This window comes from Pleurodeles waltl, chromosome 12 (genome assembly GCF_031143425.1).
Source record: "Pleurodeles waltl isolate 20211129_DDA chromosome 12, aPleWal1.hap1.20221129, whole genome shotgun sequence".
Classification (NCBI taxonomy): domain Eukaryota; kingdom Metazoa; phylum Chordata; class Amphibia; order Caudata; family Salamandridae; genus Pleurodeles; species Pleurodeles waltl.
In genome coordinates, this window is record NC_090451.1 from 488,482,449 (window position 1) to 488,739,502 (window position 257,054).

Consider the following 257,054-nt stretch of genomic DNA (forward strand, 5'->3'; position numbering starts at 1 on the left):
AGACGGCGGAGGCTCAGCTGGGGATGGTCTCCCAACGTGGGAGGGGAGCCCGTCGCACCATGACCCCCCTAATGTTCAGGATCCTGGCGGTGGCGTACCCGGAGTTGGATGGGCGCTTGAGGGCATCACAGCAGACACAAGGGGGTGAGTACACTCGCATTCTGCTGACTTTGCGCAGTGTAGGGGTCCCGGGTGGGGAAGGTGGGCTGTGGGTTTCCCTAGGCCACGGCGAGTTCCGTAGGAAAGGTCCCTCCGTAAGGCAGGCCATGTGGCACCCCAGCCTACCTCTGTAGAGTGCCAAGTACACCTAGTCATGCCCCTGTGTCATCTATGTGTGCAGATGTCGTCCTTTGCCTTGTAGGCCATTTCCCAGGAATTGAACAGTGGAGCGTAGTGCAGGGGGCTTCTGTGTCTGTCGTGTCCGCCAACGGTAGCGGTAATGCATGCACTCAACATGTCTTTCTTCTGTCGTCTCCCCCTTTTTGTGGTCTCCCTGTTCTTGTGTGCATCAGCATCACCAGGCGGAGGAGCAGTGGCACCGGAGCACGAGGGAGCTGCATCCCACATGGCCATGGAGGGCCACACTGCGAACTCGGAGTTCACCAGTGGGATGCAGGGCGAGGGGAGCTCCATGGCGGGGACAGGAGCTGAGACCAGTGACACGGACTCGTCCTCTGATGGGAGCTCCCTTGTGGTGGCGGCAACATCTGTGCCCCCCCATCTACAGGTACAGCCACCACCCCCCCTTCCAGCACCGCCCTCCCAGCAGCCCCTCAGCCTTCGCCCGTGCCCGCTCACCCGGGACGGTGGGCATCACCTTCGCCCCAGGCACCTCAGGCCCTGCCCCAGTCACCCCTGCTGCCCTCAGTGAGGAGGCCATTGACTTCCTCAGGTCCCTCACTGTTGGGCAGTCTACCATTTTGAATGCCATCCAGGGTGTAGAAAGGCAGTTGCAACAAACCAATGCATTCCTGGAGGGCATTCATTCTGACAGGCGGCCCTTTAGCGAGCTTTTCAGACTCTGGCCTCAGCACTGATGGCAGCCATTGTCCCTGTCTCGAGCCTCCCCCTCCAACTTCCTCCACCCCGACCCAATCCCCTGTACCTCAGCTTATCCCAAGCACACCTACAGACCAGCATGCACACAAGTCAACACACAAGGGAAGCTCAGGCAAACATAAGCACCACACATCCCACAGGCAATCACACACATGCAGACACACAAACATCCACTGCCTCCACTGTGTCCCCCTCCTCCTCGTCTCCCTCCTCCATCCCTGTCTCAGCTACACTCACACCTGCATGCACTACCTCTACAGCCACTACGTCCCTCTCCAGCACACCCACCACCACACCCCGCTCACGTGCAGTCACCACCCCCACTACCATTCACACGTCCCCTGTGTCCTCTCCCAGTGTGTCTGTGACGCCCCCTCCGAAGATACACGAACACAGGCACACACCCACCCAACAGCCATCCACCTCACGACAGCCTCCAGCCCATGCACCTTCACCCAAAGTCAGCAAACGAACACCTCCTACAACCACAACCTCTTCCTCCACTCCCAACCCCCCTCCAGTTACCCGTCCCAGTGTGTCAAGAAAACTTTTCCTGTCCAACCTTGACCACTTTCCCACACCTCCCCCACCCCGTCCGTCTCATAGGTCCTGAACTAGCACCTCAACCACAACATCTCCGGGACCAGTGGTGCCTGTAGTCACAGGAATATGGAGTGCACCGGCCACCAGGGCAGCCAGTGTGGCACGGAGCCACAGCACAGACAGTCCCCCACCTGTGAAGCATCAGAAGTTGGCCAGTGCCCGGCGGGAGAGGGGGAAGACTCCAGCCACCAAAGCCGCTCCCAGGGGTCCCGGAGGGAGTGTGGAGTCAGCTGTGACACCTTCCAAGTTGGGGAAGGGCCACAAGAAACCCGCCAAGTCTGGGAAGAGCAGCACGGCGGAGAAGACCGCCATCATCCCCGCTGCCCAGGAGGCCACCGGCAGCACAAGCCCAGCTGCCCAGGAGGCCAGCACCAGCCCAGCTGCCCAGGAGGCCACCGCCAGCACAAGCCCAGCTGCCCAGGAGGCCACCGCCAGCACAAGGCCAGCTGCCCAGGAGCCCACCGCCAGCACAAGGTCAGCTGCCCAGGAGGCCACCGCCAGCACAAGCCCAGCTGCCCAGGAGGCTACCGCCAGCACAAGGCCAGCTGCCCAGGAGGCCACCGCCAGCACAAGCCCAGCTGCCCAGGAGGCCACCACCAGGCCAAGGCTAGCTGCCCAGGAGGGCACCGCCAGCAGAAGCCCAGCTGCTAAGAAGGCCAGCACAAGCCCAACTGCCCAGGAGGCCACCGCCAGCACAAGCCCAGCTGCCCAGGAGGCCACCGCCAGCACAAGCCCCGCTGGGCCATGAAGGACCGTCCGCAAAAGTCCCGCTGGGCCATGAAGGACTGCCAGCAAAAGTCCTGCTGGGCCATGAAGGACCGCCAGCAAAAGCCCCGCTGGGCCATGAAGGACCGCCAGTAAAAGCCCCGCTGGGCCATGAAGGACAGCCAGCAGCTGAGTCCCTGCAATGGAGACCGCCGTCTTAAGCACCGCTGAACAGGGCACCGCCGCCTCAAGCACCGCTGAACAGGGCACCGCCGTCTCAAGCACCGCTGAACAGGGCACCGTCGCCTCAAGCACCGCTGAACAGGGCACCGCCGTCTCAAGCACCGCTGAACAGGGCACCGCCAACTCAAGCACCGCTGAACGGGGCACCGTCGTCTCAAGCACCGCTGAATAGGGCACCGCCGCCTCTAGCACCGCTGAACAGGGCACCGCCGCCTCAAGCACCGCTGAACATGGCACCGCCATCTCAAGCACCGCTGAACAGGGCACCGCCGCCTCAAGCACCGCTGAACAGGGCACCGCCGCCTCAAGCACCGCTGGCCCATAAGCGCCAAGGGCACTGATGCTACTGAGTCCGTCACAGGCAGAATGAAGCACTCTGGACACCATACCCCCTCCAGAACCAGTGGAGAGATCCATTCACTACCTCTGTCCTTAGCAGGATGAAGCACTCTGAGCACAAGGCCCCCTCCAGAACCAGTGAAGAGATACATCCACTACCTCTGCCTTAGCAGGATGAAGCACTCTGGGCACAAGGCCCCCTCCAGAACCAGTGGAGAGATACATCCACTACCTCTGTTCTTAGCAGGATGAAGCACTCTGGGCACAAGGCCCCCTCCAGAACCAGTGGTGAGATCCATCCACTACCTCTGTCCTTAGCAGGATGAAGCACTATGGGCACAAGGCCCCCTCCAGCACCTTTGGAGAAGTACATCCACTACCTCTGTCCTTAGCAGGATGAAGCACTCTGGGCACAAGGCCCCCTCCAGAACCAGTGGAGAGATACATCCACTACCTCTGTCCTTAGCAGGATGAAGCACTCTGGGCACAAGGCCCCCTCCAGAACCAGTGGAGAGATACATCCACTATCTCTGTCCTTAGCAGGATGAAGCACTCTGGCCACAAAGCCCCCTCCAGAACCAGTGGAGACTGTTATCCACTTGAGGGACTGTGGCTTTGCACTCCCCAGGATGGAACAGTGGGCAGATCACCCACTGTAGAGACTTGGGAGACTGTGGCTTTGCACTCCCCAGGATGGAACAGTGGGCAGATCACCCACTGTAGAGACTTGAGAGACTGTGGCTTTGCACTCCCCAGGATGGAACAGTGGGCAACCCACCCACTGTAGAGACTTGAGAGACTGTGGCTTTGCACTCCCAAGGATGTAACAGTGGGCATGTGGCCCCCTCGTGGATTTGGCATTGTGCACTCAACCGGCTGAGGTGCCCCCCTTTCCCTCCCTCTGAAGTGCCTGTTTATTTGCTGTCTGATGCCCCTGCAGTGTTCTCTCCGTCATGGTCGGGGATCTTGTGTGGGCCTCGCCCATACCGTGTGGGCCCAGTGTTCCACGGACTTAATTGGAGCACTACCTGGACTACTATGCTTGGTATATATTTTGTAAATGGTGTATATATATATTTTTGCCTACTTGATTTGAATATATTACAATGGTTACACTCATTTTCTATTGTCTTTGCATTCTTCCAAGGGTGTTGGGGGGGTGTAACTGTGATGTATCAATATGCTTTAGTGTGTGTGTTGTAGTGGGTGGGGGTGTTGCGTGTGTATGTCCCTGTTTTTTCTCTCCCCCCTCCCCTGTGTCGTAGGTGCAGTACTCACCATGGTCTTCGCCTCTGCCGTTCGTGCTCCTGGTAGAGGAGCAGGAAGACTATCGCAGGTAGAATTTGAAGTTCCGGGTCCATGGTGTTGTCGTTCCTCGTGGGGTGTGTAGAGGTGAGCTTTTTCCCTTCGAAATTCCTGTTTCCGCCGTGTTTTTATCCGCGGTGAATCCGCCCCGGAAAAGGTGGCGGATTTGCCTGTCATAATAGTGTGGGTGGTACATTGTCTTCCGCCTGTCTGTTGGCGGTGATGGCCACGCTGTTTGTTTGTACCGCCGTGGCGGTCGGAGAGTTAAAGTGGCTGTCTTTGTTGGCAGTTTCCGCCACGGTCGTAATTGCAAAATATTTACCGCCGGCCTGTTGGCGGTCTTACCGCCGCTTTAACACCGTCCGCCAGGGTTGTAATGACCACCTTAGTATCCAAAAACTGGCAGATGCTCAAATGTGACCCCATTATACAAAAAGCAATAGATGAGACACAGAGCATCACATACAGAAAAGGGAAATCCTGTACCTATTACCCAAGCTCCATAAGGATAGTGTTAATCCCCCTGGTAGACCCATTGTATCTGCGATGTCTTCACTATTGGAAAACACATCGAGATACATTGACTATTTCTTACGACCTTTTGTTGAATGTCTGCCCTCATATGTTAAGGACACTACACAATTTTTGAAACTGATGGATGGTTTATATTGGGAAAATTATTTCCTACTAATAACCATGGATGTCACCAGCTTATACACCTGTATTCAACACGATCTGGGTCTCAAGGCCGTGAGACACTTCATGAGAGCCCGATCCATTTCATATCTGGATCATACTGAGATGATCTGTTATATGGTCTAGTACTGTCTCTCAAATAACTTTTTTCTGTTTGATAACTCAATATATAAACAACTACAAGGGAAAGCGATGGGTACCTGCTTCGCCCCCAGCTAGGCATATTTATTCATGGGCTGGTGGGAGGAGCAGGTATCCCAAGACCTAAAAGAGTTTGAGGATAAAGTGATTTTGTGGTGTCGTTACATTGATGATATTTTTGTAATATGGAGAGGAGATGAAATCACATCTAGGGATTTTGTAACGCAAATGAACTTGAATCAGTTTAACATACAGCTAAATGCACAGTACAGCAAGACTGCAATTCAATTCTTAGATGTGGAGGTGAGTATAGATAAAGATCTGGTGGCAACTAAACTATGCAGAAAAGCGACAGCTGGTAACAGCTTGTTGAATGCAAATAGTGCTCACCCCGCTAATCTAATTAGGAGTATCCCATATGGGGAGTTGTTACGTGCTAAAAGAATATGCAGCACCAGTGAGAGTTATATACAGAAATGTAGTGTAATGTGTCGAAGATTATCGGAAAGAGGCTACAGTGATAGAATGATTAGGACAGCAGTTGACAAGGTTGACCTCAAAAGCAGATTGGACCTTTTATATTCCGCAAACACTACGAAGGATGATGAACAAAAAATAAGGTTTATTACCACTTACTCAAAACAAGCTTTTCAGCTAAGGCAGGTATTGAGGAAAAGTTGGCATATTTTGCAAACGGACTCCCATTTCAGTAGTGTACTGCAGGATCTGCCTTCTATTACATTTCGAAAAGGCAGATCTATACGGGATAATTTGAGCCATAACATCGTAATGAGTGATGAAAAAAACGACACAGATTGGGGCTCCTATACAGGGATTTTACTGTTGCCAACGATGCAAAGCCTGTAGATACAGTGCTAACTGCACAGATGTTATCTGGGGTAATGGACGTAACAAACATTGAATTACAGGACACTTCAATTGCAATACTGAATTTTGTGTGTACTGTTTGAAATGTCCTTGTGAGAGAATATATGTTGGTAGTACAATTCATAAGGCCAAAAAGAGAGTTCTTGAGCATATGAGAGCTATCCGGAATAATGATTGCAATTACCCGGTAGCAAGACATTTTCAATAGGTACATCAAGGAAATTAGAAACTATTGAGATATTTGGTGTGTGACAATGTCAAGAGTAACAGACGGGGTGGTGACAGACAAAAAACCTTGTGCATTTTGGAGTCTAAATATATTATCAGGTTTATGACACTGTCACCTGGAGGACTGAACTCTAGTGAGGAATTGAGTAGTCATCTGGGTTAGTTATGTCTGGGTAGAAGTTGGAGGGTAAGATTGAAATATTTGTTTTTAAAATATAGAGGTATGGATACCTATTGGGAATAGTATGCTGTTTTTTCATGCACAGGGTTTCTTTTGATTTGTAATATGGGATTATGAGCACATGTATGTATATATTTAATGGAATATAGAGAATGGTAATTTGGCATACATTAATTATAAGAAATCACAAGATTATCATGAAAAGCAAGCTTGACATGAACCAATAATCAATTTAATCTAATGAATATATTTGTTACTTAGGTTGAGCTATATGGAGATGAAGAACAACACTTAAGTATAGAAAGGTACATCTTGTATAAATGACTAGTCTAATATGGCCACCACTTTTTTAAAACAATTTGATTTGTATGGTGTATTTGTCTGTCTTGAGTTTTGTTGATTTCAGGTATTTGTATGCTAATGTGCTGTGCATCTGTGAACATGGCTACGGCTGAAACGCGTTGGGAGGAACAATCTGTATGACAGTAAAAGTTTTGATTACACTGGAAGTGTCCTGACCTTTCTTGGTATTACAAGAAATTTGCTTTAATTTATTTATGGTGTTTCCCGACACCATGGTCGGACCGCCACCTTTTGAGCCTCGGTATTTCGGGTTTCCATAGTGAATACATATGTTATATGTGTATATATATATATATATATATATATATATATATATATATATAGACTTAAAAAAAAAGGTTACAGGGGCATTATAGATATGTTCTGAATTTACTTGCAGAGAAATTCAGCTCTTATAGTTAATCCAAGTAGTTATAACCCGAAGCCTAAGGTAACTATAACTTGTGCCCCCACCGTCCACAGTTTTTTCTTCAATAATTTGACTTCTAATGTTTCATTGATATTTTTATTGATGTTACAAAAGTTGTCATGAGTGTTGTAATATCTGGGGTAATTAGCAGTGCATGGCGAGGGCCAACACCCCTAACCACCCAACCCCAGACGGCAGAGCCTGTCTCTCTGGGTGTGAGAATAGTTGTGAGAGGGTGTCTCTGGGTGTGAGAGTGGCTGTGAGAGTGCATGTCTGGGTGTGAGAGTGGGTATGAGAGGGTCTATGTGGGTTTGAGTGGGTGTGATTGCGCTCCAAGAGATGAAAGATGCATTTACCTCTACTAACGTTTTCAGATCGTTTTTTCAATATGGAATCGTAGATTGAACACACTTGCTTTGCCTTTGCCAAGCCCAGGAGTTCGGATCATTTGTCCTTTCCAGAAGTGGAGCTTCAACTGGGGCACCTGCTACGCTTATATTTGTAAGTGCTGCCTGTTGAGGTTTAATTTCTGTAAAATGAGCACCATGGCCAGAATGGAAGCTCACCTGCTCGTTTATCTAACAAGAGTCCACAGTTTTACACAAAATGTCCATCCAACTGGAGCACTTTCTACTGGTAGTTAGTAAGTGCTACCTTGGTTGAATGCCCAGTGTGGGGGAAGGGGGCTGAGTGGCCCCCCTTCCCCGGCCGATTTAAGCCCCGAGGCTCCCTTCCCCTGGGGCCCACTACAATTCAATGGGGGATGCTTGGCCCCCCTCCCTGGGCTGATCTCGGTCCTAGGGAGCCCCATTCCCCAGGGCCTAGCCTTCACTAAATTCATTAAATGGAGGAGGGGACTGTGTGGCCCCCACCCTGCCCAATTTCAGCCCAGGGGTCTCCACCCCTGGGGCCCAGTCTCAAAATATATATATTTTGTTTGGGATGGGGGCCACGTGGCCTCCCTCCCCAGGCTGATTATGGTCCAGGGAACCCCATGCCCCAGGGCCCGGCCATGTCATCTGGGTGCCCCCAAGTACCCAGTCACCATCGTTGGGGACCATGAAGGGAGCCTCAGGGCCCCACGGTCCCAGGCCACTCCCCGCCTCCCATGGGAGCCAACATTGCTGTCACAGACAGGGAGCTGCTAAACATCCAGCTCCCTGTCTGTGAGAGCAATCGTTTCCTCTGATTCCCTGTCTGCATGTCTGCTGTTTGTAAAATTCCAGTGTTATGATATCATATCATAAATCACCTGTCAGTGTGCTTCTGGATAGCAGAACATTCTCCGGATGCTGTCATGGCCCACCATCTCGGCCTACCGGAAACTCTTTGTGGCTCAGAATAGCTGCATGCTTTAAATTGCCATTTATTTAAAAGCCCTGAGCCCTGTAGTCACACACTGATAAAAGCTGTAATCTTAGTAAGAATACTAACAAACAGATAGTTGCTGGTTTGGGGTATTAAAGATTGTGTTACTTTGTTAAGGGTAATCACCAGCATTTGCACCTACTTGTTTCCTTGGAGCTCCGGATGTGTTTGTAGTGAGCCACCATTGCTGACTAAACAGTTGGTGGGCCAATACTGCATGTGCCAGGGCACGGTCATGATGGCTCACGGCTGACGTGGCTCCCGCCCAGGGCGTAGCGTAACTCTGTTTCTTCCTTCATTGTCAGGGAAAATGGGATCATGTCATCTGGAGAGGTTTTGTTCTGGGTAGGGCCTGATCTCACCATCTCCCCTGTTATCAAGGGAGAAGGAAGAAAAACTCTAATTTTCCTAAAAGCAGGGGACAGGCTTTAAGAACCAAAAAAAAAACTTTAGTATTATGTGCTTCTCTTGGCATACTTTCTAATTCAAAAGAAGAATGAGTCCAATTTTTCTAATTGTGGTAGACAGGCTCCAACAACCAAAAAAACAAATTTAATATCATATGCTGCACTTGGCATACTTTCCAATTATATTCATCGTAACTCAGGGTTGTTAATGTATTAATAACTGGCACACATATTGAAAGCAGTTTAAGGATATAAATATCCTACTAGCTGGTTGGTGTGCCTAACCTATTCCATAAAATTGGTAAGGACAACTAAAGAACCCAGAGGATGAAGGGTCCAGCCCATATATATAGGGTCTTCATATCAGTGACAAGGTTGTGCCTACACTTTATGTTTCACATAACAGGGGAGAATGATAGGGAAGTCTTTTTAGTGACAGGTTGTTGAACTTAACCTTAGTGTCCCAATCAATAGTGGGTGAAAAATATAAACCCACAGTCTGGGAGGGTCAACCCTTTATCTATTTTGTCCATACAGGGATGAATGTATTTTTAAATATGTACTTATGAACTCATGGTGCCACTCTCACTTGTAGGCTGCCCCCGGGATATTTTTATTGAGACGTGTTCTATGTATGAAAAGGTAACATATCCAACTTTGCTCTTTTTAAAACAACCTTTTCTCTCTTGTGCTGCCAGTGCCCTCTAGTTGCTCTATAATAATTGGGGCTCCCAATTTTATGGTATTTATGTTTTTTAACATTTCCATTTCTATTCATCCATATTTTTTTTTTGGCCATCTTATTTGTATTTATCCATATTTATTTTGTGTTTTGAGAGTAAAAGGAGTAGTAAATGGCATATTTCACACATTTATTCAACTGACAAGCATCCACTCCTACTTTGTAGCCTGTCATGTTTTAGCAAAGTAAGCAGCCAAATATAACAAAACACAACACCCACAGATAAATGTTAATATTATATACAAAAACATGCTAGCATATTCTTGTATTTATGGAAATCTCATCCTGTTTTTTTAACTCCTGATGCTTGTATCTGCTCAGTGGGGGCCTGGAATTCATGAAGGACAGCACGGAGAGTTACTCACAAGAATCCCCAATTTTCTGTATTTTTCCATTTTTAAAATTAAATACAGGCAGAAAACACATTGTTTTCTGTCTGCATCTAACTGTAAAAATCAGTAAAAAACGGAAAACTGGGAGCCTTAATAATAACTCACTTGATGTCGTTAGTGGTGTGACCTTTTCTCAAAAAATGATCAGTCAGTTTTGTTGTGTTCCGTTTACACCGAATGTTACTTCGGTGGTCAGTGATGCGTGTCTTGATTTTTCTAGTGGTCATACCCACATAATGAAGTTTGCATGGATAAGTTATCAAGTAGACTACATTACTGGAGTTGCAATTGGTGTGTTTTTTTATTGTCCATATTTTCCCTGGTTCCCAATCCAGTGTTTTCACAGTGGTTGTCAGGTGGCAGACACTACAGTTCCCACATGCATGGTTGCCGGTCACATTGGGTAATCCCCAATTATCCCTTATAGTAGTTCTTGTTTTCATGTTCTTCATTGGTGGAGTTGACATCAGGAATCCTGTTTATTCTGGATTACTACATCTTCTACCTTATCTATAGGCATTATGATAATCATTTTGTCCCACCTGAGTTCTTTCAGTCCCACAGTCTCTTTGCTCATGTTGTGAAAAACTTTGACTTTCTTTACTGTGTATTGCTTCTACCTTGTTAAACACTGCCTGTTCAAATGTCATTACCTCAATAGGAACTGTGCTTTTATGAGGGCAAAAGGTAGACTTTACCAATGAGACATCACGGCGATGCCCAGGCATACGCAGTATTGACCAGCCTCCTATTTAGTGTGAAATGGAAGCTCACTGTAAAGACATATGGAGTGCCAGGAACCATGTAGGTGCAAAAATGGGCAATTACCTTTGATGAAGCAAGTTTTTTACAACAAAACACCAACTAACTAGAGCCTCCGGTTCAACTAAGGGGTGTCTGGGACATAAGAGACCTCAGAGCAGCTTTCCTGCAGTCTGCCGCCCACTTTGACAAGTTTCACAGAGCGGCTTCAGCTCAGCCGACCGCCCGCTTTGCCAAGGATCGCAGAGCAGCTGCAGCTCGACCGGCTGCCCGTGTTATTCAGACTTTGCGTAGCTTCCCTGCAACGTGCCAATCACTTCTGCACGGACTTCACCTCAACTGCCCCAGTCCCCACCTGGGGAGAAAAAGTTGGCCCATGAGCTCAGTTTAAGAGAACTGGACATAAGAGCCCTGGAATTATGGTCCAGCAATGGAAATGGTGGCAGCATACTTGCAGTGTCTTCAAGTGATTCTAAAGTCCACATCACAAAAGATCTAGGCCCATATTTATACTTTTTGACGCAAAACTGCGCTAATGCAGTTTTGCGTCAAACAAATTAGCGCCGGCTAACGCCATTCTGAAGCGCCATGCGGGCGCCGTATTTAATCAATGACGTTAGCCGGCGTTAGCCGCTGGCGCTGCCTGGGGTGCGTGGAAAAAAACGACGTACACCAGGCAGCGCCGGCGTAGGGGGATATGGAGCTTGGGCGCCAAAAAATGGGGCAAGTCAGGCTGTGGCAAATTTTTCGCCTCAACCCGATTTGCGCCATTTTTTTCGACTCCCAACCCCCATAGAAATGACTCCTGTCTTAGCAAAGACAGGAGTCATGCCCCCTTGCCCAATGGCCATGCCCAGGGGACTTCTGTCCCCTGGGCATGGTCATTGGGCATAGTGGCATGTAGGGGGGCACAAATCAGGCCCCCCTATGCCACAAAAAAAAAAAAAAATACTTACCGGAACTTACCTTAATGTCCCTGGGATGGGTCCCTCCAGCCTTGGGTGTCCTCCTGGGGTGGGCAAGGGTGACAGGGGGTGTCCCTGGGGGCATGGGAGTGCACCTCTGGGCTCCTTCCGAGCCCACAGGTCCCTTAACGGCTGCCTTTTCCAGGCGCTAAGAAACGGCGCAAAAGCGGCCGTACGTAATTTTTTTTGACCCACCCACTCCCGGGCGTGAATTTTGCCTGGGAGTGTAAATACGGTGCACATGCCTCGGAGTCAATTTTTTAGACGGGAACGCCTACCTTGCATATAATTAACGCAAAGTAGGTGTCCACGCTAAAAAATGACGCAAACTCCATGGACTTTGGCGCTAGATGCGTCTAACGCCAAAGTATAAATATGGAGTTAGTTTTGCGTCGGATTGCGTAAAAAAAAACGACGCAATTCCGGCGCAAACAGAGTATAAATATGCCCCCTAGTGCCCAGTTTCAGGATGGGGGATGATGTGGATACGTGGTTGGCAGCCTATGGAGTGGCTTTAAGAGTGCACAGGGTCCCAGAGGAGTGATGGAGAGGTAGTCTTTGGCAGTACATGCCTCCTGTGGGAGGGACCTCCTTCTTACCTTAGAGGTGTAGGACCAGACCCACAACCCTGCTATGAAGGCCATCTTAGTCAAAAAGTTTGGTCTGACACCTGAAGTGCACCTCAACACACAAACATGGGTAGATTTTATAGGCTATGCTGGTAAGGCACTGAAGAACTGGGTGAAGGGCAGCATTGTTAATGATTCTGATGGGCTGTATAATGTGTTTTTGAAGGAGTACATTCTTGATAGTTGTTTTACAGAGCTGTGCCAACACCTGGTGGATTGCAAGCTGACTGATCCTGGGAAGCTTGCTGAGGAGGCGGACATTTGGATCAGCACCAGAGTGTCCACAAAGGTATCTTTGGGGGGGGCTTCGTAAAGGATAAGGGGTCCCACCAGAAGAAAAAGGGGGGAGATAAAAAGAAGGAGTTCTTTAAAGGCCACCAAAACAACTCACACGGGAAAGGGTCTGGTTCTCATTCCCAATCCGGCCCCATCAGAAACAAAACTATCCTCACAAAATCAGTAGCCCAAAACACCAAGTACTTTGAATGAGGCGACTATGGTCACTACAAGGGTCACCTCAAGTTTCCGAAAAGAGCACACCCTCACACTGGAAGTAAGATCCCAGGGGTGGCTAGCATAGTGCTGGTGAAGGAGTTTGTCCCAGTTAATGGGTGAGAGTTTATTGGAGTCACCCTAGTGTCCCTGAGTGAGAGTATGATGGTTCCTAAGATCCATGTCCCATCAAATACTACCAAGTATAGGCAATGAGTCACCATCAATAAGCAAGGCGGTGAGGCTCTAAGGCATGTGGGTGCCAGTATGACTATGTTAAGGAGTCAGCCAGTGTCCCCAGAGCAGGTGATTACCAATACATTCCACCAAACTGTGCTGGTTGACAACAGGGAGGGTCACTATACAGTGACCTTTCTTCCACTTGAGTGGGGGAGGGTGTTTCAGGATGTCTGAAGGTTGCTGTGCGCCCTGCCATGCCTGTGGACTGTTCGGTAATGACTTGGATTCTTCAGCCTGGAAGGAAGTGAAACTCAAGGCTCATGTGGAAATGTTGGTGTTACCTGATTGGATCACTGCTACCATAAGGTCCATGGCTGCCCGGGAGCGGAGCCAAGAAAAGCTGCAACCTGGAACAATGGCCCAGCCAGCTGCCTAAAAGGGCAAAGGCAAAGGGTGTTTTAAACCAGCCCGAGTGTGCCCTTAGTGAGATGGATGGGGCATCTACGGTGGCTTGCCCGGAGTCCACTGAGGAAGACACTGCTTCGCTTAGTAACCTGCCTATACCTGCTGACTGCCATCTGAAAGGAGGACCCACCAAGAAGTAACTCTTTAGGCACAGAGGAAGTGTCCAAACCTTGAGTGTATGAGGCAACAGGCCAAAGTCCAAGCAGCAGGTGATGTCTCTGGAAGCTATCACATTTACTGGGAGAACAACCTCCTTTACAGTGAGCCCAAGGCTCCTGTGCATGGGGCAACAAGGACCCTTGTGGCTCCCTAATACTACAGGACCTTTCTACTGGAGCTGGCTCATGAGATACCTAAAAACAAGGCTTTGTTCCCACTTCTATTGGCCTAAAATCAGGAGTTCTTCAGATATGTACTGCAGGACCTGTGTGACTGGCCAGGCCAGTAGGAATACAGGGAAGAAGCTGAAAGCTCCCCTGGAACCACTGCCAGTCATTGGCACCCCCTTTGAGACGACGGGCTTCAACATTGTTGGGCCTATGGATTCCCCGACCACTTCTGGTTGCAGGTTTATCCTGGTTCTGGTGGATATTGCCACACAGTACCCAGTATTCATCCCTCCCTCTGAGGACCACCACTGCACCTGTAGTGGCAAGGGCCCTGGTGGGAATTTATAGCCGGGTGGGGTTCCCCAAGGAAGTGGTGTCTGACAAGGGCATCAACTTCATGTCTGCATACATGCAGTTCATGTGAAAGATTTGTGGAGTTACTTACATGTTATCTACCCATTACAACCCCCAAACCAATAGACTAGTTGAAAGGTTCAACAAAATCGTGAAAGACATGATCAGAGGTCTGCCTGAGGAAAAAGTTGGATATCCTCTTGCCCTGTCTGTTGTTTGCCTGCAGGGAGGTGCCACAGAAGGAAGTGGCCTTCAGCCCCTTTGAGCTTCTGTATGGACACTCTGTCAGAGGACCTCTTGGTTTGGTGAAGGAAGGTTGGGAGCAAGCTCCCACGAAAGTTCCCCAGGATGCAATAAGCTACTTGCTGGCCTTCCATAGCCAAATGGCTAAGTTATGGAAGCAAGCTTCTGACAACTTAGAAGCCAGCCAGGCTGTAATGAAGGAATAGTACAGCCAGTATTCTAACACTGCAGAATTCCAGCCTGGATAGAAAGTGTGGGGGAGGGAACCTGTGGAGCCTGGGGCCCTCCAGGATCACTGGACAGGACTCTATGAGGTAATTGAAAAGAAGGGTAAGATCACCTCTGTGGTAGACCTTACAACCCAGAGGCAACCCCACCGGGTGCTTCATATCAGTTGCCTCACACCACACTTGGAGATGTCTTAGGTCACCATGTTATGGTGACTGATGGAGCTGATAATGATGATAGTGAACCTCTTCCTGACCTCTTAGTCTCCAAGGAGAAAGATGGGTCTGTAGAAGGATTGATCCTTTCCCCCACTCTAGCTCCTGAACAGCAGAGGGACTATGACCAGGTATTGGAACAGTTTTCCTCTCTTTTCTCCCTTAATCCTGGTATTACCTATCTGTGTACCCAAGATGTGGACACAGTGGACAACATCCCTGTCAAGCACAAATCTTACTGGTTAACAGATATGGTTAAGGCCAGGATCAAGACCAAGGTCGCTAAGATGCTGGATTTGAGGCTGATCGAACCCTCCAATGGTCCGTGGGCCCGTCGTGTGGTTCTGGTCCCAAAATCTGCCCCACCGGGCAGCACACCTAAACTGAGGTTCTGTGCAGAATACAGAGGGCAAACTTCTGTAACAAAAACTGATGCTCATCCCATCCTCCAGGCTGGTGAGCTGATTGAGAGGGTAGGGGCTGGCAAGTACTTAAGTATCTTTGATCTTATATTATAGTACTGGCAGATTGCCCTAACTGAAGAAGCCAAGGAGAGGTCAGCTTTCTCCACTCCAGGGATGCCCTTTGGCTTAAAAAATGCTTCTGCCACCTTCCAGAGGCTGCAGAACCAGGTACTTGTTGGGTTGGAGGCCTTCTCTGCTGCTTATTTGGTTGACATAGCTGTATTCAGTAGCAGCTAGAAGGACAACCTCTGTCACCTCCAGGAAGTGTTTCAGGCCCTGCAACAGGCAGGCCTGGCTATCAAGAACAGTAAGTGCCAGGTAGGGCAGGGGTCAGTGGTGGACTTGAGACACCTCATGGGTGGGGGTAAGATGCAGCTTGAAACTATCACAGCCTGGAACTCCCCAAAACTCAGTCTAAGGTAAAAGTATTCTTAGAACTCACTGGGTACTATAGGAGATTTGTCAAGGAATAAAACACCATTGCTAATCCCTTTATTGCGCTGACTTCTAAGAAGCAGCTCAGAAATGTGAATTGGATGGAGGTATGCCAAAAAACATTTGACTCCCAGGAGCATGCCATGTGCCCAGCTCCTGTGCCCAAGGCCCCTGATTTCTCCAAGGAGTTTATTGTTCAAACAGATGCCTCAGAGCATTGTGAAGGGGCAGTATTGTCACAGCTCAGTGAAGAAGGCCTGGACCAACCAACCTGTAGACTTCATCTCTAGGAGGTTACTTACCCAGGAACAGAATTGGAGTGCTATAGAAAGGGAAGCTTGTGTTGTGGTTTGGACTCTGAAGAAGTTGAGGCTATACCTGTTTGACATTCACATCCTGGTTCAGACAGACAATCTATCTGGGTTTTTCTGACTTAGTGATGAGAACTTCCTAGAGGTTGGGTAGCTCTCCCCACTTTTAGCTGTGGGGAACATGTGATATACCTGACATCCTAAGGGTGGGCTTATCCCAGACATTTTGCTTTTACCTCCTATTTTGTTGCTGTATCTTTTGGTTGGCCATAGGACTCCGAGTACCTTACCATTAAAGTACATGTGCTTCTCCCCTAAACATGGTAACATCGGTTTATCGACAATTAGCATATTTGCTTTACCTGTACGTCCCTTGTAAAATGGTATACCATATACTCAGGGTCTGTAAATTAAATGCAACTAGTGGGCCTGCAGCACTGGTTGTGCCCCGACTTAAGTAGTCCTGCAAACATGTCTCAGGCCTGCCACTGTGGATCCTGCCTGTGCAGTTTCACTGCTACTTAGACTTGGCATTTAAAACCTCTTGCCAAGCCTTTAACTCTCCTTTTCTTACATATGTCACCCCTAAGGTAGGCTCTAGATAGCCCATAGGGCAGGGTTACATATACATAAAAGGCCCGACATGTACTTTTAAGTTTTACATGTTCTGGTAATGAAAAACTCCCAAAGTCGTTTTTCATTACTGTGAAGCCTCCTCCTCTCATCAGCCAGCATTGGGAATTCCTTAGAATACTTTCAAGCTGAATTTCCTGATCAGAGAGAAGTAGCTGCATCATGTTTAGTATTTTTGGAAGGGTAATGATAAATCCTCTTTACTGGTAATGTCGGATTTCTTATTACTATTGTAAAAATACCACTTTTAAAAATTGGGCATTGCTCTGCCTTCTTTGCCCTGTATGCCTACAGCCTGTCTCCAATGCATGTGTGGCCTGCAATAGGTGACAGCTACACTTGTGCATTTCCTTCAGAACCCACAGCACAGGATGCTCAACTGCATCTGCATTCATCTGCATACTGATGGGCCTTCCTGGGAAGGAGGTTGGGAAGGGCCACACCTTTTAAAGGGTAGTGGCCAGAGCCCAGACAAAGGGGTTGATTACCGCCAACTCATGGTCTGGAGCTGGGGTTGGGCTGAAAGAGGTACCTGTGCACTTCAGAGAAATGTTTTGAAGTCATCCCCCACATCAAAGGCACTTTTTGGTATAAGTATTGGGTCTCTGACCCCCAAAAGACAGTGCACGTCTGGACTCAAAGAAACTGTTCTGGAGTAAAGACTACTGTGTGCCAGGATTGCCACTTTGCCAGGTTTGACTGTTTAAGAACTGCTGTTCTGCCTTGTTGTGCTGCCCTGCTGCCTGTTGATCTCTGCTCTGCAAACCAAGAACCAACAACCACCACCAGAGTGACTCTAAGGGTTCACTGACTTGCCTCCAGTTCTACTAAGGGGGTCTTTGGGACATCGAAAAAGACCTCTGAGTGGCTTCCCTGCAGCCTGCCGCCAACCTCTGCCAATCAATGCAGAGCATCTTCCCTGTAGCTTGCCACCTGCCTTCCCAAGGTTTGCAGAGCGACTTCAACTCAGCCGGCTGCCCGCTTTACCAAAGATCGCAGAACAGCTTCAGCACAACCGGCTGTCTGTGTTATCCAGACTTTGGCGGTTTCCCTGCAACTTCCTAACCACTTCTGCACAGACTTAACCTCTATGTAATGGTTCTCACCTGTCTGCCCAGGTAAAGGAGGCCCGCTGCACGTTCGTGCACACTTTTGCCTTCTGCTTCAGTGGCAGCTGCTGCAATATCTCCTTATTTCTCAACCCATGGCAGTGATTTCCCTGGTGCTGCTTGTCCACTTACAGCTCCCCCGAGGCCTTGACAGCTTTGCTTTCCACTGCGCTAGCTGGAGCCTTGATCGAGAACATATCACCTAGCCGCACTATGGGAAAGAGCGTGACCGGAGTATTACCGTAATTTACTTAAACAAAGCTCATTGACGTTGTAGAATGCCCTGCATCGTTTTAAACCATGTAACTTGCTAAAAGCACTGCTTTGGTAACTTTGGTAACTTTTGAAAGGTGAAATACTTGATTGTATTTTTGTTGCTTTGATCTTATTTTTAATCAAAAAATATTGTCTAATTTCCTAATATTGTGTGGAGTCTTTTTGTGGTGTTCTCATTGTAATTACTGTATGTGTGTTGCACAAATACCAGAGGGTGAGCACATATTAATTTAGGTTGTGTATTTGACTTATCCTGACTACAATTGTGTTCCCTACTTGAACAGGGTACACACTTCTATTTGTCAACTAAAGACTCAGGGCCTCAATTAAAATAATTTGATGCGTTGTCATCGATGCATTAGATTTCTTGTGCCTACTACACATCCCCTAACGATGCCCCACATATTGACAGATGCGTTAGAATATCTTATGCATCTGTTGGTGCTAACCTGACGCATTGCTGTAGTTGCATTTTTAAACTGACACAATTCCAGCAATGCGGGTAGAATCCTATAGGAAAAAGTCAGGCATCAATTTTACGCCTACTTAGAGCAGGCAGTAAACTTTTGACGCAGTGAAGTCGTAGAATGGCACAATGCAAAGTTGTAAATTTCACTGCGTTAGTTCTACGTTGTTTTTTCTGAGGGAACGCCTACCCTGCATACATTATACCCGGCACAGGTAAAATGTGACACAGGACTTTACAAACTGACACGTTGGGCCCAATGTGTCAGTTTCTACATATTGAGCAGTGTAGTGCACTGCTGGCGCCACCACTGCGTAAAAAACAAATGATGCAGTGGTGGTGCAAAGGGCTTGTAAATAAGGCCCCCAATTTCTAACACATACTATGATATGTCAATGGTTTGAAAAGAAAAGTAAGGCTGTTTTGAAAGTGAACTATGCAGAACGGGTACTTTGTTGAAAGATATGCACAGGGAGTTCAGTGTACACTAAGGGGGTCATTCTGACCTCGGCGGTAAAAGGCCCTTACCGCCGGTCAGAAGACCGCCATAACACCGCCGCGGCCGCGGTTAACCGCCACGGTCATTCTGACCCACAACGGCCAAACCTCCAAAAATCCGTCCTCCACTGCAGCCCGCCACATCAGCGGGCAGCGATAAACTGGAGCTGACCAAACCTCCACCGTCACGCCAACAGAAATACGCCCATGCCATTACGACCCACGAATCCACACGGCGGTCATTCAAACGCGGTATTCCATTGGCGCTACACACCGCCGCGGTCAGAATACACACACATCACCAAAACACAGCCACATTGGACAATTTGAAATACACACACCTGATACACATACACACACCACTCCCACACAATCAACCAACTATAAAACACACACCCACATCACCCACAAACCCCTGCGACCATAATTACTGAGAGAAGGAGAGAGAGACACAGCAGACAATCCATAGCAAGACACACTGAGGCACACTACACCATCACACACACCACATAGTAGCACAAAGCACCACTCACCAACATACTCCTCATCACATACACCACCCCACACCTCACCCACACCACCCCATGGCACCCCAAAGGCACCCACGCTTTTCGGACCAAGAACTCCGGGTCATGGTGGAGGAAATCCTAAGAGTGGAACCCCAGCTCTTCGGCTCGCAGGTGCAGCACACCAGTATAGCCAGGAAGGCGGAGCTATGGCAGCGGATCGTGGACAGGGTCAACGCGGTGGGACAGCATCCCAGGAATAGGGAGGACATCCGCAAAAGATGGAACGACCTACGGGGGAAGGTCCGATCGATGGTCTCCAGGCACAACATCGCGGTCCAGAAGACTGGCGGCGGACCCCCACCCACCCCTCCCGAATTTACATCGTGGGAGCAAGACGTCTTGAACATCCTGCATCCTCAGGGCCTCGCTGGAGTAGCCGGAGGAATGGACTCTGGTAAGTCCAATCTCAACTACTATATCCCCCCCACCCCACCAGCATGCCAACCCACACCCCCACCCTCACCCCCAACCCCCCAGCACACATCCTCCCTGACAATGTCTCACCAGCACAACCCACCCATCCCAACACCAACTCCTGCATGCCAACACAAATCATGGGCACCCATCACCTAAGCATGACCACTGCACTAACCCCCCCCCCCCCACTAACTACCCTCACAACACCTCCCTCAAGGGAATGCCTGCACTGGGGGACAAGGGCACCCATAACACGCACGCTATTGCACACACAGAAACAATAACCAAACTCTCTTACCCCATGCAGGACCCGAACGACAACACACCAGCCAGGAGGGTCCAGAAGTGTCCATCCCACCACCGGAACAGGCCCACACTGAGGATAGCAGCTCTGTCGACAGTGAACCTGATGACCAGCCCGGACCATCGGGGACCTCTGGGCAGTCGGTTCCCCTCAGGCAGCCACAGGCCACACCAGACCCGACCCCCTCTGCCAACACCAGCACAGCTCCCACCCAGCGGGCCCATGCCTCTGTCTCTAGGACAGCTCAATCAGCGGTGTGTCTGCCACTACAGGGCACCCAGGCTAACCCAACACCCCAACAACAACAGGGACCTGGGGGCAGTGGTAGCGGGCACACCGTCCAGGGGACAGAGGCCGGGGGAAACCGGGCAGCTCGGAGGGCTGCTGTGCGACAGGGGGGGGAGGAGAGGCCCAGGGAACCCACTCTCCAAGAGGCCCTCACCACCCTCATGGGGGCCTACCACCACTCCCAAGAAACGATGGCGACGGTACTGGCCAGGTTCACTGAGATCCAGGCACAGCAGGAGGAACTCTACATGGGGTTCAGGGAGGAGCTGAGAAAAATCGGGACCGCAATGGGGACCATCGTCCTGGCCCTCAACAGGATAGAGGACGCGTTGCGGGACCATGGTGCACCACACAGGGCCCCTGTCACTAGCCCGGACCAGGAACAGCCTACCACCTCCGCCGGCGCTAGTGGACAGGAGGTCCCAACACCTCGACAGCCCCCCAGAACCCCACCTCCTGCTGAAGAACAACCACCCCGTAAGAGGAGCCTGAGACCAAAAAAAAAGACAGAGTAGGATGTCAAGACCCCCGCCAGCAGGACATACCCCCTCAAGTCTTCCCACTGTCCCACATTGCCACCCTGTCCAACCATGAACTGCCTATGCTCCATCCTTCCACAGGCAAAAGGACAATGCACCTGTGAGACTGAGAACTGGACTCTGCCATGGATATTCCTCCACCCCCACCCATCACCCTTAGAATCACATGTACCGATATCTAGCACTGTAAATAAATCACATTTTGCACACAAATCTGTTTTGAGTCATGCTGTATTATTAACAAATGTATTACATATTATTGTTCAATTTCTGTTCTGTCAATTAGTCATGACAACATACCAATGTCAATACGCTGTATTTCATGGGCGAACCAAGCAGAAGTCAGGTACTGAGTCAGACAGCACTGAGAAGGGAAGGGAAAGGCAAAAATTAATGAAAAACATCTGTGGGGAACTACAGAAAGTACAGATGCAGGAGGCTATAAGCAATTGTGAAATGGCGTGGGTGATTCTTACCTGTGTGTTACTGGAAATACTGTTGTATCACTCTGTCCCTATTGTCTGTGTCGTCCTCAGAGTCTTCCTCCTCTTCACTCTCCACAGGCTCCACGGCTTCTACAACACCACCATCTGGACCATCCTCCTGCAGGAAAGGCACCTGGCGTCGCAAAGCCAGGTTGTGAAGCATACAGCACGCCACGATGATATGGCACACCTTCTTTGGTGAGTACATTAGGGATCCACCTGTCATATGCAGGCACCTAAATCTGGCCTTCAGGAGCCCAAAGGTTCGCTCAATCACCCTCCTAGTACGCCCATGGGCCTCATTGTACCGTTCCTCTGCCCTGGTCCTGGGATTCCTCACTGGGGTCAATAGCCACGGCAGGTTGGGGTAACCAGAGTCACCTATTAGCCACACACGCTGTCTCTGTAGCTAGTCCATCACATAGGGAATGCTGCTGTTTCGCATAACATACGCGTCATGCACTGACCCTGGGAACTTGGCATTTACATGGGAGATGTACTGGTCAGCCAAACAGACCACCTGGATATTCAGTGAATGGTAATTCTTCCTGTTCCTGTACACCTGTTCATCGTCATTTGGGGGGCCTAAAGCCACATGGGTCCCATCAATTGCACCAATGATGTTGGGGATGTGTCCAAGGGCATAGAAATCAGCTTTCACTGTAGGCAAATCACCCTCCTCTGGGAAAATGATGTAGCTCCGCATGAGTTTCATCAGGGCAGACAACACTCTGGATAAGATCTTGGAAAACATAGGCTGAGACATCCCAGATGACATGGCCACTGTTGTCTGGAATGAGCCAGTTGCAAAGAAATGGAGGACAGACAGAACCTGCACTAGAAGGGGAATTCCTGTGGGTTGGCGGATGGGGGACATCAGGGCTGGCTCCAGCTGGGCACACAGTTCATGGATGGAGGCTCGGTCAAGTCGGTATCGTAGTATTATATGGCGTTCTTCCATTGTCGACAGGTCCACCAGCGGCCGGTACACGCGAGGATTCCTCCTTCTCATCGCTCGTCCCAGCGGACGGTGCCTAGGAAGGAGAATATGGAGTACAGAGTCAATCCACTCACAGGTACGTACAACACAGCTTGCACAGTACAGGTAAATGTATGGTTTGATATGTTTGTATGTGTGCCATTGCAAGGCCTAGGCCTGTGTGACGCATTAGAAATTAAGCCATGTGGGCCCTTGAAATGGCCGATGCCTGACCTGTGAAGTGGGACAATGGGATGTGAGGTCACTGCGCTGGCGGGGCACACCGTGGCGGTAGGCGGTCGAAGACCGCTGTGTGAAGATGCATTGGTTAACATTGAAGCCTATGGGTTTCAGGAGCCAATGACGATGTGCGCCGGCGGTCGCGGTACGCACCGCCGCGGTACGCACCGCCGCGGGCGTGACCGCCATTTTCTATCTGCTCAATCATTCGAGACCTGATCATCCACAGGAGAGGACCTATACTGCAAGTGCTGCTGTGAACTCGGTCTGGAAGTGACAATGGCTGCTGCTACTGGTGAAAGGGCCCCCGCCTTCAGTTCAGAAGAGTTGGAGAAGCTCGTGGACGGGGTCCTCCCCCAGTATGCGCTACTCTACGGTCCTCCAGACCAACAGGGGAGTACACTCAGTGCACATTGAATGGGTTATGCCTGTGTGGAGTGGGGGGGATGTAAGTTGGTGGGGTGTGGAGGGAATGAGGAGTGCAACGCACGACAGATGAGAGAATGGGAACCATGGCAAGGTTGGGGAGGGGGGGGCATGTACTCCAAACATGCAGATATGTGACGGTTTCTCTTTCCCCCCCTGTACATGTCAAACAGGTGAGAGCCCATCAGAAAATCGATATTTGGCGTGCCATCGCCAAGGAAGTCCGGAACTTGGGGGTCTACAACAGACGGGGCACCCACTGCCGCAAGAGGTGGGAGGACATCCGCCGCGGAACGAGGAAGACCGCAGAAACACTGCTGGGGATGGCCTCCCGACCTAGGAGGGGTGCCAGTCGCACCATGACCCCCCTGATGTCCCGGATTCTGGCGGTGGCCTACCCTAATTTGGATGGGCGCTTGAGGACAGCACAGCAGACACAAGGGGGTGAGTATCTGCACATTCTCCTATCTGTATGCGCAGTGGAGGTGTCTGGGTGGGGGAGGAGGGCTGTGGGTGACATTAGGCCAGGGCGCTCTCTGTAGTGTAGTCCTCTCCCTTAGGCATGGCCCTGTGCCCCCGCCCCCCACCTCTGTAGGGTGCCAAGTGCAGCTACCCATGCTCCAGCATCACACATGTGCGCGTCTGTTGTCCCTAGACCTGTTTGCCTAGTCAGAAGTACTGAGTAGTGTACCCCAAGTTCGCGACTTAGTGCACGAGCCACCTGTGTCTGTCCTCTCCGCAAAGGGTATTGCTAAGGCATGCACTCAACTTTGTTTAATTTCTCCCCCCACCCTAAATCTTTGTCTTCTTGTGTTTTAGCATCATCAGGCGGAGGAGATTTGGCGTCGGAGCAGGAGGGAGCTGCAGGTCACCAGGCCCCGGTGGGCACTGACACAGACACCGAGGGCACCAGTGATCCGGAGGGCGAGGGGAGCACCACAACGGGGGCCGGTGGAGACACCAGCGACACGGACACGTCCTCGTTTGGGAGCTCCCTAGCGGTGGCAGCACCATCTGTGCCCCCCGCAACAACAGGTACAGCCGCCACCCAGCGCACCAGCACCGCCCTCCCAGCAGCCCCTCAGTCTTCGCTCCGTGGCCGCTCGGCCAGGAAGGCGCGCGTCTCCTTCGCCCCTGGCACCTCAGCCCCTGCCTCTGTTACCCCTGCTGCCCTCAGTGCGGAGCTCATTGACCTGGTGAGGACGGTCATTGTTGGGCAGACTACCCTTCTGAATGCCATCCAGGGGGTGGAAAGGGAGGTGCATCGGAGCAATGCCTACCTGGAGGGCATTCATTCGGGTCAGGCTGCCCATCAACGAGCGTTCACTGCTCTGGCCTCAGCACTGACGGCAGCCATTGTCCCTGTCTCCAGTCTTCCTCTTCTATCTGCCTCCACCCTTTCTCTGTCTCCTGTACCTCAACCTATCCCATCCACACCATGAGACCAGCCTGCACACACCTCAACACCCAAGGCCAGCTCATCCAAACATAAGCACCACAGAAAACACAAGCATTCACCCAAGCAACACACAGATGCAGACATATCAACAGTCACTACCACCTCTGTGTCCCCGTCCTCCTCGTCTCCCTCCTCCCTCCCTGTGACGTCTACACTCACACCTGCATGCACCCCAACATCAGCCAGTTCTTCCACCACCAGCAAACCCTCCACTACAGTCCGCACACCTGCAGTCACCACCCCCACTGGCATTTACACGTCCCCTGTGTCCTCTCCCACTGTGTCTGTCACCCCCTCTTCCAAGACACATAAACGCAGGCAGACACCCAAACAACAGCCAACCACCTCACCACAGCCTACGTCCCAGTCACCTGCACCCAAGGACAGCACACCTGGCTCTCATACAACCACATCCTCTTCCTCCACTTCTCTCACCACTACTCCTACCCCTTACCTTGGTCCCAAGAAATATTACATCTCCAATTTTGACCTCTTTCCCTCCCCCGACCCACCCCCTCCAACTGGGAAAAGTCCCAAGGGCACCTCAGCCACCACCAGCCCAACTTCTACAGTGCAAGTGGTGCATGGCATGTGGAGTCCACCCTTTGGCGGCAGTAACACTTTGGTGAGCAGCAAGGGGACAGCCAGCCCCCCCCCAGGCAAGAGGACCCGGAAATTGAAGGGCCGCCGTGAGCGGACAGAGACGGCTGCCCCCAAGGAGGTGACTCCGGCCACTTCACCGGCCACAGCAGCCAGGGGAGGCAAGGGGCCGAGAGCCCCATCTAAGGAGCGGAAGGACAGCAGGGCGGAGAGGACAACCACCAGGAGCGCGGAGCAGGAGGGCCCCACAAGCCCCATCCCGGCTGCAAGGGACGACACCAAAGGGCCCAGGACTCACTCCCCGAAGGGGCCTGACACAGCACGGTCGGAGGGCGAGTGAGCAGGGTGTCCAGGCCAGGTTTGACTCCCTTGACATACTGCAAGAGCACCGCTGAACAGGGCCCCGCCGTGAAGACAGGTACCGCTGAAGAGGGCCCCGCCGTGCAGAAGAGCGCCGCTGAACAGGGCCCCGCTGTGAAGACAGGTACCGCTGAACAGGGCCCCCGCCGTAAAGACAGGTACCGCTGAAGAGGGCCCCGCCGTGCAGAAGAGCGCCGCTGAACAGGGCCCCGCCGTGAAGACAGGTACCGCTGAAGAGGGCCCCGCTGTGCAGAAGAGCGCCGCTGAACAGGGCCCCGCCGTGAAGACAGGTACCGCTGAACAGGGCCCCGCCGTGAAGACAGGTACCGCTGAACAGGGTCCCGTCGTGCAGAAGAGCACCGCTGAACAGGGCCCCGCCGTGAAGACAGGTACCGCTGAACAGGGCCCCGCCGTGAAGACAGGTACCGCTGAAGAAGGCCCCGCCGTGCAGAAGAGCGCCACTGAACAGGGCCCCGCCGTGAAGACAGGTACCGCTGAACAGGGCCCCGCCGTGCAGAAGAGCACCGCTGAACAGGGCCCCGCCGTGAAGACAGGTACCGCTGAACAGGGCCCCGCCTTGCAGAAGAGCACCGCTGAACAGGGCCCCGCCGTGAAGACAGGTACCGCTGACCAGGGCCCCGCCGTTAAGACAGGTACCGCTGAACAGGGCCCCGCCGTGCAGAAGAGCACCGCTGAACAGGGCCCCGCCGTCTCAAGCACCGCTCCGCTGGGCCCTTCCTGTCAAGCACCGCTCCACTGGGCCCTTCCTCTCAAGCACCGCTCCGCTGGGCCCTTCATCTCAAGCACCGCTCCGCTGGGCCCTTCATCTCAAGCACCGCTCCGCTGGGCCCTTCCTCTCAGGCACCGCTCCGCTGGGCCCTTCCTGTCAAGCACCGCTCCGCTGGGCCCTTCCTCTCAAGCACCGCTCCGCTGGGCCCTTCATCTCAAGCACCGCTCCGCTGGGCCCTTCATCTCAAGCACCGCTCCGCTGGGCCCTTCATCTCAAGCACCGCTCCGCTGGGCCCTTCCTCTCAGGCACCGCTCCGCTGGGCCCTTCATCTCAAGCACCGCTCCGCTGGGCCCTTCCTCTCAAGAACCGCTCCGCTGGGCCCTTCCTCTCAAGCACCGCTCCGCTGGGCCCTTCATCTCAAGCACCGCTCCACTGGGCCCTTCATCTCAAGCACCGCTCCGCTGGGCCCTTCCTCTCAAGCACCGCTCCGCTGGGCCCTTTATCTCAAGCACCGCTCCGCTGGGCCCTTCATCTCAAGCACCGCTCCGCTGGGCCCTTCCTCTCAGGCACCGCTCCGCTGGACATCGCCATGTCATGCACCGCTGCGCTGGGTCCCGCCGTCTCAGGCACTGTTTATGGTTCACTGTGCCCACCATGCCTCCTCCTTGACCAGTGGAGACTGTCATCCACCGGATGGACTGTGGCTTTGCACTCCCCAGGATGGTGCAGTGGGCAGCCCACCCACTGTAGAGACATTGAGAGACTGTGGCTTTGCACTCCCCAGGATGGTGCAGTGGGCAGCCCAACCAATGTAGAGACATTGAGAGACTGTGGCTTTGCACTCCCCAGGATGGTGCAGTGGGCAGCCCACCCACTGTAGAGACATTGAGAGACTGTGGCTTTGCACTCCCCAGGATGGTGCAGTGGGCAGCCCACCCACTGTAGAGACATTGAGAGACTGTGGCTTTGCACTCCCCAGGATGGTGCAGTGGGCATGGTGGCTCCTCGTGGATCTGGCGTCGTGGACTCATGTGGCTGTGGTGGCCCCCCCTTCCCTTCCCCCTGAGGTGCCTGTAGTTTTAACATCAGATGCCCCTGCAGTGTTCTCTCCAAAGGACTCAGGTCTCGTGTGTGGGCTTTGCCCTTGTTTCGCAGAACATTGGCCCACGGACATGTTAGATTCGTAGGATGTGCAGGACTTGTTACTTCAGTGATACACTGATGTGTATATATTTTTGTTTTTTGTAAATATTTTTCACGGTTGCTCAATTATTTCCAGGTGCTTTTTTTGTACATAAATATTTATTCCAAATTTGGTTGTGTCATTGAATTTTTAAAGGGTGTTTGTGTGGTGTCACTGTGACTTCCTGCTCTGCATTGGTGTGTACATATTGGGGGGGTCGCATATGTGTATGCCCGTAACCTTTCGTCCTCCCCCCTCCCGTGTGTCATAGGTGCAGTACTCACCGTTGACCTCTGCGCCGGAGTTCGTACTCGTGGTAGATGAGCAGGTAGACGAGAGCAGGTATGATGTTCAATTCGGGTTCCATGCTGTCCGGATTCCGCGTGGAGTGTCTCGAGGTGAGCGTTTTCCATTGAAAATGTCTGTTTCCGCCGTGTTTTTATCGGCGGGGCTCCCGCCCGGGAAAAGGTGGCGGATTGGTGGGTCGTGATAGGGTGGGCGGTACATTGTCTGCCGCCTGGCTGTTGGCGGTGACCGCCGCGCTGTTTGTTTGTTCCGCCGTGGCGGTCGGAGTGTTAATGCGGCGGGCTGTGTTGGCGGTTCCCGCCAGGGTCAGAATTGCATTTTTTTGACCGCCGGCCTGTTGGCGGGTTGGCCGCCGCTTTATCACCGACCGCCAGGGTTAGAATCACCCCCTAAATCCTTTAACACATAGACTTAACTGTATGCAGAGGTGTAACTAGAGAGGCCACTATTAGAAAATTCTATCATACACTCTATTCACTCAATAAAAAGGTCTTTGGAGAGGGGTATGTTTCTTCTTAAAGCATTACACACCCGGTATTCACCCTGTATTGACATCTCAGCAGCGAGACTATGGGGGTTATTACAACATTGGCGGTAAAAGCCGCTTACTGCCGTGCAGAAGACCACCAAAACACCGCCGCGGCCACGGAATTCCGCCACAGCTATTATGACCCACATCTCGGAATCCGCCGAAATTCAGACTCCCACACAAGTCCGCCACACCAAAGGTCAGTGATAGACTGGCGAAAACCAAACCTCCACCTCCACGCCAACAGAAACACGCCCATGCTATTACGACCCATGAATCCACGCAGCGGTCTTTCAACCGCGGTATTCCATTGGCGGTACACACCGCCGCACTCAAAATACACACACATCTCCAAAACACCGCCACATTGGACAATTCAAAATACACACACCTGATACACATAAAACATCACTCCCACACACCCAACGCAATATAAAACACACACCCACATCACCCACAAACCCCTACGACCAAAAAATAATCACGAAGGCCAGAGACACAGCACAGATCAGACAATCCCACCACACAGAGGCACACAACACCCTCACCAACACAACATCCACACACAAAACACCACACACCACTACACATCACCACACTCATCAACACATACACCACCCCATGTCACGCCAACGAAACCCCCGCTTTTCCGAGGAGGACCTCAGGGTCATGGTGGAGGAAATCGTCCGGGTAGAGCCACAGCTATTTGGCTCACAGGTGCAGCACACATCCATAGCCAGGAAGATGGAGCTATGGTGCAGAATAGTGGACAGGGTCAACGCTGTGGGACAGCACCCAAGAAATAGGGAGGACATCAGGAAGAGGTGGAACGACCTACGGGGGAAGGTGCGTTCTGCGGTCTCCAGGCACAACATCGTGGTTCAGCGGACTGGCGGCGGACCCCCACCTCTCCCCCCACAACTAACAACATGGGAGGAGCAAGTCTTGACCATCTTGCATCCAGAGGGCCTCGGAGGAGTCGGTGGAGGAATGGACACTGGTAAGTCAATTCATAACCTTCATATACCCCACCCTACCTGCATGCTATCACACCCCCCCCCACCCTCACCCCCTCCCCTATCACTCCAACTCCTCACTAATGTACTCATAACACAAACCACACATCCCAACACCAAGCCCTGCATGACACAACTAAGCATGGACACCCAGCACTAAAGCATGCTTAATGCACATACCCATAACACCCCCCCAACCATCATCACCCAACCCCGACACAGGAATGCTTGCACTGGGGTACACGGTCACCCACCAATTGCACACCATGACACACACACATGCAATAATCATGTCCTTATGCCCCTGCAGGATCACGAAGGACCGTCACCACCCCGGAGGGTCCAGACAACTCCACTCCACCCACAGAAGAGGCCCACAGTGATGATAGCAGCTCTGCCCTACTGGATCCTGATGACCAGCCCGGACCATTGTGGGCCTCGGGACAGTCGGTTCCCCTTGCACAGGCACAGCCCAACACTGACATTCCACCCTCTGGTAACACCAGCACAGCACCCACCCAGCGGGCCCAAACCTCCGTAGCCAGGCCAGGTCAATCAGCGGTGTGTCCACCACTACAGGGAACCCAGGGTAACCCACCACCCCAACAACAGGGACCTGGGGCAGTGGTAGTAGGCACACGGTCCAGGGGCACAGGAATACAGGGGAACTGGGAGGGCTGCTGTGCGACAGGGGGCGGACAGGCCAAGGGAACCCACTCTCCACGAGGCCCTATCCTCCATCATGGGAGCATACCACCACTCCCAGGAGACGATGGCGACGGTCCTGGACAAGTTTCAGGAGACCCTGCGCCTGCAGGAGGAACAGTATTTGGGGTTCAGGGAGGAGCTCAGGACCATCAGCTCCGCCCTGGGCACCATCGTAGGGGTGCTGAAGGACATACAGCAGACCTTGAGGGACACCGTGGCACTCCAAGGGGCCCCTGACACTAGCCAGGACAATGAACTGCCCACCACCTCCGCCGGCACTAGTGGACAGGACGCCCCACCACAGGACCACCACACCAGCACCCCACCCCCTGCAGACGGACAACCACCACGCAAGCGGTCCCTGAGATCCAGGAACAGGACAGAGCAAGATGGCAAGACCCCCGCCAGGAAATGAGACCACCCTGATTGTCCTCCCACTGTCCCACTTTGTTACCCTGTCCATACTTAAACTGCCCCAGCTCCACTTCCTATGCCCAGATGGGCCGTGCACCTGTGATACTAATAGACTGGACTCTTCCATGGACATTCCTCCACCATCCCCACTCACCATTTGACAACCCCCTTCCATTTCTGAGCACTTCAATAAACACCCTTGAACCACAAAACAATCTGGAGTCAGTCTATGATTTGGTAATATGTATTATGAATGACAGTGTCAAAATGCGTTTCTACTTGTAAAGGCAACATACCTATGTCACACATCACAAGTCCTTGAAGGATGCATGCAGATGACACACGTTGGTAACCACACCTGTGAAACCGTAATGGAAAGGAACAACTCAGTTACCAAAGAATGCTATGAAATAACACACAGGATAGAGGAAGATGTGAGACAGTGAATGTAATGGTAAAAATGAAAATGTTCTCACCTGTGTGTCACTGGTAATATTGCTGTATGACTGACTCCCTGTTGTCGTTGTCTTCTTCCTCAGCTTCCTCCTCATCACTGTCCACAGGCTCCACAGCTGCCACAACACCGTCATCTGGACCATCCTCCTGCAGAAAAGGCACCTGGCGTCGCAATGCAAGATTGTGAAGCATCGAGCAGGCAATGATGATCTGGCACACCTTCTTCGGTGAGTAGAATAGGGAAACACCTGTCATGTGGAGGCACCTGAACCTGGCCTTCAGGAGGCCGAAGGTCAGTTCGATCACCCTCCTAGTCCGCCCATGGGCCTCATTGTACCGTTCCTCTGCCCTGGTCCTGGGATTCCTCACTGGGGTCAATAGCCAGGACAGGTTGGGGTAGCCAGAGTCCCCTAATAGCCACACACGGTGCCTCTGGAGTTGACCCATCATATCAGGGATGCTGCTATTCCGCAGGATGTAGGCGTCATGCACTGAGCCAGGGAACATAGCATTAACCTGGGAGATGTACTGGTCTGCCAAACAGACTATCTGTACATTCATAGAATGATGACTCTTCCTGTTCCTGTACACCTGTTCACTCCTGTGGGGGGTGACCAGAGCTACATGGGTCCCATCAATAGCACCTATGATGTTGGGGATATGTCCAAGGGCATAGAAGTCAACTTTCACTGTAGCCAAATCTTCCACCTCAGGGAAAATGATGTATCTCCTTACGTGTTTCAGCAGGGCAGACAAAACTCTGGACAGGACGTTGGAAAACATAGGCTGGGACATCCCTGATGCCATGGCCACTGTTGTCTGAAAAGACCCACTTGCAGGGAAATGGAGCACTGACAGCACCTGCACGTCAGGGGGGATTCCAGTGGGATGGCGGATTGGTGACATCAGGTCTGGCTCCAACTGGGTACATACTTCCTGTATTCTTGCACGGTCAAACCGGTAGGTGACGATGACATGCCGTTCCTCCATTGTCAACAAGTCCACCAGCGGTCGGTACACCAGAGGATTCCGCCATCTTCTCAAATGTCCCAGCTGACGGTGCCTAGGAAGGACAACAGCGACGACCGAGTCAAATTGATGCAAGGTATGTACCCACAGTTACACAGAAGACGACACCAAACACAAAGCTATGTGTGACGCAGAAGTAAATGAAGCCATGTGGGCCCCTGAAATGGCGGCTGCCTGACCTCTACACTGGGACAATGGGATTGTGGGGTAACTGCGTTGGCGTTGCACACCATCGCGGTAGGCGGTCGTAGACCGCAGCGCAATGCTGCATTGGTTAACATCGGACCCTATGGGTCCCAGGAGCCAATGAACAAGTGCGCCGGCGGTGATGATACACACCGCCGCGGACGTCACCGCCGCAGACGTCACCGCCATTTTCTATCTGTTCAATCACTAGATACCTGACCTTCGACAGGAGAGGACCTACACTGCAAGTGCTGCTGTGACCTCGGTCTGGAAGCAACGATGGCTGCTGCGTCTGGGGAAAGGGCCCCTGCCTTCACTACTCAGGAGTTGGAGAAACTAGTAGACGGGGTCCTCCCCCAGTACTCGCTACTCTACGGTCCTCCAGACCAACAGGTAAGTACACAGGGAGCACGTTGTATGGGCTAGACCTGGGTGGAGGGGGCTGGTTGTAAGAGGGAAGGGGGCAGAGTTCAGGGAACCTGATTGCATGTGCCAAATGGCAAGGGTAAGGAGCGGGGACACTTACATCTACGGTGCAGTTGGTAATGTTTTCTCTTCTTCCCTTGTGCATGTCATGTAGGTCAGCGCCCACCAGAAGAAGGACATTTGGCGTGCCATTGCCAAGGACGTCCGGACCCTAGGGGCCCACCAGAGACGGGGCACCCACTGCCGGAAGAGATGGGAGGACATTTGCCGCTGCAGCAAGAAGATGGCAGAGGCTCAGCTGGGGATGGCCTCCCAACGTGGGAGGGGTGCTCGTCGCACCATGACCCCCCTGATGTTCCGGATCCTGGCGGTGGCCTACCCTGAGTTGGATGGGCGCTTGAGGGCATCACAGCAGACACAAGGGGGTGAGTACAACTTCATTCTGCGGACTTTGCGCGCAGTGGAGGGGTCTGGGTGGGGGAGGAGGGCTGTGGGTGTAGCTAGGCCAGGCAGATATACGTAGACTAGGCCCCTCTGTAATGCATGCCATGTGGCACTCTACCCCACCACAGCATAGTGCCAAGTACAGGTATAGATGCCCCTGTGACATCCATGTGTGCAGATGTCCACCATAGCCATGTAGGCCAGATCCCAGGAATTGCATCTGCAGAGGCCAGGAGCACGGCGTAGTGCAGGGGGCAGCTGTGTCTGTATTGTCCGCCAACGGTAGCAGTATGCCATGCACTCAACCTGTTCTTCTTCTGTCTCCCCCCCCCCCTTTTGTGCTTTTCCTGCTCTTTTGTGCATCAGCATCATCAGGCGGAGGTACAGTGGCACCGGAGCACGAGGGAGCTGCATCCCACATGGCCATGGAGGGCCACACCATGGACTCTGAATGCACCAGTGGGACAGCGGGCGAGGGGAGCTTAACGTCTGCCACCGGATCACCAACCAGCGGCACAGACTCGTCTGCCGATAGGAGCTCCCTTGTGGTGGCGGCACCATCTGTGCGCCCCACTTCTACAGGTACAGCCCCACCTCCCCTACCAGCACCGCCCTCCCAGCAGCCCCTCACCGTTCGCCCCGTACTCGCTCACCCAGGAGGGTGGGCATCACCTTCGCCCCAGGCACCTCAGGCCCTGCCCCAGTCACCCCTGCTGCCCTCAGTGAGGAGGCCATTGACCTCCTCAGGTCACTCACTGTTGGGCAGTCTACCATTGTGAATGCCATCCAGGGTGTAGAAAGAGAGTTGCAACACGGTAATGCATTCCTGGAGGGCATTCATTCTGGTCAGGCTGCCCTTCAGCGAACCCTGCAATCTCTGGCCTCAGCACTGATGGCAGCCATTGTCCCTGTGTCTAGCCTCCCCCCTCCAACCTCCTCCACCCAGACCCAATCCCCTGTACCCCAGCCCATCCCAAGCACACCTACAGATCAGCATGCACACACGTCAACACCCAAGGGAAGCTCTGGCAAACATAGGCACCACACAACCCACAGGCACTCAAACAAGCATCACACACATGTAGACACACGAACAGCCACTGCCTCCACTGTGTCCCCCTCCTCGTCATCTGCCTCCTCCCTCCCAATGTCGTCTACACTCTCACCTGCATGCACTACATCTACAGGCACCAGGAATCGCACCAGGACACCCAGCACCACAAGCCGCTCACCTGCACTCACCACCTCCACTCCCATTTACATGTCCCCTGTGTCCTCTCCCAGTGTGTCTGTGACGCCCCCACCCAAAGTACACAAACGCCGGCAACCACACACCCAACATCCATCCACCTCACGACAGCCTCCAGTACCTGCACCCAAAACACCTAAAGTGACACCTCCTACAACCACCTCCTCTTCCGCCACTCCCAGACCCCCTCCAACTACCCATCCCAGTGTTCGTCAGAAACTGTCCCTCTGTAAAATTGACCTTTTTGCCCCCACCCCATGCCTCCAATTCATCATTCCGGTCGTAGCGTCTCAGCCAAAAAGCTTCCAGTACCAGTGGTGCCTGTTCAAGGTGTGTGGAGTGCACCGGCCACTAGGGCAGGCAGTGTGACCCGGAGCCAAGGCAATGGCAGCCCACCCCCTGTAAAGGCTCTGAAATTGGAAGGTGGCCGACGGGACCGTGTGCAGACTCCTGGAGGAAAAACAACTCACAGGGGTCCCAGGGGGATTGCAGAGTCAGCTGTGACTCCTCCAAAGGTGGGGAAGGGCCAGAGAAAGTCTGCACAGCCTGGTGTGAGCATCACGGCGGAGAAGGGCGGCATCCTTCCCGGCGGTCGGGACGCCACCGCCAGCACCGTCGTTCCTGGTCCGGAGACCACCGCCAGAGTCAGTGCCCAGGAGGGCCCAAGTATCGTCACTGGTCAGGAGACCACCAACGGAGTCAGTGCCCAGGAGGGCTCAAGTATCGTCACTGGTCAGGAGACCACCGCCACCACCGGAGTCAGTGCCCAGGAGGGCCCAAGTATCGTCACTGGTCAGGAGACCACCACCACCGCCGGAGTCAGTGCCCAGGAGGGCCCAAGTATCGTCACTGGTCAGGAGACCACCGCCGGAGTCAGTGCCCAGGAGGGCCCTGGCTGCCACAGCCCAGCTGGGCAATGAGGGAACGTCATGCCACACACCAATGCCCAGTCCAGGGAACGTCATGCCACACACCAATGGCCAGTCCAGGGAACGTCATGCCACACACCAATGCCCAATCCAGGCAACGTCATGCCACACACCAATGCACAGTCCAGAGACCGCCATGGCAAAGCACCACTGAACACTCGAGAACCGCAATGGCAAAGCACCGCTGAACAGTCCAGAGACCGCCATGGCAAAGCACCGCTGAACAGTCCAGAGACCGCCATGGCAAAGCACCGCTGAACAGTCCAGAGACCGCCATGGCAAAGAACCGCTGAACACTCGAGAACCGCCATGGCAAAGCACCACAGAACAGTACAGAGACCACCATGGCAAAGCACCGCTGAACAGTCCAGAGACCGCCATGGCAAAGCACCGCTGAACACTCGAGAACTGCCATGGCAAAGCACCGCTGAACAGTCCAGAGACCGCCATGGCAAAGCACCGCTGAACAGTCTAGAGACCGCCATGGCAAAGCACCGCTGAACAGTCCAGAGACCGCCATGGCAAAGCACCGCTGAACACTCGAGAACCGCCATGGCAAAGCACCGCTGAACAGTACAGAGACCACCATGGCAAAGCACCGCTGAACAGTCCAGAGACCGCCATGGCAAAGCACCGCTGAACACTCGAGAACCGCCATGGCAAAGCACCGCTAAACAGTCCAGAGACCGCCATGGCAAAGCACCGCTGAACAGTCCAGAGACCGCCATGGCAAAGCACCGCTGAACAGGGCATGCACCGGGGAAGGATGACAAGGCCGCCACATCACGCATCGTTATCCCATGTGCAGCTAGGACAGTGACGGGAGAGGAACTGTCACAGGGAGACTAATCCAGTCTGGGCACCAGTCCCCCTACAGAACCAGTGGAGGCTGTTATCTACTTGCGATAACTGTGGCTTGCACTCCCCAGGATGGTCCAGTGGGCAAGCCACCCACTGTAGAGACTTGAGAGACTGTGGCTTTGCACTCCCCAGGATGTAACAGTGGGCAAGCCACCCATTGTAGAGACTTGAGAGGCTGTGGCTTTGCACTCCCCAGGATGTAACAGTGGGCAAGCCACCCACTGTAGTGACTTGAGAGACTGTGGCTTTGCACTCCCCAGGATGTAACAGTGGGCAAGCCACCCACTGTTATCGAGTTGAGAGACTGTGGCTTTGCACTCCCCAGGATGTAACAGTGGGCAAGCCACCCACTGTAGAGACTTGAGACTGTGGCTTTGCACTCCCCAGGATGTAACAGTGGGCAAGCCACCCACTTTTATCGAGTTGAGAGACTGTGGCTTTGCACTCCCCAGGATGTAACAGTGGGCAAGCCACCCACTGTTATCGAGTTGAGAGACTGTGGCTTTGCACTCCCCAGGATGTAACAGTGGGCAACCCACCAACTGTAGAGACTTGAGAGACTGTGGCTTTGCACTCCCCAGGATACATCAATGGGCATGGAGCCCCGTTGTGGATCTGGCTTTGCAGTCATCCGGCTGAGGTGCCCCCCCTTCCCTTCCCCCTGAGGTGCCTGTAGTATTTCTATCTGATGCCCCGACAGTGTTCTCTCCGTCTGTGGACAGGTATCTTTTGTGGGCCTCGCCCATGCATATTTGGACTAGTGATGCACGGACATTGATACGTGCATATCTGCACTACTTCTCGTAATGTAAATACATTTGAGTGATTTAATGATATATCTGTATATTTTTGAGACATCTATATTGCTACATTACAATGTTTGAACTGATTTCGTTTGGTCTTTGCATTCTTCCGGGGGGGTTGTGTGTTGTTCCTGAGATTTTGTGAATGCATTGGTGTGTGTGTTGTACTATGCGTGGGTGGGGGTGTTTTGTGTGTGTCCCCCTAACTTTTACCTCCCCTATGTCGTAGGTGCAGTACTCACCGTTGTCTTCGCCGGCGTTGGTCTTCGTAGATGAGTAGGAATACAAGGGCCGGTAGGATTTGAAATTCCGGCTCCATGGAGTCTTCCTTCCTCGTGGGATGTGTTCAGGTGAGCGTTTTCCCATTGCAGAAACTGTTTCCGCCGTGTTTTTATCCACGGTGAAACCGCCCCGGAAAAGGTGGCGGATTGGCGGGTTGTCATACTGTGGGCGGTACATTGTCTTCCGCCTGTCTGTTGGCGGTGACCACCGCACTGCTTGTCTGTACCGCCGTGGCAGGCGGTGTGTTAAAGTGGCTGTCTTTGTTGGCGGTTTCCGCCAGGGTCATAATTCCCTTTTTTGGTCCGCCGGCCTGTTTGCGGTATTACCGCACCTTTAACACCGTCCGCCTGGGTTGTAATGACCACCTATGTAGTTATACAATCCAAGCATTCACTCTGTATAGAGTTATAAGAAAATGAGACACTCTATTCACTCAATGAAAAGGTCTTTGGAGAGGGGTATGTTTCTTCTTAAAGCATTTCACACCTGGTGTTCACCTTGTATTGACGTCTCAGCAGAAAGACTATGTTGTTATACAATCCAAGCATTCACTCTATATAAAGTTATAAGAAAAGGGGCTACTGTTACATCAAAGCCTACCACCGAGAACGTGCACACCCTTAAAATATAACACATGGGTTAGTGTTCCTCTAAAACCTGGTACACAGTGCCTTTACCCTGTGCTGAAATGTCACTAGATCAGCTGCCGTTGTCAAACCCAATCAAACTTCCTGTTTACCCAGAGAAAAACTCTTTGCAGAGAAATGAGTTTGTTACTAAAGCTTTTTACACCTGCCTTCAGCTTGTAGAGAGGTATCAGCAAAGATGCCATGTTGTTATAAAACCCTACCATTCTTCCATTATAGATTTCTTATAAAAGGACTTACTATTACATCAAAGTGTACTAGAGAGAATCTGCACCCTGTTAAAATGTTATGTTGTTATGTCGATTTGTAGAGTGCACTAACAACCTGTGAAGATATCTTGGCACTTGAGCACAGGTGTGGGCGTGTGGTCCACGCAGAGTTATTGGAAAAGCCAGGTCTTCAGCTTCTTGTGGAACTCACGTAGTGAGGAGGAGGCTCTGATGTGTTGTGGGAGGTCGTTCCATGATTTCGGTGTGATGTAGAAGAACAAGTGACCTCCTGATCTTCTTTTGTGAATTCGGGAATGTGTGCGAGTGAGACTGAAACTGAACATAGGTGTCTAATAGGCTGATGAAAGTGTGTGTGGTTGTTTAGGAGTGACCTAAAACACAATGTGACAACACATGGTCAAATGTTCCTATAAAAACTTCCTCACAGTGCCTTTACTCTGTAGTGAGGTGTCAGTATACAAGGCACTCTTAGCAAATCCAATCATACACCCTGTTTATGCAGAGAAAAACGTCTTTCAAAAGGAGCAAGCTTCTTAGTGAAGCTTTTCACACCCAACCTTCAGCAGAAAGGCCTTGTAATAAAAGGGGAACATTCACTCTGTATAGAGGTATACAAAAACCGAGTTACTTATTCATAAAACACTATTATAGAGACACTGCACAATGATGTAATGTGATAACACAGGGCCTACTGTTTCTGTAAAACATTCTATAAAGAGCCTTTACTCTTAGCAAACACAATTGTACACCCTGTTCACCCAGAGAAAAAGTCTTTGCAGAGTAATTAGTTCTTCACTAAAGCCTTTCACACTCACTGTTCACCCTGTACAGAGGTCTCAGCATAAAGGCCATGTTGTAAAAGCTGAGCATTCACCCTGCATGAAGGTCTAAGAAAAGGAGCTACTCTTACATCAAAGTCTACTGTAGATAGTACACACCCTGTTAAAATGTTATAATAGAGGGTCCTGTAAAACGTTCTACACAGTGCCTTTACCCTGTGCTGAGGTGTCACTAGATAGGCTGCCCATGGCAACCCTAAATATACACCCTGTTTACCTACAGAAAAATGTCTTTTGACAGGGTTGAGTTTCTCAGGAAAGCATTTCATACCTACACTTCACCCTGTAGAGAGCTGGCAGCAGAGAGGCCATGTTGTCCTAAAAGGCAAGCATTCAGCCTGTATGGAAGTACACATAAAAAAGTCAGTTATTCATCAAACTCTATTATAGAGAATCTCCACCCTGTTATAATGTGAGAACACAGGGCTAATTGTTCTGTGAAAGCTTCCTGTGAGGAAATAGGGTGCAATATATGGTGTGGTTGTACGAGCTCACCACATACACTTACCAATCTTAGGTTCAGTAAGTTTTGGCACTGGCACTGAGCAGCAAAGCTTACACAGAAGAACAAAGGTAAAGCATTTAAACAACACCAAAATAACTGAAGAAGAAATCGAACAACACTCAAGAAATACCTCACCAATGTCTGAAAATAGACTGTATTTTTGTAAGGATTTAGATACTAGAATGAAGAGAATCCACCAGAGAGTTCCAGAGATATAGATTTTTCAAGCAGTAATAAATCAAAGCAATTTCACTCAACAGCGAACATGTCTTGGCATAGTCAACAAATTGAACACTTAAAAACTTTTACTAAGACAATTTAGGTAAGTGTCAAAGCGGTTGGTAAGAAGTACTTGTGGCAGCCAATTCCAAGGATGCTGTGGATGCGACAAGGTCAACAGGGGTCCTCCTGCAGGGATTCCTCGGTCCACAAAGGTGGTCAACATTTCACAAGGTCCTTTCCAATCTAACCAAAGTACAGTCGCCACTGGACTACCTGTTGACCAGTGTTGCGGTCACAGACTAACTCCTCCTGCATCGATTACTTGCCTTCAAAGGGTTCCAACAACTCTCGGGCAGCACTCCTGGGTTCAGCGAACATGGATGCAACTCTTTGTGTCACGTCTTGGTCTTTGGTTCTGCACATCATTGGTGGTAGCTACTAGAACACTTTGGGCTACTATCTTGCCCCAGCAGGCTTCTTCAGCTGTTGTGTCTCTGAATAGTAGGCCAGTTGACTGGTGCTTGTAGTCTCTTATTTGACTGGACTCTGGATACAGCCTCTCCTTGAGCAGGACACGGCAGGCACAGTCCCACTGTTCGCTAACCACCAGGTGCATAAGGTGCAGTCTTTGTCTGTGCAACATTCCTTCATTGGCCTCTTGTTGCAGCAGGGCAATCCTTCTTTGGACCTTCTTCCAAGTCAGTCCTGATATGAGGTCTGGGTGCCAGGGGAGTCCCCTTTGTGGTCAGAAGTGCCCTCAGGACCGGATTGGGTTGACAGTCCATGGGCTAGTAGGTTCCCTGCCACCTGGCAACCACTTCCTGTGGAGTGTGCCATCTGTCTATTCCAGGATGCACCATTCTTACCACTCCCAAGATGGCGAAACCTCTCTCTTGGTGTTCAGACCTCCCTAGCCGATGCCTTGGGGAAATCCGTTTGGCAGCTGGGTCCCCTATCTGCTCCCTCTGCCAGCCCTTCTGCCTAAACATAGGTCCTGACGAATCGCATAAGTTAATTCTTATATAATAAGCGAGAAACATGTTGACCAATTACATAGAGTAACACAGGGGATCCTGTGTACTCTGTCTCTTGTATACTGTTTATCTCCGAGAGACACAACAACTACTACTATACCTACCTACACCTCGAAGGGGTTTGTGGAGATTATACCACTAACTCCCCGTGTTTTGGTTTTTAATCTTGCCAGAGGCATGAGTACGTTAATTAAAATTTCTAGTTATTACCTCTAGGCATTTTTAATTTTTCCATTTACCAATCCTTCACTTCAGTGTTCTTGACCGGCTCATTTTGAATCTCAAAAGATCTACGGCAAAGTGCCCCCCTGTGGGGCCCGTCAGGCATTGCAGTGCCGGCCTGACGAGGAGCTGGCCCTATGATGAAGCATGTCACCGGATGGTGAGTGAGGGCTCTTGCTTCGAAAAGCTTTGGTTCCCAGTTAGCGACCGAACCATTTACCTGATAGAAACCCACAGTACTAGGTGGAACCGTGTGTAACCTTTTTTCACGATTTATTGTCCATTTGGGAATCTTACACACGGGACCAGGAGTTACTCTCCAAATATCCCAACTCTGCCCCCCCTTTTTGTTGTTTTTCCGATGATTTAGTGTAGCCTTTGGCTACGGGGCATTCTATTCTATTTCTTTTTCCTTTTCTCTGGAACACCCCGATAGACTGCATCTGGTGGTGTAATATGTCGGACCTACAGGGTCTCAGCTTTGATGATAGCATGGTGCAAGCTATCCTACAAACTCCCTCTATTCTAGGGGACGATAACAGTGGTCCCTCGAGTGGCACCAAAGAGGACTGGACTAAGTTATCAGCTCTCAAGAAGGAACTCATCAAGACCGTTTTACACGGCACGATTATGACTGAATATCTTAGGGCTAATATATCCCCAAATGGCCTTATTGTCACCAATGTGCCTAGGATTTTCCTCCAAGATCTCCAATTCCGCCAAGATTGGTCACAAATATCGTGGAAATGCACTCGTGACTGGTTGATCCTAATCATTAACACCTCTAAACGTTTGGCGGATTCCATTACCATTCAGATTTCTATCACTGAAGCAGCCATGAAGACTACGGTCCAACTTGCTCATTTCAAGTCTCGCCTAGCTGAGATCAATATGGAACTCAATGAGACTAAAGATTATTTAACACGTCAAAAAATTAATAAATTGCAAAAAGACATCAAACGCTTCAGCAGAGAGAAAGTATATCCATATACCAAAGATGACTATCAATGTGAGGGTTCCTCCGAAACCTCAGATGATTCTGACACTTCACAACGGAGGCCTTGTTTTCCACAGAACAGCTCCAGTTCGGATGATTGGAGCGGAGATGAGGGACAGAGACCGAATCGGAACCGCTATGCTCCACCTACTCATTTTAACTCCCCGTTTCCCTACCAGTCAATACCACATTGGCAATCATTGCCTATGCCATTCTTTCAACCGCAGCCCCAATACAACTTCAATCCTTTTTTAGGAAGAGGCCGGGGCAGGGGCAGAGGCAGAAACAGAAGGAGAGGAAGAAACGTCCACTGGGCACAGGAAGAACCTCAGATGATCACCAGGAGCCGCAGTGTGACAAACCAAAAGAGACCCTAGTAGTTAACCTTTCGAGTACAACCCTGTCCCCATCAGAGATGGCAGTCCTGGAGAAAGGTCTAGGCTTTGTCCCCACTCCTAGGGAGGATCAATTTAGATTACATTGTGAGATGGCAGCCTTGTTTCGGAAAGTTAGGCTACACTTCTTCTTTAAAGACCGTCCAAATTTAGAGGCGAAGGGGGACACTAATTTAAGGAATCCATCCACCTTCATGCCCCCCACCGCCTCGGTCCCTCTTGAAGTACTCGCTTTCGAAAAGGCGGTTCGACATGAAATTCAACAGCTCCATCCTCCCAAAGTTTTTCAGAACATCTCTAAGTTAGAACGGGCAGCTATTAACTCCTTGTCTTCCAACCCGGATATCACGCTGAAACCAGCAGATAAGGGTGGTGCCATAGTGGTTATGGATACCACCTACTACCAACAGGAATGTAGAAGATTACTTAGTGATACTTCTTACTATCGTCCTATTTCTACTGATCCGACCCCACGGTTACAACGCAGAATTCGCAGTATGATTGTGGAAGCAGAAGCAGCCGGATGGATTACTCATCAAGAAGCGGAGTTCCTTGATACTAAAAATCCCAGGACTCCGTATTTTTACTGCCTTCCAAAGATCCACAAAGGTCTTCCCCCTCCAGGCCGCCCTATAGTGTCAGGTATAGGCTCTTTACTGGAGCCTCTGTCCACATTTTGTGACTTCTTCCTGCAACCTATCGTTCAGAGAACATCTACCTTTCTGAAGGACACAAAAGACACCTTGGTCTTATTGGATAATATTAATGAGTCAGGCACCACTGATATACTGATATGTCTAGATGCAGAGGCGCTATATACCAATATTCCACAAGAAGCCACACTTGCCGCTGTTGAAGAAATACTCTTAGCTGACACATGGTCTTACAACACTCCAGTGAGTTTCATCATGCAATGTGCTGGGGTGGCGCTCCAAGAGAACTTTTTCCAATTTGAGAATAGCCTCTTTCACCAGATACAAGGTACATCGATGGGTAGTACTTTTGCGCCAAGTCTGGCCTGCTTGTACATGTTTACCTTTGAACAACGCCACATTTTGACTCTCGATCAACCATTTTTTTTCCAACATCACACTGTGGCGTCGGTATATAGATGATATTCTGGTAGTGTGGAGGGGCACTATGGACCGTGCGATAGCCTTTACCCAGTGGGTTAACACTTTGGACTCTAATCTTCGTTTTAGCTCTGCTATCTCTGACAAAGAGGTTTCTTTTCTAGATTTACGAATCACACTTAGGGATGGTATCCTCAACTCATCCGTATACCATAAGCCTACGGATCGCAACAGTCTGTTGCTTTATAGCAGCCACCATCCTAAAGCCCTCCGAGATAATTTACCTTTTGGTCAATTCCTGAGGATACGACGTAACTGTTCAGATAAAAATGATTTTCACACACAAGCCAACACTCTATGTCAGAAACTCAGTGAACAAAACTATCCTCAATCAAATATTCGGCAGGCAAAAAAGAGGGCTGGTAATATCCCTAGAGATACACTATTGATCAATCATACTCGTCCCTCACAGACTCGACTAACCTGCGTTACTACATTCACTCCTCTCAGTAATAGAATAAAGAGTATTGTCCGCAGGCTCAGGCCCATTCTTACGATTGCAGGTGCTACCCTAGAACGTCCTTTATTTGCCTTTAAAAGAACTCCTAATATCAAGGACCTGGTGGTCCACACTAGACCTCCATTGAATCGGCTACCTGATTATCCGACTTCTGGTCAATGGCTCAAAGTTAAGGGACACTACCCCTGTGGATCCTGCAATATTTGCCCCCTGACTGGCAATATCCGTGAAGTGGATATAGGCGAACGTAAGGCGTGGCAACTAAGATCCCACACCAACTGTCGGACGAAGAATTGTATTTACATGATTACCTGTCCATGTGATTTGAAATACATTGGCATGACTACCAGGATGGTTAAAATTCGTATTAATGAACACCGCAGTACCATCAGATGCAAGAGATCCTCCACGAGACTGACTAACCACTTTGTTGAAAAACAGCATACACCAAATGACATCAAATGGGTTGTGCTGGAGACTATGAGAGATAACATTGATATTACCAAGAAACTCTTTGAAAAAGAACAACGGTGGGTCTTCAGACTTCAGACCCACGTAGTTGGTCTTAATGACGATATTCAATGGCAAACTTTATTCATTAATAATGTCACTCCCCCTTTGAATTTTTATAATGACATTTTTCTTTTTTTTTTTTTTTTTTCAAATAGTCTCTAACTTGAGGGTATCCTACTCAGATTAACATATGTTGACTTCTTATTAGCGGTCACTATTTACGTTCTTTCCTCTTGTTATTACAAGCTCCATACTTAATTAATCTGTTCCTTCTCCAATATGGCCGACACATTTCGGCTTTGTGTCTGTTTCTAAAATGGCCGACAACTGTGCACTCTATTGTAGAGTCCTTTCTTTATTTTTGACTCCTTAAAAGCCCCCCGGTACCATTCTTCATATGAATACCGGGGTGAGTGGAAGTGGCATAGGTTAACCGGCATTGACCGGATCTTCAACAAGTAAGTGCCGTTGTTGCTAATCTCTATTTCAGCATTATTGCTCGGCATCCCCGAGGCTCCGTCAACTTTTGACGAGCCCGGATGTGCGGCCCCTTTTCCATGGACTTGTATGCCTGTTTGATTGTACGCATAGCATGAGGGAATTACCCGAGTTTGTTCCGCGTTTTCCCGAATCTTTTTTATTTATTATAAAGCAGACTAACAGTCGCTTACCCGCCCGGGTCTTTTTGAATGAATTCTTTTCGGCCTGGTGCAGTGTTCTTGATGAAATATGTTTCTAACTATTACGCATTATACAGACATCATTATTAGACCGTTAGCTAAACAGGAGTGGTCACTATGTGATGTACCTTGAACCAATATACCAACCGGTTCACCACTTCCTCGTAATCGGTCATACTCTGGAGCTGCATAGTACAGTGTTCAATTCTTTTGCTCTCTAATATGCTGTATAACCATTAAAGTAAAGTACCACTCTGTTCAATGTAAGTTGCCCTATATTCCTTCTTGTGTACACACATAGGTCAGAGTTGATTTCTGTAGCCTGGACTCCCCCGATGTGGCCCTACCATGAATTTTTGGAGGGTAAGCATTGTGGTTGTTTATTTATTTATTTGTCCAACTGGACTCGGCACTTCGTTTTATCACCTGGCACCTGAGTGATTTTACACTTTGATCTGGGTTTGCACTATGTAATTTAATGTATATCTGTTCACTATATGAACCTAGCTTTATTAATTGTGGTTTCTTTCTATATTTCCCTAGGTTTTTTGATTTTCATATTTGTGGAAATTTCCACCACTTAAAGGATTAAGGGCCATATTTATACTTTTTGACGCAAAACTGCGCTAACGCAGTTTTGCGCCAAAAAAATTAGCGCCGGCTAACGCCATTCTGAAGCGCCTTGCGGGCGCCGTATTTATTGAATGGCATTAGCCGGCGTTAGCCGACCGGCGCTGCCTGGTGTGCGTGAAAAAAAAACACGTACACCAGGCAGCGCCTGCGTAGGGAAAAATGGCGTTTGGGCGTCCAAAAATGGGGCAAGTCAGGCTGAGGCAAAAAAATCGTCTTAACCCGAATTGCGCCATTTTTTTTTGGCGCCCAGACGCCATTAACATGACTCCTGTCTTAGCAAAGACAGGAGTCATGACCCCTTGCCCAATGGCCATGCCCAGGGGACTTCTGTCCCCTGGGCATGGTCATTGGGCATAGTGGCATGTAGGGGGGCACAAATCAGGACACCCTATGCCACAATTTTTTTTTACAAAAAATACTTACCACAACTTACCTTTTCTTCCCTGGGATGGGTCCCTCCATCCTTGGGTGTCCTCCTGGGGTGAGCAAGGGTGGCAGGGGGTGTCCCTGGGGGCAGGGGAGGGCACCTCTGGGCTCATTCTGAGCCCACAGGTCCCTTAACGCCTGCCCTGACCCAGGCGTTAAAAAGAGGTGCAAATGCAGGGTTTTTTGCCCCGCCCACTCCCGGGCGTCATTTTTGCCCGGGAGTATAAATACCACGCACATGCCTGGGAGTCATTTTTTAAGACGGGAACGCCTACCTTGCATCTCATTAACGCAAGGAAGGTGTTCACGCCAAAAAATGACGCTAACTCCATGAACTTTGGCGCTAGACACATCTAACGCCAAAGTATAAATATGGAGTTAGTTTTGCGTCGAATTTGCGTCGAAAAAAACGACGCAAATTCGGCGCAAACGGAGTATAAATATGCCCCTAGGTATGTTAATAGGTCCTGACGAATCGCATAAGGTAATTCTTATATAATAAGCGAGAAACATGTTGACCAATTACATAGAGTAACACAGGGGATCCTGTGTACTCTGTCTCTTGTATACTGTTTATCTCCGAGAGACACAACAACTACTACTATACCTACCTACACCTCGAAGGGGTTTGTGGACATTATACCACTAACTCCCCGTGTTTTGGTTTTTAATCTTGCCAGAGGCATGAGTACGTTAATTAAAATTTCTAGTTATTACCTCTAGGCATTTTTAATTTTTCCATTTACCAATCCTTCACTTCAGTGTTCTTGACCGGCTCATTTTGAATCTCAAAAGATCTCCGGCAAAGTGCCCCCCTTTGGGGCCCGTCAGGCATTGCAGTGCCGGCCTGACGAGGAGCTGGCCCTATGATGAAGCATGTCACCGGATGGTGAGTGAGGGCTCTTGCTTTGAAAAGCTTCGGTTCCCAGTTAGCGACCGAACCATTTACCTGATAGAAACCCACAGTACTAGGTGGAACCGTGTGTAACCTTTTTTCACGATTTATATTCCAGGATGCACCATTCTTACCACTCCCAAGATGGCGAAACCTCTCTCTTGGTGTTCAGACCTCCCTAGCCGATGCCTTGGGGAAATCCGTTTGGCAGCTGGGTCCCCTATGTGCTCCCTCTGCCAGCCCTTCTGCCTAAACAACGGAATACCGTCCTTCCTAGAGTAATACATCTGCCCTTCACAGGCAGATTTCCCTTTGAAGACAGTATTTTGGGGCTAACACCTAAGTCTTCCTGCAGGAGGAAGGTAACACGTCTCTCTAGTATGGCAGAAAGCTGTCTCATGGTGCAGGCTCCATATGTTCCCGGGAAGGCAGAGGAGTTTTAAAGTCAACAAAATGGCAGCCTTGTTAAAGCTGCACACTGCAACGTTACCTTAATTTTGGCTTGAAATACAAGTCGGGCTTAACGTAATGAGTCGTTTGATTCGTTGGAGTGCTCACTCTGACTGCACTGTTCAGGAGTTGGCACAGCTAAGGGTGCAGCATGTAATCCTGTACTCCCCAATTGGGCCACCAAGTCTTTCCACAGTAAAACAGTAGTTTCACAGGTTTACTTCCAGGATTTGTAAAGTACTTTTCCTGCCTGTGACATATGTCGCACATTGCCTTAAGAACTGGGTAGACCTGCCTGAGGGGTGACTTACACAGATGTACAGGGAAAGCAGTGGCTGTGGCATTGCTTTCAATGGCAAAGGCGGGCAAGCAGTGTAATGGCAGTCTGGGGAACTTGTTTTACTTGAGGGGCCTCTAGGGTGGCACAGCAAGTGCTCAGTGCTGCAAGCCCTGTGGTACCCATCTAACCTACGTACCCTGGGTACCAAGGTACCATCTAATAGGGGTTTACAGGTCAGTTAGCCATTTTCATTTGGGTACAGCCAATTCAACATCTACTTTAGGGTCAGTGCATTGGCACTGAGGTCTGGTTAGCAGTCCTCAGAGTATTCTCAGAGTAAAAAAACCAGAAGCATCAGTCTAAAAATGTGGGGGTGACTAGGCAAAAGAGGTATTTCCTTACATTTCAACACAGAGGGCCTGATTTTGACCCTGGCGGACGGCGGAGGCCGTCCGCCAAGGTACCGCCGCTGAATGACCGCACCGCGGTCAAAAGACCGCGGCGGCCATTTAGACATTTCCTCTGGGCCGGCGGGCGCTCTCCAAAAGAGCGCCCGCCGGCCCAGAGGAAATGCCCCTGCAACGAGGACGCCGGCTCAGAATTGAGCCGGCGTAGTTGCAGGGGTGCGACAGGTGCAGTTTGCACCCGTCGCGTATTTCAGTGTCTGCTTAGCAGACACTGAAATACTTTGCGGGCCCTCTTACGGGGGCCCCTGCCGTGCCCATGCCATTGGCATGGGCACGGCAGGGGCCCCCAGGGGCCCCACAGCACCCCCTACCGCCATCCTGTTCCTGGCGGGCGAACCGCCAGGAACAGGATGGCGGTAGGGGGTGTCAGAATCCCCCATGGCGGCGCAGCAAGCTGCGCCGCCATGGGGGATTCTAAGGGCAGCGGTAAACCGGCGGGAGACCGCTGGTTTGCCTCTTCTGACCGCGGCTGAACCGCCGCGGTCAGAATGCCCTGCAGGGCACCGCCGGCCTGTCGGCGGTGCTCCCGCCGACCCTGGCCCCGGCGGTCTTGTACCGCCGGGGTCAGAATCACCCCCAGAGTTTTTATTCGGTGCTGAAAGAGATTCTGTTCATAACAAACCCAGTCATACACCCTGTTCACTCCACAAAAAGGTATTTGCCAAAACCCAAACATTCACCCTGTATGGAGTTCTGAGAAAAGGAGATACTCTTCCATCAAAGTCTACTATAGTGAAAACCTGTTAAAATCTGATACCAGTGTCTAGTGCTTCTCTAAAATCTTCTATACAGAGCTTTTACTGTGTACAGAGTTGTCAGTGCAGACCCAGCTCTCACAAAATCTACTCATACACCCTGTTGACACACAGAAAATGTCTTTCAGAGGGGTGAGTTTCTCACTACACTCCTTGACACACACCCTTCACTCTGTAGAGAGGTCTCAGCAGAGAGGCCATATTGTCATAAAAATGAAGCATTTACACTGTATAGAGCGGTAGGAAAAGAAGGCAGTGCTTCATCAAACTCTACCACAGAGAATCTGCCCCCTGTTATAATGACCAGACCTTGAAAAATCATAAAAATGTTACTAGACCTGCAGGTCGAGTAGCTTGAAAAATCTACTTGACCTAATTGTAATGTACTTGACCTGGAAACGGGTCTCAAATTGTGTGATCCTAGGCAAATATTGTATTTTACAGTCGCCTTGTTTTTTATTCTCACATATGAGTGCACCTTCAAATATGTGAGTTCAGCATTTCTGCTGTAAAAAAATCCTCTTTTGTTTGATTAAATACATTAAATGTTTGCTCCAAGTATTATAAATCTAGCACACATATAGGCTACACATGATCCATGTATGACGTTCCTCTTAGTTTAGTAACAGCTTTGCCATCAAGGCAGGAATGTTTCTCAGTTTATGTTTAACCCTCACTTTTAATAAATATATTACTAAAGCATAATGTGGTAGCACACTGTCATTTACAAAATGTAAATTTCTAAGAAATGTCCAAAAATCTTCCCACTAACTTGCAGCTTTACTGATAAAACTATATAGTGTAATCATTAACAATAATCTGTAAAAATTGGGTTTCAGAAAACATTTATCATTTGCACATCACCAAGTAAGATGGTCTGACTTTTTTTTCATCCTATTAAAAAAAAAAATTCATCACACAGAAGTATAAAAATGGTCTTTCACAGCTACTGAAATATATTTGGAAATGTTTGTAAAGTTGACTTAGTTAAATAAATGTAGTGTGTTAGGAAAAATCTGATACCAACAGCCTTTCATATCACATTGGTCAGACAGTTCACCTTAAACAATCCTGGAACTCTGCAGTCACAAGGAAAAGTATTTGCATCACAAGAAGACAACCTGACTTTTGACCTCTGTCTCTGAACACAGAGCAAATGAGACAAAAATATGATTTAAAGGTATCTTAATTGCTAATTCAGTTTCTGACTGAACAGAACATCTGTTCTTTGTTCACTCTGGCGAGTAGGATCCAAAATTAGCTCAACATCATAAACTAAAACTCCTCAAGTTGATATTTTGAGCACTGATGACATAACACAGGGCCTAGTGTTTTATAAAACCTTCTACTCAGAGCTGTTACTGTCTAGAGGCTGTTCTTAGCAAACTCAATCATACACCCTGTTCACACAGATAAAAGGTTTTTGCAGAGTGATGAGTTTCTTAGTAAGGTTTCTCACACCTAGCCTTCACCCTGTAGAGAGGTCTCAGCAGTAAGGCCATGTTATTATAAAAGCCAAGCATTCACCTTGTATAAAAGTACAAGAGAAGGAGTCGGTCATTCTTGCTGTTGTTCAAATACTTTTGTATAATTGTGAAGTTGAGAATATGATTATGTATAACCTTTTGTGAAAATGTTCTGATTTTTAACCTATAATTGTGTCAGAACAAGAAATGAATAAGGATTTGTTTTTTTTATTTAGGTTTTTCAAGTGATTTCATATGCCAAATAAAGAACAGACAAATAAGAAGTACACCTACTATGAACAAGCCTGATCAGTTTCAAGACAGTCCAAAGAACGAAAAGCTGGTAAAAAAAACATTGAATTCTAGCAAGAACACCCAATCTTTCATGAAAAAAATGATTAACCTCATGTAATATTTCTCATGAAGATGTCACTTGTAATATTGATGTATCAATGTCTAAGAAAATATCTAATTCTTTCCAAAACACCTAACAAGACAAATACAACTAAGCAGCAAAGTAGATTAGGGAACAAGAAATTCAAAGACCTTCATCAGATGTTCTTATGTAGTAGAGTAATCTTAAATTTTATGTGGATCATGAAAACAGTGAAAAGGAGAAAAGCATCATGTCAGAAAAAAGAGTCTGCTGATAGTCTAGTACACAAGGCATTTGTGTTAACGAGAAAGCTATTTATTCTTATTTTAAACAGAATGAGGTGTTTAGATAAACTGGTTAATTCACTTAAAAAGAAGTGTAGTCAAAAGATGCAACTTAATAAAACAAACTTTTGCATTGTTTTCTAGGGAGAGTGGATAAACACTTCTAGTAGTGAGCCATATATTAATGAGGGAAGTTACTTACAAGGAAATTAATTGGTTTTGGCAATTGATACAGATGCTTGTGCATATAAAATGAATGAAGGTACACCAGTTGAGAAAGAAAAATTAATTCCTAGAAATGTAGAAGAAGATATAACTACTGAAGTCTTCGGTCATCCTCCCAGACATCTAGTTTTCGAGTGGAAGTGCAGGACAATTTGCAACATAAGACAAGAGTCTGTTGAGAAAATCAGACAATTCTTAACAGAGGAAGTGTGAAACAAAAAATCAAAATACTGCAGTGCCCTCATCCTTGCAAGTTACAAGACCGACAAACAGTTAAGTACATTGATTGCCTTGCTTATCACAACAGATTTCTGACAGTACTTTCCATCATATATAAAGCTGTACACCACACTAAGATGTGTAATCTAGTAAGAAGGTTGCTTTTTGTCAAAAGTATAGCCCTTCAGCTACAAATAACACGTTACTAAGAGGTAGTCATTCTGAACTGTCCTCTGTGATACTCAGATTACATACTTTAGCCCTGAAAGGCCAAGTGCAGAAAATGAGGAGATTGTGGAGATCAACAATGATATTTCCCATAGTTACATGTTTTAGAAACACTTAAAAGGGAAATTACTGCATGTGCTGGAACATCTGCAGAAATTCCTGATAAAGTTTGTGTTTGTTTTAGGTGAACCCACTACAAATCACGGACAAAACAATTGACATTTGTGGGGAAACAGAAGACACTGATCTAGTACATTGGTTTAAACTGCCTCTTTACTTGATAGCAGAAGATCGTTTTGCTTTGTGCATAAGCCGGATTATCTGTAAGTACTGTGTAGACAAACTGGATGATAACAAAATACCTGCAAGAGAAAAGATGTTCATAATAAGTTAGAAAATGTTCTCATTCTTCCTGAACTTGAACACCTCAATGTATATGAATATTCCTCTCCAGACAGTGCACCCATTCTAAGCTATTGTTAGAATACATATAAAAAATGAAACAAATGCCACCTTCAGAATTATTGAAAGGTCTAAAAGCTAAAATTGTATATTTGCCTTGGAATATGAAGGAGAGGATCGAGCGGAAGAAGAACCGAACCACTAGTGGTTTTAGTAAATTAAGGGGGTCATTACAACCCTGGCGGACGGTGTTAAAGCTGCAGTAATACCGCAAACAGGCCGGCGGAAAAAAAAAGGGAATTATGACCGTGGCGGAAACCGCCAACAAAGACAGCCACTTTAACACTCGAACCGCCACGGCGGTTCAGACAAGCAGCGTGGCGGTCACCGCCAACAGACAGGCGGAAGACAAAGTACCGCCCACAGTATTACAACCCGCCAATCCACCACCTTTTCCGGGGCGGATTCACCGTGGATAAAAACACGGCGGAAACAGCCATTTCAATGGGAAAACGCTCACCTTAACACACTCCACGAGGAAGGAGGACACCATGGAGCCCGAACTACAAATACTCCCTGCCCTTGTCTTCCTGCTCGTCTACGAACACCAGCAACGGCGACGCCGAAGACAACGGTGAGTACTGCACCTACGACATAGGGGAGGGGGAGGCAAAAGTCAGGGGGACACACGCAAAACCCCCACCCTCGCACATTACAACACACACACCAATGCATTTCCAAACATCACAGTAACAACCCCCCCCGGAAGAATGCAAAGACAAAAGGAAACATTGTAATGTATCAAAATACAGTTACCAAATATATACAGATAGATATACACAATCAAAATATTATACATTACGAGAAGTAGTGCAGGTATGCAAATATCAATGTCCGTGCACCACTGGGCCCAAAATGCATGGGTGAGGCCCACACTAGAAACCTGTCCACAAACGGAGAGAACACTGCTGGGGCATCAGATAGAAATACAACAGGCACCTCAGGGGGAAGGGAAAGGGGGGCACCTCAGCCGGATGACAGCACCACGCCAGATCCATGACGGGGTTCCATGCCTATTGATGTATCCTGGGGAGTGCAAAGCCACAGTCTCACAAGTCTCTACAGTGGGTGGTTTGCCCACTGTACCATCCTGGGGAGTGCAAAGCCACAGTCTCACAAGTCTTTTCAGTGGGTGGTTTGCCCACTGTTACATCCTGGGGAGTGCAAAGCCACAGTCTCACAAGTCTCTACAGTGGGTGGTTTGCCCACTGTACCATCCTGGGGAGTGCAAAGCCACAGTCTCACAAGTCTTTTCAGTGGGTGGTTTGCCCACTGTTACATTCTGGGGAGTGCAAAGCCACAGTCTCTCAAGTGGTTAACAGTCTCCACTGGTTCTGGAGGGGGACTGGTGCCCAGAGTGCTTCCTCCTGTTAAGGACAGACGGAGTGGATGCATGTCTCCACTGGTTCTGGAGGGGGAATGGTGCCCAGACTGCATCAGGCTCCCCGTGACGGTTCCTGTCCCGTCACTGTCCCAGCTTCACATGGGATAACGATGCTTCATGTGTCGGTTTTGTCCCTGTCCAGCGGTGCTTTGGCATGTCGGTCTTTGCCCTCTTCAGCGGTGCTTTGCCCTTTTCAGCGGTCTTCACCATGGCGGTCTTTTCCCTGTTCAGCGGTGCTTTGCCATGGCGGTCTCTGACCTGTGCATTGGTGCTTTGCCCTGTTCAGCGGTGCTTTGCCCTGTTCAGCGGTCTTCACCATGGCGGTCTTTTCCCTGTTCAGCGGTGCTTTGCCATGGCGGTCTCTGACCTGTGCATTGGTGCTTTGCCCTGTTCAGCGGTGCTTTGCCCTGTTCAGCGGTCTTCACCATGGCGGTCTTTTCCCTGTTCAGCGGTGCTTTGCCATGGCGGTTTCTGACCTGTGCATTGGTGCTTTGCCCTGTTCAGCGGTGCTTTGCCCTGTTCAGCGGTCTTCACCATGGTGGTCTTTTCCCTGTTCAGCAGTGCTTTGCCATGGCGGTCTCTGACCTGTTCAGTGGTGCTTTGCCCTGTTCAGCGGTGCTTTGCCCTGTTCAGCGGTCTTCACCATGGCGGTCTTTTCCCTGTTCAGCGGTGCTTTGCCATGGCTCTGACCTGTGCATTGGTGTGTGGCATAACGGTCCCTCATTGCCCAGCGGGGCTGTGGATGCCGGGGCCCTCCTGGGCACTGACTCCGGCGGTGGTCTCCTGACCAGTGACGATACTGCTGCCCTCCTGGGCCGTGACTCAGGCGGTGGTCTCCTGACCAGTGACGATACTGCTGCTCTCCTGGGCACTGACTCCGCCGTGCTGCTCTTCCCAGACTGTGCAGACTTCCTCTGGCCCTTCACCACCTTTGGAGGAGTCACAGCTGACTCGGCACTCCCCCTGGGACCCTTGTAAGCAGGTTTTCCGGCAGGAGTCTTCACCCTGTCCCGTCAGCCACTTTCCAGCTTGAGGTGCTTTACAGGGGGTGGACTGGCAGTGCTTTGGTTCCGTGTCACACTGGCTGCCCTGGTGGCCGGTGCACTCCACACACCTTTGACACGCATCACTGGTACTGGACTTGTTTTGGCTGAGGTGCTACTACGGGACCTATCAATTGGAGGGGTGGGGGCAAAGAGGTCAACGTTGCTGAGGAAGAGTTGCTGACGAAGACTGGGAGGGTTAGCTGGAGGGTGTCTGGGAGTGGAGGAAGAGGGGGTGGTTGTAGGAGGTGTAACTTTAGGTGATTTGGGTGCAGGTGCAGGTACTGGAGGCTGTCGTGTGGTGAATGGATGTTGGGTGTGTGAGTGGCCGCGTTTGTGTACTTTGGGAGGGGGCGTCACAGACACACTGGGTGTGGGCACAGGGGACGTGTAATTGGTAGTGGGGGTGGTGAGTGCAGGTGAGCGGGGTGTGGTTCTGGGTGTTCTGGTGTGAGTCCTAGTGCCTGTAGATGTAGTGCATGCAGGTGAGAGTGTAGACGACACTGGGAGGGAGGAGGGAGACGACGAGGAGGGGGACACAGTGGAGGCAGTGGATGTTGCTGTGTCTGTATGTGGGTGATGCTTGTGTGAGTGCCTGTGGGTTGTGTGGTGCTTATGTTTGCCTGAGCTACTTGTGTGTGTTGAGGTGTATGCATGCTTGTCTGATGGTGTGCTTGGGATAGGCTGGGGTAAAGGGGATTGGGTCTGGGTGGAGGAAGTTGGAGGGGGGAGGCTAGACACAGGGACAATGGCTGCCATGAGTGCTGAGGCCAGAGATTGCAGGGTTCGATGAAGGGCAGCCTGGCCAGAATGAATGCCCTCCAGGAATGCATTATCGTGTTGCAACTCCCGTTCTACACCCTGGATGGCATTCACAATGGTAGACTGCCCAACAGTGAGTGACCTGAGGAGGTCAATGGCCTCCTCACTGAGGGCAGCAGGGGTGACAGGGGCAGGGGCTGAGGTGCCTTGGGCAAAGGTGATGCCCACCCTCGTGGGTGATCGGGCATGGGGCGAAGGCTGAGGGGCTGCTGGGAGGGCGGTGCTGGTAGGGGAGGTGGCAGCTGTACCTGTAGAAGTGGGGGGCACAGATGGTGCCGCCACCACAAGGAAGCTCCCATCGGCTGATGAGTCCGTGTCACTGTTTGGTGATCCTGTGCCCGACGTGAAGCTCCCCTCGCCCTCCGTCCCACTGGTGTATTCAGAGTCTGTGGTGTGGCCCTCCATGGCCATGTGGGATGCAGCTCCCTCGTGCTCCGGTGCCACTGTACCTCCGCCTGATGAAGAACAGGGAGAGCAGAAAAAGGGAGGGGGGACGACAGAAGAAAGACAGGTTGAGTGCATGGCTTACCGCTACCGTTGGCGGACAATACAGACACAGCAGCCCCCTGCAGTACGCCGTGCTCTTGGCCTTCTTAGATGCAATTCCTGGGATCTGGCCTACATGGCTGTGGTGGACATCTGCACACATAGATGCCACAGGGGCATGTATACCTATACTTGGCACTCTACTGAGGTGGGGTCACATGGCCTGCATTACGGAGGGGCCTAGCCTACGTAACTCGCCCTGGCCTAGGGAAACCCACAGCCTTCCTCCCCCACCCAGACCCCTCCACTGCGCGCAAAGTCCCCAGAATGCGAGTGTACTCATCCCCTTGTGTCTGCTGTGATGCCGTCAAGCGCCCATCCAACTCTGGGTAGGCCACCGCCAGGATCCGGAACATCAGGGGAGTCATGGTGCGACGGGCAACCCTCCCACGTTGGGGGGCCATCCCCAGCTGAGCCTCCGCCGTCTTCTTGCTCCAGCGGCGAATGTCCTCCCATCTTTTCCGGCAGTGGGTGCCCCGTCTCTGGTGGATCCCCAGGGTCCGGACGTCCTTGGTGATGGCACGCCAAATGTCCTTCTTCTGGTGGGCACTGACCTACATGACGTGCGCAGGGGAAGAAGAGAAGTTATTACCAATTGCACCGTCGATGTGAGTGGCCCCCATCCCTACCCTTGCCATGTGGCACATGCATTCACACTCCTTGATGTTCCCTGAACTCTGCCCCCTTCCAACTCACATCCAGCCCTCTTCACCCAGGAATACGTGCTCCCTGTGTACTTACCTGTTGGTCTGGAGGACTGTAGAGTAGCGTGTACTGGGGTAGGACCCCGTCGACTAGCTTTTCCAACTCCTGAGCAGTGAAGGCAGGGGCCCTTTCCCCAGACGCAGCAGCCATTGTCTCTTCCAGACCGAGGTCACAGCAGCACTTGCAGTGTAGGTCCTCTCCTGTCGAAGATCAGGTATCGAGTGATTGAACAGATAGAAAATGGCGGTCACGTCCGCAGCGGTGACGTCCGCGGCGGTGCGTGTCATCACCGCCGGCGCACTTCATCATTGGCTCCTGGGACCCATAGGGTCCAATGTTAACCAATGCAGCATTGCACCGCGGTCTTCGACCGCCTACCGCAACGGTGTACAACGCCAGCGCAGTTACCTCACATCCCATTGTCCCAGTTTAGAGGTCAGGCAGCTGCCATTTCAGGGGCCTACATGGCTTCATTTACTACTGCGTCACACATACCTAGGTCTACACTCAACACACATACAGGAACAGTTTTGTGTTTTGTGTAGTGTTCTGTGTATCTGTGGGTACATACCTGGGAATTAGTTGACTCTGTGGTCGCTGTTGTCCTTCCTAGGCACCGTCAGCTGGGACATTTGAGAAGATGGCGGAATCCTCCGGTGTACCGACCGCTGGTGGACCTGTTGACAATGGAGGAGCGACATTTGATCATCACCTACAGGTTTGACCATGCCACTATCCAGGAACTATGTACCCAGTTGGAGTCAGACCTGATGTCACCAATCCGCCATCCCACTGGAATCCCCCCTGACGTGCAGCTGCTGTCAGTGCTCCATTTCCTTGCAAGTGGGTCTTTTCATACAACAGTGGCCATGGCATCAGGGATGTCCCAGCCTATGTTTTCCAACGTGTTGTCCAGAGTGTTGTCTGCCCTGCTGAAACACGTAAGGAGCTACATCATTTTGCCTCAGGTGGAGGATTTGGCTACGGTCAAAGGTGACTTCTATGCCCTTGGACATATCCCCAACGTCATAGGTGCTATTGATGGGACCCATGTAGCTCTGGTCCCCCCCCACAGGAGTGAACAGGTGTACAGGAACCGGAAGAGTTATCATTTGATGAATGTACAGATGGTATGTTTGGCAGACCAGTACATCTCCCAGGTAAATACTATGTTCCCTGGCTCTGTGCATGACGCCTACATCCTGCGGAATAGCAGTATCCCGTATGTGATGGGTCAAATCCAGAGGCACCGTGTGTGGCTATTAGGGGATTCTGGTTACCCCAACCTGTCATGGCTATTGACCCCAGTGTGGAATCCCAGGACCAGGGCAGAGGAACGCTACAATGAGGCCCATGGGCGGACTAGGAGGGTGATCGAACGCACCTTCGGCCTCCTGAAGGCCAGGTTCAGGTGCCTCCACATGACAGGTGGTTCCCTATTCTACTCACCAAGGAAGGTGTGCCAGATCATCATCGCCTGCTCGATGCTTCACAATCTTGCTTTGCGACGCCAGGTGCCTTTTCTGCAGGAGGATGGTCCAGATGACTGTGTTGTGGCAGCTGCGGAGCCTGTGGACAGTGATGAGGAGGAAGCTGAGGAAGAAGACATAGACAACAGGGAGTCAGTCATACAGCAATATATCCAGTGACACACAGGTGAGAACATTTTATTTTACTATCACATTCACTTTCACACTTCTACCTCTATCCTGTCTGTCATTTAGTAGCAGTATTTGGTAACTGAGTTGTACCTTTCTATTACGGTTTCACAGGTGTGGTTACCAACGTGTGTCATCTGCTTGCATCCTTCATGGACTTGTGATGTGTGACATTGGTATGTTGGCTTTACAATTGAGAACGCATTTTGACACTGTCATTGATAATACAAATTTACCAAATCACAGATTGACTCCAGATTGTTTTGTGCTTCAAGGGTGTTTATTTAAGTGCTCAAAAATGGAGGGGGGGTTGTAAAATGGTGATGGGGGACGGTGGAGGAATGTCCAGGGCAGAGTCCAGTCTATTGGTCACACAGGTGCACTGCCCATATGGGCATAGGAAGTGGAGCTGTGGCAGTTCCTATCTGGACAGGCTAACAAAGTGGGACAGTGGGATGACAATCAGGGTGGTCTCATTTCCTGGTGGGGTCTTGCCATCTTGCTCTGTCCTGTTCCTGGATCTCAGGGACCGCTTGCGGGGTGGTTCTCCATCTGCAGGGGGTGGGGTGCTGGTGTGGTGGTCCTGTGGCAGGGCGTCCTGTCCACTAGAACCGGCGGAGGTGGTGGGCAGTTCATCGTCCATGCTAGTGTCAGGGGCCCCTTGGAGTGCCACAGTGTCCCTCATGGTTTTTTGTATGTCCTTCAGCACCCCTACGATAGTGCCCAGGGCGGAGCTGATGGTTCTGAGCTCCTCCCTGAAGCCCAAATACTGTTCGTCCTGCAGGCGCTGGGTCTCCTGAAACTTGGCCAGGACCGTCGCCATCGTCTCCTGGGAGTGGTGGTATGCTCCCATGATGGAGGTGAGGGCCTCGTGGAGGGTGGGTTCCCTTGGCCTGTCCGCCCCCTGTCGCACAGCAGCCCTCCCAGTTCCCATGTGTTCCTGTGCCTCCGTCCCCTGGACCAGGTGCCCACTACCACTGCCCCCAGGTCCCTGTTGTTGTTGAGGTGGTGGGTTATCCTGGGTTCCCTGTAGTGGTGGACACACCGCTGATTGACGTGTCCTGGGTACGGAGGTATGGGCCCGCTGGGTGGGTGCTGTGCTGGTGTTCCCAGAGGGTGCAAGTCAGTGTTGGGCTGTGCCTGTGTGAGGGGAACCGACTGTCCCAAGGCCCACGATGGTCCGGGCTGGTCATCAGGATCCAGTAGGGCAGAGCTGCTGTTGTCACTGTGGGCCTCTTCTGTGGGTGGAGTGGAGATGTCTGGACCCTCCTGTGTGGTGACGTTGGGTAGTGGTCCTACAGGGGTATAAGAGCACGATTATTGCATGTGTGTGTGTAATGGTGTGCAAGGGGTGGGTGTGCGTGTACCCCAGTGCAAGCATTCCTGTGTGTGGGTTTGTGTGATGATGGTTAGGAGGTCGTTATGGGTATGTACAGTGAGCATGCTTCAGTGATGGGTGTCCATGCTTAGTTGTGTCATGCAGGGCTTGGTGTTGGGATGTGTGGTTTGTGTTATTAGTACATTAGTGAGGAGTTGTAGTGATAGGGGAGGGGGTGAGGGTGGGGGTGTGTGATAGCATGCAGGTAGGGTAGGGGATATGATAGTTAAGATTTGACTTACCAGTGTCCATTCCTCCACCGACTCCTCCGAGGCCCTCTGGATGCATAATGGTCAAGACCTGCTCCTCCCATGTTGTTAGATGTGGAGGAGGAGGTGGGGGTCCGCCGCCAGTCCGCTGTACCGCGATCTTGTGCCTGGAGACCACAGAACGCACCTTCCCCCGTAGGTCGTTCCACCTCTTCCTGATGTCCTCCCGATTTCTTGGATGCTGTCCCACAGCGTTGACCCTGTCCACGATTCTGCGCCATAGCTCCATCTTCCTGGCTATGGAGATGTGCTGCACCTGTGAGCCAAATAGCTGTGGTGCTACCCGTAGATTTCCTCCACCATGACCCTGAGCTCCTCCTCGGAAAACCTGGGGTCTCTTTGGCGTGACATGGGGTGGTGTGGGTGCTGTGTGGGGTGGTGTAAGTGTTGATGTGTGTGGTGATGTGTAGTGGTGTGTGGTGTTTTGTGCGTGGATTGTTGTGTGGGTGATGGTGTTGTGTGCCTCTGTGTGGTGGGGTTCTCAATTGCTGTGCTCTCTGTCTCTCGGCCTTCCTCAAAATGTCTGGTCGTAGGGGTTTGTGGGTGATTTGGGTATGTGTTTTATATTGAATTGGGTGTGTGGGAGTGGTGTTTGTATGTGTCTCAGGTGTGTGTATTTGGAATTGTCCAATGTGGCGGTGTTTTGAAGATGTGTGTGTATTTTGAGCGTGGCGGTGTGTACCGCCAATGGAATACCGCAGTTAAAAGACCGCCGCGTGGATTTGTGGGTCGTAATAGCATGGGCGTGTTTCTGTTGGCATGACGGTGGAGGAATTGTTTTCGCCAGTTTAACACTGACCTTTGGTGTGGCGGACTTGTGTGGGTGTCTGAATTTCGGCGGATTCCGAGATGTGGGTCATAATAGCTGTGGCGGAATTCCGCGGCCGCGGCGGTGTATTGGCGGTCTTCTGCACGGCGGTAAGCGCCTTTTACCGCCAATGTTGTAATGACCCCCTAAGTGTCTAATAAAGATAACAAATGGCAGGAACTTATAAGTATTGATAAGGTTAAGAAAGCTTTGCAATTCTTAAACTTGATAATTTCTTTTACAAAAATGTTGATGTAGAGAGACATATAACTTGTGTTACGCCAGACACTTCTATCTCTGGCCCTTGTGGTCTGTTTGAGAAAGTTGACCTCGGTCAACCAGAAGAAATATATATACATTAGAGCATACATCCTCTACACTCAAGAGATATGATGGGTGATGCTTTAGAATTGTGCCAAATGAAGCAAGCCCCTCCTCCCCAAACATGTGCCCTAGCAAACTCTCAATCGGAAATGTGCCCCACAGTACAGGTGCCAGCATCAAGGGCTCACACCCCAGACAAAGAAGGGCCTGGTGCGACTGGGAGTGGACACACGGTGCCAGGGGCACAGGCACAGGGGGCTAGTGGCAGTGGGAGGGGATCAGTGGCCCAATGGACGGGGCAGACACATCAACTGGCTGCCCAGGAGGCTCTCACCCAAATCCTGGGGCCATACCACCAAACCCAGAACACCATGGGCCAGATCCTCGCCACTGTGAAGGAGAGCCAGAGGCTGCAGAGTGAATACCATCAGGAGGCTATGCAGCAGTGACAGACCCACAATACCACCACATCCTCTATGGCAGGGGTGCTGAAGGAATTCACCACCATCCTGCCTGAGTCCATCTCTCACCAGCAGGCCCCTTCCATTAGCCATATCACTTCTGATCCCTCCACGTCAGTGGCAGCTCGCAGAATGGTGGCCCTGCCACAGGAACCACAGGACACCAGCACCCCTACCCCTGTAGCGGACGATCCCCCACACAAGCGAGGACGTCCAACCAGACATCCTGCTGGAACTGATGCCAAGACCACCGCCAGGAAGTGACCCTCTCCTGAACATTCTCCCTTGTGTGTCACTGAGGCAACCTGTTGACTGTCCACTGTCATGTCTCCGTACTCCCATGGCCACCATACTGGCCACGACTACCCACAGCTGGCCCAAGTACTCTGTTGACCCCACTCATCACCCCTTCCACTTGTAAATCCCAAATAAACACCACTGACCACAATTACTTCCTACGTCTTTATTGTCATAAGCATGAAAGATACAGCCATTACGTGTGCAACAGTTAAGGGAAGCGATATGTGGCAAGGATTACAGTGGAGCAGGCAGTGGCTGGAGAGATGGGTCATGGGAGACAACAGGTGAGGCAGGGACCAGAGTGCAGCCCAACAATGTCCTGAAAGTAGAACAAGATAGGGACATCAATCACTATAGGCATCACTTATGCCAAATCAACACATGCAATGTAAGTATAGAACACCAAGGTAGAGATTGCAAGTCAAGTCTAAAAACATATGGCCATAACAAACCCACATTCACAAGACACCCACATGGTCCCTCCCTCACAGCAAACAGAGCCAAATGTTAGGCAGTTCTCACTGCCACAAACAGTAATGTTGCACCGCCTCCCAATGTCGAATCCCAGTACAGGATGCAATACAGATGAAACCACCTAGGGTAGGACACATATTGCACTGGATCTGGCAGTTCAGGGAACAATGGTCCTGCACATAGAAGTCACAAGTGCAGCAACACAACAGCAGGATGAGAATAGCACTGACTTGTGCACATGAAGAACCCAACTCATGGCCACATGTAACCCCCACCCAAACCACCCAGAGTCAGAGCTCCAATATCTCCAGTTCTCACAGACAGCAGGTGGTAGCATGGCACAAGGCAGACAGTGGAACTGGACATATACCATACATATGACACAAACCTGTATCTCAGTGGAAGTATTGTCGTATCAGCTCTGCTCTAGAGTCAGCTGCATCCTCATCGTTTTCCTCATCATCACTCCCCATGCCCCCTTCATCAGCCACTGGTTCAGCTGCCACCTCCTCTGCATCCAGCAATGGAATGTGACGTCTCAGGGCCAGATTGTGTAGCACGCAGCAAGCAACAATGAACTGGCACACTTTCTGTGGTGTGTCGAGTAGGGCACCTCCGGAGATGTGCAGACACTGAAATCTGGCCTTCAGCAAGCCAATGGTCCTTTCAATCACCCCTCTTCTACTACCGTGGGACTCATTCTACCTGTTTTCAGCAGCTCTAGTTAGATGCCTCATGGGTGTCAGTAGGCAGGGAAGGATGTGATAGCCAGATTCACCTGTGTGCACAGAGGTGAGAGCCATGTCAGGACCAGGAGGGTGTAGTGTAAGTTGGAAGAGTGTTGAGACCAGAGGGGCACACATATGTGAGGATACATACTGATGAGGCAGGCCCGGTCCCTCTGTAGTGGTGCCATCATGTGTGGGACAGAGCTGTTCTGCAGAATGTAGGAGTCATGCACAGACCTAGGGACACTCCACTTGAACATTGGTGGAATAGATGTTTTTACGGTTCCTATACACTTGTTCACTCCCCCTGGGTGGCACCAGGGCAATGTGGGTGCAATCTATGGCCCCTATCACATGAGGGACATGTACCAGATCGTAGAAAGCAGCTTTCACAGTGGGCAAATCAGCACGATGTGGGATGTGGGAACTTGATGTAGCTGGCCATATGTTGTAGCAGGCTACATAGGACGTCTTTCAAGACGTTGCTGAACATGGGCAGTGACATCCCTGCTGCCAAACCCACTGTCATCTGGAAGGACCCTGAGGCAAGGAAGTGGAGGAATGACAACACCTGTACAGTGGGAGGGATAGCGCTGGGATGTTGAATGGCAGGCAATAGTTCCAGCCCCAACTGGGTCACCAGATCCATGATGGTCTGACGGTTCAGACTATAGGTCTTTATGACGTGTCGCTCTTCCAGGGTGGCAGGGTCGATTAGAGGTCTATACACCGGAGCATGTTGCTGAACATGGGCTGTGACATCCCTGCTGCCAAACCCACTGTCATCTGGAAGGACCCTGAGGCAAGGAAGTGAGGAATGACAACACCTGTACTGTGGGAGGGATAGCACTGGGATGTCGAATGGCAGGCAATAGTTCCGGCCCCAACTGGGTCACCAGATCCAGGTTCAGACGATAGGTCTGTATGACATGTCGCTCTTCCAGGGGGGCAAGGTCGTCTAGGGGTCTATACACAGGAGCATTCCTCATCCTCAACCTTCCACCATACCCTCAAATGGGAGGGAGTAGAAATCACGATGTGCAACATTGACTGTGTGGATGCTTATCAGCTGTGCACAAGTCCACATATGTCACCCATGACGCACCATAACTGAACCCTGAATACACATTGCACATGTAAAATGGCGTCCGCCTGTCCTGCATGCACAGGACAGAATGAAGTGTGCTCATCCTGCCGGGGTAACACGTCATGGCGGTAGGAGGTCTAAACCACTGTGCAACTCCTCATTGGTTAACATGGTTGCCTATGGGAGACAGGAGCCAATGGTGATTGCTGCCGGCATTGACGGTGATGTCTGCGGCAGCTGTGACCGTCAATTCATGTGCTCATGCTCACTTGACTACTGAAAGTCGTGCACAGAAACCCTCCACTGCGTGTGCTGCTGTGTTCTGACTCTGGTAGCAAAGATGCCACGTCCTGCAGGAAATAGGGCCCCAGCCTTCACCCAGGAGGAACTGGAGAAGCTCGTGGAGGGGTCCTACCCCTATATGGACAGTTGTATGGAGCAGCAGAGCAGCAGGTGAGGCCAGTATGACAGTCCTGTCTTTGAGTGGTGCGTATGGGGATGGGGACTTTGGGACAAGTCAGTGTGACTGGAGAATGGACATGGGTGAGGAGTATGAGCCTTCGTGGATTGATGACATGTGAGTGTGGGTGTGAGATGTGTGCTGTCCACTGCTGTCTCTGTGATGCCACTCTGCATTAATTTGTCATTTTGTCTGTGCCACCCATGCAGGTCAGCGCCCATCAGAAGAAGGGGATATGGCGTGCCATCACCAAACAAGTGCAGACCCTGGGGGTCTATGCCTGGCAGAGCACCCACTGCAGAAAGAGGTGGGAGGACCTGAGATGCTGGGCCCAGAAGACTGCGGAGGCTCAGCTGGGGACATCCCCCCCTGACCCCACTGAACCCTGACCCCACTGATGGCCTGCATTTTGGTGGTGGCCTACCCTGAGATGGATGGTTGCTTGAGGGCAGCACAGCAGCCACAAGGGGGTGAGTATATACCATCACTTAAGATGTGTGTTGCAATTGTGGCTCCAGGTGTGCACTATTGGGAAGCTGTGGTGTGGGTATTAGGTGGATTCATGTCCACTAGGGGTATTAGCCAGCCGGGCAGGATTTGCATCATTGATGTGTGGCCATGCAGTCTGAATGGGGGTGCAGCTAGTTCCAATGTGATATCTGTGTTGTCACCTACTACCAAAATGTGATAGCAGCACATGCCGGCAGGATCATAGCATCTGTGGTGTCAGGCCACTGTAATCTGTTGATGCCAACCATTATGCCAGGGGTGACTGTTGCGTCCTCAATCTGCTGCCAGTTACTGTATGTGTAGTGAGGTAGGGTGGGCCAAGATATCACTGTGCAATTTGACAATGGCCTAGCTGGCATACCAACTAGCCATGCAGGATTCTATTGGCACTGTAGTCCAGGAATAGTGTGTCTGTACGGGCATGTGAAGAGGGCAGGTCCTGGGCAGGTGTGGTGGGTATGCCTCTCATCATGTACATGATTGCTTCTTTATCAGCGTCAGTGGTATACATGTGCATTGCTGTGTTTTCCCCCAGGGTGTTCCATTGTTGTACCATGTGTAGGTGAGGGAAGGCGTGTCATGGCATGCATCTGAAGATGTTGTAGTTACTCTGTGTGACTGTTGTGCTGGCATTGACCGATTGCACCCTGTCTCTTTCTCTGCCACCCACCCTCCCTCCCTCTCCTCCTCTGTCTTTGTGTGCATCAGCATCATCTGGCGAAGAGAAGGGGCACCGGCGAGTGGGGATGCTGCAGCCCACGGGACCCTGGAGGCTGACACCAGTGGAGCCAAGGGGATCAGTGGGACGGAGGGAAATGCCATGCGGGAGACAGGATCGACGACACCATCGTCAATTTCCTCTTCTGATGGATGCTCCCTGGTGTTGGCAGACCCACCTGGGAACATCCCAGCACCACACTTATCCATCACCCCCCATACCAGCACCACCCTCCCTGTAGCTCCCCACCCAGTTGCATGTGCCCGCTCATCCAGGAGGGTGGGCATCTCCTTCGTCACAGGCACCTCTACCCCTGCCCCAATCAGCCCTGCTGCCCTCGATGAGGATATTGACCTCCTGAGGTCCATCTCTGTGGGACAGACAACCATTGTGAATGCCAACCAGGGACTGTCATTGAAGATGCAGCAGACCAGTGCGTTCCTGGAAGGCATTCACAGTGCCCTGTCTGGCCTGCAGAGATAATTTCAGGCTCTGGCCTCCTCCTTGACGGCAGCCAGTGTCCCTTCTTCTTCTGTCCCCCCTCCAGCTACCTGTTCCGAAACCCACATCCCTCTCCCCTTATCCATCCAAGGCACACTTACTGACCCACATGCATCCACATCAACAGACATGGTACGCAAGGACAGACACAAGCACCACAAATGTCACCACCGCCAAGCACACATACGACATTCAGATGCAGACGTGCCAACATCCACTTCATTCACTGACTCCTCCACCACCTCCCCCTCACAGTCACGATACCACCCACACCTGCAATCAGCACCTCATCAGTCCCAGATCTTTCCACGTGCCCTCACTTGTAACGTCACCACAATATCAGACCCCTATACATGCAGCCCATATACCACATGTGCACACACCATGACTATCAATACCCCCATATGCAGCACATCCACCCTACCTGCAGACACCACCCCATCATTCACTCACGCATTCCCTCTGCCATCTCCCTGCATCTCCTCCACTCCTCCTCCCAGCACACCTAAACGCCCACACTCACTCCCAAAACACTCTCCCGGCACACACAAGGCACACACCCAACAACTGCACCCAAGGTACCTCCACGTACACACCTCTCAACCATACCCTCTCCCTCCACTCCCAAACGTCCTTCCCACGACCTACATTGTGCACCTAAGAAATGTTTTCTGACTGAGATTTCCCACTGGCCCAGTCCCTGTTTTCCACATGCACCCTGCTACTCTTCCCAGACCCCTGCCTTCCAACTCTCAGGCCTCCACTGGTCGTCCCATGCCCCTCCCCTGCCTAAGACATCCACCCCCAGCAAGTCCACAGTTACCCCTTCCATGGCTAAGGCCAAGCCCACTCCCTCTACTTCTGAGGGCCAGGCCCAAACTCCGCCCCCTCCTAGTTAAACCACCACCGTCCAGGTGTAAGCCTATGGACCCCCCTCCAAACCTAGCCGAAAGGACCCCACCTCTCCAGGCCCAACACCCCCATCACCCCTGAGGTGCCTCCATGCCCCATTTATTCCCGTGCCCTGTGAAGGCCAGCACTTTGCAGTCAGGAGTCAAGATGGGGCCTCATTCTGTGCCCTGTGTTGTTGGGGCACAATGGACAATTTTGGACTGGCCCTTGGGACTTATTGTACATAGTTTTATTGGTTTTAAGTTATTTATTATATATGCACCACTGCACCGTTGGTGTCGATGGATTTAACCTTGTCCTGGCTTTCCTTCCACATGTATGTGTCATAGTTATGTGATTCGGCATGCGTGTGTGTTTGTTGGTATGGGTGATTGTTTGTGTGAGTGTGGGCGTGGATTGCCGTGCCATGTGTGTGTTGTGTGTGTTTGCTAATGTCCTTCCCCCCAGTGTGTGCTAGGCTTGTGTACTTACAGTTGGTGTCTTGGTCGGCGTTGTTGGTCCTTGAAGTCAATGGCCAGCAGGAGCACTGGGAAGACTTGCAATTTACGTGCCATGGCGCCTACGGACGTGCCTGTGTTCCTGAAGGTGAGTGTTCCCTTTTATGTTGTTCGTTTCCGCCATGCTTTTCGTGGCAGTAAGACTGCCCCGAAAATCCTGGTGGTGTGCAGCCTTGTAATACGGACATGGGAAACTGCCTGACCACCGGCCTAGAGCTGCGTGCCGCCGGTCTGTCCACACTGGCGGTTCGGACGGAAACCTGGCTGTGTTCTGCAGTTGCCTTCCCATGACTCATAATATAGTGGTCTTCACCGCCGGGCCCACAACGGCCGGACCGCCACTCTCACCCTGGTGGTCCACTTACTGCCTCACTCGTAATGAGGGCCTTAGTCTTTTTCTTGAAGATTTTCTTCAGCTGGATGAAATCGCTAGGCCGATCCAACCTCCCTGGAACCCTCTTCGGATACATGCCGCAGGAGACCTCAGTGAAGAATTCTACCTTCGGGCTTAGTTGATTTTTCAGTATGGAAATCTTCACCCGGGCCGAAGCTGAATCTTGATCTGACATCCTGGGAGTCATCCTCAGATATGCTGCATGGGAAGTCCCGGTCAACATTTTACATTCGGACTTTGTCACTTTTTTGGGAGCTATTTCCTTCCGATGGCGGAAGCAAGACGATTTTTATGTGAGGTCGTCAGATTACCTTTCCGGGAGCCGCGATGGGATAAACCTGTAACTTAGGCCGGGTCATGGTTGAGGTAAGCTGGCTTGACTCACCATGGCGGGTCTGTCCCTTTATGAAGCTTTTTACCAAAAGTTCTCCAATCTTCCCAAAACTTCTGGACCTTCTTCCAGAAGGACTTTTAATGTTCTACAGTGTGCAGATGGTGCAGTCCTTCAGAGTGCAGTGTCCAGGTGCAGGTCACGGGTCCAGCAGGGCAGTCCTTCTTCTTCTGTCATTGTTCCTTGTAGCGATCTTAGGTGTGGGTGCAGCTCTGCCATATTTATCCTTGACCATGGGATGAAAAGCAGGGGGGGCACCTGTTCAATCACAGACTGGCTGCTACCCTCTTGGATGACCACTTCCTGGGAAGTGTGGCAAAAATCAATCCCAGGGAGCAACATTCTTTAAAAATCCAAAAAGGCAGAAACTACATGTTAGTGGTTAGGTCTGGCTGAGTATCCCCACTGCTGTGGCTAAAAATCCTTAACACCTGGCTGCTCCAAATGTCCTTCCCTCCTTTGAAGATCTTGTTTGGCTGCTCTCCCCCATCCTGTTTTCACCATCTGCTGAGGCAGATCTCCTCCTCCAGGCACAGTCTCTGTCTTCAGCCCAGGCTACTTCACACCTCATCAAGGGAGCCTGGCCAGGCTGCCAGAGGCTGGCCAATCAGAGAAGGGGACTACAGAGCTGAAAGTGGCAACATTCAGGTAGAGTTCTAAAACTCTGTCCCTGAACTAGTTATATTAAATTCAACAATTGCAAGTTGCTGGATTTATTATAACAATAAGTTTGATACCAAACACGAGATATGTTGCTCCTTTTGGGACTTTATTAATTACAATTAAAATAAAGTCTCCCCATTTTACCCTATGAAGCCTATTCACTACAGTGAGGGAAACATGAATTATTGCTATTTTTTTCTTGTTTATAAAACACTTTTGATAAGGTCCCTGCTTACAGTTGATTGCACCCAGCCCTAGGGGGACTTAGGGTGCACCTTAGGGGTGACATATGTAAAAATAAGGTAGTTTAAGGCTTTGGAAGTACTTTTAATTTCAAAATCAAATTTGTATGCAACTTTAGTTTACATACAGCCAGCAAGACAGGCCTGCCTTTAAAATGACACTGGGCATCTCATCAGGGCACCTATGGGTGCACTGCCTATGCTGGAGTCCCTAAACTTACATGCCCTACCATATACTGGGGCCTTATAGGTAGGTTGATACTGCCAATTTTAATTAGCCTAATTTGCATATCCACTTTACACAGAGCAGTTGCCCTGAGACTGGTTAGCAGTACACAGGGTACAGCCAAGAGTCAGTAATCACCAGTATCTGTCCAAAAAGTTTGGGGGTGACCAGGGCAAAAATGAAGACTTTCCTACACTGCCCCCAAGATGAAAGGTGATGGGCACTAACCTACAATAAGGTAGTCCTCATCAGCTAAGTGGAAAAACCTGGAAAGGCCATCTGCGTTGGCATGGGCACTCCCAGGTCTATGTTCCACTGTGAAGTCCATCCCCTGTAGGAAATTGACCACCTTAACAGTTTTGGGTTCCCCCCCCCCTTATCTGCATAAGCCATCTGAGCTAAGAGGTCTGTCGTCAGTTTGAACACAGAAGTGAGTGCCAAACAGGTATGGTTTCAACTTCTTCAGGGACCAGACCACAGCAAAGGCCTCTCTCTCAAAGGAACTCCACTTTCTCTCTCTGGGGAGAAGTTGCTTGCTGATGAAGGCAAGTGGCTGATCCTGGCCCTCTTCATTAATTTGTGCTAACACTGCCCCAATCTCTTCCTCTGAAGCATCTGTTTATACTATAAACTTTTTGCTATAGTCAAGGATCAGTAGAGCTGGTGCTGAACACAGCCTTTCTGACACTCTGGGGTCCAAATGACCTTCTTGGGCTGTTTCTTTGAGGTGAGTTCTATCAGAGGGGCCACAATGGTCCCATGATTTTGAACAAACCTTCTGTAACACCCGGTCAGGCCAAGAAAGGCCCTGACCTGTGTCTGGGTTTTAGGATCCTCCCAATCCAGGACAGTCTGGATCTAGGGCTGGAGAGGCTGTACATGGCCTCAACCAACAAGGTGGCACAGGTACACTACTGAACTCTGCCTATCATGCAATTGCTTGCCTTGATAGTCAGGCGTGCTTGGAGCAGGGCCTGAATCACTTCCCTTCAGGTGGACCAGGTGGTCATCCCAGGTGGAACCGAACACAGCTGTCATCCAGAGAACCAGCAGTAAAAGGTACCAACCCAGACAAGACTCTGTTCACCAACCATTGGAAGGTAGAAGGGGCATTTTTCAAACCAAAGGGCATCATCAACTGAAAGTGGCCCTCTGGGGTGGAAAATGCGGACCTCTCCTTGGCTCCTGGACTTATGGCAATCTACCAATATCCTGAGGTCAGGTAAGATGTACTCAGGAATTTAGCAGCCCCCAACCTGTCAATGAGCTCATCAGCTCTAGGTATGGGGTGAGCGTCAGTCTTAGTGACTGCATTTAGACCTCTGTAGTCTACACAAAATCATTGTTCTTTTTTCCCACCTTGGGGATTGGGTTTGGGTACCAGTACCACTGGACGGGACCAAGGACTATCAGAGGGCTCAATTACCTTTAACTCCAACATCTTAGCCACCTCAGCTTAGGTGTTAGACTTGACCTGGTCAGACAATCTGTACAACTTATTATTGACAGATAAGCTGTCACCAGTGTCAATGTCATGGACACACCAATTGGTGAGTCCAGGGGTCGGAGAGAACAGTTCAGCAAACTGCTCCAGAACGTGTCTGCAGTCTTTCTGCTGCTCGGCTGTCAACTTGGGCGAGAGTACCACTACCTCCACTGACCAATCTTGTGCATTGTTGGATAGAAGGTCTGGCAGAGGTTCACTCTCCGCCTCCTTTCCCTCATCTGTGACCATAAGCATGGTCATGTCTGCCTTGTCCTGGTGGGGTTTCATTCTGTTCACATGCAGGATCCTATGAGGATTCTTGAGGGTGCGAAGGTCTACCCACTAGGTGACCACACCCTTCTCCAAAATTGGATAGGGCCTAGTTGATTTGGCCTGAAGTGCCCTAGGAGCCAAAGGCTCCAAAACCCACAACAGCAGATCTGGGTGATACTCAGGCATGGTAGCATTCTGGACATTCCAGAGCTTCATGAGCTCTTGGCTGGACTCCAGGTTGCTGCTTGCCCTCTTCATGTACTCAGCCATGCATGAATGCAGGCCCAGCATATACTCAAGCACATTCTGCTTGGACTCTTTGAGAGGCTTCTCCCAAGACTCTCTCACCAAACACAATGGGTCTCTTAAAGGGTGCCAAAACATTAACTGAAAGGGGTGACTCCAACTCCCTTTTGTGGTACCTCCCTGTATGCAAACAGCAGGCACGGAAGGAGAACATCCCATCTCCTCCTGAGTTTGTCAGACAAACCCATTATCATGCCCTTCTGTGTCTTGTTAAAGTTTTCCACCAGACCATTGATCTGGGAATGATAGGGGATGGTGAACTTATAGGTAGCACCACACTCATCCCACATTGCTTTCACATAGGCAGACATAAAGTTTGTGCCCCTATCTGAGACCACTTCTTTTGGGAATCCTCCTCTGGTGAACACACCACGCAGGGCCCTAGCCACTGTGGGAACAGTGACTGTCCTGAGTGGTATTGCCTCTGGATACCTGGTGGCATGGTCCACAACCACCAAAATGTACCTGTTACCTGAGGCAGTTGGTGGGTCTAAGAGACCAACAATGTCAATCCCCACCCTCTCAAAGGGAGTCCCAACCACTGGTAGTGGTATGAAGGGAGCCTCTGACTTGCCCCCTGTCTTTCTACTGGCCTGACAGGTGACACAGGATCTGCAAAACTCCTTGACTTTTTCTGACATATGGGGCCAATTACAATGGTTGGCCAGCCTGTTCCAGGTCTTGCTCTGCCCCAAATGTCCAGCTAAGGGAATATCATGGCTTAGAGTTAGGAGGAATTCTCTATACTTCTGGGGGACCACCACTCTCCTGGTTACCCCTGGTTTGGGGTCCCTTGCCCCGGTATAGAGAACTCCACCCTCCTAAAAAACCTTGTGGGACCCACTAAAATCCCCTTGTTCTTGCCTGGAGGCAGTCTGACGCAGGCCCTCAAGAGTGGGACACTCTCTTTGCCCCTGGCACAACTCTTCTCTGGTGGGCCCACCTGCCCATTGCAATTCTGCCAAGTCAGGCAGAGCTTGCAGGGGAAGGGTCCTTCCCTCAGAGCTCAGATCCTTCTCCCTCAAGATTGGATGTCTCCTGAACCTCTGTACTTGGTGGGGCTGGCAAGCCAGACTCAGTGCCTTTCCCGTTGTTCCTGGAGGCTTGGCCCATTGTTCCAGGGTCCAAGTGTCTAGCACTTCCCTGTTGTGCTTTCTGTGACCTGGTCACAGAACAACCCAAATTCAGGGAAGTCCAGCTTCTGTGAATGGACCCTTCTTTCCACCTCTGACCACTCAGATGTTTCCAGATCATTTCCCATCTGACACTCTACTGGGAAGGCAGGAGCTACCATTACCTTTTAAGGCCAGTCACACCTCCCCATTCCAGGCGCAACATGGCCATGGGATGGAGTTTGGGTCTCCTGTCTGCATATGTCACTTGGTGGAATACACCAGGTAAGACCTTCTCTGGAGAAGCCAGCTTTTCTGTGACCATAGTCACACTGTCTCATGTATCCCTCAGAGCCTTTACCTCAGTTCCATTGACTTTAGGCCTCTGCCTATACCTCTCCATGCTGGGAGGTAAGGTGGCCATGGCTGCAATATCCACCCCACCCACGGACAGTAAGGTGACCTCTGTGTACTCTGATCCCAACCCTGGGCCAACTTCCACCCCCACACTTACACTAGCAATCCCATGTGACTGCCCACAAGTGGGGGGGCCTCTTGGAGCACAAGGCATCCCTTCTTTTGGGTCCAGACTTGTGACACTCAAAACACTTGCCGGCCTTAGCAAGCTCCTAAAACTTTCCTGCCTTAACAGGATCATAATGCTTCCTCTGGTATCTCTTGCCCTTAGAAGTGGCATGTTTCGGGGCTCCCCCACCCTGAGATGGTTTGGGGGACTCTTGTGTGGACTCCTTGAACTTTTTATCATCTTTTCCTTGGTTCTTACCCTGAGAAGAACCATGTCCTCCCTTTTTCTGATCTCCCCCTAGGGGTTTCTGGTTAACTCTGGTTCTCAACCAGTCATCTGCTGCCTCCCCCAGCTCTCTGGGGTCAGTCAACTCAGAGTCAACTAGATACTGGCATAGCTTCTCTTTGGCACAATTAGAAGGTGCTCCCTAACAATCAAATTGTAAAGCCCCTCAAAAGTACTTACCTTGTTGCCCTGTATCCATCCCTCTAGTGCCTTAACTGAGATGTCCACAAAATCAACCCAGGACTGGGTAGCTGTCTTCCGGTGACCCTGAACTTGAGCCTTTACTGCTCTGGGGTCAGACCAAACTTCTTGGTTAGGCACCTCTTCATGCTAGGGTAGAAGTCTATTTCCTCCCCAGTTAGAGTCCAGAGTCTATCCCTTCAAGATGTTGGGACCAACTCCCATATGAGTGAACCCCAGTATTAAGACTTAACCCTTCTCATGTGGATAACCCTCTCAAAGGCCCCCAGCCATTTATCTATGTCTTCCTCTCTACATAAGCAGGAACAACCCCCTTCGGCAGTCTGGTACAAAGCCCCCCACCCATGGACATCTCAACTTCTCTGTTGCTGCCACCATTCTTTTCTCTTCCCTTACCCACTTTTTCTTCTCCATGGCTAGCTTCTCTGCCTCCAAAGCTTTGTATGCCAGTCAGGCTTCCAGCTCTCTCTCGAAGGAACAGGTTCTCTCCTTATGAAGGGACCTTCTTCCCCTAACTAGCTTTGGGTACTGCCCTGGTGACTGTGTGTAGTGAGGACTGGTCTTCTTTCTCCTCACTAAGGTTCAGATGCCCTCCCTCCCCTGAGTGGTTGGAGCTGGCATCTTCCTCTACTTGTACCTCCCCTGGAGCTTCCTCTGTGCCTACCTCTTAGGCCTCAGCCCAGGCTGTCAGGGATTTAATCAAAACATTCTTCCTGAGGTTAGTGGCTACAGGCAACCCTTTCTCAGTATACAACCCCCTAAGATGGGCTACTGTCATTGTAGATAGGCTAGTCAGATCAAGCTCCATGGGTCCCTAGTTTTGTGTCACAAAAAAAAAATTGGAATCAAAATTTTGAAAAATCACAAAAATGCAATAATGGAAATCTGTCCAAAAATAAAAATCAAATTCTTTTTTACATTAGGACAATTTTCAAGGATTTTGATTTACTTAAAACTGTAGATAATACTGACCACAAGTACTGGATCTCACCACTGCGCACCAAAAAATGTTGGAAAGTGGATTATTGGTAAGGGCAGGTAAGTACTGACACTTAGCAATAGGCCACCAACCCCCATTATGTCCAGTTGGGTCTCAATAAATTAACCCCAGCTCAACTCTTAGTTGCTTGGCAATGAGTAATAAGGCTTAACTTAGGAGACAAAGGCCCTCATTACAACCCTGGTGGTTGGTGATAAAGCGGTGGTAACACCGCCAACAGGCCGGTGGTAAAAAAAATTGGAGTCATGACCACGGCGGAAACCGCCAACACAAACAGCCACTTTAACACACCGACCGCCACGGCGGTAGCAACAAACACCGCGGCGGTAACCGCCAACAGCCAGGCGGAAGACAATATACCACCCACTGCATTACAACATGCCTATCCACCAGCTTTTCCGGGGCGGTACCAATGCCATCAAAAGCACGGCGGAAACAGAACACTGAAGGAAAACGACTCACCTCTCAACACTCAAGGAAGAACCACAACGCCATGGAGTCCGAGCTGCACTTTTTTTCCAATGCTGGTGTACCTTCTCATACACCAGGAACACGAACGCCGGCAAAGACGACCACGGTGAGTACTGCACCTAGCACACAAGGGAGGGGGGAGGAAAAAGAGAGTGACACACACACACGCAACACCCCCAACCACCACCCCCAACACCATACACACAAACAGATGCAACAACATTACATATACACCCTGGAACCCTCAGGAATAACGCAAGGACAAAAGGAATGGAGTAAAATGAGTGTAATAGTACAGTTTAAGAAAAATACATACTTAAATCAATAAACAGTATGTACAATATATACAAAAGGAGGGACAATGCTCATTCCAAAATGTCCATGGCCCACCGGGCCATAACACATAGGCCAAAGCCACACTTGACTCCTTCCTCTATACAGAGAGAACACTGCAGGGGCATCAGGTCGAAAACACACAGGCACCTCAGGGGGATGGGAAATGGGGGGGCACCTCAGCCGGAAGATGGAACAATGCCACTGGCCTGGAGGGGGCTCCATGCCCACTGCTTGGTCCTGGGGAGTACAAAGCCACTGTCTCTCAAGTGTGTGGTTTGCCCACTGCTTGGTCCTGGTGAGTGCAAAGCCACAGTCTCTCAAGTGGGTGGTTTGCCCACTGCTTGGTCCTGGTGAGTGCAAAGCCACAGTCTCTCTAGTGGGTGGTTTGCCCACAGCTTTGTCCTGGGGAGTACAAAGCCACAGTCTCTCTAGTGGATGTTTTCTTCCACTGGTTCTGGAGGGAGCCTTGTGCCCAGTGTGCTTCATCCTGGCAAGGAGGGGCTGAGTGGATGTTTTCTTCCACTGGTTCTGGATGAGGCCTTGTGCCCAGTGTGCTTCATTCTGGGAAGGAGGGGCTGAGTGGATGGCTTCTTCCACTAGTTCTGGAGAGGGCCTTGTCCCAAGTATGCTTCATCCTGAATGGGGCAAGGTCACAGTCTCTCACCTGTGTGTCACACCGACAGGTGTTGCAGGGGCCAGGACGCACTCCAGCCCATGTAGTCACCACTACACACTGCTCGCCTGCAGTGAGGGCTGCTCAGTGGATGCCAGTTGCGCTGCAGGTGGTAGTGCTGGCAGTGGTGTTGGTAGCCTCCAGGCCTTCACCTGCAGCCTCGGATGGCTGCCCACTTGGGCTGCTGCTGATGGCAGTCGTTCTGCTGGCGGCAGTGCATGTGGTGGTGCTGGCAGTGGTGGTGGTAGCCTCCAGGCCTTCACCTGCAGCCTCGGACGGCTGCCCACTGGGGCTGCTGCTGCTGGCAGTGGAGCTGCTGGCGGCAGTGCATGTGACGGTGCTGGCCTCGATGCAGGTGGCAGTGCTGGCCGCAGTGCAGGTGGCGGTGCTGGCAGTGGTGGTGGTAGCCTCCAGGCCTTCACCTGCAGTCTCGGGCGGCTGACGTGCCATGGCTGGTGTTGTGAGCCCCTTCCATGCCTCCTTGCTTCTGCCAGCTGGTGTCTTTTTCTTGCCCTTGCTGGCTGGTGTCCCCTTCTTGGCCTTGCTAGGTGGCTGCCCCTTATTGGCCTTGGCAGGTGGTGCTGGCACACTGGCTGTGCTGACGGGTGCCTCCTTGGAGCCTCTCACACCTGCAGTTGCTGCAGACACCACAGTGGCCATGCACTGGGTGGCTGAGGTGCTGGGCTGGGTTCTGCCCACCCTGGTCCAAGGTGAAGGACGGGGGGAGGGGTAGGGAATAGGTCAATGCTGGCAAGGAAAAGCTTCTTAGGGACACTGGGGCAGGAAGAGGGTGAAGGTTTGGGTGTGGAGGAAGAGGGAGTAGTTGTAGGAGGTGTCAGTCTGCTGTGTTTGGGTGCAGGTGCATGAACTGGATGCTGTTGTGAGGTGGATGGCTGTTGGGTGTCTGAGTGATTGCATTTGTGTTCTTTGGGAGGAGGGGTCACAGACACAGTGGGAGAGGACACAGGGGACGTGTGCATGGATGTGGGGGTGGTGACTGCCAGTGAGGGGCGTGTAGTGATAGGCGTGCTGGTGATGGAGGTAGTGGATGAGGATGTAGTGCATGCAGGTGTGAGTGGAGACGCAACTGGGAGGGAGGTGGACGACGAGGAAGAGGGGGACACAGTGGAGGCAGTGGATGTTGGTGTGTCTGCATGTGGATGGTGCTTGTGTGAATGCAGGTGAGATTAAGTGTGGTGCTTGTGTTTGCCATGTCCACTTATGTGTTTTCCTGTGTGCCTGCTCGTCTGCCTGTGTGCTTGGGATAGGTTGGGGTTGAGGGGAATGGGACTGGGAAGAGGAAGTTGGAGGGGGGAGGGTTGAAACAGGGACAATGGCTGCCATCAGAGAGGAGGCCAGAGCCTGGATTGATCTCTGATAGGCCTCCAAGCCAGTGTGAATACCCTCCAGAAATGCATTGGACTATTGCATTTGGGCTGCCAGCTCCTGGATGGCATTCACAATGGTTGACTGCCCAACAGAGATGGATCTCAGGCGGTCAATAGCCTCCTCATTCAGGGCAGCAGGGCTGACTGGGGCAGGGCCTGAGGTACCTGGGGCGAAGGAGAAGCTCACCCTCCTGCGTGCGCGGGCAACTCGCTGAGGGGCTGCTGGGAGGGCAGTGCTGGTACGGGGGTGGCGGCTGTACCTGTAGATGGGGTGGGCACAGAGGTATCCGCCACCACCAGGGAGCTTCCATCGGAGGAGGTATCCATGTCCGAAGTGTATCCTCCTATCTCTGCCGTGGTGCTCCCCTCGCCCTCTGTCCCACTGGTGCCCTCAGCGTCGGTGAACACTGCCTCCTGGGTCCTGTGGGATACAACTCCCTCCGTCGCCAGTGCCTCTGCTCCTCCGCCAGATGATGCTAATGCACATAAGGACAGGATGGCAAAACAAAAAGGCGGGGGGAGACAAAGGATACACTTGGTCAATGGCAGCACCAACACCACCGTTGGCGTACACAACACACTCACACACAGGGAACAGCCCTACCCACCACGTAATGCACTTACAATGCTAGTCAACAGGCCATGGGTAGGGATAGATACCGCCAACTGCAGCATACCTGGGACCCACATACCCCTGCGTAGTAGTGGATGCCTACTAGCTAGGTTGGAGGAATTTCACATCAGAACCCTGCCCAACATTGGACCTACTCTGCAATGTCAGGCCTGGCCTAGGGGCACCCACAGGTCCACATCCCCCACCCGGATACCACCCCACCAGGTGTAAGTAGTAATGAAGGGCACTGTACTCACCCCTATGTTGCTGCTGTGATGCCCCCAAGCGCCCATCCAGCTCCGCATAAGCCACCACTACTATGCGGGCCATCAGGGTGGTCAGGGTTCGACAGGCACCCCTTCCTTGTTCGGATGCCATCCCCAGCTGGGCCTCCGCCGTCTACCGTGCCCAGCGTCTCAGGTCCTCCCACCATTTGCGACAGTGGGTGCTCCACCTGCCGTAGACCCCAAGGGTTGTCCTTGGCGGTGGCACGCCATATACCCTTCTTTTGATGGGCGCTGACCTGCAGAGGAAATAGACACAGGGAAAAGTATTAGTGAGACCATCCTGCCTGTTACACTCATGGCCCACTATGCCCCTTACCATCCTCATTAGCACAGACATGCCCCAGCATATATGCTGCACCCTGCCCAGGACCCATCCACTAACCCCCCCCCTACACAAGGCCTTCACACAAAGCACTCCATGCATCCATGCCCCATGCATCGTGCTCACAGTGTACTCAAATGTTGGTCTGGAGGCCCTTACAGCAGTCAGTACTGGGGTAGGACCCCATCCACCAGTCTCTCCAACTCTGCTGAGGTGAAGGTAGGGGCCCTTTCCCCAGTCACATGAGCCATGGTAGGTTCCAGACACAGGTCACAGCAGCACATGCAGTGTAGGTCCTCTCCTGTTGAAGGTCAGGTAGCAAGTGGGTGAACAGAGAGAAAATGGCTTTGACGTCCGCTGCGGTGCATACCGTCCCCGCCGGCATACATCACCATTGGCCACCGTACCACATAGGGCTCAATGATAACCAATGAGGAGTTACACGGCGGTTCCCGACCGCCTTCTGCAGTGACGTACAAAGTCTGCGGAATTACCTCATTTCCACCTTTTCCTCCATACAGGACAGGCAGATGCCTTTTCAGGGGTGGGACAGGCCATGGATCCTAACTGCGTCACAATCCACAATTTCACATTCTGGACATATGCCACCAAAATATTGTAACAATCACAATATGCATTGTACTGTAGTGGTTACAATGTACAGATAATGACCAGCTGCTCACTCTTTTGCCCCATAAATTGCAACTGCTGCGAATGAATAGGAGATGGAGACACCCCCCTGTATACAGACCCCTGGTGGACTTGGCAACAATGGAGGAAAGTCACATTATCCTCACCTACAGAATTGACAGGGCCACAATCACAGAGCTGTGAGCCCAATTGGAGCCTGACCTGATATCTGCTATCGGTCACCCCACTGGGATCCCCCGTCTTGTGCAAGTGCTATCAGGGCTCCATTGTTTGGCAACAGGTTCTTTCCAAGTGACAGTGGACTTGGCAGCAGGAATGTCACAGCCAATGTTCTCAATAGTGCTGACCTGAGTGTTGGGTGCCCTGATTAAACACATGTGCAGCTACATTGTTTTCCCCCAAGTGGAGGATTTGGCCACAGTGAAGGCTGACTTCTATGCAATGGGACATATTCCCAACATCATTGGTGCGATTGATGGTACACCTATTGCATTTGTCCCCCCCGGCGAAATGAACAGGTCCTTCAGAAATCGAAAAAGTTATCACTCCATGAATCTGCAGATGGTGTGTTTGGTGGACCAGTTCATCTCCCATGTCAATGCTAAGTATCCAGGCTCGGTGCATGATGCTTTTATCCTGAGGAATAGCAGCATCCCAAATGTGATGGCCCAACTCCAGAGGCACAGGGTGTGGCTAATAGGTGAGCCCTGGTTCCCACCCAGTGAATGTTGGTGTATGGGTATGGTGTGGGACATAAAGGTTAGTGTATGGCTAACAGTTGTCCCTCGATATTTTCAGGTGACTCAGGTTACCCAAACCTATCATGCCGACTGACTCCTGTGAGGGATCCCAGGACAAGGGCTGAGGAACGTTACAATGAGGCACATGGACGAACAAGAAGGATTATTGAACGTACCTTCGGCCTCCTGAAAGCCAGGTTTAAGTACCTCCATCTAACAGGTGGATCCCTGTGCTACTCCCCAAGAAGGACTGCCAGATAATTGTGGCATGCTGCATGTTGCACAACCTTGCCTTGAGACACCATGTGCTTTTTCTGTAGGTGGAGGAGGCTGGAGATGGCCGTGTGGCAGCAGTGGACCCTGTGGACAGTGAAGATGAGGAGGCAGAGGATGAGGATGAGGATGAGGATGAGGACAACAGAGGTGCAGTTATTCGTCAATATTTCCAATGACACACAGGTAAGACAATGTTATTTCACATTTCATTGACAGTTTGATGTGTGACATTGTCACTGGCAGGCTGTGAATTCCTACTTATATGCCCACTCACTGTACCCATTGGCATCTCTTTTTGCAGATGTTGGTGCCCCACTATTGCCCCTGGTGTGTTCACTGCAGCCAATTACATGTCTTTACAATGTATACATTACTGCACAGTTGAATTGCAATGTTTAAAGGAAGTTAAACAAATGCACACTTAAATCATTTGACAATTTGCAGTGCTCTTACGAAAAGGGGGAAGTGCTATGGGTTGGGGTGATGATGGAGGAAAGTCCAGGTTAGAGTCCGGTCTATTTGTAGCAGAGGTGCATTGTCCAAGGGGGCATAGGAAGGGGAGCAATGGCAGTTCAAGGTGGACAGGGTGACAGAGTGGGACACAAGGGTGACAATCAGGAGAGTCTAATTTCCTGGCGTGAGTCTTGGCAATAGTCTCTGGCTTCTGCATGGATTGCAGGGAACGTTTGCGGGGTGGTTCTCCTTCTGCAGGGGGAGGGGTGCTAGTGGCCTGTTGGTCCTGTGGCGGGCCTTCTGTCCACTAGTGGCAGCGGAGGTGGAGGGCTGTTCAGTAGTATGGCTAGTGGCAGGGGCCCGTTGGTGTGCCACTGCCGCTCTCATACTGTAGGCCATGTCTGCCAGCACCCCTGCAGTGGGGACCAGGATGGTGTTAATAGACTTCAAGATCTCCTTGATCCCCAGGTACTGCCCCTCCTGCAGCCGCATGTTCTCCTGCATCTTGTCTAGGATCTGGCCCAGCGTATCCTGGGAATGTTGTTATGCTCCCAGGATTGCAGTGAGTGCCTCCTAGAGAGTAGGTTCCCTTGGCCTGTCCTCCCCCTAGCGCACAGCAGTCCTTCCAGCTTCCCTGTTGTCCTGTGCCTCTGTCCCCTGAACCGTGTGCCCACTGCCACTGACCCCAGGTTCCTTATTGTCCTGGGTTTGTGGGGTGCCCTGGGGTCCCTGTAATGGTCGACACACTGCTGATTGACGTGTCCTAGGGACAGAGGTATGGGCCCGCTGGGTGGGTGCTGTGGTGGTGTTTCCTGAGGGGGGAGGCTCTGTGGTGGTGTGAAACTGTGCCTGGGCAAGGTTAGTCATCCAGATCCGGGCGAGCAGAGCTGCTGTAATCACTGTGGGCCTCTTCTGTGGGGGGACTGGATGTTGCTGGCACCTCCTAGGTATATTATAACAATAAGTTTGATACCAAACATGACATATCTAGCTCCTTTTGGGACTTTATTAATTAAAATAAAGTCTCCCCATTTTAGCCTATGGAGCCCATTCACTAAAGTGAAGGAAAAAAGAATATGGCTATTTCTCCTCACCAGGGTTTATAAAACATTTTTATAAGGTCCCTGCTTATAGTTACATAGCACCCAGCCCTAGAGGTACTTAGGGCACACCTTAGATGTGACACATATGTCAAAATAAGGTAGTTTAAAACTTTGGAAGTACTTTTAATTCCAAGGTTGAATTTGCATGTAACTTTAGTTTAAAAGCAGCTACCTGTGCTGGGGGTCCCTAAGCCTACATGCCCTACCATATACTAGGGACTTATAGGTAGGATGATACTGCCAATTATAGTTTGCCTAATTTGCATATCCACTTTCCACAGAGCTTTGGTCCTGGGACTGGTTAGCAGTGCCCAGTGTACAGCAAAGAGTCAGTAACCACCAGTATATGTCCAAAATGTTTGGGGGTCAACAGGGCAATAAGGAGGACTTGCCTACACAGGGTATGCTTGGGATGATCTTCATGACTTTCTTAGGATAGCAAATTCAAATATTGCAGGTATTAATTTTCAAACTCCTGAAGAAGGTTGTTCAATTGAACTGCTAATGTTTGTAGGTTCTTTAATCATAGATTTGAAGCCATGCTCTAATTTATCTGTAACAAAAAGAATCTACCACTAAGTGGGGTTCTGGACTTTTTCTGGAGAAAAGAATATCCAGCTAGAGGTACATGACATATCCATATGTTACTGTGGGTGAACTAATGCCAACTCTTGGACAAGATGCTGATGAATCAGGATTATCACTCATTCAGCAGTACATCACACATGTGATTCCAGAAGAATCTCAGAACAGAACACCCAGGCAACAATTCTTATGATTCCAGACCCCTAAATGTGGGAAATATTGTCAGCGGGGATACAGAGCAAAAGGTTAATACTACACTAAGTGCAGCATTGGATCCCGAGGCCTGTAATCTCAAAAGGAACCGTGAACTTTTCTATGTCTGCAGTAAAACATACTGTTACTGGTAAATCGCCTGAGAACACATACAACCTAAAGAGAAGTGAGGCTTCAAAACTTATCAACGATTGCAATCTTGTATATGTGGAATGCTAAAATGGATGTTCAGTTTGTAGCACACAATTGCATTGCTGCTGCTAGGTTTGTCACTTCATACATTACAAAGTATGAAAAGACAAAAATGAAGGATGTATGGCAAGAGATAATAGGCAGAGGAGTTTTTAACTAAATAGCTTTACAGTTTCAATTTAAAGATGCTTTCCTACAGGGAGATTGGATTTTATGAGGCTTGCAATAAGTTGCAAAAAGTTGAGTTCAGCTAGCTTAAATGGCAAGTTGAAATCCATAATTTGGGTGTGTTTAGGCCTAGCAATAACATAAAAATGGGTGTCAAAATATTTTCAACTTTTGGGTCCACTTAGAACACCTTTGCTTGCATGAAGTCCTGCTATACTATACATATAGGAATAGCATGGATGAAAACATTGAAAAAGGGAATTTTGCAGTGAATGGTTGCAGTAAATGGTTGTGAGACACTCAAAGCCAAGTCTGATCAGCCATTGTAAACTGAGTTGTAAAACAGTTGAAAAAAGACAATTGTTTTACTTGGCTCTTTTGTAATTTTTTAAACCATGGTGTTCCAAGAACAAATTGTTAGGTGGGCCTGAATGCTGTGAAGATACTTTCAATGGAGTTAAAGAGAATATACAATGTGCAGTGTTTTCCACTGTTGGAAATGACCCTTTCGGCAGGGTTGTCTCCAAACTTTTTGCCTTTCTCCCCTATTTTTCTGACCCAATTTTTATTGGGTTAAGAACTCTGGGGATTCTGACACTCCCAATCAGTGCTAAAGCACATGTGCTTTCTCCCCTAAAACATGGTATGTTTGGCTTACAGCTGTTTGGCATATTTAATTTACCTGTAAGACCTGTGTAAAGTGGTATACCATATTCCGAGGACCTGTTAATTAAATGCTACTACTGGGCCTGCAACGCTGATTACGTCACCACACAGAAGTAGCCTTTCAAACATGTCTCAGGCTTGCCACTGCAGTGCCTGGGTGTGCCGTTTATTGCACATTAACTTGGCATTTCAAACAACTTTCCAAGGTCTAACGTCCCTTTTAGTATACCTAAGTCACCCATAAGGTAGGTCCAAGGTAGCTCTATGGGCAGGGTGCTGTGTATATAAAAGGTGAGACATGTGCTTTATGTTTTACATGTCCTTGTAGTGACAGCCAGCCTATTTTGTTTTTCACTTCTGTGAGGGTTGCTTCTCTTATAGGTTAGCACTGGGAATCTTTTAAGTGGTTATTTCTGATCTGAAAGGCACAATGTTAGAAATTGAGTCTTTGGTTGGCAGTCAGATTAACTCCTGTCCAAGCAAGGACCCTCGCTCTAGTCAGGATAAGTCGCACACATCTCTTTGGCACTGCGCAATCAGGCTTAACCTAGAAGGCAATGTGTAAAGTATTTGTGCAATAAATCATGCAATAACACAGTATAGCACCACAAAAATACACCATACAGTGTTTAGAAAAATATATAATATTTATCTGGTTAAATGCAGGTCAAAACGATCAAGATTTGATAAATTCAAGTTAAATTATCACTTCAGAGAATGACAAAAAGAGGCCTTAGTCTTTGAAAAGCAACAAGTGTCTCTTGCAAGCACAAAGTACCTGGTTTGCATGCAAGTTCTCCACAAGGGTCTGCAGAGGAGAACGGGGAGGTGTGTGTTGGGTTCTCCGGGCGCACACAGACGATGCATCGATAATTTTCCACGAAGGGAAGGCTTTGCTTCGATTTCCGGCACGCGGACTTGGATCCTCTTTGGTGCGGGGTTTTTGGACGCCCCGGGGACGATGCAGAGAAATCCTGGCCATGGATGATGAAGTCACAGGAGCTGCGTCAATCCGGTGGACGATGCGGGTACATTTTTGTCGCATAGCAGGCGCTGCATTGATTCTTCTTGCAGGAAGACAGGCTACGTCGTTCCAGCAAAGCCTTGCGTTGATCCAGTGGGCCGTGCGTCGAAGTTCCGGTCGCAACGCTTGCACTGCGTCGATCTCCTCTCGGGGAGCCGGGCTGCTTCATTCCGGTTCGGCTTGCAGTGATTTTCTCACTGCGATGCAGGCTGTGCGTCATTTCTGGCAGGCTGTGCGTCGAATTTTCACCGCACAAGGAGTTCTTTGCAGGAGGAAGTCTTTTTGGTGCTGAGACTTCAAGGAACAGGAGGCAAACTCTATACAAACACTTGGAGAGCACTTCTCAGCAGAGCCAGAGGGCAGCAAGGCAGCAAGGCAACAGCAGGGCAGCAGTCCTTTGCACAAAAACAGAGCCAGAGGGCAGCAAGGCAGCGAGGCAACAGCAGGGCAGCAGTCCTTTGCACAAAAACAGTCAGGTGAGTCCTTTGGGCAGCCAGGCAGTTCCTCTAGGCAGGTTGCAGGGTCTAGTTCAGAGTTTCTTCACCAGTGGTATCTTGTCCAGAAGTGTCTGAGTTGGTAGGGTCAGAGGCCCTGTTTAAATACCCAAATGTGCCTTTGAAGTGGGGGATACTTCAAAGAGTGACTTAGAAGTGCACCAGGTCCCCTTTCAGTTCCATCCTGTCTTCCAAGGTCCCAGTAGGAAGTTTGGCAGTCCATTGTGTGAGGGCAGGCCACTAGCCTTTGAAATGTAAGGGTCAGGCCCTCCATCCTCCCAGTCCAGGAAGACCCATTCAATATGCAGATGTTTGCAGGTGTGACTGAGCATCCTGTTTTTGGGGTTGTCTGAGTGAAATGCACAAGGGAGCTGTCAAGTAACCTAGCCAGATGTGGATTGTAGGGCACAGAAGGATTTAAGTGCAGAGAAATGCTCACTTTGTAAACGTGGCATTTCTAAAATAAAAATATTAAATCCAGCTTTACTAGTCAGCAGGATTTTGTATTACCATTCTGGCCATACTAAATATGACCTTGTTACTCCTTTCAGATCAGAATCTACCACTCAAACAGTATATGAGGATAGCCCTAATGTTAAGCCTATGAAAGGAACAGCCCTCACAGCAGTGGAAAAACAAATTTAGGAGTTTTATACTACCAGGACATATAAACTGCACAGGTACATGTCCTGCCTTTTATCTACATAGCACCCTGCCCTAGGGGTTACCTAGGGCCTACGTTAGGGGTGACTTATATGTAGAAAAAGGGGAGTTTAAGGCTTGGCAAGTACTTTTAAATGCCAAGTCGAAGTGGCAGTGAAACTCCACGCACAGGCCTTGCAATGGCAGGCCTGAGGCATGGTTAAGGGGCTACTTAGGTGGGTGGCACAATCAATGCTGCAGGCCCACTAGTAGCATTTCATCTACAGGCCCTGGGCACATGTAGTGCACTTTACTGGGGACTTACAAGTAGATTAAATAAGCCAATTGGGCATTAACCAATGCTACCATGTTTTAAGGGAGAGAGCATATGCACTTTAGCACTGGTAAGCAGTGGTAAAGTGTGCAGAGTCCTAAAACCAGCAAAAACAGTGTCCAAAAAAGTGGAGGGAGGGAGGCAAAAAGTTAGAGGTGACCACCCTAAGGCTGTCAGGTCTAACACACAGCGTTGAGACGTTTGGTATATTTGGAATGATAGTGAGAAATCCTGCTTACTGGTGTAGTTGGATTTCATATCACTATTTTAGAAATTACAGTTTTAGAAAATGGTAATTTCTCTATGCTTATAACTTTAGTGCTTTGTAGCCTGACTCCAATATATGTCTAGGGCAGAGTGACAGTTACACTTTGTGTGTACTTTCCCAGACAGCCCCAATGCAGGAAGCCCTGGGTGTGACAGGAGAGGCATCTGCATCCATCTGCATACTGATAGTCTTCCTGGGCTGGGAGTGATTGTTCACACTTTACATGCCAATAAGCGGTATCCTGCCCTCACACAAAGGGCTGAGCTACATCCTACTGATGTCTGGAGCCAGGGTTGGATTTAAAGGGTGCTGTGTTATACTTCAAAATGTTCCTTTGAAGTCACCTCTTACATCAAAGACATTTTTGAGTATAAGTACAGGGGATCTAACGCCACATTTCAGAGCACTTTTGGAGTTGAAACTGAACCTCTGTCAGAAGGACTGTTGTGCTGTTCAAATGACTTATCTGGACTGCTCTTATGCTGTTGCCCTGCCATTTGCTGGGTGGCCTCACTGGATTGCTTTTCTGCTTGTTGCCCTGCTGTGCTGCTCCCCTACTTTGGTCTCACCAGCACTATTGGACTTATGGGAGGAACTTCCATTGGAGTTACTTGCTTGTTGTGTTGACCTGGGACCTGCTGGGTTCCCAGGAGGACTGCCACTTTGGTAAGAGAAGTAATCTTATATGATGGCCTGCTGCCTGCAGTCCCCTTGGTGCCCCCAGTGCTTCTCCTCCTGGTTCGTGTGGGCACCCCCCTGGAAGAAGGTGCTCCCCAGCTCACAGGCAGCAATGGACCTAGCTCTCTCTCTTTGTGTTCAGTACGTGGTGAGTGCTACCCCACATTATCATGTGGTAAGTGCTGTCACTTGCCCCCTTCATGTAACCTAGCCTGTGTTGGGTGCCTTATCTCCGGTGAGGAGGGCACTGGTCTCAGGAACTGCGTGCTCCCAACAACTGCGTACTTTACCTGCAGTAAGGAGGGCCACTGCACAGAGGGAAATCCTGCTGCAAAATATGTTGCCAGTGACTCCGGGCTCACAAGGATCATGGGGTCCCACCACCCTATCTGTGTAGCCTCTCTCCTACCAAGAGACCCAAGGGATCAATCCTTGGAGGAACTGTGCAGCACTACTTTTTCCCCGTGGGGGCAACCATGAAGGACAAGGGTACCTGACCACAGCAGCCCAAAAACAGCGGTACCGTGGCCTCCCTTTTTCTGTCTGGAGTCTCCTCCCCACCTTGGTAGATAAGTCCTGGGGGGGATGCACCTCTCTATCGCACTGGCCTTCGTTGGTGGATCAGTTCATTCTGGAAGCTGCCTGAAGGAAATCTACACCCAGGGGACCAGGCGTGGTCTCCCCACTGGGCACCATAGCATGGGCCTCTTTGGGACATACCTTGGGGTCACATGATCTGTGGTCACTTTACGGAGGTCCCCAAGCATGGCAAAAGATGGTTGCTAGGAACTTGTTTTTTGCAGAAACATGTGAATTACCACCCTACATATAGTAGGCATGCAGGGGCTCATGCAGCCTACGTTTTGGGTACAGTCACACTCATTGTAACCGGGCCATTTTGATAACCATAAAACTGCTAATAGAAAGGCAGATATTGCTGGATCCATGTTCCTCTCTGATTACTGATGTGTTTATGGTAACCTGTGGGGATTCATGTCTTTTACTTTTAACCCAGTTGTCGCATTTCATGCCCTGATCGAAGGATATATGTTGTTTTGCTTTGCATTACCAGGATAACAAGTGATTAAACGATATGCACAGTATTTATGATCTTTGTTGCTTATGGTCTATGATGTATGTATTTACAAGATAAGATATATTTTTATGTATTCCCAGGTGGAGTCTTTTTTTGTGGTGTATTTATTATGTCACTGGTGTGAGTGGGTTGCGCAAATGCTTTACATGTTGCCTCTGAGAATAAGCCTGATTACTCTGTGCCAAGCTACCTGGGGGTGAGCACAGGTTATCTTTGGTGTGTAACTTACTTGCCTTTACTAGAGTGGTGGGTTTTGCCTAGCTTCGGTGCTACCCTAGCCAACCAGAACCCCCATTTGTAACACCCACTTATCTGAAAATGTTGAATGATTAAATTCAACAAGAAGAAACAATTGCAGCAGAGATTGCAAAAGACAGTTCACAAGGTAGGCAGAGCTCAGGCACTCAGTCACGATTCTCTTCACCAGCCTATCGTTGAAAATGAGGCAGCCACAGCTGTGAATGAGGTGGAAAATGCTATGAACCAATGGAGGATTAAGACCACTGAGTTAGAAAATTTGGTAGCTCAACTCAATGAAGAACAGCTATTAATTTTTTAACAAATAACTAAATCATTTGAGCATGGACTTTTACATAATTAGTCTGAATGTTCGTGTAAAACATTAAAGCCTACACTTCTCTATGTTAGTGGTCAGGCAGGTACAAGCAAATTTGTTTTATTAAAGAGCTGACTGCATTTGTTCAGGGAACTAGTTGTAATCTTTAATGTGTTGTAACAGCACCTGCTGAATTAGCTGCTAACAATAGTAAATGAAACAGATTGCAGTTGCTACTTATGTTGCCTGTAAATATGACAACAAACTCTAGATCTTGGAGTTATCTGGAGATCTTTGTCATGAAATGTCAAGGATTCTAAACAAACTGAAGGTCCTAACTGTTAATGAGGTTAGCATGGTATCAAACATAATTCTAGCTTTCATTCATCTGAGGATGCAAGAGGTGCTCAGAACTTACTATGATATTTTCTTTGGTGGTAAGCAAGTCATCATTTTTGGTGACCTCCTACAGTTGACTCCTGTTAAAGGTCAACCAGTTTTTAACAAACTGCTTTATTAAGACACAAAAAAGTCCTTAGGAAGTATTGGAAATGTTAATTTATTGTTGAATTTCCAGTATGCAGAATTAACCAAAAATAGGAGACATGCTGCATATTTAGAGTAAATGCAAAAAGAACAAGTGATGGACGGAATGCTGAACAATGTCAAACATTCACCCCCAGAGATCTGGACCTAAATCCATTGTTTTTTTGCCACCCACGCCTATCCAGTTTGGACCCAGCCATATGCAAATCAGTCTTGACCCTGTTCCCCATGGGAACAGTTCAGCCGGAACTACCAAGCCAGGTCCTCCCTGGACTGGAAACAAGCATCCTGGGACCGGTTTCAGGGTATCACCCTTCAACAGCCCGGCTAGCTTGACTCCAGTGGCATGGGGAGCAAGGGACCCACGTCTGGGCATACCCTTTCCACTTGGAGCAGCAAATGATGCAAAAAGAGCAAGTGATGGACGGAATGCTGAACAATGTCAAACATTACGTGACACTGTAGTGGAGCTGCTTGGTTTGGACATTAATTACGTGCAGTGCTACTTGCACGAACGAGGCACCCACCTGATAGAGTTCAGTAACAATGAGCAGCATTTGGGTGAATGTTCCTTTGTTTGCTCCCTGTACAGCCATTGTCCCCTTTTCAAACACATGCCTGCTGCAGAGACAGGACATGACTTACATGAAGTGGGGCAGATTACAATAATCGGCGTTTCCAGGCTATGTGAGGAGTCTCAGGGGTGAGATGTGGCAAGGTGAAATGGATGAATAGAACTACTGATAAAGGGACACACGCACGTTAAGAAATTTGAGTAAGAGAGAGATGGAGGCTCGGAATGCACTTGCCACAACAGTACAGCTAAGTGCCCAAAACCAAAATGTTCTTGGTATTACAATCCACTGAGAGAAAATATGATTGGGACTGTGTAAAAACAATTAAGAAAAATCAGAGTGTTAGCATATCCAGCTTGGTGCATTATGGGAAATTAAGTCTGTTTGTAATCATGAATGAATTGAAGGAGGAGTAAAAACTTATTGAAACACTAGTGGGCGTGTGTCCTGTAATTACCAGCATCTGAAGAAGGCACTTTGCCAAAACGCGTCATGCTGCGGTGAGGCAGTGGAGTCCAAGAGTGCCCCTGGCTCTGTAGTGGAGCTGCTTGGTTTGGACATACATATATATATATATATGTATATATCAAAGAAAAAAGAGCACCCGACTTGCCAAGGCTCTGTTATGGCGGTCTTGATATGGGATCGGGTATCCCATGAAATATTTACAAAAGAAATGGTGTTCCTCCCATTTCTTTCTTTTTCTTAATATATTTTGGAACTGTTCCTCTGGTGTCTTGATCTCTTGTTTGACTGGGTGAGAGAACTTGTAAATATATACAATACGGCCACAACTAGAATGCCATCATCACGGCACACAAGAACACACACTCCCAAATGTACAAACTGGCATTGGTCACCAATGAGCACAGCATTCCAGGATGCGCGTCACTGTGTGCAGTGATGGGGGCATTCTTACGGTTCATTAATTGGTACCTCATGTCCCCATCACGCACCAGCAGCATGAGGGCAAATGGAGGGGCAGCGAATGCGACAATTTATGTATGATATATATATATATATATATATATATATATATATATATATATATATAAATAACCCAGTGTCAGGCACCATGAGGTAGTTAAAGTTAAGTCTACATTTATGTAGGAAGAGCGTTTTTGGTTTGTTAATAACTTTGCGTTGCTTGATGAATCTTAACTAACCTTTCCACTACAAATGTTCATCCACTGCAGCTCCTTCCTGAAAAATTTCAGGGTTATCCATTTTGTGGGGGCCGAGAAAAAAAGGGAGTCCCAAAACCAAATTTCCCCATGCTTTAAACAGTACTGAAAGGAGTTGCACCACATTTGACAGGCAGCTTGATCTTGGTCCATATAGTGTGCCTTTTGTGACTTGGAGTAAATCTGTACAGTAGTTTTAGAGAAGATAAAGATCACCATTTTTTGTATGTGTGGATGGTTGGGTTCGAGGGACTCTCGCAAAGGTTTTATCAATCCCAATATAAACAAATAGAACATTCTGATCAGCCCTTGGGCCTACTTGTTTCCACTAGAGCAAGGCTCTGGCAGGATTGAGCGCTCTGATTGGCTGACTGCAACATAACAGGAAATGTTGCAGGGGGCCATTACAGGGCTTGGAAGCTTTGTCCCGTGTCCTCAGTGTGTTTAAGCAAAAAGATATGAGGTGGTACAGTAGGGATACCCTGCCCCTAGCCCTTATTTGGGGAGATGGGGGGTGCAAAGGGGCTAAAATAAAAAAATAACAAAATGTAATGCCGCAAGCCTGCATATACATATCTGTGCCCTTACTATGCATAGTCTTGTCATCAATTATGTACTTTCAGATGTTATCACTGGTGTCACAGAACATGTGATGAGTGATGTAAATTATAATTACTTTAGATCATAAGTTATGGTTTCTTGAGATCTCTGAGAGTGGTGACTTTCGGTGATTTTGTTAGTTTAAAATGGTATGTTTTACTTAACTATAACTTCCCTTTAATCTTTAGTTTTTTTGTGAATTTCTAAGTTTTTCAAATGTAATGTGAGATGTTTTTAAAATTCCTGGCTGTAATGTCACGTTAACCTTTGTTTTTTCAGATAATTGCTAGTTTTTTTTAACAGAAAATAAGATGTAGATTGCCCTGTGCGGCGTGAGGTTGGGCACAAGGACTGGCCTCTGGCCAGGCTTTGTGCCCAACCCCCATGGGCACCCACCCCCAGGCCCTGAAGGGCATTCGGTCGTACATGGCATAGGCTTGGGCGTAGGGCCTGACCGCAGGGCTGACTATGTGTAAGAATATAAAGGGTGTCATTTTATGTAAGGCGGATATATTGGCTTTCTCAAAAAAGTCACTAATAACTATAATCAAAGGTATATTTGATAAATTCATTGCAATGCTTAATAAAAGTATCAGCACACTGACCCTTTACTATATAATTGACTTTACAGGGCTGGTTTATAGTTCTGTGAATTGTGACATATAGAAGATATTGTTCATAAATGTAATTTCGAAATTGCCTGAGAGCATAAAAATGTGTTCACTTTTAAAGAAAAAGTTGCAAATTACCCACTGTGCTGGATTATCTATCAATTTTTTTTATTTTTTTATTTGAGCTTTTGACATAGAGCAAAAAAAATATTGATTTGATTTGGTGCTTATGTATGCTTCTTGTAGGGACTGGTGTTCCATAAAATAGCATGTACCCTTGGTCTCATTCCCTTGTTTCTTTGTTGAATTAGTGACAACGGCTACTTAGGAATGACTCAGTGTATTCTTCTTAATATCACAGTTACCCTTCGGTGATCCTCTGTAGGCGGTGGCTGAGTAGCACTGTAAACACCCCAAAGTGATTCTCACTTACTAGACCAAATTAGCCCATGGATACACCGAATGGAATGTCATACTCTAACCCTTAATGCCCATGTGCACACCATCGAGTGATTCCTGAAAGCCTTGTGCTTCCATTGAGGAAATCTGTACACCTCTCAGGCCCTCGTTAGGAATGACCTAATAATATTGGTTTGGTGAGAATCATGACTTTCCACCTAAAATGGTATAACGCCTCCTGTGCTATTGTGGAATTATTTTCCAGGGATTCTTGAAGTGGAACCTGGGGGGTTCATATGTGGAAACTGGTGAAGTCGCTTTGATTTCAGCATTGTATTCCCCGTGTCATAGGGGCTTATTGATTTATAATCCTCCCCGACCCCCCTCCACATGTGGTTATAAGACAGGAGATGGGGCAGTGGAACTTAAGTGACGCCATTTGCACTCGTGTAGCATTAATGCCTACTTCTTGCTATGTCTACTACCGCTGAAAGATCCTATTATGCATTGCTGTGCAATATTGAGTACACTCTTTAATGACCCTAAGCATCTCTCTGAATTACATCAGGTAGTTTCCTTCATACCTCATGCTACTCCTTAGGGACAAAGAGTAATTCTTTGTACACCACTGAAAGACTGTGTTTATCTAAGATCCCCGGTGCTTAGAGGGACCACAAATGTACTCATTAATGTCTCGTTTTAATGTGGGTATTAATTTAGTGAAGTTAAAAGCGTCTGCTCTCTGGGAGTGCACAACTGTGCTGCCCTCCAGCTTCCATTTCATTAATACTACAGCTACATCCTAAATGCAACCCATTGTATTACGTGGTTACACGCATCTTTCCTATATCTTTGTTCTCTTCTTGCTCCTTACCTCAGGGATGCATGTTTTCGACAATGTTTTTGATACGGCAGATCAGCCAACTTTGAGAGGTTATTATTTAGAGGTCTTTCTTTCGTTTGTGTAGCCAGGAGGACTGGATGGTCATACAAAATGGCATAGTGTCCTGGCATTAAAGTCTGAAAGGCCTTGTAATGTAAAATTTTTCTGTGAGTGTTTGGCAGAGCATACACTGTGCTACTTTTTAGTGAAGGGGAGCTGGCGCGATATTATTAAGTTATTTAGTTTGTGTCTATGCAAGCTGCCTAATTGTAGCCCTCTTTTTAATATCTTATTCTCATTTTTCGATTTAAAAAGGCTGATCAACCAGTAGGCCAAGTCTGCCTACTTGGTCAAGTGGTCAAACACATTTTTTACAGTCATGGTTCAATGATTCTAATGTCTGTCAGTAAGCACTAAGTCACATTCCTATAATGTGTTTTCTTTCTACTGTTTTACGTCCTCACAGAAACGTCCTCCCAAGTTTTTCCTAGTTTACTGCATGAAAAACTGATCTTTACTTAAACCTTTCGATTGTTCCATCTGCTTTTTTCCTATCTCTGGATATCTCATCTCTCTGAATACAGCCTACTCCAAGTCGCATGGCTGTCTACCTCAATATATATTGTTGCATCTCTGCCAATTTCGCACACCTCATTTTATAGATCACAACCTCTACTTCTGTTATACTATATCCGCATCCTCACAATTGTTAAATTCTTCTAGCCTGCCTTGTCCCCTCACCACCAACCATTTGCATAAAATCACATACCTCATACTAATGATAGCATTTAACTTGAAGCATATTAACTGTCCACAAAGAACTCAAAGTGAATGCAAGGAATTATTTTCTTAAGAGCACAATACTAACACAGAAAACTAACAATAGCCAAAAACTAATGGATTAACTACTGCTCTCTGGGATCCAGAGTAGTGTGCTGCTCGCAAGAAAGTGCTTCAACACCTCAGTAATAACCACTATATAAATTCAGTTACAATTACAGTCATAGTCCCTGGGTGACAGGATGTACACCCCACCCACCCCCAGAATCCTAATGTGCACACTTCAATAAACCTATGCTCCCTGTAAGTGGCACAAAACATAATCCTTTTTATTCTGCTCCTAAATTAAGGCATAGACATGTGTGATCCCATGAATACCTGAAATAACTAAATAAACCCTTGAATTCTCTATAATGATTGTGCACATTTTTAGACTGACCCTATGTATTTATATCAGTGACCTATGTTCTGTGCTAGCCCAAAGCGAGAGCTGAATAGATAAGATGTCATATTCTCCAGGGTGTATTACAACAAACATGAAAAAATATGCTGTGGGGGGGCTTGTGTTCTGCCTGGGCATAAAACTATACCCTAGGATTTGCAGGGAAGCCAATCATATTGGATGAGGAAGCCTTATCTATATTTTGTGTCATGCTTCATCTTCGGCAACCTCATCTTACCCTGGTAAGAAGCTACTACCAGGGCGGACTCAACCTCAGTAAGAGGAAGTTCTTCATAAAAAATAAAATAAATACAGGCAGGATCCATATAAATATAGAAATACTGTGAGGTAAACATTAAGAAATTATTAACTTTATTCAATGGTACCCCGTGATTAAAAGAAGAAAGGTGGATGTTTAAGGGTATAATTGTCAGTTCATCCTATTACAGCCAACATTATTTTTCCCATCCTAGTGCCAAAAATTGGAGGGGCCATTTTTCAGGGCTCAAGGGTTCCCTGCTCACAAAATCTCTATTTTGTGGGAATAGATACTGTGGGAACGAGATACTGATGTAATGATATCACTCCATTATGATTTTAAACTGAGTTTTTAGGATTTTGGGGTATTGATTAATGGGGGTAGCTCTTTATGTGGTGTGATAATTGATTTATACAAGGACTAAAGTGGGCTAACGGTGTATCAAGTATAGAAGTATAATGGGGATGTTAGTGTTTGAGCTGAAACAACAGCTCTAAGGACTTTGCACTGATTTTATGTATAATTTTCTTACAGTTTTTTTGTGCTGTTTTACGTGGGGGAAAAATATATTTTTTATGTCCTGAAAAAGGTGGCAATAACCTACAGAAACCACTGAAACACTTTGTCGCCTTGTGGGACTGATTCCGTAAAATGATTGATATCATAATATGAAGATGTACACATAATTTTGGAGGTAAAGTGCAATCAACAAGACCTTAACTGATCCACATTTATTTCTTTTGGGTTGTTATGGTGTGATGCTATCTTTACTGACACGCTCTAATTTTGCAAAGTGTAAGTGATGGGTGCTAACTTTAAGAATATCAGTATGTAGAGCAGTTCAATGGTACTTAGCAGGGTGGGGAAGCGTACTATTATCTTCATGACAGATGGGTTTAGTCCTCTTTTTATTTTTGTTCAAGGACGAGCCGGAGAAGTCTGCTTTTGTTTGTTTTGCCTCGGAGATTCAAATCCGGGAATACGGGTGCGGCGCTTACAGCGTCACGCGTCCGCTTGTAACTCGTTTCAGGAAGACTGCCAGTTCCGAAGCGGGCGTTCTTGGTGAAACTAAGTTAAGCCCTTTGAGGTAACCTGGAATTTTTCGTGTGAAAGGATACTTACCTTTTACTAGGCTGTTTGGAGATTGAAACACACAATGGAGCTAATTTGATCAGGATGTTGTTAGTTATATATAAAAAAACGATTATACTACATTGTCTTACAGTGGTTTGCTGCATTTGGAGCGGCGTTTTCTTCGGAATATATTTCGGTGATTCCGGTGTAATCGGTAGTTCTTGGAAGGATACATTTATTGCAGATCAGAGAAAAACTTCTTATTTGAGGTATTGTCGAATAGGTCTAGTGAGGCAGGTAGCTATTCTTAATTTTATTTTGGTTTCTATTCAGAGCGCGACAGTAAAACTTGCCATTTGACACACTTACTAATTCAAATATGGTGGTCTTTTTCAACTTGACATTGGTAATTATAGGTTTTGCACTTTTGGTGACATTTGATTTTGATTTGATGGGTGTCACAAGCGGTGTTTATTCATATGAACAGGGTATCAACCTGAGTTTCATTTTACTTTAAGCGTAATCCATCATGAAGTGGGGCCTTTTCTTTTAATCTTTTCGTTTCAGATTGAATAGATCTGACTAAGGTTTATTAATCTATGTCAATGATTACATTTATTGTTTTTCATAATTGTTGATACCTAGGAAGGTTAACAAGCTATCAAACGACTAAATTCTAGCTCTGATGAAGTCAAGTGACGAAACACGTGTTGGCTGTGAGACTGTTATAGGCAACATGGACATTTAATTATGGAGGAATCTATAAGAAGGATGGATGTCCAATTAACTCTCAAGGACAATGAACTGGGAGAATAACATGGACCGAAATTTTGGTTATTTTGGTATATAAAGAACGGATTCATAATTTGAATATTGAGAGCGTGGATATATAGGAACTTTTTGATGAGAGGACAATGGTTATAATCAATGGAACTATAAATATTGAGAACTTGTTTATTAACTTTTGTTTGTGAAGATTTTTTCTTTTTGTGTAAAAGTACGGTATAACGGATCCTGGATAAAATATAACATCATATATGAGAACTCTGGGGTTTGGAATATAATTGTTACTGCCTCTTTTTAATTTGGCTGAATGTTTATCAATTGCACAGAATTCAAAATAGGAACTGCTGAAATATTTTGATGGTAACTGATATTAGATCAACAAGTGCCTCAGTATTGTTATAAATGAAGTTACACCTAAGTACTACGCAAGCCCCACCACCATCGAACATTTCTGTGCTTGTAGTTACCTGTACACACCTGAAGAAACTCATGTATAGTCTAAATAACTCAATTTACTCATGAGTAAACATGTTTACTTCAGGGTGACTCAGTGTTTACTCCTGCGTTAATAATGCTGATTTTCCGACAGTCAGGCTGGCATATTGGGCCTCATTATGAGTTTGGCGGTCTTTTGGGAAGACCGCTGCGGTGGCGACTGCTACCCGCCATGTTGGCAGTAATCAGACCATGGTATTACGACCCACACTGTGAAGACTGCCAAAAACATCCAAAATTCCAAAACCGCCAGGACATTGGAGGGTGGAAAAAAGGTGGTTCCACCACCAGCTCCGCCAGCTCGACACAAATCCACCCACCAGATTACAACCCACAAATCACCACATTGGTTCTTTCATGGTTCAAAATATTGGCGGTGCGAGCCACCCCGGTCAGAAACCACCACTGACAGAACACAACACCACATTGAACAGATTGAATACCCCACATGTGACACACATCCACACAACCAACACACCCACACTCACCACTATATAACTCACCCCTACACAACCCATAATCCTTTTCAACAAAACCACAATACTGAGAAACTTAGAGCAGGCACATACACAGAGAGAGCACCCTAACACTATAGGCGCACACACATCACACACCAGCTAAACGGACACAATGCACACATAAAAAGCACACACATTCCACAACAACCGTCCATCGCTCACAACACATGACCTTCACCCCATCAATCATCCCAACACTGCACCCTTTCATACACCCCCCCACAGACACACATACACACCGTCAACACAACCACAACCATGTCCCCACAAAAGCACCCACGATTCACTGACGATGAGTTGAGGGTAATGGTGGATGATATTGTCAGGGTAGGGCCACAACAGTTTGGATCACAGGTCCAGCAAACATCAATTGCCAGGAAAATTGAGTTATGGCAAAGAATAGTCAACAGGGTCAACTCAGTGGGCAGGCATCTATGACCAAGAGACGACGTCAGGAAGAGGTGAATGACCTACGAGGGAAGGTGTGTTTCATGCCATCGAGACACCAGATAGCCATGAAGAAGACTGGCAGTGGGTCCCCACTCCTCCCCAACAGTTCACATCTTGGGAGGAGAAGGTCTTGGATATACTGCATCCTGAGGGCCTGACTGGAATACCTGAGGGACTGGGGTCTGGTAAGTACCCACAACATTACTGTCACACAGTTGTTGTGTCCTGCATGTTTCTTTGCCACCCAAATACCCCCTAATTCACTGGATGTCCCACTACACCTATCTGCCAATCATTCAATGCCCCCGTGCTGCATGCCACCATCCCACACAGCCCTCTTGCCCACACAGCCCTTGGCAAGGGCACGGATACCATAGGCTAATCCTATCACTACGACTCCCATAATGCACAAACCCATCAATGCGAAAACCTGCAATGTGCACATCATGTCACATACCATGCATGTATGACTATTTACTACCTTCACCAACTAGAATGTATGACTGAGAATCAGTAGATGGCAATGACAGCACTGCAATGGCACACCACAATGGCAGCAAGACTAAACACAGCTTCAGCTCAGTGACAAATCCAGATGGACACTGATCCATATCCCCTAGCCTGTAATGGACTGACCAAGGGGTTGGAAAATAAGATGCCAGACTCAATGCACATGCACAACATCCAGAGACAGGAATATACCCTGTGCATACCCACATACTGTGTTCTCAGTTGGACATCATGGTGCAATGTGCAGCCATATTGTGTGGCAACTACCATGCCTGACCACTCACTAGGTAACAGAGTTGATTAGTCATGTCAAGTATCAGATAGTAACAGAACCCATCAGCAGTGCCATTTGTACTTATCATTGATGACAGCATCCAACACCCAACATGTGACTCCTGTCACAGACTTGTATGTACTTCCAAGCTATGCTGTGCAGCACCTGTCATTGTCATTGCAGGGAACATTGGTAAGCCATGTCTGCATCTCACAAAGAGGGACCCAAACACACTTTCTTAACTGTACTCTGGCCCTCATTCTGACCTTGGCGGGCGGCGGAGGCCGCCCGCCAAAGTCCCGCCGTCAGGTTACCGTTCCGCGGTCGAAAGACCGCGGCGGTAATTGTGACTTTCCCGCTGGGCTGGCGGGCGGTCGCCTTCAGACCGCCAGCCAGCCCAGCGGGAAAGAGGCTTCCACGATGAAGCCGGCTCGGAATCGAGCCGGCGGAGTGTGGAAGTTGCACCCGTCGCGTATTTCACTGTCTGCGCAGCAGACAGTGAAATACATGTAGGGGCCCTCTTACGGGGGCCCCTGCAATGCCCATGCCAGTGGCATGGGCACTGCAGGGGCCCCCAGGGGCCCCGCGACCCCCCCTACCGCCATCCGGATCTCGGCGGTCCGACCGCCGGGATCTGGATGGCGGTAGGGGGGGTCGGAATCCCCGCGGCGGTGCAGCAAGCTGCACCGCCGCGGAGGATTCAATGGGGCCGCGGTACACTGGCGGGACCCCGCCAGTGGTGCCGGTCCGACCGCGGCTTTACCGCCGCGGTCGGAATCCCCATTGGAGCACCGCCGGCCTGTCGGCGGTGCTCCCGCGGTCCTCCGCCCTGGCGGTCAAAGACCGCCAGGGTCAGAATGACCCCCTCTGTGTCTCATTCCATCCACAAGTAATCCTACCATTGCCACCATGGAGAGGATACCAGAAACTGTCAGCCCTCCTCAGGATGAAGATCCCAGTGAGGACAGCAGGCATGGATGTCTGGACAGTGACGACCTACCTGGCCCATTCGGGACATCTGGTCAGTCGACAACTCCCAGCCTCACCCTACCTACATCAATACCCCCACCCCTGTTGCTCTGACATCACAGCCAAGCAACCGCCCCCACACCTGTGTCCCAAGGACTGTTCAATCTATTGCGTGCCCTACAGTACAGGCAGGTCAGACCTTTACAGCCCAGACAATGATGGTCCTGCTAACACTAGGAGTCGGCACACACTGTGCCAGGGGCACAGGCACCTGGGGGCAGGGGTTGTGGGAGGGATACTATGGGCCAGAGGATGGGGCACCCAAGGGACTCCACTGACCGGGAAACCATCTCCCAAGTCCTGGGAGCATACGAAATTTCCCAGGACAGGATGTACCAGATGAACACCATGTTGGGGGGAAATCAAAGGCTGCAGAGGGAATACCACCAGGATGCCATGCAGCAGAGGCAGGCACACAATGACACCATGGCCTCCATAGCAGAGGTGCTAGGGGACATGACCAGCACCCTGCCTGCTTTAGCAACCCACCATCAGGCCCCTTCTACTAGCAACGTTGCATCAACCCCCTCTCCATCAGCAGCAGCTAGTGGAATGGAGGTTCTGCCAGGGAAACCCCAAGCCTCAGACACCCCTCCCTCTGTAGCTGAAGAACGCCCCCCCCAGCAAACGTGGACGTCCATCTAGAAATCTGTCTGGAACAGATGCCAAAACCAAACCCACTGCCAAGAAGTGAACCTCTCCTGATTTGTCACCCTTGTGTGCCACTGATATACAGAGTTGACTGTTCTGAGACAGAAGTCCATTTTCCCATGGTACAAAGACACTGGACCTGTGTGGTCAAATGTTGTAGCAGCTACTTTGATCAATCCATCTACCATGACTCCAATCATCACCTGTTTGTTACGTTGTTCACATTTATTTCACTTGTCACAAAATCTAAATACACCATAAATCACTTATGGACAGAGCTACTGTATGTGTGTGTTTAAATATACAAGAACAATTGTCCAACTGTGGTCTGGTAATGCCCTCCTGATTTGAACTGGCAGTGTCATGGCCAGCAGACGGAGGCTCCCTCAGCAGGACACACATGAGAACAGTAATGTCACTGGACAGATGTCAGAGTGAGGTTGTAATCCACAGTAACACCAGGGTATAGTCAGTTGAGCATCTGCAATTAGAGCAAGACAGAGAGTACTAACAGGATGGAAGGAATGATGACTTAGTAAGCACATGTACAGGTAATCAACTGTGTGACTATTGTAGTACAACTCCAAACCATGGGCCCCCAGATTGGACCTGTATAGCTCCAGGCTCAAGCCCTTCACTAGATCCATTTAACAGGCTGTCATGTACACCTTTCAGAACTGTACTCAATCACCACTAACTACTGACAATGTATACCTCAAGCCTTAGGTACCAGACCCACAGATTAAATCCATATCCAGAGGGTGGTAGGAGATAGGAATAGGAGAAAGCTGAAAATTCAGCTCAAGACTGTGAGATCAGTGAATGTTGGAATCAGTTGCTACAACACGTTAGAGGTTAACCACTAATACTGTACACCTTACATTCTATCTGTCTGCTTTCACAACTCACACATAGGCATTGGACCGACATCATTACTCCATCACATATGCTAATGGTCAGGAGGTGTAATGTCAGCTATCCACTTCTGATTGTGCACAGACAAGATTTGAAAAGGCCTACCTCACATACCTGTATGTCACTGGAAGTACTGATTGATGAGCTCAGTCCTAGAATCAGCTGCTCCTTCTTCCTCTGGCTCTTCATCACTTGCCAAATCACCATCTGCAGCCACAGGTACAGCTACCTCACTGTCATCAGCTTGCAATTGTATCCAATGCCTCAGGGCTAGATTGTGGAGCATGCAGTAGGCAACAATAATTTGCAAACCTTGTGGGTCGAGTAGAGGAGGGCACCTTCAGATAGGTCCAGGCACCTGAAACTTGCCTTCAGGAGTCGGAAAGTTTGTTCGATTACACACCTTGTCCTCCTGTGGGACTCATTGACACGAAGTTCCCCTGGCATGGCTGGGTACATCGCAGGTGTCAATAGCCAAATAAGGTTTGGATAGCCAGAGTCACCTGTGAACATAATGGTAGAACTATTAAAATTGAAGATTCAGCGCGTGGGCAGATTGTGATGGCAGGTCACATTACATACAAACACATTACAGTGCATACTTACCAGCCAGCCAGGCCCTCTCTGTGTATAGATGTGCCATCATGTGTAGGACATTGCTGTTACGCATAATGTAGGAGTCATGCACTGAGCCTGGAAACTAGGCTGTCACTTGGGATATGTTCTGGTCTGCCAGACATACCACTTGCACATTGTGGTAGTACTTCCTGTTCCTGAACACCTGTTTATTGACACTGGGAGGGACCAGGGAAATATGGGTGCTATCAGTGGCTCCTACCAAGTGAGGAATCTGTCCCATCTGATAAAAGTCAGCCTTCGCATAGGCCATATCCGCTCTTTGGGGAAACCTGATGTAGCTGTCCAGGTGTTTCAAGAATGCATACAGTACAACACCAGACTGAACATGGGCTGAGACATCCCTGCTGTTAAACCAGCTGTATTCTGGAATTACACTTTGGTATGTTGGATAGGACATATGACACATATGTGTAAGACAATGTGTGGGTGACTGTGCAGTCCTGCACTGATCAAACATATGTAATTAAATCAACCTATTGTTATCTGACACCTATGTACCTCAGAGTAGCTATATAGACCTATCCACATATATACAGACTTAACATGTCATATTTTCATGATTGGCCCATCGTGTAGTACAACCATCAAGTCACAACATTATGTGGCACAGAAATCTGGGCGATTAGGTGTCTGGCCTACTTATTTAAGCACATGCATCAAGTACATGTACCCAAAGTGGCAGGCGTCTGACCTATTATTCTGGACAGTTGGAAGTGACCTAAGTCTGCCAGCGGAAATCGTCATGGTGGTAGGCAGTCACAACCGATGTGCAACTTGTCATAGGTTAACATTGCTGCCTATGGCAGACTGGGGCCAATGGCAATGACTGCTGGCAGTGACGGTCCTATACGTTGCGTCCCTGACTGCCATTTTCTGTTGTCTTGCTCACTTGACTCCTGACACCATTCCTAGCAAGACCTCCACTAGGTGAGCTACTGTGTACTGCCTCTGGGAGTCATCATGCCACATCCTGCAGGTAATAGGGCCCCTGCCTTCACACAGGAAGAGCTGGAGAAGTTGGTGGAGAAGGTCCTATCGCTATATGGACAGCTATATGGCACACAAGAGAAACAGGTGAGTCCAATGGGCCAAGCATGTGTGCTTGGTGTTGTGTGTGACAGTGAGTCGGCCATGTGAACTGTAGTTGGAGTAGATGCATGCATGTGGCATACCGTACAGGGGTGTGTGCTAAGAGGATGGGTATGTGTGCTCACTTGCTGTCAGAGTTGTGGAGTGTCAACTCCTGTTGGAATGGGGCACGTGTACATGACTTTCTCCTTTTTTTCTTTGTCATGCATGCAGGTGAACGCCCATCAAAAGAAGGGGATCTCGTATGCCGTTGCCAAGCAAGTGCAGACACTGGGGGTCCACAGCCGGCAGAGCACCCATTGTCGGAAGCGGTGGGAGAACCTGAGACTTTGGACCCCAAAGGCCATGAAGGCTCAGCTGGGGATGTCCTCCCAATGAGGGAGGGGTGGCCATCGGACCCTGACCACTGTAATGGCCCGCATTTTGGCGGTGGCCTACCCTGAGGTGGATGGGTGTTTGGGGACAGCACAGCAGCCTCAAGGGGGTAGGTACTGACTGTTTCCTGGTACTTGGCTCTGGTTGTATGGTGTTTGCTGTCTCACTGTAGCTGATGTGACAGTGTAGTAGGTAACGGATGTTTGTAGACTAGTGTAAATCAGTTGGTACCACCTTGCCTGTGTATGAGATGTGGATCTGGCATCATGGTTCACTATGTGTACATTTTGGACTCCTGTATCAAGACATCATTCTTACTGCGTGTGGAGATGCTCAATTGTCAATGCCACATGTGTTCCCCCATCCTGCCATTCCTATGGATGTGAGATGGTGTTTCACCATACCCATTGACTCAAACCTGGTCCATCCATCTGCCTATGAGCGTTAGTGGCTCTAAGGTGTCTGACCACTCCCATCTGTGCTGATCACCTGTTGTATCAACTGGGTGACTCATTTAATTGGTACAGGGTCTAAACATAAGAAGTACTGGTACAGGTATGGACTCCATGTCAGGCTGCCATATCAGTTGCACCACAGTTTTGGCCTGTGCAGGGCAGTACATATCTGTGTTTGTTGTTGTACCCCCATTGGCTATTCATCTCCATTCTATGGGGTATGTGAAGGTTGCAACGAAAGGACATTGTACTTTAGGTATCTGATTTGTGTATATAGGCTCATCATGCTTTTCCGTATGATTGACATGTGGGCATTTCATCTCTGTCCCAATGGGTTGGTTCTAGAGGAGGTCAGTTCCTTGGCAGAGATAGCCTTTTACAATATGCTATGTCATTGCTATGTGTGGCAATGACCTACCAATTCCTTAGCAACCTTGGTAATATGCTGCCTACATCATGTCTCAATGGTTACTTGGGGGCACAACATTTGAAGTGGGACAATCTTTGCTACCCTTAACCTAGCTGATGTGATCAGTCTGGTGAGGAATAGGTGTTGCATAACTTATGTGATCATGAAGTAATGGTTTTGTTGTTTCACTATATATATATATATACCATCTCCAAGTCCTTCCCTGCCCCCTGCTATTTCCCATGCCCCTATCCCCGCCAAGAAATCGACCCCTCCAAAGTGTTCCAAGCCCTCCCCTAAGCCACGTCCAAAGCCCCACCTTCAAACCCAAGCCCAAAGACCCCCCTCCCACACCTAAGCCCAAACCCCCCTCCACTTCTCCGCTAATGCCTGAGGTGCCTGCCTGCCTCCTTTATGCCCCTACCAGTGGAGGTAAATTAGCTGTCAGTAGTCAAGCTGGGGCAGTGAGACATGCCATCTCTGCATGTTGCACTTCATTATTTGGACTGGCCTAAGGGCTTTTATGTATGGTACATAGTTATTCATTCATCTTATTATTTATTTACTTATTTCCATACATCTGGGCCAACTAGTTATTGGTTCCAACGTAACATATTTGTCCTGCCTTTCATTCCTCATGGCTGTTATGGTCTTGCCTACTTTCTTTTGTGTGTGTGGTGGTTGTGCTACCATTTGTGTCTGGGCTGCTTGTGTGGGTGTGTGCTTTGCATTTGTCCCACAATGATGCCTGGGTATGGTGTGTTGGGCATGTATGTATTTGGGACAATCATTTATGATGATATTGTGTGTATCGATTGTATTGGCATTTGTTAGTTGGAGTGTGGTGTGCCCTTGTGTAGTTGTACTGTGTGTGCATGTGGGTGGTGTGACATATGCCCTGTTGTATGGCTGTGTGATTATGTGTATTGGTACAATGGAGTTGTTACGTTGTATTGTTTGTTTGTATTGTCAGGTGTGCGTGTGTTGTGGAGTGTTGACTGTGCCCTTGAGGTGTTGTGCTTGTTGTATAGTTGTGTACTTTGCTGGTGTTGTGTTTGACAGTGCCAGAGCTGTGTGTCTGCGGCTCGGTGTGTGTTTTGGTAGTGTGTGTACTGAGTGTGTGTGTTTGTGGCTGTGTGTGAATGTGCGTGTCGGTGTAGGAGTACTTGTATGTGTTGCCATCGCCACCCGTATCGGATGTATATGTTGTGTGTGCGTCACGACCTTGGCCTTATGTGACAGTGACAGGTAAGTGTGTGTATTGACGGTTGATGCCATCGTCCCTGGTTCCGGAGTCATAGGGCAGGCAGGAGCAGCGGGAAGACATGTAGTTCAGGTTCCATGGTGGCTCCAGACGGGTATGGCTTCCTGAAGGTGAGTGTCTTCATTTATACTATTGGTTTCCTGCAGGGTTTCCGTGGTGGTACGACCGCTGCAGAAACCTTGGCAGTGTGCATCTTTGTAATGTGTCCGGCAGAAACATGGTCTACGTTGGCCTGAAGGTGCCTTCCGCCATCCATGGCTGCCTGACTGCACTGACAATGCCAGTGGTGCTTTAACTGTATTCTGTTGTGAAGACCACCATGGTCAAAATTTGGCAGCCTTCTCTGACAGCCTGTTGGCGGTACAACGGCCAACATGGCGGTCATGGAACCGCCAAAGTCGTAATGACCCCCATAATGTTTAAGTGCTTTATACAACAAGCAGGGTTCAGGAGAGTGGCCTAAGGGGCAGTGGAAAGCAGTGGGGGATGCGATTTGGTGAGGGTACAAGAGAGAAAACTCAATAAACTGTTAAATAGACAATATTTTGGGGGACTTTCAGTGTGTGTGTGTGTTTGCGTTTTTTGTTAGAGGGTTTCCCGCTGAAATCCGATAATACATCTCAACCAATACCCGACTTAAAGCACATGTACCCAACTATTTATAAGAAAATACGTTTATTAGTGGGGTGTCACACCCCCTCTGAAGTTACGCCCCCGGGGACAGGTTTTGAACACTATCACCACATAAACTCCAGCCGGTGACCCTATGCACACTGTTAAAAGTTTTGCACGCCGAGTAACTCGTGCACCTCGGCGCCGCGAAGTGTCCATGTAAACACCCAGAGAGCGAGTCATACGGCCCCCGCTTGACCCCGTGAGCGCTAAGGCAGCTGATGCCAGAGACCGCCAGCGGTTGATGCTGATGATACGGCCACATGTTGAGCGGATGCCGCAATCCCGCGCGGGGAGGAGAGGCAAGGCTCCCCCTCCAACCATGCCCAGATCTGCACATATTGCGAGCTGTTCACATTTCCGTAATGTCACCATTTCCGCTTCGCTGAAGCCCTGTTCGGAAGGAAGCAACCTTTGTCTGCGGCCGGTCTTACAGAGTTGGGGCGATGGGGGACCCCGAAGAAACCGCCCAACAGCCAGGTCTGCAAGTTCTACTTCCCAGCAAAGAGTTCTTGACCTCCCGCAAGGGACTACTCCTGCTGGGGGAAGCGGTAAGAGGGGCTGAAACGTGGGCGGAGGGTCTGGTCCGGGGATAGCTCTTGTGGGCTCGATGAGTGCTGAATGTGGAGAGGTAGAAAGGGGAGATCTAGGGGTTACCTCCTGCTTTGCGATGAGTTAAAAGGGGACTAACGCATGTCTCATGTGAAACTTTCATCAAGTTCTTACTTTTTAGCGAACACAGTGTTGCATTCTGGGACTTGTGGTTTCACCTTTACAACTCTAAGCATGGAATCAAAGCTCCCGTCGTGCAGTGTGCTTTTGGCTAAAAATTCATCACTCGTTGTAAGTAGCATGCAAGACAACCGGCCATTTAGTAGATATGCTGGGCGTGGTGAGGTACCGAAGAGGGCATACTGGTGGCATGAATCCTGCAGTTCTAGTGCGGCATATAAAGAGTGTCCCTTATTGACTTTGCGTTCTTGTACGTTCTCTGTGCAGTACGGGCGCTCCCTTCATGTATTCAGAGCATCGTAAGGGACTGCTCCCTTCGTCTTTGTAGTTGCTCCTTCACTTGTTCTGAGCCTCCCAAGGGAGGTCCTCCTTCGCCTAATCAATATCTGTTGGCCCCTTTATTTCCTAAATGTCTCCATCGGGAGTGCCCTCTCCACATGTACCCCTCACCGCATAGTCCGTGTGCTTCCGAGTCTGTGCAGAGAGTCCCCCTGTGGCCAGTTAGAGAGTGATTCTTCCCTTATTCTTGTCCTATGAGCAGGGCCACTGGAATTATGTGGCAGGGGAGGGCCAAATTATTTGGCAAGGTTGAGTAAATTATGCGGCCAGAAAAGTCAAATTATGCAGCCTACTAAGGCACATTTTATGAAAGTATTACCTCATTATTTTGTAATGTTTACACTTGATAACACTGTCCAGGCATTGGTTGCATGTAATTTGTTCCCTTGTAACACTCAGATATAGAAATAAGCAACAGAAAGATGACCAGTCAAGCTTTGGCAATGGCCTTCCATTGCGTGGCAACACGTTGCTGCGCTTTTAGTAACTTTTGAACCATTTGAGCTAGAAACAACTTAAAAAAAAAAAAAAATCTGCAGATTATGCACCAGACAGTGGATTATGTAGCAAATGCGGCAGATCTATGATTATGCGAAAAACACAGCAGCTGCACAATTGTATAATCCTAGTGGCCCTGCCTACTAGGTAGCCCCTGTGAAGCAGCACATTTCCATGTCCTCCTCAGAGCGTGCCATCTTTGTGTAATAAGTGCTCGCTTAGAGAGAGCCCTTCTGTACTCAGTATCTATCTACTCAGTGTCCTTTTATTTATTCATTGTTCCATTAGGAAATGATTCCAGCGCACATTTAATGTCCCTTTGAAAAGCGAGTGACCCAGTGCATAGCTTTAGCGGTGGTTGCAGTTGGGGTCCACCAGCACTCATTTTTCCTCATCAGACTTTGACCCAGAACAAGAGAGTAAGGCGGGAAAGCTAGAGGAGGAGAAAGATTGAAAGCTGTGAAAAAGAAAGCAGGGATGAAACAGAAGCTGCATGAGTGAAATAAAAGCTCTGGGTGTGTCTGGTGGTTGATTAAAGAGGAATGAGGTGGACTTGATACTACGAAGTTACATTATTCGGCACACTGGCATTCACTAGTGCTGGCCGCAGGCTTCTGAGCAGAACTTTAGGCCCTGGCACTTATTATTTTACAAATTAAGCACTGGAATGGCACCTTTGCTTATTCAGTGTCCACATAGAAGTGCACTTCCACTGTTGAGAATCCACTTGATTAGTCCCCTGCCCATTATTCATTTTTTCCTTATGACAGCACCGCTCACCCTATTATGTATTCCTTTTGGCATGGTGTTTGAGACATAAAGTTCTCCATACTATTTAAGTGTTTTCTTCACATACAAGAGACGCACCAAATCAGGCAGAGATGAAGTGCCTTTTTGGGTCTTGCTGTGGGGCCAGGAGAGTATCATTGTTCCATTATGTGGTAGCCCCACATTTTGTGGCAGATGGAGGCATATAGGCCCATATTTATACTTTTTTAGTGCCGCATTTGCGTCATTTTTTTGACGCAAAAGCAGCGCAAACTTGCAAAACACAATTGTATTTTATACGTTTGCGCCGTTTTTGTGTCAAAAAGGGGCGCTAATGCGGCGCTAAAAAAGTATAAATATGGGCCATAGAGTTCAAACGTGTCCGCTCTGGGCATTATAAGGGGGCCCTGAGGGCGGGGACAGTTTACAAGCGCTGGCAGCAAACAGTCTAAAGACAGATGTGAGTGAGAAGAAAAATAAACAGACGGGCAGAAGAAGACAATGCTAGGAATAGAGAAAAAAAGCATTGGTAAAGCCAATTGGTTTCGCCTATAAGAAATCTGTTGGTTGTTTCAATGTTTTTTACATGTTGCTCAGAAGCGCAAGCTGCAGTGCAACGTGGCTACAGGGAAAAAAGCACTATGACATGGCCAGCATTGATCACATCATAGCACTTTGTTTTAACATTAATTCAGATACATATGCATTAGGTAGCCTTTCCCCTGCTGACGTGGTGCAGTGACTGAATTGCTGGGCTTTGGACCTAGGACCTTCGGTTTTACCACTTAAATGAACTATATGTCAGTAAAGGCAATCACTTTGTTTCAACCTGAGTATAAATGTAAACGTGAAACGTAAACATTATAATATTTAAGGTAAACTGTAAGCAATATCTTTGTTTATATATGGTTCAGTCTTGTTACTACTTAAAGCCTGGTAGAAAAACTTAACTTGCTACAGTAAATCATCTTGGATAGGGGGTTGTACAACAGCATACTTAACCGTGAAATTATCACTCCACCTGATGGACAGCTAGAAGCACAGACCTTGAAACCCCATGAAACATTCTCATTCAGGATTTATTACCAAGTATGAAGAAATGTATTCCTTTGTCAGGCCAGTTCTCTGGGGATCATGAACTAGGGTACAACTGGGCAATCTTTGTAATATCTACCTAGGAACCTCTGCGCACTGATTGAATGGTCCGATACCTACTATGTTTACCTGTGACTTACAAGGCAGAGCAAAGCTGTGATTTTCTCTCGGAGGATGCTGTGGGATAGAACATCAGATACACGTAGTAGAGATACTCCACGATGACTATTGTTAACTAAGTACTTATGTAGAAAAGAGGCAAGACTTACTCCTGCTGAGTTTGATTGTGTGCTAATAATGTTCAGTCTATTGTACAGCTGTAATGTTACACTTTAATTCGGAGAAAGGCAAAGGAAACAGTGAATACTCCACATACATTATATGAGACAGCAGCACCTTCACCTAGGGTATATAGCTTAAGCATGATCAGGACTGTGTTTGACACAGCTTGTCCTCGACCAGAGCTAACTTGTGTAAACTAACAGCAGCATGTGCATGTAGGCTTATACTTCTGTGCTTAAATGTGGAAGTTCTCAGCATGCTAGCTGGTCTACCTCATACTCCTTCAGGTGTCAGCAACAGCGAGTATGTTCCTCATTCCTTAAGTAAGATTATTTCACTGTGTTTGTACCTCAAATTAAAAAGGTGAAATTTCAAACCGGACATATGGGCAAGGTTTTATGTAGAAATAATGGCAGTTGTGGATTAACCAACTAAACACTTCCATTTAAAGTTAGACTCAAACATTTGGGGCATCCAACCAGCAACTTTCCTTTAACACTCCAGAGCAAGGAGAGGAGCCGGTCATAACTGACGACACCAGTTTTATCTGGTAGAACCAGTAGGCTTTCTACCAGCTATTGGCCAGGGTGGGTTAAAATGACATTTTACCAAATGAGACGACAGCTGCTACCAACTGACTATCATGCACCAGTGATTCAAATAGTAGTCTCGCATTTGAAATGGTTTAGCCCTATGGGTACACATTTATTGTCAAGCAGATTTGAAACTTTTACTCGTGGAGCAACAACAAATTCATGTAGAGCAACTACTGTGGTACTAATGTCACAGGTCGCGTCTGCCTAAACACCTTCAGATCTACCAAAATGATGAATTAAGGAGGATGCACATTGCTACTGCACCAAGGACTCACTGCGACATGTTATAAAGCACATTGTAATCATGAGGTTTAAAAAACAACTGGGGGCACTGCCCAATTTGCTCAGGCTGTACCAATGCGTGTCCAATGACGTCGTGGCCGGACATGGATACTTCACCTATATATAAACAACTTTTCAGGCACCATCTTCTATTCTCACATTCAGATTTCTAACATTCAACTTTCTTGTTTCATTTACAAATTTTGTGCATTATGGTCAACAAACACCAAAACACGAGGGGTCGTATGGTGTGAGAGACCAGAAAACCGTTGTATGGTACTGTCGGACATAAGTTCTGTGTCCTAAATATCATCTAGACAAATATTATGTCACTGGTGCTAATAAAAAATATAAACCTAGTGGAACTATATTTGTGTATTCAATATTAAGGGCACAGTATTTATGTTAAAGTTTCTGAATAAGAGTTTCTGACTAACAGCTGTGTGCGAGTTTAGTATCGGAGATAGTGCATTATTGCCATTGGAGGGGGTAAGTGTAAAGATGTACATCAGATTGCACATACTTCTGTCGGGTATATTCCCAAGATTACTAGCAGTATTTTTCTTGTGCACATCAACAGATCAAGCTTTCATCTAAATCAAATAAACAGAGAACATTTAGAAAGGTCCTAGCTGGTGTATCCAATTCACAATATTATGGGCCTAAAAAGAGCTTTTATTTTGCTACTTATGTCTACAGAACCAAAAGGCATGGGTGTATTTGTGTGACATTAAAGCATATTAGGAAAAACTCACAAAGAAATGAAATGAAATGATGTAGCTTTATATAGCGCAACAAATGTCCAAAGACGTTGAGGCGGTAATTGCTAATCCTGAGAGTAGACTCGGCTCATGGAGGAAGCCTGTAACCTCTTACAAAGAGAAGAGCCAGGTTTTTAAAGCCCTTCTGAAAGGTGTATGCAGCTTCATGCAGGTGAAATGGAGCGGGAGGGAATTCCAGAGCCTGGCATTGACAACTGAAGAGGCTCTGCCTCCCCATCTCTTTCTCCGAACTCTGGGAATGACAATTAAATTGTGGGCTGCCGAGCTAAGATGTCTACTAGGGGAATACAATTGGAATATGGATTTGATTCTACCTGGGCTGGCACTGTACAGTGCTTTATGAACAATACACATAGCTTTAAAAGTAACACGCTTCTGTACCGGAAGTCAGTGACGTTCAAGCAATCCTCACGAGACTAACAGATGCTTGGGAATATCTAGTGTCAGCCTTGCCACTGAATTTTGTACAAGTTGCAGCTTGGCTAAAGATGTCTTATTAGCATCAAGATGGAGTGCATTGCAATAGTCAATCACGGATGACATTAGTGCTAAGGCTACTTGTTTCAATGCCAGGGAAGGGATAAATGGAAAAATCTTCCGCAGGGTTCTAATAATCCAGAAACAGGTCTCCACAGTATGATAGACCTGGAGGTTCAGAATCAGGTCACCATCCAGGATTACTCCTAGTTTTGCTGAGTTGGTTGGGGTGGGTAATATTCCCAGGCTATCTGGCCACCAGTTCTGGTTCCATACAGATGATTAACTTCCAAACACTAACACCCCTGTCTTCTCACCGTTCAACTATAGGCAACTCTTGTCCATCCACGTGGCCACTGCCTTCATACAGTTGTTGAAGTTGGCCACCATGGCATCCATGTATTTTGAAATAGACTCAATGATCTATGTGTCGCTGGCATAAGACACAGCCTGTAGCCCAAAAAAGAGAATCAGTTTGGCCAGGGGGGAGACCTATAATTAAACAGTACAGTGTAGGGCTCAGGAAAGAAAGGGTGTCGGATTTGAATTAATTTATCATCACCATCTGGGATCTGTTGTTAAGGAATGAAATAAGTAATTTCAGAGCCGTATCTCCTATACCCAAAGCTTGTAAGAGTGCAGTGAGTAGGGTAGGGGAAATGGTGTCGAAGGCCACGGACAGATCCAAAAGGATCAGAGCTGAGGCCTGCCCTTCATCAACTAGATGCCTGATGCTGTCTGTTGCAGATACCAGGGTAGTTTCTGTTCCATGATGGTATCTGAAACTGAACTATGAGATGTCCAATAATCCTTGTCTCTACTCATGTGCCATTAAATGGTGGTTAAGATGTATTTCCAGTATCTTAACTGGGACTGGAAGCAGGTAGATGCAGCGATAGTTCTTCAGGTCATTAGGGTCAAGATTGAGTTTGTGGAGAAGAGGCCTGCCCGCTACCTCTTTCCATAAACATGGCTAACACCCAGAACTAATCGCTCTTTTGATAATGGCGGTTAGAGGTTGAACTGTTGTGCTGGGTGCCAGTTGGAGGATCTTAGGGGCCCAAGGGTCCAAAAGTGATCTAGATTTTACGTTCAGCATTTGGGTCTCCATTTGAACAAGAATCAGAGCACGGAGCACCCTACTGTATTCATAAATAGGTGAGAATGAGTCTCCCACACCTCCTAAGAATTATGAAATGGGCCACTGAAAGGGAGGTTACAAAGGCAAGGTGAACAAACATTCACCAACTAGTGCTGTAAGCTAAAACTGCACACTAGAAACTTGTGTTAATCCTAGAGTGCCCTTCTGATCTGGCAGTTTGCATGAAACATGGACATAAAAGAGAATCGTTGTGGGAAACAATTGGCTGCACACTAATCCCAACACACAACGGTGTGTGGTTGGCAAGTACGTCCAATGCTAACCCTGATACAAAACCAGATGTGCAAATGCACTACCAGTGTTGAACTCAAGCATGCAAGGCCATGACTTAGCTCAATAGCGTTAAGAAGATTTTGGAATTACAGTTGTTTTTTCTGAAAATTATGTAAACCTAGGAATCTTAAACAGACCCACTGCTTTATATTAGTAGAGTAAATTAGATTATATTTTAGCACATAATCTTGAAATCTTATTAAAAGATGGTCAAAATTGGGCTTTAACAATTAGCGGCTGTATTTGTACTTTTGTCAGACACGCTCGTTTCACTCAACAGTAAGAATGAAAGTTCTACATCTCATCGACAGACAAAACGAAGACTGCCAAATACTATAGGTATAGTATTCGCCATTCCACCCAGTGTCTGGAGAAAAATGGAACCTGGAAACCAGCCCACGTTCAGATTTACAAGACATTATTCCACCTCTTCGCTCATTAACATACGGAAGCCCTGCGGCCTCAGGCTCATGTTGCTGAAACTGACAGTTCGACATCTGTGCTACCGGCCCTGTAACATTGGTGCTGCACGCACACAGCGGGGACAGTCCTGGTAGCTGTCCAATCGTTACAGGGCTTATTAGGGGGCACCAGAAGTAAGGGCAAATACCTTGGATCTAGGACCCAAGCTGGTGCTCAGTGAAGTTGGCATTGAAACACTACCCGAAAATATCCTCCTCTTGTAAAAACAGAAAAGCAAGTGCTGCATAAAAAGGAGAACACAGGAATCTTACCATATCCCAGGGGCATTCGGACCAAAAAGCAGGGGGTAATGAGCAAAAAGGGCTGGGCTGGAAAGGTAGGGTTCAGTCAAAATCAGACGAGAAAAGAGTATTAATTCTCCCAACAATAAATTGTTCACCTAGATACCCTCCCTTATTTTACAACTTCATGCCCGGAACAGCTCTGCCAAGTTTCCCAGATCCATGCGTGATGTGCTGCTCTAGTCCAGGATTTGTATTGGAATTTTGGGACTTGTAGGTATGTTTTATTCCATTGTAAATCAGAATTTAAGGGGGAAAAACCCGGACTGGAGCAACACATTACGCAAAGACCTGGGAAACTTGGCAGCTATGCCTGAAGATTTGAGCCAATAAGTGAGACAAACAGAATACAAACTTGCTGTTGCCAAAGGAGCTGAGTTAATGAAGTCTTTACGCAATAAAACACAATTGATGTATTCCAAAAAAGCACAGCTACAAAACTTGAATGCAGTCTTTAAATGAGGTAGGTTACAAAGAGAAATGTAGCTCTACCAAAAAGAAAAGGAGGATGAAAACTTAAAAATGAAGGAGTACTTGGTTCGGGTTCCACCAAAAAGATAAACATACAGAAAGAAACTAGAAACCAACAGTAAATAACATGCGAAAACCAATAAAAAACAAGGAAATCATAATGACAAGCAACCCAACAAATGGTAAGTAAGGGCAGGCTGTAAGCCCTTTAAGATGTTTTTTTTAAATTTACCAGCGTTTTCACAAGCACAGTGCAAGCGCTATGCATGTGAAACCTAATCACAAGCACAGCGCAAGTGCTGTGCAGAGGAAACCTAAAAATACCCCCAGCTTCCCAACTTGGTGCCCTCAACGCTTGAGAGATTGGACAGTCTGTGTGCCCTCAAGCTCTGCGTGAAGTACACTATGGCACAGTTTATAGAAATGAGGACCACCCATGAAATGAGCCTGTTGGAAAAGGCCCTGAAACATTGCCCAGCTCCATCTTCACAGGGTTTCTGTGATCTTTCTCAGTCTCTCTGAGGCTACTTCAGAGAGCTCAGTGTATTTGTTTGACTGTGCGGAGAAACAGGAAACACGTTATATCAGTTTCATTATGATGTAGCCCATCATTGGCACATTTTTTTTGTCATTTGTGTTTGAACCTGTCCTTTTAGGACTTTGTTTCGCCTTTTCTTGTTCATGTTTCTTCCAAATATCACTGACTGATAGGTTAAAGCTGAATAAGTGTACTCTTCAACAACTAGAAAACTAAAGAATCAGCACAAAGTCCAACAGTTTCTAAATGCCTCAAGCTTTTATTTTGCTTCCTTTTTACAGCCACATGCCCATGTTTCATCTCAAGTCATCACTTCAATGATTTTTGTCGACAGCCATGCACAATATTTGCTCTACAGGCATAATCAGAAGTGCCTTTAAGTTGACATATAGTAGTATAGACTAGTAAAAGTGAATAATGGGAGTTTTTCACCAAGGGGTTCTGAGTGACATCAATTAGACGAGAGTGAAGCTCTAATTTTCTGTATTACTTAGAACCCTATGGTGTAAATCATCCATGTTATTCAGTGTTACTCATCCATATATTTTTCATCTATAAATGCTTTCAAGTACCCTGTAGGGACAGAGGAGTAATGCAGGTGCCATACATAACATGGCCTCTCCCCCTCTTTTCTAACCCTCCTGATGTGTTCCCTGCTTTGCCTGCACTTAACTGACAGACTCTGTGAGATTCTTACCAGAGCAGCCTGGAGATCCTTTATTATGTATCAACAATGGGTAAAGTTTTTGTTAACCGTTGTTGCTACATCAGTGCAATGAATTCTCTAATTTAGAATCCGGCGTTCATAGTAATGGGGTTCAGTAAGAGCCATACATAACATTGTCTTAATTTGCAGATGTAAGTTAAAAAAAAAAATTCTAGCAAAAATAACACAGTCATCCTTGGTATGTGCTTTTCAGTGAGAGTGACAGAGTAAAAATGTGCGTGAAAATCTGGAGATGAAGGAAAAAAATGGTGTGAAAGAAGGCACAGCCTGAGTGAAGTAAAGGCCTCTAAGAAAAGAGGGAGAAATTGTTATGTGTATTACTATAGCACATAACTCACCTAGTAGGGTATCCTGGCGCTGAAGCAGGAGTTGTGTGAGCCAAGCCAGGGCTAGATGAAGAAAGAGGTTTTCAGTTTCTTGCAGAATTCAAGAGGAGGTGGCTCTGATGTGCTGTGGTAAATCAATCCAGGCTTCAGAAGCAAGGGAGGAGAAGGCACGACCTCTGGATCTGGCTATGCATATGTGAGGGGAGTGTTGGTAGGAGTCCAGTTGAGCGGAGGTGTCTGGTAAGTTGGTGGAAGTTTTTTGTGGTTGTTGAGGTACGTGGGGTCAATGTTGTGTAAGACTTTATATGTGTGCGTGAAGAATTTGAAGAATGTTTGTTTGTGGATTAGGAACCGGTAGAGCTCTTTGAGCTGCGATATGATGTGAGTGTGGGGTGGGAGATTGAGGATGCACCTTTCCACTAGTTTTGTATGGTCTGGAGTCTTCTGGTCAGTTGAGCATTGACTCAGGCATAGGGTGCATTGCTATTGTCCAGCTTGCTGATGATGAAGGTTTGGGTGATGGGTCTGCGAGTGTTGGTGGGGAGCCATTTTAAGATCTCCTTGACTATCTTAAGTGTGTGGAAGCAGGAGATGGAGACTGCATGCACTTGGCTCGTCATGGTGAGTTGGTTGTTGAGGACGTGTAGTCCTCAAGTAGCCACAACTCTACAGTAGGCTACCAAGCTCCACACACTGAAAGAGGGATTCTGGCATCTTCGGTGTGGGAAGTATATTTCACTCTGGGGTAGTTAGATGCCACAAATTGCAGGAAGTCATCACCAGGCAAGGGGGGAACCTAGTAGCCCATTGGCTAGTAGTCACTGCATCCCCAAGGGCAATTTGTGAGCATAAACATGGCCTCAGATCACATCAGCACTGGAGAGAGGACCGAAGAAGGACTGCCGTATTGTTCACTGGATCTGGCAAGGAGAGGCTGCACTGAAGACTGGACTGCACTTGCTGATCCTTGGTCTATCAAAGAGAGGACTGTGCCTGTGGTGTTCTGCTTGAGGAAAGTTGCCTCCCAACCCCAGTCAGAAGAGGTGAACTCTCAGATGACTGTTATACTGTTACAGCTCCAGGGCCACAAAAACTGAAGAAGCCGCCTTGGCCAGGTTAGTAGCCACACTTGCTTGTTTGCAGTTAAAGGAAAGCACAGATTTTGCTGGGACTAAAGACCAATAGCCCAGTGACAACGATATTTGGCTGGATTCCACTTTGACTTCAAGGAACATCTACCTTTGTGGCCATAGTCCCCACACCATGTTCATGAACCAAGAAGTGGCCCCAGAAAAACCCTGTTAACCAAATCAGCATCCTCATCATTTTCAGCCTCTTCAGCATACTGTATCCTTTGCATTAGGACTACTCCATTAAAGTCCGTGACTGCTTTGACTGCAAGGTAACGTTCCTGCTAAGCCTTACTTCCCCCCTCTTGCTCCCTGCTGAAGTTAGTCACTCAAAGTGGGCCAGAGTGTCAGAACACAAATTTCCAAAAAGTTTTCCAAAGTTTTTCAAGTAACCGCTAACCATGGTAGTTGCCACTGCTTGTTTGCATTTTGAGTGAAATGCTTTATGTGCATATGAAGGCATGTTTTGCCTAGGAGACTTCTCTATTAAGATCGTTAGTGCTAGAAGATTAGTTGTGGTACTGTTTCCTGGTCAAAAGCCCATATGGTTTGCCGGAATTAAGCTAAGTTGTTCCACCTATGTCTCCAGATCCTTAAGAAATAAACCTGCGGAGAATTTAACTTTCAGCTTTATTAAGGCAATCAGCTGTAGTTTGGTAGGTTCCCTTGTGATCTGTTCTTAAATACTGGATGGAGGATAAGCCCTATCCAGGATTCTGGAATCAAGTTAAATAGAGTCAAGACTTTCGCCCAAAAGTCATCATTGTTTTAAAGACAGCAGCTGCTAAGTTTTATGGGCCAAGGGCACCATTTGTCTTTGATTTTGTTTATGGCAGAGCTCAGTTGATTACATATGTAAATAAAGCAACTTAGGTCAGGAGTGCTAGTGTTTGATTTTAGTATTTTTCCTGTTTGGAGTTGTAATGCTATACAAGTTGAACACATGATTAGTTCAGGCTCCAGGCTGACTCACTAATATGGTTGCTATTTGCTTGTTTGCAACAAAAAGATACATTATTTACCAGACCCCAAAATCATTTAGTGGGATTGGTTTTGAATAGTTGCTAAATAGTGTTCACTTTTGACTTTGACAATTTGTTTTTCCCGTCCACTGTGTTTTTTTATTGGAGTGTCTTAGCTCTTGCACCCTATAGTGTTGGGCAACTTTCATTGTAGTAGGTAATTTGTGTAGTTTTCTTAGCTTTCTATTTATTTATTTTTCTCCTGACCATGGGATTTAATGTACCATTTTTTGTGTTTGGGATCTAAAAATTGTACCCCAAGCTCGGGATGTTGTCCCAAAGTTTATTTTTTGTCAAATTAGTTATGCAAACTGACCATTCCAAAACGTAGATTATTTAGACATCCAACACATTTGATTCTTTACATTGACGCCATTAATGAAGGGACCAGATTGAAAATGGATTTATCTCCTCCAAAATAGGACCTTCCCATCTTACATTATTTAAAATTCTATAAGTATGATTATACTTTTCTCATCCATATGTATGTTCCTGTTGTGTTGGAGGGTAATCAATTGGGGAAAATGATCACTCTCTATGTACGTTTCTATCTTGAAATATTTTATTTCATACAACATATTTAAGCTTGTTATTGAATGGTTATAGTTGTTGTAGACAAGTTAAGAGCACAGGTAGGTGCTACCGATTGGTTGCCCTTAAATAGTCCATTTAAAAGTATGTTGTGTGGAGTAATACAAGAAAGGATTTACCTAACATCCCTTTTTGTAAAGTATGTTCTGTGGTCAGTATGTTCCATATTTGGCTTTGAGTTCTAGCTAGTTCAGTCTCTTCCAGGTCAGTTCTTAAGTTCATACTAAAGTCGCCACTTAGGAACCAATAAGCTTCAGGATTTGTTAGTTTGAGTTTCCAGATGATGTATTCAAGTTATTTTTCAAATCAACTGTTTTAGGCTGCCTGTAGATTAATATATAGATTGAGGTGCAAAAGTGGAGTTCTTTTTCTTGCCAGGAGCAAGTATTCAATTATCATTTCTACCATCCAGGGGGCGTTTATGCAAACAATTTCCAAATTGCAGTTCTGGAGCTATGTAGATAGACTGACTGCCCATTGGACGCCTTTCTCACGTTCTCTTATAGCTGGTAAATGGTACTTAATATAACCCATCAAAGGGAGGGATGATTAACACAGGTATCCTATAACAGTAATATAGACTGGATCCAGAAACGTTTAGAGTAGTACCTCTGCAAGGCTGTAGGTGGCTTTGATCGGGTCAGCAGTGTCCACACCAGAAGCGACGAGTAGTGTCTATATAGGTGCCATCCCAGCACGCTGATATGAGTTCTTTTCGTTCCATGCCTGTCGGTGCAGATCTGGAGAGAGCTACCTCAGACCACATTTTGGACAACCTATTTTTTATGTTTTGTTAATCCTTTTTTTAAACTATCTCCCAGTGTGTGTAAGGATGAGCCCTAAAAAGATGGTGGGGTTTACGTCCTGTGATTGCTGTTGGTGACAAATGTCTGTGACTGACTCCCATCTGGTTTAGACCACATCTTTAAGAGTTGTGAAGATTACTGTACCATAAACTCCAAGGTGCTGTGGAAGCATTCCTTGAAGCTCCTTGTAGCCCAATGCGGGTTGCCTCCAGGGTGATTCAGGTCCCAGTCGCAAGGAAGGTCCAGGGCCTGTTTGCAGGGTCATTCCCGGGGCTCGTCATTGCGCTTAAAGTAGTCAGGTAAGACCCACAGGTAGGCTAAAAAATCCAAGAAGTAGAAGCGCTCATCGACTTCACCGAACTGGTCAAAGTCATCAGAGGAGGCGTGGGAACAATGTCCCTCTAGGTCCTGCTCCCATGCGGGGCCTGCCTCTGGGTCCTGGGTTTCCTGGAGACAGAGCCACCCCTGCCTAACTCTTAGAATCTTATGAGACTAAATATCTCATTTTTCGGCAGATCGACCTCCCTGGAGCTCCTTCAGCCCTTATATGTTCTGTGGGTGCCCCCATTCTATTTCCGTCGATAGGGTCGCCCTCACTGCCAGTCGGGCCCCCTGGCTCTGGATACAAAATGACTGATCGTGAGACCGCAACCTTCATGGGGCCAGTTCCATTGACATTGTTCTCAGCAGCACTGACCAAGAAATCCACCTGACTCAATACAGAACCAGATTACCATTGCCTGATGTCAACTCCTGCTTCGGCTGAATCTTGACCTTCCGAGTCAGAGCCAGGACCGGCTTTTTACATCAGGCATGGGGAGGAGAATGATTGGGGAGGATCCTTATGATGACACCAAAAGCCCTGATGAGGACAAAGACAACTGGTATAAGAAACTGGCAGATACCAGTGGTCTGGTTACCTCCCCAGATACTGACCTGGTCTCCCCACCTAGTGTTGCTATGGAATAAGAGGCTTCATTTGCTATGGGGGTGAAAAGGGGGGGCTAAGGTCCTGGATCTTATGCTGCCCACAGTGGCAGTCAAGATGAATGTCTTGACAGGGGTGTTTCCACTGAGAATTACCCATCAGAACATCTCCTTTTTTTAACAAAGCAGTCCCTGGTATCCTGCAGCATTCAACATCACCTGCAGTATATAACTTCGAACAAGTACTACAAATCGTTCAGTGGGGATACTCCATATGATATCGAGAAACCCTGCCACCCATGCCACAGCCCCCAGTTCAGCTGTCTGAGGACGTTCACTCCCTGCTCCATCTGGAAGTACACGCTCTTTTGGCCAAAGGAGCCATTGAGAGGGTGTCAGCATCAGAGGTAGGTTGTGGTTGCTATTCCGACTACTTCCTGGTGGGCCAGGATGGAGGCTTTAGCCCTATTTTAGACCTGCACCTTCTCAACTTCTTCCTGAAGTAGGAGAAATCGAAGATGCTAACATTATCTCAGGTTCTGTCTGCCCTAGACCCTGGAGACTGGATGGCAGCATTGGTCTTGCAGGATGTCTACTCCATATTCCTGTCCTGCCTGCTCACAGATGTTACCTGAGGTTCATGGTGGGCCACAAGCATTATCAGTTCGCTGTGCTTTCTTTATGGCCTAACAAGCACCCCTTGATTGTTCACCATGGTGGTGGCAGTGGTGGCAGTATACCTGCGGAGTCAGGGATTCCAGTCTTCCCCTACCTCAACAGTTGACTTTTGGAGGGAGGCTCACCGCAGGCAGTTGTCATTCATCTCCAGACTATGGTTAAACTCCTGCATTCGCTGGGGTTCACTATAACTGTGCCAAAGTCAAACATAACTCCCTCTCAGATGCTGCCTCTCATCTGAGCTGTTCTGGATATTGTACAGGTTTGGGCCTATGTTCTTTAATGGCAAGTCCTAGATATTTGGGCTATGATTCTGATATTTCAGCCTCTATTCTGGATTTCATTGAGACTGACTCTGAGGCTGCTGGTCTTCGTGGCCTCCTGCATCCTGCTGGTAACACATGTCCATTGGCATATGCAGGCTTTGCAGTGGGATCTGAAGTCTCAGTATGCCCAGCATCAGTGAAATCTCTTCAACCTGGTTCAGATGTCAGAGGGAACAGCAAAGGATCTGCAGTGGTGGCAGGTGAATCATGATTGAGTCTGCAGCAAAATCTATTCCCTTCCCCCAACAAGAACTTATTATGGTGACAAATGAGTCACTCCTGGGCTGGGGTTGCCATTTAGGGGAGATGGAGATCAGAGGACTCTGGCCTCCTGTGGAGTCTCAGCTCCACGTTAACCTGCCAGAGATGATGGTGATCAAACTGACATTAAAAACCTTTCTCCCCCCCCCTTCAAGGAAAGGCTAGTTCAAGTGTTCACGGACAACACCACCCCCATGTGATTTTGCAACAAGCAGGGCAGGTTGGGAGTCATGAATCCTATGTCAGGAGGACCTGTCTCTCTGAACATGGCTGGAATATCGGGACATTTTCCTGGTGGTTTCAACATCTGTCAGGCTCTGACGCCAGAACGGATGAACTCAGCCATCAATGCATGGTGGATCATGAATGGTGTCTCCCATCCAGAGATGGTTGGAGATCTCTTCAGAGATTGTGGAGAACCTTCGTGGGATCTATTTGTCAGCACTGAGAACACACAATGTCAGCACTTCTGCAAGCTGGAGTTTCCAAGTTAACTCTTGCTTGGAGGCACATTTTGTCTCCAGGGGAGTATAAGCCTCCTGTGCGCCTTTCCGCCGATAGCACTCCTGCTCAGAGTTCTCAACAAGATGAGGACCAACCAAGCCCAACTCATTCTTGTAGCTCTGGATTGGGCACCAATATGAGGGTATCCAGAACTCCTGAGCATGAACGTAGGTCCTCCGATCAGGCTGTCTCTTTGGGAGGCTCTCCTATCACAGCAACGGGACAGGGTCCTGCACCCGATGCAGGGAGTGCGCCTACTTCATGCATAGAGATTGAGCGGCAGTAGCTGACAGAAGTCTGTGATGTCATTCAAGCAGCCAGGTATCCATCAACAAAGACAATATAGGCATGCTGTTGGAACAAATGTTTGGCTTAGTGTGCTCCCAAACAGGCTTATCCCCTTTCTGCAACTCCTGTCTGATGTTTTGTTGTGATATCTTTTGGCCATATCGATGTTCATGTGATTGCCAGACCAACCCTCTCTGTTTGTTACCTGTTGTGACTCGTTTCCTGAAAGGACTACAGCATATGTTCCCTCCAAAACCCTTCATCATGACTCAATGGAACTTGAACCTAATTTTGACCTTCCTGATGTGCTTGCTATTCAGGCCATTGCAGAATCGCCCTATATGTCTGTTGGCCATTAAAACAACTTTCTATTAGCCATTGTATCAGCCAGGAGGATTAATTAATTACAGGCACTTTCTGTGCACTCTCCATACACAACTTTTTCCCAGACAAACTGGCCCTCCGGACATGTGCCTCTTTCCTACTAAAAATTGTGATACCTTTTTCACATAGTCAAGACCACCACTATGTTGACATTCTCTGCTCCACTTCTCCCTTCTAAGGAGGATGAGAGATTCCATTGTCTGGACCTAAAAAGAGCATTATCGTTGTACATTGATCATGCCAAAGAGTTCCAAGTGGGTGATCAAATCTTCATTGGGTTTGTCAAATCAAAGAAAGGAAAGGCCATTCAGAAAAGAGCTATTTCAAGATGGATTGTGCTCTCCAAGAAAATCTGCTATGCACTGGCCAATAAAAAGGCCTAGAAAAATCATAAAAATGTTACTAGACCTCCAGATCAAGTAGCTTGAATAATCCACTCAACCTAACTGTAATGTACTTGACCCGGAAACAGGTCTCAAATTGTGTGATCCTAGGCAAATATTGGCCCATATTTATACTTTTTTAGTGCCGCATTTGTGTCATTTTTTGACGCAAAAGCAGCGCAAACTTCCAAAATACCATTGTATTTTGTAAGTTTGCGCCGACTTTGCGTCAAAAAATGGCGCAAATGCGGCGCTCAAAAAGTATAAATATGGGCCTTTGTATTTTACAGTCGCCTTTTTCTTCATTCTCACATATGAATGCACCTTCAAATATGTGAGTTCAGTATTTCTGCTGTAAAAAATACTCTTTTGCTTGATTAAATACACTAAACGTTTGCTCCATGTATAATAAATCTAGCCCACATATCCATGCACGACGTGCCTCTTAGTTTACTAATAGCTTTACCATCAGAGCAGGAGAGTTTCTCAGTTTATGTCTAAACACTTACTTCAAATAAATATATTACTAAAGCATGATGTGGTAGCCCACTGTCATTTACTGACAGTAAATTTCCAAGAAATGCCCAAAAACCTTCCCACTAACCTGTAGCTTGACTGATAAAACGATATAGTGTAGTAACAATAATCTATGAAAATTGGGTTTTAGAAAACAATTATCATTTGCACATCACCAAGTAAAGTGTTCTGACTTTTTACTATCCTATTAAAATATTTTTTTCATCACACAGAAGTACATAAAATGATCTTTCACAGCTACGGAAAATATATTTTGAAATGTTTGTAAAGTTGAATTAGTTATATAAATGTTGTGTGTTAGGAAAAACCTAATACAAAAAGCCTTTCTTTTCAAATAGTACAGACACTTCACCTTACAAAATTCTGGAACTCTGCAGTCACAAGGAAACATATTTGCATTGCAAGAAGACAAACTGACTTTTGACCTCTGTCTGAACAATGAGCAAATGTGACAAGAATAAGTTTTAAAGACATCTTAATTGTTAATTCCGTTTCTGACTGAACAGAACACCTCTTCTTTGTCCACTCCCCATTCCACAAGAGCCAAGGCTGCAACCACTGCATTAGCTTGCAAAGTCCCTGTCCTGGACGTCTGTCAAGCAGCATTGTGGGCATTGCTCCACACAGTCACAAAGCACTTCTGCCTCGACAGTCAGGTCTGTTGTGATGGGCACTCCACCTGTTCACCCCTCCAGGGCTTCCTGGTTTAAATCGGTTTGCAGACCCACCTCTGGAGAAGTATTGCTTAGGTATGTTTTTGATGGAAAGGAGTCCGTGGCTAGAAGTCTCTATCAGAAGAACATGTTAATTACCTTTGGTAACACCTAATCTGGAAGAGATTATCTAGCTGCAGATTCCCCCCCAACCCTTCGACCCTTCCCGCTCTGTGAAAGGATTTCTCCATACAGGATAACTTTTAGGAGGTCTTTAGTATCTGGACACTGGTACATCAGCATCCTTTGTGGCTCCGCGCTTCTAGTGCGGAAATGTCACAAATAGTACATGTCAGCGTGCTGGGGTGGTGCTTATATAGGCACCCCTGAACACACTTCTGGCACAGACAAATCTGACATGGAGCCTATCAATGCCACAAACCGGCGCACAGAGGTACTACTCTAAAAGTTTCTGGATCCAGTCTGACACCTGGGTAACATTCTTAAGTAAGGAATCTGAAGCGAGATATAGTCTCTACCAGATAAGACGTTACCAAAGGTAAGTGACTTTTTTGTTGAGATTATTTTGAAGAGTTTCCAAATTGTTTATGATGGGAGAACATCTAGGGAATCTTAGAGGTAAATGCTTTTTCTGTTTTCGCCCAGTGAATCAGCTTATTCAAATGTTTGAGAGTTGCATCCATTCCGTCTATGTGAGTAGTAAGGGTGTGTAGTAGATCAACTTGTACTTCTAGTTTATATGATTGAAGATTTAGAATTTCAATAGTGGCATCAAGTGGCCTGAATATTGAGTGCCATAATGAATTAGCTTTCAAATGATTATTTCTGAAGTTTAATGGTCTACTAGCCTCAGTTCTAGATGAGTCAGATATAATTTTCATTGTGGATATGTTGCTAATTGTACTTTCAAGAGTCACTCTGCCTTGTGACTCTAACAAGAGCACAGAACGATCAATTAACAGTAGTAGTGGAAAATCATGAGCCATTTTATTCTCCTGTGCAAATGGCTTGCTGGAAGACACTTGAACAAAAGCTTTTATCTGAGAAGGTTGTGTATGTGTTCTTGTTCCGTTCAAGTGGTCAGTTCGCAATGGAGTTATGTATAGCACTTAATCATTTATCATTTCACTTGAAGATTGGGAAGAAAGCATTTTAGAACTGTAGTATTTTTTTTTTCCCTTGTCTTTTGGTTCTTGTTTTTTTCTGCAGATATTTATGCAGCGCAGCTGAAGTGGATGGAGTGTTAGTTTTACACTCGTGGCACTTCATTTATATCTCTAGGGGCCTAACATATTTGTCATTTGCACTTTGTTTCCTTTTTTGTATTTTCTCGATGGGGGTACTGTTGTTCTTAGGCGGACTGATCTCATCCTTTAGCTTAAGTTGAATCAAGTTATAGTCATTTATTACATATTTTTAACAGTATAGTAAATGGAATTGATCAATATGAAAGTTTGTGTATTTGTTTACTAGAAAATTCTCTTGAGAATTTTAAAAACATTGTTTAAAGGAGACCCGTAAGTTTTTTTTGTTGTTTTTTATAAATCTGTTTTATTCAAGTTTTATGTTCTGTGGTATTGCATTAACAAAAAAAAGGAACAAATAACAATCCCCCGTGGATAGCATCATATATCCCGCAAGCTTTGCAAATTTACCTACCAACTTCTCAGTTAAGTACATCTCCCAGGAGTCCGACCACTTGACCTACAATATCCATTACTACTTTGATTGCCCCAGGTTGCTTCCTTACCTCTATCTTTTCTCTCCCCTTATCACACCACATGTCCAACAGTTCCAGGGGTGGCTCTTTTTGACATTTCGTTTGCCAGGCAGGTGCGGCTCTTCTGCTGTGGCAGAGGAGCATTGTCCCCCGCCAGCAGCAGCCGTTGCAGACCTTTTACCACAAAAAGATAATAAAGTATGTTTATTATTGTTTTTTAGTAAAAGGGGCTGGGCAACGGGCTATGACGGGGACAGAGGGGGAGTGCTCAACACTCCCCTCAGTGTGCATGTATGTTTGGCTGGCTGTCTCTGGCCGGCCAAACACACATGCACACTGTGCTCTTTCCAGCCCACCACTGTGTTGCCGGGCTGGAGAGATCAGGCACAGGCTCCCAGTATGTCTGGGAGCACCCTGGCTGAGCGCTCCGTCCAATAAGAACACTGCTATCAGCAGCATTCGGATTGGCTGCAGGGCAGGCTGGGAGCTTGTGCCGCAGCAGAGGAGCAACGGCAATACAGTTTTTTTTATTTTTATTAATTCCCCTCCAGACCTATATGAAGCATAGGTATTGGCTCCCAGCCAACTCTTATTGTGCCTGCAGGTCTGCAAAAGTCATCATCTGTTTAAGTGTCCCCAGCATCAACATACCTAGCATGCCCAGCACATTCCAATTCCTATATCTTTCAGCCCCCCTGGAGTGGCCCCAAGGCTGCTGCATCCCATAACGGAGTTACTGTGTCTTGTCATCCAGTCCTTTTTGTTGCCCCCTCTCCATGACTTGATTACTATTTCCGTAGGGGATAATAATGTATACCCCTTCCTATAGATCTGCCTAACATAATCTAACAGGTCTATAGTTCATCTTCCTGCCATTAGTGAGGGTTCTTTCTGTTCTTTCTGTTCCACAAACAACCAGTCCATAAGTACCACTAGTTGGGTCGCCCAATAGTAGGGGTGCAGGCTCTGTAAGGCTATAGCCCCCTCTAAGGGTTTTCTGGTCAGTGTTGCCAGTACTGTTCATGGTGCACGACCAACCCACAACAGTAGCCTGTTTTCGGCATCAAACATCACAAAATTCTTGAGGGCATATAGAAACTTAGGTAAGTATATCATTTTGTATAAGGCCGCTGGACCCTTCAAGGACAGAGGCAGCAGACACCAGTGGCACACATCGGTCTGTCCTCTGTCAGCCTGCCTAGATCTCATTCATAAAACAGCTGCCATTCTCTAGTTATGTAGATTCCCAGGTATCTGAACTCCCTCCACTATCTGGGTACTGCCAATCCATGCTGGACCTCCACCCCGCCAGCGGGTACAGGCAAGATTTGTTCCAGTTAATGTCAAGTCTGGTAAAAGTCTCAAAGATCTCCATAATTCTGAGAATGCACTCCTCAGGCTCCATTAGATAAAGCAGTATGTCATCTCCATATATCCTTCTATTCATAGTCCCAGTGCAGCCTGCGGATCAGAGCATCACAGTGGATCCAGTTGGTTACCAGCTCCATTGCTATCACAAATAGGAGGGAATATAGGGAACATTCTTATCTTGTCCCCCTCCCCAGTTTAAACTTCTCCGATAGTGTGCCATTTACGCAGACCCAGTCTGAAAGGTTTGTATAGAGGAGCCATACCCGCACCCGGAAGGAGGGGCCAAAGAACAACCATTCAAGCAGTGTCTTCATGCCAGGCTGTTCCAGAGAATCAAAGGCCTTTTTGGTGTCCAGCGCACTGAGTTTTTCTGTCACCTGCATTCCCCTTTCACACGCCAGACCCCTGAAGAGACTTTTACATTTTTGTTACCATATTAGCTCATCTTTTATCTCTAGGATGTGATGTCTACTAATAACGCTTGGACACTCTGCTATACTGATGGCTGTCGGATTCACTCTGTATAAAATTAGGATTAACTGGGCCTAATAATAATCTTTGATTCATCACTTTTTCTTAAAAGGGTCTCTAAGCAAGGAATATCTGTGACACTGGCAATTTACAGCTCTTACTAGCAATTAATACTTTGACGGAAGTTTGAATCTGTTTCAAACAAGTAAAAAAAAGAAAGTGTAAATTACACACATTATGTCGTACCCAGGTTTCCAAGAACTCATCAAAACAGCATTGAGATGCTGCAGGAGCAAGAGCTTTATAATTCTTTCACAGTTCTAGTAAATGCAGCTCTTATGCAACAGAAGAAGCAGCTGTGTCTGATGTGCTTGATGTTGTAGGCCGGTTAAAGGACCTTTGTTGGGATAGAAAGCCCTGGGGCTGATAGCGATTTCAAGTCATAGCAGCAGCGAAATTCCTCTCTCTTCTCCTCATGTGCTAGTGCTGCCTTCTCTAGGTGGAATGACTGGCTCCTACTGTGCCTGCTCACTAAAAGAGGATAACCACCACATCACCAGCTATCCACCGGGAATGTGAAGAGGTGGTGGTAGTCCCCAACGGGAGACCAGAGGGAGGATCCTAGCCAAGAGAGCATGAATATGACCTGCTGCTTCCATGAAGTGGCTACCAACAGCTCAATTGAGCATCCTGCGTCCTCTCAGTGGCTGGTGAATGGTTTTAAACATCCATTCGACCTAGCCTTACTTTCAGCTTTTCAAGACATAAAAAAAGTGAACGCATATTAAATTTTGCATTGTGGTGCATTAGCATAAATAAATAAATATTAAAGAATAAACCTCACATTACATTATTCTCAAAATATCAATTAAAAAACAAAAAAGTAAAGGAATATATAAATATACAAAACAAATAAAATGAAATGTAAAAATACTGCATATTTTAATACATATGTATGTGTGTGCATGTATATATATATATATATATATATATATATATATATATATATATATATATATATAAATAATTAATTATAAACAAATGAACCAAACTATATGAACTAAATATAAAACATTGAAACACATTATATGCAAATTAAAATTATTCGATACAATTAAATAATTAAAATTAAAAATAGACTACAAAAATTCACATTAGTCGAAAAAATAAAAATAAATAAGATTAAACAAAACTATATTATGTAAAATCACAAAATGAAGATCTAAAAAAAGACAAAAAAAAGTTAAAAAAACAAACAATCCAAAAGTACTAGTATAAAAAAAAACTACAAACACTAACAAAAATGGATACAACTTTAAACTAAGGGAAACAATATTTACAATTCTACCTGCAAACTAATTAGTACACAAGTGAACTAAAGTAAACTCTGTTAAAATTGAAAAAAACACATAAATGATTACAAAAAAAAAGTTTTCAATTTCATAATAACATAAGTGTTAGAATTAGGAGGAATAAAATGTACTATTCCCATTCCAACCTAAGCAACAGTAAAGAAAGTGTTGGGTTTTGGAAGGGTGTTATTTACCATTCCATCTCCAAACTAATAAAAAGTAAGGAAAGCGTTGGGCTTTAGAGGTCAGATTTACAATTCCTACTCTACCCTAAGCATTAGTATGAAAAAGATTGGACTTTGAGGCATCAGATATACTATTCACACTCCAACCTAAGCAACGGTAGGGAAAGTGTTGGGCTTTGCATGGGTGAAATCCACTCCAATCTAAACAACATCAGGGAAAGTGCTGGACTTTGGAGAAGTCAGAATTATTATTTCCACTGCATCCTAAATAGCAGTATCAAAAGCGCTAGTTATTGGAGGGATTAGATTTACTATTCCCTTTCCAACCCAAGCAACAGTAGGGAAAGTGTTAAACTCACTCCAACCTGCTGGGAAGTGCTGGACCATAAAGGTGTCAGTATAGTTCCCACTCCAACCTTAATGACAGTTGTGAAAGTGTTGGACTTTGGAAAGGCCAGATTTACTATTCTCACTCCAACCTAAGGAACAGTAGGCAAAGTGATAGACTTTGTAGGGTTAAGATGTACTATTTCCAATCCTTAATTAAGGAAATGAAAATACATATAATATAACTAACTAAATACATCTAAGATGAAAATATATAAATACTTTCAAATAATATATTAAAAATAGTTAATAATTATAACTAATTAATGATAAATGTTAATAAACCACAACACACATTACAAAAATAGCAACTAAAAAGTTAAAACGATAAAGTAATATAAAATATACAAAATATAACACCAAACTTGAAATGTGTGTATATATGTGTATGTTTGTGTGTGTATATATATATATATATATATATATATATATATATATATATATATACACATACACACACACTTCTTGGAGTGTGGTCATCTTTTTACTGCAAAAGTGTGTGTGTGTGTATATATATATATATATATATATATATATATATATATATATATATATATATATATATTACAAATTATTATAAAAATACCTTCATACTACCCAACACAAAAGTAATAGACATAACAAACATAGTATAGTTAACATCTTAAATAAGAGGAATATTTATAAATGTTACCCATTTTCTATAAACACACATATTCATGAAAATCAATTAAACAATTTTTAAAATATACTTATTGAAAAAAACTAAATAAATTAAAATGCTAATTCTATTTAAAAGCACTATCAATATATAGATCTGAAACAAACTCCACCCAATGCTACTATAAAACCAATAACCCACCAACATTCGAGATATCACAAAAAATTGCAATTTGGAATTGAAATAAAAAAATACTACATATTCAAGCAATAAAATGCATTACATTTAGCCTAATTCTTACGATTATATTTACATAATCAATAATTTAACCAACTAACCTAAAAATATATAAATTCATTTTTTCTCAATTCTATAATATACATAATTAATCCAATCAACCAATTAAAATGTAAAACATGAACAATCTGTACATAATTATAAAATGTATATGAAAAAACCTCCCACTCCACTCCCCTACAAGTCAAACCACCAAATAAATAAAAAAGGAAAAGAAAATCGAAAACAAAAAATAACTACTAAAAATACAATTAACAGTAAACACATAATAATGTATAATGCGCAATCTAATAAAATACAAAATAATTAAAAATCAGTATCTTACACAACAATATTAATAAAAACAATATTAAACACATAAAACAATATTCTTAACTGTGATATTCTGTCTCATGATATTCTTGTCATCACAAAACCTTTGACACAATATTTATGTCCAACAAAATTTTTACAACTACATTAAGCTTGTACACCTCCAGATCGTATGTTACTTTCTCAGTCATTCTGGCATTTTTAACCAGCATCACTTTGCACATTAACATTTTTTATCCTAAAATGAGTTACAAACCTTGAAGTCCAAAGCGCAACATGATGTTTGCTGAAAAGTTATGACTGGCTGAGAGTATCACATATGACTTTCAGCCACACACAGTGGAATAAATAACAAACCAAATGGTAACTTATGATTTCATGCTCCCACATCCTCAAATATAATTCATACATTTTATTTGTGTAAGAACTTGGATCATGATTTGGGGTGAGTGACTACCCACCTCAAGAAATATTCACAGCCTTTGTCAGGGTGAACACTCTAAGTCAATAACAACCTGAGCTCAAACACCTGGTAGGCACAGTGCAGAGGTGTTTAAAGACAGCATGTAAATTATTTATGCAGTATCAAAGCAGTAAAGAAATAAAAATGAAAAATACAAATCCTAAATCAAATTAGAAATACAGAGTAAAATTTAACAAACAAAGTGATATCAACATGACAATAAATTCACTAAGGGGAATTGGAAATATGACTTTTTAAAAGTTATAGGCAGAAATAGCATCAAACAGCACAAAGTAGCAAGAACTGTCAGTGGTTGTGGTAAATAGGAACCTAAATGCAATATGAGGCAGACTGCAATGGCACACAGGTCAGATGCACCAACCAGATTCACTCTGGTAAAAGACTTTACCTTCTAACTTATGACTTGATTTAGAGTTTGGAGGACGGGTTACTCCATCGCAAACATGGCAGATATCCTGTCCGCTGTATTACGATTCCCATAGGATATAATGGGATTATAATACAGCGGACGGGATATCTGTCACGTTTGTGACTGAGTTACCCCATCTGCCAAACTCTAAATCAGGCCCTAAGGGGCATATTTATACTCTGTGCCGGATTTGTGTCAGGTGTTTTTTACGCAAATCCGGCGCAAACTTAACTCCGTATTTATATTTTGCCGCTAAACATGTCTAGCGCCAAAATATTGGAGTTAACGTCATTTTTTGCCTGCAGAAAACTACCTTGCGGCAATGAGATGCAAGGTAGGCATTCCCGGGCCAAAAATGCCCTAGCGCCTTATTTATCCTCCCGTGCAAAAATCATGCACGGGAGGAGGGCCTTAAATAATGGTGCTAAGCCTGCTTAGTGCCATTATTTAACGCCTGGGTATGGGCAGCCCTTAGGGGACCTGTAGCCAGATTTCCGTGGTCGGAGACCATGGAAATTGCCCACAGGTGCCCTTCCCTGTCCCAAGGGGCACCACCACCCAGCCCTACCCACACCAGGAGGTCACCTACAGATGGGGGACCCATCCGAAGGTAAGTCCGGTGACTATTTTTTTGTTTTGTCCAACGCCGCTCGGGAGCCCTGACTTTTGGCCCCTTGCACAGCGCTGGCCCCAATGGGCATGCCCAGGGGACATTGGTCCCTGGGCATGGCCATTGGGGTAGTGGGCATGGCTCCAGTCTTTGCTAAGACAGAAGCTATGTCCATGGGGCTTGCGCCCCAGAAAATGGCGCTACACTGCCTAGAGGCAATTTTTTTTGCCTCTAAACAGTGTAGCGCCATAATTTGGCGCACAAGCCCCGATTCCCCCTACGCCTCCCAGGCACTGTTAACGTCCTTTCCAAGGACACTAACAGGGCCTTAGTGCCATTCCTTAAATATGGCACCCGGCTGGCATCTAGGAATGGTGCTAGCTGGTGCTACACTTTTTGGCGCAAACCTGCGTTAGCGCAGGTTTGCGCCAAATAGTATAAATATGGGCCTTTGTCTTTTAGGTCCTACTCAACCACAGGAGTATGTTTCTAAGGTCACCAATGCCTCAGAGGAGGCATTTAGAGAGTCACAGTGTGTCAGGTAGAGGCCAGGGTCCACTCCAAGTCCTGTTGCTACTGGTCAGCTGGGAACTTCCAGGAAAAGGCATCATGCAGCTTGTCTCCCTGTAGCCACCGAGGGCAGCCAACTGACCATAGGAGTCCCCATCTTTATCCTGGGTACAAGAGGGAGCAGGTCTGGTCCTTCAAGTCACAGAAAGCAGATCCAGTCCTCTTATACTCTTTTGCAGTTGCACGAAGTGTTCTTAAGTTGGCAGTACCACATTTATGCCTAGCACTAGCTATTGGGTGGGAATGACGTATGAGCACCCTAACCAATGGAGTGAAAGTTCCCAGGGGTAACCCTTCCGACTTTTTCAGAAGTTCCTAATTGCCTTTCTGCCCAAAATGCCACGTGTCAGGACATTTTCAAGGTGGCAAAATTATTTGGCCACATCAAACTTGGTCTCTGAGGGCTGGGGTGTATCAGGGGAGTTTACTAAGGTAATCCTAGAGTACTCCAACACATCTCACACTAAATCCAGTTTTAGGAATGCACTGTATCCACAACAAACCCAGAAACAGAAGCCTGGTAGGACAAAAGCAGGGTCCTCCAGCAACCAAAATGTGGATATTCAAAAATTGCCTTCGCATCTCTTCTCCTCCTTTCAAGGTTGCCCCAGGTGCTACATGTTGCACATTCTGTGAAGTTCAGAGGAGTCATCTCTTCCCATTCAGGACAGCCTATTGTGTGCTCCTGGGGGACAGTTCATGCATTTTTCACATCAGTTATAGGTTTAGCACAGGCTGAGGTCTGCCAGAGGATTATGCTAGTTAGCCTTCTGTCAGCTCAGGCAGGTAAGGGGTAACTTTCTAAATGTTACTTTTCCCTAATATTTATTAAAAATCCAACTTCACCATTGCATTGGATTATTAATGATTATTGAAATAGTGGTTTAATTATTCTTCTAGCGGGTCCCATTCTAGAGGTAGAGTATTAGTGTTTTAATCCATTTTCTGCTTTTCTACCTAGGACATCTAGGGCTACCACAGTGAAAATAGATTTCAGGGCCTTCATACTGTAGAGAAATAATAATAGTATTTTTTACATGTCCCTTTTTTAAATGCTGCACACCTTTCCTTGTGGGCAACATGGTACACATAGGGGTGACTTACTCATATTTAAAAGGTTGATTTTTGCCTGTCAAAAAGAGTTGTATTAACAGGTTGTACTGTAGATTTAAACTGCAGCAGCCAGGCTACAATGGTAGGCTCGAAGCTATGTTTTCCTTGTCCCACTGGTGGATGCCACAACAAGTGCTACTGTGCACAGATGAATTTTAACTTCCATGCCCAGGGTGTGCATTTTGCACAATATACTAGGAACTGACAGGCAAGGTAAATGTAGCAATTAGGTATTTGTAGACTGGCTTTGTGCATGCAGTACATGCAAACATTATTTCATCTTGCGTGTATTTACATAAGTTAACACATTAAACCCAGACCGATTGGCTTTACCAATGCATGTTATTAGGCCTAGTCATATATGCCAGAAGTTTTGAGTGGTTCTTAGATAAGCAGTTTTGTGAGGCCCAAGAAAGCAGGATCGTCTGTTTTTACATTTAAAAATATCCTCTAGGGAAACAGAAAACAACACACATGCAAAGTTAGAGACTTTTGGGGAAAAGAAAACTTTTTTCAAATGTTACACTGGCCTCAAGGAGATGTACATTTTTGGTGCAAAGCCCTGCTTACCTTTTTTAGTACATAGGGCTGTGCATCAAAATCCATGGGTGGTCGCTTGGGAGCACCCAAGTACCACCAGTGGAACGCCTTCTTATCACAAAGCAGCGCAAAGCAATGCAGATCACTACTTTGCTTTACTTTCGACCTAGTTTTCAGGGCAAATCAAGACTTGTACTTGAAAGTAAACCTCAAAGACATTGCATCCGTTTGCATGACTCTTTGTGACACTGCACCAACGCGAAGCTTTCAGAAGTCTTTCTCAACATCTTCAGGTTGCAGTAATAAAAAGCTAATAGTACATTTTCTTGCACCAATAGGACTTATATTTCCCTGTGATGGGCATTACAACTAAAAAGGGTTTCTATAAGTACACCTGCCTGCTAGAGAACTATTCTATTAAAATTATATGTGATAGTTAATTTTTTATTTGAATTTCTGTTATTGGAATCGTAGGGTTGCCAAATTTACGTGTCGGTATGCTTTCTTTCTTACTTCTTTTTGTGTTTGTGACATATGGTGGTGAAAAAGAATAAAATAAAATGTAACCATCACCCCATCTTGCCAAGGCGACATCTAATGGCTGTACACATGCTTATTTGTCAGTTTTTGTAATTACACGTTGACTCCAAGCTATTTTCGGGGCATTTGTCAGTATTTTATATCTCCCTCGTGTTGCTGTGCCCAGGAGATGTATGTTTATTACAGGGTGTTGTGGAAAAGCTTAGTTGGACACTTGTACTGTATTTATGCATGGGAGCTGTTCCGGATCACTGTATGTTTAGGTCTGCAGGAGGTTTCATTATGTAATACTTAAAACATCTGCTATTTTAATATAACTCCCATACTCGGACTATGGAAGCTTCATTCCTCCTACATTTTTATGTCCTTCAGATATGTTACTCCATGGTGTGTGTTCTGTGCCCTTCCCAGATAGCAATTCATTATTTCGCCTGCCGACTTAGTAAAAGGAAGAGGTGAATTGAATACAGGCGTCAGTAGATGACACCGAGGGCCTTGAAAGGGTTCTTCATCGCTACTTGCGAAATAGTTCTCAAGAGCACGTTTGATGAAGATTTTGCAAGAAAACAATATATGCATCTTGGCTCGTGGTTTAATAGATATTGCCGCCAGATAAAAAGTACACCAGGCCTGGTCTTCTTCTTGTTTCCGGTCTGTTGCTATGGAGCAGCAGTTCCTATTTATTTACAGCCCTGTCTTTGCTGACAAACCCCAGACCCTGTAGCTGTCTTCGCAAAGCATTGCCATCGTTAGAATCAGAGTGTGCCTTTATTAAACTCTCAGCAAGAGACATTCTCCTATTCCTTCAGCATCACGCACAGCCTCTTTAAGAATGGTGTTGTTTGCATAGAGCTACTTCTCACAATAAGAATCTTCTATAATTAAAAAACATCCTGCAGGCCCTCTATTCCACCGGGCATTATCCCGGAGGGCTTGAGCCTTTGGAGGCCGGTTTGAAAGACCGAGGCAGCTCATGATGCCTCTGTCTTTTCCTCCACTCCCCCCCCCCCCCCGCCCCCCCCCCCCCCCTGGTTAAATACAGCAGGCACAGGAAGGCTTCAAGAGAAGGAGAAAGAGGGAGGGGGTGAAGGGTGGGGCGTTTAAGGAAAAATCCATCAGAGCGGAAGGAGAGTAAGAGAATGGTTGGCTGGAAATAGAGAGATTGAGCGAGAAGACAAAGGGGCGGGGCTGGTTTGAGCATTTTTGCCAGGACTGCTTTTTATTCCCCAGTCCAATCCTGCTTTCTAAACTGAACGCGGCGTAGTACGGTTATTACTCCCCTTCATGTTCCATGTTTGGTAGTTTAGTGCATCCCTTAGCTTTTGGTACCAGGGTAATATTTATCTTCTTGTTGGACTCATTCTGCTTCACCATAGCTGTACTTTTCCCTTTCTGAAGTATCAAGTTTTTAAAGATGTTTCTTTGTTTTCCCTGTTGGTGCTTCACATTAGTTTAAACTTTTTTTCCGGATCTTTGCATCTTTCTTCATTTGCATCACGTTTTGGGTTTACAAATAAACATTGATGTTCTTTAAAGCGCTGTCGTAGCTGGCAAAAAAATGTAAAGTTTACAAAAATCCATCCAAGGCATGACAGACCAGCTGGCATGCTTATTATTTTTAACTGGGGTTCTGATTCCCGTGTAAACTGTTGTTGAGTGATGTATCTGTTTTGGCAGGGTACTTATTGTTATTAATTATTTTTTTGCAGGTAGGAAGCTGGGCGCTATTCAGGGGGGTTGTGTGTATTTCCTGAAATATATTAGGTGGGAACTCCTTATGTTGTTGATTTTTGTCATTGTTCAGAGTTAAGGTTCATTTTAGTGGTGCTTATGCTTTGGTAATGTTTTCACTTCCCTGCCCATTATTGGTATGTTTTTCATATTTAGAGGGTTATTGATAGGCTGGCGGTTGACTGACACCAAAGCTCTGGGTAATGGAGGCCCACTTCTTCCAGGCTCAAGGCAGCCTTCTGATAGGTAGTGCCAGGCTGCCTCCAGCATTTTTTGTTTCTCAGACCTGCACTTCCATAATGGAGGCTCTTTCTTTAAGATGAAAAGAAAAAGTCGTTGATACATAAGGAGTTTTCTCTCTGAGGCCCATATTTATACTTTATTAACACTGCATTTGCGCCGCTTTTTGACGCAAAAGTGGCGCAAACTTACAAAATACAAGTGTAGTAAGTTTGCCCTGATTTTGTGTCAAAAAATGATGTAAATGCGGCGCTAAATAAGTATAAATATGGGCCTGGGTGTCTGGGAGATTTCTGCACATGACTGACATGCCTCTCCCTGGTCGACTTAGAGGGAAAAATCAGCACTTATAGGCCCACCATAAAAATGACAGGTTGGCTGAGCAGTCCGTAACCAGGACTGTACATTGAGGGGGCATGGCCTCCAGTAAAGTTATGAAATAAAAGAGGAGGATTAGGGATGCATTCTTTCCCAGATATTTACAACCAGTAGAATAACTTGATGTCTTAAGTCACACAATGCATTATTGGTATTATTCAAAGAATGGGGCAGTACAAAATAGTAAATTATACAGTACACTCGACTAGTAACTTTATGTACAACAATGGGATTTAAAATAGAAGTGTGTGAAATTACGAAGTTAGCTTACTCGCAGCTTCATGTACTTATTTCTTTTTTTAGGTGCAGTGCTTAAAAAGTTGGTTATTTTATTTGAAAGCAATTTTAGTATCCCTTTGCAGTAGTCTTCAAATGTTTCTGATGCTGCTCAGTGACCTGGGGCAAGAGACGGCTATTATCACTCAGTAGCTACCCTCTGCTTGCCTATTGGATCTCCACCCCCAAAATCACTTTCCTTTGGTTGTGTATTTTGTAGCATCAGCAGCAGTGATGTGGTGCTGTAGGAAGTCCTGCCCTCTGTGGGTGAGAAGCATCACCAGATGAGGGCAGGATGGGCTAAATGTCACCACAGGCAAAGTCTGGGTAAGTTCAGCGACATTTGGAAAGAGGAAGGATTCTTGCTTTGTGTTTTAAATGCTGTTTTACGGAATAGAAACGTAATAACAAACATAAACAAACCCATTATGATTACAAGAAGGTTGTGCTTAAGTGGCTGTACACAAGGAAAGGGAAGACCAGTAGATATGGTAGGGACAGTTCTCTGTGAGAGGCTGGGATAGGTCCATTTAAGGCCTGTGAGGCCAGGAAGGTGTTCTTCTGACACAATAAAGACTCCCAAAAGTAGATGAAATGTGAGTGTTTTGAAGCTTGAGAGTAATCTAGCAAGTCCTTGAAATTTAGAGACCCTTGAATAACAGCCCAACTATAAAATTACGGTATAATTGGGCAAGTAAAGTTCAAACTAATGACATTCAAGACGTTTGCAGACCTCTGCTGCCCGCACTTTTACCTAACAAAGTATCTTTCCAAAAATGTAACCTGGGTTCTGTAAATTAAATAAAGATTTATGCAGTAGGCACATTAATCCACCAAGCTATATTTCACAACAGGCTACTTCTGGAGCAGCTGTTGGGTGCAGCAAATTGTTATTTGATATGCAATTAATCAGTGGCACAATTCCAGTCCCAAAACATTGAGCAATTATCAACACCTCAAATGAGGTGGTCAGGTAACTTACTTGTAAAGAAGGTGTCCTTTTGGGACACCTTCCGATTTGAGAATTGTGTCAGTAGTCTTGCTACTCATGACGTTTCCTAAAAGGGAAACTTAGCTTCTTTTTTTTTTCCACACTGGTTCCCTTAAGGTACTCTTGCAGCTTTAAAGAAAACAAGTTTCCCATTTGAGAATACAAAAATATTGTAGTTTACTGTCCTTAGCAGACCACTGTTGGGATGGAAATTCCTCTGCATGGTAAGAGATGTGTACCCCAGGCCTGAGTACACAACTGTACAATTGTCTGGATTGCAAATGCTGATATTTTGTCATAGGCGATCATGGATCATGCATGTGCGGCATGACACAGGCCTGTTTTATGCATAGCAGTCTTTTCAGACTGGGATGGGTGCCCAAAGCACAACTCTCTTAGTGGTGGAGAGCTACTGACTTCACCAGGAGTTAAGCAGCATAGTAGCAGTGAAGGCAGCATACTGTATAGCTATCTGTAGTAGTCAACAGGATCTTTTTACCCTGTGTCACTAAAGTGAGGCCTACAGGTTTACTATTTTTTATTTTTTATTTTTAGAAAATTCATCTGCTCTGTGCTTAACTCACCCTGGCCTAAATTAGGTAGATTTGGAGTGCTGAATAGTGTAGGGGTAGTGACTCTGCGTTAGTTGTATGCCTGGGGAGGGTACATTACAAGGCTGGTGAAGTACTATCCAGAACATGTGTGGTTAGTGCACATGCTGGGTGAGTGTGTGCCTCAGAGGAATACATTTCATGAAAGATGTAGTGCTTTGCAGTGCTAGCGCAGGGACTGCAAGTGCTCAGTGTATCTGTGCTTGTCTGAAATACATGAAGGGTGAAGAGTTGTGCAGCGTGCACATAGTGAGTGTGTATGCTGGCAGTGAATGTGTTTTGAAATAACACAACCTGATTAAAGATAGAAGAGTGTCCGTGCTGAACAGTGTGCGCAGACTGACTGTATTTGCTGAATGCATGTGTATATGTGACAGTGCAAGGCATAGAGGTATTAGTGCTTAACTGAGTATACTATGAATGTGCACTAAGTAAGTGTGCCTGCAATGGTACATTGTATGTAGGACCATGGGTTCCATTTTGAAAAGCCAAATGCTGCCTCGTAAAGACGTGAGCAGGAGAGAAATCTCCCCCAGACATATTTGTGTATTGCTGCATTTCTGTGAGCTTGGTGGGGACAAACGGGCGGGAAAGAAGAGACTCCCTTTACATCTCAAAAGAGTGCTTTTTGATTCAGAGACAGATCACAAGGATGGGGCCTGGATACATCTCAGGAAGGGAAACTGGCCTAATAAACGTAAAGAGTAGGGCTGGGGGGCTGGGATTAACCTTTTGATGCACACATCACTGTGGCTGATATCTAGATGTAACCTCTATCATGAAGGAAGATGTAAAGGAAAAGTGCCCACTTCATAAGAAACAGGCCTCCAAAGTAAAACTTCAAAGACCAAGACCCCCAAATTACATTGATGTCTGGAAAAGGACTATAAGAAGGGAAGGTTGACCCCACAAGAATTTCTCATCCACCAAGCAGCCTGATTAGCTAGGTGAAGTGGGGAAGCTCCACAAGACTTCTACATGTGACCATGATTGAGGGGCAAAAGCCTACTAGTCTCACTGCTGGATGAGAGGACATCACAAAGGACACCAAAATTACCCGTCCTAGAGCTTGGAACACCATCGCTTAAATGCTTGCCAAAAACCATTGTGCTCTTTGAGGGAGGGGTGTGTGTTGGAGGGAGCAAGGTCCAGTGGAAGTCCTGCATGAGGATTCTCTGAGCAAGGTGTGAGGCTGTGCATCGATAGGGCTGTTGCCCATATGCAGTATTGGCTATGTGACCCATGTATGCCAGAAGGGGGATGCGTTGTCCTGAGCAATATTGGAAGCAGTGGGCGGGAAGTATCAAGTCGCACCTTACGCAAGAAGGGGTCACCGGTGAACTAAGTTTCGAGCAGGTGGGCAGAACCTGTGACTGCAGAGATTGGCGACCCTGTTTGCCAGTTTATTTTTCATACTGTTGCATTTTCAATTATGAGCCATGTTCACTGACCTGGAGCTACACCCTCTAAGGGAGCCTTGACTGCTCGACCACAGCTACCACTGAGGGTCAAGTGCAGAAGGGGTATTTGGCCCAGTTTCCTCAGGACCCATAGTAGTCTGGGGTCTGGGACATCAGAAGAAAAAGTCCTTTTTCAGATCAACCCAATGAATCATAGATTGCTTTGTAAAATCAGATAATGCTCACAAAAAGTCAGTGTGCAATATATAACCACTTTTGCGATCAATATGATAGTACATCTGGCCCATAAGCATGCATGTAAAATCAGATAATGCTCACAAAAAGTTGGTGTGCAATATATAAGACCTTTTGTGATCAATCTGATAGTACATCTGGCCCATAATCATGCATGTAAAATCAGATAATGCTCACAAAAAGTTGGTGTGCAATATATAAGACCTTTTGTGATCAATCTGATAGTACATATGGCCCATAATCATGCATTTTTGGCAGGCATGCATTTTTAAATGCATAAAAATTACTAGTGCAAATAACTTCTCACCCTGAAAAGAGATCTCTACCTACAGTTGGCAAGTGTGAATCTCTGACTATTTCCAAGCTGGGAAAGATTCAGAAAATTAGTTGTGAATGTCTACAGACATAAGTTTGTGAATGTTCACAAATTGCCTGGAACATCCCTTCTCCACCTACACAAGGCTATTTAAGCATACAGACTACACTATGTGAGTAAATCTTTGTATGAGTGCAAAACTGATTTTTGTGAAGTTCAAAAGTTGTTTTGCATTTATAACAACAACAAAAAATATGTGTAAGAAGATAAAAGTTACACGCGCAAATTGCTTTGTGATTAGGTTTCGGGTTTTCTTATATAGAAACCATAGCACAAGGGGATAAACTGAATTGCTAACTATCAAACAATGATGTGAAATGGAAGGAGAAGCCAGGATTATCACACAGGTCACCATTCTAAACACTGTAGCACATTAGAATCCTTCTGAAATATACAGTCTTACAAAGTGTAAACAAAATGCATCTTCATTTTTACTACAGTTGATGTGAATAATAAAATTATTAGACCAATTTGTTCGCTCTTTGTTTGTTATTGTAACTATTGCTTCTTTGCTTTTTTTGGTTATATGTGTGACCCAAGCTAGACCAGGGGGAACATAAATATTTCACTACTGGAACAGAAAAGCAATCCAGCACAGCTAAAATGTAAATATTCAGAAACAAAAGTTGTTATATTCAGACCACAAAAAATAGCAGTTGGTAAATTACCCTATATGGGAGCTCCAACTCTCTTCTAATAAATGAGGGGATGTAAAATTGCACACACTCCTTTTCCTCAGTTATACCCCCCCAGCGAAGGACTGTGTTTTTGTGTGTGCGTTTTTTACATTCCAGTGTGAATGAAGATTAATTACATAAACGATAATTTTTTTATGACACTTTACCAGTTGCCAATATCATTTGGTGGAGCCAAACATTGAGAAACGCTAGCCTAGGCCTCCTAGGCCCTTGTAGTTATGGCTCTGACTCTGATGTGCCAGCCCACCTGTGAAGGGTTCGCCACCATATACAGGATACAATGGCACAACCAAAAAAGGCCCACCATCAGAAACTATTGGTTGGTCCCCTCTCCTCCAAAGGAAGCATCAAACCAGCACGTTTGGTGGAGTGGAATATCAATTAGTTTATAGCAGGTTTCTCCAACGAGTAGCTGGTGAGCTACTGGTAGCTCTCCAGCTACCTGTAAGTAGCTCTACTCTGTGCATCCCAGTGAACTAAATTAGAAACCTTTGTACAGCTGAATAAATACATACTTTTCAATTTTGGTATAGATATATTTGTGATGAAAATATATTTTCCGAATTCATAGGCTGATGTTTGTGGAAAAATGGTTGAATTACCAAAATATATTTAACACTGATATTTGAGGTATAAAAACCAAACCGTGCTGGGGAGACTGTCACAAACATTATTAACTTTGTGCATTTGAGCTCTGGCTGTTATGTATTACTTATGTAGAGACAATCCACATTGACAAAGTAGTTTTCACCTTACTGCTATGATCACCTATGGTAAACTTGCATGTGGTGGCCATTAATGTAATCTTGACTGATGTGCTTATTATTCCATCTATAATAATATTAGTAGCTCAGGAGGATTTTGAATTGAGAAAAAAAAGCAGTTAAATATTAACTCAGTTTCCTACTGATTCTGGTAACAGCCACTACTTCGATTCAGGACATTTCTCCAAGATCTGTGGATCTTTGGTGCAACTCAGAAATGCATGTGACTAGTATTTCCTGTTGTCTGTGGAACCACAGGAACTGGATTATTAACCAGGAGCATAATGAATTGTCAAACTCGTTCTTTTTTTACTTTGACTAATATGGTAAAAGGATGGAACAACCACGAGTTCCTCCTGGAGGATGGCGTGAGGTAGGATGTCAGAAGCAAACAGTACAGTGATAATGCTCAATGATTTAATAATTGAATTACCTAATCAGAGTTATACCTATTTTTTAAGAGAGAATACTAGTATCCCCGTTTAAGTTCAATCATTTAGTAGCAGTGTTCAATGTAGAGTACAGTTCATGTATCCAATGAACCGATTTTATTGAAAAGAATAAGAGTGGAAACAGAAATGCTACGTGAGAAGAATAGTGTTTGTGCACTCGTAAAGTCAAAATAGGCTGAGCTTTAAAAGCAGTGGTGCCTAGACACGAGACGGAGTCTGACCTGTGTAACCAATCAGTCTATCCAATTCTTTGTTCGGCAAGATCTTACTCAGTGCTGGTGCACATGCAGCACATTGGTGGTTCCAGGCATCTATGCATCTCTGATGCTCATGGCTGCTTTCCTGAAGCAGCACTGAAGGTGGTTGTGTGTTATGGGTTATAGCTCGAGGAGAGTGTTCCAGTGAGACACACGATGACTGTATAATTGTCCATTTCACCTCATTGTTTCTACTCAATCTATTCCAACCCTTTAATTTTTCACATGACAAAGTATAGGAACCAATTCATTACTAGTGGTTACGAATGGGATGAGAAGAAAAGATAACTGCACATCTTTAACTTTAAAGCAATTGTGAAATGAAATGAATGTTTGAACTTGTTAAGACAAAATAGTGGAAAAAACATAAGGAAAAGAGCATCTCCCTTCTACTGCATCATTCTTTTGCCAGTAATACTGTATTCCCAACAGTTTTAATAAAATTCAAACTCCTCTTCCATTTTGTCCACTTTCCTCAGATGCATGCGTAATGCATGGTGGTTACTTTGTAAACTGATCTTGATGGCAGTGCAAACAACCTGCAGTTGTGGTGTCCATGAAGACTTCCACAATATCGGTGCCAGCAGCATTCACATCCTCTTGTGCGGGTACCATTGTTATGTGTTCTTCCCTAGTAGGAAGATGTTATTACCAGACAAAAAGGCACACAAGCATTTGCAATGCAATGGGTCTCGCATTAGTTCGAGTTAGAGCTATTAGCGTTGTAAATTTCTAATTGGGACTTTCTTGCCACACAAACAGAAAATTAAAAGTAAAACAGTTGACATAAGCAAGCCGATTCAAAGCGCCACTGTGAGCGTGAAGGATAGAGACAAAAGGAAAAAGAAGTTCACTTGCAGTCGAAGTTATCGGCAATAGTGTAATTAGCCATGTAACAGGAGCGATGGCCAAGGCGGTAACCAAGCCGCCTTAAGTAGGGACAAACGTAAAGCAGTTACCAATGAAAAGAAAGGATTCTTGAAAGGCAAGTCCAGGAATGAGTGACAGTGATAAGCGTGGTTTAAAGCCCATGTATAACAACACGTTGGAAAAGCAGCGCTTGCGCGCTGCTATGCTCAACCTAAAAGGATTACGTTTTCAAAACAAAAAGTACAAGTCAAGACTACAAATGCCACTTTCCACAGAAAGGGTGACCATCTAAATATAGAGACACTATCACGAATATAGTAGGGTGTAGTAGGTGCTCACATGTGACAAACCAGAGAACGTAAGTAAACAGGTAGTCATTTCAGATGAGGACGTTTTCATCATCGTCTTTTAGGCAGTAAGCCACAGTAGCAGATCCTGCTCCAGAATACACAAATCAAACCAATGCAAATAACAGTGGGCTCCCATTGCAGTGCAAGTACTTTTAACAGTACATACAGTACAGTGGCACAAGACTGATACAAATAATGTACCAATACAAGTAATGGAGGCTTCCGAGAAAGAAGTAATCCCTGGTCTGATTAAAGGGCCCTTTTCTTCAAGAAGAACCTTCAATGAGCAATGGCTGAAAGGGTGGACCTAAAGCTTCTATCTGTATATTTTGTTTTTCTTCATGTTCATGACAAAAGCTCTGGCTGTAACTAGATGTAGAAGCTCTCTTATGGGGTGACTAGAAAACAGACTTGGTTGTCTTCGATGATGGCCTGAGATAGTGTAGATGTTGATGAGAAAGTTATTGAGTAATTAATCCTAACCATTTCAGGTAATATAGTGAAGTACTGACAATAACATTGACCCGAGACTCCATGGAAACAGAGAAATCAAAGTAGACTCCTATACCCATATTTATACTTTTTGATGCAAGCCTGCGCCGGTTTGCGTAAAAAAATCTACTGCTGGCTAACGCCATTCCAACGCACCAGGCGGGTGCCTTATGTATGGATTGACGTTAGCCGGCGCTGCGGGCTGGTCAGAGTAAAAAAAAATACTCTAACCAGGCAGCACCGGCGTAGGGAAGATTGGGGGTTGTGCGTCAAAAAATAGTGCAGGTCAAGTTAGAGTCACAAATCATGGCTCTAACCGAACTTGGGCCATTTTTTTACGCACAACCCCTATTGAAATGACTCCTGTCTTAGCAAAGACAGGATCATGCCCCCCTGCCCAATTTCCATGCCCAGAGGACTTCTGTCCCCTGGGCCTGGCCATTGGGCACAGTGGCATGTAGGGGGGCCCAAGTTAGGCCACCCTATGCCACTTAAAAAAAAAAAAAGATAATTCTTACCTCACCTTACCTGTACTTACCTGGGGTGGGTCTCCCCATCTATGGGTGTCCTCCAGGGGTGGGTGGGGGTGGCAGGGTGTGTCCCTGGGGGCAGAGAAGGGCACCTGTGGACTGCTTCCATGGTCAGAGACCATGGAAATGAGCCCACAGGTCCCTTAACGCCTGCCCTGACCTAGGCATTAAAAAACGGGGCACATCAGGCTGTGCGACATTTTTTAAGGCCCCCCCCTCCTGTGCGTCAAAATGAGACAGGAGTATAAATAAGGCGCACAGGTGTTTCAGTCTTTTTTTGGACGGAAACGCCTTATTTGCATGTCATTAACGCAAGGCGGTTTCCCGCATCCAGAAAATGACGCACACTGCTGAATTTTGATGTTCGCGGGCTCGGTGTCAAAGTATAAATATGGTGTTAGGTTTGCGCCGAAATTTGCGTCAAACAGAGTATAAATATGCCCCCTAGTGTCTTAATGACACTAGGAGCTCTAGCTGAGCGAATGTCAAACTATACTCAAGAGTCCATCAGGGGTCATGATAGGCTGAGTAGCCACATTGTCATTCACTAAGTGGATAAAGGTCTCTATGGAGAGTTTCATTCTTTCTCCAGAGATAAACCTTTGCATCTAAGAGTGAGTGATGGTTGGTTTAGTTGCTGCATGAAATAAGGCATTGAGATCAATTCAACCAATAGGAATAACTGACAAACAAAATAGTGACTCCATGTGTGATCAACCAGTAGATGACACACAATATGGGTCCTGGTATGGACATGTTAACTATAATCAACACTTGTTAAGTGATTGGTTATTGCAGATGCCACTTTGTCTTCTTTATCCCCAACCTGCAGATTGAAATAGCCAGAAATTTAGAAACTGGATCAAGATATTCCTCATGCTAAATAATCTGTGATTTTACACAATTAAAACCATGACTATACTACGCAAGTACGCATGACAGAGGTAGTAGCAGATCATAACGTTGTGGTCAAATCCCCATAACATACAGCATCCATACTAACTTCATGAATGTTTAGTGTTTAAGGCCTATTGAAAGATGAGCGCCACTCCACCCATTTCTCCCTTAGCCTATTAATATAATGGATGGTAAAATTGCAAGTAATGTCAGTCCAGCAGCAAGTGTAGATAAAGATTAACAGTTTACTAGAGCTCAGTGCTGAATATGTGTACTGTGTTTACTGGAAATAGCAATAGAACTTGCATAGGATGGATCAAGGTCTCACATTGCAGGACCAAGCCAACAAAGTCTGTCTATATTGCTGAGTCTATTTAGAGTAAAGATTGCAGAACTCAGGCTTGAGTAACTTACAACATAGTTGCAACAATACATTGCCCTGGTCAATGAAGATGGCGGTGCAGGGCTAGGACGCTAGAGGCTGGCGGGCTGGCCCTGTGAGAGTGCGAGTGCCTACACCTATCTGCTCTCTAGAGTATGATGACAGCTCAACTACATCTCACTCCCACAACTGAGGCACGCGATATGAGAAGGAGGGAAAAGGTGAAGAATGGGGTGCTGGTCTGAGAAGCGATTTCTGTGCTTACTAACCTCCTGTTGACCTTCTGGACTTGGATGAGTGCAGGGACTTCATGAACACAAAGACTACGGCCGCCGCTCGGAGGAGTTGTCCCGAAGGAGGTGGTTTTGGCGGCTGGCGAGGGTGCGCAGTCTGCCTCAGTGTCTACTTGGAAAAGCAGCTGGCTCCATCTCACTCTGCTTGCAACCTGTAGTAACTGCGCAATTCAGTTGAGTTGTAGAGTTCTTTATTAGCAAGAAATCTTCTTCTACAGCAATGATAACTCCCAGCTTCCAGCTCCACTAACAGCTTTCTCTAGAACTCCCTTCCTCACATTCTCCATTACATCATTAAGAATGTTCACACAGTTCTTCTCTTAAAACCACATCTCCACACAACCGCTCAATGGTGCATACTTCAAAGCTATTGGACGGCGTTCCAAGGCACCAGCTCAGCTCTAGCTGTAGGCAACCTCACGGGGGTGGAATGAGACACGTGATTGCTATTCCCTGTAGTTGCTACGTTGTTGCCATTTCCAGCTCTCTCTGTAAAACCTCTGGCTGCCTGCCTAAAAGCAGATACAGATATATTCTCTGCCCCATGCAGATACATTATTGAACTTTGGAGCCCTATTTTTATTTTTTTACTGCCTTCACTGCTGGATGGTTTGCCCCCGAATCTGTTGCTGGGAGAAACGGCTTTCAGGCTCCTGGTATCTCTGTTTGGCATCTGTTTAATCAAAATGTCTTTGTGGACTGACATGTCTGCAAGGGGGAGGCAAAGAGAAGAGGGCAGGTCCCAGAGGTCCCAGAGTGCCTCCAGGGCAGAAAGGAAGAGCCTTATGTATAGCAGAGTGAGGGCACCTACAGCAGTCGTGGCAAGCCTCGGTGGGGGAAGGGGGCTAATCAGCCTCTTTTTACAGCAACAGATGCCCTAGAGAAATGGGTGAATACAGTCCTGATGCCAGCTGAGAAAGGAACAGAGAAGAAGGGAGGGGAAGCTGAGGATGCTACACCAGCTGGAGCTGGCAGTTCACGGAAGGGGAAGGCTGTACTTGATCACAGCAGTCACTGGACTCTTTCATAGCTCCCTTCATGCTCCCTTTGGTTGTCGTGCTGAGGATGTATACTGTCCTAGGCAGCGAAGGGGCGGCTGCCCAGGCCCAAGATCTAATTCAGAAGATAGCACAAGACTCCTCCTATCCTGCCCTTGATTGTCCATTATCGGGACCCCCCCCCCCTCCACTTTATTTAAGACGGAGATGACTAACAGTTCAGAACTTGCTGCCTCTCTGGGTGTTGGGGTTAATCCACATGAAGTATCAGTTTGTTTGGCTCCACCTCTCCAAGTACATCTACAAAAATTCCTTGTGCCTTCTCAGCCTGGGAACTGTGAAAGACTGGCACCGTTGGCATCGCAGGCTGGGCCTGGCAATACACCGGAGGCATTCTTTTCCTTCTCAGATTTATCCGATAGTGACTGGGATGAGGGGGTGGAACAAGCAACGCAAATGATATTAGTTGCAAATGACTCTTCATTCCTAGCGGAAAACTTCTCCTAACATGTACCTCGCTCCTAGTATACCATCTTTATCCAAGAAATTGACTGGGTCAGAGGGTGGTCCCGTCAAAAGACCAGAGGACCTTGTGCTAACTGCTTTCGATCAGGACATTATCGGTCCTTTCCCTAATATGGAGGGGGAGGCAGAAGAGTTACTGTGAGACCAAGATGGAACTGAGCTAACCTCTACTAATTGTTCACCCCTGGTGTCAGTACCCTCTGTTGTATTACCTACTGAGGCCTTACCTCAATCCAGCAATCAAACCTCTGCATCTCCTTCTGGATGTCAGTGGCCAGGGTCAGGGTCAGGGTCAGCATACGAGGCACGGACTCTGGCCACGATCTATCATCTTCTGCTGCAGCACCAGGAGGAATACAGGATGGATTCACTGGCATTAAAGGCTGCTCATCTGAAAACCCAAGTGGTCCTTCAGAAGCTCTCAAAGAACAAGGACATGTTACAATCTCGAGTGGTTGCAGTGGAATCATTTCAATCGGTCCCCCAAAAGACGTTGGAGGAAAACAGTGCAAAGATCACTCAGCAGGACAAACAGGTTGCTACACTTCCATCCAGGGTGTAAAACATTGAAAATAGGTCACATAGGAATAACCTCTGGGTCCTCAGGGTTCCAGAAAGCATGGAAAGGGACGACCCAGGGGACTGTTTTGAGAGGCATTTCCTGATCTGAGTGACTAGGATATGAACTGCATGGGTCCTTTCAAACCACCCAGCATTTGTCTGCTATGGTGTTTCCCATCATACGGTTGTGAGGTGCTGGCAGCTTCGGGGGTATATTCCAGCACTCCAAAAGCTTGGTGCAGTCGCTTCGCTAATGGAATCGGCAACCCTGCAGATCCGCATGGAGGGACAAACATATTTTTGCTCCAAGGGCCCAAAAGTTCAGGAGCTGATGCCAAAATGGCAGTCCGGGGGATGAGAGAGGCTACTTTGTGTTTGACCTGTTCTTCTGCTTTCTACTGGTGCCACGTTTTGTATGGGGTGCACCGGGTTATAAGTTAGGAGCAGTTCGCTGGGATTGGTCCACTGAAGGGTAGAGTTGGGTGGATCCTGGTGTCGAAATTGCTGCCTGGGGGATGAGAGAGGGACCCTCTGTGCTTGACATGTTCTCTGGCTTAAATGATATTTTGCATTCTATTGTGGCGGCTTGTTCTATGAGGAGCAACAGTTTTATGGGTTAGGAGCGGTTCACGGGCCTGGGATTTGTCTACTGGAGGGTGGAGATGTGGGGATCCTTCATACACATCCTCTTCCTAGACTGTCTGGGCCTACTCTTATTTTCAAGTTGGAAGGTTTGGAGGGGTTTAGCAGGTTTCTTTAACTTCTCTGCCACTGAATGGGGGCACAGGGTTGTATTAACCTCTTAGTAGCTTTTTACTTAGCATGTGACAGCACCTATGCACATTTCCCATCGCTTGGTGGTCACTGTTGATAATTGTTCTTTTTCTTGGGCCGGCCTCTAATAGCTGCAATGATTAATAACCATAAAGGATAGGGAGAAGGACCCTTTTTTGTATGGGGCATAGTTCAGGGGGGTTGGGGGCTGGGAAATCTGGGGTCTGGGGAGGGGGTGGGGTTATCTCTTTTCTCACTTGGATTCTTTTTGTGGATGGGTTTTGGGGCGCGTACTGTGCAACAAAACAAAAAGGAGGTTATATGTCATAATGCTTGTTCTGAAAAGGTGTCATGCAGAACACCTCTTCATTGCCTACTAGGGTGTGCCTGACGTCTGATTGAGTATGTTAAGGCCTAGCCAGGGGGGTGGTCCTGACCAGCAAGTTCATATTCTTTCTTGGAATATAAATGGACTGATGGCATCCCACAAGCATAAGCTAACAAAAGAGGAGCTACATTATCATCATCCGCATTTAGTTGGGTTACAGGAAACCCATCTCCACCCTACATAGACTTCTCTCTTGGATGACTTGGAGTATCAGGTCATGGCCTGCTTTACTTCCTCGCAGAGAGGGACTGCTTTTTTGGCTCGGGATAAGAGCTAGACACTCGTATAGACGTAGGTGGATGATGGCTCGTTGCAGTGGTTAACAAGTGCCAACTCTGCTTCATGGTTTCTGTTCTGTATGGGGCCAACACTGACTATCCTGGGGTTTATAACAGTCTGTTGTCTGATTTACATCAATGGCCACAACCTTTGATAATCTGTGGCAACTTTAATGTCACTCTCAACCATGTATGGATTCCTCTCATTGTGGTCAAGGGGATAATTTCCCAGGGATGACTTTCTATAGGTCAAAGAAATTGGTTAGAGCTGCCCTGCTTCAAGTAATCAAATCCTAACCTCTGGTAGATGTTCATTCTCGAATGAGGGAACACAGTTTCACATACTTCTCTGCCTCTTGTAAGTCTTTCTCTTGGATAGATATGTTCCTTGCTAGTCAATCTCTTATGCCTTATCTTAGTATTCTTTTGAATCCTAGGGTTATGTCGGATCCTTATCCCTTTATATTGGAGTAGAGTGGTAATTACTAAATCTGAAATCAGGACCTTGGACGTTTGACTGGTAACTTTTCTTGGATGAAGCATATATTCATTCTATGGTTAAGGGAACCAGGCTTTTGTTTAGCGTAATAAGGGCTCAGCATCTATTCTTACGGTATGGGATGCTTTCAAAACCATTTGCAGGGGCCATACTATTAATTACGCTACCTTTCTTCGGAAGTAGGCTTCATTGGTAGAGAGCAATATCTGGCTTAATCTTATCCATCTGGATTCTCTTATGGCTAGCAAGTCAACCTCTCAAGATTGGCGATCTTTTGCGTCCTTGATGGATCAGCTTGTAATAGTTCAATCTTCTCTTAAGGAATGCATGCTCAATAATATTATAAAGAAGGCTTGGGCTAAACAACAAATTGTTTTTGAAAGCTGTGAGGAAATGGGCAGAGTATTGTTTTTAAAGGTTAGGGATAGAGCCAACTCATTTGTTATTTCTGGGATTAAGAACCCTTGTGGTAATACAGTGGCCGATCCAGGTCTCATCAGGGAGGATTTTCACTGCTACTATCAGAAGCTCTATGATGAGGAAGTAATCCCCTCTGCAGAATAAACTGATCAGTTTCTTCAGGTGCACCATCATCAGAAACTGTCCACAGCACAGTGGTTCAAATTAGGAGTGCCAATATCGGCTTCTGAAGTAGAAGGCACTATTGGACATCTGGCACGAGGAAAGGCCTGCGGTCCTGATCAACTTCCACTGGAACTTTATTCTCGATTATCACATTTCTTGGTTCTAGTCCTTTGAGATTTAACTCTTTTGAATTACTTTGGAAGGTTCCCGGGTCATGAACAGACACTAAAATCATTGTTTTTCTTGAAAAAGGGAAAGATCCCTTACTCAGTGGTTCTTTGAGTCCTATATCTTTGATCAATGCAGTCTCTAAAATTTACACTTGTATTTTGGACAACAGGCTTGCAATGGTCATTACAGATCTTGATGAGAATCAACGCTGTCTTGTTCCAGGGCAGGACACCACAGCGCATGTCCACACTGATCTCTGCCTTGGAGGTAGTGTGTGCTCGGAGAAGCCCGGTCAGGTTGATAACGATGGACACCGAAAAGGCATTCAACTTGGTCTTTTGACTGTTTCTCTGGGCCGTGATGGCTGCATCAGAGTTCAGTTCGCGTTTTATCACTTGGGTTCAACAGCTTTATCAGAACCTTACGGCCGATGTCTAGTCTCGCCTACTGACATAATTCAGATAAACCGTAGGACCTGTCAGGGATGCCCTCTTTCTCCTCTGCTCTTTGCGCTTTATATTAATCCTTATATCCAAGCCTTGAAGAGCTCTAGGGATATCATTTTTATGCAGATAATCTCGGTATCATGACTTCTGCCCCAGGGGATTCACTGGTAGCTATTGAGCAAGTGGCAAACAAATTTGGAGTTATCTCTGGATACAAGCTCAATCTTGATAAAACTCTGGTTTTAGCCAAGATAGGGCCTTCGGAGATGTTGGACGTTGGGTTAAATCTGCAATGTATTTGGGAGTGGAACTCTTCTTGAAAATGGAGGATGTGATTGAACTCAACTTTGAGGCACTCTCCAGAAGAACTTCAGAGACATTTAGTATGTGGCATAATTTACATATTAGTCTGATAGGATGATGCAACTTAATTAAGATGATCATTCTTCCCTCTACTTATATCTTTTTCAGTGTATACCCCTGTATCTACCTAAAGCTTTTTTTTTTCTTACAAAGGTAGAGGTATGGCATCGGGGTATAAAAAGTCCAGGGCCAATATACAGATGTCGCAGAGGCCTGGAATGAAAGGTGACTCTTGTTACCCAAGCTGGCCAGCCAAAGTGCTGGGGTGTGAATAATGGGGGCTAGGATGGGTGTTTCTAGAATATCTCCCCTGGGGGAGTGAGATCACCCCACATACTGGTATTATTGACAAGATCTACTTCAAACGGACTTGATTTAGACATTGAAAGTCTTTAACTCTATCTTGGCCTGTCTGAAAATGAGGATTTCGAGGATTACATCCTTTAACGTATACTTTTATCTAAGTTACAATCCCAATATTCCAGGACTGGTACATGATAGCTTTGTCAACTATTTGCAGTCATCAGGTTTATTTATATTGGGCTCTTTTTTATGAGGATTGTTTTCTCTCTTTTGAGACACTGTCCAAGAGATTTTTGCTCCCTCACTTGGGTTTCTTCTGCTATCTGCAAATTCATCACTTTATAATGAATCTGCAAGGGGTAGGTATAGCTTGCTCCTCTAATACTTTCCTTGACTATCTGCAGAGGAGGCACCCCAAAAAGGGTATTAGCTGGGCTTACAAACTGATTCTGGCAGGGGAGGTTCAACAATGGCTGGACATTTTTCAGACAATGGCGGAAAGATGGAGCTGACGTCTGAGTCCTTGTTACCCCCGATGAAATGATAACAAAAGAAAATTAAGTTGTAGTTTGTTATTGTAGCCAAGAGAGCCATATGCTATTTATTTTTATTGACCACAGATTTGCCATCAATTCTGCTAAAATGGCATCAGGTCAAGCCTGTTGGTTCTGTTCCTCGTGGAACTGAATAGCTCCATCTTGAAGAGTCAGCAATTCCTGATGGTGGTGAAAAAGAATGATGAGTTCAAAACTCCAACTCACTTTGGAGTAGCCTTTGTTGTCCAGCGAGAGGAGAGTGCCCAGTAGCTTTTGTCACCATCAAACAAAGATGAGGAATTAGTTCATACACATGGAAAGGGAAACTACCAAAACAAATCTGTAAAGTGAAAGCCTTTTGAAATCATCTTACCCAAAGATATTTGCAAATACTTTCCACGTAGGTGAAGAAAAGACAAAGATAACTTCCCAAGTGCTTAACCCACACTGCCACAGGTAGGGAAGTTGTAGAATGCTTATTTGCAAATTTCTCTAGACATGGCCATGGACCTCTCCTTTGGGGCAGTGGACAGCAGAACCATTCATATGGGATGAAATTCTCACATGCTGTAAGGGGGCTCTGACAGCAAGCTCCCTCTCTTTCATTGTCAAAAACTAAAATCAGCTCCAGAGTCATTTGAACCCATGCATAAAAACGTTGCCTTATTAAATATCTTGGGTGCACTGTTTTTAGCACTAACAGAGCATCTTCATATTACAGAAAGGTTGCAGACATCCATGCAGCCCTGTCTGTAATATCCATTGTGCGGTTACAGATATAACTCCTGCACAAAGAAAAGTGGCATTCTATTATTTGAAGGAATGTAGCCCCATTAATATGAGGGGATGCTTCCTCCCATGTCCTTCCACCATATCACATGCAGGATAAGTGACAAAGGGCTCGTGGGGGACTAGCTAATTGTTCATCACCCATGAGGTGACACAAAATTAAGGTGTCCTTTGGGAAGCTTTTAAATCATGAATAAGTAGCAAATAGTTGCCTAGAGATCAAATACTTCCACAGATGTCAGTGTTATTTTCAGCTGTGGCGCATCCACGATATATTACACAATGACCAAAAGATATTTCTCCAGCATTGGATCTTTCATAAGTTCACGTGCTTTAATCAGCCCCCACTGTCAAGATGGAGACCCTCAGAAACGTTAACAGAGTAGTACAATGCTTCTTCTCTCCCAGCTCATTCATCCTGATCAAAATAGCTTTGTGCCAGGGAGAAGGACATCCCTGAATATCTGGCGACTGTATTGAGGTATGGAAATTGCCCTGTTGGCCTTCCCTAAATCAGTGTCATTAGTGCTTGACTTGGAAAAGAAGTTTGACTCTCACAGTTGGAGCTACCTCTTTGAACTGCTTGGGTGACACATTCTACAGTAGATTTGCCTACTTTACACTCGTCCATCAACACGTGGGATGTTACATTTTTCACCCTATAGCAAGCTGCAGAGTTACCTGGCAGGGATGCTGACTTTCCCCACAACTTTTTGCTCTGGCAGTAGAGCCACTCACCATCCATCTATGCTGCAGTGGGGAGACATAGGGTAGTCCCCTAGGGGATAGAACGCATGCCATCTCTCTTTACAGCGATGACCTGCTGCTGTACTTAAGAGATGCTACAAAGGGAAACACTGATATGACAAAAGACTTTGAGATGTCCTGAACAGTATCTGGCCTGTGGGTCAGCGGGGCCAAGTCTTGCCTCTTCCTGCTCTCCCCTTCTGCCTCAGAGATAATGCTTGGCATGGGTGGTGGTGCATTGCCCTGGCTGCAGCTCACCTTCCACTACGTAGACATTCACATTTCTCGCCTTGATCAAGACTTGCTTGACAGCAAGCTAACATGAGTAATATCAGACCTTCTAAGCCAGGAATCCTTTTAGAGGACATTGCCTCCATCAGTGAGGGGCAGGAATACCCTCCCAAAAATGCTCTATTATTTCACCAATTTGCCTCTGTCCCTTCTGTCAGGGTTTTCAAATCCCTAGCCATTGTTCTGGGTGGTCTGGTTTAGCATTCTGGTCAACAAATGGTAGCAATGGCTAAGCTTCTCCACTCCACATCACCAGGCACTTTGAGAGTACCCAACCTTGTCTCTTAGCTCCAGTGGCTGTGCCGCTGGACTACGGGCAACTGCTTGGAGGACACAGCATTGATGTGGCAGATCTGGTTTCTTACTAGGATATTTCAAATTTTTTGTCTGGGAAGTCACTCTGCTCGTCTGTCTCCCTTACAGTTCCAGGTTTCCTACCAGTGCTAATGTTGAACGCTGTCCCATTCAGTGCGAGTGCTCCCGTAGATACCTGGAATTGCACTGGTGAGCCTGCTCCATACTTATCGAGCACTGGCTCACGTTGGTGTAGCTCAGCGAGGTATCCTTGGCATTGAGACATTTGAGGACCTCTTCCATGAAATCCACCTAGTAAACTTTGAGGAGCTTGACGAACAATATGGGGTCCCACAGAGCCAGCTCCTGACTTATAATGCACTGACTCACATTTTGTAACCCAATTATTGCATCACGCTGGATGAACTACCGCCACACAATATATTAAAAATACTACATAACATGGAATCTAGATGCCACTTAATCGAGTGAATAGCACTGAAATGCTTCTGGGCCACGGTAACAGTGCAATTGTACCTCTTGTCTAGTCATGTCAGTTAGGGTAGTTGGCAGGTATACCTACTAAGGACATTTAAGCATTCTAAAAAAATAAAGCTCTAACTTGCTTTTTGGGCGTGGCCCTGATGCTTGTGATGTGATGCCAGAGCCCCTCCATCTCCGTCTGAATAGCGCAGCTCAGTTCTTTTGTGGGCTTAATCTGAAAGTATGGCCCTCAGGAGCAAGGAAGCCAAAGTACTTGTGCTGTTTCCGCGAGTCAAGCTAAGAATTTTAACTTAATTTTTAGGCTCCAGTTTCAAATTCCTTCTCATTTACAGAGCATTTTAACATTTTCAATTTAGATTGGTTATATATACATACTTTATCAATCAAGGGACGGCCTTAGCGCTGATGGCGTACATTATTTTTGTTGACACTCCAACAATCACCTTCTTTTCCATGGATTTCCTCACCAACAACTTCCAATGGTGCCCCTCATCTCTTTGTAGCCCCGCTCTCATATTTATTTGTTTTTTAATAGCACTACTTCTCTTAATATAGGTTGTCAGAGCCCTTTGCATCACACACAAACACATATTATACAGAGACTATGATTCATACAACTTGGTACATCAGTCTAAAGGAAATGAGGGATGCAGTGTGTATGAGCTGCAGATCTTCCATACTAGTAGGAATTGACTGTTGAGTGGTTGGCCTGGAGTAACACAGAGCCCGAATTTAAAATGTAACATTGGTTGGGTTGCTTGACCTACTAACAATTATCACTACACAAAGACACCCTCTTTAGCAACATTAGAATTAAAAAAAAAAAAGATTTGGGGTAAAAAAAATCCAATTGGTTTCTAAATCAATACATTGACGTTTACATTGAGCTGTCTGGTTCCTGTGCCATATTAGAGGATTTGTATTGGATGCAAGTAATAAAATGGTCTCTATGACAAAATCATAAACCCACTGGGTTATTTACATGAAACACAAATCTGTGATCTGCATGTTAAACGTTGGACTTTGCAGCAGGCACATTTTCCCTCTATCTTTGTGATAAATCAAAACTTCCACTAGACAAAACTCCGACCTCTCTAGCAAGTATATTAATCCCCACAGTTAACTTGACATTTCTATTATCCCCTGATAATTGCAGGTCACACTAAACTCTCTGCAGCATGTGTAAAGTGAAGTGCTCCTGAACTTGGGGCCCAGTGCTGGCACAACCCTAAAGTCTAATATTATTTAATTTCCTAAAAAGTTGTGGACCCACTGAGTAGGAGTTACGAACCCCCAGCGGTCCACAGACCACAGGTTGGAAATCCCTGCATGCCTATGGGCACAGCCCCTTGGTTCTCAACTTATGCCTTGCAGGCAAGCAACCAGCAGCATCACTGTATCCTTGATGCACACATCACAATATTACGGAGCACTTGGCTTCCACCACTATAAAGTCACTGCTTCCTCGCCCATTAAGTCCCATTAGGGCCGGTCTCCTGAACAGTGCCACCTATTGATCCTCTTATGTTTTATATGGTTCTGTAATTTGTCTAACATTTGTTTTTACTCCCATCTGTTGATGTGTTTCATGACCTGCAACTGATGTATCATTTGTGGCCTGATATCACTGCTTACCTGACATATGACCTTTCTGCAAATGTAATGATTTTTGTAATGCAATCTTGTTAGACCTGACAGACTTAGGGTGGTCATCCTCCAAATTTTTGCCTGCCTCCCTCTACTTTTCATACACTGTTTTTACTGGTTTTAGGACTCTGCACACTTTAGCACTGCTAGCCAGTGCTAAGGTGCATATGTTCTCTCTCTTAAACATGGAAACATTGGTTCATACCCTATTGGCATATTTGATTTACTTGGAAGTCCCTAGTATAGTGCACTACATGTGCCCAGAGCCTGTAAATTGAATGCTACTAGTGGGCCTGCAGCACTAGTTGTGCCACCCACATAAGTAGCCCCTTAACCATGTCTCAGGCCTGCCATTGCAAGGCCTCTGTGTGCAGTTTCACTGCCACCTCGACTTGGCATGTAAACGTACTTGCCAAGCCCTAAACTCCCCTTTTTCTACATATACAGCACACCTAAGGTATGCCCTAGGTAACCCGTAGGGCAGGGTGCTATATAGTTAAATGGCAGGACATGTTCATGTGTGGTTTATATGTCCTGGTAGTGGAAAACTCATAAATTGGTTTTCCACTAATGTGAGGCCTGCTCCTTTTATAGGATAGCATTAGGGGTCACTTCATATACTGTTTAAGTGGGAGATTCTGATCAGAAAGGGGTAACCAGGTCATATTTAGTATGGCCAGAATGGTGATAGAAAATCCTACTTATTAGTGAGGTTGGATTTTATATTACTATTTTAGAAATGCCACTTTTAGAAAGTGAGCATTTCTCTGCACTTAAAATCCATCTGTGCCTTACAGCCTGTCTCCAGTCCATGTCTGGGCTGGGCTGGTTGACAGCTCCCTTGTGCATTTCACCCAGACAACCACAAACACAGGATAGTCAGTCACACCTGCACTCAGCTGCATACTCAATGGGACTTCCTGTGCTAGGAGGGTGGGGGGACTGACACTTACATTTCAAAGGCTAGTGGCCTGCCCTCACACAATGGACTGCCAAACCCCCTACTGGGACACTGTCAGAAAGACCTGTACTGAAAGGGGACCTTGTGCACTTCAAAACTACTCTTTGAAGTCTCCCCCACTTCTAAGGCATTTTTGGATATATAAACTAGGTCCCTGACCCCACTAGATCAGACACTTCTGAACCTGCAACCTGTCAAGAGGAACTGCCTGGCTGCCCAAAGGACTCATCTGGACTGCTTTGCTGACAAGCACTGCTGCCCTGCTGCCCTCTGAATTTGCTGAGAAGTGCTCTCTAAGGGCTTGGATTGAGCTTGCCTCCTGTTTTCTGAAGTCTCAGGGCCAAAAAGACTTCATCTCTTCAAGGAACTCCTCGTGCGCTAAAAATCGATGCACAGCCTGCCAGAAACGATGCACAGCCTGCATTGTGGTGAGAAAAATCAGCCAAACAGGAACAACGCAGCCAGACTTCTTGAGTGAAGAATCAACGCAGCACCTGCCTTGCGGCCTGAAATTCAACACACAGCCTACTGGATCGATGCACAGCTGAACCAGAACAACGCAGCCCGACTTCCCGAGTAAACAATTGATGCAGCGCCTGCCGTGCGACAGAAAATTTGAGGCATCACCCACTGGATCGACAACGCCTGTGACTTCGTCCTGCACCCCCAGGATTTCCACACATCGTACCTCAGCATCAAAAAGATCCCTGCATCCCATTGAGGAACCAAGACTTCAAAACCGGTAATCGATGCAAAGCCCCTTGCAGTGTGGAAATAAACGACAACATCTGTGCCGCGTCGGAAATTCCGACGCACACCCTATTTTTCTATGCATCTCCACCTTTGCGGTCTCCGTGCATGTTATTTTTGACGCAAACCAGGTACTTTGTGAAACCGAGAGACAACTGTTGTTTTCTAAGATTTAAGACTCTGTTTAGTCTTGCAAAAGTGATATCTCAACTTGTGCTTATTGAATCTTTATTGTTTTGACTTTAATTTTTGAACCAGATAAATCTTATATTTTTCTAAACCTGTGTGGTGTATTTTTGTGGTGTTTTCACTGTGTTACTGTATGGTTTATTGCACAAATACTTTACACATTGTCGTCTAAGTTAAGCCTGACCACTCAGTGCCAAGCTACCAGAGGGTGGGCACAGAATAATTTGGATTGTGTGTGACTTACCCTGACCAGGAGTGTGGTCCCTATTTGGACAAAGGTAAATACGTCTGCCAACTAGAGACCCCATTTCTAACATTGGTGATCAGCATTGAGGATGGAACTTGTGTTTGTGCTGTGACATACAATAGCTACGTGTACACTACCTAACCACAGTTAAAGATCAATTTGATTTGTTCTCTTTTTTGCTGCAATTGTTTTCCTGCTTGACATTTAACCCAATCCTAATCAACATGTCTCTGGCTGAGTCTCAAGGAAGAGCTGGAGAGTTTGACCTAGCTAAGCCGGAGACATACGCTGTCAGCCAGCTGAAAGGGTTCTGCAATATGGTTCCATAAATTCCTGCGATTTGATCAAAACCAGGGATTTTACTGTAAGCTTCAAGAGTTCAAAGCCTCTCTGTTGGAATTTCTTAGTTGGTAAAAAGCGGTATTAGCCCATTTGTTATCTGATTTAGCAAAATGATTGGGTCTACCCAGCTCTAAACAAAGTGATTATATATAACTCAGTCATATGGAATTTAGATGGAAAGCCTGAGCTAAGCAGTCCTTGATTACCCATCTGCTTAAGTCTACACGTAGGTTAGGCCAGACAGAGAACCACAACAGGAGCGGATCAAGCTAACTTCTGTGCTGTAAGTGGGAAAGACCCAGTTTGTGAAGACATGAATAATGCACACCACTCAACGAGAGTGCTTTAAAATGACTTCCAAATTAGAAACCATAAACTTTTATGATGTACTCACCCATAGGTTTACTGGACCTCTGCTGAAAAGGAGAAATAGTTTCCAAAATAACAGCAGCTCCTCTCCTTGTTTCTTTTCTATCTTCTGTATTTCCTCTTTCTCTTCTTCTTGATCGCCTCTGATTCCAGTGTGCTACATAATGTAACGTCATGTTGTGATGTTAAATCCGAATATGCACCAAACAATCTTTATTATGTCAGAGGTACTCTCAATGCATGTTCTGGAGGATTAGCTTTTCTATCAATGTGCATTGTCAAGCTATACTGGCTCGCCATGGTTGACTCCTATTTACTGAATTATACAGATTATGAGAGTTGTGTTCAAAGCAACATATAGGTTTTTACATCAGTAATAATATAATGTTCTTATTCTAGTTTAAATCAATAAACATTTTCAATAAAAATGACAACCGTCCGCCTTGGATGGTACTGTATGTAACAGCTGTGAATTGAGTCTTTGTTGCTGTCTGCCCTATGAATAATTCACACTTTCACTTTCAGGTGCTGTCATTCATCATTTTCATCTGTTATGTTGCATCCTATGCTGTGGCGTTCATGACTGTTCCCCTGATAGAGTTACTGCTGGCAGTGTTCTACTTCTATGCATATGCTTCCAAACTTAACGAGAAGTTTAAAGGGATTCACTGGCCTGCCTCGGTAAGTGAGTTGTGAAACGTCGTCTGACATACAGTTAATACATATTGCAAATCTACACATTCACGAAATTTAAAATGCAGAAAAAAAGCTAGAAAAAGACAAACGTACATCTGGCTTGTACTGTATGGATGCTCTTTTCTATCAGTGCAAAAGACAATGCCCATAAAGGTTGTCTGGGAGTAGGACATGATACTTCAGTTTTACAGAATCCTGCGATTATAGTTGTTTTATAATACACATGAATAGTATAGGATAGCTTTGATGATAAATATTCATGTTTAGATTTTCATGTGATTAAAATCACCCTCCACCTGGGCCCAAGGGTCCTGAATTGTATCCGTGAGGAAATGCCTGCTCATGATCGTGAATGGAAATTAACCAGCCTTTTCCTTGAATACTCCTTGATAGATTCAACTGAGACAGCTTTACATGGGTAGTCATGGAAACCTTTATGAGTTCCAACAATATGTAATGTACACCAAAAAGTAGCATCATACGTACAGGTGTAGACTTGCTATCTTTTTAAAAAATAAAATATGACTGCACACAATTTTATGTGTTTGTTATCATCATTAGCATATAACACACTTTTCTGTCAATAAAAACCTCTAACTGAGCATATTTCCCAGTCTTTCAAGTAGTGCAAAAGCATGTTTTGCATTACCTTCTCTAATATTGCAACACAGTTCACTTATACTGCAGAGATTTATGAAAGATATTTATAAAGGAAAAGGCACTGCCACAGAATAAAACAAAGCTTAATATATCTTTCATAAGTGTATTTTAAGTTAGTGAAGAAACACAATAGTTTATTGCTATGGTTCATAAATACGACTAGCAAGAGCAATGGCATACATAGCCAAGCTCACTATTTAGAGATGGTTCATTTATTCACAGGGCACCATGGTTATGCTGCTTTCAGCAGGTTACCAACACGATCACGAAGAGAGTTTAATGAGTGAGAAAGGAAACAAGGTGTTTGCGATCCATATGTTATGCCCTGTATGTGTGAAAACAGACATTACCTATCGGTGTGATTTTTTTTGGCAATAGGAAATTATATATAATGAATACTGTACGTTTGCAAATATGCAGCTTGGGGTCATCACAGAAAACGTTTTCCTTCTCGTTTCTGTCCTGGGCCATTTGTCTCTCATCCTCGGTCCCTGACTGATCTTGATAAGTATATACAACAGCTACAAGTTTTCAGTGTAAATGTCATCCTCAGATTAGCCACACTGACCTCCATCAAAGAACTACCCTCTTCATCCTGTGACTGTTTACATGAGAAACGTCTAGACTTTCGTCTTTGTTCTAGTTATTTGGATATGAGGAGAGTAAGGGGGGTTATCCCCAGGTAAGGCCTTTATGTTAGGAGACAATTAGAAAAGTGTGTCATGGGGCAGGCAATCCTGGATAATGTTAATTCTTTTCATTCGGGCTATTTTGGTGAGGGCATTTGAGAGAAGATGGAGAACTGTGGTTGCTGCTTTCTATTTAATGCACATGTTCTGCACGCATATTGTAAATGAGTTTCAGGGTAACATCATGGCTCTCTTTCCCTTCTTAGTCAAACCTGTCAACACAGTGAAGAGGTTTACTAAATTAAAACACACCATCAAATTACATGCTTAAGCTCGTACCATAATTGTCTCAGAAATACAAATATGATAATATTCTAGTTGACACACCCCTGATTGAACACACGTAATCACTGCTGCTTTATAATCAATGGTATGAACGCCACTATAGCTTTATACAGCCTTGTCAATGTCATAAAGGCGTCACGCCCATAGGATGAATAGGGTGTTATTGTGTACAGTTCCTGGAGGATCATATAGCCCGTCGGTACTAGAAAATGTGTTATTTGAATATCCACCTACACATCCATACACCCAAGCCTCTAGTATATGAGTGGTATATAACACACGTTGGTTTCCATGTATATAGAGATCAGCGCATGTCACCCACCTCTGTGTTGCTACTAAGCAAAGTTCATAGCTGAGCAAAGTGTAGCCAAAGCTCCTTCAAGACTTGCCTGGTCCCTTGGTCCGAGGAAAAGAAGGTATTCCCTCTTTAGTGCATGTATTTATCTCACTATTTCAATTCCCTTGAAAGCTTGAGTCATCGGACAGCGCATATGAATTATGTTTTGAAAGTGAGTGCAAACTGCAATGAATAACAACTACCTTGTTTTGCATGGTTTGAACCCCTGTTTGATAAGAGCCCCAACATTTGAGAGTGCAGAAAAGGAGTACAGCCATCATAAAGCTTGGGCTGACACGCTGGATAAAGAGAAATACCTTGTCGTTTATAATCCTGTAGGTGCCAAAAAGGTTAAGGAGACTCAACAAGGCTGTGGTGTGTTGGTTGTGCCAAGCTCGTCATACTGTGGTATGTGCCAAGCAGAACCAGTATGTTGCTTCTATCTGCTGGGATGAAAACTGGGCCGGAAGCTGTGCTTAGACTATGCCTTCTCCTCTGGTTCTGCAGCAGGTGTTCATTTCACAATATGTTACTCAACGACGAGGAGTCCAAGGATACCAACAGCTGATGGGCAAACGGTTACAACATTTGATGAGTGCCACTATCTCATGCGTTGGAAACAAAATACCGTACATTAAGATTAAAATAACTGTGAAAAAATTTTAGGCCTTCCATAAATTAATTTACCAATGTATCCTTCTGAGACAGGATCAAAGTGTTGGAACTAATAAGTCCTATATGCTTTATATAGTCTATAATCTTCTTGAATATCACCTAATGGCCATGGGTGGTGTTCTAATTGTAATCCCCCACAAATGTGGTATTTTTGTAATGGCATTTGAGGTCGGTTAGTCCATCTCAATGTTAAATCAGCAAGCTATTTGTTTTATTAGGCATTGTGAGCCTGTAGGCAACTTTCCAAGTGGTCTTGGTGGATTGGGGAAACCTTTTTTGATTAACTGTGGAGTTTGTACTCATTATTCAGGTAAAGAATTAGGCCCCGTAAAGTGTTAAAATGGTGGTTCTTTTGGAGGGAGATGGTGCTTCCACCAACCCACAAAAATGATGACAGCATTTTCTGAATGTGTCAAATAGTCCTTTACACACCCTTGCAGGATTTTTGATATTGCCCACACTACTGCCCACACGTACACACACATTCCAGACACAACCATTCTGAGCAAAATGCTAGACAGATGTACCTGTCCTGTAGGCACTCACACACATGACTACATCAACTGTATAGTACGACAAAGCTCAGACAAAACTAGACTTCAATTAGTACTTGTGAGCCCAGCTTTTTCCCTGCGCCCTAATACAGCCCAGTGATCAAGGATTCCTAGGTAAGGAGCCCCAGACGTTTCTGGGGAATCTTATTATTTGTTTTAAAGTGTTTTCTACTGCTACCCGTGCTTGTTTGCTGTAGACTCTCTGTGTTTCAGGCAGCTTGGCCTTTTAAAGTGCTGTTTTTTAGCTGTGACTGTTTGAAATTTCCCTACTTGTTTGTGGCAAAAGACTGCCTAAAGCCCCCCCCCCTTTCTTTTTTTTTAAGTAAAAAGGCTGCATACACCTCAGTGGCTAACCAGAGTGTGTTTAGGAGACCGCTTAATCTGTTTCTGTGGTTTAAGCTGTGTTTAGAAACAGTCTGCATCAACAGTTTTTGCCTTGAAAAAGCCAAATTTCTGAATGTGTGTGACAAGCCGTATTTCAGTGTTTTTTACAATCTCTCCCTTACCTGGAAAGTAGACTCTGCTAGTGTAGTGTAGCCATTTTTAATGTAGCTTTTGCGCGTTTGCTTAAAGCATTAGGTCTCTCTGCACTTTGCTCTAGATACATTTTATTTAGCCTCGCACTGTTATTTTTCAATAACCAGTTTCACGGTCTTGTTTTATTTTCTTCTATCACACTGTTTAGCTTACTTCAGCACCGGAGTTCTCAAACAATAAATTCTTGCTCGCTCTGTGCTTCAGTCAAGGATACAGTCTGGTACACTGCTGATAGACGTGGTAGAAGTTTAGTCTTTAGGGTTCAAAGAAAGTACACATTCTTACGTAGGGACGTTTCTTAGAACACTGGCGTGTTAGTTATAAAAACACTTCCTAGTCCTGGTAACGGTAAGAGGGAGTTTCCGACCAGGAAACCACAACTAGACGCTGACTGCCCTGTTGCAGATGCTGACCCCAATCACAGGCCTTTGCTCAGGTATGAGGATTGATGTCCTCCCAGAGGAACCTGAAAGGCAGTCTTAGAGCTTAAAATGCTGTGCTCAAAATAGAACTTAGAAGAGAGAACGTAATCTAGTAGCACTATGATAGTGTTATTCTTATGTTTCACTCTCCTCGTTACTATTTCAATCCTACTGTGTTGTATGGTTCTGGTTATTGCGGCTCACGCCTTGTTATCTAAAATGCAGTCGTTTTATTAAACCAATCTTTAAAACTCAAACTGCCTTTGTCATTTATATATGAGACCACACTGGGTATGAGAGAACCGGTTGGATCTGAGTGACCACCTCTTCCCTGGGAAGCACTAAGATGTCATGCGCTCGGCTGCCAATTGTCTCTTCCTTTTGGGAGAGATGAGGCACTGCTAGTTAGCCGGAGCTCAACCCGGATTTGGGGTGACAAGGGTCCTTCGCCGTGGGTTAGACTTAGTCCCCCACACTGTGACCGATCCTGCCACCCAAAAATCCAGTAGTCTCATTAGGATAATGAGAGCCCACGTGACATGGTGCCGCCAACGATTGGTCTGGCTCTAATTTTCGGGTCCACCAGTCTCTCTCGGTCTCATATATTATAATGATCCCTCAGTTCCTTTAACGGAGACGTCCGTGGCACTGAGGACTCCCACCACCGCGATATAGGTGATCCTAGATATAGCGGATGGTTGTTCAAGCTTGAACCTTAAAAGGAAAGACCCCGTTTTTGGTGTGCCTTCTCTGAACCATCGCTGTTTTTCTAATGGCGAATCCCCAGGTAATACAAATAGCTCTTAATATGAGACAGACGCTCACGGCACATTTGCTTGCACATGCTCTTACGATCCGGGGGGTCCAGTCACGTTTGTGGTGGCCGCCCATGCACCCTATAGAACAGAACTTTTTTACTGTTGGGTCACATTTCTAGCAGTTGATGGGAATACAAATATATTTCACACATATACGATTGCGAACGCGCCTGGTCAGTACAGGGCGTACGCATACCTAGAGATACCTATATCTTATCAAGAACATAATAATTGGCTTGATGGCGCCCTACCCCATACAATATTGCCAGTAAGGTTAGGTCCACTGAGTAATGATGGTCCGACCTGGCCTTTATTGGCCACATATACACCACATCCTGCGGTTGCAAACATGCCGGTGGCTGAAGTTCATTGTTTATATACAGACTTAGCGGCTACATATAGACGCTTAGTACAATTTGTGATGCAGACACTAAATACAAACCCAGCGCGTGCTGCTCCAGCACAACCACATGCAGTAGCTCCAGGTATAAACCCGGCGACTGTACACTCTATCTTAGGTAAAGTTCCAGCAAAACGGGAGGAGACTCCATTTTGGCTGGCACAGAAAATTAATACGCTGGAGGCGGTATTTCCCCATACGGGACCTCAGGACAAACATAGAATATTAACTATGTGTTTACCATTTGGCATGGTTCCCACAGTGGAACATTGTAATACATGGGGCACGGTGTTTGCTGTGCTCTACACAACAGCACACAGTACACCGACATTGGCAAACCTACCGGAAGTGCTTAAACAGATTCAGGATGAATACAGGGCTGCCCCAGCCTTAGATTTGGGAATGCAACTGATGGGCAATTTTGCCACGGTTTCTTCAATAAAACTAAGTAATCTTAAAGGTGAGGCAGTTGCACTAGCGGTGCATATGCGTCTTCGTGACGTCCCGCAACTAGATCAGGAGCAGGAACTGCCTAAAATAATAGCGGAAACATATTCCAGTATCGGTCGAGATAGCCTAGGGGCTAGACCACAGAAACCACAGTTTCAATGGAAAATTAGTAAAGATAATACTGAACAGCAACCTGAGGGTAATAAAAAGCGCTGGGAGAAAAAACAACAGACATCTAAAAAAGAAAGGGGAGAATCTCCGCGAGCGGAGACCCCACAGACTAATCTCAGAAATAGGGATAACCTGAAAACGCCTGATAGATATCAATACACTGATACACGCCAATCTCGTTCCTTTCAGGACTCATCAGAAAAGAGAAATGAGATATGTGGGCGGTCAGAGCGGAGAACAGAGTACGTGAAACCAAGACAGGAATCACAACGCTCTTCAGAGGTTTCTGTCAAGAAGGAAGCGAAACCGATACAACAAAAACAACGGTTTAAAAAGAAAAAAGTGGCGGCAATCTCAGTTAGACATGCCACAAAGGAAGAGAGTTCTCTTGAAGAACAAGAATTGGGCCCTAGCACTGCTAGACAGCGCGGCAGAGGTCACAATAGTTCACCCGAATCTTCTAGAGCATCTGGAGGTGAAAGCAACTGATGACTTCAAACAAGTTGAAACAGCAGATATGCGTGTCTCTGAACCCGATAAGGTATATACAGTGACTTTACAATTGGAAGGAGACATTGAACGCACTATAAACGCAATCTTTTGGGAGCGTGTAGTCAAGATATATGACATTTTGCTGGCTGAACAGGATTGGCCGCCTGACTTTGTTCGCACCTGCCCAGTTGGGGAGGAAGTTATTAAACCTTCGTTCTCACCACTTGTTCCAGGGGAACTCGCAGAGTCCTATAGCATCAAATGGGCTCTAGGACAAGCACCTGCCTTATATAGAAATCATGTAGGGTGGGATAGGGATTCTCCATATCACGTAATTCAGATTAAAGGTGAACCTCGGCCACAACCGCAATATCCAATAAAACATGAAGCAAGGGCACCGGTGAGAGAAATACTTACGCAATTAGAATACCAGGAAGTAATTGAACCCTGTGTCTCGCCAATGAATAATCCCTTATTCCCTGTAGCTAAACCAGACCATTCATATAGAATAGTCTTAGACTACAGACATTTGAACAGACATACACGTACATATGCTATACAAAATTCACATAGCGCCGCACTGTGCGGAAAAAGTACAAAACGACTTTAGACATCTTGAATGGTTTCTTCTGCCAGAATATACCACCCGAAAGTAGGGACCTTACAAGCTTTAGTGCGGTAGGCTCCCAGAAAAAAATCTGTTGTTTGCCTCAGGGGTATAAGAATAGCCCGGGACTGTTTGCGGCTCGTGTGACTGAAATTTTACACAGTTTGGACCCTGAAGCATTGTCATATGTAGATGATATATATGTCACGGATGACGAGTTACTACAACATTTGAGATGGGTAGCCCGCATTGTTGTTGGGTTTGCCAAAATCGGCTACAAATTTAACTTCAAGAAATCAAAAATTGCCTTCCTCAGCGTCATATTCCTGGGATATGAGCTGTCAAATGAAGGTAAGAGCCTAGCGCCACAATTTTTAGAAAAATTTGCACGATTGCAACCACCTAATACGATTAAGAAACTCCAATCATTGTTGGGCTTTCTAAATTTTGGCAGAACATACATTCCTGAATATGCTACACGCATAAACCTTTTATATGAATTAATACGTCCTGATTTTTCAAGCAAATTCTGGACAACTGAACATACACATACTCTTCGGGAGTTACAAGCAGATCTCCTAGCTGCAAAACATTTACATACACGGGACAATAAGACGCATTTGGTCATCAGGGTGATAGCTGGGGCCATTGGGTTTACGTATGTCACATTTAATGAGGGTGAGACAGTCCCGATTGGATACAAGTCCCACTTGTATTCGGCTGCTGAACAACAATTCGCACCAACAGAGAAAATTCTCACTGCTGTACAGATGGCTGTTATTAAAGAATGACCTCTTGCCCAGGGTAAATGCATTATAGTCATTTCCCCTATTCCGGTCCTAGAGGCAGTTACAAAAGCGAGTGTTCCTAACGCGAAAGCACTGCACCCGTGATGGCTACAATGGGCTACGTCTTTAACAGCCACTGATGTAGATTAAATTTTTGACCCAAAGTTACAGACTCAGGAATTTCTGCAATATGAAATTGAATATCCAGTTCCCGCTGACGCGTTGCCTATTGATCACTATCAAGTAGTCATGTACACCGATGGCTCTGCGCAACCGGCGGTGGGGACAAAACACCAATATTCTGCTGCATGTGTAGTAGTGAGCGGCCATATGGAGGGGGAGAAATTCTGCCCCCAACATACTTGTACACAAACCTTAGGGGACTGTACGGCACAATTGGCTGAGCTGAAAGCTCTATTGATGGCATTAGAACATACGGATCCGACACAGTTTACACTGATTGTTTGTGATTCGTATTATTGTGTCCAGTCTTTTAATAAATACCTACATTACTGGCGCTTGAATGGGTTCATAGATTCAAAGGGCAACACCATAAAACACAAACTACTGTGGGGGAAGGTAGCAGACCTGAAGGAGACGCTACCCAAAGTCCATGTTGTACATACTCTTGGACACCAGCCCGTTGGAATACACGTTGCTGGGAATACTCTGGCTGATAAAGCCGCAAAGTCGGCAGTGGCAGTGGCCACTGTAGCCGCAGTGACTCGTTCGAGTTCCAAACCAGACACAGAGATTCTAGCTGCCATAAAAGCTACGGTTTATGGCACACCTTATCCTAAAGGATTTCCCAATAAATACCAATGCTTTATGGGAAGTATGCTGAATACTGAGGTTAAAATTCCAGGCGTAGGCGTACGCGAGATCCCCAATAAAATTGTAAGACCTCAATTGATTAGTGCAGCGCATGAGGGGGTGGCATCTGCACATGCTGGCGTGGCCGCCACAATTTCGCTATTACAGGCCTGTTACTGGTGGACTGGTCTCTATAAAGAGACTAAGCAGTATGTCCTTTGTTGTGACATCTGTCAACAAATTAAAGTTTCAACAGCTAAGCGCCCGCCGCAGACACCCCTCTTAATATCGAACAGACCATTACAATGTGTGTACTTAGATCATTGCGGTCCACTCACACCGGATAGTGCATACAAATATATACTGGTGGCTGTAGATTCTTGCTCCAGATTTATGTGGGTGTGGCCACAGCGCTCGGTTGACGCTCGAATTGTTATTAAAGATTTGCATGTCTTTGTCGGTACATATGCAGTTGCGGCGTTCCATTCGGACCAGGGTCCTGCTTTTGCCTCAATGGCATTCAGGGACACCATGGCTTCGTTGGGGGTCCAGCTCCAGTTCTCGTCTCCATTTCATCTGAGGGAAATTCTGTAGTGGAGCATTTAAATCGTGATTTAAAGCAATCCTTAACAGCAAGAGTCTTAGGTACGGGTCGTAGTTGGCTAACACACCTGTATGGAGTACAGAGAGCACTGAATAACTTGCCTAGAAGGTCCCTGGGGGGTCATACTTTATATGAGTGCCTGTTCGGAACAGGAATGTTTGTTCCGGATCTAGATGGTCCTGGTGTGGAGGCAGCGCAAACGCCTTTTGACATAAATGATCGTGTCACTGTTTTGCAGGAATTACAACAGTTCTGTGAAGATAACTCTTCTAAAAGTGCTGCCTCCACAGGAATTAAGGATGTGCCAGTAACACCTACTGGTTGGATTCCCAGAGTTGGGGATCCTGTGCGTGAAAAGGTTGCAGTGAAAAAAGAATTTGGCCTTTCTTATCGAGCACCAGTCCCTGTGTTGGGGATACACGGAACAAGAACTGTTATTTTACCACCGTTGCCAGGTGCCAAAGAAAATCGCTTTGTTTCTATTGAAAATGTCAAGTTACAACATGTGGCCGATTCTGCACAGCAGACCAAGAGGAACGTTCAGTAGTTCCCGAATCCCTCTCACTACTGGGGAAGATGTTCCGCTCCAAGTTATTTATACCAACACTGTTGCCTCTCCGAGCTTGGGGAGGGTGGAAGATGATCTTGCATTAGTTCCACTGACGACAAATAATTTGGAAACATTTGATCGAGTCATCATGACTACTGATGTTACGAATGGTGCTATCTACAGTGTACCACCGTGAGAAACACCAACTCCTCCATTGAATACGGCGGCACCTTTTACACAAACTGCCTCTGGGTACTTTGCCAACAACAACGATAGTCTATCGGACTCGTTTGCCTCTTCAACCATTGACCCAGGTCCACGTAAGCTGATTTGTTGGCTTAAAGATACGTATTTTGTTTTTCCTTGGAACTATCTGTGGCTCTTATTGACTATGTCAGCATTTTTTCTCTGGATAGGTTTGTCGTTACCTTTTTTCTGTTGATACATGGTCATTTTCTTCCTGAGAGATCAACGGTTGAACAGGTGGAGGAGGTGTTGAAGCCACATTTTTCATCACATAAGGTTCGAAGAGACTTTTCCTTTGTGAACATTTCTGCAGTACCAATTCCGGATGGGATTGTGTGGGATAAAGTAATGTTTGATATATACGGTCCCACTGAGATAATTCAAATACCGTATGTTCTAAAGTTATCTATGATTGATATAGTAATACCAGGCATTGTATCTGATGATTGGGATGTGAAGACAGTTGATTCCATGACGACTGAATTACAATACTATACTGTATGAGAATGAAGATGTTTACCAGTTTAAAGACAATTATGGTGACATGTTTTGCTATAATTATTATGGGCACCACTTTATACATAAAGTAAGTAGTCCGAAAACGATATTTGACTATATGCAATGGGAGCATTGCCCAACTCCCCCGCAAGGGAGTTCTAAAACTTATTCTGACAAATTTGCGTATTTTTCTGGGCATCATCAAATGAATGCTAAGGCATATTATTTTATGTTAACTCCGTCTAAAGATAAGCAAATGTTGTTGACTAATACGAAATTCATATACTCAGATTCTTTTGTTTCCCGACTGTCGATTGAAGGTTATGAATATTGGTCAAATAATATTGATTTGAAAAGTGTTTGGGGAACAAAACATTGGCAGACACAGGGTAGAGAAACATTGTTTAGAGCATGTCTCATTCCCGTCCAAATGATTTTTTTAAATGAAACAGTACAACAGACTAGCTGTCTGGGCTTAGCAACGATTAGAGAATTGAATATGCCTAGTATACCTGTCCCTACAAAAATTAAGGATTGGCAGAAATATATTAACGCCACTTTCAGTGAATTTACAGACTGGGTCCAGAATGGTACATTTAACACTTCATTGTCACGTCTGGGCGGGAGGTTATTGTGGCCTATAGACACCAATGGGTGTCATCAACGTTTTGTCGCCTCCTCGGGGGTTTCAGGACGAGTCAGGCAGACCCTCGCTACATATCACCTGAACATGCTGAAATTATTACTACATATAGAGTGGGAAAATTGTGTCAACAATGGTTAAAATCATCCTCGCGAGATCCAGTCAAGACACATCTCACTCTCCTGTCTAATAACACTGACAAGATTTTTTGTCAGGCCCAAAGACGTAGGAAGCGTTTCTTGTACGAAGTGTACGATGAAATATGGAAACTTTACCAACAAGAGGCTGCGGCTCGGTTAAGGCAAATAGATCAGGAAAAGTTGAAAAAGGCATTAGCTGTTGTGGATAATGGAATTCACACCTTGTCCGACCGAATATATACCATTGACAACATTGTTTCTTCTGCTATAGACATTATACGATCTGATATGTCTTCTTTATATCATGGACAAAGTCAAACAAGGTCCATTATGCAGTTGGGTTGGACACTTCAGACATTGAAGGCGGGTTGCGTTCCATGGCAGCACATCAGTGCCAGGGAGATATTTTTTTCCTTTAATTTGACACGACAACAACAACTGATGGCTAAGAAGGAGGCGACTTATGTCATGCTTAACATTGAAAAACTGGAAAGATTGCCTTTTACCGTGGCCGAGATTCCTTCAGCTGAGTGGTTGATACACTGGGTTATTAATCTGCCTATTTCTACACTACAATTCACTTTTTGTTTAAAACATGTTCCGGTAGGCAGATATGAAAAGCTGGGAGATAGTTATATACATGAGGTGTGGGAACTTCCCTTCTTGTACAAATGTCTCAATGGCATGAGAGAGGTTTTTCTTAGCGGTAGTGAATGCAAGACTTCAGTCAGCCATTCGATGATTTGTAAGCAGCTGTCCTTGCATGGGGCATGTAATGCCTCGGTTGCAAACTTGGCTTGCTATCTGAAGGGAGTTCCGGTCCCCTTGATTAAACGCACATGCCAGGTGCTTTCAAACGGCAGCTACGTCCTCCTCAATAGTGAAGACTGTTGTGGCATGCGGGCCGGAATAGTTTACGTTGTTTCAGTCACCAAGGTCGTTACTTGCTGCGGGAATGTGTTGTTTCCCCCCCACTAAATTAAGGGAGGTAGCAGATATCTGGCCTCACATTGCTACTTCCAAGGTGAATTTCGACAAGTTAAGTAGACTAAAGGCTTTATTGTTTCAGAAGCATGTGGCCCTTACATCTGCACGAGAGACCTACGCACTTCAGGTGGCAAGGTCATCAGCAGAAATGCAGTCCCTGTTAAATACCAACTTTCCGAGCCACTTTAGTGAACTTGTGGGACGTATATTTAATGCGTTCAGCACAGCTGGATTGGCACATTTTTTCAAAGCCATAGGTGTTGGTTTCGTTCACACCATCTATTCCATATTCGGTTTAATACCTTTGGCTATTCATTCAATTTTCGGAAGCATTTTTGGGGGATTTCCGATCACTTTGGCTTTATTAGCCGGCATTTTGCTGTTGCTGTCTTTCCGCAATGGCTGTCCCGCCGCAACAAGGGCGCTCCCATCAGCGCAGCTGTGTCGTGAACGCATGATGCAGCACTTTGGAGCAACACTCCTGGGACATTTGGAGTGTGACTGGTCTCTGTCATTCAGACCGGTTTTGGATTGTGTGCAGCCCATATTTCGGTGCCGTTGGTGCTCTTTTGAACATGCACTAGACGTCTGTCTCTCACAGCAGCGCCCCCCAGTGGTTGATGCTGATCTGTTGATGTTCCCGATGAGGGCTCATTCCCAGACATGCGCGCTATGGCTGCGTTTGCTTGGTGAGGCTGATTACGAGATACCCTTCCTGGAGGAAGTTGATATTAACTCGTTTACGGACCGTGTACGGGATGCCGCCTTGGTTGATTCTGGGGCTTTGGAACACACCTGCTCCTTAATAGTGTTTGGCGTGGATTTTCCGGTCTTGTCATCTGCCGAAGTGGAGAACCTCCTGCTTTCAATGAACACTGTTTGAATTGGATTTGGTCTAAATTGACACTGTTACATGAATTTGGCTCTTAGCTGCTTGCTTATTTTTAAATTTAGGATTATTGTGCTTTGGTGTCCTCTTGACTTGTTGAAATCATATAAGTTTTTTTTTTTTTTTTTTTAAACTTAGGCCTCTGTGCACTTTGCTCTAGATACATTTTATTTAGCCTCGCACTGTTATTTTTCAATAACCAGTTTCACGGTCTTGTTTTATTTTCTTCTATCACACTGTTTAGCTTACTTCAGCACCAGAGTTCTCAAACAATACATTCTTGCTCGCTCTGTGCTTCAGTCAAGGATACAGTCTGGTACATTGCCGATAAACGTGGTAAAAGTTTAGTCTTTAGGGTTCGAAGAAAGTACACATTCTTATGTAGGGACGTTTCTTAGAACACCGGCGTGTTAGTTATAAAAACACTTCCTAGTCCTGGTACATGTAAGAGGGAGATTCCGACCAGAAAACCACAACTAGATGCTGACTGCCCTGTTGCAGATGCTGATCCCGATCACAGGCCTTTGCTCAGGTATGAGGGTTGATGTCCTCCCGGGGGAACCTGAAAGGCAGGCTTAGAGCTTAGCATGCTGTGCTCAAAATAGAACTTAGAAGAGAGAACGTAATCTAGTAGCACTATGATAGAGTTATTCTTATGTTTCACTCTCCTCGTTACTATTTCAATCCTACTGTGTTGTATGGTTCTGGTTATGGTTATTGCGGCTCACGCCTTGTTATCTAAAATGCAGTCGTGTTATTAAACCAATCTTTAAAACTCAAACTGCCTTTGTCATTTATATATGAGACCACACTGGGTATGAGAGAACTGGTTGGGATCTGAGTGACCATGACTTCCCTGGGAAGCACTAAGATGTCATGCGCTCGGCTGCCCAATTGTCTCTTCCTTTTGGGAGAGATGAGGCACTGCTAGTTAGCCGGAGCTCAACCCGGATTTGGGGTGACAAGGGTCCTTCGCCGTGGGTTAGACTTAGTCCCCCACACTGTGACCGATCCTGCCACCCAAAAATCCAGTAGTCTCATTAGGATAATGAGAACCTACGCGACACTAGCTTGGAAGTATGGGTTCAGCCTCTCTGTATCCAAGGAGATTCTGAATAGAGCAGCAGCTCTCTTCTCCCTTCCCACAGTGGCTGGGGCTACAGTTAACTTGGCCCTTATATAAGTTTCTATTGGTTGTTGCAATATGGTGTTGTGATAGGTTGTTGCGGTTGGTCTTTCTGTTGGCTTAGGGATTAGGGCTGGGGATGTGATTGGTACTAGGGTTGCGATTCCTATTGCTTCCCAGTTTTAGGGCTGGGTTTGTGATTGGTACTAGGGTTGAGATTCCTATTGGCTTCTGATTTTAGGGTTGGGGTTATGATTGGTTGTCAGGATTAGGGGTATGAATGGTGAATAGGTTTGGGTCTCCCATTGGTTGTGAGATTTTGGGTTACAAATCTGATTGGTTAGGGTTAGGACTTGGTTTCTATTGGCCAGTAGGGGTATTTAAGCCTAGGGCTTAGGGCGTCTCAGCACGGGCATCGTGGCTAAGGGCAGAGAGGACAAGGCCATCTGCCTGTTTGGGCCTGGTTGGAGCTAGGGCCGGAAATGCTGCCCAATTCTCCATTGACCAGAAAGGACCTCACTCCCTACGCATCAATCAACATGCAAACACATTATCAGCAAAGTAATCCAACTCTTGCATCACAAACTGACCTCATACAGATTGCAGTCTCACATCAGCCAACACAAAACCCCATACACCACACCTATACACATATCCACCACAACTACAACAGTAAAACACCTTCATTCTCACGGCAAACACTAACACAACCTGCCATCCCCCACACAACACAAAACCACATTATATATTACTTTCAGCCATCCAGATACACGCCCTGTTCATACAAACCAACAGCACTATCTTCTATTTGCTCCTGCCAGCCCTCCTTTTATCATGACAATACCTAACGCCATCCTTCCAACACGCCATCTACAAACACCCTTCCCCTCTCTTCACCAATTACACACAACCATACAATCCTCACACTCCACTCCACCACACATATTGCCTCTTCCAGTCATCACAACCAACACAAACACCCCTGACACACATCTATCCCCTCTTACACACCTCATACACTCCTCTCCAAAACACAACACCCCTTGTAATTCTCTAATACCACTCACCAGCACTAACTCACATACAAATCCTCCTCAGAAAACCACTACATCAGTATCCCATCTCACTATTCCACAAAAACAATATAGACCACACACCAGCACATCAAACTAATACAAACTTTCATTATACTTTCCGTCACACCCACTCCCATCCTCATGAATACACAAAGAATACAAATCCTGACTAATCTTTACCCCTACATTCTCACTCTTCACAAACATCTACCATAAGCTCCCCAACACAGCAACATTGATTCACCCGCCTCTCATCCATTTCACAATTTAGAGCCTTACATTTTGATCCACATGCTCCTCCACCACCCCTAACCCATACTCCTTCCACACTAAACTTAAGCAAACTAAATAAACATGCCACTCTTAACAACTGTGCATCCCCTTGTCTATTACATAATAAGGCTACCCTAAAAAAAAGTACACTCTTCATGTCTCTCTCAGCCACCAAGTCTACCACCGAAACACAGCCACAGACCCAACAAAATGCCTGCTGGAAGATGAACACTATACTGAAAAACAGGACTATTGTGACCTTCACACAGTTATCACAACTAACAACACACCTGCTACAAGCTCAAAATATACTGCTCACCTTTCTCCTAAACGAAAACACCGCCACTAACACACTTTTTAGGGTCGAGCCTGCGTTGCATGCGCTCACTCATGCGTATCGCAGCGAGACAATTTAGTTATTAGAAAAGGGCTCAGAGCCCTGTCGACGTCACGTCAGTGTGTTTGATTGGTTCGTGGGCTTGCCTAGTAAAATCTGCTTGCTTTCATTAGTCGAAGGCATGCCCACGTCATGCCTTTTCCGGTGGTTAGCCCTCCTCGAGCGCAGTGACCAAGTACAGAAAACATGCGAGGCTTGCTGTTTTCTGTCAGATCGTGGACTACTTTTTCTCTATTTTCCTAGCGCGATTTCGCTTGGCAGAAGTCGAGCGCTTTACACAGTTAATTTCACTTTTGAGGGTTACGTACATACAGATAGATGAAGTCGGGTTAGGAGTTTACAACGCGATCAGCTCTAACATGAGCAAACGCGAGACCCGTTGCATTGCAAATGCTTGTTCTAAACTGCCAGCTCATAAATGCGCGATCACTCTAAAAAAAATAAGCACCACATCTACGACCTGCTCACAGACACACAACCTGACTTACTATTCATAAAAGAATCATGGTTGGGAGATGACATGGCCTCAGTGTTGTATGAAGCTGTTCCTCCAGGCTATCAAACTATCACACAAAACTGTATAGGCAAGAGCTATTATATTCAAACAAGCAATAAATCTCAGTAAAGCAGACAACATTTCCATACAAGGTTGTGAAGCCCTCCTCACCAGATGCCACCCTACTGGAACTTCCTCCTGTAACTTTCTCCTCCTTTACAGACCTCCACCTAACAACTCAACATTCCCAGATGCTTTTCTATATACAGTCTCAAACCTTATTACATTATACTCAAACCTATGCATTCTTGGGGACCTAACATATTTGGTTTGACAAACCCAATATGCTCCATCCAAAAGCTATCACCACTGGCCTAGTCACACTGAACCTACATCACATTGTTCACAATCCCACACACATTGCTGGACACATCCTAAATGTCATTTTTGCTAAGCCTGAACTAGTTTCCGTTCATAGCATCACGCCAATCACATGGGCAGACCACCATTTGGCAACTTTCTGACATAAAACACCACAAATCAGCACACACCACAACTACTTACATACATGCACCTATCCACCATGCAGCAAACTCAATTCTGAAGACTTAGAAACACAACTAACAGCCAACACAGATCTAGATACACTTAATTCTGTTCCAAAACTTTATGATTGGCTGCAGGAAGCTTTTCATATCCTAATACCACTCAGAAAAACTAAACAGGACAAAAGAAAACCAACACCTTGGAGAAACACAGAACTTAAAAAGCTAAAGCAACAAATCAGAAGGTTGCAGCGGACCTGGCTCAAAACAACTAACATTCAAGACACACTGCAACTACACCAACTTAACAGAATATACAAATCATCAATCAAAAAAGCTATAAAAAGATACTACTCAGACAGAATTCTAAAAGCTAAATCTGCAACCTCAGAATTATATAAAATTCTCAATGAATTTCGAAAACCTAAATGCATGGAAGGAAGTCATCCCACTACTCAAGATTCTACAAACAATCTGGCAACTCATTACACAACCCAGGTAGACACATTGGACTCCTATTTAAAACAGAAGAAAACCGTCAGCACCAACCCCTTTCCTTAAATCCCCTCTAAGAATAAACCAACCCAGCCTCAACAGTCTTTCAAACGGATATCACAAGGTGAATTTATGGATTCGGTCAAAGCAAGCAGACCTTCTGGTTGCCCTTCTGACCCTTGTCCACCACACATCCTCAAGAACATTTTCTTATCTACTTCTGCTGCCACACCTGTAAGAAGAATCATCAACAACTCTTTAACTACAGGAACTTTTCCTGAAGACCTGAAAAAGGCATACATATGTCAGTTATTAAAGAAAACAAACCTAGAACCACAGGACCCCAACAACTACAGACCAATCACAAATGGGCCTTTTCTGGGCAAACTGATAGAAAGAGCGGCATTCACCCAGATGTCACAATTCATTGAAGACAATTCAATACTTTAAGACTACCAAACTGGATTCCACCCAGCAGAGGCACTGAGTCAGCACTCATAGCAATCTGGGATGATCTTAAAAACGCAGTTGACCGCAATGGAGTTGCTGGACTACTTCTCTTGGACCTCTCGGCTGCCTTTGATATGGTCGACCATGACACCCTAATTCAAAGACTCCACAAAGCTAGCATAGAAGAAACTGCTCTTGACTGGATTACATCCTACCTTCAAAACAGAACTAATATTATCTATTTTTCCCCCTTCTCATCCAAACCCTACCTCACAAAAGCAGGGGTCCCCCAAGGATCAATCATCTCACCTTTGCTTTTCAACATCTACATGATATTATTACCAGAACCGATCAATGGTTTTCAACTCACATGCTACAACTATGCAGATGACGCACAAATACTACTTCAATTGGAATGCCCCAAAGATATTGAAAGCTCACAAATCTTCAGTTGCCTCAGAGCAGTTGATTAATGGATGACTTGGAGCCATCTCAAACTAAATGCTTCCAAAACTGAAATACTCACATGTGGTGACTGGAAAAAGTATGACCCACTGTGCCCCTTCACTGATGATCTTGGACCACCTCCTCAATTATCCGAGGAAGTTAAAAACCTTGGAATTACCATGGACTCCAAGTTAACAATTAATGGCCAAGTTGACAAATTAGCATGAACAAGCTTCATCACCTTGAAGACTCTGCGACGCATCTTCTCCCACCTCGGATTTCCACACAAGGTGCAGGCTACTATCTCTCTTGTACTATACAAACTGAATTATGCCAATGGCCTCTACCATCGCTATCTATTATGAAAAGACTACAACATATTCAGAACTCCGCTGCCAGGCTACTATTACATGGTAAGCCACAAGCCCACATCTCCCCTGCCTTGAGAGCACTACACTGGTTATCTGTTGCAAGAAAAGCCACCTTCAAGCTGCTTTGTATCACCCACAAAGCTATACATGGAACAGGACCGCTTTTTATCAGAAACAAAATAACCAAATACATTCAACAAGGAAACCGCCGCTCAAGATTGGCACCCCGCCTTAGAACACCACCATACAAGAAAAAGACTATAGGTGGTACATCCTTCTCCGTTCAGGCAGGCGAACTATGGAATTCATTACCCTCAAATATAAGATCCATGGATAACTATCTTGTCTTCAGAAGACTTCTCAAGAGTTGGCTCTTTCCTTCATAACCACCATATTCAAACAGCAATGGACTGCATATGCCTGTGTTGATAAATATTGTTAATCTGATTGTGTGTATACTCTAGATATGTATAGTTCTTTAGGAATTGTGTATTGCTACTATATCATAACAATAAATTACACACATACTCTTTACGCCTATTTAAAAGATGTATATTTACTCACCGTTTGGTAGGTGTATGTGTGTATATAAATATATATATATATGTACATGTGTATGTGTGTATACATGTATGTATGTGTATATTTATGGATGTATATGTGTATGTTATTCTATGCTTAACATGTTCATAGGTCATTGCATAGCTCCTAGATAAGTTGTTATATTAGATACTTATGAATCCCTGCTCTTGTTTTTATGTCACACTGATCAAATGTTTTATTATCATAAGCATTTCACTATTCAAAAATTGAGGAAAGATAAATGTTAGAAAAGTACACTTATTCATTAATTTCAGACATTACAAATCTTTAAAATCTGTGTTTATACAATGCTACTTTTCTTCTCAAATTATTATACCCATTATTATATTCCTTGAACATATATTCCCTTACTATGTATTACATATCTATTTATTACTTTAGCCCTAATGTACTAGAGAAGTACAAAGTAAAAAATAATAATGAATAAATACAAGAAACAAAATGATAAAAAAATGTATATACATTATTTGCAGGAGATTATGGTTTAATTATATGGAATAATGCGGATCAAATTTACTTTTGAATATTGATTCTTTTTCGTCCTCACGAGTCGGTGAAGGAATCGGTGCAGCCGTTTGGTGGGTATCGTCCCACCAGTTGTGGATTAATGTATATATATATACATATATATAATTATAAATAAATAAAAATAATATAAATTTACTCTCTTGTAAGCTTTACTTTGTCTATCCATCACCATACGTCATGTCTCTATCAATCTATCCTCCATCTCAAACCAATTCTACTACTTTCATCTCCAAAATAACCCTGCCTAAGCTCTGCTCAGAGCAGCGTCAGGATTGGCTGGGAGCACCCAGCCAGGGCGCTCCCAGGCAGACTGGGAGCCTGTGCAGGCTCTCTCAAGCCCGGCAACTGTGTTGCCAGGCTTGAGAGAGCCTACTGCGCATGTATGTTTGGCTGGCCTGAGACGGCCGGACAAACATACATGGGCTGTGAGGGAGAGTGCTGTGTACTCCCCCTCAGTGCATGTCACCCCCATTGCCCCGCCCCTTTCAAAGAAAAGGATAATAAACACAGTTTATTATCCTTTTCTTTGAAAGGTTTTGCAGCTGGCGCTGCTGGCGGGGGGAGACGCTCCTCGGGCCTAATGGAGGTGCCGCCCCTGCATCTAAGTCCTTTCCCTCCCTTCCAAATAATGATGTACCGATGTTTACCATTGTCTTAGGCACTCTTTAAAATGCATATACCGGAAGCCAAGTGGAACATCTCTCCTCTTAAACATGGCATACCAGTTATCTACTTGCATAACCCAATTGTCCAGAGAAAGAAATACAGACCAGAACTTTATTCTATACTTTCAGGCATCCCTTGAGTGGCGTCTAGCTTCTTTCGTTTAAGACAACACAAAAGAAATCCTTTCCTTCAGTTTGCAAAAAAAGAAAGGTGGTTGAATACATTTGGTAGAAATGAACATGATTACAGCTGTATTCTGAATTTGAGCTAATCACCCTAACACCTACAGACCTGATGGGCCGGCATCATACCATACGCCGCTATAATTGGAAATTTGGCTATTTGACATCACAGGACAGACAGCACCACCAAGGCTTTTCTCCACAAAAGTTCGAAATTGGCAGCTACTACATCTCGCCTAGCGGATGGCTGAATAACTGTCAATCTGTAATTTTGTTTAAGGCAAATATGAGGCTCCAGCAAGGCATTACCCAGCAGTAATAGCTCAATTGTCAACGGTTCGGCTATGAGGTACACATTGTCTCTGCCTGAAAAGAAAAGTGCAGATACTCCAACAAAGCAAGATTGTTAAAGCATAATAGTATTGACTCCTCACTGTACCTTAAATAGAGGTAAACTATCCAACAATGAATGAAAGAAGAAAATATTCTGGATATATTGTCTACCACTGTGTAGAGGAATATGTAGGGTGACCAGATGTGTTTTATACCCTATGAAAGCAGGTAGATTCAGTCAGAAACAAGAGCAGGACATTTGCAAGTAGTGTCATGCATCCTGAATCCTAGGATACCTAACTTCAAAGCACTCCTCTGCGGCTGAGAGGAATAGTTCTACTTTTCCAGCTCACAAATTGCTAGCCATCTCTCTACTTACAAGACTCACATGTATTCTCTGAATGATTCAGTAGACACCACCCTTCCACATCAACAATTCATATGTCTACTGCTACAACTCTTCAGTTTGAGTAGCCCATCTACATTCCTCCAGTTCAAGAGTCCCCACCTCATGGCTTACATTTTCAGTCACTCATCAATTAAGTAATATAAGTATTGAAATATTTTTACAGTTCAGGCCCTCGTTCTCACCACCTCATAAGTGTGGTTTCTCTCTAGTATTGTTTCAGGAGCCCTGTCACCCTCTTTCCACTTATATTACTAAGCTCCAGCACCACCTTTCCAACTGTAGTTCCATTATTTTGTTCTTTTTATCCATCAGTCTCCTTCCCACCCCAATACATAAACTCCTGGTCTGTAACATAATTCAAACAGTGATTCTATCTGTTCATTAGTTCTAACATCTTTTTTAATTATTAAAAACCCACTCTCCTTCACCAGCTTATGATGTTGCCCTCAATCATCCCAGTTCGGCTGCCCCCCACTTCACTTATCAAGATAGTCATTGCCCATCCAAGTGTTTGTCTATAATAAAAAAGAAAGAATTTTAATATCACAGAAAAAAAGGAATAGTACGCAATTAGATATTTGGTACAACTTCCAGGGCAAACAAGCTCACCCACAGACTCTCTTCAAAGCTTTACATCCTCTACAGTGCCCTCTTCTTTCACTTTACTGTATCCCCCAATGTTTGTGGAGCCTTCCCTGCAATTTGAGTTTAGGCAAGATTAGGTAGAGGTGCAAGTTTACTATATTGTTGCCGTATCAGCACCTTCTACGCAATTTTGAATAGGGTCTACAGGAAGATCTAGGCCTTGTAATGAAATAGACCATCTCTACAACTTTGGATGCACCGTTTGCAGCCATCAACCAACAAAGTAGCATAAGACTGATCAGGGCTGAGGTGGAGCCGGCCGCCATGCACTGAAGACGCAGACGACAGAGCTTCTCTCTGCCTGCGATTCCCCCAGTTCTGTTTGGGAGCCGCTACCACCACCGCTGTCCTGAAAAGGGCTGCTGGACACATCCTGGACCTCATATGAACTTGCGCACAGATTGCGTTGGCTGACCAGCTGATGCCACATACATGGTTGTGACACCCCTTATGGGAGACAGCCACCCTTCCATTGGCACATCGCGAGGATGCGCAGCTTTAGAGCCCTTTTACCCCTTTTCTTCATAACGTACGGTGGGGGACGCAGGGCGTAGCAGTGTTTGGCCCAGGAGCTTGCCCCATTTTGTGACCCCCCCCCCTCCACAATGGGACTGCTCCTGTGAATTCAAACAGCTGTAGTTGTGGCTGCAGCGGTGAATCTTACAGGTTTGGAGCCTCTATTACTTGTGTTGCTGGGGGAGGCCAGGGGACTAAATCGCAATACGAGCTTGTGTGCTCCACCACTTTGTTACTGCCCCCCTTCCGGCCCATCCAGGACTGCAGTGGTGGATTTTGCAGGACTGAAGCCCCTCCCTTTCTGTCTTACTGAGGGCGGGGGGCTCAACCTGGTTGACCTCCCTACCAGTTGCCTTGTGTTCTCTTGAGACCCAGAGTTTGGTTGTTCCCTCCCTCATTGGCCTTTTGAAGACATTCTCGGGGAGCCTTCGCTCATTCTTGATGTCAATATGGTGTGCACCCAATACACTAAAGACAGGGCTACAGGCGCACCCCAGCAGGGGATCAAGCAGGGTGCTAAAAGTGGAGATACGTCGAACATGGATGACAAGTTTGATAAGCTTCTGGCTGCCATTGGTGCCTTAGGGGAACGATTGGAGGGCAACATTTATTCCATCTCCGTTGAGCTGGATCTTATCCGTGAGGACTCGGAGAAGGTCTCAGGCAAGGTCACTGCCTTGAGACTGCAGTCCAGACTCTGCAACCAGCGGTTCAGTTGGCAGATCTACATATTTCGACCCTTGAGGCGCAAGCTCGATGCCTGGCTGACCGCCTGGATGATCAGGAGAGTTGGGCTAGGCATAACAATGTGCGCATTGTGGGGTTGCCTGAGCAATTTGAGTGGGACTCAATGCTGGCTTATCTTGAGTTCTGGTTGAGGTTCCCAAAAGTCTTTCCAAATTCTTTGCCTTGGAGCGTGCACACAGGGTACTGGCCTTGGAACCTTGTCCTGGTTCTCCGCCATGACCAGTGGTGGCCCGCCTCCTCCATTTCCGGGACCGTGATCATCTTTTACAACAGACTCATGCCCATGGGCCATTTGTGGTGGACAATACCAAGGTATCCTTGTACCTTGACTTTACTATCCAGGTTCAGACGCAAAGGGCATCCTTTATCGCAGTAAAGAAGAAGCTGCATGAGTTGGGGCTTATGTATTACTTGTGCTTTCCTGCTCATCTGTAGATCCAATCGGATGGCAAAGTACACTTTTTTACTGATCCAGCAGCAGTGTGGGATTGACACCTATGATAAGGTTGCAGTTTTTATGAGGAGACTTCTGGGCCTATCACTCTCCAAATCACAAGCACGAACATTCCCAGAGACGAGGGACGGCATGCCCTTTTAAGAGTCAGGCGGCTCTGAAGCGGTCGAGGGCGGTTGAGATGGCTGCCCCTATGGGTACTGGTGGGGACTATCTGCGACCCACAGCTCCTGAGTGCAGCTCTTCCACCTCAGACTCTGAGCACTGCACAACTCCTTGTCTTGAAGACATTCTGCTCTGAGTCATTTCGAAATCTGTGGATGACTTGGTTTGATGCAGTTCTTTGGACCCATCCTACAGGGTCTGAGGATCGCACACTTCAGGGCGCTGCCATGGCCAGCCCTCTGTTACTTCATATTCCACCTTCTCACGGGGTGCCCTTATTTGGGTCAGGCCAGGAGTCCCTGGAAATTGTGCCTGCCAGTGACTGAGGGAGGCCTAGCTGCACCTGACATGGAGCTATATTATTTGGCAACACAGCTTCAATGGATGGCATGGGAGTTACTGAGTATGGCTCTCCCACCAAATATTGTTTCTTGATGTACTATACTTAGCATGGGTTTAGGTCTGTCATTTGTCTGGTAGACAAAGCAGCTTTGCACTGATCTCCTGACTCCGATTCGTACTGGCACCTTGTTATGTTATGTTATTGCGACTTATATAGCGCCAGCTACCCGGAGGCCTCGTAGCGCTGATAAGTTTGAAAAGTTTAGAACATACTGGAGGAATCTCAAACTTCACTGGAGAGGGGGAACTTAGAAGAATTTAGAATAGCCAGGTTTTAATGGCTTTCCTAAATTCAGTCTCCTGATTTATCATGCGAATATTCGTGGGTAGAGAGTTCCAAAGTCTGGCTCCCGGGTACTTCAGGGATCTTCCTCCCCATGATGTTCTCTTTACTTTGGGTACCACTACCAGGGCTTTAGAAGCCGATCTCAAAACTCTTGTGGGTGTGTATAGTGAAATTAATGATTTTAGATAATGAGGATCCTTTTTATAAAAAGCTCTGTGGAAGAAGCAAAGAGCCTTAAACTTTATCCTTTTTGCCACTGGAAGCCAGTGCAGTTCAATCAGAGCATTTTTAGCTGATGTGGTCCTAGGCAGATTAAAGAGCAAACGTGCTGCAGCATTTTGTACCACCTGTAGTTTGTTAACCACATAACCTAGAGATCCCAAAAAGAGGCTGTTTCCATAATCTAATCTGGATAAAATCAGGGCTTGTACGGCCAATCTTTTGGCCAATGGGGGAAGCAGACCAATAATCTTCCTTAGTAGCTTAAGAATCCCAAAACAGGTGGCTGACGTTCTCTTGGCTTGATGTTCCATGGTGAGTTTGGGATCCGACCAAACTCCCAAGGCTTTAATCTGAGCTTTGGGGGGTGGGGGGGTAAGTAATCTAAATGTATTACCGGTCCTATATTTTTAGCAGGGTTGGCCAGTTTTCCTAAAAACATAATGTCTGTCTTTTCTTCATTGAGTTGCAGCCTGCTTTCTGTCATCCAGGCAGCAATCGCTTGGAGACAGGCAGGCAAGGCCAAGTTGTCCGCCTCCTTATTGGGGGAGAAGGAAACCACCAGCTGTGTGTCGTCCGCATATGACACCAGGGATACCCCAAAGGGTTCTATGACTTCTGCTAGGGGGACATGTAAAGGTTGAACAGAGTGGGACTCAAAGATGAGCCCTGCGGAACTCCGCATAAAAGTTTCAACTGGGCTGAGAAAAAAGAGCGATCCAAGACTTGAAAGGTTCTATTTTGTAAGAACGAGCTTAACCATTTAAGCGCCCTTCCTTTAATCCCACTATTTTCCATTCTTTGAATGAGTAGATCATGATTGACCGTATCAAATGCCGCGCTCAAATCTAGCATTATTATAGCTTCTTCCGTAACCGCAATCATGGCAGATTCAGTGCTGTGGCCCGGTCTAAAGCCCATTTGAGTTATATGCAAAATCTTATGTTCCTCCAAAAAGCCCGATAGTTGTATATTTACGTGCTTATCAATAAGTTTTGCCATCATGGAAAGGAGCGAGATAGGCCTGTAGTTTTTAAAGACCGCTCCATTTAGATTAGGCTTCTTTAGAAGGGGCTTGACCACTGCATGTTTCCAGGAGTCCGGCACCATCCCACTTTGTAGTGAGCTGTTTAACAGCTCGGTAATTACCGGATTTAGCGCTACTCTACCCTGCATAATAATATGGGGAGGTGCGGGATCAAGTGGAGAGCCTGATTTTAATTTGCTGAGGAGCCCCAAAGCTACTTCCTCAGAGATGGGAAAAAAACTCTGTAAAACACTGTCACCTTCCTTCTTCTCCATCGCATGCCCTGCGACTCCCCCTACTTCCCCTGAGAAGTTTTCATAGATGTCCTCAATCTTCTTTAAGAAGAAGGAGGCAAAATTGTTACTATGTTCTTCTGGAGCTTCCATCGCTTCCGGGCATGCAGGAATATACAATAGCTCCTTGAGCACACCAAAAATTTATTTTGGAGACCCTGCCGCCTTTTCAATTTTATCTCCATGAAAGGTCGCTTGGGCTAATCTGATCTCCTTCTGGTACAACCTAATTGAACCTCTGTACTCTTCTCTGTCCTCCTCCTTTAGTGATTTCCTCCATTTCCTTTCAATCTTCCTACAGTTCCTCTTTAATGTCATTAAGTGGTTATTGAACCAGGGAGCCTTTCCTCCCTTCTTTTGCCCAGAGAGGGGTGTATAGGGCAGCACTCTGTCCAGACTATCAGAGATCCACTCATTAAAAGAAGTAGGGTCTATCTGCCGGTCCCTCATAAAATATTTGTTATTACTATTAAGTGAATTGTCCCATTCTATTGTCTTTAGTTTGTTCCACTTCCTAATCTTACTGTTGGAGTGATGGTGGTGTCCAAACCTATTAGTTATATTAGCCTTTAAGGTGATTAAAAAATGATCGGACCATGCAACAGGGGTAGGGGGTAGTGCGACCAACGATGAAAGATTACTAAACACCAGGTCTAAAGTATGCCCTTTCTCCTGTGTGGGGCCGCTGATCAATTGGTGTAATCCCTGTGCTTCCAGATCATTCACTAACCGCTTAGTTGCCATCAGTTCTAAATTATCAACTTGGATTTTAAAATCTCCTAATAAAGTAAAATTCGGCCTATTGCAAATGAGACTTGCCATCCACTCTGGTAATAGTTTCAGGAATTCATCATACGTCCCCGGGGGGCGGTAAAGTAGTACTCCTGTAAATGTAAACGTAGGATTGAAGGTAATGGAAAAAAACATTCCCTCACACCCTGCGAGGTCAAGGGGATTATAGTTAAAAAGAAAATCTTGTTTAAAAATACATGCTATTCCCCCTCCTTTACCTTTATCTCTATCGGTTCTTGCTATCACATACCCTTTGGGTAAAGCAAGAGCTAAATCCGACCCTGAACCCTCATGGAGCCACCTTGATCTTGGAGTCCTTTCCGGTGGAGCGAGGTACTCACCAGGGCTGGCCTCTATCGCCTCTTATTTCTGTTGGCCATGGAGCCGTTTGCCGGTATGGTTTGCCGGGGACTGCGCTATCACAGTCTCAGTCTGACCTCTACTTGCACTTACCTCTCACTGTATGTGTATGATATGTGGTTGTATCTTAAGGGGAGGGATACTGACTTCCTGGGCACGGTTTAAGCCTTATCGTACATTGGTGTCCACACGGGACTCAAGTGAATTGGAATAAGTGTTGTATTTATCCCTTGAGGGGAGATGCCCCATTAGGTAGTCCTATCTCACAGCTCTGAAGCCGCAATGGGCAAATGGTAATGTTCAGTATCTATGTGTAGCCATATACCGCTCACCGGACTTGCTGAATGCGGGGCATTATGGGCGAGTGCTGGCTGTGCAGTGTCACTCCATTGCCTTTGGGTATACCATGCCTTTATCAGTGCATGGCCGTCTCCAAAATGGTCATATTGCCTTGCCTCCTCTGTTTGCTGCCCTGCCAATGGAGCTGCCTCAAAAATTATTTTGGGAGCTCTTTCGGGTTTGCCTCTCTCGCTTTACTAGGGCCTCTCTTCTCCTTCTAAATATTATAATGTGCTGTCTTATTTGAAACGTCGGGGTCCATTTCGCACTCCTTCAGGCTGACCCATCTCACTCGGTCAGTGGGCTGCACACTTCGGGGCACTGCCAGGGTCAGCTCTCTCCTACTTTCCACATTCCACCTTGTCACGGAGTGCCCTTATTTGTATCAGGCCTGGAGTCTCTGGAAATTGTGCCTGCCAGTGGCTGAGGGAGGCCCAGCTGCACCTGACACGGAGCTATATTATTTGGCAACACAGCTTCAATGTGTGGCATGGGTGTTACTGAGAATGGCTCTTCCACCAAAGATTGTCCCTTGGGTTTTTTACTGAAGCCCACACCAGCTTCTACAGTGCAGACATAGAACATCCTCTTTAGATCAGCACGTTATGTCTGAGCTTGTATTTTACGTCAAACTCGGTCACTGACCCTGTATACTTGTGAACTCCCTTTTTTTGGTAATTTGGCCTTGGCAGCACCTGGGGGGCGGGAAGGAAGGGGAGGGGCGTGGTCAGGTCTCTGTGAGTGGCCGCCTATAGTAACTGATGTCTTGGGAAACCTTTCTGCGGGAGAGGACTGTGCCCTTTCTCAGACCTCCAGGAGCTTTATGGTATCCCTGTGAGTCATTTTATTCTTCATGGAGCATTGACTCATAAGATACTGGAGTGGTGTGGTGCTGGAGTTGCAGAACCTCCAGAGCATGCCTGCCAACGCCTCCTATTTCCTCTTTCACATTGAAGGGTCGAACAAAGGTGGCCACATAATTGTATAGGGCTTCGTTGGAGGGAGCAAGTCCTGCTCTCCCGAGCCTTAGGTCATGTTGGAAGGCAGACCTTGAAGGTGACGCTCCTGTTCCTCCAGGAGGAAGATATTGGATGCTACTCCTAATGTATCTCGTAATGCCCACTTCACATTCATTCAATTCTTTTACTTACATCAGACGTATTTGACTCCCTGATACATGCATCCAATGTTACGGGCCTTGGAATATCACTGGTGTGCTGCCAGAGACGTGGATTTTTTTCTTATGGTTTGGTCCTGCCCACTCTTGTTGCCCTACTGGATGATGGTCCTCCAGGTGGTTCAGAAGGTTACACATAGATTTGTAGATGTAGCCTTGATCCTTGCCCGTAGGGAACTGACTATATGTTGGATGTCTGGCCAGGGGCCCGACATATCACTGGTGGTCAAAATTGAAGAAGTGGACAGACTGAGTGGTAGGAGGCAAAGGGAGTCCAGAAGATCCCAATGCTGCCTGAATGGGATACTATTCTGTTGGCTTGCCGGGAGTAGACCAATGGGGGGGTCAGATGCGGATGGATGATTTTCTGTCTGATGGCTCCAAGCTGGCTTCAGGCACTGGAGTGATGAGTTCGATCTCAAGTGATGCTCCCTGATGGTCCACAGCTCTCTTTCTTTCCTTCCTCTATCTATTCTAATCATTTTCAGTGGCAGCTCTCTAGGTATGTATGTGGGGGGTGTGCAGACAACATTGCTTGCCCATTTCCATATGGTGTTCCTTGTACTCCAGTGATTTTTCCTGTACAACTTATTGGAGGTTGTGCTATCTTGTAAGGGTCTGCTGTTTCTGCTCTTACTTCCACCTGTACATTTATTGCGTTGCTTGATAACAGTTGTCTTGTCTCTGTGAGACACCTGCCGGCATTGTACACGTTAACGTTTTTTTAGTCTTGCTTTGATGCGATGTGCTATAAAACTCAATAAAAATATATATTTTTTAAAGATAAATCAGGGCCCATATTACAGATATTGCGCACTTTCCATGTTTGCGCCATGGCGCACCTTTAAAGTAGGTGCACCAGGTGCAAACATGGAAAGTCCGCTCTATAAGGAAGAATGCGTTGCCCTCAGGGCAGCTGCAAACTCTCACTGCCCCCCAGGGCAGCGCTTTCAAGAGAAATACTGAGCAGCTGTTCCGTGTTTCTCTGTGTAGGTAACAACCCGCCTGCACTTTTAAAAGGGATTAGATATCCTGATGAATGCAGGTGCAGTGAGTGACTCCACCTGTCTGCAAGGGGATGTCTGGGGGGTGCTCAGAACCCCCTTTCATCCCCTTAGAAGGATTCATTTAGAAGGTGCACTGAAAGGGCCCCACCTTTTTGTGACACACTTTCAGTGCGCTTTCCAAACATATTTGCCTCTGCGCCCAAGTCAGTAATACAGCGCAGGCACAGAAGCAAAGAGATTCCCAAATTTGCATAGGGCTATACCCCCAGGCAAATAAGGGATGCCCTCTAATGATAGCACTGGCGCTATATATGTGTGCCAGCGCTACCAGTATTACAGAAGGGGCTGCACACCCATTTGGTACCCCTTCTATAATACCAAAGTGCCCGGGGTGCACAAAGCAGGCACAAATGCCTGTTGCATCCACCAGGGCACTTGTGTAATAGTGCCCCAGGAAGACAAACTTGATACCAAACAAAAAAAGACTGAAGCCTCCTCAGGGCCCACACTATCATAAAGCATCCTTTGTCAATGGCAGCCCATTTCTGTTCCCAATGGGCCAGTCTGCAATTGAATAATGCCACTGAACACTGTTTACAACTGACATAGTAGCTGATCTGGTACTATCCAATCTTTTTTCAGAAGTGTCAGTCTGTAAAATTAAGGACTGACCATAGTCAGGTGCCTCCAACACAGGGGCATTGCATAGGGGTGCTTTAAGGCCCACAAAGGTCTTATGACACACTGCAATCTGAGTCACTTTCATAGGCTGCTTCTTGGATATCAAGGGTACAACAATGCACACATATTTGTCCACAAACTTCCTATAATATCTTCCAAGCCCTAAAAAGTCCCTCATGGGTCTGAATACTAGGTACCTCTCACTTTAACAGACTGGATTTTAGCATCCAGTGGGCAGATTGTCCCACTGTCCACCTGATGTGCAAGGTACGCAACACATGGAACTTGGTTGCCTTGATGGCCTGTTTCACTGTATGTAACCTGAAAAATACCTGTTTCAGGTGGTTCTCCCACGTTACTAAAGATTGCAATATCCTCAAGGAAGACCACATAAAAATCTTCAAGCCCTGATAGAAGATAAGTTCACCATGCACTGAAAAGTGGCAGAAGCATTCTTGTGAGACATCAGTCTTAGGGTGGTCTTCCACCCCATACTTTTCTCATCTTCTTCCACTTTTCCTGACCTAGTTTTTACTGGTATTAGGGCTCTGTGCACTTTACCACTACTAACCAGTGCTAAAGTGCTTGTGGTCTCACCTCTAAAACATGGCACATTGGCTTATCCCCAACTGACATATTTAATTTAGTTTTAAGTGCCTAGCAAAGTGCACTACATGTGCCCAGGGCCTGTAAATTAAATCCTGCTAGTGGGCAGGCAGCACTGATTGTGCCACCTTCTTTAGCAGCCCTTTAACCATGTCTCAGGCCTGCTATTGCAGAGCCTGTGTGTGCAGTTTCAACCTGGCATAATAAACCTTTTGCCAGGCCCAAAACTACTTTCAGTGCATATAATACACCCCTCAGGTATGCCCAGGACAGGCCAGATGGCAGGGTGCAATGTAATTCAAAAGTGTACTTTACAATTTTACATGTCCTGGTAGTGAAAAACTCTTACATTAATTTTCACTGCTGCAAGGCCTCTCTCTCCCATAGGATAACATTAAAGTTACCAGATTACCCAATAGCGCTTGGTGCTTTTTGGTGCTATTTTTACTTAAAAGTTTAAAATTCAATACCTATGGATCTACTTAAAGCATTTTGTCATTTTGGTCTTGTTTTATTTATTAAACTCTACTCTATTTTTCTCTGTTGTCGGCTTCTTCTGTGGTGTGTTTTCACTGTATTACTGTTTGACATGTTGCACAAAAACTTTACACATTGCCTCTAAATTAAGTCTGACTGCTCTGTGCCAAGCTACCAAGGGGTTGCGCACAGGTTAATTTTGGGTTGGCTTATGCCTTATCCTGATAAGGATTGTGGTTGCTGCTTAACAAGGGCTCAAACCCCAGTCAAGCAACAACCCAATTTCTTACAATTCTTAAGTCCAAAATGCATACCCTAAACTGATTTTGAGAGTGTGGTCATCACTTGGAGCTAATGTGATCTCCCAGTAGCCAGATCAAAGGTGCTCAATGAGTGGACAGCACCGAGTTGGTTCATCAGCTCATGGAGATGGGTGTGTATCAGTCTTGGTCACCTCATTGAGGGGCCCGGAGGTCCACACAGAAGTGTAGGTAGGTGGAACCTTGCTTGGGCACCATCACTACTTGACAGGCCCTAGAGATTCTAATTACTCCCAGGTTTAAAATCTTAGTAACCTCTGCTTTGATGCACTTTTGAATGTGGTCTTATACCCTATCGACCTTGAAGTTCATAAGTATGCTATCCCATGTCTGTGTCATGCACACAGACAGATTTATACTTAATTTATAGTTAATTCTCACAGACAGGAATAAACCCTGGAGTCAGTAAGATAGATGGGAAAATTGTCCCAGTACCTCTCTACACTCTCCTTTTTAGGGCTCAGTTCAGGGTCATTTTTTAACCCTTTTATAGAACCATCCTTCTCATTACTGTGTAATAGGTCAAGGGTCAAGTATATTATAGTATAGTATGGCACAGAGCACTTATCCTCCAAAGAGTAAAATGGGATTTAGCACCATCACATCCTAATCCTCCTGGTATCTAGTGAGTGGTCATTACAATCTTTCATCAGTTCTTTTCTTACCTGAAGTTTTTTCTTTGCCTGATTCATCCACCGCATAACCAATTTAAAACTAAAACTATAAAAGGATCTAAAGGGGCTGATTTACAGTTCAACTGACAGGGTACTGAATCTGTGCTTAATTCAAAGGCCTGCCAGAGTAAAGAATGTTGGAGTAAGGACATCAGATCGCCCACCCTACTTAGGGGCATATTTACAAGCCCCTTGCACCACCTTAGCACCGCCACAGCATCATTTTTTAATGCTAAGGTGGCTTTTACCCCCACATCAGATTTACAAAGTTTCGCTCCATTTTGCAACCCCTTGCGCCACATTATGCCTGTGCCAGGTATAATGAATGCAAGAGGAGAGCTCCAATGCAGGGAGGCCAAAAAAAAATGGCGCAGTGAAATTTACTAGATATCACTGCACCATTTTTCCGTAATTTTTTATGTCTGCTCAAGGCAGGTATTAAAATGACGCACCCATTAAAATCAAAGGGCCTCCCTGTTCTTTGCTGCGCTAGCATCAACATTTTTGACACTAGTGCAGCATAGCGCCACAACAGTGTAAAAAATTCTGAAGCTGTTGTCGTAACGACCGCCATGGTATGGCGTATTGTAAATACGGCACAACCATGGTGTTGTTAGGTAGGGCAAGGGTGACAAAGAGAAGTGGCGCGACGGGATCGATGCACCACTTTCTCATAAATATGCCCCTAAGAATTGTCAGACTGTTTTTTTTTTTTCTGCCAGTACCGGATAGAACAAACAGAAAAATTGCACACCCTGGGAGAAATTCTGCATTGGAAGATTGCTTTTGAAAAACCTAAAGGTTTGGTTCACAACCACCGTCTTTCATTACAGTGCCTTTAGATGAACAGCTGCAACGATGTTATTATGAAGGCACAGAGATTAAGGTTGGATTGGTAATGATCTCTAAATATGGCAGGCAGTAGACAGTCAGGGTGGTGGAGGGAGTGATCAGCACCAGCCTGGTGGACGAGTGAGCAGTACGCCCACCAAACTCTAAATCAGCCCTAAGGTTTGTTCCTCTGTCAGAAATCACAGTTAGGAAATTCAATCCATAGGACTGACATGGTTACGACCCTGGCAGTTGTGCTCCTCAGAAGTACCACCTCGGGTACCTGGTGGCATGATTCAACAGCAGAACTAACATATACTTGTTGGTTGATGCACAGAGGTGTACAATAGATCAACACCACCAATATTCATCTGATTGAATGGAGTACCTACTACTGGCAGTGGCTCTAATGGTACCTTACTAATTTGTGTGGACGTATCACTCAGTTGTCAAGTAGGACAGGTTCTACGCAATCTCTATGCATATTGGTGCATCCCTGACCAGTAAAACAGAGTCTAACTTATTCTGGGTATCTTTAATGCCCAAGAAGCCTTCTAATTGCACTTCTTGGGCTAGTGACAACCGGGCGTTCCTGTGCACTAGTGCAGTGGTTCTTAACGTGTGGTCGAAGGACCACTGTGGTCCATGAGGCCTACTCAAGGGTCTGCAACTGTTTCACAAAATTAAATAATATTAAAATTAATACATTAAAATAATAAAGTTAAATCAAATGAAGAAGCACAATTGAAAATGCTAAAACTATTTATATATTTGATTGTGAAATAAACAAAATATTTCAGTATTTGAGGATTTGCGTGGTGCATACATGCGTCTACATTTTTGTATAATTACTTTGATGTTCAAATCAAAGAAATTGTGGAGGCTGGCAGTCCCTGGCTTCCAATAAAGTCTCAGTGAGGGGTCCCCTGATTCCTATAATGATTCAGTGGGGGTCCACAAAAGTCAAAATGTTATCAACCGCTGCACTAGGGGAACCATTAACCTTCTGGTTCAGGATGCACAGACTCACGCCACAGTAATCCATCCTCCCAGCCAACAAAATGCTTCCAATTATTCCCTTGCTTGCCTGTTGATGGCCTTCCTTCCAAAGTCCCACCAGTATAGAATACTCAAGTTTTGTCTGGCGGGATTCCTCTTGGGCAGGTCCACTAGGCGTTAACAAACCCTACAGCTCTGACAGCGACCCAGACTCCATCACCTGGTCCACTTTGGGTGCCACATCCTCCTCTCTACCTGGAGCAGGGGCAACCAGCTCTAAGGCCTGTACTTCTCTGATTCAGTTCTGATCCACTCACTAGTTTTCTCTGGTCTTTGCAAATCTGGGATGATCCCAGCTTCTCCCTGAGACTGATATTTAGCCTTTGCTCTCGTCATCACAGCTGACACGGTCACGCTATGTAGGCTACTGGCCACGGTCCAAACCAAGGGCACAGTGCTTAATTTGTAAATAAAAGCATTCTGATGCCCAAAGCACTCCTCTGAAATATGCGGCAGCTGCAATTAAATGTGCGAGCAAGGAATACAGAGGCAGTATAATCCTGTAGCCATCTCGGGCCTTTTAAATCCATTCACAGCCACTCCGTGCCCCTTCAGCTTACTCTTGCAGCTTTCTGTTTTCTCCCTTTGTGATACTTTTTCGTTTTTCACTTCCTCCGTCTTTTCCATATGTGTCTTTTGCTCGTAGTAAATGCTTGAGTTAGAAAAATCGGTGCCGGCCCTCAAAATAAGTGCTCGTGCCCCGGAAAGCAGCTGGCTCAAATTAAGCACTGCTGGGGCAAACCAAATAATTTCCACAGTGACACCCATTATCATTCTTCTCTTTTACCACGACATGGATCATGATACGCTTGGCGTTAACCTCAAAATGGACAATATTGTCTCCACGGGCTGTCGGGACAGTGGCATTAGGGCGAATCTCCTCAAGTCTGAAACACCTCACCTCTGTAAATAACGTCTTCTCTCAGGGTAGGGCCCTTTCTCCCATGAATACCTGCTTCCTACACAAATCGCAGGGTATTTGGATGGATGTGATTTAGCCATGGGTGAAATTACCCAAAATGCCTTTATGAGTGTTGCAGGGGCCAGAATCATTGTGCCTGAAATCTCTGGACCTGATAATTCTAGGCCAGATATGCTGCAGGGGCTAGGGCAGTGGCAAGCACTATTGCACAGCCCACCTGCTGCAGCCCCGAGAGAAGCGGGTTAGCAGCATGAAATCTCCTCCTTTTGCATTCCTTTAAAGGAAAGGGCTGACTTATGAAGCTATAAAACCCTTTGTTAAGATGCCTCTAATAGTCTTCTGTGTAAAGAAGCAAATGTAGCAGTACAAACAGATGCCAGCGAATATAATTAAGTCACTAAAAAATCTAAATGAACTTTGCTTATTCAGCACACATGAAAACATCCTTTAACGTTGACTTTAAACATTACAGTTTGACAATAAAGTCAGTTAGCTCTAAAATGCCATTAAACAGCGCTTTACAAAGACTGACTGGGGTTGTCACTGACACAAACACCAAAAGATGTACAACTGCAAATAAGTTATAAAGCTTACTTTCATTTTGATTATCCTAATTCTGTATTCAAGCAACACAGATTTATTCTAAGCAACCATGCTACAAATACTAAATTTGCAAAAGGCAGAAAGACCTTATTTTATTGCTGGGGTGCTGCATAGAGCATTATCTGAGCGCAATTAAAGTATTTATGGTAGGCTGAAAGTGCCTCTACATCCTGACCATGCAAAGTCAGGATGTTCCCTTCCAGCATGTTAATGTTGTTAGTTTTTGGTGTCTTCTTCCCTTTCTCCTTCTGCTGCATAGAAAGCAACTCGTAGCTCCATGATATAAGAAATAATCTGAAGGTTTGGACACACATGGGTGGATAATAGCCTACTCTTGAGGGGTCTGGTTTCACCAGACATCCACGACGCGAGATAGATGAGAAAAAAAGGTTAAAACAAGTAGGACTTTCCAGCTGCAATCACTAGATGGCAGAATATGCACAGCATGTGAATCTAGAAAAGCTTCAGGCTACAAAACCACCATTACTGGTAAGTGCCGTGTTTCCTACTGCTCCCCCAAGAGAGGCACAGTGTGCCTGTCACCCCTCCCCTGACAAATCTCACAAACTATTCCAAAATATCCTGGACCTCAGATGTATAAGATCTTTTCGAATCTCAGGCGGGAGAATCACCTTTCCTAGATGTAGGGTTCTTTTCCATTCTCAGTTTCTGTTTCACTGAGGCTATCCTTTTACTCTCTCCATTGCGGTTTCTTTTTCTGGTCTTTCTTTTTCCCTTTCCCCCTTCTCACTCCATGATTATCTCTTGGGCCTATTCCTCCTGTCTTGCTGCCTTCCTTCCTCCTGTTCCTGGGAGTTATTCTCAACTTGTCCCTCAAACTCTCTGCCCTTCTCTTCATTAGCCTTCTGGAGTGCCAGTTGCACCCATATTACATGGAGGAGACATTCTTTTTTACCCCTATGGCACAGATGGTTATTGATTGCTAGCCAGAAGGGCCTGGAAGGATGACTTGGAGAGACAGCTTAGGGATAACGAATAGAGATTGACATGTTCACTGGTTTAGGGAGTCTCCAGTAATGTTTGGTTCAAGTTAGTTCTTTTAAAGTATGTACATCATAAATAACTCATACTCATTAAATAGTAGAATATAAGAGGGATCGATCAGCAGCATGTCCCATATGTGGTGGGGGCATCGTTTCTCCATATGGCTTGGCAGTGTACTGGTGCATTGGTGGGTGGTGGTAGGACCCATGAATCAACGGGATTACCGCTGGACCACCTCCCCCAGGAAGTGCCTATTGGGCATAGTGGTGCACCCCACAAGAGGAGAGATCTGGTGCAAGTTCCTTCAATTAGCACTCCTTCTTGCAAAGCAACAAATTGCACTGGGATTGCTGGGTGCTCAGGGGCCAGCGGTGGACCGATGAGCAAAAGACACAGTAAAACTGGCATTGGCAAAGAAGACCCATATTCAGCTCTCACTTAGAGATTATAAAGTGACTGAAGATCTAGAGGACTGGGGCAAAATACTAAGGATCTTTCAGGACAGGGGAAACAAGGGGGTTGTCTAGACCAGTGGTTCCCAATCTTTTCACTTCTGTGGACCCCCATTTTATCAATACTGGAGCCCGGGTCCCCCACTGAATCATTATTGGAACCGGGGGACCCCCACTGAGTCAATACCGATAGCTGGGAACTAAAATGATTGCATTTTTTAAGCTGCCGCGGACCCCCAGGGGTCCCCGGCCCACAGGTTGGGAACCACTGGTCTAGACATCTTCCCCAGGTGCGTCAGTGAGCACCTCCATGGAGAGGCAGGTCGCACAAAAAAAAAAAAGGGGGTGGTATGGGAGAAAGGGGGGCACAATATAGATCCACAGACTAAGGCAATGGTGCGATTTATACTGACCACTGGTTAAGGGGGAGTGTGGTGTGGAACGGCAAGCGTTGGGTGGCATGACATCACAAGCCGGCAGGGTTGATCAAGATGAAGCAAGCATTTTGTGGGATTTGTATATAAATGTTGCAGAGGGTTTTATTGTTTGGTATACATGCATGTACATTAAAATCTGAAATAAAGGATTATATTAAAAAAAGACAGACGGTTATTGATGTGCAGCTTTATGGAACCCATTTTATCAAGTACAGAAGGATGAAGGTCTAAGTGGACCAACTAAGTTTCGATCCTGTGACAATGGGTTAAATGCACATCCCTGGAGTGGACGCAATAGTTCACTCGAGACCTGGAGTTATCACAATTCTTCCCTTATCTCCAATTTATGAGTGCACACTTTGCATCCTCATTTCATGATGCTAAACTCACTATTTCTGCCATTGTCCCAAAACCATGTAAACTGGATATTTAATGCATTTAATTAACCTGAATAGGACAGGTAAGCACGTTTTACTAGTTATGTAATAGCAAAATGTGACTGTATGCATGGTTGCGTTAAATGAAAGGCACATAGTCTTGTTAACCCTATCATATCTATAATAACACTACTGTTTTACCATTCTTTCATTTCTTGACAGAACTTTGTCCACTGCATAGTTGCTGCCATCTTATATTTTGCAATCTCAATAGCTGCGGTGGCCCAGTATTATGATGGAGCATCTAAGGCAGCTGGCGTAAGTAATGAACTTATTTGGCTTGTTTACACTATGAGAAAATATTTAAAAAAGCTACATACTTCTTTTTAACACATAAATAAGTATTAATATTCTGTACTTGAATAACAATCCATTATAGAAGCATCTTCAAGTACTGAAGTTCTCCTGAGCACAACTTGGCAAAAATGGAAACAACAGTGAACTCACCTTACTGAGAAGTAAGCTAAACAAAGATTAGTCAGGAAGGGACCGGTGCATCTTTGCACTATAAACAGAGGCTAATTACTGAAAGTTGTTTGGCCAACGTGCACTTTCATTTAAGATATAAGGCTTGCCTGATATCAGGGTCACTGCACTTGGACACCAAATGTGATCCCTCTGGTAGGCCCTTCAGCCCAGGGGCAGAGTGCATGTTCCTAAGTGTGAGGGTACCCATGCATGAGCAGAGGTACCCCTACAAACCCCAGACTTCAATTTGTGGGCTTTGTAACTGCAGGGAAGCCATCTTAAGGTATGTAGTGGACACTGGTCAACACAAGTGGTCCAACTACATAATGGCTTCTCCGAACTTAGGCATGTTTGGTATCAAACATGTTGGAATCATACAACTACACCGATTTCAGTGCTTGTTGCATGATACCATGTATTCTAGGGGTTTCTTAGAGGAACCCTCAGTCCTGCCAGTACAGCCTTGCAGGGTCTGCCTGCCAGCATGCGCTGCTGCAGACCCCAGATACTGTTCTGCCCTCCTGCTGATGAGTCTAACTCGAGCAGGTGAAGGAAGAACAAATGTTTTCATGAAGGAGGGAGGGGTGACCTCCTCTTCTTTAGAACTAGGTGTCTCTGGGCTGGGGTAGCCTCCCACCACCACCAGATTGCTTTGAAGGGCATGTTTGGCACCCTCCTTGATTATACAGGTTTGCACCAGTGCAGAAACCCCTGGTTCCCACTCTGGCACAAAACTACACATAGGACAAGGGAGTGACTCCTCCCATTCAGCTTCTCCACTAGGGAGGTGCACGGAGCTCTGCCAGGTGGCCAGTTGAGTCTGCCATCTCAGAAACAAGGTAGGGAGAGGCTCCTGGGGGCATCTGACTGGTCAGGTCGATCACATCCCTGACTCCCTCTGATAGGTGGGGCACTATGGAGTGTGACTAACCCACTTTTAGGGTTACTTAAGGGCTCTCCCAAGGGTGGGTCCTCAGATTCGCCTAGCAAGACGCTACAAGGAACTCTCTGCAAGACATCTTCTGCTCTGGCCTCTGGAAATGCTTCTGGTCTGCTTTTGGAACTTAAACAAGGCTGTATCCAGCTGGGAGGGCTCGTGCCGCAACATTGTTTCCCCAGCTCTTGCAAGATTTCTGCAAGAGCTCTTGCTAAGGCTTGTCTTCAGACTCCAAGAAGCCCAGCCTCCAGCACTCTGCAACTCGGACATCAGCTTCCACTCTGCAGCTCCTGCGACATGGGACTTCTGTTTTGTTGTACAGCTGAGGCCTCCCTGTGACTTTTGTGCCTGCTGCGAGTGGGTCACTCATGGTGGCTCCTCCAACTGGCTGTACCCCTTGCTGAAGGCCTACCCGGACTCTCTACTAAAGGTTGAGTCACTAGAACGCTGCTGGCCAGCAAAAACCTACATTCTTCCTTGCAACAACTATTTGCGTTTGCCATGGTTTGTTGATGGCTCTGCTAGCCACTGACCCTCCTGCATTCCCAGGATGCCACAGCTGAACTTCTTCCTGCAACACCCTGCAGGACCTTCACCTCCAAGAGGGGGGGCATTGCCTACCTGCAGCGCCTGGACATCTTCAAGTGGTCTGGACACTGTCCCATTCTTCTTCAGGACCTTCACATCTAGAATCCCTCCCCCACTTCAGGTTCCATCGACCTGGTCCATGGGTCGCGACAGCAGCTTGACAAACAAGGCTTTCAATGACTTTAATGTAGGTTTCCAACATCATTACACCTCTATTCACCTCTCCTTGTGTAGGTACTCCAATCTTCTGGGTATCCACGGGTGGGGGTACTAATCAACCTTCTTTGTGCCAACTGGTTTCCTCGCAGTCCACTGGCAAGGGTCCTGAATCTATAAAAACCAACCGCGACTGTCCTGTGTTAGCCTCCGGGATACCTGGCTCGATAACAGCTCTACACCCAGGCACCTGTGGGATATCTGGTGCTCACCTCTAGCAATTTTTTACTCCCTCAGCCCCTGGGATTTAAAACACACTTACCTTGAATGGGCATCTCCATTCTTATACCACTTTCACAGTATATGGTTTGACACCCTCCTCCCCCACCCCCCAAATAGGACTCCATGTATTTCTATGCTTTTCCTGCTCGTTACTAAGTGTATATTTTGTGTGCAGATATCTCCAAGTTGAGATATACCAACGTTAGTATAGTCTTAGTATTGTAATAAATAATACTTCATCTTTGCAACACTTGGTGTGGTTCATTCTTCTTTAAGAGTTACTGACTGAGTACTGTGGTATTGTAAGTGCTTTACACTCCTCCAAGAAAAGCCTGAGCTGCTCTCCACAGCTACCACTAGCGAGCTTTGGTTATCTAGGCACCAAAACACTATCACTAAGAGTTGCCTGAACTCAGTATAGTGTGCCGCACCATAAACTGAGCCAGTCTCCTACAATATCCTGTTAACGATGTTGAAAGAAGATGTATTTGTCAGATCCTAACATTAGGATATAGTATCTGGCCAACATCCATTCATTCAAAGGTCATCAGTGAGCAGGAATACAAAGTATATATGGCTCAGATCTGTAATGAAAACCATAAATGGTCCTCATGCCCTCCGTCCTTTGAGGTCTCCTGACAGAGAGCAGTACCCCCAAGGTGTCTTCCCTCAAAAAAGCATAAGAAATACCACAGGAAGGAGAAGTCCTCTACATCTAGGCAATGCTCCTTGAACCATTCAGGGGCCTAGCCCCAATACTCCCCTGACATCGGTCCCTTCCCAGAGTAAAACCTGGTTCTTAGTGAACTTAAAATAGAGTTCCTGCTGCCATCATCTGATTCCTAGATCTGCCTTGGCCTCTCAACAGGCCATGTTGCTTATTTTTAGGGCTTACCCTCATCGTCCTAGGCTAGTATCAAAGGTGTGCCAGATTCTTAGGGTTCAGTGATTCTAGTAGGTCTGACCGCAGTGCCACCAAACTCAACATCCACACAGACTCCTGTCTTGGTGTTTACTTCAAGGAAGCCTTTTCTGGTTAAGGATCCAATCTGATAATCCTGTCCATTGATTTTTAAATCATCCCTAAATCTGCTGTTTAAGCAGTTTCCTAAACTGCTTCAGCCCTCAAAGAGTGCAGAAATCACTCAGGAAGTACAAATGAAAAAGTCCTCTTTGAAGACCAGTTGAGTGCTAGTCCTCTTGCCAGAAACCAGCTTAGGCAAGAATAGAAAAAACGTTTAGCTTGGATTAACATTCCTTGAAGATGCCAAACCTGATTTTTAGTATGGAAAAAGTGTTGGGTAGGATGCTTGAATTAATCTCAACCACTGGTAAACTTGAGGCCGCATCTCATTCCATCGTTTTTTTTCCTCCCAGTGTGCCATCCAAGATGAGACCCAGCCATGTGCAAATAAGTCTTGATCCTGCTCCAGGTCCTCTCTGAACCGAAACACAAGCAACCCCAACCTTGATTGGGGCTCAGTCGTCGAGCATACCCATCTCACTTAGAGCACCACTTTTTGCCTTACAATGATCAAAACTTTTCTTGGTGACAATTACTTTGGCCCGCAGCGTTTGACCGCCATTTACTTATTTCTCAGTCAAGTGGTTCTAGGTATTTTACAACTGAAAGTTGTATCCAACTTCCACATCAGAAAGTATATTACCTTTCCATTCATCCCCCTCCTCATACTCTGAAGGATCAGGGGAGTCTTTACAGACTGACTATACAGGGGCTTTCCCGTCCGTTGTGATCAAAACATGTGGATGAACTGCATTTTGTATTGTGATCTGCTATGCCTTGACCAAGAAATATCCTGTGTCTGGCATTTTTGCACACACTACGAGGGCTATAGAGAATACTGCTACACTTACCGGGGTGTTCTGGTGGTTTACATTTGCTGGACACACACTTGGTCTCCTCATCATACCTTTGCTAAACATAACTGTCTGTCAGTTCAGTTGTGCAGTGATGGATACTTTGTAAGGCCTGTGTTGCAGGCTTTACCTGAGTAATCGTCACTAATCAGTACAGTTTCCCACCGAGTACTGCTTTTGGGTCAAGTAATAAGATGAGGAATCTGCAGAAAGTTATTCATCCGCAAAAAGCTACGCATTGCTAACAATGTTTCCGAGTAATACATCTTATAGCAGATCTATAGTATCTGTTGTTAGATTCTATTTGGTTCCTCTCTGCATACCTTGGTTGGGTTGGAGTGTATCAACCATGACACAAAGACTGCGATAGCAAGAGTGGACTTGGTGGACAAAAAGAGTCTACTGATTGTAGCAGATTGTGCAGAAATTTAGCAGACAATTTCAAGTCAAAATTAAAAATAGTCACAGGTTTATAAGCTGGAAGGCCAGTACGAGTAACAATCTATTTGTTTCTTCTACAGTACGGTGGGGAATAGTAAACTGAGTGGGTTGTTTTGTTCTGATAGTTTTCTGTCAGTAAGCTTTGCTTCTTCTCATGCTGGTCCCCAGCACGTGATGATATGGTCATGATGATTTTCTGCAGCAGCCCAAGCTACAATGGCAGCTGTCCCCTGGCATCCCTGCAGCAATGCAGGTGGTGCTTTACCTGCTTAACTTGCAACATATTCTCCAAGATCACACATTTTCAATATACTTTCAACATATTATTGAAGCTAGCAATCTTGTCCAACTGTGTTTTTTTTTAATCTTTTTTTTTTTTTACTACTGATTGATGTACAGAATGTTTTACCCGAAGGACTTTTCTTTGCTCAAGTAGCTTGCCTTGTTTAACAGCACATAGTTAGCCTCTCCTGACAGACGTATAAACAATCTATTAATGGTTTATCTCAGAACACCGAAAGGTAGGTTTCCCTCTGACAAGCCCTTGGTACTGACACATTACACATCAACCTGAATAATTGACTACACAATTATATCTCTACCCCTTATTCAGGGCATCACATAATTTTCGATTCAGCAAAGATGTGAACGTGATTATTGTCCCCAGAGAACTGAACTCTACCTCGCCACAACTGTAATGGACACAGCGAGGGCACGGATGGGTACCATATACACAGTCGACTAAGATGGAATGAGTATACGATCACCCAATTAGAGGAAGCGGCAGAAAAGTTGATGCAAGAAGGGCAGGACAAAGAGCATACGCCACCCAAGACCTGCAAGGCTTTCTTAAAGAAACTACTATTTTGGTCAACACGTACACCGAGATCTTTAAAGGAGCCTAATGTGCCAACTACAAAAACTATTAAAGTCCAACCTAGAGTAATACATTTAGCCAAAAAAGAAATAAACAGGACAGGAAGATGTTTATGTAAGGACCCACTAAATGAGGAACTAAGGAAACACTTCTAGGAACAAAGTTTAAAGTCTAGGAAATTAAACTGGGTGGAAATGAAATGGAAATAAGGATACCTTCTGGGCAAAGCTTGTATATACAAGGAAAACTGTAAACTCAAAAATATTCTGGTAGACTTTCAACAGCATAGGCCAGTGCTCCCACAGTATAAATAATTCCAACATTCATGAGGACCATTGGCTTAACTTTGTATGTGAGGCAAAGCTTTGACACAAACGAGCCAGCACAAGACCCCAGCATCAACAAGGGTGCAGGGCTGGCAAACCATGCAGAAGCAACAGGTAAACAGGAAGACATGCTTCAAGACTGCAAGCACAAATCCAGACCTAGAGAACAGCCTCTTACAAATTATTAAGGGAGGCCGCAGAGATGGGGCTACAGGTCCCAATGGCATCCCACAAGTAATCTATAAAAAAAAATCCAGCGTTTTGGGCAACACAATTGTCCAAGGTGTACATCTTTGTCCTTCAAAATGAAAAAATACAAGATTCTTGGAAAGGCGTAGTGTTCAATTCAATATACAAAAGAGGAGACTGATCACTTACAGAAAATTACAGACCGATTTCCCTGCCTGCCCTTTGTGGCAAGAAATATGCAAGGTAGGGTTGAAATCACATGCAAGAAGTTTTCTTTAATAGCCAGTGGATAACTTATTACCAAATGTCGCTCTGGGAACGCCAGTGTTCTTATTCCACCTTTAAGAAGTCAGTAAATGAACTAATGGCAATGCAATCCCTGCTTAAGGACAAGATCACCTTCTCTAAACACCACCATGCCGGATGGTTATTCAAAACTATAACAAACTAGTACCATGGCCATACCTGAAAGCAGGTATTGTGATCCACTAAACAAAGAATCATGAAGAATAGATTCAGGAACCTGCCTTCACTGGACCACAGACCAGCCTGGCTTTGTGGGACAATGAGAGAGGATTCAATCCATTTTTAATCCATTTTGCATGCATCTGCAAAAAACTGTTAAGTACCCGGAGGTATTGTGCCAGTTTTTCAAGGAAGGCATGTTAGTTCACGCAGACCAGCAAAATTAGCTTGTTTTGAGCCAAAGTATATAAGATTGATCTATCTGTCATTTTGTGAAATTCCTGACAACAATACAATTTAATTCATTAATATTAGAGCCTTCCGGGAGTGGGGACCTAGGTCACAGCGAGCGTGAAAACAAACTTTTGTCTGCTAGCACAAATGGAGCCAATGGTTGTCATCTACATCATTGTACAAATCATGTTGCACTTTGTAGTGCTTTTTAAGTACGATAAACCTGTACTATGTTCCAATGATTGTAAATAGTTATGCAATAAAATGTATTATTATAAATGGTTTATCTGAATCCTACATAACATCCTCATTTCCTGCTAGGTATTTGGCTTCATAGCAACCATAGTCTATGCAGTGGACTTCTACTACATCTTCAATGACCTAACACAGTTTCTTAAACAAGGAGATTCAGCAGATCCTCCACAAGCACACACGTCAGAAGGTAAGTACATACATGGAATTACTTTGTTACTAATTGTAGGAAAGTACCATCTTGCCAGGCATGTTACCCCCATTTTTCACTGTATGTATGTTCGTTTTTGCCCATGTTTCACTGGGATCCTGCTAGGCAGGACCCCAGTGCTCATAATGTATCCACTGTATTTGTTCCCTATGTGGTGCCTAACTGTATCACTGAGGCTCTGCTAACCAGAACCTCAGTGTTTATGCTCTCTCTGCTTTCTAAAATTGTCACTGCAGGCTACTGACTAATGTTACCAATTCTCATTGGCACACTGGAACACCCTTATAATTCCCTTGTATATGGTGCCTAGGTACCCAGGGTATTGGGGTTCCAGAAGATCCCTATGGGCTGCAGCATTTCTTTTGCCACCATAGGGAGCACAGACAATTATTACACAGGACTTCCACTGCAGCCTGAGTGAAATAACATCCAGCCATTTTTCACTGCGCATAAGTAACTTATAAGTCACCTATATGTCTAACCCTCACTTGGTGAATGTTAGGTGCCAAGTTACTTAGTGTGTGGGCACCCTGGCACTAGCCAAGGTGCCCCCACATTGTTCAGGGCAAATTCCCCGGACTTTGTGAGTGCGGGGACACCATTCCACGCATGCACTACATATAGGTCACTACCTATATGTAGCATCACAATGGTAACTCGAACATAGCCATGTAACATGTCTAGGATCATGGAATTGTCACCCCAATACCATTCTGGTATTGAGGGGACAATTCCATGCATCCACGGGTCTCTAGCACAGAACCCGGGTACTGTCAAACTGCCTTTCCGGGGTTTCCACTGTAGTTGCTGCTGCTGCCAACCCCTCAGACAGGATTCTGCCCCCCTGGGGTCTGGGCAGCCCAGTCCCAGGAAGGCAGAACAAAGGATTTCCTCTGAGAGAGGGTGTTACACCCTCTCCCTTTGGAAATAGGTGTGAAGGGCTGGGGAGGAGTAGCCTCCCCCAGCCTCTGGAAATGCTTTGATGGGCACAGATGGTGTCCATCTCTGCATAAGCCAGTCTACACCCGTTCAGGGATCCCCCAGCCCTGTTCTGGCACAAAACTGGACAAAGGAAAGGGGAGTGACACTCCCCTGACCAGTACCTCCCAGGGGAGGTGCCCAGAGCTCCTCCAGTGTGTCCCAGACCTCTGCCATTTTGGATGCAGAGGTGTTGGGGCACAATGGACAGCTCTGAGTGGCCAGTGCCAGCAGGTGACGTCAAAGACCCCTCCTGATAGGTGCTTACCTTTCTCAGTAGCCAAGCCTCCTTTCTCAGTAGCCAAACCTCCTTTTCTGGCTATTTAGGGTCTCTCCTCTGGGCTATTCCTCAGATAACGAATGAAAGAGCTCACAAGAGTTCCTCTGCACTTCCTTCTTTGACTTCTGCCAAGGATCGACCGCTGACTGCTCCAGGACGCCTGCAAAACCGCAACAAAGTAGCAAGAAGTCTACCAGCAACATTGTAGCGCCTCATCCTGCCGGCTTTCTCAACTGTTTCCTGGTGGTGCATGCTCTGAGGGCTGTCTGCCTTCACCCTGCACTGGAAGCCAAGAAGAAATCTCCTGTGGGTCGACCGAATCTTCCCCCTGCCAACGCAGGCACCAAACTTCAGCATCACCGGTCCTCTGGGTCCCCTCTCATCCTGACGTGCGTGGTCCCTGGGACACAGTAGCTGGGTCCAAGTGTCTCCCACAGTCCAGTGGTCCATCTGTCCACATTTGGTGGAGGTAAGTCCTTGCCTCCCCACGCCAGACAGTAATCCTGTGTGATCTGCAGCTGCTCCGGCTTCTGTGCACTTTTCCAAGGATTCCTCTGTGCACAGCCTAGCCTGGGTCCCCAGCACTCCGTCCTGCATTGCCCAACTCGCTGAGTTGGACTCTGACGTCGTGAGACCCTCTTTTGTGACTCTGAGTCGACCGCTGTCCTCAGATCTTCTAAGTGCCTGTTCCGGTACTTCTGCGGGTGCTGCCTACATCTGCTGGGGCTCTCTGAGTTGTTGAGCACCCCCTCTGTCTCCTCCTACAAGGGGCGACATCCTGGTCCTTCCTGGTCCCCAGCAGCACCCAAAACCCTCAAACGCGACTCTTGTTTGCGGTATTTCTGTGTGGAAACACTTCTGCAACCTCCAGCACGCCATGGGACATCTTCTCACCAAAGGGGAAGTTCCTGGCACCTTCTGTTGTTGCAGAATCTTCGGCTTCTTCCACCTGGAGGCAGCCCTTTTGCACCTTCATCCGGGGTTTAGTGGGCTCCTGCCCCCCCCGGACACTTGCGTGACTCTCAGACTTGGTCCCCTTCCTTTACAGGTCCTCAAGTCCAGGAATCAGTCTTCAGTGTTTTGCTGGTGCTTGTGGTTCTTGCAGAATCCCCTATCTCGACTATTCTGTCTTTCTGGGGTAGTAGGGTAATTTTACTCCTACTTTTCAGCATCTTGGGGTGAGGTATCTTGGACACCCGTACTGTTTTCTTACAGTCCCAGCGACACCCTACAACCTCCCATAGGTCTGGGGTCCATTCGGGATTCACATTCCACTTTTTGGGTTTATGGTTTGTGTTGCCCCTAGACCTATGTCTACCTATTGCATCCTATTGTGATTCTACATTGTTTGCACTACTGGGACAAGGTGTAAGTACCAAAAGGTACCCACTATAAGCCAGGCCAGCCTCCTACACTAATCTTGATAAAAAATGTCTTCTACATTATTTTTGCAATGTACTTAATACTGTTCTCAAATATGATCTTTCAAAACAATATATGCAAACTACGGGGAAACAGCATATGTTGGTAACCATTTTACCATCTACAAAGAACATAGTATACTAAATATTAAAGGGCTCAATTCACAAAGCTTTTTCTGGGACTTATTCTTGCAGTACTCTTGACTTGCTCGTAACTGCCGGGAGTACGCCATGAGTGCATCTGCAATTCAAGAGAAACTATGGTGAACCACAAGAATAGGCTACAGACACTCGGGGCCAACTCTTTAATTTGTGTATCCGGCCCTAAATCTTTCTGTATGCAGAGAGTGAGTCAACATGTCCCCCCTCATTTCCTTTCCTGCCAGGAACTACATGTTTCCATTGCAGAGCTACTACACTGAGAACATGTGGTTTATTCTTCCATAACTTTTTTTTTCTGACAAAATATTTTCGGATAGGAATAGAAGAACATAAAATAAATACTTGCCCTCCCCTGGACACAGAACCCAAAAAAGAATTACAAAATGACAATCTCAGTTCCTGTGGTACAATAACAATCCTGCCGGTCACACAGGCACCTTTGCTCCATGGTGCAGGGGTGCCTGCATTGGCTCTACGCTGCTAATTGTGCACTAACGCAGGCAGAGGACAGGAATGCACCATATCTTGATAGATATGGCACATTTCGTCCCTTTCCCATTCACACAAGTGTGATCGACAGTGAATTGCTTTCAGGAAGGCAGTGAGCTGTCACTCATACTTCTGTTGGAATGCAGGGCCTGCGATGTGCTAGAGGAAACGGAACTGGACGACAGCTAGTCTGTGGAATGCGGAGCTGCCATTGATATGTGGCCACCTAGCAAAAGGTAAGTTTAGAAAATTCATGCTGCTGTGTTTGCATATGTGCATGGATGTTTCCTTGTGTCTGTAAGTGTGTGTATGTGTGAAGATCTGAGAGTACTGTGTACATCATAGTATTGAATCATCTCATGAATTGTTTGGCTACCTGTTGATGTCCTTTGGTTTTGTCAAATAACATCTGAAGATGGCCGATTCAGAGAAGCTGAAATTGGTTGAAACAGGCAGAATCTTACCTTCTCCATTGGAGTCTAAGATGCCGTTTTGGGCACCTTGATCCCTAAGCCCCAGACAAGAGAGACAAATTTGGCTTCCTCCAATTCAGGTCCTATCCCACCCAATGTCGTACATATATTTATTTGTGCACCTCTAGAAGTAATGCAATTTATGCTACTTTTAGCGACCCTAGTGCCATCATTTTCAATACTCTTGGTGATGATCATTCCACTTTAGCCATGATCATTTCATCCACACTATTACAATACACAGATTATTCCGCTATCTTCACTCACAATCACCTTCAAAAACGCACCAACAACACTTGAAAATTATAATAATCACAACAAGGTAGGGATAAACATCAACATAAAATGTTCTTTTTGGTGACAAGAAACAGAATAGGTGCAAGGTCTCATTGGTGGAAACAGAGTGAGTGGGTAATTATCTTAGCATACGGCTTTGTCGTTACACGTGTTATTTTTTTTGGGCTAACACCTAAAGCAGCTTCTTTTTTCTCGTTCTCTAAGCTGCTTATATCCTAGGAACCTATGCAACTCGCTCTCCATTTTTGCACTAAGGCCACAATTGTCTACCTTTGTATATAGAGCTCAGACTTTCCCAAGGAAACGGGTCAATGGAAAGATCTGACATATTGTTGAACCCACTGTTCGCCCTCCCACTGCAACACCACCATTTCAAATGCGGCTACAGTTTGATTTGTAGAAGCAGGAATTGCCTCTTGAAGCTTAATCTGCAATAATCTTAAAACGCTGAAAGCTCACTTGAGCTTCTTGGACTTTTGTGCCAGATGTGCAATTTAATGTTGTCATTGTTATGTTTTATTTTCGTTGACCATAATTGTTACTATTTGTGCTGTGCCTAGAAACTGAGTCTCTGGCATTGTTGCACTTTATAAATGTATTATCTATGAAAGGAAACATGCTTTTTGCAGGTTTTCCCTTTTTATCTGCTAGGTACTTGTGTAATGGCTCTGAAATCCCTGCTATACAAGCCAGTCCATGTGCCCTGACCATAAAATGGTGCATGTTTAATTGGCTTGTCCCCAATTGGCATAGCTTAACTTCTTAACTTACTTGTATGTGCCTAGTAGATGGTAACCAGGGTCTGTAAGTTAGAGTGTCCCTCAGGGATTGCATCATTTGTTGTGCCACAATGAGAGGGACGAGGTAAAACCTGGCTCCCAGTCTGTCACTGCAGACCAGAAGGGCAATTCAAAACTGCTAACTCGACTTTGCCAATTAAAATAATGGCAAAGCCAAACCTCCCTTTTTAATGTATATGTCACCCCTACGGCAGGCCTAATGAGTCCTAAGGCAGGGTGCTGTATATTAAAAAGAGGAGCATGTACGTTTATGTGTTCCAGCAGTAAAAGCCCTATTTTGTTGTTTTTACTGTGGAAAGGTTAGTAAACCCCATTGGCAAGTACAGAGTTGCAGGATGGCACCCCAGCTCAGCTAATGACTGAATGGAAATACTAAGGTTGGTACTGATTGGTATCAAAGAATCAGTGTCATAAATCTGATGTAATGGTTAAATCGAATGTAATGTCACTGGTGGGCAAGTGTAACTTTAAAAGCTGCCAGTTTAGTTGCCCAATGTTTCCAGTTACTGATGTACACATGGCTTGTCCTGCAGACAGCTTTCTGTCCTCCTGTGGAAATGTGCTAATGACTCCCAGGCAAGGTCACAAAAGGGGCCTGCACAGGAGAGAGGTTTGACCTCCCTCCTGTAGGAAGCCACACAGGTGTTAGCCCAAAAGGCAAGCTTCAAATGGGAAGCCGGCTTTGAAGGGCAAATGGGTAACACTTGGAAGAGGGGTGGTTCTATTATAAAGGCAGACAGGTTGGTGCTGGGGACAGGAGAGGGGAAGCCAATTATCAAATAATTGTTTCAGGGGCGTGTAGCCCTAAGGAAGACACACCCTGTGGGTGGGCCAAAGAACTCTGAGTGTTGAGAGAGGGGACTTGCCATCTTGGGATGGGAGCAAGCAGAATGGTGTATCCTGAGATAGCCAGATGCGACACTCTGAAGGAAGTGGTCACTAGGTGGGCAGGAATCTGGTAGCCCATTGGCTACCTACAGCATCCTGCCCCAAGGGCATTTTTGAGGATAAGAGAGGCACCCCTGGCACCCAGACCTCAGATCTTGACTGACCTGGAAGGACGACTGAAGGTCTGCCCTGCTGCAGAGGGACCAGCAAAGAGAGGCTGCACCGAAGAGGACAGCACCTGCTGCACCTGGTTGCTAGCAAAGAGAGGGACTGTATCTGCTGTGTCTGGCTCGTGGAGAAGTCATCTCAAGGGTGAAGCCAAGGGACTCCAAGAGCCAGCTGACAGGCCTCTGGTTTCGGGCACAGGGACACAACAACTGAAGCAGCATCCTGGGGCAAGTTGGTTGCCCAAAGTCTTCAAGCTGCTACCACTGCCACTGCCGTGCAGCACCAAGGACCAAGATTGATGCACAGACTTGCACCAGACTGTATTGAATCCAGGAGTGCTGTCAGAAAGTTGCTGGGACCCGCAGAAGGTGAGTTAATGACTGAGGAAGGCTTGTCCTGTGACCGTGACAACAGCAACTGGTAGTGCAGTGGAAACTGGACTTTGACCAGACCTAAGAGTACTTTGTGGTATGTCGACCCTTCAACAAGAAGCCCCTCTCCATCTTTGTGGGCCAATGAATCCTTGCAGGAAGACCCCCATCGACTGTGTCATGTTCACAGCATCCTTAGAGCATCTTCAGCATCCTTCATCCCTTGCATCCGGACCACTCCATAGAAATCCATGGGAACGCGGATAAAATGGATGGAACTGTTGAAGGATTGCTTCTCGTGTGAAGATTACTGTTCTTGAGGTCCTTGCTGGTCCACCTGACTAGATCAATGCTCAATTTGGTTGACCTAAGTACTTCTAACCGCAGTGACACTAACCTAAGTTTTCTGTGTCTAACTTGTTGACTTTGCCAAGGCTTGTTTGCGGTTGAGTGAAGTTGCTCTGATTTATTAAAATCTAAATCTCAGTAACCCTCTGGTGGATCTTTTTGTTCTAGTGACTAAAATCTCATAAGAAATATAACCTACTTTTGTAAGTTGGTGTTGGATTTCTTGAGTGACATGTCGATTTCTTCAGTTGTTTTGATGCTGTTTAATGGCTTAACACTTGTGCCTCTGTGTAAGCTTTGCTGCTCAATGCGACAGCTACCCAGGATTTATCTGAGAGTTTGACAGAGGAAACCCAAGGGTCCTAAGAGGGTTGGTAAGTGTATTACATGGTGAGGAAATCAAATGAATACACAAAGTAAAGGCATGAGTATAGAAAAAGTGGTTCTGCATTGCAGGATCCTCATTGACAGTCATAAACGTTGAATAATTCCACACAGCATGCGCAGACCCCAGGACATCTACCTATTTGTACTTTAGGGAAATTAAATTGAAGAATGTTCATCACTGAAAATAATCGTGCATAAAGTTTCAGTGTAGTCCGTCATCAATGTTTTTTCCTTCTGAATGCTGTAGAATAAGTGCTGAAAACACTGCAACATATTTTTTGCATGCTCAACTCTTTGTCATGGAAAAAAGGCTGCCTGTGTACAAACAGCATGAAGAGAAAATGCAGCCTGATCGGCTGCTATTGATAACTAAAAAAAAAGAGGTCTGTGCTTTTAAGAACCCCAGAAGCACCCTATCCCACAATGAACTGTAGTGGCAGTTTACCTGTGTCAGTTCTTTTTTCCTGGCTTCTAAAGACAGGATCTCTGAACACCTCAAGTGTTTTTTTTACACCTCTGAAATAGTTTCTCTAGTTACTCAGCACTTCTAAAAAAAAACAACAACAAAAAATAGTATACTCAATAATTTGACTTCCTTTTTGTAGAGTAAACTACTTTTTTGCTATTTCTGACATAATGTTTTTAGTCAGAATGCTTTCTCTTTTCACCACATGGCCATCATGTGGAAGAAAGAAGGCAAGCTCTGATGTCTCATCTTTAAACCACACAAGATTAGGTGACATTTGTCAGAAAATGTCAAAAAGGACACTATTGGACAAAGGGGGCATCAGGACATGAAGGCAAAAGAGTTCAGACAGAAAAGAAAAAGAAGGGAATCATGCTCTCATCATTCTGTGGAAAAACATCTAAAATCAGGTATGGTCAGTGGCGGCTCATACTTATAGGAGGTGGGGGTCAGGCAGGAAGCACACTGACATTCATTCACACACTCATGCACATCCATTTACAACACTCATCAACATTCAAACATACACGCATGCACCAAACATTCATTTAAAAACAAACACTTACCTTCAGCTAGGAGGTCCCAGGAGGGTTGGGACTGCTGCCTTCCCTCTCTGGCTGACATTAGGTCAGCCAATGAGGGAAGGCAGCAGTCCCAACTTCATCACAGAGTGGGATGGGGTCAGTGAGACTTCTGACCCCCACCCCACTCTGTGACAAGGTGTCACTGATTGACACTCGCCCTGGGCGCTTCAGGGCTTAAACCTGAAGTGCCCAGGTTGGAGTCAATGGGTGACGCTTCCCCTCATCACCAAGGGGGAGGGCCTCGAGGCACCTTTGCTGAGCCGAGGAGGTCACACCCATAGGAGCTGTGACCTCTTCAGCCCAGCACAGTTCAGCTCAGGTAGCCAGGAGTCTGCGCAAATCTCACATGTCCAGCTCCTGGCTGCCTGAGCAGAACATGAAGAAGTGTCTGTCAGGCTGACCTTTGCTCAGCCTGACAGACACCCTTCATAAGGGGCAAAAGGTGGGGGGGCCTGGACCCTCTTCCCTAAAGGACGGGCTGCGGCTGGGTATGGTCCTCCACAGAGGGAGATCTAAAGACAGAAAATCTTCTTGATATCGGCACTGATGAAATTCTCACTGACTCCACTCACCGCCATCAAGAACATCGACATCAAGAGGTTTGGCCTTATCTTGTTCACCATTCAAGGATAGGTCAACATCAAAAAGCCTTCATCACTGCTGGGTGTCAAAGTCGACAACAAGATTGCCATCACTGCCGTCAACACTAAAGACGTCAATGGCACCACCTTCACACCTGTCGATTTCGGACAGCGTCAAAATGCCACCGATCAACATCAAGATACCACCGTTTAGCATCTGAGTCACATCATTCAACTTCAATGTTAAAGGGGAAGATTCATTTGACATCAACAAGACATCTTTCCTTATCAACAATGCCGGTTCTATCAAAGAAGTCTTGCACAACGTCCATCGTACTGCTGTTGACGTCGAGGATAACTCAAGTCAGCCTATCCTTCTCTTTAGAATATTCCAGGTCTCCTTCTTACACATTCATCTGTCTCTCAGCAGCCAGATGATCTGTTGGTCCAATTGGATACTATGCTTCCTCCAGTAAGGCCCATAATACCAGCGGACAATCCTTCACTGATTCCTTTATGCCTGTTGAATATGTCTCCAGTAGAAAGGTTCTCAAAAGCCACGTCCGTGTCACCTATTAGAAAATGGAATGCTCCATCTCTCGTTATAACTCTGCCACCAAGGATGCCTTCTGACAAAGCATCCAGGACCCTCCTCCCACTCTAGGTCAAGCTCAAGATCGCCTTATTCCACCTCAACCCATTTGTCCTATACACGGACTTCTCTCCCTCAGTCTCCGGCTAGGATTTCCCCAATGGAAGTTATTATAACTTTTCAGGATGCGTTAGTATGGGGGTTCCACCAAGCTAACTATAACTGTGGATATGCCTCAGCCTGAGGAATCTGTGATTTTATAAACTCTGCAGCCAAGATCAAGACCGCTTCTTCCTGGTCTCCTTGACATGGTAGAGTAAATGTTCCTTACTCCAGCCACAGCAAAGTCTTCTACTCCGAGGCTCCTAAAAAAGCATAGGCCTCCACAACAGGATCTGGAGATTCTGAGGGTGGATCCGAAACCATATTCCATAATTGCAACAACAGCGAGGTCGAAGACATACTTCTGCTCCAAAATCTACACCTCCACCAGATAGAGAGAGCAAGTGAATGGATGGCACTGGTAAAAAGGACTGTAGAACAGCTTTCACACATTTAAGGAATGCTAATATTGCTGCCCTGTTAAGTAGATATCACCGGGAGATCTGGGGTGGTATGAAGGCCTTTAGGTCTGATTTATCAAACCACATCAACAGGACTTGATGGAAATGGTAAATGAGGGTTCCTCCATTTTCAAACAGTTGATTAGTGCAGCAGTAGACTCTGTTGAGCTCTCCGCTACATCTTTTTGGCATGGTATTTCCTTGCAGCGAACATCATGGGTGATATCATCTTCACTAAAGCCGGATGCCCAGTGGAAGATAGCTAATTAACCGTTCTCAAGTTCCTCTTTATTTGGCCACCATACCAAGGAAAAGAGGATCAGACTGAAAAATGAAGCGAAGACACTAAAGGTTGTAGGCCTGGAAGAACAAAAGAAAGCCTTTAAACAACAATATAGACCTAGGGACAAGCAGTTGTATTACCATAGGATTCAAAACCCCTAGGTGGCCTTATCAATACTCACAACATCAGCAGCAGTAAACTCAAAGGCCAAATCAAAGTCGCTATCAAAAAAGGAGGTCCACCCCAACTAAGCCTTCACAACCCAAGGGCAAAAACTCATCACATACTAAGCAAAGAGAATCAGACACCCCTTTCACAGTTTCCCACACTTCCTGGAAGAATGGCAAGACAGAACATTGGATAGATGAGTTTTAAATATCATACTATACAGGTATGCACTACGTTTCAAGAACACTCCACCACCAATTCACACATAAGAAAAAAAGATTGGCTCTGTGCGGTAGACCTTCAAGATGCATATTTCCATGTTCCAATAGCTTATCATCAAGGACAATTTCTAAGATTCCTAGTGAGAACAGATCATTATCAATAATTTGTGCTTCCTTTCGGCCTCAAGTCACGCCCCTCCCCCAAACTTTTTTCAAATGCTTTGGCAGTGATAGAAGTGCATTTAAGAAAGAAAGGCAATCTTCTGTACGCATGTCTAAACACCTGGCTAATAAAAGCAGATTCTCTCTGCAAAGCAAAAAAAAACAATTTCACAACTACAACAAGCCTATTATCAAAGCTGCGTTTAAAAATCAATGCTGAATAATTGATCTCCACTTAGTTCTGTGCCTCACGTTTCTAGGTGCAACAATGGATGCACTAAAGAGAAAAGTGTTTCCTTCTGAGGATGGTGTATCATCAATCCAGACAAAATGCACACAGTTAATGCAGCAAGTCAAACAGTCTTCAGGATGCATCCCTTCTAGAATCAATGTCATCCTGCATATTCACAGTCCCAAATGCACAACTCTTCATGAGACCTCTACAGATTTGCCTAGAGGATCAGTGGTCGCAAAGAACTGGTCATTGGGAGGATCGGATCTATCTAACAGAGAGTGCTCATCAATCCCTCACCTGGTGGGCAAAATCTCACAATCTACTAGCAAGAGTACCCTTTTAGAAAAAACTGCCTCTAGAGTCTATCATCACAGAGGTGTCACTGTCAGGATAGGGCACACGAATGGACACCTTACGATTCAAGGGCGTTGATCTTGAAAGCAGATATCTTATGACGTAAATTTGTTGGAGCTAAAAGCTCCCAATGTTTATTCTACTGTCTCTCACTGATCAGATGATTCAAAAGGAAAATACCACTACAATGTACTATATCAACAAACAAGGTGAAACAAAATTATCACTCCAAGCTCAGACAATGTGGCATTGGGCGCTGGCAAGGGGTATCAGTTACAGCCTTCCACATTCTTTGATATCCAAAATGTAGAAGCAGACTTCCTCAGTCAGTTTCATGAAGAAAATCACAAATGGGTTCTCAACAACAAGGTAGTCAACATTATCTTCGAGGAATGGTGTAACCTAATGTTAGATTTATTTGCTACAGCAAAAAAAACGAAAAAAGCCCAAACTTCACATCCAGGGCTCCAGAATCACAGTCTCTGGGCAATGCCCCTTTGATTAACTGGTTGATGCCATTTGTCTATGCCTTTCCACCCATACCAAATCCAGAAATAATGGAATTCCAACATCAGAATGATTCTAATTGCACCAGATTGGTTGAGACAGTGGTGGTACACAGATATCCTCCAGTTGTCAATAGCACGTCACAGGCGCCTTCCACTCAGGGCGCATCTCCTATCCAGGCTTCGAGGTCAAATGTTGCATCCCATGATCCAATCCTTGAATTTGACAGCATGGCTCCTGAAATCACTCAATATGGCTATGTAAATCTTCCTGAAGATTGCATGAACATTCTTAAAGAATCAAAGCAACCATCAACACGATGATGTTATGAACTCAAATTTTTTGTGTGGTGTCGAAACAATGGCCAGACCCTACTAATGTACAAGAGAATGTCATCCTCCATACTTACTTCACTTGGCCAGGTCAGGCGTACAATTCCTGTCCATTAAGATCCACCTAGCAGCCATTACTGCATACAGAAAATCTCCAACACAACCATCTTTCTTCAAGAGTCCTGTGGTCAAGGATGTTTGGAAGGGCTTACAGTTTTTCCTCCAATTAAGAGACCTTCGCCTCCTTGGGACTTAAACTTAGTACTATCCAAGCTGATGGGCCCACTATTTGAACCCATACATAAATTGACTTTACAACATCTGTCATAGAAAACTGGCTTTTGATAGCCATTACCTCTGCATGTAGAGTTAGTGAGTTACAGGCTGTGTCACCTTCAGAGCCATTCACAATTTTCCATCAAAACAGAGTAGTACTGCATACCAAAATTAGTCGTAGAGTTCCATATTTACCAATCTAACACTCCTAACATTTTTTCCTCACCCTACTACAGCAGCAGAGAGAATTCTGCATTCTCTTGAGGTTAAAAGAATGCTGTGTTTTTATTTAGACAAGTCAAAAGGTAAAAGGAAGTTGAACCACCTTTTAATAAACTATGGCTTTTTAAGACTAGGTGTAGCAGCTTTGAAAGGTTTGGTGTGTTCCTTTGCGCTACCAAATTGCTCTTAACTCTGCCAGGCAAACCTCTACAAGAGGGAAGGCAGCAACCACAGCTTGGGTCAGACAGGTTCCTATCTTTGATATCTGTATGGCAGCCACTTAGGGGCTTTACACACTTCAACAATACACTATTGTCTAGACCCAGACACGCAAGCTGAGCTAAGTTTGTTCCAGAATCACTGAGGAATCTGTTTAAACAGTTCATAGTTTTAGCTTGCTGTGTTGGTTCACTATAGTATGACTATTACAGTTAGTGTACATACAAATTTTGCCGCATACACATACCTGGCAGCCACAATGTGTTTTTTTTTCCTTCGGCTTGCTACTCTATTCAACATTTATGACTATCAATAAAGAAGGAAAAGTTACGGACCTGTAGTATTAATTCTGCATTGTAGGTATCTTCATTGAAATCATAAACTACGTTCTTTCCTCCCCGGCTGTCAGAGCTTATGTATTGTGTGTACTTTAGGTTAAAATGAAACAAAACTGACCCTCACAGGCAAATTGCCACTACAGTGCATTGTAGGATAGGGTGCTTCTGAGGTTTTTAAAGGTTCAGGCTTCTTTTTTTAGTTTCTCATAGTGGTAGCCTATCAGGCTGCATTTTCTCTTCATGCTGTTTGTACATAGACAGCCTTTGTTCCTTTTTTAACATTTATTTTTATTAGGTTTTTACAATGAAAAAAGCAGCACATTGAGAGCACCAAACCACTTCAACAATCAATAGTATACCTGTTAAAATAGTGTACCAATAATGTGGTTCACACTTACAACACCATGCATACAACCAAAATTTGACAATAAAGGCATGTCTGTGGCTGAAAGGAGACCAATAGCTACAAAATATATGTAAAGGGTAGGCTGAAGCTCCCAATGCCAGGACTTCTGGCCAGCAGCTTCCATGCCCCTTTCTGCCTATGGGGGGCATTCAAGCTGTCTGGGTCCCAAAACGGAGCCAAAATCACTTTGCCCTTCTTCAGGGATTTGTGGCCTCTTTTTCATAAATATCCATTTCAAGATTAAAAGTAGCCAGCAAACGGCCCAACCATTGCTGAAAAGTAGGAGAGTCCTTATCGAGCCAGCAAGACCCTAAACACAGGTGTACCACCACCATGGCAATAAATACAAACCTTTGAGCTGCATTTGGAACCCTCTCATTGCCTGCTCCCAACAAGACAAGCTGTGGGGTCAGAACAATATTAAAGCCCAGACAAGCATGAAAAAACTGTGTAATTCCCATAGAGGCTCAAGGTTTCGACAACTACTTAGCACAGGTACAACATCAGCCTTTAGATGTTGGCACCAGGGACAGAAGATGCCTACAGTCCTGCCCCATCTAGCTAGTTTCCGAGGGGTGTACACAGGTCAAAAATAGTTTTATAATGCTGTACCTGAAGAATGGCCGATGTTATGACAGTGCGTGCCAACTCTAAAGAAAAGGACCGCTCCCGTACCCATAACTCATCCTGCCATTTTTCAGCATGTTTACCCAGGTCATCTAGGATGAGAGAATGTAAATCTATATAAAGTTGACCAGATGGTCTAACAACTCTAACTTCTGGAAACCACGAGCACCGCCCTCCTCCCCTTCAACTCAAGAAATCCCAGATTTGCAGATACTTGAAAAAAAGTCCCTTCGGGAAATCTCAAGCATATCTTGTAATTATTCAAATGAAACAATTCCTTCAGGTGAGAAGAAATCCCCCAGCCTCTCAATTGCACGAGCGACCCAATCCTAGACAGGGTAGCCCCTATAGATCTCTGGTAGGAGTGAGTTATTCTGTATCAAAATATAATGATAACTCCCCAGTCCCAGTTGTTTTTTTTTTTTTTGTTTTTTTTACAAACTGGAGCCCAAACCTTGTGTGCCCCATAAATAGTCTTAAACCTGACTTTTTTTTTAAGTAGCTGGGCTCGATTTGTCTCAAACTTCCTCTGACAGATTTCTCAAAGAGAACCTCATAAATGGAAGGAATGTTAGTCTGCAGCTCTGGGTCCCCAAAAAGCGGAACCATGTATTTGAGAGCTGCATCCCAGTCATACAGTTTAAAGTCTGATAAGGCCCAACCCCATCTCTCCCTAGGAAGGGTTAAATTCTTAAGTGCCTGCCTGGGCTTAGAGTAGGCCCAGGTAAACTGCATGACCACCCTCTGTTCGTAGCCTGCAGCCAGCTATTCTTAAGTTTGAGATGGATAGCCCGGAAGAATTAGAGTAATTTAGGCAATAATATCATCTTAATGACGTTGCACCACCATAATAGATAAATATAAGTTATTCAATCTGAGCAAATCTTTGTTTGCCTGCTCCAACACTGGGGCTAAATAAGTCTCAACCGGCTGGTCTACCTCTGCTGTTATTGTGTCATCCAAATAAAGTGCCTTTTTTGTCACCCTGCTGTCACTAAACCTTACAGACAGATTACTAACAACCTGTGTCTTACTCCAGTTGAGCAAGTAGCCTGAGAATTGCCCAAAGGCCTGCGCAATTCTCTCTATCTGAACTAACGCCTTATCCTGGCAGGGAGTGACAATCGCCACGTCATCCACATAAGCCAGAACTTTAGTAATCAAGCCATGAAATTGCATAGGAATAATCCTAGAAGACATCTCCAGTGCCCAAATAAAAGAATCAATATATAGTGCAAATAGCACAGGAGAGCAAGGTCACCCCTGCCTTGTACCACTCTGAATTTGAATCGCCAGACTGTCACTCACACAAATTTATACTAGTGCTGGAATTTTGATATAGTGCCTGCAGAGCCCTAATACAACCTGATCCAAAGCCATATCACCCCATAACTTGCTATAAATAGGGCCAGGAAACTCTTATCAAATGCCTTTTCTGCACCTAGCAGAAAAGGCATGTGAAAGAGGCCATTGGGGGTCACATGCACTGATGCAAGATGAAAAAGTGCAATAACACTGCGACATGGTCCGTGGTGCCCTTCCTGGGAATAAATCCATGCCGCCATGGAGACACTACCTTAGCTGTAACTGAATTTAGCCTGGTAGCTAATATTTTAGATTATATTTTTACATCGCAATTGATGTGTTACCAGCTGGTATGACCCTGGATTGTCTAAGAGTTTGCTTTTCTTTGGAAAGACGATAATGTTAGCAGAAGCCCAAGAATCTGGAGCTGGATACCCTTTCTGAATCTGGGAGACTCAAAACAGCAAGTCCATCTTTACATAAGAGAGGAAGGTTTGTAAAATCCCCACGGGATTCTGTAGCCTCCTACCAATTTCCCTGCTGGAGGATCACTAATAGAAGCCAGTAACTCCTCCAATGAATGGGGCGTGTGGCAATAACCTGTAAAGATGTGTCTAGTGAAGGCTGGAATGTGATGATGTAGTCGGTGAGGTCAGATGGAATAGGGAGACTCAGGAGAAGGCTTGATGAAGGGAAGACTGGAAGGTGGAGCTGTGCTGAAGATGTTGTGATACTACCCACTCCCAATAAAAGTGGATACCAAAAGGAGGTGTGAAAGAGTGATCTTTACATTGGTGACGAGGGACTTCCGTGCAGGAGACGGATTATAATGGAACATCTTCACTCCTGGCATAAACCAACAGCTCCTTATGAACTTTATTGATTCATTTCTTTTACTTTTGGAACCCACATTAAGGTAACAGATTAATATTGAGGAAAAACCGTAGAGAACAAATCCTTATTAAAATCGTTTTTTTAAACCCTAAAATAAATGTTTTTATAGACTTTAAAAACCAACGTTAACCCGAGCACGTGCACTTCAAATTGAATCTTTAAAGAATCCATGCTGTTTCCTCGAGCCATGTGGTGCTGCTTCCTCGATCCGTCAGATGTTTTCCATTAACGCGCCCTTGAAAAATAACCGAGCGCACAGTTATATTAATTGCGCTCGCCGCACAGCTAAACAGATAATACAAGCGCACATCGCTACTAATCGTGCCCGGCAGCACCAGCATTCAAGTCAGTGCTCGGCAGTACTGTCGCGCTCGGCTGCACAATTGTTAATCAAATGAGCGCACTGTGCTATTAATCGCGCTCAGCGGCATCCATACGAAATCAGCAGTTAATTTAACCTGTTATTTAAAGAATATAGATGTTTGAATAAGCGGTCTTACCTTTCTGGTTCCCGGCATCTAATTTCGTTTCCTGCAACGAAATGAAAGAAGGACTAGAACAATAACAAAATAATATTGGAAACATAATAGAAGGACTTTCACTGTAAGAATGGTTTAACTGATGAACTAATGATGTATTTAATGACAAACAGCTGCAAATAAGAACATAATTTAGAACTTAACAAGAAGAATATTAATAATAAATAATAATATAAATAAAAAGAATAAGAAAACATCATGTTTGTTGTACTGTAACAACAAACATAATGGGAGACCAAAGCATGTCTTCACCACCACCTTTCTTAGCAACACCTGGTGAACCACCCATTCCATGGAAACAATGGAAAAAAATATTTGTGGCTTACATTTTGGCAATTCGGGGTGATTGTTATGGCCCACTCAGGAGGCAACCAATTCTTCTACACCATCTAGGTATTGAAGGGAGAAGAATATATGAGGATCTACCTGAAGTGTCCTTAGGAATGGGGGATGGGCAACCTACAAATGTATTTGATATGTCTATGCAAATGCTGGACATACAGTTTACGCCTAAAACTAATCTTGTTCTGGAACGTCAAAAAATGGTTTAAAGAGTGCAAAGAGTAGATGAAGGCATAGCGTCCTATGTAGCAACCCTAAGAGGACTTGCGTTGTCTTGCCGTTTTGAATAATTGTCTGATTCTTTGATAAGGGATCAGATTGTGAGGTACATGTATGATAAAAAAATAAGAGAGAAATTATTAATGAAAGACCCAGGTTTGGAGTAGGCGATACAGATAGCTAAGAGGATGGAACGCACTGCTATCTGGCTGAAAGAGATGGATGAACATAATAAAGAAGGGAAACAAAGTATTGTTGGTGAAATTAGGAATAAAAATGACTTACAAATTAATACAGAAAGGAATAAAACTAAGAAAAATTGCAAAGGAATGAAAGGAGAAAATGGAGAAAAGCTGAAAAAATGTGGGTGGAGAGAGATAAAATGTTATTGGTGTGATGCTCCAGGAGTGCCAAAGTTTGTAAATTCAAGTCTAACGGTGGTGGTGGCAGGACAATTCAGGAAATTTAGGATGTGTGCAAAAGTGATAAAGAAATAATTTGAACTGTTGATGAAGATCTTAATGACTGCAGCGTTGGAAGTGGAAATTCACATATGGGACTGTCAAATGAACAAGTCAAAATGGAGAGCACTGACTTGTTGGAGAAACCTCATGCTCAAATATTATTGAACAAAGTGCCAATCAAATTGCTAGTGGATTCTGGGAGCTTGTTCACACATATTTTAAAGAAAGTGAATGAAGCTGAATGGACAAATTCAAGGAATGAAAACTTGATGGAACCGGATATAAAGGCTGTAGTGTATGCTGGAAAGAGGATCGAGATGATTGGAATGCAAAGGATGACGATCTTCTTTAAGGGTAGAGCTGTTAAAGGAAAGGTATATATCACAGACTATGGAACAAATTTATTGGGTTGGCCCCATCAAAGAAACTTGGGCATAATTCTGTATCCTAATGCTAAAGAGCCGATAATGCTTACGAAAAAAAAAAAAAAAAGAGTTGAAGAAGTGACTGTAAAGCTTCAGCATCATCTGATTGCAAATAATCCAGAAGTTTTTTCATCAAAATTGGGTCTCTTGAAGGTTTTTCTCACAAAATAGTGCTAAAGAAAAATGAAGCCTGTAGTTCATAAAGTACGGAATGTTCCGAATTTGATGAGAGAACCTCTGAAACAGGAGTTAGATAGATTGTTACGAGATGACATTATTGAACCTATTGAGTCTTTGGAATGGCTTGCTCCAGTCGTAAAGGCACCAAAGGATGGTGGAAAGATTTGTCTGTGCATTGATCTTTTAGATCTAAACAGAAATATATGGGTTGACAGGCAACCTTTGCCAAACATTTCAGAAATGTTATCTGTAGAAGGAAAAGGGAGTGTATTTAGTGTCCTGGACATGTCATCTGCCTATAATCAAGTAAATCTGCACGAGGATTCCAGAGTCCTAACATCCTTTGTAACGCCTTAAGGGGCATTCCTTTACAAGAGGATGCCTTTTGGTCTGGCCTTTGCTTCTGCTTTATTCCAGAGGATAATGGGAGATATGTTTGGGGATATGGCTAAGTTACTGTGGTTTCAGGATGATATATTAATTGTAGGGAGCAGTGAATCTGAACATGATATTTTGTTTGAAGAAGTGATGTGTAGATTAGAAAAAAAGGCTTAACTATTAAGGAAGTAAAATGTAGGATTCGAAAACCTGAAGTGACATACTTAGGAAACACTATAAGTAGATGTGGTATTAGACCTAAGAAAAGTATAGTGGCTGCGATTGAACATGCACCTGAACCTGGTTGCAAGGATGAGTTAAGGTCATTCTTAGGACTTGCAGAATACTGTGCAAAGTTTATAAAAAACTTTACGGAAATGGTCGAACCTTTGAGGAAGCTTATGAAGAAGGGTGTGGTGTATGATTGGAATGATAAACGTAAGCTTGCTTTTGAAGAAATAGAGAGGTGTATCTTAGAAGCTCCTACTTTAGGAGTGTTTGAAGTGACTGCAAAAACTTACATAACCACTGATGCCAGTAATGTAGGCATTGGAGCAATATTGATGCAGGTTAAAGAAGGAGAAGAATATGTAGTTGGATTTGTTTTGAGAAGACTGTGGGGAACGGAGGTTTTGTAGCCCGTGATAGAAAGGGAGGCCTTAGCTTGTTGCTGGGGAATAAATCATTTTAGATTTTACTTTTGGGGAATACCTTTCAGACTAAGGATGGATTATAAGCCGTTAACGTATATTTTCAAAGGTGGACGTGGATTGGAAGGTAACGTTATACCACGCGTTTCAAGGTGGTTGTTGTCTGTGATGGATTACAACTTTGATTATAGAGTTGGTGAAAGGAAACAGAAATGTGGTAGATTATCTTTCAAGAATGCCAATAAAAGTGGATGAGGTTGTGGAAGGAGGAATTGAAAGTATCGTAGAAATGGTTTTGGGAGAGCTGGCTGTAAGTGTACATGAGTGGGAGAGTGTGAAAGCTGATGATCCAGTTATGAGGAAAGTGGAGGATAAAGTGGTCAGTGGGTGGAGGAATGAAGATGAACAGAGTAGTGATGTGGCTACTTATTTCAAAGTCAGAGATCAGTCAAGCATACAGAATGGAAGAGTGTTGAAAAGAGATCAAATTGTTCCTCCAGAAGGTGTGCGAAAACACATCATTGATATTACTCATCAAGGACATTTAGGTCAAGGAATGATGAACAGAAAGGTAAGACAGTCATTTTGGTGGCCAGGGATGGATAAGCAAGTGGAGGAAACAGTGAAGAATTGTGTTGCATGTGCCAATAGTGATAAAACTAAAGTACTAAGGCAAACTCCATAAGCGCCTATGAAGTTTCCGAGCGGATCTTGGGGAAAGCTGGCTGTACATTTTATTGATCCGGTTTCCAGGCTGGGCGTGAGGAGTAGGTACATAATGTTGTTGGTAGATTATCACACTAAATGGTTTGTTGTCAAAATAGTTGATCAGGTAAATACCTCAAAAGTTATAGAATTCTTTGAAGAAACTTTCATGGAGGAAGGGATTCCCAAAACAATTGTATTGGATAATGGCGTACAATTTGTGTCATTAGAGATGACTGATTATTTACAGAAGATGGGAATTGTCCATGAAAGAGTTGCTCTGTTCTGTCCACAGGCCAATAGTTTGGTGGAAAGGGTAAATCGTATAGAGATGGAGAATATTCAGTTCTCATTGGCCAATCATCTTCCTTGGAGAAGGGAGTTGAACAAAATGATGTGGACATACCGTACAACTCTACATTCAATACCAGGAGTGTCACCATTTGTATCTTTAAAAGGGAGAGAGCCAGGTGTAGAAGAGTGTCCAATGTGGGTAAAAACAAAAGGAACAGTGATAGTGGATAGAGAAATGGTAAGAGGAAAAGTTGAAAAAATGCAAAGGAAGAACATCCAACATTATAACAAAAGAATGGGTGTGAAACGTTGTCACATACAAAGGGGTGATTGGGTGGTGACAAGGAAAGGCGGAATTGTCTTAAAAGGGGCTAGCAGATTTTCTGCTCCTCAGTTAGTGAAAGAAGTTAAACAAAACGTTGTAGTCTTGGACAACAGCTCATCATGGAGTATGGGAAGTGTGTGTAAAATTAATCGTTGAATTAAAAAATTGTGTTTCATTTTTTTGTGAGACATTTAGGATTTATTGTTAGTTACTGTTGATGTATAATGTTTCTTTTTAGGATCTAGGAGAACATTTTTATTATGCTTATTATGTTATTTATGTATTGTAAGGGGGGAGATGTTTGGAGATAACCTGTAAAGATGTGTCTAGTGAAGGCTGGAATGTGATGATGTAGGCGGTGAGGTCATATGGAACAGGGAGACTCAGGAGAAGGCATGAAGAGAAGACTGAAAGGTGGCGCTGTGCTGAAGATGTCATGATACTACCCACTTCCAATAAAAGTGCCAGCGGGGGCTGCCCTGCGCATCAGTAGAATGTTTTTTGTTTGCCCCTCTTGTTTTCTTGCCTCAATGGCTTCTATGCTTGATGGTGCAAAGTTCTTCCCCCTCATTCAAAGCGCTCATTGAGCTCATCCGAGACAGCTGAAGCTCATGGAGACACGGAAAACAAATTGTTACCCACATCACTTGTGGTCAGCACTGGACGACTTCAAGTAGTCAGTAAGGAAAACAATTTGTCCACATGCTCCTGAGAACTGCTCGCTATGTCCTGCCCTGGGGCCAAAACAGACTCTAAACCAGATGCACCCTGTGTGGATTTTGGGCTTGCTAGGATCTGTGTGTGGTAGGCTCCCCTACAGTCTGACCTGCTGTTCACTGGGAAACTACTGCTGCGCAAACACTAAAATTTTCAAGTGCCAACCCAGCCATCCCCAGAGGCTCTAAACAATCTGCCCGCATTGGGTTAGGGTCCACCGCACTACTTTCATTGCATTTATTGGAACCAAATACCTGTGCAGCCCCCATGCTAGACTTTAAGGTATCCACGGCAAAAACTCCCGTCTGCATCCCTGTCTCTCTTTCTGGAGCAAGTCCTGGTATACCCTGGCTCATGTTACTATCTTCAAAGTTCATTGACCTACTACTATCGCCATTCTTACATCCATGTCTGGAGTGGCATCCCTCCCTCTTCCATGCCATTATTTCTCTCACCTCGATCTCCAGCAGTCATGCCCCACTTTCTTTCTCTGAAGACTCAACTCCGGCGTCCTAGACCCGAGGCTGCTGCGATCTATGACTGTACATGATGCACCAGGGAGCTGCCGCCTGTCACTCTTCCCTTGGAGCGACTTTAGGGAGGAGGGAACAACACAACACCATTGCTGTGTGGAAATGGCCGCTTTATTGAAACAGGTGCACTTACAAACGTAAATCCTTGGCCTTTGCCTTACAAAACTAAAACCTCACTAGACATCGAAAACACCTAACCAAATTATCCTCCCCCTCCCTGTAACCTTATCCTGCCTTCCCTCTCTCCACTCATGTTTTACCTATTTCCCTGTCAGACCCGCTTCTTCTCCTGAACCCTAATATCAAGATTCCTTCACAACCTGCTGCTGTCCCCCGCCACCTAAAATTGTCCAGCCAGCTTCACCATCCGCACGCGTTTCAGGACCTGCAAACTCTCTCCGCCTCCGGTAGCACCTGCTCCAAGTGACAACCAACTATATACACAAACCCCTTGCGTGCACCGGTTCTGACGTAAACGCACCATCCCACAAATCCAAATATAACAACGAATCCACTCCAGACTAACTCACAGGGAGGTTGTGAGGGGAATACAAAAAAAACCCAGAACAAGGACCGGCCACTGTGTCACCTGTTGACAAAATGGTGGCTGTCCAAACAAAATGTCCCCATATATACCCCCGCCCGCCGCCTAAAAAGACAGCCCAATATAGCCAACTATGTTGTGGGCCATACCACCCTTCCCAAAGACCCCGGGGGGGGGGGGGAACCTCATCCTTCGGCAAATCCCCCAGGACCTCATGGGGGAGGAGGGAACGACACCACAACACCTTTGCTGTGTAGAAAAGTCTGTTTTATTGGGACAGGTGCACTTAGAAACATAAATCCTTGACCTTTCCCTTACAAAACTAAAACCTCACTAGACATCGAAAACAACTAACCAAATTATCCACCTCCCTCCCCTACCCCATCCCTGTAACCTTATCCTGCCTTCCCTCTCTCCACTCATGTTTTACCTATTTCCCTATCAGACACACTTCTCCTCCTGAACGCTAATGTCAAGCTTTCTTCCTGTCCGTCGCGACCTGCTGCTGTTTCCCCCCCAAACTACCTAAAATTGTCCTGCCAGCTTCACCATCTGCACGTGTTTCAGTACCTGCAAACTCTCTCCACCTCTGCCACCAGAAAAAGCCAACCCTTGACTTTTTCTGCCCCCCCATCTAAGTCTCTCGCAGCATCTCCAGTCAACGTGTCCTTTAACTGCAAAAGATAAAGCTCCATTCCCATAAAGGATAAATGGACCCAATCATCTCTGAAAAATTCAACATCTTAAAAACAGAAGTCCTTGTGTTCCATATAGGTCATGCCCTTGTCCAAACAGAAACTTTAAATTTCCTTGTTAAGCTTGCGCCTGGCCCTCTCAATGGCCCCTGGCTTTTTTGCCCCTCGCCACACCCGCCGCGGAACATATCCTGTAAAGATCACATGGCAGCCACTCCACTGAGACAAAATGACCTGCAAATCCTTCTTCATATCCTTCATAAGATCCAGCCCTGTTTTCACCACCAAGTCGTTCTCACCCAAATGTAAACACAAAATGTCCAGACAGTAACTCCCCCCTCTCCCAACTCCAGCAGACCCTTGCAAACGTGGTAATAGCTCCTCCCACTTTATACCCCCTTTACTAATCCAGCGCACTTGATACCGCTCTACATCAAACCCCAAGTTCTCTCCTATGACCGTCCGTCATGCATGGCGCTGCGCCCATTTTATAAACGAATGTCCGACGACCCAGATCCCAATGTAAGCCACCTCTGGGCATACCACCACACCTGCAAAAAGAAACAGAAAAATTAGCAAGAATTACCCCTTTAAACGTCCCTCCCTCTAACATACCTCTTGAAACAATCTGACTTCCACCTCCCCAAAGACATGAGCACTTCCTTGCTCCAACCCTTCGTTCCCGCTTCTGGAGCTACCCCATTCCTAAAGGAGTGGGTTCCAATATGGCGCGGGTCCTGACCAAACGCCGACAGCCCCTTTTGCATCACTGCCAATAACTGGGCCGATGTGACCCTGCTACCATCACTATGAAGAAATACCGCTCCCGACCGATCACTAGCTTCCTTCCTCCACCTACGCACAAGAATGAAAGGGCAGATAGAAGAAACTGGATACCGCCAGTCCCCAGTACCCTTCTGATTGGTTTGAGCTGCTGATCCGCAACGCCATGTCCTTACCTCCCCAATGTACCGCCTTCCAACAAATACATGTCTTCCACACCGAACCCAGCTACTCAGATACCCTGAAGGCACCAAAAAACAACCATGACATCAGGGTCTGAAAAAGGAGTGCTTCTCTCCCATCAAAGCAGACGTCTTCCATGCTACCAGACAAGTCCTTCAACAACTGGAACAACACCGGGTGCCTCAGTCGTCCTCGATTGCCCCCTTCCTTTGCCCAACCCTCCAAATTCTGCTGCCCTTGCTCACCCGCCGACGGCTGGTATCCCCAAAGAAGCTTTCCCATGAAACCCAGCCCCACTAGCTTACCTGCTATAGTGACCCTGGACTGACCTCTGTCTATCAATGCCATAATAAACTGAACCTCATCCTCCACTGTGTTGTCGGGTCTTACTCGCTTACAAGCTCCAGAGCTTAGAAAACTCCTCCCACGCCTTTGCGTATGCCCATCGCATAGATGGCGCCAGTGAATTAATTACCAATCGAAGCATCCTCAAGTGTCTATGTTCCTTAGGGCTTCTGGCATTGCCGTCCTGCACAAGTCCATGCCCGTGACTAACCCATGGAATCTGTCCCACTGTGAACGAGACAAAGCATCCACAATGTCATTGTTCACTTCTGGCACATGACGTGCCCGAAACAAAATGTAATTCTTCAAACACTGTAGCACAAAAGCCCGAAGCAACTGAAGTACCTGGACCTCCCTTGCTAACTGCCTGTTTACCAGATGTGCAACTACCATATTGACCACTCTAAACAATATCCATTTGTGCTGCAATGCGCTCCCCCACAGGCACACTGCTCCCACCAACGGGAAAAGCTCCAAAAAGGCTATGCTGCGCCCACCATTCTTCCACCACCTGCCCTGCCAATAAAAAAAACAGTTGACCCGGCCACATCAGAAAATATCTGAACATTCCATTCCCACTCCTGCCAGGCCTTCAGCAGTATTCCATTGAATGAATCGAGAAATGTGTTCCACAAACGCAGGTCCTCCCGCACACCGGCCTTGAGGCGCCCATGATGATGGGGCAATGACTTCCCTGCTAAAGCCAAAGCTAAACGCTGGCAAAACATCATCCCCGCCCGAACCACCCTGCATGCAAAGTTAAGGTGACCCAGCAATACCTGTACCTCACTCACTGTTACCTTACTCAGCATCTCATGAATCTTCTGCATCATGCCCACCTGCTTATCGTTCGGCATGCACGCCGTCTGTCACCGTGTCCAATTCAATACCCAAAAACGACAGTGCCGTACATAGCCCAACTGTCTTTTCGGGGGACAAGGGCACACCAAGGTCCCCCATGACTTCCTGAAATTGCCGTAAAAAAGAAGTCATCAAGATAATGCATCACGTGGACATGTCCCAACCATTCCTTGAGGATCCATTGCAGGCACGTGCTAAAACAAAAAAGGCACAAGAGCAACCCATGGGGAGCGCCTTGTCCACAAACCAGCACCCTTGAAATTGAATTCCCAGCAACTAAAAATCACCAGGGTGAACTGGGAGCAGATTAAAGGCTGACTTGATATCTGTCTTTGCCATCAGCGCTCTGGGCCCTAAAGCTTCCACCATATCAATGGCCACATCGACCAACACATAGGACACCTTTGTGACGTCCGCCGGGATAAAATCATTAACTCAAGTGCCCTCCAGCCACGACAGATGGTGAATCAACCGATACTGCCCTTTCTCCCGCTTGGGGACCACACCGATAGGGGACACCATAAGGTTCTGCATCGGCCAATCTAGAAAAGGGCCAGCCATGCGACCTTCCAACACCTTCTCCAAATTTTGGCGCACTAGCGCTTCTTTACTTCTCACCGAACAAAGATTCTCAGCCCACTGCTGCACCCGAGGACCCATGTATCCCAACCGGAACCCCTGCGTAAATCCCCGTATCAGCATGTCTGCATCCAAAGGTCTGTCATAAGCCTGCAACCAAAATGCTAGTCTGTCCACCTTAACAGGAGTATGCGCCCTTTCCCGCAGGGCCCTGTCTAAATCTCTGACCGTTTCGTCCACTTGATCCTGACTGCTGTCCGCCCCATGGGGCCTGTCCCTGTGCCCCAACTGAGCCTGCGGGGCCTTGCTGTCCGGAACAGTGTATGAGGGGGTGCCGCCCTGAACACTTGGAGCACTCGTGTCGAAACTTACAGTACTCCAGAGTACAGATCCCTTTGTTATAGTCCCAACACGCTCCCGATCGGCCGTTTCCTGCTGTGCCTGAACTTGTCTGATTCGCACCCCCGACCCCCACCCCTTGTGTAGGGCGCTCCCGAAAGGGCGGTAAGTAATGGCAGCCCACTGGCCGTAAATATAGTCTTACCAAATTTTGCCGGGCCCATGGTGTGTTGCCACAGGTCCGCATCTATTTCCCCCCCCCCACTTAACCTCTGGATCCGCTGCCATTCTCACCCTAAACTCCTCGTGGTACTGCCGCCAAGCATGCCCGCCGTAGTTGATCTGTGCCTTTTGAATTATATCCATATTCTTGAAAAGCGCTACCACTAGCTCCGGAAAATGCTTGCAATAGACACTTGCGAAGATCAAAAAGGCCGCCGTCCAATTCTCAATATTAACAGGCACTTCAGGCCATTTATCCAGCTCGAACTCCTCCTCCTTGGAGCCCTCTTTTGCACATATCTCTCTGTGCAGCAGTTTTAAAACCTCAACATACTCCCCTTTCCAAATTTTCTCTTTGGTCGACTGCATCAGACGCGCACCCAAAAGCTTAGCAGTGCCCATGTAAGACAATTTCACCCGTTTGGAAAGCGGCTGCTCTGCCTTGTCCCCCTGTTTAGTGTCACCGTCTTGTTGAGAACCACTGTCACCTGACCCGACCCCCACGGCTGTCACCTGAGACTCACTGTCCCCCCCTTTCTGAGTCCAATGGATGTCGCCCCACTCTGTCGCAACACCTGCATCCAGCATGTACACACCTTTTACCATCTGCGCTACCCCCGTCCCTGATTCCTCTTTCGCCTCTATGGCCACTGACACCATATGTCCATGCTGACTCGAGTCCTTACCTGGAGACAACAACGGTGGACGCTCCTGTGCCTTCCACCTCCCCAGCTGGGTTCCTTCCAACACCACTCACACCGACCGTGGCTGTACCTGCCGTGCCTTCTGAAATGACTCGGCAACAAAGTTAGCAGTGGCCCCCCCCACCCCTCCTCTTCGTCCCCTTCCTCAAACAGCTCTCCTTCCTCGATACTTCGCTCATCTAAATCTAACTCCTACTCCCACTCCTCGTCTCCAAATGCGTCCAGCCCCTGCGACCCTACTGCTGAAAACACCTGCTGCCGCAACTCACCACACATGGCAGCTTCCGTAGACGGCGCACATGGCCCCCTCTGTATACCTGATGGGCCCGGACGCTGCTCCGTAGGAACAGCGACGCCGGCGGGTGCAAAACCCATACCTCCACTCCGTCCCCTGGGAGCATCCGCAGCGCCTTGCCTTCGCGCTCGGACTTCTGCTGATGATATCCGGCCAGCCGCCCTGGTCTCCGCCGTCTCTTCTTCCCAGAGTCTCCGAGCCGCACTCTGCTCGCCTGGCTCACCGCCTCCGAGGACCTCCTCTTCCTGCCAACGAAGGTCCGATGTGCCGGGTTGAGAACCACCCATCGCAAAACGCATACCAGACGACCCAAACTCCTCCCCTACCCCCCCAAGATACCCCCGACGTACCCGGCTCCCCAGAAAACCTCCCAACCAAATTACCTCCCCTCCCTGCCGCCTGGGCACCATACACACACACCGGAAACTTACATCTAAGGGGGGGAAATCAACGGCCTCCTGCAACCCCCACCCTTCCACCTCACTCCCACCTTCACTGTCACTAGTACTCCACTTTAACATGGTGGGCCCCTTCTTAGAAACGGGCACCCTGGAACCCCATGCCAAGTCGTGCATCAAAATCTCCTCTCCTCCACCCCCTGCCTTACTCATCTGATTGTGCTGCTCTCCCCTTTTCTTATACCCAAGTCATTCCCTACCGGGGGTGCTACGGCCCCCATCTCCCCTGCTTCGTTATGATCCCTGTCCCCCTGCCGTTCCACACCCAACGCAGCCTCGTCGGCACTCCGGACCCCCATGGGGTCTGCTGAGCAAGACCTGTACTCCCCAGATACACATAGCCCCTCCCCTGTTCCCTCCCATTCCTTTTGGGAATTGATGCAAAGGCGGCACCCAGGCCCTCCTCCTGGCAGTGCCCACAGTCGTGTCTGCCCTGCGTCGGGGAGACGCGCTGCGATTCCCCGACGTCCTCTTAAGCCTACGAAGGCCTCTCGACGTGCCTTCCTCCACCCACCATGCGACCAGCCTCCTCCTCTGAACACAATTTTCAGCCAATCGACGCGGATCCGGGTAAGCCAACAAAATTTTGTGTATATGTTCTTTTTTTTCCTTTTTTTTTTGTTTTTTTAACTGCTGCGTTGCTGAATACAAGCGGTGCATAAACAAGCAAAACTCGCCAAATTCACAAATACAAAAAGCCCCCAGCAAAAGGGCCGGCCACCATGTCACCTGTTGACAAAAAAACAAAATATCCCCATATATACCCCCACCCGCCGCCCAAAAAGACAGCCCATTATAGCCCAACTACGTCGTGGGCCATACCACCCTCCCCAAAGACCCCGGGGGGAAAAATCTAATCCTTTGGCAAATCCACCCCCGAGACTTCATTGCAGCCTCAGGTGGCATATTGCATGAAGGGTGCAGCTTAATCCCACTGCTGCCGAACACGCCGACTGCTTATAATGCTGTCCACTGGCTGGGGAAGACTGCCAAATCCACTTGAACGCTCAGGATGACTCAACTCGGAGCCTCGCCAAGGCCAGTAAGAACGCTGCCGTGAAGTGGGTCTATTACAGGAAAGTACTGGCATCACGGCCCCCTGCGCTCCTAATATCACCAAGCCCCAACTTACACGCTCCCTTTGCGGAACCGGAGAGCAGTCCATTACTCCATTATACCGAAATGCCGCTAACGACCAGGAGCTGGGTCAGGCAGCTGTACCCGTGGTAACTAGCCGATCGCTGTCTTGCCTACACTATTTTCAGCAGCCTTTTTTCCATGACAAAGGGATCCGCATGCAAAGACTGTGTTGCAGTTTTTTAAGCACTTCTACAGCATTCAGAAAAATCAGAAGGAAAATACTTTGCTGACAGACTACACTGAGGCTTTATGGAGAAAAAAAAAAACATCGGTGATGAACATTCTTCAATTTCATTACCCTAAAGTACAAATATATACTAAATAAGGTGTACTGGGGTCCACGCAGACTGCAAGGAATTATTCAACGTTTATGACTTCCATGAAGACACCTATGATGCAGAACTAGTACTATAGGTATGTAACTTTTCTTTATTTTTTGATTTTGAACCAAATGTTGGGCAAATTGTTGTCATTAACCGTGTGCATTATATTGATTTGCCACTGCTGCTGGGTATAAGCAAATTAAATTTTTGTAATTAATGGCCAGGCAAGTCTGCAGGGTTTACATTCACTACTAAGAGAAAACAAGTGGCTATTCATGCACACTTTGTAAGTATACAATGATATAGTTTTAAACACCTTAATAAAATAATTACTGCAACAACAAAAAAAAGCAAGAACATAAACATGATAAAATCTCTTCTAAGAGGATGGATTTGGGAAGTGCTATAAGACATGGATCAAAATAGGGACAAGTTAACTGTGTTAAGTTATTATTATTGTTTTTTTCCAAAGTGCGATGACATGATTATAAATTTATGAATGCAAGATACACGTTTTATGAAAAAAAAATCAATTAAATGATTTTGGGACAGATATCCAATAAATTCCTGCTTTTAGCAACATTTACAATACAATTGGCATAATTATTTTAGTACTAATTCCATAACATCCGAGTCGCAAGTCTTCTGCTTAAACATAATTGTAAGGTTATGTCAACACCAATGAGCCCAAATACTTCTCATTTGAGCTACATATCGTTTATCGAATGGTGGAAATTGAACTCACCCAAAACGTGACTTGCAAACTCTTTTTAAGTAAAGGCATTATGTGAGATACCCAGTCCAAGGCAGATTCCTTTCCTAAACTTGGAGGTGCTACAGTTGATATATCACATTAGTAATAATAAACTATACATATGCTGCACCCATTTTGACTTTTTAACTCAGCTGTAAATCCCAAAAAAACATTTTCAATGGCAAAGATTTTGCCAGGAACGATCAAGCGCAACAGGAAAAAAAGTGACTATCTCTTGCTGAGGATTTAGGAATTATAGTGCTGATGTAATTTATCAATACCCTAAGTAACTAGGCGCTCTTTTCTTACAGGGGAGGACTCGGACTCAGACTGAGGACAAGCTCAAAGTGCCAATATTACTGCACTCGGTTATGGACTTCCATCTTCTTGAACTGCCACCTACAAACTTTTGTGTTTTTCTCCCTTTTTTTTTTTTTTTTTTTTTTTTTTTAAAGGAAAGTACCTCTCTTCACATAATTATGTGCAAGAATACACGTACCCTGAGCTAACAAACAAATAAGGTGGCTCAAAGTTTTTGTTTTGTCCATAGCAGTCGCTAAAAGGCATATGAAGAAATATCTAGAGAATGCTCAGATAAAAAGACAGGTCCTTAAAGAGTCTTTTCATTGTACTGTTTTGTTTGATTAGTTTACACCGTAATGTTCAATGTAATAAGTATTTGTAACCAAAGATCTAACACTGCTAACAGTCCGTTTTCTTGTAATCTTTAAATAGTGTATTTATCTTGTACACTTTATGGTAGTGCTGTGCACAGCCTTAAGTGGATCTGAATTAGTCAGGAGGAGCTGCCATTATGATGTGCATGAGTGACATATAGCGCCCAGAGAAGGGGGACACCAGTTGAGGTCTTGTAGTCTCACACTTGGCTGCAGGGTTAGCTTTTTCTGACAGAAGCAACCGTCCAACAGGGGATGTCTGGCTTGGAAAAAGAGCATGTAGACCACCATGTAAACAGACAGCTGCCTTGTGTTAATTGGCACCAACAACATGAGCGATCACTACATGAGAAGTTAATATCACCGGGCAGGTGTGCCAGATGGCTGAACAAAATATAAACAAATTATAAACAAGATGTGGTTAGGCAGCATACGGTACATCGTGCAATACATCGACCAGTGAATTGTGCAATAGTTCACATCTATCACAAATATACTGGGAGTGCATGGGTAAATATTAAGAAAACATATATAGCGTGGAAAAAAGTTGGGTCAAGACAGAAACTGCTTGTTAATACTGGAGATGCAAAGGAGTCACCGGTGTAAATGTATACTTGGGAGTCTGAGATAGTGACCTACGCTCATTGCACATTTTTCGTAAACCAGAAAAGGAGCATGCCACATTTTCCGACAATTTGGGGGAGATCAATAAACAGAAGTACATGTTTTTAAAGAGATGGGTCTCAAAAGTCTTCTTTTTCATGAACTATTACATAAGACTAAACTGGTGCTTGACTTATAAATATATTTTGACAAGACACGCTTATTATCTTTTTACTTAAGGTGCATACTGTGTTTCTGTTTTGGACATCATTACTTCAGGGATAGAAGTGATTACTTAATTCCAAACGACAGTCTTTATCCAAAAGCTCATATATGCTATGGGCCTTTAACATTCTACAGCATTTGATCTTTCGTAGATTGACATGCTTGAAATAAACCATGTTGTCAAAGTGGGAGTTCCTCATTAACTAGCAGGACAAGTCACTGCCTGCATCACTCTGCCAAGAGGTGCCTCTTTATTAGCACATTCACCTCATTGTAAAAGGCCCAGCCTTCAACCAATGAGGTAAGAGAGCTCCTTGCCGCACCCCTCCCAGAGGTATTCACACCTCATATTTCTACTGCATGTCGTTTGGAAAGGAGTTCCAGAACTTTGCTCCCCTTATCAGTTCAGATAAATCTATAAATTACCTCAGAAAACATCTTTGTAACCCTTTTTCAAAACCCACTATCTTTGCTTAAGGATAAAGAATTGGAAAAGATTAACATTATGTAGAAATCTAAGCGAAGCCTATTCAAGGCTTGTGACTCCTGTGGAAAAATACGAGTTTTTACAGATGATCCAAAAGATGCATCTATTGCTTGTACCCAGTCTACAAGCATAAGGACTGCAAAATATGCAGAACATTTTCAGCAAAACCTCTCCATAACAGAAAGGAGATTTCTGGGATAGTTGCAAGAGACCAAAGCTGCTGAACAGAATTCAGCTCCCATAGGGCTTAGGAGTGAAAAGCCATATAAATTAAGCCAGAAACTCCTTAGCCTTAGACGACAAAACAGTGTCTAGAGAGCAGCCTTCTGATGAGGCACATGAAAAATGCTACAAGGCGGCACTAAAAAAAGCTGAGAAAGCAACTCCTAGAAGGCAACACCAAAAGAGGCATTCTCCCGTTTCCATGCCTCTGCCTCCTCTTAGCTCCCAGATAACTGAGACAATACTGGTTTACTGACCTTCTATGTTTTGCACAAATACCACTCATTATGGCAGGCATGAAGCCAAATTTAATATTGAGATTCCAGGGATTAATATTCCAGCACAACCTAAGGTGCTGAAGGATATAAATGAACCTATCATGTTAGAACCTTTCTTTCAATATCCCTCTAAACCTCCAGAGAGAGTGTTACATTCACTTGTTAGAAGGTGTCGCAAATTCTGCCTAAACAGAACAAAAGATTTCAGAAAATCAACCCAACTTTTATTTTCTTTCTCCAACCCAAGTAAGGAGTAGCCAGTCTCAAATCAAGGGATTTCTAGATAGGTTGGAGCAGCAATGGCTTCCTTGAGAGTGGGAAGACCTTTGGTCGACCCTGTTAAAACCCATTCCACAAGAAGTATGGCGATTTTGTCAGCACTCATACAGGTGTGCCACTTGTAGATGATTGCGAGGCTGCAACACAGAGAAAAGAAACACCTTCACATAGCAGAAATGCTTTGAGGCAGTAGCAGAGAAAGACAATGGTGGCACAAATGGTTCTATGACATCTTTTGAAGTAAGGTGAGCGGTGGTTTTAAATATTTTAAATTTTTGTGCAGGCACCTCTGTCATAATATTTTTTTAAATAGTGGTGTTTCAAAAGTTCCAGAGAAATATAATTACCTATGCTTGATTTACATTCTTAACCATACCATTCCAAGTCTAATTCGCCACATTCTTACTTTATGAGGAGGACTCTCACAGAGTAAAGACTGTGGCAAAGAAGACAGACAATATGGTGAATTAATGAAAATGCCATGAACAAATCCAGTCACAGTACCTTAGCATACCCATTTTAGCAAGCTCAGTCCACAGGCTTATCAGTGTAGCTGGGGTAATCATTGGTTGACAACATTACAGGACCTGTAGCCAATCAGATGAGCTATAGGTGCCTAACAGGTATATTCCAGTCAGCTTTTGCTGGGTCAGATTTCCCGTTAATCCAGTTGTATGTCCTTAACAGAATGCTGCATCAATCACAGAATAGCAACTAATTCCTCCTTTCAAAGAAATAGGAACACCTCCCTCAAATAACATATTTCCAAAACAAAAAAGGTAATGAAGAGACTTCTGAGGCACTTAAAATATCTACCACAAAAGCAACGTAGAATTCTCAGACTCATTGGCAGCAGGAATTTATGTAAATGGTTTTCCTTCCAAAACAATGAATCATCTCTTCATAAAACATGGCTATGATGCATTTGTATCCCCCCTCTTCCCTAAATAGAACAAATACATGAACATCACACACCCCCCAAAAGAATGTAATTGACTAACGCTGCCAGCATGCATCCTTTTCGAACTGTGATGAGTAACCTACAAAGTCTTCCACACAAGGATAAAGTCCATGTGTCACACAAATCACTCAACGCATATAAGCTGGCCTTCGATGTCTCCATCCTCGGATAGTGGAATTATCATCAGCTTTACCTCAGCCTTTCTCCTTCTCTGTGACACTGCAGGAAAAATCTGAAATTATATATTTTTTTCTCTTTCTGCCAACCATGCTTTGAGCCACAACAAACAAGTACATGAGAAATTCCATTCATTCACCCAGTATCAGTGATACTTAACCACCTTGCTCAGAGAGAGTAACTTCTTGCTTTTGTTGAATGCTTAACCCCATTGTGAATTTCGTATTAGTCCTGATTCTCACATTGTACTATTTTGCTTATATGAATCATACCTAAGCAATTAATTCAATATTCTTAGCCTATGTGGGTACTTTTCACAGGCTTTGGTTTCTCAGCATATGATCTACAGGAGGTATCCATTTATTTACAATTTGCTTGTGTATTGGGTGTAGAATGGGGAACACTTGATTGCTTACTACAATGTTCCAAAGTTTATGTACTCACTATATTGAAGATGTAGTTATAGCCCATGATTTGGCATCTGTATTTTTGTGCTGCCAGCATCTTATTGGTTACCAATGATTTATTGTGTTTGCCCAGTAGTAAATCCAATCTACCACACAAACCTATCATCATCCACCTCAGATCTTCAGCTATCACGTATCCCAAAACATCTTTCACAGGACTCAGAATTTCATTCCAGAATGTCAGTTTTGACCAAGGCCAGAAACCGTGAATTGTTTTCCTATTTACCTCCACAATTCCTCCACCAGAGATTTAACATGTCAGGAACCAAGCCAGCAATCTGGTTGGTATATAATATCCATTTTGAATAAATATATAGTGAATTTCCTTGGTTGCACACCTTTAAAATTCTTGGAAATATCACTCCAGAGATGAGACCCTATTTTCTTGTTAATTTGACTGGCCAGAATCCTCTCCCACATATTCATGCATTTCCTATTATTTAACACTGTGTCGTCTTTAACAATTTTGTATATATGGGTGATGAAAGGGCAGTGCAAATTCCATGTTAAAATTAAAGCATCAGTAGCAATGGATAAGCAGTTAGGTCAGATTTCTCATCAAGCAAATCATTATTATGAAGCAATCTATATGTAACCTTGCACTCAAAAAAGATTGTTGGGTTGATAGGTTTCATGTAAATACAGACCCCCAACGCTTTCTACCCTCTAAGGTCTGGTCCACGTTTGTCAGCATTTTGTGTGATCTTACCTGGGACCATTAACACTCTCACTTCAACCAGGATTAGATTATTATATCTTATTTAGTGAAACCGGTAAAACACGTGATACAAAGGTCCTGGGATTTACTTTACATCAAACTCTTGCAAATGTCAATATTAGACTCTCTACCTTTCTCCACAAGATCATAGTAACTGGTATTGTAAGACTTGTCTAGATGCTTTCTTCTGCTCTTTCCTTAAGGCCTATCCAAGAAATCTGTATAAAAAAGGGGGATATCTTGAGATGCATTTCTTTTTGATGCTAGGACCCCCTCTCAAAACCTTTTAGACATAAGGACCCCCTCCTGACAAACATTTCGAGAACCTGGGACTCCTCAACATCAACGCTCATAACCATCCCCATTTCCCCCGCAAATAATTTTTACAGTGAGGAAATAATATGAAACAGTGTTTAGCAAACCAAAGATCAGTGAGTGCTGGGGCGTGGACAAGGGTGTGGCTAAAAACAAAGGTCCTCATTTATGAGGAATTAACGTGGGGCAGCACAGCAAGTCTTCTTACTACACTTCCCTACCCCAATATAAAAGGGCAGGAATGCACCATATTTATGAAATGCAGTGCATTCTTGTCCTTTCCACCTGCGCTGGCGCACTAATTGCTGCCTAGTGCCAACATAGGCAGGATTGTTTTTGTGCAGGAAGGTGAACCTTCCTGAACAAAAACATCCTGAGAGGTATTTTCCTCTTTCCATGTGTGCAGCATAATGCAACACACCCGAAAAGAGGTAAAAAATGAGGAGAATGTATAACATTTGTCTTCATTATGCCGGTGTAAGGTTTTGGCACTGCTCCAGTTTATGTGATTTTGTAAATCTGGGGCAGCGTCGAAATCCATGGCTATTGCAATGCACCACTCACTGCAACATCCATGGAACGCCTCCTTGACACAGAGTAAGGCAACACAGAGGCTTCCGCTGTTGTGACTTACTCCATACCAAGAGGCCATGCAAAGGCGCTTAGGGTGGCTGTGCGACACCTCATAGGTATGACTGAGAGGCTTGTTCCGCCGGAGCGTCAATAAAAGTGATGGTCTGGTGGCGCAAGCCTCTCAATAAATAGGCCCCAAAATATTCTGTAAGCTTTTTTTTTAGGTCTTTCGCCATCTGGTAGCTACATATAAAATAACAGGCAGCTTAAAAGAAAAATAAATAAAAGTAAGTGGTTATACATTGGGAAATGCTCTGTAATGCATTATGAAACCTCTATTAGTTAATACACTGCAGAGGTCTGTGTGTAACCAGATAGCCACAGAATTAAATCTTGGTTGGTGCAGTGGAGAATAGTAACTTGTGTATTTTTAGTACAACGAGGTCACAGCCTATGACAGAAAGCACTGTGAAAATGTAAGTCATTATTTTATATTTATATTACACACTCTATAAGATAGGCCACTACAAAATGCACAAAAAAGGCTTAAGATAAAATGGTGTTTCCAAAATGTAGATTTAAGTAATATCAGATCATATGTAATAATTTTTTTTAGTAGCTTTCCCTTCAACACCTAATCAGGGGTAGTAAGCACAATGTATATCCAATTACAATTAAAAGCACACACTTCATAGCTCAGTTGTTAACTCTTTGCACTACCACTCAAAAAGAACAAATCTTTGTCACCACAGAGCTTTCAGTGATTCGATCAATTAAAGCCAGAACCGGCTCCAAAGCATCCTTTACGTTTGTATATTTTACCATTTGCATTTGCAGATCAACATCGTAGGTCACATTTGCATTTCATTCAGGAAGGAGGCCCCCTGGCACGAAGAATTCTTTAGCTGTCTGTGCAGCTTCATTTCACAGCACAGGAGATTCAATCAAAAGTTCAGCTGAAGCGTTTTAACGATCGGCTGGGGGAATGAGCGACCCCCCTTCCCAGGACTCTACAGTCCCCCCAGGGGGCATCCCACAGATTAAAAACCTCTGGTGTACAGTAACAGAACTAACAAGTTCACAGGGTCTGTCATCACTAAAAAAAAAAAGTCCCAATTAATTAACATGTATGGTAGCCCAGTTCAATGAAGCTATATCGTTCAGTGCCTCAACCCCTTTGTTCAAAATGCAGTTGGGAATTTCAGAGTTATGTGGATTATTGCATCTGATTCTGTCTTTTAATTATTCAATATTCAGACAAAAAAATAAGGAGTGGACATTGATGTCTTGTTACCATTTTCAATCAAAACTTATAAGATAAGAGGCTATTCAAACCTATTATTACTGTTATTGTCTGGTATCTGATCAATATAACATTATGGCCTTTTCTCCACATTCTTTTTTTTTTTCCAGAGGTCCTCCTGTCAAAGAAAGACAATTAACCTGGTCAGGTGCATTCTGTGCCTTTATTGAGCTTGAGAAGACAGAAACATTTGAGCTCTGCTCTTTTTTTTGACCAGGTGGACCACCCGTCTAGTAATACAAAATGACTGTCTGTCTTGCTGTATCCAGACTATTGAAGATGAACTAGATATGGCACCTAGAATTTTTGTGTATACTTTTACATTAATATTTACAATGGATTTGGACCTGTAGGAATAGAATTATAATACATTGGCACCGGCAATCCATATATAAAAGCTAGTCTCTAATTTCATTATTACAGTCAAGTTAGGATGTCTCCTGTCACATGCAATATAGTAATGGAGTATCCGGTCAAAGGTAATAAGTTATTACAGACGACTTCTTACATTATAATCCACACTGCCAGCAGCCAAGGAGAACGGCTGTAGTCCAAGGATATGTATAGCTATAGTTTAAACTATAGAAGCGAGAAGTGGACTTTCCTTCTTGTGATAGGTTCTTCTAAAAAGAAAAACATTATCAGAAGAAAGGAGATATTTATGGCATTTATTTATGCATTTTTTTCCACAGCGTAGGTCATTACAGGAACTAACCTCTGCATGTTTCAATGCAATCTGAGCCGTATATTTTTTAACCTGACTAAATCTTTTTTGCAAAATTTAATAACAGCTTTTTGGTGTGTGTCATTCCACTGTAAAGATTTCATTATGCTTTGCAATTATCATGGAAGAGCAAGATGCCAAGGACTTACTTGTTGTTTGGGAATAAAATACCCTCTGACATATTTTAAAAGGATATTGCAAGTCACTTCTGAGTTCCACACCCCTTTAAAGGAACTCCGCCTTCTGACTCGTTCCTCAGTATTGTCACAGAGCCTTTCAGTTACTTGCAAGTATCTTTATAATGTACGACAATAGATTCTTTATTATATATATATATATATATATATATATAAATATATCAAACACTTCTCTCCCATGAATAAAGGAAATGGCAGCACTCCACGGGCACAACGAGTTCAAACAATGTTTATTCGCCTACAGGGACGCGTTTCGGCGTTGCCGCCTTCATCGACCTGTATATGGAAAGATTAATTTGTAACAAAAGTAGTTCGTTTAAATTATATGGTAATGGAGCACATTGTGATTGGTGTATATAAACTGAGCCAAAATGGCGATCTGCAGGTCGATGAAGGCGGCAACGCCGAAACGCGTCCCTGTAGGCGAATAAACATTGTTTGAACTCGTTGTGCCCGTGGAGTGCTGCCATTTCCTTTATTCATGGGAGAGAAGTGTTTGACATAAATACGCGGTGGCGCGCGTATTTGGATTAGCACCGTTGACGGTCAGGTGCCGAAAGGAAAACGCCGCAGTTAAAGTGTTTTGTTTATATATATATATATATAAACAAGATAGAATTTAGAAAATGTGGGAATATAGAGAAACATAAGGTTGAAGTGTGACACAGGGCAGTTCAAATGGCTGAGAGATTTGATCTTGTTGTTTGAAAAAATTGCAGCATGAAGTCAGTAAAATTACCACTTCATACCATTTACTATATACATCTGTACCTATTATTTTTTTGTGCCAAACACATATACTTCAGTTAAACCCTACTACGGCTGTAGCCCTGGAATAGACTGTCATGGTGCTTACCATTTTGTGAACGTGGAAAGTACTGATGAACCTGCAGAATTTGCAAGCACCCTACTATTCCATAAGAAACACTAACACTGCCCCATGTTGAATAACCCTGTGGATAATTTTCATGTTGCAGGCGATCATGCTTATTTTTTAACCATTCAGATTATTACCAATATGGTACTGTGCTTTAGCATTTGAAGTCAGACATGTCGTTATGACGTAAGAGTTGAACACAGAACATCAGGCAACCAAATATAGGATTGTTTGTACATTTTTAAAACACTGATTTAAGGGAGGTAATTTACAAGCAAAGGGATGAGTAACTGCATGTCCTAGATGGAAAGGGACGTCTTGCCAAGTGCAGGAACATTAAGTGACCCACACTGCACTACTGTGCATCTCCATGTAGTAAATTTCAATAGGTGCATGTATTAGAAGAGTAACGTAGCCTAGCAACTCCTGGCATGTCTTTTGGTGCCTATGTCACTGACTGACAGTATCTCTCGCAAGCCTTTGAGGGCAGCTTAAGGAATAAAAAGTAAGCAGGGATTTAATAGACCCATTTGAAGTCTGCACTTTCCATTACTTGCCTTTCTTTTAATCCTTTAGTCAACCTTCAGCAAATAGCAGGTTACAGAGAGGTTAAGTGTGAGATCAGGAGTTGACACGGTGATATAATTGGGGGAAGCATTAAAACTGTCATATCAGTAACCCTACCCTCATTTTGTGCAAACTGACTGCAATACTGTTATTGTAATAGATACAGAGCTGTCCAAGTTTACAGTGTTAGAAGTATGCATATTTCCATGTTCCCCACAGTACTTATAAACAAAATAACTTGATTCAACCCCATAATATTAAGGGTGGTAGGGGCGGTTTCTCTTTTAGGGCTTAGGGACTGCGCCCCTCTGAAACTCCTACACATTCATACAAAAAATATTAAATGGATCATTTTGTTTGGAGATATGATCGAATCTCTAAACAAATCAAAGCATTAAAGTATGGGCTGTCTCTCCCAGGCTGGCTGCCCCGCCTCCCTTTGAAGCACGAGACAGAAGCCAGGCTGTAAATCAACTTTCTACACTGATGCACGATGCAGGGCTGACTGCTCTAAGCCCTTCGTTTCCATTGTGGTCTACAGCAGTATCCATGATAGGCCGATGACTTTGGATGTCGGAGTCTTCATCCCTGTGTGAGGGCAGCCAGCTGTCATTAACAGACATTTTTCTCACCCTTTCACCGTTTGTCATGTAGAAGGAGTGGATGCAAACATGTGATTTAGTGCCTTGTCTTCTGTAATGGTCAGTGTAATAATGCTAACCTTGGGTTTATTTGTATTGTACTGAGACCCCTTGTCACGCTAACCTCCCCCATGTGACATCCAAGGCCCTGGCTGCAGATCGCTGGCTCCTTTAGAAGTTTAGCTGCTGTATTTGTTCCTCATGAAACTTCCAAAAGACAAGCAGGGTTCTTGCTCCCTTGTGAAATGGATCCAAATATCTGAGTCAAGCGCAAGGGGAGAAATACCTGCTTACAATAAAGGCAGTTGTCTGCTGCATGGCGTTAAAACTGGCCCTATCTTCATGACCTTAACATTAATGCCACAAACATGGATTGATATTAGAACAATGAATGTTAAAATGTGTGTTAATGTGCGTCAGCTATTTATTTCATTTCCTCTTATTTCACATTTTACTTAATGTTGCATTCCTAAAAGAATTAGCTGTTTCATCATGCTGTGTTTCTGTGCATTGATTTACTCTTGCATAGTGCATACTTTGACTCGTGCCAGGTGATTATGTGGAGGCTTTTATTGAAAGCACTGGTGCCGAGGCTGAAGGCAAAGCAAAGTGCCTGACGGTGGATGTATTCCAGTTGCAAATGAAATTCAGGGTACATGTGCGTGAAGGGGTGTGTAGAGGGCAAAATATTTATAAGGCAAAAGCAAAATGAAATAAAGTGCTTAAATGTGAATGAGTGCAGTGTGTGTTTGGGGTGGTAAAATGAGGGAGGTGCTAAGAAGTGCATTCAGGGGAGAGGGAAAAGACGGTGCTTAACAGGAAAGAGAGGAGGTTGAAAATGTATACATATCTATTGAAAAGCACACATAACTGAAGGCCATACTCCTTCCATAGGCCTCAATAATATTTAATTTGCAGTGTCACAATTTCAGAATTGAAACATTTCTAATGTTAATTATTTATAACTAATCGTTGTTTTTACTCATTTACTTTAAACAGCTAACAACCATGGACAAAGCCAATAGTACTGACAGGTTTTAGGTGTATGTTGTTGTGTTATATTTCTGGATGCAATAACATCTCAGAGAGAAACCAAAATGCAGGCCGGGTGGCACACTATGGGAATCACAGAAATTTATTTTGCATGTTCCCTTTTAGAGAGCTCCCAATTTTGTCATCCCACTTAAAGACCTGTCTGCACATATTTAGGTATGATTGATTGCAGTCAGCAGCTGTGGGTACTTTCTGATGCCTGGCTAGAGCATTTTCTTCCTAAGTTGATGCTGCATTCAGTGCAAGACACTGGGCAAGCAAACAATTTGAAGGGACTGAAGTTGTTGTGCTGTACAATTTGCACATTAAAGTAACTGTTGAGCATATTAATGCAGTAAGCTATAGGGCAGTTCTTAATGTGTTTAGTATTCAAAGACTATGGGGCTCATTACGAACCCGGCGGTTCAGACTGCCATGCCGGCGGCAGTGGAAAAGACTGCCACCGGCACAGCGGTCTGAACCACCATATAATTAACACAGGGTGGGCCACCAGAGGCGGCCCTCCGCCACCGCCAGGCTACCGCCGACAGGCAGCCTGACGACGGCGGAATTCATTATCCGACAGGGCAGCACTGCCCTCTGGATAATGTACCCTGTTTCTCCCAGCCTTTACCTGGCGGGTTCCCCCGCCAGGGAAGGCTGGCGGCAGGGGTGCTCCAGGGGCCCCCGCGCAGTGCCCCATTGTGCAGGTCACCTCCCAATTTACGGGCAGTGATCTGCGCGACGGGTGCTGCTGCACTGAGGCATTGACGACGGCTTCATGTGGAGCCGTCGGCAATGTCCCGGTCCTGCATTCTGCTGGGCTAGCGGGCGGAAACACTGTTTCCACCTGCCAGCCCAGGAGAATGTTCATAACGCGGCCGGCGGGGTCTCTATGGAAAGAACGCCAGCATGAACACAGCGTTGTTTATGCTGTGTTCATAATGACCCCCTATTTGTTCCCACTGTTTTATAAACCTTGCTTTTTCACTAAATTCATTTGCTTTCAAATGCACCATTTGTTAATCTTGTTTTGGGAGGAGGACTCACCTTGGACCCCACGTTTGTCTATTAAGTTAGCTTGCTTAACTCATAAAAACTACATAAAAGCCATACCCAACGTTTACGCCCAACCACTTTTAAATGTCACCAGCCACCACTGAGGGGTGGGTGTCTTTGAACAGTTAAGCTTCCATAAATGTATATGCTCTATTTTAAGCAAAACTTTCAATACTAGAATGGCACTAAATTGGGTTACATTTCAGTTGAGCCATTTTAAGATTCTATAAATAGCAAGGTGCCTCCAAAGCTTCAACAGTCGTATGAAAAAATACCTTTAACCATTCACTATGAATGATCTAGACCGAAATATAACCTTGTTGATTGTGGATGTTACAAGTGGTCAGCAGGATGTATGTATCGCAAATCCTTGTAAATAGAAAAATGGCCTTGATTTTGCACCTGAGAATGAAAAGATTTACCAATGGGCTGCACATCTTCTGCCATCTATGGCACGTACCCAAGCGGAGTTCGAAAATATGGGTTATTTTTTTTCAAGTTGCTTTAGTACAGTCTCAAAATTAAAACTTCAGAAGACATTGCAGGAAGCTCCAGGACAAATTGCCCCAAAACTTTCCAGTATCTGTCGAATTCAGTTCCACTAAATCTACCAATGGCATAACGTATTCCATGTCAGTCAAAGTTTGCTGCTTTAGAAAAACTATAAAAGTGGTAAGGAAATATTGGAAGGGCCAAAAACTAAATTTAGGAGAATGTGAGCTGGCGGCACACTTGTACATCACCTACACACATGTAAGACTTGTCCATGAAAAATAATAGGGCATGACAATTAGATTGCACATAGTGTTAGGAGTGCACAGATCCACCATGAAAATCGGACTGTCATTCACTCACAGCACAGTTCACACAAGTCGTCTCTGATATTTAGCAATTTCTATTGTCCAGAAGTGGATGGCCATGAGATACATGTACTAAACCTGAAAAGCTAGAAATTCTCAGATGCGTTTTCGATTTAATAAAATCGTACTTCATTTAAATGTCAGACTCCATGTTTACATTGTTGCAGAACTGGTAGTTTCTTATTATTCCTCATTGTAATCTGTATTTCAGTTTTAATATTGTTGCACCTTAAATGAAGGCAACTGTATGTAATAAAGGTGGATTGATTAATATGTCTTGTGCAGCTTTCAAATTTTGCAGACATGGTGCTTAAAGCAGGGCTGCACAATGTATACATGGTGCTGAGAGACCGAGGGTTGTAGATTGTGAATGTTGGTAGGGCACTTTCCAGTACTGTCCACCCAGTCAATGCATAGTAAATGTCTTATGTTGGCTGCCAATTCAAACTAAAATACATTGGTAAGATGTGTTTCGTGTGCCCCCTCTAAAAGCATGTGGCTCTGTATCATTATATGTGTGCTTCCGCAGAGGTTTTGACCAGTTGTGTTTGTATGGATGGCAACGTGTACATATATCATTTAAGGTATGCCAGCATTTGCAACCTAAAATGATAAAACAACACTCATCCTAAAAAGTGTAAATCTCTATATATTTAATGCTACATTGCACTTTCCATTAGAGTTAGAAAACGTACTTTGCCTTATTTTTGGTAACAACATCTTGAGAACATTTTCATCTGCATATTTGTATCAATTTATACCGTTAGATAAAATGATCTAGCATTGCAAGGTAAAAAATTTAAAAAGTGTATCCTAATATTGCTATTGACTTATTTTTCCAGTAATGCTGTTTTATTCAGTACCTGTAACACAGTCTCTTTCTGGCTGTCTATAGATATATTTTACACAGTGGCACTCTCAACTGTGTAGTTATACACAAGACTGAACTTCTATAGGGAGAGCGTTTTTTGTTTTGCCAATAACTTTAGTGCCGTTTGGTGAATTGTCATGAAACTTTCCAAAGAAAAGGTTCATCTACCTTATCTCCTTTCTGGAAAGTTTTGGGATGATTTGTCCTGAGGAGGCTGGCAAAAAGGGAGTGTCTCAAAACACTTCACTCCCCATACTACTTTTATAAGGAAAATTGAAGAGCATTACAGAGATAATGACTGAACAGAGACACATCAAATTTGTCAGAAAGCTACATCTTTAGTCAGAAAGAGTAATTTTTAGGTCTCACTTGACCGAGTACATGTGATTTCACTGTGAGATCTTTTGGTACTTAAAACAACAACAACAACAAAACTGAAAAGGGCTTAGAGCCCACTTATTACTTACCATTGGTCGGCTTCATAGTCATTCTCATTTCCTGATTTCTCATTGGTCAGCGCACGCCGGTGTCACTTTATTTCTTTGCTTTTTGTTTTTGTGTTTGTTCGAAGCAGCATTAATCAAGTACTGATTAATGTTTTTATTACTGTCCTTCTGCTGCCCGGCTTGGATTCAGGTAGCTTTTTTTTTACCCTTTTGTTTCTGCCCCTGTCTTGTCGTTGCTTGGAGAGCCTCTCGGTGTTGTTAGATGCCCAACCCCCACCAATTCGCCACCATTTATCAGAAAAATGACTCCATTAATTGTATTGTTAAGCAGGCTTTCTTTGCATCTTTCTCATGTCTTAGGTTCATTCTGTCTTTTATTTCTTCTCCTCTTCATTTTTGCCTTTCTGCATCCTTATTGTGGTTCTCCACTAAATGTTCTTTTCTTTCTTTTCTGAGTTCTCCTTTCTTTCTCTCACTCTCTTAATGCTTCTCTATGCACCTGCATTTCTTAATCAATCAACCTACTGTTCATGCTTTGATCTAACAGCAAATAATTTGCCCCCGGTAGGGCAGCTTTCAGTGAAGCTCACTGAATTATTAACACCATCTCTTCAGACCAAGTTACCTGTTTATGTGGTGTGCTCCGACATTACTAGCATCCCACTGAGTGAGGGGCTCATCCTAGTGAGGACATTCCTCAGCAGTGGCCCGCAGGGGGTTCAGGATATACGCAATGAGAAAAGGCGGGGATTTTAGACCCGCTCTGGAATCCACAAAACGTGTTTTGAGGACCCGGGATTACCCTACAGCAAAGTTTTCCAAGTTTACAGGTATCAGACACGTTAAAGTTTGCAAAAATACGTGTGTATGCAGCTGTCGAACCGCATTAAAAACAAGCATTGGCAAAGCCAATAGGTCTCACCTATGCAAGAGCTATTGGCTTTGCCAATGTGTTTTAGCCATGTTGTGCACCAGCGTGGCTGCTTTTCAGAATGGCTAAATGCTGGTGGCATAGAGGAGAGTGGAGTGTCTGAGTGTGATGGCGAAGAGGGGAGTAGAGTGCAGTGGTACAGTGTGTCGTGTACTGGAGTGGCACAGTGTGGAGGCGGGTAGACTTGCATATACAGGAGTGGTATAGAGTAGAGTTGACTGGTGTAGAGTGCATTGGCATGGAGTGTTGCAGAGTATAGTGGCATAGAGTGCAGTGCATTGAATTCAGTAGCTTACAATGCAGTCATAGTTTAGAGTGCTGCAGAGTGGTGTGGAGTGAGTGGTGTGAAGTTGTAAAGAGTGCAGTTGCGTTGAGTGGTGTGGCATAGAGTTGAGTGATGCAGAGAGCAGTGGCGCAAAGCATATTCGAGTGGCAGAGTGCGGTGGCGTAGAGTGCAGAGTAGAGTGAGTGGCATAGAGTGCACTGGCGTAGAGTAGTGTAGAGTGTTATGCCAGAGTGCAGTGATGTACAGTGAAGTAGTGCAGGGTAGAGTTGTTGAGTTCAGTGGCAGAGTGCAGCATTGCAGAATGGAGTGCAAAGTGCAGTGGAGTAGAGTGGCATAGAGTACAGTGATGCAGAGTGCAGTGACAGAATGCAACTGTGTACAGTGCATTGCAGTAGAGTACAGTGGTTAAGAGTAGAGTGGTGTAGAGTGCAGTGGCACAGAGTGAGTGACACAGAATGGCATAGAGAAGATTGTTTCAGAGCAGAGTGAAGAGGCGTGGAGTGGTGCAGGGTAGAATGCAGTTGCAGAGAGTGGCAGGGTGCAATGGCGTAGAGTAAAGTGGTGTAGACTGCAGTGGTATACAGTTCAATGGTGCAGAGTAGAGTGGCAAAGAGTGCATAGGACATCCAAGGCTTTCCTCTCTGGATGCTGCAGAGCCGGTAAGTTTTATGTTTTTGAATGTTCTGTGCGTGTGTATATGTATAAATTTATGAATTTTGTGGTGACTGAGTGTTGTAAATGGGGAGGGGTTGTGCGCATTTGTGAAAGCATTGATGTGAGTGAGTGTATATTTGTGTGGCCCACCCGCCCCCTTCCCTGCCAAAATTACTGACTGCAACCGGTATGTCCTGTGTTCTTGTGTCTTGAGGGTGGTTATCTGACACTCAAGTGAGGGAGGATGGAGACAGGCCTCCCCTTAGAAATTAATTGAAGGCCATTTTTAGAAAGGGCCTGCTAATTACTTGTATTTCCTGAGAGGTTTGGTAAATGTTAAGAGCGAGGTTTGGGACTGCTGTTTCCATTATTCTGGATGAGGACATTTCTAGGCAGGGCTTTTCCTTTTGGGTCTCTGATTACTTCTAAAGTAAGGCTGATGATAGCCAGGTGCAGGGATCTCGCACTTCCTTGTGTCTATACTGTGGGTGCTGCAGGTTGGAGACAGCCTTGTGAGAAATATTACTTTACACAAAGGTTATGACTGGAAAGGAACCTGAGAATCAATCTATCTATCCTGGAAAAAAAACAAAGGTTAAAGTGGAGTTATACATAGGTCTTTTCAATAGTGACAAAATACAGTTTAATACCAACAACAAATACGGAAACTCAGTTATATGTAATTGACATAAGTATAATGTGCACTGCTCAGTGCATGTTGTGCTTATGTCAATGGTGTATTGCATGAATTTCAGTAGTTTTTGAAACAGTAGTTTTTTATAATTACAAGATCTATGTTTAACTCCACTTTAACCTTGGCTTTTTTTGCAGTTAATTTCTAAAGATGCTTTATTGCGTGTTAAAGTCTTACTTTCATACTTCTGTATAAGTCCACCTCACCTTTGTTTTTCCAGTGAATTTTTGTCCGGGTATGTGCACCACTGCCTAAACTCCAGCTTATTTATTCATCTGCTAGAACTAGAATAGTGCCTAGAGATAATAACAGTGAGGGTGTAAGGGCTATAATTAGCGATGT

The 257,054-nt window shown here is 45.7% G+C and overlaps 1 protein-coding gene across 1 annotated transcript; it reads left to right on the plus strand.

Annotated features, from left to right (window-relative positions):
• Positions 1-107,245: 107,245 nt before the first annotated feature.
• On the plus strand, positions 107,246-241,000 carry CMTM3 (CKLF like MARVEL transmembrane domain containing 3). Its single transcript, XM_069217181.1, has 5 exons — positions 107,246-107,737; positions 163,136-163,291; positions 202,054-202,149; positions 209,054-209,174; positions 239,900-241,000. Exons 1-5 carry the CDS (start codon positions 107,633-107,635, stop codon positions 239,920-239,922), a joined length of 501 nt encoding a protein of 166 aa, XP_069073282.1. The 5' UTR covers positions 107,246-107,632; the 3' UTR covers positions 239,923-241,000.
• Positions 241,001-257,054: the final 16,054 nt, after the last annotated feature.

What these genes read in the sequence shown, in the direction of transcription:
- CMTM3 (XM_069217181.1), top strand. Translation starts at nt 107,633, where the DNA reads ATGGGGGACCCCGAAGAAACCGCCCAACAGCCAGGTCTGCAAGTTCTA. An exon ending in TACTCCTGCTGGGGGAAGCG is followed by an intron (nt 107,738 to 163,135) that starts GTAAGAGGGGCT and finishes TTTCACTTTCAG; the next exon opens with GTGCTGTCATTCATCATTTT. An exon ending in GGATTCACTGGCCTGCCTCG is followed by an intron (nt 163,292 to 202,053) that starts GTAAGTGAGTTG and finishes ATTTCTTGACAG; the next exon opens with AACTTTGTCCACTGCATAGT.